Below are 231,851 nucleotides of genomic sequence, written 5' to 3'. Positions count from 1 at the left end.
GCTTATCTCCAAGTCAACTAAGTTTTAAAACTGATAGACCTATTTTTATTTGCTTTTATCAGATTTAACTTGCCTTTACCAACGAGCACTGGCAAACTGTGACTTAGTGCCGTAACTCAAAGAGAGAAAGAATGAACTTGGGCTGGGATAACATTAATGCTGGTTGCAATGCCACATGCAGCCTTTTCTCCAAAACAACTACGCCCCAAGACCCCTCATTTAGGATTTCAGCGGCTAAAGCCAGGAGCTTCCAACTGAGAAAATAAAAATAAAATATTTGTGTTGAAATAATGCGAGCACTGATGCAAGCACAACATATAAATGGTTGGAGCCGGGCCACCCAATAATGAATGTGCATTTTTTGTTTAGGTTGGCAACTTCTTTAGAATGCTAGTTTGCAAAGGATATTTTTGCAGACGAAAGCAGTGAATATTAATAAATACTGTACGACATAATTATTAAAGTCTGCATAATTTTGTTCGTATTTAAAAATTACTGCAATTAAATATGTTTGATTGAGTATAAAGTGGAGAAACTCGTTTATTTTATCAGTGAGTAATATTTTTTTTATTTTCAACGCAAAAAAATAAGCCTTTTCATTTTTCTTCTCCACTCTCTTTAATTCCCAGTTTTTCAGCACACAGAGTCTCATAAAACCACAGTTTCCTTGCGGTTAGTCCAGCTTAGAAGAACATTTATTTCATCATAAATTCTGTCCTTCCCTCTCCCATTTCCACTCTATGTATACACATTTCAAACGAGGAACCTTCCTTTATTGGTGGACAAATTGCCGCTGAGTGCGGCAGGTTCGTTCACTGCCGGGTGGTCGTCTAGATGATGAGGTTACATCATCCTCATCCTTTTTGCCGAGGCCACATCACACACAAGCCACAACCGGCCCTGAGGACATTGGTTCAGCCAGCGGTCTTTGTTGCAGGTGGTGGTGAGACACTGGCCGAGTTGCAGCTCGGAGATGGTTAGGGTGGGAGTGGAGGGGAAAGGCACGGATGTAAGGCTACAAAGCGAGAGGCACCTGCCTAATCTGGCGCAAGGCTTTGAACGAGCAGACTTCAGTCACGATCACCTGGTGTCCTGCAACAAGCCGATCGTTCGCACCCGATACTTCAGCTCGTTTACAGAAGTGGGGTGGGCGGATGCATTGTTCGAGAAACAGAGGCGGAAGAGGCCAGAGTGAGTGTATCCATTCCACCGTTTATTATTGTTCACTATTGGATCGTGCTGCGTCTGTGCCTCTCTAACCGCAGTCCAGGAAACCAGGGGATGTAGATTCAAAACATTGCAAATAGAAAACGCCAATTACATGGGCAACACAGATTCCCATGTATTGCATTTCAGTCAAGTAATTTCGAGTCATTTGTAAAAATCCACGACTGAACAAAGGTCTAGTCATGCCATACATGTTTTGTTGACTATATTTCACCACATTGGTAAGTGCGGGATGATTCAGGACTACCACTGATATTTTCCGTGGCTCGGAATCCAACTCAGATTGGCAGGTTTACAGTGCCACGGCACTTCCATTCCTGGTGACCTCAGTTCAATTGCTCAACAACCCAAAATGTCTACATCAATTAGTATCCTATTTGCACAACCACGAGGTCAACTTGGCCCAAAATGAGTACCTGGTACCGTGCGTGAACATAGGTGCTATGGAAACAAAACCTGGACCCGTGCAGGAATGGTCACGTGCTCTACCCAACCTTCATAGGTGCTGGCGAATGGCACTTGCTTGAAAAGCCTCGAAACTCCGCACGTGGCGGTCTTGCGGTGGTGGCGGTCGGGAGGGGGTGGGGGTCTTTGTGTAATGTCTGCACGTCTGCCTGCATGTGCATCATGACCATGATGTGTGCCTGTGGTCAGGCCACTTCATGGCAGAGTCAAACAACAATTGGGATAGCGACTCAAAATCTCCGTGTGTGTTCTCTCCGCATTCGTTTACAGGAGACGCAAACAGGCTCGCTCCGTTCGCGGCAGACATTTGCTTGTTTCGCGCGCGTGTGCGTCTGTCTGTGTGTGTGTGTTTTTTGTGCCAACAAAGCACGGCGCTGGGGAAACCATATAAGCTCCCGTAGCTCTAACGTGTGCCATTGTTTGTATAAAGCCATTGTGGCATAAACACGCGCGCACCTTTTAGTAAATGCCAGGCGCCGTCACTTAAAATCGTTCGCGACTCGGGAGAGGGGGGGGGGCTATTGTGCCGCGCTGAATTCCGGGGCCCCCTTTGCCAATAAACAGCCCCTTTGACTGCCTCCGTCACCTTATTTAGCAAACCGCTGAAAGGTCGAGGTTGGGGAATGGAGGGGGTTGGTCGGTCGGTGCACCGTGCGGTCAACGTGTCCCCGAGTCAAAATGTGACCCCCCCCATTATCAAAGTGTAAGGGATGTCAGGTGGTAGTAGGTTTTTACCCTTTTAAACTGGTACAAAACTGACACCTTTATTCAAGGCATCATGTTTGCAATAACCACAACACAAGTAGTCAAAAAAGCAAACAAAAAGAAGCAACTCTGATGATGATAATGATATGCACTCTCCTTGAAGTTGATTGGTCCACACCCGAGACGGCTTTCTTTAGAGCCTAGTCCCCATTGGTGTTGGACCAGATGACACCAGAAGGCGTACAACTCAAACACAGTGCAATATCAGAGTATCAGTTTTGTACCAGTTTAAAAGGGTAAAAACCTACTACTATATTTTGCCACTGGTAAAAGAGATCTCATAGTGTAGATGTCAGGTGACTGGGGAAGGTTGGGGACGAGTGTAGACTGGTGGAAAGAAATAAAGGACGAACTCCCCTGCAACCTCGTGTCGGCTCTTTACAAAAGTGTGAAAGAAATAAGAATAGGTTTTTCACTTTATGGCAATAAAAGAAGTGTTCAGATGTTCAAACACCAAATGAAAACCTTTTGCAAGGAATCAAGTTCGCATTACCCACACGTGCTTGTGGTGAACATGCAAACAAGCGTGCTTTGATAATTATAATGAAATATGTGCTTTGTCTTTGAAACTGATTAGCCTACAACAGAGGATAGCAGCCTTCTTGATGGCCTGGTCTCACCGGTGTCAGACCAAAGGCGAACAGTACAAACACAATGCCACTATGTTAGAGCATTTATAGCTTGGGGTGAGCGGCTACAAAGTAGGACCTTTTTTGGCACTATCATGTCCCCGAGTTCTATTCGCGTTCTGACCGTGGCCACCCCAAAAAGCAACAGTGCGCGCTTTCCGACAGAGTGTTTAGCGTAAGCGAGTGCGTGTGTGCAGGGGGAACTTTCGGAGATTAAAGCGTCCGACGGCGGCGGCAGCAGCGGCTGGAGGAGGATGTTCACTCTGCTCCATCGACCGCAGTTTTTCGAGAACAGGTCTGGGAGCTGTGCGGTCAGGAGGACTAAAAAAAAAACAGCAGGGATGGCGTTATCTGGCCTTTGTCATCGCGGCGGAGGATAGGATCTCCAAAGCCAGTTGTGAACAAAGCGACCACATCATCGTAAACATTGTCGAGCCCTCCTCCGCTGGCTCCAAATCCAGTCCCCGATCAGCTTCCAGATGGGACTCACCATCGTCAAGATCCTCCACGGACACACGCTTTTCCTAACACCAGTGTTTCTTCACTAATGTTCAGAAGGGAGGGGGGGGGGCGTTTTCGTCGATAAGACATCATCAGTGTGAGTCACCACACATGTGAAAACATTGGGGTTTGACAGCACGACGACGATGAGGATGATGATGTGGTGGGTGGTGTTGTCATTCTTTGTGTATTGTCGGGGGACGCACATCAGGGCCCGCACTAAACACCACCAAGGTCCCCGGGCCTTGCAATGAAGAGCCACTGCATCGCACGCCAATTCCCTCTTCCCCACTCTCTCCGCTCAAGCAACCATGGCCTTCTTATCAAAGGGTCCAGTCCAAACCTTCGCTTCGTGAGAGGTTGCTCTTTTATCCTCTGCTGACTGCCCCCCATGGGCCAAAACTCATTCACCTCCAGCATTCCGTGGCGTTGGCTCCATGTCCACGTTCAAGTCCAGACTCCTCCATCAATTCACCTCCACAGGAGATGTCCAGCTAGGATTCGTTACATTCCTTGGCCTACACTCCCTCACTGTGCTTGATCGATGGCCATTTCGCCCTTCTCGCTACATGTCCTGCGGAATCCCGTTTACTTTTCGAAACAGTGTTTGAATGACAGTAGTCTTATTCGACTTAATTTTACTCAAATTTAAAAAAATGGTGCCACGAGCTACACAATTAATAAACTATTCCGATATCAGCGGAGGTGTTGAGTGTAATGGGATTAATCCGCACTCGCAGTTAAGCCCATGGCTTTTGTTGTCAAACGCTATTACGTTTTTTTTTAACCGCTGGCATGCATGAGCACTTCATTTGATTGTCTATTTATAGGGCGCAGCTGAATAGGGCACGATGAAGCAATTACCAATGGCAAACCAATTAGGACTCAATCATAGCCAAATTAGGCACCTGCATCAATTAACAGAGCCCGATTACTTAAGCATGGTTGCTGTTAAAGGGAGCAGCACTCCTCACAATAAAAACGCAAAGCTGACCCTTCAACCGGCCAATAAGTATCTCACCGGAAGACGCACGGTTGACAATGACTAGCAAATATGAAACTAGAAGAGAATTTACCCCGCGGAGTATATAATTCTCTGAAGCACAAGCGAAGGAAGCTGCTCCCTATCGTGCACATAAACAGATATGAAGATGACTTGCGTACAAACAAAGACGGCTATGATTTGCATCTAAATAAGACCACGTTTTGAGATATTGTACAAATCAAGGTGCCATGCGATTTAATTTCAAGTCACATACTGTGCAAACATACAGAACATACCTCTGTTCACACATGAACACATACGTAAAAATAGATGCGTATACACGCAAAAACAAATACCTCCCTGCGTAAACCTTTAGGCAATTGTTGTCAGCAAGCAGCTATTTAGGCCAGCACACAACGTATGAGAGGGTTGGTTTGGCAAGTAGCACTCCCAGCCGCCTTTGTCTACCAAGTTCTGGTATTTTTACACACTGCAAAAAGTTTTTATTTATATTTTTTATTTAAGGTTGGAGTAGACCTACGACAAGCCTAGGAGCAGTTCGAAGTATCTCCATTGACCTTAAACCATGGATTGACATCGAACTCAGGTTGCCGGCTTAACGGCACAGCGCTCTAACGCACTGCATGCGACCACTACCACTGCACGTAAACAAACATCCACGTGTAAAACATGGGCCTACGTATACAGTACTCGCACATAGCAGAGTTAATAAAAACAAAGGGGGCGGGGGGGGGGGAGAACACAGTGGGATCATTCTAGAAACTCTAAACAAGGCCACGCCGAGGGTGGGACTTGGTCCAAGGTTGTACCGCATTGCGTGTGTTATTGGAATCCAGCCGGGGAGGTCATCCTAGCGCCAAGTCACTGTCTTCTCCGGACAGCTTGTGCCCCTTGAAACAGGGGGAGGACAAGGAGAGAAGGAAGACAGCCGTGCACACACACGCACGTACACACACACACCTGTTACGATGTCCGACCTGAATTGCAAATACGCACGGCGTGTGATTGATGTACGTGAATGCAAGCCTCTCTCTCGTTTCATTCCGTCTGCGAGGATTTCACATCTTTCGCACACTGACTTTCGTCTGCATTTTCGAAAGAACGGGGGGGGGAAAAAGAGATGTAATGTCAATTTTTCTTGGACACGGCTTCACGCGGCGTGAATGAAGGCAGCAGGGGAAAGTGGCGTCATGGGAAATCGAAAAACTGGACTAACACTGTTTGCAGTGTTGTGCCATACCCGGAGATTTTACAACTGCATTATTAGAGAAGCATTACAGATGGGGTCTAAGTTTCAGTGAGGGAGGGAGGGGGACTGGGGGAGGTGGGCACCGGGGACACAAGGGCACAATACTCCTGTTGCAAATGTATTAGCAGCTGCCGTCCCACCTGACAGAGCTGGAATAGAGGGAAACCGTAGCCCCATATCGGACCCTAAGAACTGAGCCGGATGAAGTTTGATGGCGACCCAGGGCTGTTATTGTTTTGGCGGTCCCTATGTATACATATGCGTTCTTTTCATTCCCTTGACTGTTTTACTACCACTCATACATCGATGCCAAACGCTCCATTGCTATATTGTGTGGATATTTAATTTTTAAGGGGGGTTTTCACGTGATATACGAAACGTAACGTGAATCAAACTTAAAACGAAACATAACTAGTTGAATGTTGGCACGCAACTCGTAGAAATACATCCGGTGGTGCTCTAGCTTTAATTACCGAATCACCTTTCGGATTCATCATGATTGCTACAGTTGTATGCATATCGGCAGCCCTCAAAACTAGAGGCCATGGGCTCAGAGGTCGATTTCGACACTTCCTAAGTGGGTCCGAAATATGAAGATAAAAAATAACATTTACATTTTAAAAGTCAGTAAATGTATTTTCTCTGCGGTAAATATCAATAAAATGTGTAAAACATGTTTTTATTATTTTTTCTCGGTTTGGTATTTTCCGTGTCATTTGTTCCGTCTCGCTTGTTACGTCTCATTCAAATAGAATGTTTGTAACTCGTGTATACAGTAGTTTGCATTAATTACAATGAAATGCGAGCATAATACTTATTTTATTCTACAAATTTCCGTACACCGCACATATGTACAGACTAACATTTAATGAAAAATAGAGTAACACCCAACACCCCCCAACCCACCTCCCCAACCGCCCACACCCCCCATGCTGGATCCGCAACTGGAAATCTGCGAAACTACTGGGACATCTGTGAAAAAAAAGAGCTTTACAGCTCATCGAATTAAAAATTCTCGCTCTGCCACGGGTTGCAAGCCCCCTAAGGCGCCTCCCCCCTCCCCACATCCCCCGCGGTAAATCCAGCAATGCCTAACAGGACAACTGCTGCGCAAATGTCTCATCGGGTCAGTCTGTGCGGCCGCGGCGAGATGTTGAAGTCGTTCTCAGGGCGTTTCTCACGGCGTGATCGTACGTGGGGGGGCACGTGGGAAGGGGGGGGGGCACATGCGAGCTGAGGAGGGGCGTATGGATGAGAACGCGGACACTGAGATCCATGTTTTTTCCAGGATTTTTCTGTAGCGTGTAGTCACTTTAAGATGTTTCTTGTTCATGTTTTTGTTTTGTTGCCGTTGCACCCGAGTCAACAGCTCACGTGATTATACCTAATAAATGAAACTGAAAAACGTAAACTTTCAAGCCCGGAGCCCGTAACGCCAGCCTGCCTGTCTGTAAAACAGCTGAATTTCTCAACGTAAATTATGCAATAAGTAAATTAAAATGCTGACATTTCTTTCCCAGAAGAAGTGCTCTTGATAAAAATTAATCCCCGCAATCTGTCTACACACAGTCTACGTGTGACGTGTTCCTGTATATTTAATTAAATTTAACTACGTGTGTATATATATATACATACAAATAAAGTAAATACAAATTGATCGAATAAAATCGATTTCAGGCTGACACGTCCACGAGTCCATTTCAATGAATGCAAATCGTTTACAAGTGAAGTACCCGTCGAGGACGCTTGACAACGGAGTTGAGGCACACGTATATTTATTTAACAAGTTGCCAGTACAGGACAGCCCTAGAGGGGGTAGCGGCCCCCTCACCCGTATAACTCAGGGAATACCCCTAGCTATCCATAGCCTATCCCCTGAGTCCTCCACTAAGAGCTAGGGGAGGCTGTCTGGCCCGACACTGGTAATCGGGCTCGGTACCCGGAGTCCCAGAGCACTGGCTCTGGTTCACGGGACCACGCCACTGGCTCGAGCCTGATCCCGTGGGGCCCTGATAAGGGCGGCGATCAGGGGGAGTCCAGGGCTCTAGCTACGACGTCTTCCGACTTCTTAGCTTAACTATAACATAACTGACTAAGCCCATATAACGACCCCTTTTTATACCCAACCCTCCTTGAGGGGTGGGGCCCCGGGGGATCGTAACGCCGAACCAGCCCCCCCCCAGGGTGTCTGGCTCGGACGTCGCAGAGGGCATCTCCCTGTGCACACACGTAGCCCCGCCCACTGTGTTTCTTTCCCATAGGCTGCCATGCATAACGGCCCTCTCTCCAACATCCCTACATCACTCCCCCCCGCATAGCTCGCAGCCGTCCCGGCTGCAACAATTTCAACAAATGAATCTTTACCCCTTGACTCCCCCCGTGTGTGCCCCATATTTTCCATTTAACAGAACGAGAATTAACAACAACACTAACAATGCCCCTAAAGGGAGAACAAACCGACGCGCCCCCCCCCCCCGAATAAATACGAAATCCGTAGAGGCAAGATATGTACATTTCCCGGAACCCTCAGCGCACGCACAACACGCACACAAGACGCACACACACACACAGCCATAATACAACAACGCGCCAAGAGCGCCACACGAACGCAGCGTCCAGCAACAATAGCACACGAAAGTGTACCAGAAAACGCAAAAAAAAAATAAAAAAAAAATTTTTTTCTTATTTTCGTTTCGTTTTCACTTCTTGTTCGCGTTTCAGTGTTTTTATAAGAGTCTGCGCATTTTAGCGCGCGTCCTTGCCGCAGGCCCGTCACAAGGGCCAACCTCAGATGGCGGACCATTCGGTGGCCGCTGTCCCATCCGAGGCGAGTCCGCAATTGGAGTGGCGGGACCCTCGGCATCCCCCGTGAGGGATGTGCGCGAGCCCGTCATTCCGGGAGAACCTGGGGGCGGGGCAACCGGCAAGACGTCAGGTGAGATCAACAGAGGCGGACCCTCCGGGTCGGTCGACCCCTCACATGCTTGGCCCTGCGCGTGTGGAGCAGAGTCCCGCACCGCAACGAAGGGTTTTAGTCTAGAGGGGTGAACGAACCACCGGCGCCTCCCCCACTTGATACGAACGCACTGCGGTCGCAAAACCTCGACCACCTCGACGGGGCCCCGCCATGGCCGTACCAGTTTCGAGGAGGTCGCAAGCGGTACCTGGGGACAGTGCAGCCATGCCCTGTCCCCTGGCTTCCACTGCAGCACGTGCGCGCGCGCGAGTCTGAGGCGCTCATTCGCCTTTTGGCGCATGCGGGAATTGAGCATGGCAGCATCCCGCGCCTCAGTTAGCTTTTGAAGGTTAAATTTAACGTGCTCGTCCAATTTAATTTTACCTAGAGGCGCGGGGATCTGCAGCTGTGCCCGAACAGGTGGGTCATGTTCGCGACCATACATGAGAAAGAAGGGTGAAAATCCCGTGGCAGCATGGGGGGCCAATCGATATGCTGCCAGGACCCCTTGAATTTGCAAGTCCCAATTGGTCTGTGACTCCGAAACCAGGTGCGACAACATAGACGTGATGGTACGATGCAGACGCTCGACCATCCCGTCAGTTTGTGGGTGATAGGGAGAGGTACGAATCTTCTTTGTACCTAGGAGATCACAGACTTGTTTGAGGAGGTTCCCGGAAAAATTTTTACCCTGGTCGGTCAGCAGCCGCTCCGGAGCACCTTTGTCCATGACGTAGCCTTGGACAAAGGCGTCCACGATGGCTGCTGCCGACTGATTTGCCAGGGGCCAGGCCATAGGCCAGCGTGTGAAGTATTCGACCCCTGTTAGCAAATATCTATTGCCCCTAGGGGTGGCGGGAAACGGCCCCAGGATATCCAACGCTACGAGTTCGTTCACCCTGGAGACTGTGATGGACTGCAACGGCGGGTTCGACTCCCGAGCTGGTGGTTTGCGTTGCGCACACCGGGGGCATGCTGCCAGGAGATCCGTGACATCCCGTGTCATGCCCGGCCAAAAAAAATCCAGCTGGAGCGAGGCGAGGGTCTTTTGGGTACCCAGGTGGAGGAGGCGCTCATGAGCAGCCCACACCACCTTACCCCGTAACCCCGCAGGAACTACCAGCCGGTGACGGTGGGATTTACCGTCCCAATGCATGAGCAAGCCCGCGTGTATTTCCCAATTGTCGGCATCACCCGTCCCACACCCCCTCTCCCTGGCGCGACGACGCAGCGCGAGGAGGGAGGCGTCCTCCATCTGGAGGCGTCCCCACTCAATCACAGGCAACCCAAGCAGGGAATCCCTTCCCTGTTTCCCGATCTCATCGGGGAGCGATGTGTCAACATCGGCGGCGGCCGCCAGGACTGGAACCGTCATGTCCCCAGCTGGCTTGCAACGCCCCGACCCCAGGAGGCATGCGCATTCGGAGGTGGTTGGCATGCGCGACAGAGCGTCCGCATTTGTGTGGCGAATGCCCTTACGATAGGTGGTGTCAAAATCGAAATCCTGGAGGACCTCCAGCCATCGGGACAATTGTCCCGATGGCTGTTGAACCTTCAGGGCGTACTGCAGTGCCGCATGATCCGTACGGACAGTGAAATGCTGACCGTACAGATATGGGCGGTACTGTTGGATGAAGAAAACAATTGCCAACAGTTCTCTACGGGTGACACAATATTTTTGCTCCGCTGGAGACAACACCCGACTGCCGTACGCAACCACCCGTTCCACGCCATCAACCACCTGGGAAAGCACGCCTCCGATACCTGTGTTGCTCGCGTCGGTGTCGAGCAAAAACGGCCTCGAAAAATCGGGGTAAGTCAAAGGAGGAGCCTTCACCAATGCATCCCGAAGGGAGCAGAAAGCTACTTCCTCATCCCGACCCCAGTGGAACCGAACCCCTTTTGATGTCAAAGCATGTAGGGGTTTGGCAATTGTAGCAAAATTAGCGACGAACCGTCGGTAATATGAAGCGAAGCCAATAAAACTCCTCACCTCCCCCACCGAGGTCGGAATTGGCCAGGAGCTGACACACTGCGTTTTGGCGGGATCGGTAGCAATACCCGAGCGCCCCACGATGTGCCCCAAATAACGCACTGACTCGCGAAACAAATAGCATTTTTGGGGCTTAAATTTCAAATTAGCAGCCCGCATCCTTTGGAAAACCGCCCGCAGCCTCTGGAGATGTTCGTCAAAGGTTCTTCCAAAAACAATTACGTCATCCAAATAAATCAGGCACGATTCCCATTGCAATCCAGCCAAAACCAATTCCATCAACCGCTGGAAGGTTGCCGGCGCTGAGTGTAAGCCCATCGGCAACCGGTTGAATTGGAACAGGCCGTGCGGTGTACGGAAAGCGGTTTTAGGCTTCGAATCATCGTCCAGAGGAAGCTGCCAGAATCCCGAAAGTAAATCTAGTGTGGAGAAGAATCGCGCTCCCGCCAAGGCGTCCAGCGATTCGTCCATCCGTGGGAGCGGGTATGCGTCGGCAACCGAAACCTTATTAAGGCGACGGAAATCTACGCAAAACCGCAACGAGCCATCCTGTTTCTTAACCAGGACAATCGGTGCTCCCCAAGGGCTGGTAGAGGGAGAGATAATGTCGGCGGCTAACATGTCATCGACAGCCGATTTGACATGGTCCTTTTCGGCGGGACTCAACCGAAAAGGATTTTGGCGAATAGGCGCGCTGTCACCCGTGTCAATATGGTGACGCAGCAGGTGAGTACAACCCAAATCGTATTTATTCCGACTGAAAACGTCGGAAAATTCCTTTAGCAGCGATCTAAGCCGTTGGCGCTCTAAATTGGACAGGTTCGTCGATCCCGCACAAAGCGCGTCGAGCCACCCTTCATCGCCGTCCGAATGCGGGTGCGTCCGAGCAGCAGTGTCAATGTGGTTCACGGCAGGTTCCTCGCAGGGCACCGGCGTCGCGTGAGCGAGCACAGTCCCTTGGGGAACCACTACTGTCTGCGACCCGACATTGAGGACCGCGATGAAGGGATCCTCGTCCCCCCTTACGATGGTCTGGGCCGGAATTAAATGAGGCCCATTAACCCCGGCCCTAGACGGCCCCAGCACAACACCCTGATCCCCAACACCCTTAGCGAAGGGCCTACGAAGTTTAAGAGGTACCAGCATTTGTGCCCCCGGCGGCACACGCACTGTTTTTACGACGAACGCCGGTACCGTCGCGAACGCCGTCCGAGTCGCTACAGGGGAAGGCAGGAACGCCATACGTCGCCCCGACGGAAGCTCAATGCATCCTTGGTCGATCAAAATACGAATTGGCATCCTGCCCAAGAAGTCCGTCCCCAGCAGGCACGGAACTGCCAGTGAGGAGGAGACAAAAATCGGCCCCGACAATTTGATGTCCCCGATAGAAATTTGCGCTCGAATCTGTCCCACGATGCCGAGAGAGCCCCCGTTAGCGGCATAGAAAGGGACATTAACCGGTAGCAAAGGACGGCTCTGCACCGGTAGAATATTGTAAATTAGTTCCGAAATAATTGTCGCCGATGCCCCTGTATCGACTATGATGCGTACCTCCACCCCATCAATGTAACCGACCACGGCCGACGATCCCGACGCCGCGGCCACCACGCGATGGGCCAACACGGACCACCGCTCGGGCTCGATTTGAGTCCCCGCAGTGATCCGTGCCGGTCCATCGCAGCGCCCCACCGGCCCCCCGTTCGTTACGGTGCGAGAGTGTGCGACAGGTGGGTGCGTTGGCCAAACATGTGAGGTGCCGCGACTCGCCGGATCATGGTGCTGGAGCTTGGGAGGAGGAAGAGGAGGGCCGGCGTCCTGTCGAGGCGTCGTCCCCCGCTGTCGAGGAGAACGGCACCCCGAGGCGACATGGCCCCGGATGCCGCAGTTGAAGCACCGCGGGAGCGCCGATGGAGACGATGGACGGTCGAAACGCCTCGGCCCGTCCCGACCCGGCCGCGCCCCCGTCGTCTGTTGCCGTCGATGGTCGACGGCATAAAGTTCTTCTGACGGAAGGGTGGCTGCAGCCACCGCACGCCCAGCCGATGCCCTGTTTGCCTTTCGCCGCTGCTGCAGAAGGTTGGCGTGGAGGAGTCGCGCAGCCTGGAGGGAGGTCATTTCTGCATCCCCTTGTGCGATGACGACGATGTCGAGGTCGTCCGCCAAGAGGAGGATCTTCTCCGCGACCATTGCGTCCACGCCGTCGTCGTCCATGCGGGGAAAGGCTGTTTTTGCCAGCGCCAGAAGACTTGTCCGGAAAGCCAGAGGCGACTCTTTTTCACCCCGCCTGCGATCGTAGAACTGCTGACGGCATTCGGCTGAAGGTCCATAGACCCCGGCCAGCAGCTGTAGCGCCATTGGTAATGTAGCCCGCTTCTCTTTTGGCGCCGACGTGAGTGCGGCGAGCGCGTCCCCATCGAGGAGCGCCGGCAGCGCGCAAAGGGCCTCCTCGTCGGACCACCGCGCCATCTCCTGATGGGCGAGGAAGCGTCGCCGGAAGCCGCCCCAGTCACCCTCCGCACCGATGAATTCCTTCAGCGGGGGCAGCCTTTGGTGAAGCGCAGCGGTCGATGTGGACTCCCGCAGGTTGCTTTCACCTCCCTTTGGCGGTGCCTCGGCGCGACTGGCCGATGGCATCGCCTGTCGCGGCAGCGATGACGCATCCTTCGGCTGCGATGACGCTGCAGCCCCGGCGACGGCGATGTCGGAGCCGATGTCTAAGCTGGCCACGCCCCGAACAGCCGCGGCGTCCATGGCGGGAAATTCAAATTGTGAAGTCGCTGAAATGGCGGGAAAGTGCTCCGGCCGCCGGTTCTCCTCGCCCTGCGGTGGACCACCAGCCCCCAACCGCGTAATGCCTTCCAGTGTGGCGGCAGCGGCATAAAGTAGCTCCGCCAGCCGTTCGTGAGCCAGTCGTAGTGCATCTGGCTGCGGCCCCTCTCCATGCTGACGTCCCGGTGAGAAGGCGCCAGGCTCCGGCTGCACCCCATCTTGTTGCTCTGTCTCGGGCTCGGCGATCTCCGCGGCGTCCTCCTCTTGTGGTACCCTGGTCCGAGCTGTATGGCGCGTTTCCATTTTTACCACTTCTGACGCCAGATGAAGTACCCGTCGAGGACGCTTGACAACGGAGTTGAGGCACACGTATATTTATTTAACAAGTTGCCAGTACAGGACAGCCCTAGAGGGGGTAGCGGCCCCCTCACCCGTATAACTCAGGGAATACCCCTAGCTATCCATAGCCTATCCCCTGAGTCCTCCACTAAGAGCTAGGGGAGGCTGTCTGGCCCGACACTGGTAATCGGGCTCGGTACCCGGAGTCCCAGAGCACTGGCTCTGGTTCACGGGACCACGCCACTGGCTCGAGCCTGATCCCGTGGGGCCCTGATAAGGGCGGCGATCAGGGGGAGTCCAGGGCTCTAGCTACGACGTCTTCCGACTTCTTAGCTTAACTATAACATAACTGACTAAGCCCATATAACGACCCCTTTTTATACCCAACCCTCCTTGAGGGGTGGGGCCCCGGGGGATCGTAACGCCGAACCAGCCCCCCCCCAGGGTGTCTGGCTCGGACGTCGCAGAGGGCATCTCCCTGTGCACACACGTAGCCCCGCCCACTGTGTTTCTTTCCCATAGGCTGCCATGCATAACGGCCCTCTCTCCAACATCCCTACACAAGTTACAAAGGTTATATTCGAATGAATAAAACAGAACCGACGAACATACAAGCGAGGAAATATCAACACCGAAAAAAGAGACCCCCCCCCCGCCCCCCCAAAAAAACGGATTCTTGCATCCAGTCGTAATCCCCAGATTGTGACATCGAATTTTGGGGGGCCCGCTATCGGGAAGGGGGCGGTGGAAGATCCAGGAGGGGGGGGGGCAGGACAAATGCCGTGGTAAATTAAGCCAAGTCCGAGTTAGGAAAGAAATTTTCCCCATATCATAATTGTTTTTTTACCCTTCTATCTGGCAACAAAACTGACACCTTTTTTTTACAAGGGGTCATGTTTACATAGACGACAATACCTGCAGCCGTAATGCAAACAAAAAACATAACTCTAATAATGTGCACTGTCCTTGAAGTTCAGACAGCTTTCCTTAGAGCCTAGTCTCACATGGGTTAGGCCAGATGCATTACGACTGCAGGTATTGTGGTCTATGTAAACATGATTCCTTGTAAAAAAAAAGGTATCCGTTTTGTTGCCAGATAGAAGGGTAAAAAAACAATTATCATATTTTTACTGGCAAATGAGGTTCCAATGGTGTCCCCATATCGCCAATTCCTTCCCATATAATAGCGGTGTTCGGGACTAGATCGTGTAAATATATAAATGTGTTGTTAAAACCCACCACCACCCGACACAGCCAACTAGTAAGGGTTGTCACGTAAACAGAACGTGGCCAATTCGTCACTAGTACAGCACTAACCGGTGTGTTGGAGAGCCAAGCCACAACATTTACAATCTGAGTACGACGTTTCGCCACCAGTAATTACAACTAGCTTCATCAGGCGACAGCCAGATTTGTGGAGAAGTCCACCTGTTTCGTTCCTTATACAGAGGCATAGATGCGGTGACTACACTTCTGCGCTCTTACGCAAAGTGGGGGGGGGGGGGGGCGACGAAATTAATATATAATTAACTTGATATAATACTTTTATTATTTATAAAACATATGTAGTTTATAGTTTGGCATTCATCATCAGCTGCTTCGTAGAGGACATGACGTTTTTATGATACAGACTAAACTTGGGGTGAGGAAAGACATTGCAGCATTACCCAAGCGTGGTAATAAACGATGTGAATACTGCTTCAGCAATGTTTACGAACATCCCCCATGCGTCTCCAAAGTGTGGGTGACCTGAATGATGATGGGAATGGTGGTGACCTGAATGATGATGGGAATAGTAGTGGACACTCGCGGAGCGGGCCAAAGCACCGCAATTTACAGCCGCTACTCCCTCGGGAGGGGGCAAGTTCCATAAATTACGGAGAGTTTGCAAGGGGTTTGTCGTACGTATGTATATTGAACTTATTTCGCAACGTACATAGCCAACTATGCTAATCGGAGGTGCGGTGGGGAGAACAACAAACTAAACACAAAAAGCTGTTCTAAAGAAATTAGTGTGTCAATCGAGATGATTTAAAAGTGCATAGCTCCATTGGCTTCCTAACATCGGAAGGAAGAGAGTTCCAAATGGCTGCAGAAGCGCATCTGAAAGCGCACGATGCGGTGATCGTATTTTGTTTGATGGCTAGCCAAAAGCCGCTGCGGGGATGACCGGAGTTTGCGAGATGATTTATGCTTCTTTACGAGATCAGCAAGGGATCGTTGTTCATTTGTGGCAAGCACTTTGTGTGTGATGAGTGCGCCAGACGCTGAATGCCACCCTGACCGTTCACCGAAGCTCCGCAAAGATCTTCTTGGTTCTTTCGGTCTGTCTCCTCGACAGACCTGTTCTCCACATGAGGACGGCTGCTTGTGTTGTGGCCGAAACGTCGTGAGAATTATTTTATTATGTTTTATTTTTATTATTTTATTATTTCCCTTATACGTGACTTTACCGAAAGAACCAAGAAGATGAATCCCTGCAGTCACGAAAGCTTTAAATCGAAATTTGTTCCGCAAAGATTTTCTATTTCGCATCAACGGAGGCTGAGAGCGGCAGACGGAACGTCCCAGTTAAACTTTTCTTTGTCCATCCATCAGTTGATTGTTATTATAAGACATCGATAAAACCCAACAACATGGATTTTCCTATCGTACGTGCCCTACAGGAATCATTAACATGGCCAATAGAGATTTACGGAAGCATGGATGGCACTTATCGTTTTCAGTGGAGCAGAAGTCTCTTATTACAACTGGTTTATCTTCTTGGTTCTTTCGGTAAAGTCACGTAGAAGGGAAATAATAAAATAATAAAAATAATACATTCTAAAAAAAGACGCTGTCTTTCCGACAGACCTGTTCTTGACCTGAGGACGGCTGCTTGTGTTGTGGCCGAAACGTCGTGAGAATTATTTTATTATGTTAATAAAATAATAAAAATAATAACAAATAAAACATAATTGTGTTATTATGTATTTTCTTTTTTTATTTCCCTTCTACGTGACTTTACGGAAAGAACCAAAAATATGAATCTCTTCAGTCACGAAAGCTTTAAATCGAAATTGTACAACTGGTTTATTATCCCTTCCCCCTCCACGAGCTGGTGTGTCAAAAGGAAATGTGATATTGAGGCACGAAAACCATGTTGGCTTAACTCATTTGAACGTCACCTTCACTAAGTGCCAGCCAACTTTCATGCCCCTAAAATTGGATACAAGCAGTTGAGATATCTGTGTAATTGCAGATAAGAACGTCGGATGTGCACAGAAATATGCAGAACAACACGAAGACTCCACCAGAATGAACACGTTTGAAACTTTTAAAGAAAATAATAATGTATAAACAATGTATCGCTCCTATATGGAGATGTTTTGATAAATGCATGGACATCACAATGAAGGAGATAATTACGCGGTGATTTCCAGGACAAGCTTGGACCCGCAACTCTGAAATTGATTGACTAATCGCCATAGATCCGGTGCCCTAACCGTGGTGGTTAAACCCAGACAGGTCCCTTACATGGGTGGCTGGTAGGCAGGGGATAATGAGACTCGGACAATTACTGACATTCTGATGCCCTATTCATCACACAGCTGAGTAGGAGTCATTTTGCCGTCACTCAATTTTCGTCCAATTTCAAGGCATTTGCCTCTTTTCACTTGTTTTAGGGTGGCATGGGCCATCAGGGTCTCTGGAGGGCAGTGGAGGGAAGGGAGGAGAAGTTGGAGTCAAAGGTCACTGCCCTGTCTCAGCCACTGCAACTCAATTAGTTTCAGATGTGGCCGCTTAAGAGATGCTTTCATATGGTGCCATGGACACATTGGATGGTGTATATGTGTATGTAATCTGGTTTGACTTCATTTTCTCACGATTTGTTGGACTTCCATGACATATAGCCTCTTGTCAAGCCGCTGTCAGATGAAGGCCTCCCCACACTGAATGGGTCACGAGAGATGATTGGCGTATGTTGTTACTTTATTTGGACTTCGTTTCGATGGTTCAAAACATTGTGAAAGCAATGGTGTCAACGATATACCAGGGGTGTTTTACACATCGACGGATCTTTTAGGTCACGGTGTATGAAATTAACTGCATGTGTAAGAATTCTCGTTCGTTTATTCGCATAGAGTACTGTATGTTGTAGGTTGTGACATGTAGAGAATGTCACGTGTCGTGACATAGCCCAGCGGTCACACGGGCTGGGAGTAGCGTGTTCACCACTCGTTGCAGAGGTTCACGGTTCGAATCGAGCAACCGCCCTGAAGAACCCTTTCACCTTTCCAAGACGTCTGCAAGTTGGAGTGGGTGTACAGTGTCCCGTTGACTTCTGAATCTCGGAACGCACACGCGGCTCAGCATTAATGTTAATTAGAAAGGCACAGTAGCGCCCCGTTGTTATAACGACATTGCATTCACCGCAGAGAACCGTAGCAACACGACCGCACTCGATGATGGCTGGCGCCAAACTGTGCCAGACGGCCTCACGCACGGACTTATGGGAGCCGCGGTACCGATACAATTATTTTATTTCAGTTTTCCTTCCGGTTTCGTTCTGATGATGTACACGCACGTCATCGGAATGGATTCGGAAGAAAAGCTGATGACGTTCTGATGTCTTACGTGATTGTAACGGGAAATGATTAATACTTGATTAGAAGCTTACATGACTGCAGGAATTACTCTTTGGTTCTTTCGGTAAAGTCACGTAGAAAGAAAATACATTAAATAATAGAATACAGACACACAGACAGACACACAAGCAGAGAGAGAGAGACAACACAGAGACACAGAAGTTAGTACTGCCAGTCTAATAACCGTGAAATGCGCGCGGTCTGATTCACATTCTGTGAAGTCATTTGCAAGAGTAGGCCATTGTGAGCCGCCACCATGCTCCATGTTTGAAAACTTACCCTCAAATGACTCATTGGGAATATACGCAGTCAATAATCTCCCCCGACTGCAAAACAACTTGATAGGATTCTCCTCAAAAAGGGTCATGAGGCTCAGTGAGGTTTTCCTAGGTAAAAGAAGCACAATAAATAATAAATAAATATCGGCTTCACGACAACCCTACAGCCACAAGAGGCTCTAACTATTTAGTGTGATTCTGAATGTAAATTTCTAGAATATCCGGAGGACAGGGTGAATTATGCCACCCCTACTGCTACGTGTATACATATTTTTCAAGCAATGCTTGTTGAGAAACCGCTGCTCTGCAATGGAAATCAAAAGACAGCTGCAATGTTCATGTTCCTCTCACAATCCTCCTGTACTTGGAGACACTAAACAATTTCAGTTTTTAATTCATTAACATACCACTATAATACGTATTTTGTGAGGTATTATTTTTTATATTCCCTAGAATGTAAATAATATGTTGGCGAAAGAATGACATACATAGGGGCACACATTTAAAGGTTAGAGCATTTTAAAATGAACCGCGTCAATCTTCTGCATTCGTTACTCCGAACCCTTCGGTGTCGCTGTCGATTATTAAATGTCTCCTGAACTTCTTCTGCCGTTTAAATGCGATGTTTATTTTGCGACAGCCCGCAGCAGCAACTAACGGCAGGTTCACTGTTGGGGTGAAGAGGAGCCCAGTCAGTAGCCAGCCAGAAAACTCGAGGCATAGATTATTTTAATAGTATCACCATAATTCATTTCATATACAAACAACATTTCGTTGTTATAAAAGTTGCAAATGTCTTGAATTCTTGTAAAAATGGAATGTAGGGTCAACGCTGGTCCAACGTTTCCAACGACATGCCAACGTTGACTCAACGTTGCCCCAGCCAGCCTACTTAGCCACTGCCTCTAAGACCCTCTCTTCAATTGTCTGTATCACTCACGGTCAAAGGGTTCTCAAGTACGATACGTTTGATGGTCTCAGACCAGTCACTGATGATTGCACAAACTATAATTACGAGTCACTTGGACAGCTTTGTGGCATCTGGTGCCTAAAACCTCTTTGTTGGTGTTGCCCATCGCAGAGGGTCAACTGAACCATCCCGGTCACTTAAACACAGATAGTTAATGAACTACTTTATGTAACATTCTATTCACTTTCTGTCCATGGGAAAACGCTTCTTTAATTAGGCACGGACAAGACACCAACAGCGGAGCCCCACTCGCTCCATCACTGCGCACGGAATTCCTCCCAAAGCTTCCCACAACCAGCAGCCACAGAAAGAAGGCTTCAGAGAAGGCTTACCCAGTAAACGTGCGAACGTTGGACAAATGTTCCACATTTACTGGGTTGACTGCTGCGAAAACCTCGTGGTTCCATCCCATCGACTCCGTTTTCCATTATTTTTTTACTTTTCAAGACTAAAAGGACCTTCAGGGCTTTTTGTTTTTAAACCTGCAATTACCAGCGCAGCTGTAGGTCAACTGAGGTGCATGCGGTGCGATACGTATAAATATATATGGAACATTAACTGTCACATGCAGCTAACGTAATTATCGTTGCTCTATTACTCTGGCAATTGCACTCAATTTAAACTCACCTTTTTTTCTATGATAAATTACCGCAAGTTGAAAGTAATTGCATTTTATATTTATTTATTTTCTTAACTCGCCGTATTTATTTTTTTCACACGTACCCACGTACACGCGCGCTCACTTATACACACACACGCGCGCACACACACACGCAGGAGACAAATTACTCAAAATCGCCTAAACACACACACACGCAAGACAAATTACTCAAAATCGCCAAACTAACACACAGAATCTCTCAAGCGCACAGACACACACACACGTAACTACATACACACCAACCCTCTGACTTTGCTGAGAACAAAGACAAAGTCCTCCCCACCCCCGTATAAACCTACACAGACTGCGGGGGCAAGTGCTGTTAGTAAGCACCTATGAAAGGCCGTCACAGCAAGGAGTATAATATAGTCAACGCCTCGCCTGTCCGTCGTTTTTTTTTTACACAGCACTGATATTCGCACAAGTAACATAATCTAAGGCCGAGTTGACCTAATGGAGGCCCATTCAGGACCGGGTCAGATATTCGCCAATGGTGTTGACCGTGAGTGGGAATCGAACTGCGGTGGTCTGGGTCACGGTGCTGTCTGCTGACCAACTACAGTCCCACTCCCCACAATGACTCTTGCTCAGAGACTAAAGAGAAAGTTGCCCCGTATAGCCTTAACAGCCCGTTGGGGCAAGTGCTGTTAGCGAGCACCTATTAAGACCGGCACGGCACACGAGGGGGTGGGTGGCCAACAACCGCGCGCTGGCCGCCTTTGTCTCCCTCGTGGCGATGTTTACACATCGCACCAGGTCCTCATTTCAGGCCTAGGCGAGGCTCAGGAACAGCTCGCCGGCCGCAACACCGCCAGCACGTGCCCACGTTTGCCCCGAGTCAGTTCGTGCGTGACTTTCTCACTGCTGTGATTCCATTCCCACGGGTTTCCCCCAAGAGCAGTAGAGGGCATTTGTTTCCCCCCCATCTCGAGCCCGGTGGGTGTACAGGGGACGAGACGGGGCCGTGGAGGGTTGCGCGTTGGCGTGCCGGGGTGGGGTGTATGATGTGGGGGGGGGGGGGGGGGGTCACGGTGAGAAGTTGAGAGAGCTTGCAGTGGTGGTCGGGGAGTTGGGTGCAGGGGGACCCAGCCATGACCACCGTGAAGATGGAGCAAGGGGGCTGCGCTTTCATGGGTCACGTCACCCTCTTGCCTGCGGCGCGCCGCGCCTAACAAAACGACAGAGTGCATGGGGGGACAGCTGCCAGGCTGGCTTTGCTGGGCAACGAAGACACAGGGTGAACTACACGCGGCATTCATGGCTACCTTTAACACACTCCTTTGTTGTTGTTGTTTAATAAGTTGCTTTGGTTAACGGATTTTTTTCATCAATTGGCTTCAGGTGGCATAAAATAGCATCCGTGTTATCTCACAGGTAGAGGACGCAGAACTGCAATGTCTGGCTCATGCCCCTGCTCGTGGAAGGTTACCCCACTAGAGGGAGTTCTATAGAGTCCCTCTCGAGGGCATGTGGGCGACACAGAGCTCAAGTGTCTGAAGTCAATGTGTGTGCTTTTCCTACGCTATCGTGCAGGGTGCTCCGGATGTCTTGTGACCTCCCTTGATTCTCTAAAGGTAGTTTTTTAAAGTAATGTTGGTTTAAAACAGAAACAACAAAACAATATTAGGGGTCAATTAATTGGGGATCACAACACATTTGGATCCAGCTGCAGAATGTAGGTGAAGGTGCAGCCCTGCAATTGCTTGCTCACGCCACTGCTGGCAGAAGGGCCTCCTCTAGGGGGAGCTCTAGAGAGCCTTTCTCGAGAAGGAAATTTGACCTACTCTGTCACGCTGGCCAGACGTCTTGGAAGAGATGGGAGCACCCACATTTTACCCCACCACACGCAGCCTGCCGAACGACTTTACTGTGAAATTTCGATTTAAAGCTTTCGTGACTGCAGGGATTCATCTTCTTGGTTCTTTCGGTAAAGTCACGTAGAATGGAAATAAAAAAAAAGTGTCGGGGAGACAGCATCCATTCAGACGCTGTCTCCCCGACAGACCTGGTCTTCACCTGAGGACGGCTGCTTACGTTGTGGCCGAAACGTCGTGAGAATTATTAATAATTTTTTATTGTATTATTTTATTATTTCCCTTCTATGTGACTTTACCGAAAGATCCAAGAAGACTTTACTGTGCTGCGCCCATTCGCAATGCTTGGTGGACGGAGGCGCGGGAGTTTAAAGGAGCGTTCGTCATCGTTTGAACTGCCGCGCTGTGAGATCGAACCGGCGACCTCTGGATTGCAAGTCCAGCTTGCCCACAAACATAATCACTCATACAGTAGTATGTGTGATCCATTTCAAGTTAATTTAAGTCCACGTTTGTTGAAGTGACTGTAGATACGCACACACATTGACATACACGCATTCATATATATACACACACACATAGTCTTCAACAAAGGACAATAACAACCCACACAATAATGAATCATATCACGTGAATATAATTTAAATGTATGCTTAGCGGTCTGGGCTCTTTAAGTGAATAGAGATACTTTTTTAAATAAAAATAAAATTGTTGTGATTAAACATCATGTCTAATTTTATGCACGTTTAATAAAGGCATAAACGGAAAAAATCGCAATATGTTATCAAGTTGCTGCTGCAGAACGTAGAAGCAAAATAATCATATATTATACTGTCACAGTGGAATAAAAGCTTTCGTCAATGTACGGTGTGTTATTATTCATTGCTCATATTATTTTAAAGTCTAATTACTTACCAAGCGATTACAGCGAATTAGAACTGGAGAAGAAAGCTGAGAAAAAGATCTAACCTGTTCACCATTATTTTGTACTTTCATCCCAATAATTCATCTTGAATTCCAACTTCTAAGACTTTGACATCATCTTCTTCATCATCACCTGCCATTCTACGTATCGCCCCGCAACAGTTGTGCATTGAATAATTCCACGTGGTTAAATCGCACGGGCATTATGCTCCGGCAAGCATTCAGGAAATGACATTTTAGTAATTTGAACTCGTAATTGCTGTCGATTCTAAAAATTGACCAAGACAGCACCAGCACATTGTGGTTTTACCCTTTCTCAACAAAAGAACAAAAAAATCTACATTCACAGAAATTACCAAACGGTTCACTTATTCGAAAACATCTCTGCCACAAAATACTCGCTACTACGAGAGACCCAGCATGACATTTGCTTGTCGCCTTAAGGACAATTTCCAGCAAAATTCAATTTGCCTCGCAGCACCCAGAGAGCTCTCCCCCCCACCTCGCCGACCCCCCCCCCCACCTCCCGTGGTGTCGGCTGAATCTGAAATTAATTCGCGCCTGCAAAGGTTGCACGGCTTAGGGGTGGGTGGGTGGGGGGGAGAGAAAGGCAAAGAGCCTCTCAAGCGTGGTTCCGCTTTCTCGCTCTCCGCAACCGCAGCCGTGAAGAAAAGCCTCTTGAAAAGCACCTGCCACCCCGCTCATAGACTCCTTGAATGTGGGGGGCCTTTATCTGTAATCCCCAACGGAAGGTGAGGGGGATGGGGGGGGGTCCCGCTGAGACTCAATATTTTGGAACCGCTGCGCTAAGCCCTGTTTTGGTGCTAAACATGCAGTTACGGCAGCAAGGTATACTACCCTCTGCCTGACCTAAGGACTCCCACTCTCAATCGCGGAAAGCATAACTGGTTCAGAATGGATTACGCTCGCTGTGTTGGCTCCGTGTAATAAAGCCCCGTTGAATGTCGGCACCTCCATCACTGGGGGTATAAGTCCGGCCAGCGACAGACCGCTTACGCACATTCCTCCCCCACGGGCTGCTGACAGATTTCACTGCAAGCACGCTTTGTTTGCCATAAGAGGTTGGATTTTTTAATTGTGTCGTTAAACCCGCCACCACCCGACACAGCAAATTAGTAAGGTTCGTCACGTAAACAGAACGTGCCAATTCGTTACGAGTACAGCACACCGGTGTGTTGGAGAGCAAATCCACAACATTTACAATCTGAGTACTAATTGGCTTACTAATTGGCTGTGTCTGGTGGTGGCGGGTTTAACGACACATTTATATTTACGCGATATAACCACAAAAAAACCTGTATTACGGATTATATTGGTCACGAAAGCCAACGTGGATTTGTGAGCTTCTTTTTTTACCTGGAAGTATTTTTTTTTACCTAATGTATTCTTGTTGTCAAATGATCGGTGCATTTATGTATTTATTTGCCTTCGAGACGAACAGGGTGGTGGCGTTGAACAGCTTAGATTAATTACATTTGGATCTAAACAACGTTTTCATCCGCCACATTTTCGCTTGGACTTTAGACACTCAAAGTAGCCACTTACCATAATTACAATGCACTCAACCTTTCTCAGCGTTAGAAAATAGGGGCTGCTTGATACATAAGCTTTAATGGTGGTCTTGGGGTAAATTAAGTTACATATGCTTGGCATTTAGGGCCATTGGACCACAACAAACCTAAGTCAATTGCATGATTCTATTATTCCTTTTTGTTATATTTGTAACATTACGCACAATCGCCTGTAACTGGTGAACATTATAAAGAGTTGACTTAATGACCACTTTTAAATGTGCACGTGTGCACACGTGCAGCCGTTTGTCAAGCCACTCACTGCTGGATGCATACTCTTTGTTTTTTTTGGTAAAGTCACGTAGGTAAAACATTAAAATAAATTAAATCACGACGTTTCGGGCGCAACACAAGCGTCCTTCTTCAGGTGGGGACAACTTAGCGAAAGCACACAAAGCTTAAGTGTGTCGAAATCTAGAACCACTGCTGGATGGTTGAAGGCCTCCCTCTAAGCCGTACAGGCAACGTGGAATCGGGAGCATAGAAACTTAGTACAACAATTGATTTTGCTACATATCCGTTGGTGTCCATCACGTTAGCCTCACGTCTCTACCCAAATGTCATTTCAACGTTAAAACATGCTTTGAGAAATGTCTATTTAAACTTTAATTTACGTTGTGTTCATGCTTGCAGTAGCCTCCTATCCACAAAACACGTACTGTATTGACAGAAGATAACACTAATGTTGTGAATACGATTATTACGGTGACACCACCTTAATAGCTTGTCAAATAATGTTTACTGCCTGAGCTTTGCATAGGAAGCGTGTATGTTGAACTTAGTTCGCACCGTACGTAGCCAATCGTGTTGATCGGAGTTGCTGGTGAAGGTTAACAAACTAAACACAAAAAGCAGTTCTAAAGAAATTAGTGCTCAATTTAGATTTAAAAGTGCACAGTTCCAGTAGCTTGACATTCGCACAGACATACAAATGTCTAAAATATGTATCATGCTCCGTAGGTTCAGCCCTGCAATTACTTGTTCACAATCACTGCTGGCAGATCTGCCTCCACCTGCAGGAAGCTCTAGGGAGCGTCTCCATAAAATTATTTGCATTCTTCTTAAACCGAGGCCAGACATCGTGTATGAGATGGGAATATCCACAATTTACCCCATCACAAGCGACCTGATTAAGATGGTTGGAATCTAGATTTGAAGCTTACGTGACTGCAAGGATTCATATTTTTTTTTATTTTTTTCGGTAAAGTCACGTAGGTAAATAAATAAATGAAAACAAATTAGATCACGACGTTTCGAACCCAACAAAATATCGCCAGCGAAACGTCGTGCTCAAATTGAAAATTGTTACGGGTTATATTCTTGGTTCTTTCGGTAAAGTCACGTAGAAGGGAAATAATAAAATAATAAAAATACAATTATTTTCCTTCTACGTGACTTTACCGAAAGAACCAAGAAAATGAATCACTGCAGTCACGAAAGCTTTAAATCAAAATGTTACGGGTTACTCTCCAGCACGCTGGTGTGTGTTGTAAGTGGTAAGTCATTGCTATGTTTTGTTCACGTGACAACCCTTACTAATTGTCTGCGCCGGGTGGCGGCGGGTTTAAGGACACATTTAAAGCTACTCGATCTAACCCAACAAAACATCCTTTATTACGGTGAGACAATTAATGCTGCTGGGTGGACAAAGGCGGCATGGGGATGAGGATTGTTTGAACTGCCACGGCGGAGGAGATCGAACTGGCCGTGTCGAGATCGCAAGTTCAGTTTGATGACCATTACACCCAAACAAAGCAGCATCCGCGAAAATACCAAAGCCAAAGCAAACGTGTAATAGTATAAGCACCATATGTAATCCGCGGTGATTGCTCGACAGTGTGTACTGGCACATTATTGTACAGAAATGTGTAATTAATTGTCGAAATCACAAAAAATAAACAAACTATAAAACACTCGGTGGATAACGCAAACACAGGCTCGAGCTGAAGCGCATTGCCAAGGCAGATTATATAAAACCGGTTCCAGACACCGACCGGTGGAAGGAAATTTCTAATAATAAGTGTTGGCAGCCAAACACGCGTTTACTTTTTCTACAAACAATGGAACAATAACACAGAGCAAACGTTCCTTGCAACTGCATATCCCATGCATGCACACACACACACTTGTTTGAGCATCGGGAAGTTGAATTGTTTCCAATCTACCTGTTGGCACAGTCCTTCTCTCAAGAAATGGTCTCTTTGTGACCGTTGCCAAACATCACACACTTTTTTTTCTCTCCGCCTGATGAAGACCGCTTGTGTTGTGATCGAAACGTCGTGGGTTTTTTGTTTTTATTATTTTTTCTTTATTTTTTATTTCATTTGACTATTTAAAAAAAATATTTTTATTGTGGGTTTTTTCGCTTTCATAATTTTCAGTGTTGTATTTTATTTTTCTTATTAACATATTTTTTTTATTGCATTTTTTACGTGACTTTACCGAAAAAAACAAGAATATCACACACACCACCAAATTAAAGTTGTATAAACACACTCCTGAAATAGAGCATAAGCACATTGTCTTCTAACGCCACGCTATTTTAAATGCATTAATCGCATTACAGTATTTTACACGCATTTACCACATTGATCTGCCGTGCTTTACGAAAGAGCAGCTATAGCATTTTAATGACAAGGATGCTTTTACTGCTGCACTTCCCAACACAAGAGCCTCCTGGGATTTCATTTCATGCTGTTCTTCCAAATGCTTTAGATCCTTGAATTCACGGTTATGGTCACGGTGAGTGCCTTGCATGTGTTCAGCGCGGCAGTTGAAAAAATAGCGCAAGTTTATTAAATCCCTCCACCTCTGTCAAATCTGCAGTATAAATGTTTATGGTGGGGTAAAGTGTGGGCACTCCAACCTCTTCCACAACGTCTGGCCAGTGTGAAAGAGTAGGCCAAAACACCCTCTAGAAGAGCTCTCCAGTGAAGACTTTTCTGCCAGCAGTGAATTATAAGGCTGTACCTTCAGCTACATTTTCTTGGTTCTTTCGGTAAAGTCACGTAGAATGGAAATAATAAAATAAAACATAATAAAATAATTCTCACGACGTTTCGGCCACACCTGAGGACGGCTGCTTGCGTTGTGGCCGAAACGTCGTGAGAATAATTTTATTATGTTTTATTTTATTATTTTATTATTTCCATTCTACGTGACTTTACCGAAAGAACCAAGAAGATGAATCCCTGCAGTCACGAAAGCTTTAAATCGAAATTCAGCTACATTGTTCAACAGCACAGCAAACACACACACATACATGTAGCCTGCAAGCACAAATTCAATGTCAATGTGAAACAACCTATTGTGAGATTTACGTTGGCAAAAGAACAAGTAGAATAAGCTGGGCAGGCCGGCCACACCGGCACTGGCAGGCAGGCTTGCACCCCCGTCTCAGTCGAACACATTTCCTTTCTGTGTTCTGTTTGATCATTCAAGCAGCACCGACTCCAGGGACACGGCTTTGTGTTACCAAAAAAACACACACACGCCACATACATCCCATTCTCGCCAGCCCACCTTTTTTCTCTCGCTCGCTCTCTCTCTCTCTTTCTCTTCAAGAAATAAAACTCAAGAAAGAGGCTGCTCTATAGTTTCACAGGAATATGAAGCACACGAAGTGCCACGTGGTGAAAGATAAACGGGCAGATTTTTGTTTGTGTTAAAAAAGCTCCTTGAACGTGAATGTTGTTGGTTGTCTTGGCTATAACATGCTAAACAAAAGTCCGGTATTTTGTGTACTTAGTTTTTTTTGGTAAAAAAAAACAGAGAAGTGTGGCTTAATTTTTACAAGGTTTTTTATCTGTGACATTGCGATCAAACGTCACCAAACTTTTTTCTAGTGTACAGCTCCTCTTTTTTAACACCTCGTAAAACGCATCGGCAAGTCTCTTTCTCATGTTACGATGCTCACCGGGTGATCGCAATAACGTTACAACACCATCGTGTGCCTATGTGAAGGCCCACTTCTCACCACCGCAGCCAAGCCAAGTGAGGTGGAGTACAGCAATAGCTGCACGTGGACAGGTCGCACCTTAAGTGGGGAGGACAGTCACAAATACCAGCTCGCTGCTTCAACATGAAAGGAATTCTATATTTACAATTCGCACTGCCCTGTAACACAATTTGTCTGGTCTGGCAGGTGCCATTAACTTCCCATCCCTTCCGCCCACCACCTATGATCTGGGCTAATGCACCGCCGCAAACCAAAACACATTCACAGTTGATGACGATACCAGCAATTGCGTTTTAAGAGATGTAAAATTAACTCATTTCTCACAAAAAGCGGTGATGTGGTCAGCAGCGATGTTTACACACTCCACCGGATACTCATTTAAGGTCGAGTTGAACTAAAGGATGCGTTGGACCACCTTAGATGTTCGTCACCGATGTGGCTATTAGCAGGAATCAAAACTTAGGTCACCAGGTTCATAGCGCAGTGCATCAACTACGACACCACGACTCCCTCGCACTCAATGCTCAACACACACATGAACACACACGCACATACGAGCAATGAATGCACTGTAGCAGATAAGGGTAAGTAAATTTCGATTTAAAGCTTTCGTGACTGCAGGGATTCATCTTCTTGGTTCTTTCGGTAAAGTCACGTAGAAGGAAAATAATAAAATAATAAAAATTTACGTCGTGAAAATTATTTTATTATGTTTTATTTTTATTATTTTATTATTTTCCTTCTACGTGACTTTACCGAAAAAACCAAGAAGAAGGGTAAGTAAGTGCTGTAATAATAAATAATCACGTAAAATGCTAAATACAAAAAATAATCACTACACATGTAAAGTGACGTCCTGTATGAGTTTTTTTTTGCCAAATGACAAACTATTTAATCTCGGCACATGGGAACTCCACATCAGCAAGAAGTCATAACGACAATACGGCAAACGGATTAAATACCGAGTCAAACAGCGACGTCGGACGTCGATGGCATTGATGGGCGGTCGGAAGAAAGGTCTGGGAAAGAGAATCTTGGAAAGGCTGCCACGCAAATTATTTTGGGCTTACTGTGAAGACCCATTCTTCTGCACGTATACGCCATAACAATACGCTCTTTTGGTTAGCTCAGCATAAAACCCACATTTTAATGGACCTCCATTGTGCATTGCACTGAGGAAATACATTGGTTAGACAGCTTACCCACAGGCATAGCGTAATACACTTAGCAAGCCTTGGCTGGATTGTCTCACAGGGACAAATGCATATTCTCCACCTAGGAATAGTGTATGTGACATGACTCCCATCAAACGTTAACATCAACATCGACCGTGACCTATCCGCTGCTGGATAAAGCCACCCAACGCAACATTTCAGGTAGCTTCTGCGCGAGAGCCGGTCTCATTGCTCCATCCTTACGGCGATCGCTTTCCCAGATCAACACGATCCATCGTAATTGATATGACGACATTAATCCCGCTTTGGTCTTCGCACCTGATAGGCTCACAGTGATGACATCACCTTTACTCCCTCTATTTAAGACCTAAAGACAAGGGCTTCTTCACAATTATGGCTCACCGCCTGATGAAGCTGCAATCACCAGCGAAACGTCGCAATATACGAATCGTAAATGTTGTGGGGTTACTCTCCAACACAGCGGTGTGCTGAAGTAGTAACCAATTAGCACGTTTGGTTTTCGTGACAAACCTTACTAATTGGCGTGTCGGGTGGTGGTGGGTTTAACGACACATTTATATTTACGCCATCTAAACCCCCCAAAAGAATCTTTATTATGGATAATATTGGTCGTGAAAGCATGTTCAGCTGCGTTTTCCTCCTTTGGCTGCCACTTGTCTTTAGTCTCGACCATTGGCGATCATCCCCCCCAGCAATGCTTCCTATTCAAGCCCTGTTACTTGACTTAACAGTCAATTAGATGCCTCGATTGTGCGTTTCTTCTCCGGTGTGTGTGTGTGTTCGTCGTTCAGTCGAATTTCACGCTGAATTAGACTGTTCCAGCCACATGCCACCGTTGCATGTTTACTGGGGTCACAGGTCATTTCAGCAGGACGCCACTTTACTTTCACAGTCGATGAGGAAATAGAATGCGACTGGTACAGTTATGAATTCATAGATCCGGGTGGGATGAATTTTCCATGCTCGCAGCCAGAGGCCAAAAAAATCAACCAGTGGGGAGCAAAGTTGCTGATTATAGAATCTCGTTAAAGTGACATTTCAGGCGTTCAACTGGTTCTGATGACGACTCTTCAAATGTGGTCATATGACGACAGCTGCGTTGAATTAGCCGTCATTTTAATAAATAAACAAGCAACAACATTTATAAATAAATAAGCAATCGCTCTTGACGGTCCGCTTGGGAAATGCTGAACGACACTTGGAAGTGGAACCACACCACTTCCTGGAAGAGTGCCATGGCTCCTATTGATTTGTATTATCATCTTCTTCTTCTTACTGAGAACGGCTACTGGCTTGCCTCTGGAGCATGCTCTAAATATATGTTCCTTTAATAATAGTGCGGGGCCAAGGTAAACAGGTACTCGAGAGGATTGGTGAGCACATAAACACAATCCACTGGATTCCCCCAGTGTGATTGATCTAGGAGAGTGGGGGGTAGAGCGAACAAGGAAAGAAGACAATGTAAACACCCGTTAATTAGCTGATAACACTAAAACTTAACTAAACTGTTTTATTTTACCAGGCAAGGCCCACTGAGCTATATAGCTCTTTTTTCAGAAGCGAATTGGCCACACATACTAGCTCAACGAAGTGGCTTATCGTGTGTAAATTTATAGCAGCCAAATCCTCTAAACGCGTGCTTAGAGACGTGAAGAGAAAACCGGAGGACCCGGAGAAAAATCCACCCGACCACGTGGAGAGACAGAACACGTAAACTCCACATATACAGCAGGCGTCAAGGTCGGGATATAATCCTGTATACCGGGCGAGGTAGTTAACATCACTGCAGAGTCTTCTTGGTTCTTTCGGTAAAGTCACGTAGAAGGGAAATAATAAAATAATAAAAATAAAACATAATTGTGTTATTATGTTTAATTTTTATTATTTTAAAACATAATTGTATTATTATGTTTAATTTTTATTATTTTATTATTTTCCTTCTACGTGACTTTACCGAAAGAACCAAGAAGATGAATCTCTGCAGTCACGAAAGCTTTAAATCGAAATCATTGCAGAGCTTCGGTAAGAATTTGGCGCCGGCTCACGGCTCGGCTGCCTCTCCCACTTTGCTGCGGTTGTTCGAAGATCCGAGTTGCTCTATCTGTCTATCTCTTCGCGAGCGTGCGGATGTTGTGCAGCACGTTTCGATTTTAAATTGTGATAATCGAGAGAGAGAGAGGTAGAGAGGGGAGGAAGATGGGTTCCGGAGCAGCGGTCGAACGAGGGGCTCGCAATTCGAAAGTTTGCGAGCTCAGATTCTGCTTGGACATCTGTGAAAACGAACTTTGTGGCTCATAGTATTCCTCCAATATAAATACAGATTATGATTCTGACTTCGAATAAGGTACTACTTTGCGGGGAAATCTACATTCATTTTCATACGGAGAAACTCACCCCCCCCCCCCCCCCACCATAGGAACATGGAATTTCCACCACTCGTTCTGGGCTGCAAACAGTAAATGAGCACCACCTTCAATGCTCATCTGAGCAAGACATCCTTGGATCAGACTGAGAGCATCTCAGCAAGGGGAGACCGCACCTTTGCGTACCGCCGCAGTGAGCCCTGTAACAGAGCCATCAGGGGTTGCAGAGTCGATGTTTCTCACGTGGGGTTTACCCAGCGGTCAGATCTGTGGAGTTCACGTGGCTTCCATTGCCCCCGCTTGAGCAGTCCGAGGGCACTGTAGGAATTGGACAGCTCAGACTAATAGAGAAGATGTTAATTACCTTGCCTGGTATACAGGCGGTCGTGGGTTCGATCCCAACACTCACGCCTGTATATTTCAAGTTTGTATGTCCTCCCCGTAGTTGCGTGGATTCTTCCGGTTTTCCCCTCCACGTTTAGCAACATGGGTTTAGAGTATTTGGCTGCGATACATTTGCACATGATAAGCCAATTCGTTGGGATATCATTTGTGGCCAGGACGCTTCTGAAAAAGAGCTATATCGCTCAGTGGGCCTTACTTGGTAAATCAAAGATAACATGATAATTGTTTTTTTACCCTTCTATCTGGCAACAAAACTGACACCTTTTAACAAGGAGTCATGTTTGCATAGACCGCAATACCTGCAGTCGTGATGCAAACAAAAGAACATAACTCTGATAATGAGCATTGTCCTTGAAGTTGATTGGTCCACACCCGAGACAGCTTTCCTTAGAGCCTAGTCTCACATGGGTTGGACCAGATGACGCCAAAAGATGCACAACTCAATGACAATGCCCCATCAGAGTATGAGAGCTCGGGGAAAGCATCTACACTATGGGAACCTCATTTGCCAGTAAAAATATGATAATTGGTTTTTTACCCTTCTATCTGGCAACAAAACTGACACCTTTTTACAAGGAGTCATGTTTGCATAGACCGCAATACCTGCAGTCATAATACAAACAAAAGAACATAACTCTGATAATGTGCATTGTTCTTGAAGTTGATTGGTCCACACCCGAGACAGCTGTCTTCAAGGACAATGCACATTATCAGAGTTATGTTCTTTTGTTTGTATTATGACTGCAGGTATTGCGGTCTATGCAAACATGACTCCTTGTAAAAAGGTGTCAGTTTTGTTGCCAGATAGAAGGGTAAAAAAACAATTATCATATTTTTACTGGCAAATGAGGTTCCCATAGCAAAGATAACATGTTCGGCTAAATATGATGTACAATATCACGTATTCCCTTCAGTGGAATACAAGCAACATGTTTTCTTCTAGAATAATTTTTGTTATAGAAAATACGTTCTTATTATTATGTTTGTTCGTTTAACAAAAACAAAATATAGTCAACACATACTCATCACGGCAAAGTGTTGGGCGAAAATTCAACATTGCTATGACACGGTCCCGATCTCTCCCAAAGGGTCACTCCTGTTGACCTCTCACAAAGTGGTACTCCTCGTACCCCAGAGAGGACGAGTACGGCCAAGCGCAGACCACACCGATCTAAACGTACGGCTGCATTCGTTGTAAGTGTCGAGCTGGTCACGTGACACTTGCGGGAATCTCGTGGCGATTCAACGCGAATAGAATGCGTCCACTGAGTTTTCCACAAAATAAATTTGTGTAACTTCATGCAAGCTCAGTTCTCACCCACGTTCAAGTCAACTTTATCTGTCACCAACAGCAACAATTCATATTTAGGAATGCGTCACGCTTAGGAGTATCTCATCACCTTATGCCTCCCCAATTCTGCGAGTGCTCCCCATCTCGGCCACTGCTTCTAGTCCCACGCAAGGGAAATAGTTTGTGACCACATATACAGGAGAGGATATTATTTTGAATGCTCCATGGCCACTTTGCTCATCCACTTAAGCACAACTCAAAGGGTCCCTCACCTCCAACCCCCACATTTGTCACTCTACAAACGAGTAGTTTGACCAATCAGTTGTCACCCCTTCCACGGCGGCCTAGTCACGCGTCAGTCCGCCCGCGTTATCCCACCGGGTACCAAGGGGGACATCACTTCCACGCCGCTTTTGTGCGACCCTTCAGCCTTTGTTCCGTTTTCTTTGCCAAGGGGGACCATTCTCCGGAGGCAGTCGTCATAGCTGGCAGCCTGCCCTGGCTGCGGGCCTCACTCTTGAGGAAACATTGGCACTTTGTTCGTCTTGACAGGGATCGGGGTCGAGAGAGGCACTCCAAACACGGCTGTCGTCCTTCCCTTCACGGCGTGCGCCGGCGGTCTTTATCCGTCTCGAGGGGCTGTCCAAGAGAAGCGCGCGTGGTGTATTAAGAAGGAGTACAATTTAATGTACTTCAGTGGTCGCACAAGTCCCGACAGGGTTGCCGGGCGGCACTCATTTAGACGAACTGACCGCAACGGAATCGCGACGCGGCTTTGCTGCCTGTGGCCACCACGCGCCGACCGTGCGACGCGACAGTGGCCGCAGATGAAGGTAAAACAACAGTCCAGAGTTCGCGTGCTCTAATGATCTCGAACCAAATTACTCGAACAAGGATCAGAGATCGTCGCCAATACGATGGAGACACTCCTAAACGCGCCTTTGCCTTAATCTGCCTCACCTCCCCCCCCCCCCCTCCCATGTTTATTGTTCCACGGGTCATATTTTGTTTGTACATGTTAAAATAAATACATTCCAGCACTTGCTAAGCTGCATTAACCAATAATTAGTGTCTCTGTTGTGATTTTCACTTGAATGCACGCACACTTTTGGGACTGCTCCCCAGTGGACTTGAGCAAACGGGATATGACATCTGTGGGCAAGATATTTTTTTTGTTTTCTTCTTGAAATATAGCATCTGAGATGCTGCTATTTAACGGTAGGCACACTCGATTTGCAATCTAGAAGTTGGCGGTTCGATCTCCCGGTTCGGCAGTTCGAACAACGGCCCAAGTTCCTTGAATCCACAACGGCCCTCTTCCTAACCAGCAGCGTAGACTCGTTCAGCGCAGTTATTCGATCGGCAGGTTTTGTTTGGCGAGACATCTCTTCCGAGATGTAATAGAGATACAAAGTATCCTCTAGAGCAGTGGTTCTTCACCAGGGGGTGCGTGCACCCCCTGGTGAAGAACCACAGCTCTAGAGGGGCAGTCCAGGGCTTCGCTTTAGTGGAGGCCCTTTAATCAACAGTGACCATAGCAATACTATAAACGAAACTGAAAATTTTACAGGAAAGGCCCGCTCAGCTAAATAGCTCTTTTTCAGAAGCGACCTGCCCAACAAATGATAGCCCAATGGAGTGGCTTATAATGTGGACATTTATAGCAGCCAAATAGTCTAAACGCGTGTTTCTAAATGTGGAAGAAAAAATCGGAGGACCCGGAAAAAAATCCATACGACCACCTCGGGAAGAACACGCAAACTCCAAATATACAGGTGTTGAGGTCGGGATCCATGACCTCCTGTACACCTGGCGAAGTAGTTAACATCTCGCCACCGTGACGACACCCTTGGTCCTGATAGGCAGGTCCTGTTTGGCGGCGGTGAATTCCCACCTCTTCCAAGATGTCTGGTAAGGGTGGAATAGTCATCCAAAATATCCCCATGGAAGGTCAGTCCAGAGCTTCCCTTGAGTGGAGGCCCTTCCGTTAATGGTGGCAAGCGCAATACATCGGAGGGCTTAACTTTACCAATCATCGCATCTGCAGAATTGTTTCATGCAGAACCTACTCAACGAAAACCACAAAAAAATTTCGTGCACATATTTGGACAGGGAATAATAAATATTAGCAGACGATGCTATAATTATTTAGTTTACTATGTGAAATGGGATATGTGTGTGAGGCTTGTGTTTAGTTAGCCAATAAGACTTTTCTTTAGGGCTCAGGAATTTCTATAGCTCATTAAATCCACGGGTTTTTCTGTTCGCTGCCACTTTTGAAAACAAACGTTCTGAACATAAATACGATTTTAGCATAAACAAACACTTTACCACCATCAAAGATTGAACATTTACATTTTAATAACTTGCATACTTGGTTACATAAACTCTGCCAATGCAACGAAAGTTCATGAATTGTATTCTCTTTACAAAAAAAATACATTTATACTTTTAATATTCTTTGCTTTGACCTTGCATCTTCGTCCAAGTTTTGCAGTCTGCAAAATCACGACGCTCCAATTTCAGTGTACATTGTACACAAAGACAAAGATCTCCTGTATAGCTTGAACAGACCGTTGGGGAAAGTGCTGTTAGCGAGCACCTATGAAAGCCAGCACGACGCCCGACCGCCTTTGTCTCTCCAGGAGCAATGTTTACACAACGCACCATGTACCAATTTGAGGCTGAGTCGACCTCTGGGAGGCCCAGGACTGATTCAGATAATCGTCACTGATGTTGGTCATAAGCGGGAATCGAACTCGGGTCGCCGGGGTGGTAGCACAGTGCGCGACCCGCTACACTACCGCTCCCCAGTGGAAACACACAATACCCACAGACACACACCGTCACACACACGCGTGTGTGATGGAGTCCTGCAGGAACACTCTCAAACACGAGCACTGCTCTCCAGAGGACACAGCCCATCTGCTACAGCGTGAACATCACGGCATCCCATGACGCCGTTCGCCACAAATGTGCCTCTTGCACCAGCAAACCAGCTTAGGAAATGATCAGCGACTGCAACAAGTGCACAGCACGGGGCATAAGAACGTCAGAACGCAAGACAGTTTTAGAAACGAGAGGATGGCGAGAAAGTACATTCGGTGGTCTACGCAGCTCGTTTGGTTGTTCGTAGCAGATCGGGTCTCGAATCACATCAAGGCGCTTCTTGAAGGGTCCCGGTGGATCAGCTTCCATGGCGTGTTGCGTGGGCAGTCGGTTCCACACTCCCACCAGAGGCTCTCTGCGTGCTGAACACATCCTGAACACATTCTTCGTCTGGCCTCGGTCCTGAACCCTCCCACACGCAGCTTCTTCCGCTGCAGCCTCTGGTTCTCTCCTCCACTGTGCCGAGCTTGATGTGGGAGTCCGGATCGATATCAGCGACCTGAGTATTAAAGAGATTCGGAATGTTGAGCCTATCTGCGTGTGATTGTCTTTTAGTCATTTGACTTTTTCTTTTTGGGCTCAACAGTGGCGAGACGTTAATTACCTCGCCTGGTATTCAGGAGGTCGTGGGCTCGATCCGGACCCTTGATGCCTGCATATTTGGCGTTTGCATGTCTCTCTCTCTCCCCGTGGTAGCGTGGATTTTTCTCAGGGTCCTTCCATTCTTTCCTTTCACATTTAGAAACACGCGTTTAGAGCATTTGGCTGCAATTCATTTCCACATGATAAGCCACTTCGTTTCGCTATCATTTGTGGCCAGGTCGCTTCTGAAAAGAGCTACATAGTTCAGTGGGCTTTACCTGGTAAAATAAAGGTTTAGTTTCGTTGTTTTAGTCCAGGAATCGCTGTGGTTTTCTCTGCGATGGGACGTCCTCCCCGGGCAGCAATGCCCTCTTTGTACCGCGTTGACCAAAAACTGACCACGAAGCTCCATTGGACATCCCTCCCTCCTGGCACACGTGCTGCATGCAGCCCAACTGTGCTAACCTTGCATCAAAAGAGAGAGACTCTGGGTCTACAATGCCTGCGATGGGTGAGACAGGAATAACCAGAACTCTCACGGCCTTACATATCCTCCTGTTGCCTTTCGAAAAAAAAAAAACACGGCGCTATTTAAGCTCCACATGTCAGAGAAACCCTTGGTTTGTGTGTTTTTTTTGTACGCGTTGCATAAAGGCAGCGCGCAGCTTGCCCTGCTCCCAACAATCAGGACACTGAACCGGGCATTTGAAGGCAGCCCTGGTTATTTATTTATATTGACTTCATTTCAATCGGCTGAGCTGCACACGCCCGTCAATGGAAATCATCCGCAGGGGGTCTGGTGAGCATTAAGCGAGTGGAACGCAGAAATGTCGAGCACCAGAGCCCACCCTCAGTGCTATCAGAACTGCTTTGTCTTTCGTTTTCTGTCCCCCCCACCCACACCGCACCTCCGATTAGCACGGTTGGCTACGTACGGTGCGAACGAAATTGAACATACATGCAGAATGTGGGAATGTGGGCGAGTGAGCCTCCCTCTTGTCAAATTCAAGTCCAAGAACGGCTGGGCTGCCAGTGGTTGTGTTACCTTTGGTGGTGGTTGTGGTGGTTGGGACTTATTATTGCCAGCGCAGTTGGCGAATGGTAAAAGCGAGTAAGCGCCAATTAATTAAAGCCGAGAACACACTCTACACTGCTCGCACACTTTTATCCGGGATATATGGATACGATCAATTTACTGCTCTGTGTAGTCAGCAACTTAAATTGTTCTTCTTCATATCAATCCCATTTTCCCTCAACTGTTAAACAACCATTCACGTACTGCCATTTGAAAATAAAAGTCTTCTAATGCTTTTCGACTTGTGAAGCATGGCATGTCTGAACTGTTCTCAGTACAGCAAGACGAACACGTGTTTTAAATGCTAATATGCAGTTTAAATATTTAATGAGAGCTGATTAGTGCTCATATATCCACATATGCACAGTTGATGAATGTACTCACACACTGACCGTGAGGATCATATCAGCTGTTTCATGTAGATGCAGGAGCACAAATTATGTTTATTATATGATCTTAAGTTAAATAACTTTAGCGTTTTCCAAAACGGAATTTGCTTCTCTTTAACAGCCACCGCTGACATCGCGTGCTCTGATTTATGCATTCGTTTTACAGTAGTGACCTAATTAGAGCAGTCCGTGATTGGTTTAGAATCTGTCACATGTAGCTTATGTCCACTTAAAACCGATGCACCGACTTGTGAATGCATTTGTTGGACAAACTACATTTTCATTTTGCTCACGAGTAGTGTAAGTTTATTATTATCAAGGATGTGTACATTGTTATTTTCGACGTATTTTTTTGATTTGTTTATTGAATAAAAACGTGAATTGGAAGCCGGCAAAACGCAATGAATGAAGATTGCCCGAATGCAGCCGGCATTTGTGTTCGCACGTTTGTGTTGCAGGCGAAGGGTTTGGACGTGAGCGCATTCCGCGACACGCGAGACCCAAGCCTGAGCCAAATGAAATGCCTCCTCGTCGTGATTCTGCTGAGGGTTCAGCGGAGGTCAACTTACAACGGCATGTCTCTCTTGGCGGTAATCTAATAACCTCCCGAGTCAGGTCTGGGTAGTTGCGTTCAGGTGAGAACGAAGCCAACCGCTGACCATGTTCTAAGCTCATATCTGAAATTGAGGGCCTGCGTTTGTGGCTGGGCTGAACGATGCACAATGTAAAAACTTAACTATGTTTATTTTATCAGGCGAGGCCCACTGAGCTCTACAAATTATATATCAACTTAGTGGCTTATCATGTGGAAATGCATTGCAGCCAAATCCTCTAAACGCATGTTGGTTCTAAATGTGGAGGGAAAAAGCCGGAGGACCCAGAGAAACATCCACGCGACCACGTCCCCATGCAAACTCCAAATGTACAGCAGGCGTCATGGTCGGGATTGAACCCACGACCTCCTGCAAACCAGGCGAGGTAGTTAACATCTCGCCACAATGGTACCCGGTGTACTGCATCACTCTGCCAAATAATTCCATATGCCTGTACAATGTCCTTCGATGCACCAGGCCGGCTAAAAGTATATGTGGTGTAGGTGTGAGCATTTTTAATTTGCAAGCGTGGGATGGGAATGACTAAATGAAGATCAACAACGTTTCACCTTCCAAGCGGTGTGAATTTAGTCGGCAGGTTATTCTCTTGAGTCCTCGTCGAGTCACCAAGAGCCAGTGGAAGTTCAGTCAAGTTTAAGTCTGTGGATTTAGTCTCCACTCTTTCACATGTCTGTATTAGCCGTATTGTTACCTGCATATAACGAAATACAGCGAAGAAGCATACAATAAGGCCTCATCTCACAGATCCGCCCCTCCACACCAAAAATAATAAAAGTGATTTTCACAGCTCCCGCAGCATCCGGGAGACGATCTTGCCTTGCAAAACAAAACAACAACAACCCCCCCCCCCCCAGCCAAACTTAAATCTTCTGGAAAGAGCCAAAGAGTAAAAAATAAAAAAAAAACTTCCCCTTTCAGAATTCACGGAGGAGCCCCCCGCAAAAACGTTTCACAGGATCCACAATGGCATTAAAATGTGCCTCGAGATAACTTAGCAAAGGGACACACACACAAGCGTTGCGATGGGCTGCAACAACACGAGAGCGAGTGGCCTGTAGTCCAGGCCATTGCCGTTAATATCATGGCAGTGAAGGCTGATGACAGCTGGACAATTAGTCCAGCAACAACGTCGCTGAGGTGTAGAGTGAGGCCGATCGTCACGACCGAGGTTATCATCTGCCAGTATGATCAACAGCTCCGTCGCGAATAATCAGCAATAGACTGACGATTTAATCCACTGTGGTAATCCCGGTCATTGTGTGGAAACAGACATCCCACTCGTAAACAAAATAATTAAATTGTACTGGAAACAATAAACTAAACCAACCTTCATTTTTCCTGCACGTAAACATGTGTAGTCGATGTATCTTTATATGTTGGCCTTCTAAACACTCTATACTTATGTTAAACAGGAGCATGTATTTAAGCTTCAAAACATGGATGGGCTTTAGACATTCGGTTCTCAACAGCAGCCACGCTTATTGGCCTGAGTATCATTTATTAGCCTGACCTCTTCACTGCTGATGAGACCCAAAAGGCTGAAACTGGTCCAAAGTTTTTCTCACTAATGTAGCTTTAAATGCATGCGTTACAGTCCATTGTGTTGTATATTCATTTAACGTTAGGCGGCTGCCTGGATTTTAACCGATGTAACCAGTGCACCCAAACCATTTATTACCACAAAAAAGAATACACCATTGAACTCCCAATGCACCTCTTTTTATACATTCTTAGAATGTAACCGAAACTTAAAAATCAGCGGTAATATTAAGCGGGCATTTTTCTGAGTTTATTTTCCCGACCTCTACAGAAGCCACACACATAAAGCGGGCTTTATTCATACACTCTTATTCCAGATTTAAAGAAAAAACCCAGCTGTGCCCAGTTTCACACTGCAAGTGGAAGCACTGGTGACTGCCAACCGTTACCATTAACACGAGAACGAACAGAAGGACATTGTGGAGCCTGTATGCCAGCGTTTATTACGCGCACCCCATTACGGGCATGTGACACCATAAAATACAGTACATTAAGTTTCATTCTTTCTCGTGACCTTCCAAGTACACCCAGCCCAGTGAGCTGAACCACATGAGGTGTGCCATTATAAAAACACAAACACACACACACACCTACGACTCTCGTACCTGATGACTGAACACAACGCGGGCTTTTAGCTACAACTCCATAATACGACCCGGTTTTCTTTCATGGTGTAAAGGAGTGCAAAGAACGTGATTGTCAGGAACTTTCAGGAGGGTTGCCCTTCAGCGGTGCCATCTCTCTCTGGAGGAGGTCGCATAACAGAGGGCTCGTAGCGCTTTGCTTTAGCTGCGACGAGCAGCGTTCAAATTGTCGGTCAATCGATCGATCGTTTCTTTATTTCTTTACGTGCCAAATCTCGACCACGATAAAGGAGGCATCGGTGCACGTTGCGACGCGTTGAGTGCATCGGGTGGGGAAATTGGATTTGTCATCCGTTTTCAATTCGTTTGTTTTTGTTTCCGGCACGGCAGTTGAAACGTTCTCGAATCGATCTTGATTTGATGCTTTCGTGACTGCAGGAATCCATACTCTTTGGTTCTATCGGTAAAGTGACGCAGGTATAAAATAAAATAAATCACGACGTTTTCGGGCGCAACACAAGCGTCCATTATCAGGTGGGAAAGCATTGATCTGCTGCTGAGGCAGACTGTTGTTTTGACTGCACCTGCGATGCGTCCTGTTCCGATGTTGCCCATTCCTACGCACGATCCACTTTGACGTTGTCGTTGTTGTTGTCGTTGTTGTTGTCGTTGTTGTCGTTGTTGTCGTTGTTGTCGTTGTTGTTGTTGTTGTTGTCGTTGGCCTGTGCCGAGGCAGCACCGATCTCCCTTGCAAAACGAACCGGGTACCTGGCCAAACGGAACTTTCAATGTAACAATTACATTTGATTGATTTATTGATTGGACACGTTCATTCTAAAATTGTTTTCACCTCTTAAAATTGCCCCCCGCCCCCTCCCACACACATCGGTCCATGAATGTATAAACAGATTCGTCAATCGGTGGGGTGGCGTGTGGTGGGGATAGGGCAAACCCCGACGATTCACTTAAACAGACAACACACAATCTCATTCGTTATTGCGTGGCTTGTTATTGAAGGCCCTTGTGGAAGAACGTGCGCGTACATATGCAAAGTCAATTTCAAACAGTGCCGTGGTGTAATCGTTTATGATGCTAGATGTTTCAGCTGTTTAAATGTTTACTGAATTACTTTCTGGACCAGGCTTTCCTTGCAAATGAGACTTCTGGATGGAATAAATTGTGTACCGATGTGCCTACATAACGTTTTCTTTTTTAAGCTACATTAGCAAATTACAGTTCAGCAGAAACAGTTGTTGCAATTAAAAAAATAATCAGGAAACAACTAAATATATCCTTGCCAAATTCGAGAGGAGCGTGTAATGCAGGGCTGTGTTGTATTTGTGAGAAAAAGTCAGCCAACTTCCTTTCGCCTTTTTGGTGTTACAGTTGAACGAGCCCGATGGACATGCAAATGAAATAAATGTTTGCGTACAGAATTCCGTTGTGTTTTGGAGCAAAGAACCACACACTGTCAGGCACAATTTCGATCCAGTATTCTAAAGCCTCCACGGGCAGATATGGGTTTCGCTGTTATGAAAGAAAAAAAACGAAACCTGAACATCTGGGGTTATTTTTTGCAGATGGACAGCGAAGAAGGGGTGGCCTCGTTACAACTAACTTCGTACTTGTGCAAAAGTGAATTTGGTGCGTTAGCAAGTTACATCTTGATCCTTTCAACATTGTTGCACTACAGAAGCTGTAAATCATTGTTACACTACAGCAACTGTAGATTGCGAGTTTATTTTTTGAGGGGAATATCCAAACAACATCAACAACAAAACACTCGGGTGCTTATATTTACCATTCTGCCGGTCATTGAAAGCATACCTGCCGTGTTCCCCATCTCGGAATTCAGCCGCCTAGTGCATGTCTTCTTCGAACGCCGGGGAGCCGGAAAAGCCCTCTGTAGCAGCGTGGACGGCACCCTCGTGTTCACCTTCTGAAGCGCTCGCTCGTCACCGTGGCGTGCGCGATGAACACCACCACCACCACGTGACTTTTTTTCGTGTTGTGCGCGGTGCATTTAGCGCCACAGCGCGTGGATTTATAGCGTTTACTTGTTTGCTGGTGACTGTGTATTTCATATCGGAATCGCCTCCAGTGCTGTTGCTGCTGTCGGCAATAAAAGTTGTTTAAGTCAAAAGCCTATAAAAAGCTGGGCACCGTAGGCAAAGGCCATTGAAAGCATCAGCCCCTGGCAGCACGGCAACGGGATAATCAAACATCTTCTCTTTCCCAACTCTCAGACGACCACGCAAGTGCGCGCACGGCAAGGGTTTGGCAATGCGCGCTGCCGCCGTGGGTTCTACGCTGAAGAACACCCCCCGATTGTCACGGTCGGCTAGGCACGGTGCGAAAGAAGTTCAACGGACGTGCGTACACACCGACGAAGAACATTCGCAGCGAAAGAATGGCCTGTAAATGAATGCTTCTTGGATTGCACCTTGCCCAGCCTTGTGCGTCGGGATTCAGAATGCGTCTCGTTCAGAATGTTTCACTTGTTTTTGTATCGTCCTCCACTGCATCATCGTCGTTGTCGTCACTGCAATTTGCATTGCACGTTTCGTCGTTTCTTTCAGTCACAATAGAGCAGTGGTTCGTAACCTGAAGATGCCCTTTCTGTGCGAGACAGGGACAGCTTTTATTAGAAGGTAAATAATCGAAAAACAAATTAAGCACAGGCATGTAAGTACAACTACGTTGCTTCATCACACCTATGCATTTATTAGCGTTCTACTTTTTTTACGATTGAAAACCAAAGAGATGCAAGGCTGCAGTAAAGGCCAAGAACCACTGCAATCGAGATTGAAGTTCTTAAACCGCTCACACGTGTGCACCTTGGGAACGCAGCATCCATGCAGGGGGCAATGGAAGCGCGCGGTATTTAATTGTGGTGCAGGGTCCTAGCTCTCCGAGCTTGCGTTTCAGAAAATATCGCCCCAACTCTCCCTACCAACCTCAAACGTCACGCCACCACGGTCAGAGAGGGGAGAGGCCAGGGGTTGTGGTGCCACGGAAAATATTCCACGGGAGACGGAAGCCCGCGCGTGTGGGTTGTGTTTGTGTTGTTTGTGTTGTGTGTGTGTGTGTGTTGTGTGTGTGTTGTGTGTGTGTGCTGTGTTTGTTGTGTGTGGGTTGTGTTTGTGTTGTGTGTGTGTTGTGTGTGTTGTGTGTGTGTTGTGTGTGTGTTGTGTTTGTGTTGTGTGTGTGTTGTGTGTGTGTTGTGTGTGTGTGTGTTGTGTGTGTATTGTGTGTGTGTTGTGTGTGTGTTATTTGTTTACACGCGCGCGGTGTGTTATGTCCATAGCCTACAACACGAATGTCACGTGGACATCATCACCGTGCAGCGTCGTCGTAGATTGAAAACTAATTTCTGTAGAACTGTATTCTTGGTTATTTCGGTGAAGCCACGTAGATAGAAAACAAAAATGAAATTTAAAAGCAAAAAAACCCACGACGTTTCGATCGCAATGCAAGCGATCTTCTTCAGGCGGAGAGAAAAGAGGGGGGGAGCTTCCAAATGCAGCTGCTTGTAGAACTGCTTGCTGCCGCTGTTGTTGTTGTTGCAGCTTCATGCTGTTGTTGTAGCTTGATGCTGTTGTTGTGTTTCGTTTGTTCAACGCACATAGGTGCATTCGTGTCTCCGCGACCTTCTTCCAAATGTGGCGTTCGTCTCAATACAATCCCATTTGGTTCATGTGCATTTAACATTATCGCAAGACACGCACTTTAGTCCATGAGCCGAGACCAGATGTCTTACACGTCGTTACCACTTAAGGTGGCAGATCTTTCGTGGTTCCAATTTCTCACGTGGCCAAAAACAGTGAATTATGCGATACGCACTTGAATCGAGTGGGTAATCAAATAAATCGCCCTTATAAGCCATGCAAATAAATGGGTACGCCTATGGTTTTGCTAACTTAGTTGGAAACCGTTTCTGCCCTGGCCAATGGACTAATATAGAGTACAGCCATACAGACTGTTAGCACAAATGCTGTTCGCATCGATTAAGGCTGGGGTGATGCACAAGGGGGTGGTGGCGGCCAACACCACGCACGGCCGCCTTTGTCTACCCAGGGCTGATGTTTACATATCGCACCAGGCACTCGCTTAAGGCCACCGTATGAACCCGCTCTCAACACGCGTACGTGTGCTGCTTTAAGTAGCGTGAGCATTTTCGCACAGCAATGGCTTGGCCTCCTCAGGTAACACGGGGCGGTTAAAGTCCCTGGCTCACATTGGCAGTTGTCAACAGCTATTTAGAGGCGCTCCCAATGTCCCACCCATTAACACCCCGCCAATCCCCACGTCGCCTCTTTCCCAACAACCGCCCACGCCCCACAAACTCCTCAACGCCACCAGCCCGGCGTTTCCCCCTTTAGCAACTCCACATTCTTTCTTACGTCCGTCATCGAGCTGGTAATTGCCAAGCGGAATGCTCTGCCGCCGTTCCAATTTTTATTAATCCGCACAAGAATGTAAGACTCGCACGGACGCACGGCGATTGCGCCCTAGCTGTCCACGCTCAGTGTCCAGGACATCGGTAGACACAACAAAAGCGCGGCGTAGCAGGAGAGAGAATACGGCGTGACCACGTGGCCCTCTCTCTCTCACTGCTGAACCACCGGTCACGGACACAGTGCACAGGCCCTGTGCGGAAATCCAATCCAGACGCTGAGCTGCGGCAAGGGGAAGACACGATTTAAATGCGAGCACCGTCAAGGACAATGTTATCATCTCTCCATTGGGAACATCCGATATTGACAATATCCATTTTATTTGTACAACCATATGGGGAGTAGTGTAATTCTGAGCCGGTGACCCGAGTTGAACTCCTAACCGCGGCGAGCATCAGTGGCGAGTGATGTCGGAATCGGTCCTGGGACTCTCCTTAAACCAACTGACCAGTGTGGTGAAGTATGGTCAAACTCCAATGGCCGACAGTTTGGGGAGGCATTTGGCCAGTAGTGGACTGACTGCGAACTCATGTATAATTATTGCAGCAAATAACTGCGTTTTACAACACAAATGAGAATAACTGGCAGCTGCAAGATTTAAAGTTGACTCCATTCAAATCGATTGGCTCAGTGGCAAGTCTACTGAGCAATGAGCTTCCAAATTGCCCAATAAACACAACATAAACCACAGATCAATACATAGCTGAATGAAGCAAAAGGTTTTACTTGGGAGAGAGTGGGGGCATCCTCGATACAGATTTAATAGACGTATTTTTAAGGTCTGCGTGTGAACCTGATTACACCATGGATGCTGACGGATGACATTTGTAACATGCCAACATTACACCACATTGCACCGAATGTAAAAGTCAAAATGTGAAACTGCGGTCGACTAATGAAGAGAGGAGCGCGAATTCAACTGCCGCGTTGCTTTCCATCGATTTTTTTTGTTAAACCGTCACGAGCTATATAAAGTTCCTGGCACTCAAGAGAACCAAAACATCTGCTACTTTTTTTGTAACTCTCAGATGCCCTCTTGTGTGTTGATTGGCGACAGCAGCTCTAATCTGACTGTCAGCATCGTGGCACAAAACAGCCACCTGCCACAGACCGATGCCATGGCACTGTCTACCACAAAAGGCGTGGACGGCTACGTACACTTTCCCAGCCACCCCACGGTTCGCCCTAGCCTAGCCTGACACTCTTGTCACGTCGACGTTCTACTTCAAGTTTCACACATTGATACGCCACGGTTACTAAGCGTTTTGAGGACATCATTCTAATAATGCGATATTAACTCTCTGTGTGAAGATTTCGTGAACGAGTTCAACGAGTTTTGATCCCGACGTTTGTACTACTTCTTTGACGATGTCGACAGTTGTGCCACTTAATCCGAGGGCTTTGCCCCGTTTCACACTGCGAAGGGCCGAGTTGACTTAGTCGCTCGTGACATCCGGCACTGTCACCTCTACGCCTTCGAGTTGGTCTGATTCCTGGGATGTACGCTGTTAAAAACCAATGCACAGTCACGTCAAAAAGAATCACTAAGTTTGGCACGTCAATCTACCGCGTGACCACCTCTCATATTCGACAGACAAGTATTTTGGATATATTATTGGCAATGCGGTTGACATATAGCAAAATGAAGGTTAGCTCAAATGTCAAACAGAGCCAATCATATTTTAGTTGTATATGTGCTTCAATTCTAAAGCAGCAAGGTTTAACTTCTTACGACGGTATAAGGTTTGTGTAAAAACTTGGATAAAGGACAAAAAATGTACACCGCTCAATATTTTACTTAATGCGCCTTCTTATGACTGCATAATATGACATCGTGGACTAAATCAGCCCTGTACATTTACATTATATACAGCAATTCGAAGTGTTGCTGCGTACGAAACGTATCAAGCTTGACAGACGCGTTCAAGCATGGCGTTTATAATGGTTTCGCGAATGGATATTCACCGTGATTTGCAGTTAAACTTCCTCGTGCTAATATGTCAACCGCATTTGCAAATTATATTCAACGTATCAATTGCAAATGAAAAACGTTGAATAGCAAATGAAAACGGTGGGGGTGAACAAAAGAAGCTCTTTGACACAAAGCGATGTTTGTGCTTCATTGGAAGACCGATGGGGCAACGCCTTGGCTATTGAGTTACCCCCCCTCCCCCATCCACAACTGTACTTTCCGCTCAATTTTATTTTCGAGAAAGGCCGTTCATTATTTGCTCGCACATGATTTCGTTGCACGGAGGCGAGAGAGACGGGAAGAGTACAATTTATGGGGCCCCTCCAACGAGAGGAAGAAAAAAAAATGTTTGGCCCAAGGCACCTCCTGCCCCTGCCGTTCCAGCGACGAGTGCACGGAGAACGAACAGCAGCGCCTCCCCCATCTACTGTCGCTGCCTGGGCGGTTTGCAGGGGAGTGGGTGGTGGGACACATGGAAGGAGCAAGCAGGTGTCCCGGTTTCGTTTACGTAACACTTGGATGAACCCACGTGGGGTGTGCATCGCCTGTGCACGGACTATCCTTCAAATTCTGTAAATTGCAATCTGATCCAGCGGCAGATGGATTCAAGCGGGGTGGGGGGGGGGCACGGTGGGGATGATCGCTCCCACCCCTCGCTCCCCATCCGTTTAGATGATTTGGTTGCCGCTATAAATTTCCACTATGATATAAGCCACTTCGCTGAGCTATCATTTTGTGGCCAGGTCGCTTCTGAAAAATAGCTACACAGCTCTGTGGGCCCGACCTGGATAAAAAAAAATACAGTTTAAATATTTTAGTTCATCCCATCATCCCTTAACATCCTGATAATTGGTATTTTATTGATATTTACCAAGGATAATACGTTAACTTGTCTTTCTTACGTAGAGGAGTATTTCTAACGCTTGACATTTCGGGACAATCCCACTCCATTTGGTAACATTCTCGATCCACCGATTAACAGATCTGAAATGTGCATCCCGTTTTAATCGTTAGTGGCGCTGTTATTCGGGGTTGATGAAAACGAATATGACCTCGGAGCAGCGACCTTGTTGCGAAAGAGCGCCCGTGTAAGGAAGCTTCATTTTATTGCAATACTTATTGTGATGAAAATGTGGAATTTCCACCACTGGGCTCTGGGCCGATAACCGAGATGGTGGTAATCCTTTCCGCGCGCAGGGACACTCTGAGCGGCCGTCTGCTCGAAGCCTTTTGCATTCCCGTCGTAAATATAGCGTGACGCATGGACGCAGAGGCTGACTCCTTCCTGTTTAAAAGACCTGGGCTCAATTCCAGTCTCTAAGGGCCCAACGCCCAATTCTTAGAGTTGTACATTTTCTCGGCAAAATGGCAATAGCAAGTCTAATTACTCTTAAAGGTGGCGATATGGCAGTACAGCAAGTAGATGGCTGAACTGACTGTACAGGTGGATTATCATCCTCTTGGGCTTTATAGCCACTCGGGGTATATCTCACATGCAAAAAAGAGTTATTGTGAAATTTTCCAAACTTTCCAATGCAGTAATCCTCCTTAACATACAAAAAAAACTTTTAAACGCAGCGAAACTTCCACAGACAAAGAGCTGTTATTAATATTTATTGCCACCTTACGTACTGTGTGACCTTACTATAAATCAAATGCTTGCTATTGGCATTCACCATCCCATAAGGATAACGTGTAGGGAAGTCCCGAAAGATAAGTGTGTAAGGCACGCAGACCCTCCATCAATTGCGTGACGACTTGCAGATGAATTTCGATTTAAAGCTTTCGTGACTGCAGGGATTCATCTTCTTGGTTCTTTCGGTAAAGTCACGTAGAAGGGAAATAATACAATAATAATAAAACATAATAAAATAGTATAATATAATAATATATTATGTTATTATGTTTAATTTTTATTATTTTATTATTTCCCTTCTACGTGACTTTACCGAAAGAACCAAGAAGACTTGATGGTGCTGTAAATTCGTCACGTGTTTTGCTGCTCAGATAATAGCAAGAGTTCAACAATTTTCTCCTTACGATACGCCCCTCTTACATTTGTTCACATCGCTTTTATTGTCACAGCATGTTCAGGGTCTCCACACCAATGGAAGACCGCAGCGAATTCTGCGAAATACAGAGTTTTCATTTCTTGTTTTAACCGAAAGGTTCTTTGAAATCTTTCAACTTTTAAACAGCTTTGAGCCACATGTTGCATTTGAATATCCTGTCTGGTGCTGTCTAGTCATGTCGAGTCAATGCAATTTAAAATCACACTTTCTACACGTATGCTTTTAAAAAATATATATATAAATAATGACACCACCCACTACCATCGCGAGCGTCTGGTGGAATACAGCATTCCCATTTTAACATTTTTAGCATGTGACAACCCCATACGCAGAAGTCAAAAGTTAATTTAATTCAAGGGCTTTTATAACGCCTTACGTCAGTGACAGCTGTAGCACCAGCGCATGTTAATGTGGAGTGCCACGACCATGCCATCGCTAGCAGAGGTCAACAATGCCTCCCCCCACACTCACTCGCACGCGCCTCTGCCGCTTGGCACTGGCCGAAAGTATATTGAGCTGAGAACAACATTTACGTTAAATTCAGATCGCCACGATCACTTATTTCAACATCCGCATTTAGTAAGGCCCTTGCGAAAGCAAACGGGCCTGTTGCGGTTCCTATTGTTTTCTTGTTGTTGTTGTTGTTGACAAACGCATCCCAGATGACTACGAACCGCGTCACTGTCCGTCTTGAGGTTTCCACGTGCTCGGCCAATGTGTGAACCCACTGTTGCCAACACCTGCTTGCAACGTGCAAAGAGACACATATCCAATGACCTTTTAGGGAACCTTGTCCGAGCTTAAACGAGACTAGTCTTTTTTTGAGCTTGTAAGTGGAATTTGAGGTCGGAAACGTGGAATCAAACTTTATCAGGCTCCGCTTACAACCATCCACAACACCATTCTTTCTTTATTTCTTCCACTGCCAATCTTCAACGTCTCATCGGCGACAGGATAGCACCGAGTTTGTCCGGCAAGGGGGGTATTTAGGACGACCAAAACGTTTCGCGAAATAATTCCACTGCCGCTTAAATTGTTACTTGCGATTCCCTTACACTGGGGTGGAGTGCGGCGGTGTGGTGCAGTGGGTTGTACACACTGTGCCATGAACGCGGCAAACCGAATTGGATTCCCAGCCGCGGCTAAAGTCGGCGACGGGTGAGATCGAAATTTGGTCGAGGTACGTCACCACCTCCCAGCCGTCAACAACTAGTTTGAAGTATGGTCACGCATCCTACGTGGCGAACTTGGCGGGGGGGCATTTCACTACGGATGAATTGGGTTGTGCAACTCCCCCGTTGCTGGTGTTAGGACCACCGCAGTAAAATATTGCAAGTAGCTTTTTTCTCTCTCGCGTAAAATTGTTGTATTGTTCATCCACCCCTTTATGTATGTAAAAAAAAACATTGTATTCCTGAGTATGCCCATGTAACATTAAGTTACATTATTCCACCAGTATGTTCAAAACGTTAATATTCGTAAAAATATATATTTAAAATATATAAAACTTATACCTGAAAGCGAGAGCATATTTAGACGCGTTTCTTAGAACCGGCTATAAGTTACTTCTTAAAATACAAAATGACGCTCGTACCATCTAAAGCACGCTGCTTTCGAACAATTCCTTGACTTCTAAGAATTGACAGCAACTGCATCATCGCCATGATGGGAAGCAAGCAGTACCTACTGTTATTGCGAACAGATCCACATGTCTGGGATATATAAAGCAAGCCCTCTTACGTCCGACAGTCAAGAGAGACATTTTACAGAGCCAGACACAGCTTTCTATAATTTCCTGGCACGGTAACTCATCCAATGCCATTCATCAGCGACGAGTGGATAACCCTACCTCGGGCCTATTTACGTGTTAAGTTCTGCCTTGCTAGATCAGCACGTGCGTTCATATAATACCAAGAAAATAATTAGAAACTTATATTACACGGAAGCAAAAGTAAACAATAAAAGGGAGTCATTGTTTTACCAAATTGAAATCCATATTTATTTCCACTTTGGTTAGCGATATATTTCAATAAAAAATAATTGCTACATTAGCTACAGAATGGGCTAAAAAGAAAAACAGGCAATTCATCAAAGCTTTTCAGGAAAAGGTCGACATAAATAAACCCAGGTGCACATAGCAAGATTCCGTGAGAAATTAACTTCATATATTGCTTTACAGTCCTTTTTAACTGAGGCTATGTACGTATAAATGCGATGTGTAAACTCAAATCCTACATTAAAATTTCAAATGTCTGCATTAATGTCGCTCTTTAAATAACATTCACCTTATAACTTTACATGTACAAGTGATGACATTTTTAACGATTTTTTTTGGAGGCTTTTGGCGTCATCTGGTCCAACCCATGTGAGACTAGGCTCTAAGGAAAGCTGTCTCGGGTGTGGACCAATCAATTTCAAGGACAGTGCATACATTTTCAGAGTTGTGTTTTTGTTTGCATTATGGTTGCAGGTATTGTGGTCTATGCAAACATGACTCCTTGTAAAAAAAGGTGTCAGTTTTTTTTTGCCAGATAGAAGGGTAAAAAAACAATTATCATATTTTTTACTGGCAAATGAGGTTCCAATGGTGTAAAAGCATTCTTAGTTTAATAGTTCATCAAACCAACCGTGCCGAGCCACCATTCCTGGAGAAAGCCAATTAAAGAAAAAAACCATCAGCCGTCACTAAATTATGAAATCGCGTGGTGGCTCTGGTGTCAGGATTTGGCAGTGCCAAATCCTCTGTTCAGTTCTGGTAACCAAACCGCGATAAAAATGTGTTCACGACTTATAGCGAGCTGATGTTTTGACGGCTATACAAAATGTCCAGGTCATATGTTACATTCGTTTTTGTTTATCCATCACTTCAATTGGCGCGTTCCAAGTTTGATAGTTAAAATGCAAATCATTATTCAACCAAGCCGCGGCCTTCAAATAAAAAAATATATATATTGGTGACGTTTCAGGCAATGGCCGTTCTCCACAGCACATAAAAGGAGATGCTCAAGAGATAGAGTGGATACATTAAGGTTTGAGACTGCACTTTACACCATCGGGTGATAACTAAAAGTAGGGTGTCGGGTATCAAAAAGTATTAATGAACACATTTCTATTACAAGTAACATACTTGTGCCACACAGACAATTAACAGAAATACATAAATTGTATTGATGTGGAGAACTCATTGAAGGGTGTGCACCTGCGTGGAAAAAAGTCTCTTGAAGCGACTTCAAAAGTAGTTGTGTGACATCGTCTTCCAAGGCCTTTCTCTCCGCCACAGAGCGAAAGCTCTGAGCAGGAACATCTTCATCTCACGACATCACGCAAGAGACATCACAATTGCAAGACCGTACCAAAGGAAGAAAACAATCTAAACATTTCTGAACAGCCGAAGCAGATGTCCATCGGGCCAGGTGACCGCCTCACCACAACCACAAATATTATGGCTCTGGCAAACCTTGCCAGCCCGACTCCTGCGCGACTATTGTGTCTGCTCCATCCGGCCCCCATTCCTGAACTAATCCTGGAGGGAGCAGTCCCCCCCCCCCCCCCAGCCGAACAATCTCGCAGATTTGGTCCGACACCTGCAAACTCGTTTTGAATCACGCCCCAATCGCGTAACGGTTTCGAGAGCGGGACTGGAGGTGCTCAACACGCGCGAAGGGATTGACGTCAAATGCCTTTGACGGCGCGTGAATGTTGCGCGAAGACCGCGTGCCTCTGACGATCCGTGGGCCCTGCCTGTGCGCCGCTAATCGCCGACGCGCGGTACTCGTGAACTACGGTCTGTCGCGCGCGAGTCGCGTGGGAGTGTAAGCGGTGCCGAGCTTTGCGTTAGTGTCATTTGCGTGCCTCTCGTCGACTGAGGAAGTAAAATGATGGGAAATGTTTCAGATAACGAGTAAAAATAACCAATAAACACAAAGGAACAATTATATTTAAGATCAAAGGCCTTAGTTAAATCTTTGTACCCAAAGTGTTTCTTTATTTTAACGTTGTGTATGTTTTCATTTTACAGAATCCCCGCTGAGACAAAATGAAATTCCAATGTTAGCACTCTTTTAATGCTACCAATACTCACAAGGTCACTTACTCTAACACTTGAGCTTTTAATCTTTCTATCGCTTACACCAATGGCTTTCAAAACAACATTGCACCCTTTCATCATGAGATGAACCTCATTATAAACCACAAACCACGTCAATATTCAGACAATGTCAACAACACAAGTTGTCACACACAACACGCACACACAACAATGATTTCTTGAACCGATGTGTTTTTATCAGGTAGCATATTCAAATATCACGCGGATGAACATATTGTGCGTTTAATGACAAAACAATTAAGGATAATCTCACGAGGAAGCATTTTGAAGCATTCACATCATTTGACTTGTCCGATCGTCCGGCACAGCTGCCTCTGGTCACTGATGAGAGAATTTGCTCACCGGACTTCTACGGGAGACAGTGACATGGTCGAAAAGTAGCTCGTGGTTCGAGCCCATGGCAGCCCCGGTAAATACGAACCGTAAATACTGCTGCGCTGTCCGCCTTCGCAGTGGACGTTAAAGACCCCACGATGTTATTCAGGAAAGAGGAGGCCATGTGTTTCAGCGCCACGTTGTAATTTGGGATTAATTTACAGAAATTTGGTAAATTGCCCCACAAGTTACTTAATTGGGAAAAGCCGCAGAGCAACCAACTACTGGCAGAGTAACGGGGGGCGGATTTCAGGGAGGTGCTGCATTGATCTTGTGCCGCACAGGGACAGCTGCCACTTGGGGTGCCCCCTTAATAGGCAGCACGGCACCTTAAGACGTATTGCAATAAGCGATGACGGCGATGACGGCGATGACAGTTATTTCGTATAAAGAGGCTCTCAAATCGACCCCTGCAAGCCTTGCGCATCTCACACAATCTGGGCGAAGTCCAATCCGGCTCAGTCAACACACCTCACGCTTCATCATCTCCCCGAGGCACACGGTGGCATAGCACGACGAGGGCAGATCAAGGGTGATGACCAGGGAGGAAGAGGAGCCAACAGCAAAAGCCTCCTCTGAGCCCAAAGTCTCAGGGATGCCACTGCCATTGCCCGCGGACGCCTCCTCCGCGTCAAATTTAGCGTCGGCGCCTCCTCCAGGAGCCGGCGAACAGCTTCGCGACGCCCGACTCCCCGATTTGCGGTCGCCTGCGGCACCGTCGCCAGATGCCGGGCGAGCAGATTCCGTGGCCTCGAGGCCGAGGCCGTGGGCCGCTCTCGACGAAGAGAGGCAACTCGCGCGACCGGCGGTACCCGGGAGACTCCCACCCTCCGTGTTCTCCGCCGGGTCGGCGGCACCGGCTCGGCCGGCGGTCTCGGCGCGGCCGATGCGGAGGGTGGCGCCGGGCAGGCCCTGCCCCGTCCAGGCGAGAGAGACGTTGGAGGGGCGAGCCAGGAGCCGGCGGTAGGCGCCGGGGAGGCTGACGCGCAGCTCGGCGACGCGGAAGGCGGAGTCCGCCAGGCCGTCCCGTCGCAGCGTGGCCCGGTAGGCCTCGCCCGCCTCGTTGTCCGGGTACCGCACACTGCTGCCCGGCATGGGCAGCACCACCTGGTGGGTTGGCAGCGCCACGGATTTGTTCGCGAGGCGGATTGGAGACGTGCACATCCGCGCGACGCGCGGCGATTACCGCCGCCTTTTAAAATGTGATTACCGCAAGGCAATGGCGTGGGTTAGCGTGGCGATTGCACGCGGTGCAACCTGCCAATTGTTGTGCTGCATATGATTTCAAGTGACATTTAAGGGCTTCAACTATATTTGAGAATCCCTCTCGTGGACAATGTTTAAAAAGATTGGTAATCTAATGCCAGAGCCAGTGTTCAATTATTCAGGGTAACTGGGGAAGAGTGGTTAGTGTCTCAGATAAAACAAAAACACAGATACAACAAAACACAGCTCAAAGAGACGATATGTTTACCCAAGCAGAATGGGGATGAATAAGTAGAATGTGTTTTCTGTGTTTATTGTTTATCTGACTAATATGTAAGTGAGTCACGAGCTCGGCATAGCTAATTACAGAAGCAGTACACGTAATAGGCACTCATTAGCGTGGAATATCGCATCTTCATTACTTATTTCACAAGCACGGTTCATCCACCACTGGATATAATTCACCCATAGATAACGTTTATTGTACATTGAAACCGATAAACGTACCCCCCCCCCCAAAAAAAAAATCTGCAATTGAATGTCAAGACATCTGCTTCCAATGTTTGGTCAATTCCTTTATTCTGCCAGACAATTTTAAGCATGCAAACAAGAAACATCTGCATGGCTAGGTCAAACGCCTACTTTCTGTGCTGTCTTAAGAAGGCAGCACATCCTAAACCACAAAGTGCGTGTGTGCATTGCCGGACGCGAGCTGTGCAGCACTACACCTGGCAGTGATACGCTCGAATGCACGTCCATGCAATGTTTGCATCGAAATATAAAAATGTCTACAAGCTGAACTCGTGTCTCCACGTAGAAATAAAGTGTGCGTTTCATTCATCTGCCTATTGGCTTCCAAGACAAATGTTCATCAAACATACATTCATTAAGCAGGCAAAGTGTTCCCCGGTTTCGACTTTCTGAGTCTCATCAGCCAGAGTCAGGCATATTAAACAAATGTTTCTAGATTACCAGATGCTGTTGGGACAAGCACTCCTCTAAATGACTGCTCATGACATCCCGGAATATTAAACCTGTCCAGAGATTGTTCACGTAAACAATTGCCGTTGTACAATATTGGTTTGGGAAACCAATAGGCTGATGAGACTAAAACGTATTTTTATTTGTATCTTTTTAGATGGGTTGACTATAACACGTTAAAATATAACTCTCGATTCACCAATTACCATATATACTTACCTACATGGTGCACAAGTCGAATTATGCATGTGAGGCTCAGTCGTTTACAAGTTATGCAAACGAACTGCCAATGTTAAATTTAGGCTAATTGCCTGAGCATCGTAAAATTAACGGAAGTTCCATGACAAAATAAATGCATTAACTGCTCCATAAGCAGTGAGTCTGCGCAATGGACAATGCATACCTGGTCTATTGTGTAAACCTCATTAGCTTCCTCTTCCTCAGTCACAACATGCACCTGTGAAACACAACACGGTTTACAAAAAAGTTATTACACACACACACCTACAGTACCCACAAATGGTAACAAAAAAATACAATTCAAATGTTTCTGCTTTATGCAAAGGATTTGCAGATGTTTTTTGCATCGATTCGTAAAATCCACAAATCATACCTCGAGATTAAAGTTCTCATCAGAATAATTTGTTTTTTTCATTTGTCCAGAAGTAACGTCACTGACACGTCATCATCACTTTCGCCATTTTTGTGTGCCAATAGTGATGTCACTATGTTCAACGTGGACATTTTGCACTTAAAAGAATAAAAGAAAAATCCAAAATTGTCCATACAAATCTAAAATTCAGATGTTTTAACATTCAACACTCATTCCTATACGATACCCGTTACAAATTGATATAAAAAATATCCCTTTAAGGTGTGAATACACACTTTAATACTAATACAACATCTGCAGTGTAAACTTGGCTGCTGTGATGTGAGCCATTTCATTGCCACACCACTGCCTTCATTAACCACTACCCAAGCAGAGATGGGGGCCGGTTTATTATTTTACTCCGACTACACGAAACACACAAAGTCACTCGAAAAATTCGTTCCTGCGCTTCCAAAGGGTTATGTTACATCAGTTTGGCCCCGCTAAGTTCTGTTGGATTAATACGTCCTTTTTCACAACTTCAACAGCACAACCAAGGCATTTGCGGCAAACCATATGGCTCTTGTGGAAATAAAGATTCCCATGCATGGGTGGTTTTACAAGTAAATATGTGATTGCTCCGTTTGTTTACAGTGCCACACCACGTGTGCACGCTCTGGCAGGATGGCATGGGGCATAAACATCCTCATGTGTGTGCGCCTTCCTTCCGTCGACACACCACGCCAGTCTTGGCACTACAACTAATTGTCTACCCCGGGTTTCCTATCGGCATATCTCATCTCTTATTCTCTCCCCCTACTCTCAGTCACAGCTCTTTTATTTCCCAGCCTGCGCGTCATTCTCGTAAACAATTGAGGATTTCGCTGCGTGCGTTTTATTGCCGCTCCTTGCCAGGCTGGAATATCTCCCCTCTTGCTGACATGGCACAACACCGCATTTCATCTTACTGAAGCGAAGCCCTCATTTGACAAGTTGTTTTTGCATTGGATGGACATGCGCCTCGAGACTGAATCGGTGCGAGAGGCGAATTATTATAATCGCATCTTGTTACAGCAGTTACAAGTTGACGACGGAGACAATGCAGGAGTGGAAAATGGCATGATCGGGTTTTGTTCTCCATGTTGTGGGTTTGTACCACACAATCATTATGATGCACGGTGTTCTTAGAGCCAGCGCTGTAATATCTCCTGCAGTGGGATGTTCTTAAACGCAATCGGTTCGCGTCGCCCTGTGCGAGATCCGAGTGGATTTATTTTATCTAATGACATGATGCGGACAGCGCGATTGGGATAAAATTGTGAAAAAACGACAAAAATAAATCCATGAATAAAGAGGAAAAGAGATATGTTTTGTGTGTTCCCCCGATCAGAAGTGCACAATCAGTGGGAACGTGCAGGCGTTTAAAAGCTAAGGTTATGTATTTAACAGGAGAGCTGGAGATATAGGAGAGTCGAATTGGAGAGGATGCGCCGTTTTGCTGGCATGGGACGCGGAGTGCTGTGAAGCAGCACGGAAGACGGCGACGAGGATGACTTCCACGGAGGTCTCTAACCTCCAATACGAAACAGTTGGTGAGGGCAACTCAAAGATTAAACCTACACTACGGCTCCAACTTGACCGTGAGGTTTTTGTAGCATGACCGGGCCAATTAAAATAAATTCCATAATGAGGGCATGGCTTTCTCATTATTGTTAAATGTCACTTTCACTTTACTGCTCAGACAAACTGTAAAGGGGCGGGGGCAGGATACGGACTAGCAATAGCGGGCAACACTGGCGCAGGTCAGAGGGGAAGGGCAGGAAGGCGCGCCGTTGGTATGCTCTGCCAAGGCTCTGGACAACTCTACCAGACAACTCTCTCGGACGATTCCACTGGACGATGCTACTGGACTAATCTACCACATGATGACTAAAACACTCTACCAGACGCCTCTATTGGATGCCTCCAACAGACGACTCCAACGGACGATTCTTCCGGCACGACTCTAATGGACTCTACCAGACGATCTCCACCGGACGACTCTACCAGATGACTCTACCAGATGACTCTACCAGATGACTCTACCAGATGACTCTACCAGATGACTCTACCAGATGATCTCCACCAGATGACTCTACCGGACTCTACCAGATGACTCTACCAGATGACTCTACCAGATGACTCTACCAGACGACTCTACCAGATGACTCTACCAGATGATCTCCACCAGATGACTCTACCGGACTCTACCAGACGACTCTACCAGATGACTCTACCAGATGACTCTACCAGATGACTCTACCAGATGACTCTACCAGACGACTCTACCAGATGACTCTACCAGATGATCTCCACCAGATGACTCTACCGGACTCTACCAGATGACTCTACCAGATGACTCTACCAGATGACTCTACAAGACGATCTCCACCGGACGACTCTACCGGACGACTCTACCAAATGACTCTACCAGATGACTCTACCAGATGACTCTACCAGATGACTCTACCAGATGACTCTACCGGACGACTCTACTGGGCGACTGCAAGGCCTTACCTGCAAATTACTCAAGATGGGATCACACGCGGCAGGGGCATCGCCTTGTGCTGTGAAAACCTGCCAGGGGCCTCCTGAAAAGGAGTTGTGAGTCTTAAGCGAGGAAATCCCTGGGTAAATAATATTTATGGTGACGATGACGCACAAAAGGCACGATTCACTATTAAGAAAACTGTTCATGCAGGCATTGTTAAGGGGTCGTGTTACACACAAAAGCGCCATTCATCTTGCCGACGACAGCGCGGTTTGGCGTATTTTAACGGCACGGCAAAAAACGGGAGCGCCACCGTGAGCAGCTGGACACCAACACCAGCTCCCGCCGCACGCAGCCGCAGGAAACACACATCGCGTGTCACGAACAGAATGTTATGAAAACGCTCGTATACGGTACGTCGAAAGAATAAAAAGTACGTTTCGCAGGCATCTGTGCCAATACAACTATCGTAACGCAAACAGATGAAAGCTCACGGCGGTTACTTCTTCGCACGCCTCAATCTTCTCTTTGTTAGAAGGAAAACGCTGTTAAGTGAATTTGCACTTCATTTCCGTCCCACCAATTCGACTGGCGACCACCACCAGTGCAGCAACTTGTTTCCTCTCGGGATTTGGTTTCTGTCTGTTTGTCTTGTCTCTTCTTTTTCCTCTCTCTCTCACTCACTCACTCACTCTTTTCAGAGAGGTTATGGGATTTAGTAGGTGGCAGGGTTGCAGGGGTTAAGGGGTGACGTGGAGTTGGGGATTGACTGTGGGGGGGAAGCGATAGCATGGGGGGTGTGCAAGTGCCGACTAACTGGTTAGGCCCAGGGCCCCAATTCCCAGCTGACGTAACGCGGGCACGCCACCGACCGTGGTAATTGTTGGAAGCGATCGGGGGGCCCCGGCAATTTTTTTTTCCGGATAAGTGCAGGAAATGCGCGGGAGGAACAAAAAAAAAATTTCTACCGTAGCCGCGTGCGCCCCGCGACAAAAAGGCATCTGGCTCTCGCTCTCCCAACGCGAAGCGTGGCGACTCGCCGCGCACGCACACGCTGCCCCCACCCCCCACCCCCCCTCCGTCGCGTAGCCTTCCATCAGCAGGAAGGCAAAAAAGCCCACGGCTCTCGCGGACACAATGAGAGAAAAGCAGCAGCCGAGAGAAGCAGAAGTAAAAAAAAATTAGAGTCCGCGTGTGTCTCCTAAATTTACCCTCTCGGTGCCCTTAACTTAATTCCTCCCCCCCTGTAAGTGGATAGGACCTCATTCAGGCGGGTTCACAGCTGTTATTAAGCAGTTACAAAGTCTCCACTTTCACAGCCCCCTTCCCACGGGTTGTGCTTTCCGCGCGCGTGGCCTCGGACCGGACTCCCCCTCGCCCCTGCGGGGGCCCTCGCACCTCGTGGCTGCGAGGGCCAAGGCTGCCCAGGTATAGCGAGCGAGCGAATGGGCGAGCGCTAATGCCTTATACGCGCGCGGCCATGCATCTGCGACCTTCCTCCACCGGGGGCTCGCCCCGTCGGTCCGTCCGACCGATCGTCCGTCCGTCCGACCGATCGTCCGTCCGTCCGCCCCACCGGTTTTTGCCCGGCCACTTGAAAGACGACCAACGGGCACCCAGAGGTCGGGGAAAAACATTTCCTCTTACGGGTGCCTCCCCAGGGCTCGTCGTGCATGCACGGCGAGCGACTGAATCGAGCGCTCCGAGAGCCTGTAAGCAAGCGTAGCGAAGGCCGCGCAGTGGATCGAATGTCCCGTAAAAATGTAAACATTTACCCCGGCGAAATAATCAATGGGCAAAGTGGAAAGGAATTCTCTTCTTTGCAATGTGTGAAATGGCCATTGGCGTCGGCTGGCAAATTATTTCCTACACACAGCGATGTTCTGTCGTGTTCCTCTTCCACTACGCGCACTTAAATGTACGGCACGTGATTTTTTAAAAATGTCACTTTACAAAAAAAATTGTGAGGTACAGTACGCTCACTTTGGGGCCCATTTATTTGGGCTCCCTAAATCCGGGCAAAATCAGAAGACAACGCATCTCAACGATTTCTCATGGATTAAAAACACAATCTGATTTAATGTATTTAAGATGCCAAATTCAGATCCAACATTAAACACGGCTGGAAACGTAACTTTTCCTCGAAGTGATAGATCTTCATTCGAGGGAATGACACGAAGAAGAGTGTCTGTTTACCAATGGCCACTCCTCGTGCGCTAGTGCTGACGTTACACGAAGGGCTGGCTTTCATTACAGAAAGGTATTCATCAGCGTCACGTGACCGCTCACAAACGGCATCCTGTACAGAGCGGTGTAATTTTTTTAAAATGTTGCCCACGTAGAACATCCTTCAAAGGGACGAATGGATGTAAATATGATTTGGGCTGAAGGGTAGACCTATGCTGTGTGGTGGACTGGGCAGCACAACCCACTGAAAACTGTGCAACGGCCTCTGGATGTTCTCGGGCTCGTGTGCGTTCTGGAATTGTTGAGTTGGCAGAGGCTTTTTCTGCCACTTGTCAAATATTCATGACTTTCACAACATTCCTGTAGATATCGTGCCCGCAGTGCTCACGCCACCACTGGCGGAAGAGCCTCCACGAGAGGGAGGCTTAGAGAGCTCCTCCAAGAGGTTATTTGGCCTACTCTTCCATGCTGGCTAGATGTCTAGGCAGAGGACGGAGTAACCACATTTTACGTAATCGCACTGTGGGTGTGCCGATTTATACTGCTGGGTGAACAGAAGGTGGGGGGTGGTGTAGAGGGCTGAGTTAATTAAACTTGCACCGCTGTCTTAACTGCCGCGCCGGGAGATCGAAACTGGCGACCTCTGGGTCGCACGTCCAGTATGATAACCAATACAACACCGCAACACTCCCTCGATATCAACCTATAGTAAAAAGTGATCGAGGATATGCCCAAGAGGCACTGCATTTTCCGGACATCCCGAAGTAGACAAACTAGACTGAAACTATTTTTATTTGACCAGATAAGGCCCACCGAGCCATATAGCTCTTTTTCAGAAGCGACCTGGCCACAATTACTCTAAAAGCATCTTCATTATAAATGACCTGGGGAAAAATCTACGCGACCACAGGGAGAGAGACACGCAAACTCCAAATATACAGCGGCTGGCGTCAGGGTCGGGATCGAACCCACGACCTCCTGCGCACCAGGCGAGGTAGTCAACATCTGCGAGACACCGTGTCGCCCAAACTCTCATCAGGCAGCGGGCGAGGCTCGCTCACGGGCGCGCTGCCGTCGCTCACCGCGTCCCCTCGGCGGCCGGTGCCCTCCGGCAGCACGAGATCCCCGCGGGCCGCGCGCCGGACTCCGAGGAGCCGCGCGCGCACCGTGGCGGCGCGATTCCACAGCGCGCTGCAGTACGCGTGCGGGTAGAGGAGGCGTGCCGTGCGCGGCAGGGCCATCCAGGCGCGGGCGGCTCGCCCGCCGGCGCCGGCGCCGCTCCCTCCGACGTCGTCGCCGCAGGGAGGGCCGCAGCGATGCAGCGCGCGCAGCATCAGCCGCTCGCGCGTCTTGTGCGCCGGCATCAGGGACAGGGCCAGCTTGGCGTCGCCTGTGTGGGGGGGGGGGGGGGGGGGTTCGCAGGGGGAGGGTGGGGGGCGGTGTGGACTGATCTCTGATCTAGGGGGGGCACCACGGTGGCTAGGAGATGTTAACTACCTCGCCTGGTACACAGGAGGTCGTGAGTTCGATCCCGACCTCGGCGCCTGCTGTTGTATATTTGGAGTTTGCGTGTCTCTCTCCTCGTGGTCGTGTGGATTTTTCCCCGAGTCCTCAGGTTTTCCCTCCACATTTATAAACATGTGTTTAAGAGTATTTGGCAGCTATAAATTTCCACATGGTGAGCCAGTCCATTGAGCTTTCATTTGTGGCCAGCTCACTTCTGAAAAAGGGTTATATATAGCTCAGTGGGCCTTACCTGGTTAAAAAAAAATAGTTCACTTTTAGTTTATCTTGTCGGTCTGCGGTATGTTTATACTCCACACAGGCGAGTTGTCTTCTCATGCTACGTGCGCTGTTGTGATACGTCTGTTGACCGTCTCCCTGCCCTTACATCCCGTCTGGCTCACAGGTGCAATGCAAACATCCGTTTCCACGTACAAGAGACACGCACGCGGACGCCTCGTGTAGCTGTCGAGCGCAGCGGTTAAGGCGCTGCACCAGGTTCCGCGTGCTGAGTTTGATTCCTTGCCACGGCTAACACCGGCGGCAAGCTGTAAAATTATAATGATTGTTTTTAAGAATTTAGAATATTTATTAATCCTGGAGGAATCCGATGAGCCATGAAGCTCTCTTTAGCAGATCTCCAATCGGGGCGGAAAAGAACGTTACAACAACAATACAAAAATACGATCGGAGTGCAAAGTATGATGAAAGTAAACAGGCTACCCAAACACGAATAAAACTAAACCATCCACATCCTACCAGGCAAAGCACACTGAGGTATTGACTTATTTTTCAAAAGCAACCTGGCCACGAATGATAGCTCCACAAAGTGCCTTATCTTTTGGACATTTATAGCGGCAAAAATAATCGAATTGGTCTAACTAAACGCACGTTTCTAAATGTGGAGGGAATCCACGCGACAACGGTGAGAGAGACACGCAAACTCCAAATATACAGCAGGCTTCGGGGTCAAGATTGGGCACAAGGTACATTGATGAGTTGGATTGGCCCGAGGTGGATCACAACTGTACGACCACGACTCCACGTGCACCGGACACAATAAAAAAAATATGACGAAAAAAAGCGGACAATGTGTCTGCTTTAGACGTCCATCTCCACTTAAAAACAAAGACGAAACATTTATTACACTACCCATCAGCCGCACAACAGCCTTCTGAAAGTGCATAATTTCAATGGAATTGTTCAAGACGAGTAACCACAGCTTCGGTTTTGACATCAAGAGTGTCCCATCAGCAGAGCCAGGCTTGCATGGCCAAATGTTGTGAGCAAATCACAGTGACGACAATGGACAAATGACGTCAGGGAACGAGTAAAAAAGAATAATTACGTTAATTAAGATGATTTTTAAGAGACATGATTTTGGTGGGGTACCTATAAGTGGACCCCCGTGCGTAATTAATTGAGCACGTGATTCAAAGGGAACGGTCAGAGAGAAAAGAAAGGATGTCGCTTAGGGTGACGAGATCTGAAGTTTAGAAATCGTCGGTGTAGCGTGGCCAGGATACAGCTCATTTAGTAGAGCAGCAGGGCTCCCAAGTGTGAGTCACGAGTTCAAATCCTGTCCAGGGTCAACCAAATCCATCATCCCTCCGGGATCAGCGAAATGAGCACCACCTGGTGAGACTGCACCACCGGCTTCACGGGGCGAGGAACAACCACGGATGTCCAAAGGGCACGTACCAATCCCTGCCACGGGAATGTGGAATTTACCTCGACGTGCTGAGGACCACCCGGGCAGATGAGCACCGCCCGATGGTCATTAAGAGCATCGGGAAGATGTTATCGTTGTGTTGTTGTTGTTGTGTAATATGAGCACGTTCGCGGCACGCTCCGTTAAGAGCACAGCGGAACGCCGTGTGGCTGTCTCAGATAACACAGCGTGCCGGCATTTGCACACCTTCAAATTTTTTTTTTGACAAATGCCAAATTTGTTGAAAAACGACTCCGTGGAGTTCTGCGAGGGTGCCCCATGCATCACACAAACACGGGGGCGGGATGATGTCTTACATGCGCTTTGTGTTAAACGCGTTGGCTGCTTTTGATGTGCACTTAAGGATATGGAGGGTATACATTCAAACTGCAGGCGTTAAAAGAGTGTACATCCAGACACACACGCATGCAAGCAAAGCACATACCTAGTAGCTATACAAAGATTACCCACCGAGCCGACATAGACTGTTGGGGAAAGTGCTGTTAGCAAACGGGGTAGCCAGCACCATGCCTGGCCATCCATTGGTTTCCGAATGGCTATGCTCACACCACAGCAGGTACTCATTAAAGGCTAAGTCGACTCAGGGAACACTCAGGACTGGCTCTGATATCACTTGCCTCTGATGTTAGCCATGCACTGGGGATCGAACTCAACTTGCCGGATCCAGAGCACAGCGTGATAGACAATCCGCCATTGCTTCCCACATACCTATACATGCACCCATATATTTACACATGTTGACAAAAATACAGGTCTGCGAGACTCACTTTTTGATGCTAAGAGCCCAAAGACAACGATCCCGCGTATAGCCTTAACAGACTGTCTCCCCAATGGCGATGTTCCTGCATCACATCAGTCAACCTTGGGGAGGCCCAGGACCGGTTCAGGTAATGGTCACTGGTGTTGGCCGTGAGCAGGAATCGAACTCGGGTCACACAGGCTTCGTAGCGCAGCGCGCTAACTGCTCACACACACACATACGGTTGCAATGCAGCGAGTCGCACTGTCATCAAGGGAACTCAGTTCATGGACTGCAGTGAACACAGAGCCAGGGGTCGGCTCTCTGTGAAGGACTGCTGCTTCGTGAAGTTTATTTATTAAGGACCACCGTCTCGTATTCACCACACAGTGCATTGTGGCTCTTGTCAGATGTGTTTTTTTTTATGAAATCAAAAAAATGTCCCCTCTTGTTATTTTGGTTGCCAGCTCTTAGCTCTGTACAATAGGAGTGGCACCAACCAAAGAAAGCAAAGCCAAACAAAGAGTATCCAACACAATCGTAATCACAGACAGGCACCTACCGGTCTCCAGGAAGAGCCTTTTGGCCTGGTTGACAGCATCATCTCCTGCCTCCGGAGTGAAAAAGAGCTTGAGAGCTTTGTCCTGCAGCGGCAACATTCGCGATGAGATAAGAAAGCGACGCACGGAAAACTCAGCTGGTCATCATCTCACGCGCGTGCTGGCAGAGCAGGCGAAAGTGCTCCTGGGATTCACTTTTGCAGACAGCTTGGAGCGGTGGCATAAAACAATCATTGTCATTATCATCATCATCATGTAAAACCTGTAATGATCGATCCACTGCTGGATGAATACCTCCACACATCATTGCTGTCTGGTCTGTCGTGGTCACGTGATGGACGGTGACATGTTGCACCTCCGATTAGAGCGGTTGGCGACGTACGGTGCGGAAAAAGTTCAACGTACATAAATACATACGTACGTGCGATGCTAAAATCTGTGTCGCTCCTGCGCATGGGCTAATCTCACCGCTCCATCTCCATGCAACTTGCTGACCCGCCCCTACTCGACGTCTGTGAAACAAAAAGAGCTTCATAGCTCCTCGGATTCCTCCTGCAGTCTAAATCAAGAATTTGATGTCTTCTTGGGCCTGCCGTCCCCTTGCTTAGCGGCAATTCTGTCACCGCTTTTGTCCACGCGCTATTCTACGCTATTCTACGCTAGTCTACGCTATTCTACGCTAGTCTACGCTATTCTACGCTAGTCTACGCTATTCTACGCTAGTCTACGCTAGTCTACGCTAGTCTACGCTATTCTACGCTATTCTACGCTATTCTACGCTAGTCTACGCTATTCTACGCTATTCTACGCTATTCTACGCTATTCTACGCTATTCTACGCTATTCTACGCTATTCTACGCTAGTCTACGCTATTCTACGCTATTCTACGCTATTCTACGCTATTCTACGCTAGTCTACGCTATTCTACGCTATTCTACGCTATTCTACGCTATTCTACGCTATTCTACGCTATTCTACGCTATTCTACGCTATTCTACGCTATTCTACGCTATTCTACGCTATTCTACGCTATTCTACGCTAGTCTACGCTATTCTACGCTATTCTACGCTATTCTACGCTAGTCTACGCTATTCTACGCTATTCTACGCTATTCTACGCTATTCTACGCTAGTCTACGCTATTCTACGCTATTCTACGCTAGTCTACGCTATTCTACGCTAGTCTACGCTATTCTACGCTATTCTACGCTATTCTACGCTAGTCTACGCTATTCTACGCTATTCTACGCTATTCTACGCTATTCTACGCTATTCTACGCTATTCTACGCTATTCTACGCTATTCTACGCTATTCTACGCTATTCTACGCTAGTCTACGCTATTCTACGCTATTCTACGCTATTCTACGCTATTCTACGCTATTCTACGCTAGTCTACGCTATTCTACGCTAGTCTACGCTATTCTACGCTATTCTACGCTAGTCTACGCTATTCTACGCTATTCTACGCTATTCTACGCTAGTCTACGCTATTCTACGCTATTCTACGCTATTCTACGCTAGTCTACGCTAGTCTACGCTATTCTACGCTAGTCTACGCTATTCTACGCTATTCTACGCTATTCTACGCTATTCTACGCTATTCTACGCTATTCTACGCTAGTCTACGCTATTCTACGCTATTCTACGCTATTCTACGCTATTCTACGCTATTCTACGCTATTCTACGCTATTCTACGCTATTCTACGCTAGTCTACGCTATTCTACGCTAGTCTACGCTATTCTACGCTACTAGTCTACGCTATTCTACGCTATTCTACGCTATTCTACGCTATTCTACGCTAGTCTACGCTATTCTACGCTATTCTACGCTAGTCTACGCTATTCTACGCTATTCTACGCTATTCTACGCTATTCTACGCTATTCTACGCTATTCTACGCTAGTCTACGCTATTCTACGCTATTCTACGCTATTCTACGCTATTCTACGCTAGTCTACGCTATTCTACGCTATTCTACGCTATTCTACGCTATTCTACGCTATTCTACGCTAGTCTACGCTATTCTACGCTATTCTACGCTAGTCTACGCTATTCTACGCTATTCTACGCTATTCTACGCTAGTCTACGCTATTCTACGCTATTCTACGCTATTCTACGCTAGTCTACGCTATTCTACGCTATTCTACGCTAGTCTACGCTATTCTACGCTAGTCTACGCTATTCTACGCTAGTCTACGCTATTCTACGCTATTCTACGCTAGTCTACGCTATTCTACGCTAGTCTACGCTAGTCTACGCTATTCTACGCTATTCTACGCTATTCTACGCTATTCTACGCTATTCTACGCTATTCTACGCTATTCTACGCTATTCTACGCTAGTCTACGCTATTCTACGCTAGTCTACGCTATTCTACGCTAGTCTACGCTATTCTACGCTAGTCTACGCAAGTAGCCCACTTACTCTTTGTAACAGTCAAAACGTGACGTCTCTAAACTAAAGTTCTGTCTCCGATCCACGTTTCTCTTTCTGGCTCACAATTTAATTCCGAATGCTTTTGTATGTGCGTCTATTGCAATTTTTGTCCAATTTTCTTTTTCCAGTGTCCACGTGTTCAACCGCTGAGCTGTACTGATTAAATGTCACAGAATTCAGTGTGCACTGATTAAAAAGATGTCCTCTTTAGGCACTGTGCTTTCATTCTTTTTCATAATCAAATTCATGGAACTGAAAACATGAAATTGTATCAAGGCATGGGAACATTAAGTTTAATTTAGTGTGTAAATGGGTATCATGTCACAAGTTAACGGTTGGAAAAATCTGAAACAAAAACTTTTAAATCAAGGGCTTGGAGACTTCACAGGGAATTATTTGCACAATTTGTGGCTTCATTAACTTCCTCAAATTGTTCACAAAGACTCATTATCGCAGGCGGCAGCTGTGGGAGAAAAAAAAAACCCATCGATGCCACGGTTAAGGGCTCAAAGGGCTGAACTTGGCACTGCACCACAGTGGAAAAAAAAGCCACAACACCATCATGGCAAAGATTAGGAAGTAAAACTTCCATACAAATATAACTTTATAATGGGAGATGATTCCGTGGTAAAATGGCAACCATAGTGGACTTGCATTCCGGAGGTCCCCGGTTTGATCTGCTGGCAATCCTTACATCACCGCCACCAGTGGAGCCAACAATATCAATGGGTAACATCAGCAAGCTGCTTGGCAGGTCGAGTGCAGTGGGGTAAAGTGTGGGCACTCCCATCTCTTCCGAGACATGTGGCCAGCGCAGAATAGGAATCCAAAACAATACTCTTAGGTTTTTTCGGTAAAGTCACGTAGGTAAAAAAGAAAATTAAAATTTATAAAAGTAAAATAAAAAATCACGTATCGGAGGCAACACAAGCTTCCGTCTTCAGGTGGAACCGTCACAGCACGCTTGCTGTATCAAGTAAAGAGCTTTACTTGATACAGCAGTGATTTTTTATTTTACTTTTATTAATTTTTATTTTATTTTTTACCTACGTGACTTTACCGAAAAAACCTAAGAGTACGAATCCTTGCAGTCACGAAAGCTTCAAATCTAGAATCCAAAAAATGTGGCACAGTGTGTTTTTTCACGATTCTTAAAATCCATGTCATCGCTTCATAAATGGACAAATCAAACACTTTCCGTGGGTACTCCGCACTTCTTCTGAGACACCTTAACAGCGTGGAAGAGTAGGCAAAATACCCTCCGGAGACGGCTCCCTAGAGCTCCGTCGAGTGGACGTGCTTCTGCCAGCGGGCGTTTTGAGCAAGATTTCGCAGGCACGGCTGAACCTTTACCTTTCACGCGACACCGACGTTAGTCCGTTCAACGTGAATAAAAGCCGCGTTCCAGTTGAGCGCACGTTCGTTGAAAACGCGTTTAAAAATCACTTGCGTCGGTGGGAGCCCACTAAACGAAACAGATGTTTATTGGCGACGGATACACTTAAGATTGATGTTGGCCTCACAGTCAAACAACAAGGCACAGCCAGAGCAGGACGGAGTGCTTTTGGAAAGCCGATCCGAAGCTTCGAGAGGCTGAATTCGGATGCCGTTGCCAGCCAAAGGCGTACGGATCGAGGGGGAGTATGGAAAAGAACACGGGCGCAAACAACGACGGCGGAAAGATGACGGCTGGGGAGTTTATTCGATGACATAATGCGTTGGAATATTCATAATGTTACATTACTGCCAAGGCAGCTCACCGTGGCCGGAGACAAACCAATGGATGTTAGTAGTTAACGCACATTGGTGGGTGGTCGTTACGTTACACGTGCGTAAGACTTTCGTTTAACTGTAATAGGTGAACATTTGCAACTTTACTACTGCAGCGGATAATAAAAAAATATAAGTAAAAAAATCATAGACATGGCTATATATTTATGTTAATATACACAAGAAATGCTTGTATAACGTATAACATAATACATGCTTAATATTGACTTGAATCGCAACACAAGCAATCGTCATCAGGTGACACAAACACAGCAGGATAACTGCTGTCTCACCTGATGATGATCGCTTGTGTTGCGATCGAAACGTCGTGATCTATACATTTTCTATCTACGTGACTTTACCGAAAGAACCAAAGAATATGTTTAATCAGAATTAGAAAGGGTTGTATTCGCCATGAAAGTTCGCACAGACAAGGAATTTACTTTTTTTTATATATTATGCTATGCCCAAGCAGAACGTGTGAATAAACATGTACAATATTATAAACGCTGTGCACAAATAACACGTTGATTAACAACTGATGTGAACCTAGTTGAGTAAAAACTAAAAAAAACTGCCACTGGGTTACAAGGTGCTACTTAAGAATTGGCTGTCAGTCTGTGATGGAGGGACAGGGTTGAGAAGGTGGTGGTACGGGGCGATGGGGCAAAAGACAGATTGATGGCTCTTTCATTCCACAAAGGTGACTGCAACGAAATCGTCTGAGGGCTTACATCCCTGAAGGCCAAGCCAGGCCATCTCCAAACCCAAAACACATTAAACCCACTGACAGATGAGGCCAGCTCCCATTGAGTCGGCATGGCTCTCATCTCTCAACAAACGGTGGAGAAGGGGGCGATGCAGAAATTACGGAGATGCTGGTCGCGAAATAAATAAATATCGGCACACACCTGATGCACGTGCGCGCACACCGACGCGCTGGAACGGGGAACGCAAAACCGCCGCGCGGCGTGATTCTCTCCCGAACGGGTTAACAGCTCCCGCCGTGACGGTGCCGGCCAGACCGCGCGGGCGCCTAGCGCCGTGCCAACAGGGCCGTCAGTCGACAACGAGCTTAATCTCCCGGCGAATTAAGCAGGGCGATAAGCGGCCCAGTGAAATTAAAGTGTGCGTCAGCAGCAGAGTGTTCACAAGGGCGATTGGGTGTCGTGGAAAATGTAATGTTATTAAACCGCTTGTGTTTTCTTGTAGAAGTAGTAGTTCGGTTCGGTTATCGCTCTTGGAGTTATTAAAGTACGCGCAGGAACACGATGAGATATGCGGTTTGTTTCTTTTTCAAATACCACAGCGAAGAATATTTTACATTGATCACGTTGTTGGGTTTTTTGTGCAATGTGGGTAATTTTTTATGATTTTGGCAACGGCAGCAGTGCACAATGTACTACACTCTTGGGGAGACTGTTACAGAGTTTTTTTAATGGCCATTTCACAGATGATTACATGATTAGGCAATGCTCTGCATGAATATATCGCGAGTCAAATCAGCCCTGTCGTTTGTGGATGGACGATCAAGTGAGTGAAACAAACCAAATATTATAACCCAATCAGACACAGGTTTATTTATACCACAACATGCACACATCTCATTTTGTTAAAGAGCCATAAACCAGTCATGGAAATTCGGACAAATATGCCCATACGACTACCACTGCTGACATCTCCTCAAAGTAGTATCCATTTTACTGGCCTGTGTCAACACACACGGGGGTTTTCTCCAGGTGCTCCAGTTTCCTCAAACACGTAAACACTCGTTAATTGGCCGATAACACCTTGATATATAAAGGACTGCAGATCTTGGGTGGGAATTTGGCTCACCGCCCGGTCGCTTTCCACACTTGCGTGTCGTTCCCCATGCCTCTGAGTCGTTCTCGCTCTTCGAGCGACTGAATATTATCCTCGTTACAAGTTTAAAGTACCGTTTCTTTTTTTATTAAACCCCAACCAGGATCACAACCCACAACACCGCTTACTCCGACGCTTGAGAAGAACTGAACTCCAAAAGATGAAAATATCAAAGAAGGCTGTGTTTAAATAATTCACCTGAAACGAGGAGCCACATTCTGAAAAGAATAATAACAAGCCGTCCAAATTTGTCTTCTTGGTTCTTTTGGTAAAGTCACGTAGAAGGGAAATAATAAAATAATAAAAATAAAGCAATAAAATAATTCTCACGACGTTTCGGCCACAAACGCAAGCAGCCGTCCTTCTTCACCTGAGGACGGCTGCTTGCGTTGTGGCCGAAACGTCGTGAGAATTGTATTTTATTATGTTTTATTTTTTATTCTACGTGACTTTACCGAAAGAACCAAGAAGATGAATCCCTGCAGTCACGAAAGCTTTAAATCGTCCGAATTTGATTCGTGAACGAGCGAGCGACAAGAGCACGCAGAGCAGATCGCGGAGCGGATAATGCGAACGAATCCCGTGCACCACTGCTGCCCTTCAGCTGCGTCGCTGCTCCGAGCCAACAGAGGGGCTTCGCGTGAGCCCTGAGCAGCTCAAGTCTGCTGAGGCGTGAAGCCAAAATGTTAATCAAACGTCCGGGCCTGTACAGCTCAGTGGGAAACTCTTTGTTGACACTTGCCTCCCTCCCCCCCCAGCCACTGGAACAAAAGAAAAATTAGCTGCAGCACGGCCGCTAATTAAAGAAAAAAAGTATTTTGCTTTCCGCGGGAGCCTTGTTTTTTTTAACAACGCAGCTCCCCTTTTTACCGACAGGGTTAGAGAACTGGTTCAAAGGTCAATAGCACGTTAATATGGCTGGCCCGTTGAGATTATCATCAGCCGCCTCTTGAACTCCGGCTGAAATGGCCGGCATGTCGGTAACCAATTCCTTCGCTGTGGCAACAAATAATTCTTGGAATGCAAAGAAAATGGACCTGCGGTAAAAAAGGGAGACACGAGACAACCGACATATTTGGCAAAAATAAATAAAGAGGATAATTTTACCACAGTGAAATGCTACAGAAACTATTTGGCTTCTCTTTTTATATTTACCCAACTTTAAATTCTTGTTAAAGTGCCGATTAAAGGGCTAAAAATAAGATAATGGATTCTCGGGAGCGTGTTACTGGTGAAATATTGGCGACAGGCCCGTGGAATATTTCATTATTTCGTCTCTAAATGGATACATGAAACGGTGCTTGCTATGAGTTCCGCTTATCGCTGCAGGGAGAAAGTCATGATGTCTCGACAGCCAATCATCTTTAAAAACATTTTTTAAAATCTAACGACAGACCAAAATCACGTGACAACAACACTCGTATCTGCCAGCTCTACTTCATAAATACGACTATGCTTTACCATGAAGCAGGAAAAAATAGAATGTTTGCCTTTTATATATTAATTTACCAGCCCTCTGTCAACTACTGATGTATGTACGTTGAACTTCTTTCGTACCGTGCATAGCCAACCGCACTAATCGGAGGTGATGGGCTACGGTCTCCCCGCATCATATCGGTCAGAGGGATTGTTTAATCATACTTCACCGTGCTGGTCAGTGCAGATTGGGGAAGGGCCAAACCAACGCCACCACCCAGAACAGTTCAGATATCACTCACCAAACTATCATTGTATTACAAATGTATAGTCACAAGTAGACATGTAATGATGCATTTATTCACAGTTATCTGTTCTTAGGCTTAACGATGCATTAATAATAATGATGCAATTTGTAACACGGGCAGTATTTCAAAGAGATAAATGACCGTGACTGAGGCGTGGAGCCAAGATCAGTGTCGCTTGAGAGCCGGGGCGAAACAGGTCGGGGCTGTAGGGGGGGGGGGGGGCCCTTTTTCGTCTCTCTCAAAAGTCGGCGTAGATTGACCGCCGTGAACGTGCAGCGGCGGGCACGCGGGGCAGCGTTCCAGACGGAGAAACTTCAAATCAGAGCGAGCCGGTAGCTTTACCGCCGTTTATTTTCGCCATTTAAATAACGGGCGGCGTCCGCGAACCGGCAGGAATTTAACCCGCACGCACGTGCCGGTGGGGTTCCGGCAAATTCTCAACGCTCGTGGCACGGCCGCTGCCTTGACTCGACATGGCTCACCAAGAAGCCGCGGCGCACACCCGGCGACCCTGGACGCGCTCGGGACAATCGAGGACGTTCCCGTGGCAGGGGGGAGCTGGTGCGAGGAGGTTGTGTCGAGTGCCCGGGGTGTGTGTGCGTGCTTTGCCTCGTAGAATTGTGCCAAGCGAGGGTAAAATGCACGGGGCGCTTATACGGAGGTGGTGGTGGCGGGGGTTCGTTTTGCCATCCCAGGAGATCGCCGCGAAGGTTTCGCCGAACCAAAATGCCAACGCGCAGTTCGCGAACGAGCGCGCTGCCAAATACCGAGAAGACAATGCGGCGCAAAATAAACACGAGTGGAAAATTATAGCGGTTATTAGGCGGAGCGCACGTAAGTGCCGTATTTGTGTTTAGTCTGGCCGGTGTGTCGCATTAAACAAAAATACGAACACCTGCTCTCCCCTGCTCCCTTGCTAGCTCATCAAGCACTGAAATTTGCCTCACCAACTGCCCAATTTTGGCCTCGAGTACTTTGTATCTAAACGTATTAAAAGTACAAAATGCCTGCTCGTTTATTTTTGCGAAGCCTCGTTCTTTTGGGAAATATTTACAGAAACAAACACCGCGGTTCCTAAACCCAAAGCCATCCACGCAACTGCAATCGTACACATTAAAAAAAAAAACGCGTGACTTTTCCCTGCGCACTGCTGCGTAAAAGGACTTTAAACATCCACTGCTCAGTAACATGATGTGAAAAAGCACGCAGATTCAAGATATGCGAAGCGCTAAACGATTTCATCCCGCATATAGCACACGGAAAATACTTCTGCGTGATTACGACACGCATAACACGCACAGCTATTCCCAGAACATTGTTTAATTTTAATTTGATGGCAGGCATAGTTTTGTTCACTTGCATATCCAAGCCAGACAGACTACCTACAGCTAATATACAGTTGGCAGCAATAAAAGTCTTTGTCAAACAGGGCCTGTGATGAATTAAGTCAGGCTTACCACATTATGCCTTTCACGAACTGCCAGTTTAACTTTGCGACCCATACCATGTGACCACAGGCGGCTTGAGCGAGGTGCCACAAAGCAAACAAAAAATGGTTCACTCTTTGAGTGCGCTAAATCTATAAACAAAACAACCCAACATGCTGCATTTGGCCTTTCCAACTCAAGAGTATATAACAACAACGCATGACCAACTGCTGATGTTATTCAGAATTGGCAAGATGTATTAGGGATGCAAACACGTGCAAAATGTTTTTTTTGTGGGTAATGTGTAGGGCTCTATACAATGGGAGATAATAATAAAAACTTAACGGAGGCAATAGTCGGTTGAGAAACTTGAAGTTATATCAAAGCAACTACAGGACCAGTGTGCAATCTATTACTGGCTGTCTGTAGCTAGAAATACATTTCCCGTGTGTGACAACCATCGTTGCGCCGCTCTATGTCCAGCACTGCTATAAAAGACGAATTTCAGTGGGGCGTTTGCACATGAGACGAATTCATATTTACTCCGATGAGGGCAAGCAATCAAGGTGAATTCAAGACACTGAATTAACCTTCGACGCAGACACGTTAAAATGCGGATTTACGGCAGGAGCGAATGCAAAAAATACGAGCAATTACGTTCATTTACCAGATGTAACGCAACGGGCATGTTGCCTATAAAAAGAGAGTGAATTGAATTAACAAGACAAAAAGGGGCGAAAACAAAATCTCGGATATATTCAATAAGCACATTAATAAAAAATAATGGCAGGCACACTTAAAAAAAACACATTACAATTTCATGTCGGACTCGCTGGGGACTGAGGCACGGGCGGATGTGTGAAAAGATCAGATATGGTGTAGAACGTCCATAGAAAACGATATTTACACAGTGCACACACACACACACACTGCACCGGGTGTGGGTGGTTAATTGGTCACGGTTGATAAGCGACGACGGGTGGATAACGTGACATCGCACTGCACGTATGCGGTGTCATCCGCGTGCAGACATGTAACGGTATCTCTAGGGCAAGTCTCATCCGGAAAGTCTCTCCGCATGAGATCGTGAGGAGGCTTGGGACCAAATGACATCTACTTTGGAACCAAGTAGTCCTACAGATGCTCACGCTCGGTTCATCAAACAAATGAACACCCTGATAATTGTTTTTTTACCCTTCTATCTGGCAACAAAACTGACACCTTTTTACAAGGAGTCATGTTTGCATAGACCGCAAAAGGCGCCAAAAGGCGCCTTTGGCGTCATCTGGTCCAACCCATGTGAGACTAGGCTCTAAGAAAAGCTGTCTCGGGTGTGGACCAATCAATTTCAACGACAGTGCACATTGTCAGAGTTATGTCTTTTGTTTGTATTATGACTGCAGGTATTGTGGTCTATGCAAACATGACTCCTTGTAAAAAGGTGTCAGTTTTGTTGCCAGATAGAAGGGTAAGAAAACAATTATCATATTTTTACTGGCAAATGAGGTTCCCATAATATGAACACCCTTTTTGGCCGTGCAGAGATGTTCAATATATTTAGCCGTGTCGGACTTGATCTGATCCGTCGAAGCCCTCCCCACTTCAGAACTAAACACAATCGATATTGTTGCTATATAAGACAATTGTGTTGGTGAACGGTAAACGTTGGTTGTGGAAATCAGAATTCATGCTCTAGATGGTTTAAACAGCCATTGGAAACGATTATAGGATTTGTGTTTTGTTCCAAAGTGGGGAGCAGTATCTCCATATCGTTTTTTTTTTATTTGGCCACTGGGCTATTTATTCAATATGAAAACCACGTGGCCAGCAGCGTTTAGTCCGATCTTGTAACTCTGTGTTCTGGGCCTTCCAATGTCAGTACCACTTGTCGATTCTGTACGATAACTTAACGGGCAATTTCATCTGACATGAATCCACGTCTATTTACATACCAGTACAAGCATCACTCAAATACATATTAAGATTTTTTTGTGGAATATAATTTGTCCGAGCCTATTGCCTATACAGGACCTTTATTTGTCATATATTAATCATTTATGTTAATACAGCATTTTAAATTTTATTCTGTGGCGTGTTTATATTTTGCTGTAATTTATATTTGCTATGTTGCTGCTGCTTTTGTCAATCTGGTGGCCCGGGCTCATCTTGCGAATGCAGCTATCTGTTCACTGATTAAACAAAATTAAGTGCGAACCTCAAAACTCTGGTCTCACCACACCATGAGAATCGAAGGAACAAAGTCCACCAGAGTTTAACATTTGGCATGAAAAAATCGTTAAATATATAGAATTATTTAGTGACAGCTCGAGAACATCTGCATGCCTCTATACCAGGGGTGGGGAACGTTCAGACCGCGGGCCTGGAAAAGCAGTTGCGAGTAGCAACATCATCAATACCAGCTAACATCACACGCCTCACCAAAGAGAAGCAGTTCCAGCCCATCACATTAGGGGTGAGTTAATTAAATGTTTGACCAAATATAACAGGCAAATTTTTAAGTTGATAATTTTGTATGGCCCGCGAATGATGTTATAATGATGTTATAAAAAGGTTCCCCACCGCTGCTCTATACGAAGGGAGGTGAGCAACTGCAAATGGTCTCACAAAGCAAATTACTTTCTCCCAGATTAGTAGAATGGAATGTTTCTCTCTATCTCCGGTGTGGGACTGTTCCCTGGACAGGAGTGCCGAGTCCATCCCTGCTTGAACACAAACTGCTAAAGGCAGGACGGCGCAGGTTAATTCACGTGCGTATATGTTTTCCGCGCCTACACGTTTTACACGCCCGTACGTATTTGCTGAATGTTACGTGACTCCATCTCTTTGTGATTCCGTATTGTGATCATTTCCATAAAGTGACGTGACAGTAACCTTTACTATCACTGTATGTCACGTTTGATAAATTTAATTATACATAAAAAAAAGTCGCCAATGTGAAATTGCTGAATAATAAACACTCACCAGCTCGCCTTTAAGCAGATGTTTACCAATCTCATCCGTCTTGACGCTTTGGCTTGCTCCAAATCGTTGGAGCCCATAATAGTTGATAAATCCATGCTCCTAAATGCACAACCGTACGAGTAAAAATATACTTCATTTTCATTCCGTGGTTTTAGATTTATCCGTTTCAATGCATCATCCAACCTCCAGGTAGCTGCCATGTTGAATGCTTAAACATGCATAAAAAGGGCAGTTCAGATAGTCGGTTACTGGATTATTAATTTGATATTTTAGTCTATTCCCCTTGTGCGAGTGGGATTTCTCTGGGCAAACCATTTTGTTCCCACTTCCAAAAATAATTATCAACGATGAGCGTGTTACCATTCAGGCTTTGCGATTCAACTCTACAATAAACAATGGTGCATGTCTAATCTCATGGCTGCATAGCTTTAGAGTTTATGCGAACCAATTAAGCGCAACACATACAAATCAAGAGCAAATTGTACTTATGCCCACAATTTAACACGTGCATCGTAAACTTCGGAAAACATTTTCACCTAATGAACCATTGCACCATTACATATCTACTCAATAAAAACAAATTATCCATGTGAAAATCTTGAGACTCAGCAAGGCTTCCATAACATTTTCTTGTTGCAAAGAATCTCTGTATCAGTAAATAAAAGTCTACGTGTTATATGTTTGCCAATGACCGAATCACCGACTGTACATCTGTGAAAAAGAACTTAATAGCTCAATGGATTCCTCCAGTCTAAATAAACATCATGATTTTGGAAGCTACGCAAGATTTATCGGAATCAAAATATTTATTGATACTGGAAGAATCCGATGAGCTGTAAGGCTATTTTTCACACACGTTACATAGGGACGGGTAAAAACGTTAAAGCCCGGACAGCACCTGTATTGGTGATAACCACGCGCAAAGCACAGCTGCAATAGGCTTTGCGGGAATCGAGGGCCGTGCAGTAATATCTTCTACACTTCTCCCCACCTTCGCCAAATCCGCACGCACCAGCGTGGGTGACATTCGGTCAAATATCCTTCACAGCCCCGCAAGGAGTGACTGGGTGGGCCCTCAACCCGGCAGTGCATTGACAAAACGGGCTGCAGATGCGCGAGCATGATTTTATCAGCGTGTCCGTCCAGTGCTCGGCAAGCTGCATTGGCTTCCGGTTGCTGAACGGATTACATGATAAGGTCGCACTCAGTGCACACACAAAGTGCTTGCCACAAATGAACGACATTACCTTGCTGATCTCATCAAGGAGCATAAACCATCCTCGCAGCGGTTTTTGATTAGCCATCAAACAAAGATGGTCACCGCATCGCACGCTTTCAGATGCAACTTCTGCGGCCGTCTGGAACGCTCAACCTTCTGATTTTAGGAAGCCACTGGAGCTATGCACTTTTAAATCTATATTGAAAACTAATTTCTTTAAAACTGCTTTTTGCGTTTTAGTTTGGTGTCCGTCACCCGCACCTCCGATTTGCACGGTTGGCTACGTACGGTGCGAAAGAAGTTCAACATACATACAGACTTTTATTTCTTCTCATCCCACCTCGTGCAATACGTTTGTGGGCCAGGTCGCTTCTGACGAATACGTTAATATCTCAGTGAGCTTTACCCGGCAAGGTAATTTAAACAAAGTTGTATTTGTATATTTTTAAGTGCTTTATTTACACACGACGTGCGGCAGCGGCGACGTGCCGGACACTCACCGCGACTCCACGCACGCTTCGCTCGACGCAGTCCCGCACGGCAGGCGTCGTCCCGCTGTGGGGTTGCTGTGGGCGCCCCGACGCCTCTGAGCGTCATGCGGAAATGGTTCCCCCACAGCTCGCCGAGTCGCAGCGGGCGGGCTGCTCGCGACGCCGCCGCCACGCGCAGGCCTCTCGCCTCCAGCCTCGCGGACGCCTCCTGCAACCTGCCGAGGAAAGGGGTCAACTTGCCATCGGCACAGCCGTTACTCTCGACGAGACGTTAAATCTTCTTGGTTCTTTCGGTAAAGTCACGTAGAAGGGAAAAAATAAAATAATAATAATAAAACATAATAAAATAATTCTCACGACGTTTCGGCCACAACGCAAGCAGCCGTCCGAAACGTCGTGAGAATTATTTTATTATGTTTTATTTTTATTATTTTATTATTTCCCTTCTACGTGACTTTACCGACAGAACCAAGAAGATGAATCCCTGCAGTCACGAAAGCTTTAAATCGAGACGTTAAATGTCTCGCCCGGTACGCAGGAGGTCGCGGGTTCGACCCTGACGCCTGTGTGTTTGGAGTTTGCGCGTTCGCCTCGTGGTGGTCGCGTGGATTATTCTCCGGGTCCTCCGGTTTTTCCCTCCACATTGAGAATCAACGTGCGTTCAGAGTATTTGGCTGCGATACATTTCCGCGTGATCAGCCACTTCTTTGAGCAACCATTTGTGGCCAGGTCACCTCTGAAAAAGAGCCATATTGCTCAGTGGGCCTTACCTGGTAAAATTAAAATAGTTTAGTATTTACGTGACAAACCTCATTAATTGGCTGTATCGGGTGGTGGCGGGTTTAACGACACATTTATATTTACGCGATCTAACCCAAAAAAAACTAAATTATGATAAAAATAGGTTAGTATTTAAGTGACAAACCTCATTAATTGGCTTTGTCAGGTGGTGGCAGGTTAAACGACACATTTATATTCACGCGATCTAACCCAAAAAAAACCTATATTATGAGTTTAGTATATAGTTTTAGTTTCGACTTAGTAGCTAAAGGTGCAACCCTGCAAGCAGTTGCCCGTGCCACGAGAGGGAGCCTTAGAGAGCCCCTGCAGATGGTATTTGCCCTCCTCTTCTCGTACCCACACTTTAGCCCACCGCGCGAGACCCACTGAACACACTGGGTGTGGGCGTAACCCATCGATTCCGCTGGCTTTAACGGAGATGGGCAGGCAGGGGTGATTTTTACAAACGTGCACCGTCGTTTTAAAACTGCCGCGCCGGCGCATGGAGTGGAATGGGCGACCTCTGGGGTGTGAGTCCAGGAGCGCTGCGGGAGGTCGCGTTGCCAGCGTGAGTAAAACCGAAACCACATTTGACAAGTGGCAAAAAATAACCAGGCCTGCGATCGTATAGCAATGTCTATTTTTTTTATGGAATCTGAAAAAAAAAATGGTGAAATCAGATGTTCTTTCCACGGTAGCATATATGACACGCGCATGTATGTTGGACTTCTTTCACACCGTACATGCCAACCATGTTCATTGGAGGTGCGGGGGAAAAGAAAACACACTGAACACAAAAAAGCAGTTCTAAAGAAATTTGTTTTCAACGTCATACAATTTGAAACGTGTAACGCGGCAGTAACATTTGCCATCAAGAAGTATCCGGTTCCATGTCCAGTGACTGACGCTGAAACGCTGAGCTAATCCCACGTGACCCAAGAGATTATCGTTCGTGAACAATAAAAACTGAAACATCATATTGTACAGCCTTTTGTCTGAAGGCCTCCCCCATGCCGTGCCGTTCACGCGGGCTGTTTGACCATACTTCGCCGTGCAGGTGAGCGCAGGTTGGCGCATCCGTGGACACTCCGGGTACTCGGTTCACTGCACAGCGTACAAACCATTACACCCAGGGCTCTATCCCCCTTCTGAATACTATAATCGAAATGCAGGAGCCATGTATAGGAAAAAGCTGAACAAGTAATCAATGATTACTGTAAATTCATTGCACAATCACAATCTAAATATATTCAACTTCAGGTACGATATGCAAAATATGATCAATTACATGACCGCGTGTTTGCATTAACCACACGTGCTTGTGGTAAATCATGCAAATAAACATGATTTGGTAATCATGTTTGTATGCATTGTCTTTAAAACTGATTGGCCTACACCAGAGAGAGCAGCCTTCATGGCCTTGTGTCACCACAAAGAACTGCTTCACCCGAGCTATCAATACTTTGATATTTGCATTGTATTTGTGCTGATCGCCGTTTGGTATTCTCTGGTCATCATATTGATACCGAAATAAAGGTCCCCATAGATATAAGTGGTTATTGTGTGTACTTATTGGAGGCTGTGCTTCATTCACGAATTTGGATTCTATCTATATCGAATGTACTCTAGGTATGAAACAGTAGAGTATTTACTCACCGTTAAACACCTAACTCTGTATGGGTTAATGCGCATCAAGTAAAATGCTGTCGTATTGCTCCATCTAGTGTCGACTGCCGTACACAATTTCTGAGCTGGTGCGTGAAACGATCACCTGGGATTTGTTGCACGTTTTATTTCGGGCATCAAACGATTTTGCCCCCAGACCATGAACGGATGGTCGCACAGAAATGAAACTTGTCACGTGTGTGGCGGAGGTTTTGTGAAACATTTGCATAGAACTTAAAGTACGGTGTCGAGATGTTAACTACCTCGCCTGGTAGACAGGGGGTCGTGGGTTCAATCCTGACCCTGATGCCCATGGTCGAGTGGATTATTTTCCAGGCCCTACGGTTTTTCCCTCCGCATTTATAAACATGCACTCAGAGTACTTGGCTGCTATAAATGTCCACGTGATAAGCCACTTCGTTGTGGCCAGGCTGCTTCTGAAAAAGAGCTGTATATCTCAGTGGGCCTTACCAGGTTAAATACATATATTTTAATTTTATAGTTTTTTTTAAGTATGTCTCTCTGTCCCTTGGACTGGTGGGTACATTGATGATTCACCCACACAACACTCTGAACCCACCGCACCCGAGTTTGTCATCTGACAAAGGCTGACATCCGTGACAAGCGACATCTGAGCCGGTCCCGAGTCCCCATGGTTCACCAACTAGCAATGACCAGCGTGGTGAAGTATGGTTGTACACCACTCACCAAGATGGCAGGCAAGGCCATCGTTCAGCAATGGATCGCCATTTGATACAACACTGAAATCCCGAGGCCAAATGAGATCAGGAATTAACGAAGAGGCTATTAACCTATTCCTATTCCGATGATGTACGCGTACAAAGAAAAAAGAAAATAACTTTATCGGTACAACTTTAGGTCGGACCACGTACCGAGGCTCCCACAAGGCCATGCGGGAGGGCGTGGCACAGTATTTGCCGCCAGCTGTCGTAGAGTGCGGTCGTGCCGCTACGGTTCTCTAACGGCGCTAGGCCTCTCTAAATTAAATTAGCGCTAACCGCTTGCGCATTCCGAGATTCAGCGGTGAATGAAAGCCACCCACCAACTTGCAGATGTCTCAGAAGAAGAAAGGGTTAACATGGTAAAACCATGTTTCAGAGACAAAATCCCACAACTTGTACACCCATGCCATGAGGAGGAAACTCACCCAACTTACCCGGGACACGACGTGCGACACTGGCAGGCAAACTACGTTACGAACGGGCTTCACCCTTCGCTGGGTTTCTCCGACGAGGGACCAAATCCTTCAAGGTCAGGGGGGGCAATGTTTTTGCCTCCCCCTGGAATGAACAGCCCACGTAACGATTCACCCCACAGCGATTCAATGTCACGATCCTGGTTCATGACTGAATTTAAAAGAAATAAATTTTCGTCTCGTTTATGTTTGTTTGTTTCGTGTTTGTTCCGTTCCGTCTTGACTGCTGTATTTGCTCCGTCGGCATCGAGGGCTGCACTAATTGGGTACTAGAGGGGTTAATTTTCGACCGAGCAAAACCGTTTATACGTTCTCACGCTCAGCCAACTTTTGTCTTTCAAACAGTGCCATGCACACTGTCAACCTACAGAGTCCTTGCATGAGCCAAGCTTTCGTGTCAGTTGCTGTGCTGCCCGCCAAAAGAACCTGAAAGCACAATCGGTAAGAACAAAGTTCCTCACCCCAGGCCTATAACTCACATCGGCGTACCTGCTGGGGGTCACTTTTTGAACCACCATCCTCTGGAAGGTGACGGCCTTCTTGTCTTTGGTGCCAGCGTAACTGAAGTCACTCGGGAGGACTCCCAGCTCTGAAGCCAGCATGCTGATCACTCCCAGTGTCTCCATGTTGGTCTTTTGCAAAGTGAACACTGCAGGGCACATTAACAGTCACAACAGCCCTGTATGTACAAGTATTACAGGACAGACAGACAGGCATGCCGCTAGCTATGCTAACCAACCCGCACTCACCATTATATGACCAAATAACCCTCACGATGAAAAGACTTTCAGTCTTAAATGACTCATTACCTGGTTGATATAGGACTCGATTGACTAAAGGGGAATAACTTGGTGAACAACATATCTCCGACATACAACAACGAAAATTACCGTTGACTTTCAAACAGACAAAAAGTTTACCGGTGTAGACGTCGCCGTCAATCAAATCCAAGTCCTCGCTCCCCGAGGCCCCGACATCTGCGCCCCTGCGTTTCTTGCTCGGCGCCCTCCCCCCTTTGAACCGAGCCACGATCCTGGTGCAATGCCCTCCACCGCAGCCGCCGCGAGCCTCGGAGAAGCTCTTGGTCTCCAGGACCTTGCCGAAGTGGCGCGTCACGGCGTGGTGCACAGCCGCCCTGCGTGCCCGCTGCGAGTCGGCGAGGAACGTGAACGTGGCGTCCCTTCGCTTGGCGTCGACGAAACGGAAGAACCCATCGGCCTCCTCCTCCGAAACGAGACCCCGGAATTCCGCGTACACGGGGTCAGCCGTCACCTGCGGCCGAAAAGTGTCTGCTGTCAGTGGTAGCGACAGAGGGCTCGGTGAACGTGCTACGAATTCATGCAGTCGTTGATTCAGACCACGGGCATTATAAATAACAAATATTTCGATTTAAAGCTTTCGTGACTGCAGGGATTCATCTTCTTGGTTCTTTCCGTAAAGTCACGTAGAATTAAAATAATAAAATATTTGTTTTTATTATTTTATTATTTCAATTATACGTGACTTTACCGAAAGAACCAAGAAGAATAACAAATATCATCCTTAATCGAATCTTGCACATGTTCACTACTGCCATATGTAGAACATTTTTAAAAATGCCAGCCATTTTCAAGGCATCAATGTGATGAAGGCATCCACATGCCGGTGTCAGTCAAGGGAGATTTCTGACCATACTTCACCATGCTGGTCAGTGTGGGTTGGATGGGGAGAGGACAGGACCGGTTCTGATATCACTTGTCACCGATGTTCGCTGAAGACGGGAACTGAGCTCAGGCCACTGGGCTCATAGCATAGCACGCTCACGACTGGAGCACACTGGTTCACCCTGCATGGTGTGAGGAACGTCCATACCCCAGGTTCACAATTGTGACAGCCAGGCAGAGAAAGTACTCTGGGAGCTAAAAGTACATTACTTTAAGTAATGTTAATTATCAGGATGTCACAGAGCTTGCACTATTATTTCAAATATAGCAGCACTGTTATGCACTGTGACCCATTTAAGTCAACGCACATCATAAAACAAATGATTTTTTTACTGCACGACATTAGCTTGCTGTGAGACGAGTCTTAGATTTGAACCAGTGAACTTTCACATGACTCAAGCACACTGAATAACCAATTTAAATATGCAGAAACGTACAAAAATACAGAAATATCTGACGTCAGCTAAAATACCGAGCACCAATTTACTAGGCCGATGGACCTGCGCTCCGTGTGCGCTCACCTTAATTTCAGTGCCACTGGTGATCGTCTTGAGGAAGGGAAACCTCTGACGGACCGTGCGATGGACCTCGGCTCTCGTCTCTTTGTCCGGGAAGAGTCCAAGGGAGAGGCAGCCGGCGTCGCTCCTTTCACGCGCGGGCAAGAGCATCGCCGCCGCCTCGCGCTCCGCCGCTGCGAAATCTCCCAGCGCCTCGGCCACGTCTTCCGCGAGCACGGGGTTTCGGACGCCCGTCACCTCGCAAGTGGCTTCAAGAGCCGCGTCCGCGTCGGCGTCGTCAAATATCGCGTCCGGGAGGAGCTGCTCGACCTCCTCCTCCTCCGCAACGCCTTCACCCAGGGGACGCTCCCCAGAAGCCGGGCCCACCACGGCAGGAAAGTCGCACCGCGGGACAATTTCCACGGGCACGTTAACGCACCGCTCAGGGTCAAGCTTTGGCCGTTTGGCTTCGACTGGTGCACAGGGGTAGGGAGCGTGACGTGCAAGTCGGCTTGAAGGACCATCGCCCGGTACCAAATGGTCGGCGTCCGCTCTGTTGCTGTGCTCATCGATCTCTACGACAATGAAGTCCTCTGGAGACTGCTTGATGGCCCCGCAGAATCCGGGGTGTGTGCCGATGTAATAGTGTCGATGTGCATCGTTCCACACCGTCCTCTTGGTCTTCCTCCATGGCGCCTGCAACCGCCGTGCGCTTCCCACCAGAAACAATGAGCACATTAAGGGATGCGTCAACAACCTTTAGTAATAACCACAGGAGAAGAAACATACAGCTCACACACACACACAGGTATTCAGGATACGTTTTAATGCGGAAACAAAGTATGCCAATACATTCGTCTGGTCACTTATGCAGAAGTGATAATTGTTTTTTTACCCTTTTATTTGGCAACAAAACTGACACCCTTTTTTACGAGGAGTCATGTTTGCATAGACCACAATACCTGCAGTCATAATGCAAACAAAAAACATAACTCTGATAATGTATGCACTGCACTTGAAGTAGATTGGTCCAATCAACTTCAATCAACTTCAAGTTTTGTTGCCAGATAAAAGGGTAAAAACCCAATTATCATATTTTTTACTGGTAAATGAGGTACCAATGGTGTTATGCAGAAGTGTTTAGGCTAAAATATATTAAAGTTTTCAGCCCATTACGGTCGCCTATTACACATTTCTCCTTTCAACGCCAGTGCTACTGACGAACATGTTTGGAGTGTTTTTTCAAAGTTGTGACGTTTAAAAAACTCCACGAGTATTAGTCCAACCAAGTGTTAACTACTTAATTCAACACTGCCATTCAAATCCGTCAGTTCATTTCTCATTGAACCTCTCATTAATTTTACTCATACATTTAACTGGAACCCAAAGTCCGAACTTGCACACCAGATACACATTTAACTTCAGCACAGTCCCAACTTAAAGGGCCGTCCATAAATGACGTCACGCGATTTTGGACGATGTTTTACCCCCCTCCCCCGTCACACGGCGTCACAAAAAGTCAGACCCCCCTCAAATATGAAAACAAAAAAAACATGCTTCAAATAGCTTTAAACTATTGTCATTGTAGTGCGTATTTAATGTGGCGCTGCACTGATGTAGAATAAAACATTTATTAAAAAGGCTATTTAATTAAGTAGAACGTGTTGTCTGTATGTATTTAAAGTTGCGCATTTTGATGTGACGTCACATTTCTCACCCCCCCCCCCTCGTCAGAAATACCTGACCCCCCTCCCCCCAGGTGCGTGACGTCATTTATGGACGGTCCCTTAAGCCAGCCATCCTAAATGGGAGTCCATTCATTGAAACCTAAGAATTAGGAAATACCACGTGTTGAAACTCAAGAATCTGAAAGCGCATACGTTACGTGTCTTCGCAACTTATTTAAGATCGACTTAGTTTCACCACTAAACGGGCAACTTATGTCACGGTCGATCCCACTCTATATAGGGTACAATACAATGTAGGTGATTACGCTGACAGCGACGCAGAGCCATGGAGTATGAATACCGTACGATGCATAGTTTCAAGATACACTTTGCACTATTCTGCGCCGGTAATGACACGGCCAAGTCTGCTTGGAGGTGGAAAAAAAACAACAACACAACAACAATAACATTGAGAACGTCTTACGTTGTAAATAAGTTTAAAATATCGACAGACTTTTCACGCGGGCGGACAGCACAAACACACAGAGAGCGGAGTCCGCGTGCCTCGTGAACCCGGATCAGAATTAAGAAAAACATGTAACGGCCGATCCGATTGGTCCCGCGGAAACAAGTGGGACGTTCGTCTCGGCCAATCACAAGAGCGGTGACATCGCCGCTTCTCACGCGAGAGGGCGCTGTTCATTCAGCACCCACACCCACCACCCGATTGTATGAGGCCAAATGATTGAGTTTCAATGTATACTAATAGGGGTTTTCCCCTTTTTTCTGGCAACAAAACTGACACCTTTTGCAAGGAATCATGCTTACATTAACCACAATACTTGCAGTCAAATGCAAACAAAAAACAATACTCTAATAATGTATGCATTGTCTTTGAAACTGATTGGTCCACACCAGTGACAGCTTTCTTTGGAGCCTGTAAGCATGATTCCTTGCAAAAGGTGTCAGTTTTGTTGCCAGAAAAAAGGGGAAAACCCCTATTAGTATATTTTTGTACTGGCAAACGAGTTCCCATGATGAGTTTCAATGGTTTTGATACTCATTAATATATGGACTTCTTTAACAAACAAAAACTATTTTGTTTTATTTTAGAAGGTAAGGCCCACTTGAGTTATGTAGCTGGGTTTTTTTTCAAAAGTGACCTGGCCACAAATTATAGTCTAATGAAGTGGAAATTTAAAGCAGCTAAATACTCTAAGGGGCCGTCCATAAATGACGTCACGCACCTAGGGGGGGTGGGGTCAGACATTTGTGACGATGCGTGACGAGGGGGTGATGGGTTTGAGAAATGTGACGTCACGTAAAAATGCGCAACTTTAAATAAAAATAGACAACATGTTCTACTTAATTAAATAGAATTTTTAATACATGTTTTCTCCTACAACATCAGAGTGCAGCGGCACATTAAATACGCACTACAATGACAATAGTTTAAAGCGATTTGAAGCATGTTTTATTTTTTGGGGGGGGTAGAGCTTTGTGACGTCATATTTGAGGGAGGGGGAACTAATACGGATTATTTGAATCATTTATTATTCATTCAAAACAGTTGGGAAACATCGTCTTCCAAAACGCAATTGTTTCTCTTCAATATATTATACTACTGCAATTGTATACTGTGATTCACGTGGTTTGCACAGTATGTTCTTGATGATAACTGTAATTGAAAGAATGTCTTATTTCTAAGTTAAAATTATTCACCACATCATAAATATATGTATTCCACAAAACGTTAAGTTCTTATATAATTATCCTATCCTCAAGTAACATATTTCTTTTGGAAGAAAATGCATTTACATTTTAATTCATAATATCAACATTGCTTACATTTTTTTATCAAATATGGTAAATTGCACTTATCCAAACAAAAGGTGAATTGGAAACCTAGCATATGATGGATACAAATCATAAATCCTTTAAAAACATATCCCACCGAACACCCTTGCATTTTTTCGAATAAATATATAATAGAGGAAATTAGATTATTTCTATTCATATAATCTGAGTAATAGAAGGGGGGATGTGTGCAGAATTGAAGAAGAAAACCAAAGGATGGGGCTGGATAAGGCAAATGTGAGTCCAGAACCTGCCCTTGGGCAATTTCCCATACTTAATATTGGGAACGCAATTAATTTGAGTGTGAAGGAAATCACGTTAGACTTTTAAAATTCTTGCATCTAAAGAGTTGTGTAATCTACGTGGATTTTTCGACCTAGAATCTTGCAAAAGATACATTTTCTCAATGGGCTGTCACCTGGTTTAGAGATCAGCGTTTGTCAATTGTATTAAAGACAATTTGTTATGGTTGGGTTATTAACATTGTGCATTTTGTTATTTTATTGGGCATGACAGTCATAAAAGAAAGTGCATAGCATATCACCAACCTTGAATGTATTGCCAGATGTTGGAAAATTACTTCATTTAACAAATGCACTATACTCTACTTATTTTACATCGGGAAATGGGTGTTCCTTTAAACAGAAATATTTTCCGAGATGTTTTACACGTCATTGACCAAACGTTTATTTTTAGGAAAGCACACGTCCAACTAGTTCCCTTTTCTCTGATACTGGACTTTTATAACAAGTCCTTTCACACTGCTGTGTCAGCACTTAATTTAAACCTTTTTTGTACAACTCAACTCTACTAATTGGTTGGTTAAACAAATGTCTTGGTGGACAGCTAAACCTTGCAGTCAGGTATGTATATTGGGTCTAAATCACATGAGCTACATGTTTCTCATTATCCTTTCATCATACACTCGTATGATTTGGTTTAATTGTGTTAAACATGATGCAGCACAGCAGAGCTGTCCAAAACGAGTCGCATAGGACTGGAATTCGGGGTTTCCAGTTCTCCTTCGTCCACGGGGTATCACGATTACCTCTGAGTCACATGCCCACTGACGCACGGAACAGCCTATGCAAATAATTAAAAGATCCTTACCAATTTTAAACGTTGCTTGACTTTCCAGAGCCTTGAACAGCGCCATAGTTTAAGTGTTAAACAGAATTGAGGGTTTTACCAGAAGTTCCTTTACCAACAATAAATCTAGATGTATTGACTTGATTCTAAAACAGCATTCTGCATCAAACTCAAACTGTGCTGTGTATTCGCATCTCTTGTGACGTTGTGTATATGTTACTCTCTTCCATCCTAGCTGGTAAACTTGGGTATCAGGATTACTGGGACGTAAAACTGTTACATATGTGGGAAATCAATCAGCTGTAATAAAATATACGTGTTTGCCTTGAGTATTTCCTCTGAGTTTAATATCAATTGACGACTAATATCTAATGATTCTCTACTTATCTGTTGTATGTCTATTTAACTTTTTTTCAAACCGTAAGTAACCAACAGTGCTAAGCGGAGATACAGGGGAGCAACATGTTGTGATCAATGTGTGTGAACGAGCGTTGCTTGTGTTTATTTGCCTCGACCATTGCCCCCAGAACTGTGTTATTTTTGACAGGATTACAAACACAGAGACAATTTCAACCGAGAAGATGGATTCTGGCTTAGCAATCATTGGAAGGACGTAATAAACCATTTCGGATCTTAACTGATTGTGTTCACGTTTACGGTGACTTTCAGACCGCGTTCCACTCACTGGCATGGTGCAGTGTGCAGAGTAATGTATGGTGTCGTAATTGTATAGTAAATATATAGCAGTGTGATACACATTAGGGTGGGTAGAATAATACATAGTGTTATATTAAAATGGATAAGGCAGCAACTGCAACAGCAGCAACTGCAGCAGCAGCAGAAACTGCAGCAGCAGCAGAAACTGCAGCAGCAACTGCAGTAGCAGCAGCAACTGCAGCAGCAGCAACTGCAGCAGCAGCAACTGCAGCAGCAGCAGCAGCAACTGCAGCAGCATCAGCAACTGCAGCAGCAGCAGCAACTGCAGCAGCAGCAGCAACTGCAGCAGCAGCAGCAGCAACTGCAGCTCCCTTTGATGCTGTTAATCCTGCATAATGCACATGCATATGTAGTACTAATCACATTCCTGCATTTCCCATAAATATGCTAAATTCCTCTTGATATGCAAATTCTTTTGTCAAGGCGCCCAGCTTATATATATGCTCCAAGCTCGTGTGCTGTTTCATTCAGACTCTGTCGCCTCGACGGACCTGGTTTTCACCTGAGAACGGCTGCTTGCGTTGTGGCCGAAACGTCGTGAGAATAATTTTATTATGTTTTATTTTTATTATTTTATTACTTCCCTTCTACGTGACTTTACCGAAAGAACCAAGAAGAGGATTACTGTGAGTTAAATATTCAGACTCGTTGTACAGCACATGTATGTATGCATGTTGAACTTCTTTCGCACCGTATGTAGCGAACCATACTAGCTGAGGGAGTGCTGAGTGCGAGTACACTTTCTAGAAAGACAAAGTGGTTGGGTGATCGTGAATGGCTATGCTCTCAACACTCCATACTCTTTGGTTTTTTCGATACAGTAATTTTGCTGTGACGGGTCCACCTGAAGACGGAAGCTTGTGTTGCCTCCGAAACGTCGTGATTTAATTTATTTGTTTTCTTTTAACCTACGTGACTTTTACCGAAAAAACCAAAGAGTATGGATCCTTGCAGTCACGAAAACTTCAAATCTAGAACTCTTGGGTCCCTTTGGAGATAAATAGTCCATGAGCCAGGATCTGAAATTGCACCTGTCGGTAGATTCCCATCTGAGGTGGCTGGCATAACTTGAGCAGTTCAATTCATAGTCAATTATGTGAGCACCATTTGAAATGAGAGGGTTATCAAGCAATTCATTCTCATTAGCCATATAAATAAATCAGTTCGACTAAATATTTACAGTACTCGCCCATAAATTATTTCGGTCTAGGCACTGGGGGTGGTTCTTCTCTGAGTATCACCGATTTGAGACGATAGCCGACACTAACCCTCACGTGCAGATATATTATAATCCATTGTTGTTTTCTTTACGTTACCAAAGTTTGAGGGATTACAAATTCGACTTTATAATGCGCAGACGAGAATGCCGATGAACGCAGACACTTCCAGCAATTGAGTGTAAGCAAGGAGGAAGGTGCCATTGTTACGTGTGTCATTGTAATACATTCTTTAAAACAATAGTGTGCAGCAGTGAGGGGCAACATTAGCCAGACCAATGTTTGAAATTCCAAACGTTTTATTTCTGAACTAAAATAGTGACGTCAACACAGGTACCGTTCAATTTCCTGAATCATTATAACATTAAGAATTAGAAAAACTCGAGGGTTGGAGTCAGTGGGAACTAAATATATGGTTGTTAATAATTTAGTGAATGCGATCTCATAACAATGGTATATAACCTACGGATACAGGCTTAAAATATACCGTTTATCGACTGTTTTCCAAACCGCATCTAAGTAATTTATGTTCATATTCAGGTACTGTATTTAGAATACATGACAATGCCACTACAGTACATATTAACACACATTTTTTTATAATCACAAAAAATAAGAAATGCATTTAAAAAAATCTGCATTAACTGAAGTATCTACAAATGACCCATTGGTGGCCGAGAAAAACACAGATTGTTTGTACCATTGCATCTCCAGGTATACAGCAAACAAAAACACAGTTTTAGTTGGAGGTGACCACTTGGAGCAGGAAACACACAACAGCGAAATATCATCAGCCATCCGACTCACTGTGCACTTAGACATATGCGGATATGTGAAATGGATAGATATGCGACCATCTACATTAAAATGCCCGCCACACCTTGACCACCTGATGGTAAAGCGCAAACTGTGTTTAACATGGGCAAACGTGCTGGGCGTGTGAGATTGAGAACACGTTACCGTGTTGGCAAAAGGTCGGATTTGCGAACGTCTATAGAGGACCAGAGTTCCATCACTGCGCACAAACACTGCACTGGGTATGGACGGCTAATTGGTCAGAGTGCACATTGATGGTCAGATGTGCGACGCATTTGATGCCCCTTAATTCCCCCCTGGTCATCAATTGGCGTTGCCCTTTCCACTGAACACTAACAATAGATTGTATTTTGTATCACTTACAGATGAAAGCAACATGAATTCATTGATACCAAAAAAGAAGAATCACATTTTGTACATATTTAACATGAGTAAAAATACTGTAATGTTGGAAAATAAACGAAACATTTTGCATATTTAAATGAAATACTCGCAACAGTGAGTGTCATGTCTCCACTTAAACACGTAGATTTATATTGATATTACAAGTCAGCCAGCTCATTGCTGTTTTGAATAGAGTGGGTCAGTCGACATTACAAATACATCAGAAAAAGAACCAGGAAAAAAAGTCAAAGCATCGTTCCTACATGTTATGATTGTCACAGGCATAGCTGTTATATATACGAGTGGGGGAAGACACTTTAAAAACACGTGAAAATGTCGCATATTTGTTAGGTCTTAAGACACAGTTGGTCAAAGAGTTGTTTTACCATGTAATTGCTACGGGCACTCACAACATAATTTCACGCGAACGCTACACGTGTGTAAATTCAACACGTTGCCGTTCGCGACCAATATTATTGACGGTGACGTTTTTGGGGGGGTTATATCACGTGACTTAAAATATGGCATAGATCCCACCTCCACCCGAAGGTTTGTCACGTGAACGATACGTGCCAATTTGTTACTAATTTAGCACAACGGATATGTGGAGTAACAAATTGGCGCGTTTTGTTTACGTGACAAACCTTATTCACAGGCCGTGTCGGGTGGAGGTGGGCAAACGACACATTTACATTTACGCGATCTGATCCAAAAAAAACGTTATCACGAACTCTACGTTTTATTCTTTGGTTCTTTCGGTTAAGTCACGTCTAAAGATAAAATAATAAATTAAAATATTATTTTATATTATATTATTTTATCTTTAGACGTGAATAATTCCTGCAGTCACGAAAGCTCCATAATTAAGAACGAACTCTACGTTTGTGCGGTGCCTCAGTTGGTGCGTGTGTGCATCGGTGCACGTGCTGTTTGTTCTACATTACAAAATCCCGTCTTCGATTGCTCGACTTTAATCTTCCCATTCATCGTCATCCTCTTCTGGTTCTTCGTCATCGTCCTCATCTGTGGTAACAAAGTTACATTTAAAAGGATGTCACCAATAAAACAAGATGACGAAAAATACGTCCGAAAAACAACCGCTTCGTGACCTTTTTCACATTGCATTGCGGCTCTTGAAATATTGAGCTGTTATTTTTGTTTTACCGAATTAGAAAAAAATGTCCCTTCTTGTTGTTGTGGTTGCCGACTCCTGGCCGACAGTGTTGATAACAGTTATGTTGACAGGTTCAAAGGGTTCATTTGAAATGTAATATCACCCCCACTAACGGGGGAATCTAAACACTGAACGAACACATTCAAAGATGTGATGCATGAAGGACTTCAAGTGTGTAACTGGGCCACACTTTGTAACGCGGTCCTGCATGGTTACAACCATGGGCTTGTTATTTAGTCTGGGATATATAAACCGAGCATACTTATTTATTTAAGTATATATTTTCTCCGTGATTTTTTTTCTTGTTATGTGTATTTTTCTCTCTCGTTATTTATGTATATTTTTATTTCTATTTGCTAAGTAGTGGGGTTTTGTTTTTGTATCATCTGTGTAAGGGACTGGCGAATTCATGTACAGAGTTGTTGGATGAAATTGTATGGATGACGCTCTATAAAATGACGTTGTTATTATTATTATTAAAAGCACGTGTCAGTGCCATCAAACGTTTTGGTGTGCAGACGAGCACTTGAAGAACCAGAGATTCTGTAAAGACAAGACGGCCCTCACTGAGATACAATACAGCTCTCTCTCTATGTGCCCCTGGTCTGCAGTCGCCTCGCGTCAATGGGAATCTAAATAATTGACACAATGCTCCTCCACGACGCATGGTGAGTTTAGAATATACAGTATTGCTATTTTGGTGAACCCGTAGATTCGATTATGCGTTCTTCCCAATAACGCCCAGTAACCCAGCTGCATTTGTTTAACAAGCCTGACTTCTGATGAGACATATTCTTAGTTTTTTTCGGTAAAGTCACGTAGGTAAAAAAATTTAAATTAAAATTAATAAAAGTTAAATACTTTGATTAATTGTTCTACTTAAAATTTAAATTAATAAAAGTAAAATACTTTTATGAATTTTAATTTTTTACCTACGTGACTTTACCGAAAAAACCTAAGAATATGAATCATTGCAGTCACGAATGCTTCAAATCTAGAATTCTGATGAGACCCAATCGGCCAAAAATAATCCAGTGGTTGCTCACCTAAACACACGCAGCTGAATAATATTTTTGTACAGAAGCTAAAACTTTTCGTTTGAATATAAATGTAACCAATTTCATCAGATATTGGAAGCATAGCTGGATTTTGGGCCTGGTTAGTACTGAGGTGGGACACTGTCTGGAGATGACGAGATAGTTTAGGCTCAGACTGGCAAAGTGTGGCAGCCAGGGAGTTGAATGCGCATGGCAGAATGTCGACTACGAGAGATGGAGCGATGAAATCACTTCTTGTAAAGGAGCAAGGTGGATTGTTGGATCGTGGGATCAAGAGTGGTGGCTGCTGGCTTGAGGGAAGCCTTAAATCCAGCAGTGGACTGGACCATGGCTGATGATGAACATCTACAGTGGCCCCATTTGAGAGCGATATTTAAAAAGGATCATAATCAGCCGAATTAAATGCTCCTGATGATGGTGGTGGAAAGCGGTGCGTGAAAGCGTTGTGTTCTCACCGGAGGAATGGATGACTTTGTTTCTCATCTCCAGTGCTTTCATGAGCGCACCCGCAATACCGGGAACATCCTCCGTGCAAGAGGGTGAGGCAGGGCTCGTGAGCTCAGCCTGCGATCAAGGGGAACATGACACGCGTGTTTACGCACGGTGGATGTCGGAAGAGGTGAATGGTTCGCCAGGCACACGGTCTTCTTCTTTGTACGGCTGATGTAGATGCAGGGCAAGAATCCAGTTCATCAGCCGCTGCACAATGCAGATTGCTACCACGAACGCAATTTTGTGACAGTGGCCATGAATCTAAATGTGTGCAAATTCAAGTGAACACAATTATAGATCAACCTCGATGGGGCTCATGTGCAGCTCGTGAATCGGAGAAACATAAAAACACGTCCCTTCATTTAATTCAGACACTTCCGTCTCGTGGCGTGAAGTCGATGGCACAATTTGAATAACATTGCGGGGTGATAAATCATTAAAAAAACATTTGAAAGAAGACGCACGACGAAGTCGAATCTCAAGACCGATTGCGTCAACTCACAGCCTTGAGTGAGATACCCTGGCGGATCTGGTCCAGCAGTGCCCCGCGTCTCCCTCCTCCTCCTCCTCCATCTCCTCCACCTCCTCCCTGGGCAAGTGGCTCAGTTTGCATGGGTGGCGGGGGTACCCCAGGTGGAGGGGGTACCCCGGGTGGAGGGGGTTTATTCGCCGGCGGGGGCGGCGGCGGCGGTGGCGGCGGCGCCGACATTGCCGGGGGGCCCGGGGCCGGCCCGCACGGCGGTGCCCTCGGACCCTGCAGAGGTGGCGGCGGTGGCGGCGCTTGGGAGGAGGCAACACCGCGCTGGGTGGGCGGTGGGGGCGGTGGAGGCACGGCTCTGCTGTTGAAGGGGGGCTGATGCGTCGGCTGCGGCGACGGCGGCAGGCTCGGGGGCAGAGTAGGGCACGGCCGGGAGGGCAGCGGGCGGGAGTTGTGGCTGCGACCTTTGGAGGGCTGCGGCGGGGCTTCTATCTGGGGGGGTGTTGGTGGCAGCGGGCCGGCCCTGGGTGCTGGCGGAGGCAGTCGCGTTGGTGGATGATCGATCAGTAAGGGAGACAAAATGCACGTTGTGGTTCAACATAATAACACTCGCACGGCATGTCGAATACACACAGACGCACATTTGCACGTGGCTCAGTCATAATAAAAGCATCTGCTCGTGCGTGGGTGCTCGGCAGGCGAGAGCTACGTCTGTGGCTATTGCCGGGCAGTGGTGGTGCCCGCCTGGAATCCAGCACTGTGGAGGTGAGTGTTGGTGGATCACACAAACACTGTGAAACTCCCTTCCCGTGGTCATCGAGACGGCATGCCTTGTCTCTCCAGAAGAAGGCAGGACAGCAAGGTGTGGGCTCAATCTGTTCCATCTGTATGTGGGCTCAATCTGTTCCATCTGTATGGGATAGTGATTCCCCTTGTGTGCGTGGATTTTCTCCGTGTGCTCCGGTTTCCTCATGTAAGTACTCATTGGCCGATAACACCTTAATATATAGAGGATCACAGAGCTTGGGAAATTGCTGGTGCCGGCTCACTGCCTGGCTGCCTTTCCGCTCGCCTCTGGTTCTTTGCGCCTCTGAGCCATTCTCTCTCTACTAGGCCTCGGCAAGGGAAGGTAAAAGGTAAAAACAACGAGCCCACCTTTACCCTACCTTTTACCTTACCACAATACAATCACTCTACCCTTACATTTTACCCTTTAGCAAGGTAAGGTAAAGGTCAAAAGCAACAAGCCTACCTTTACCCTACCTTTTACCCTTACCTCATACAAATTACCCGATTACAGGGTAATTACTGGGGTACTACACGTGAAAAAGGTTTATAACAGGTAAATGCTAGGTAGAGAGCTTTATTCATCTATATATAAGGGAAATTTGTGAATATGTGTGTCTGTTCGAAATGTTTAGAGCATACTTCCCAACATGAAACAAACTTGAAATTTGGCATGTGAGCAGCTTCCAGACTGTACACAATGCAAAAAGTATAAAAATAGACTTTTGTATTTTTTTTGGGGGGGGGGGGGGCGCAATAATGGATATATTTCGCACGGCAAGTGAGCGGTGACGTCACATCTGTGATGTCACCCGCATGCGGCAGCGTCACGCAGTGTGCCTACTGACGTCACGCATCCCCCCCACCCTCCACGTAGCCCGTGTATTAATCCAAGACAAGAATCCAAATCTTGGGCGAAGCCGGGTAGTAAAGCTAGTATAGAATACTCTCGATGATTCCAATTTTAAATGGAAGCCACGGACTGCGCCACAGAGCTTTTAGCGAGCGGTAAACAAGGTATTTACCGGGTAATATTTCGCGCTACCTTTACCCTACCCTTTACCTTACCCCTTGGCATGTCGACACCTTTACACTTTACCTTTACCATTTTACCCGGTAAAAATGGTAAATTTCCTTACCTTGCCGAGGCCTACTCTCTACGAGAGTGAGTAAATGCTACAAGTTGAAATTATTATTAGTATTACATGGCAGGATGGTGATAGATGGCGATGCCTTTGGAAGGTCTTCATCCAGCAGTAGATTGACCATGGCTGATGGTGGCAACGGAAGTAAGTCACTGATGTAAATTAGAATTTTTATCGTTCAGGGGCTAGGGAGTTAAAACTTGCCGCAAATATAGTTGAGTAGCTGACTTTCTAACTCGCGACATTTGAAAAGCAACGTTTATAAAATGTGCCCCCCCCCCCCAAACATTACGGTTACTTTGATTTGCTTGTAAGGCACAGCCATCCTAAAGTTCTAAATTGCTTAACGTCTCCTGCTAAGCACAAACATACGATCAGCAGGACCGGCGAGTCAAGAAATACACTCAACTCCTGTGGAGAGTGACGCTAAACCCGATATGAATCAGGTAAAGCCTGCTGCTGGTCACCGGAGAAGCATGAAGCACAGTGTATGCAATCGACACAAAACTGGTTACGATTTGAGAATCGTAAGTCAAAGTGTTTTCATGCCCAGGAAAGGAGTGGGTGATGACCTATCTACAGAGGCGCACCTGGGCCTGAGGTGGAAATTCCACACTCCAATAACAAAATGTAGTACAATTTCCGCGGGTATATAACATATTAAGTCAAGATTACATTAGTATGTTGCTGTGAGATCTCAACTGGTTAGAAAATTACTCGCAAGGCTGCGGAAATATTTGAAAAGGTAGAGAAAAGAGGAAAGGAGTTAAAAAAAGCATTGTTTCGTCAATTAATATCAAATTCTTGTGCTCGCAAAACATTGATAGAATCGTGAGTGTAAAAGTACATTCATATGTAAGTTGGATGTACATTTCAATAATGGCTTCATGTTACTACTGCAGTCACCAAAGGTCCTACCAATCGCTGCAATATTAAATGGTTGTCGAAGTATCGCACCCCGATTTCATTTGTCCTTAGCTTAGCGCCTCACTCATTCTACTATCGAGACGCAACACCAAAGGACCAGCAATCTCAGTGGCCACATCTTTAGCAATTTTTTTTGCAGTATAAAAATAGTTTAAAAAAATCCAACTTCACATGGGACACCATCAGCTGTGCCGATGTTCCTCAACGGCTCGCGTAGCTCGTACTGGACGTCACGAGCGGCCATCGTGGTGTTGCACGCGACGAGCGAGTGGCGCGGGATCTCAGCGTCGACTTACGCTGCTGTGACATCTCGGTCTTTACCCCCTCCAGGCCGCCGTGGCTCTCGATGAAGTCGAAGATGATCTTTGACGTCTCCTTGTCCTTGAGCTGCGACTCGGAGATGCCAGCGCTGTCGAAGAGCTTCTTCAGCTGCGGGTCCATGACGTTGGTCTGCAGCGGGGGGGTGGAGGGGGGGGTTGAATAAGGGTGGCGTGTTGTCGTCAAAGTGATGTCCTCAAATCGGGCATTGCAACTAACTATGACTAACTATTAACTTTTCATTATTTTTATTTTACCACGCAAGGCCCCACTGAGCTACATAGCTCTTTTTCAGAAGTGACCTGGTCACAAATGATATCTCAACGAAGTGGCTTATCACGTGAAAATGTATAGTAGCTAAAATACTCTAAACGCGTGTTTGTAAATGTGGAGGGAAAAACCGGAGGACCCAGAGAAATATCCACGTGACCACGGGGAGGACATGCAAACTCCAAATATACAGGTCGTCAGGGTTCCTGATCAAACCCACGACCTTCTGTATACAGGTAGTTAACATCTCACCACCGTTTTCAGCCCTTTGACAACGAATGGAAATTCCTCATTCCTATGGCAAGGTCGAGTCTCTCCATAAAAAGGAGGGATTTTTTAGAAAGGGATATGATAATTATGCCATCTTGATATAAGTATTTACTCACATCAAAGCCAGCATTGGGGTCCCATCCAACGTGTCCAACGTGTCTGAAATACACAACGAACCGTTGAAACAAAACGGAAGCAATTTCAAGGTCCCTGCCATATAATTCTCTCATTATTTTTGTTCTGCGTTTAGAAAGTGGCCCATTACAGACGAGTGGCCTCTCGCAGTCAGGATCACGGCCGCATATGTACGTGCCGGCAGAGTAACCCCATCCCGGGCAACATGCCACGATGGCATGTGGTTGGAACCGTTGAGTCAACGTTGAATGTTGGGTGCTACGTCTGTTGCAATGTGTATATATGTAAGTACGTTGAACTTATTTTTGCACCGTACGTAGCCGACCGTACTAATCGGAGGTGTGTTTCAGCAATTTCCTCTTCGATGTGGAGCTGCAGTTGTAGCGGTTAGCGCTACGCTGCGCTACGAACCCGGCGACCCGAGTTTGAATCCCACTCACGGCCAACACCAGTGACGATTCACTCAGTCACATATTCACTTTAAGATGTTTTGTTCTTGTTTTTTGTTTGCTGCGGTTGCACCCGATTCAAGAGCCGAATGGCTCACAGGGCTATACCTAATAAATGAACTTGAACTTGATTATCTGAACCGGTCATGGGCCTTCTCAGGGTCGACTCACCCGGTGCGGTGTGTAAAGTTACCACTGAGGAGACAAAGGCGGCCGGGCGTGGCGTTGGCCACCCAGCTCGTCCAGTGCCGTGCGCGCTAACAGCATTTTCCACAACAGTCTGTTCAGGCTCCATGGGGGCTATTTGTCCGTGTCTTTGTTTCAGCAAGATAACTCTGCGTGTGCGAGGATTCTGACATTGCCGCCTCACTGGAAGTTGCTGGGCATCCCAATGTCAGCCTTGCAGAACTTTTTCTTCTTCTTGCTGCTGCTGCTGCTGCTGTTGTTGGACTTGCCACTCGGTATCGGTGCCGTCGGTGTGTTGGGGATCACGGGCAGGGGCCGTGCCTGCTGCATGGGGAGTGTGTTTGACGATATTGCTGCAGAGAGAGAGAGAGAGCACGAAGCATGCAGTTGTATATATGGTGTGAACTTATTTCGCACCATACTTAGCCAACCCCACTAATCGGACGTGCAGGGGAAGGACAACAAACTTAACGCTGTCTCCCCGACAGACCTGGTTTTCACCTGAGGACGGCTGCTTGCGTTGTGGCCGAAACGTCGTGAGAATATTTTATTATGTTTATTTTTATTATTTTATTACTTCCCTTCTACGTGACTTTACCGAAAGAACCAAGAAGATGAAGGCGAATAAGGCAGTTTTAAAGAAATTAGTTTTCAGTTGACGATAACCAATATGATTTTGCGATAGCACTCATAATCCATTCACCCAATTACGGTGCCTAGACGTTACTGTAACGATGATACTTTTAATCATAGGAATAGCTCCAACAGTCTTGTGATCTTTCCGAACGGTTCTACTTGGGTATCTGGGTTAATGCTTAAGAAAATGTGCCTTATTCCCTATGATCTCACTCACTCAATTCCCTCATTCATCATCCGTAGAATTACCAACGCACAGATGGCTCCAAGACTCCCATCCTAATACGCTCCAATTAATATTGATCACTCATTCGCGCAAGCACTAATCTGTCATGCACATCATCAGCATCATTCTTGATTTCACTAATTTTCTCTCCGTCTTCAACGCTCAATCGCATATTTGTTACTTGTAATATTACTAAATCATTGCATATCTCATATTGGTGTAAGATGGCTTGTATGATGGTAGTCTGAAATTAAATTAGCGACTCAACATATTTCAGAAAACAGGGTTGGTCAGCAAGGACACGTGACAAATACATTTTCCGTATCGTCCTTCCACAAGGAAGTCCACGCCTCCATTGCCTATTCTGAGAGCAAGTGCATTAACTTCGCAAAATACTCATCAGACCAATTCACAAACAACACTCATTCTACCAACGGATACCTCGTACACACCACTCATACACAACATTAAAACACAATAACCATACACGTGACTTACCATAATTAAGACCACATATGCACACACCAGTTACAGACACCAAGTCATAAACAAGACTCCTACACACTGCACACCCCTGATACATACCACATATAACCCTGCTCACACACGCATAATATATATACAACGATGAAGACAAGAACAATGAATACAAATCTGGTGATTAAAATAAACAGTGTATTTAAGAGATGGCTTTGTGGTTTAGATGTCACAGCAATGTGTTGGTACTATGAAGATCCTGGGTTAATATCTTGGCAGCCATCCTGTGGTTAGGCAGAATTTCAAGTAGGGTAAGTTAATCCTCCCAGCCAGGGCAGCACATTTGTACACATAAAACAATCATGTTTCAATTAGATGTTTTGTTTACATTTTGGTTTGACTGCCACGTGACAAACGTTTCTATCGTGGGGCGAGTGCGAGAGTTCAGCACCTCTCCTGTGGACAAGGGATTATCTGGAGGCATCTCAAAAGTAGTTCTCAGATAGCAGCTTCCACGGGAAATTCTTTACCATTGGGAGATGCAGTTTTGTACTTGAGGTATACATGGATGTGTTGCCCGATGAAATTTCACAGATAGCATTGGGCTATAATTTAAAACATTTTAAATGAAAAATTGCTGCAAATTCGATTTTTGGGAGTCAGTTTTGCGTCATTTAAAAATGCAGTTTTCTACCAGAGATGCACTGGTGGGAAAAGCAACGATACATGGACATGTAAGGAGGTGCAAGTGAACAATTATAGATTTATCTCCAGACATCTATAGCTCACGAACTGAGGAGCATTACCACTCACACACCTTTATTTATTTCATTCAAAACTGTGTTGTTTTAATGCTAACTCACTGGATTATAAATTAACAAAAAAACGAAACAATCAACGTCAGCTGACGCCACAATTATACTCTTTAAGTGGCGAGGATGTTTAGTTTACATATTAGATGCTTTAATGACTGATAATAGAGCACTTCCAAATGCTGACATTTTATGTGTCATGATTGGGAACTCTAACAGAATAAATAAAAAATAGTTTATCAACGCACCAGAAAAAAACCACACCACTTAGCGATAATTTTAATTTAAACAATTAGGGTGGAGCATTGGCCGCCGTGATAGTCGCTAAGTGGTGTGATATCTAAACTGATCCACCCCCATCAAAGCACTGGGCCATTAACTCTAACCCCCCCTCCCCCCCGCTATAATTAACTGGTCAGTGCAGTGGAGTACGGTCAAACAACCCTCGTGACCGATATGCCATCAGGAGACCTTTATCCGGCAGTGAATTGACAACAGGGCCCTATGGTGAAGCGTAATTATATATTTTAAACAATAGCCAAACGCAGCAATGAGTGTGACATTCCGCTTCTGTGTAGTTGATCTGTGGCCGGACTAGCGGATCCAGCTGGACAAACGGAAGTACGAGGCAAGATAGCGGACGTGCCGCTGTGCTGGTGGCTTCCTCCAATAGCAGCTGCAATAGAGGCACCAAAAAAACGAAAAAATTCCCCCAAAAAGGGATGGAGTTTAAGACGACGGCCGATGTCGGCTTCGCAAAGAGACAAACGCTCTCTTCTGTGCCGCCCTCGCAATTGTGACGTCTCAGCGGCGTCAGATCAGATCACGGGCAACTCGCTGAAATTACGAAACTCGCCGCGCGGATTATGTTGAGACATTGGGTAATTGACGCAGTTTTTGTTCAAGACATCTCGATCTATGGATTTTTTGGGACACATTGCAGCTATGTTGTTAATAGAAGCACATTTGCCGTGAAATCACCGCGCCACCGGCAAAGGGGCGGTGGTGCAGTAGTCAGTGCGATGCGCTATACATTGGACAAGTGAAGTTTGATTCTTAGACACAGCTAGCATCAGTGGAGTGATATCTAAACAAGTACTGCTCCCCCACCACCACCACCACCCCCTTCACCAACTCACACCATCGAGCATGGTGAAGTCTGGTCAAATAAGCCACACGACCATTCACGGCATACTGAAGCTTTCATCCGGGAGTGGATTAACCAAGGACTGCGAATTGTTATTCTTGTTAAAGAGCAGTATCGTATTACTTGGGATTACTTAATCTTTCAGCAAATTAATTATGGTGTTATGTAAGATAAGGAACAGCTTGCATGTGTGCAGTGATACATGTGCGTGTGTGTGTGCATGCGGGCGTGGTGCTGGCCACCCACCCCTCGTGTGCCATGCTGGCCTTCATTGGTGCTCGCGAACAGGACTTGCCCCAAAGTCTATAAGGGGGATTTTTGTCCTTTGTTTCCGTGAGAAACTCTGGTACAAATGCTTGTACACTGGTGCTGTCCCTGCCTGCAGTCTATAAGGCGAAGCGTGGGGTGTGTGCCAATGAAAATTAATTTTGGTTGAAGTAGGTGTTGAAAAGGTGTCCATGCATTCGTGTAAACGTGTTCATGGATACTGCTGGATACGAACGTATGAGTCCGTATGGTACAATAAAGTTGGTAGTGGTGCAGCTCTGTTCCCCGCACCTTTATGATTCGAAAGTTTGGCTACGTACGGTGCAAAAGAAGTTCAACATACATATATGACTAGCTCACGCCTGTGCTGGAGGATGGGCCACCACGAGAGCTCTAGAGTGTCCCAATAGAGAGCATTTGGTTTACTCTTCCACACTGGCTTATGTCTTGTGGCATGATATCCAGGGTTAATTTTAGCCAGGTCTGTCCAGGCCCAGGACACGCTGCTGGCGGGACGATGTCACTCAGCCGGCCTGGGAACGTCTGTGAATTCCCCAGGAAGAGCTAGAATCTGTTTAAAGTAGTGGAGTATATAGTGTTAGTAGTGTGCAGTAGTGTATAGTGTAGCTGTGTGTAGTAGTGTATAGTGTAGTGTATAGTGTAGTGTAGTAGTGTATAGTGTAGTAGTGTATAGTGTAGTAGTGTATAGTAGTGTATAGTAGTGTATATTGTAGTGTATAGTGTAGTGTATAGTGTAGTAGTGCTGGAGTGTGGCCAGGGAGAGGGAGGTGTGGACCGCCACTACTCAACACGCTGCCGCCACGACCCTCACCAGGACAAGCGGATTGAGAAACGAACGAACACCTGCACACCACATCCAGTATACCTATTTTTAATTTTATTGCCGTGGCTACTAGTCACGTGCCCAATCCTGTCTAGGAACGAGCCAGAAAATGTCCAGTGAGAAGTTAAGCCCTAACTGCATAAATGGATGGACAGAAGGGGGTGTGGATGTTGTGACGGGATTACAGATGCTGAAATTGAATGCGAAATTGGTAAAAAAAAAATAGAAAACACTAACACGATTGGTATTTGCCCCTACCTCTGAAAGCATCAACAGTCGGATTTCCTTTTTTTCCATTAGTGCACCAGTTAATTTATAAACATTAAAAATGTAATTAATTGCTTTCCTTAATGCACATTTCTGCAATTAGTATATTTAATATGCCACATCCATTTGAATTATTAATAACATTCACTCATTTGCTCTATATATTTTTTCTAATTATTACATTATATCAAAACTTAACTTGTGAGGAATATGACGTGTGTATGCGTACAGGTAATAGTAACACGACAGCAACCCAACGTCACTGAAACTGACCTATAGCACTGAGAAACCACTTCTAAACACCTTTACTCGTTTCAAGGTCAAAAGGTCATCATGATCTCTGCCGCTGAAACCACACCTCGCCATCCCTTCTGCTAGATGCCCTCTTTCAGTAACCTGCCCTCTTAACTACTGGACATCTTTGAAAAAGAGCTTTATAGATCATCGGATTCCTCCAGTATACATATTCTGATTTAGTTTTAGTTTTTCTTGCACACTCATCCTGACCATCACAACCACCTCTTCCTTATTACACCTACAACATTGCAAGTTGCTTACCTTATCATGCCATAGTATTCCTAACATCATCTAGTCACTTGTGTTACCTAAAGAATAAGAGCTGCGATGTTTAATGTCTCTTCATTAGCCCATTATCTGCAGTTTTGCTTTGCCATGAATGAAAGTTGTTAACATCAGAAACGATTACCAATGTCTGACATTCGGAACCGTAAATTATTTGAAAATTGTTATCGTTTAACAACCCTAATGGAATATAATAGACACAGTAACGGCAAATAATTTAACGGTCATAAAAAACGGATTTCGAATGCAAAGTTGTAAATGCCATTTTAACGTATTGTTGGCACCACAGTAAACATGGAATGTTGGGCTAACGGTTCCAACCACGTGGCAATGTTGGGCCAAAACACTGCATGTTTACATTCCTGCATCCATCTTCACATGGAATTCGTTTTTTTTTTACCAGCTATTTGCATTATCAGAAATGGGGATGAGGTACAGACAAAGCAGCCAAAGACGGGATACCTCTTTTATTGAGTTTCCTCCAGCGGAATTGAGGCAGGCAAGTGGTAGTAATTCGATCAACGTCTTCATCCTCAGGACGGCTACACCTAACCTCCCATAGCACTTTCTCCAGCATCATCCACAACGCTTCCCTTTCATTGTTCGCTGAGCCTACGTCTGGACAGGACCTTGAGAAGGGCAGGCAAAATGCAGGCCCCCCATTTTTCTCCAAGCATGACCCCCCCGCCGTCTCGTCCAAAGGTCCACTCTTTAGTAGGGCGCATCGTAAGGGCACGCACTCCACGGGAATCTGCTCGGCATGCCCAATGTGCAGCAGGTGACTGACGGGTCCACCGTTGTCCACTCGCGCCTCCGCAGTGCCCTCTTCAATGGAACACTGTTTGCCGAGGCACGCGAGTACGCTGCGCTTGTCTCCCAGACAGCTGCTGCTGCTGATGCTGCTGCTGCTGCTACTTGACTTTCGTGCCAAACTCCTAGCTATGCAAGGCTCCTGGTCTTCAGGCTGCTGCAGTGCTAGCGCCGTACAAAACATCCCGCCGTCCTCACACCTGTCCGTCGGGTAATCCCACAACTTGCAATGCCCTCTTGTTTGGATACCAGTCCTAGGGCTTGATAGTTACTTGTTATGTGTATGCCTAGACTGTCGTATAATTTTGTTAGTTAGTTGGTTGCTAGCTATGCATAGCGGGGAGCTTTCACTATGAGAGCTGTTAAACAAACAAGCGAATGTGTCTGTGGAGGTAGGGGCTGGTCGAAAGCAAACAAACAAATACATTGGCTGTGTGGGTGAGGAAAAGAAAACACAGCTTGTGTGTGCGTCACACAGCCCGCCATCTGTCACTTCCTTTTTTTCCCGTAAGCCTCTGGAATTTAATCTTGATTTGATGCCAGAGCGTGTTTGTAAAGGTTTAAGGGCCATGGTTAAAAGGGTAAAACCCAGGCTTCAACTGTAAGTCCGCAGATTAGGTACGGAGCGTCGACCGGAATTCGTGCAAATCGCGTCCCTCTGTGGATTCTTGCCCCCTTGCTGTAACTTTTTTTCCCAAGATCAGTTTCAACGATGACAATTTGTGTTACGAGAAATTTAGGAGATCAAAATGAACGCGTAAATATCTGTGCGGGGTATTTCCCCTCCCATGACGTAACATGCCCCCCTACGGTTCTCTTTTAGATTAATCAGAATAGCCACGTCTAATGCGGATGAGCTATATAAAGCTTTGTTTGTGCGTATGTGAATTTTTTTTTAATCCTTTATATTAAGTTCGCTTGCTTGCTTGCGTGCTTGCGTGCTTGCTTGCTTGCTTACGACCCTGCAAATCTTTCGGTCGTTTTTTAACCCACTCCCCGTGATCCAATCGAGCTGACATTTTGCACACAGACTCGTTGTGCGAGACATTTAATGTTCGTGATATTTTTTTTTCCCAAAATTTTACATTGTTTAGGGAAAACAAATTAAATATTTAATTACCAATTGCTTAATGGTGGCAGACAATCATCTGACCCATAGGTGGCAGCCATCTCAAGCCAGAGGACGAGAGGACTCTCGCCACCACGCATATAAAGGATTTATAGTGAAAAACTTTGTTTTTACGGGTTATACTTATTACCAGGGCCATTCATGGCAAGTACTGTATGTATATTGTTATAGCTTCGCTCTACTTCCAAAAATACGTTCCTTAATCAATGTAATATTTTTTAAATAAGTGTCCATACGTTTATATAAGAGTCCCTATTCTATTTCGTGTGCATATAAAGTACTGGACAGAGCAAATAAAATACTGAATTTATCCAAGATGAGAGCTGATATTTGGATGGTAATTCAATGATTTTAAAAAAAAGGTTCTGTTTTTTAAAAGGCCACCTGACAAAGCCACCAATTTCCTGCTCTTCGCAGCCTGGCACGGAGGCAATCCGAATCAGACTATTTATTTAACACTGGAGGAATCCGATGAGCTATGAAGCTCTTTATCACAGATGTCTGTCCAGTAATTCAAAGATGTCCCAATCCAGCCCCGTGGGGCCCAGTCCCGGTGCACAGCCTGCTCACGTGATCTCCACGCCACCGCCACCCGATGTAAACTCACTCTGGCGAACGTGTTGTGAATGGTACATTTGATGCAGGATGTTGCTGTAAAGTTTGCCCACTATTGCTATCTGAGTGCAGGACTGGGTCGGGCCAAGTGGAGAGTTAATCCACGTCTAAGTCAAGACAGGCAGCAGAGCACAGACGGATTTGCCTGGATAATGTGAAAATACCAACTGTAAGTCCTTCAGCAATTGTGTCTAGACGACGTATACGCACCATTGTTCCATGTAATAATACATATGTGGCACTGCACACACACTGCATGATTTATGCGTATATAAATGACTACGTAGTAATGACTATGGTATAGGATATAGACTTGTTTGTGTAGTTGTAGATACTGTTAATGAGTTCATGTTTATACTCGGCATTGTGGCCAGATTCTAACGTTGATTCATGCTCCATGTCTCCATTAACAATAAAACGGCAAATTTTCAAGAAATGAATCTAAGTATATATTAATATAACGCATTATATTATCCAGAAATTTCAATATACATTACTGTACCTGTGCATATATTATGAAGTTTATACATGAAACAAAGTGGCTGAGGTGGATTAAAATATAGTGCTGCACATCACAAAATGTGTTTTAAATGTACAAATGTAGACTAAACGTCGCGAAATGTCACAGTAAGTAAACAAACATTGAGGTGCGTTCAGACAACCATAAGCAGATACATTTTAGTTCAACTAAAGTCATGTTTCAATGATCATTTTGTTGGGAATGCCTTCACAATGTTCGGCTAGAGACTGCTGCTGCTTGATGCCTCAATGGTTCCCAAACGAAGGAGAAGAAGAAAACGGGCGAAGTGGAACAAGAAGATTAAAGGTGTTTTTGAGGTGAATTTTAAACAAAAGTGGTCCTGCTTTGAATTAGAAAAGAACACAAAACAACATTTTTTTTGTTTTGTTTACAGAGAACTATTAAAAAATAAAAAATTGGCAAGAGTTGATTGCAACGTTATTTTTTCATCACAGCCTCCAGGGTGCCCTGCCATGTATAAATGATCAGACAAATGCAAAACAGCGCAGAATTTCTTCTGAACAGGAATAGGTTCTGTCGAGCATGCAGGTTTCAGCGCACTACCTCTATCAGTGACAGCCCCACCACACTCTGTACATAAATATATTTAATACTCTTAGGTTTATTCGGTAAAGTCACGTAGGTAAACAAAAATCATAATTAATGAAAATAACTCAATGAAATCGTCGTGATTTAATTGAGTTATTTTAATTTATTTTTATTTTATTATTATTTTTTTTTACCTACGTGACTTTACCGAAAAAACCTAGGAATATGAATCCTTGCAGTCACGAAAGCTTCAAATCTAGATATATTTAATGTTCGCTATAGACTGGTACAACTATAGATTATGTCATACCATTACACGATAATAATACATTCTAAAATAACGTTATGAAATTTCATCAAACATTTCATAATAATAGTTGTTCAATCTTCATTGTTCCAATGAAATAGAATTCATTTTAAATTACTCGATTGTTTGCCATCTTTGAAAGTGTACACCATTGCTTCTTCAGCAAGGTTTGCAAATGAAAATGCATTTTTAAAATTAAAAGTCAATGACAAATACAGCTATTTTTATAAGTTTGTTGGGAAATAATACTTGCTGTAGACCACCAAATGCCTGTTTGGAATGACTTTCAGCAACTACAATGCTCTGCTGAATAAATACATCTAATTTTCGTGGAAGAGTTGACTAATTTCCTCTTTAAATAAGGAGGTCAAGCTAATGGTAGTGAGATCAGTGTGTAGAGCTGATCACTTCCTTCATTGACACCGTGATATTCCCCGAAGTCTGTTGGATGAATATTACCAATGCTGTGAGCAGTGGTGAAGTATATTAGCCCACTGTTGGATAATCAACTTCAAATTATGCTCTCAATAATCAAATTTCAGCCCTCATCGTTGACTCTAATGCAATACCAAAAGCTCAAAACCCGCGTTGACAGTGGTACAGGAAAAAAATGCTGTAAATATTTGAACACGTCACCCTTATTGAGGCGCAGGCTAGGAAAACACATTTTGTGATTATTTTCATGAGGCCATTACATTTGGCACATTGTTAGTACAAGCACTTATGGTGGTGATCTGATACAAGGCCCTTGTCAAATCGCCCAACGTCAGTTGCGGTGGCCATTTTAAAAATGGCTGCCATACAGCAATATTCCACCATCATTGGCATGAATGATCACTTTACTACATTTCATGGTGCTACAAAAAATACTACGAATTGTTATGCTTTTGATGACACTCTGACTGAGTTATTCGCAAAAATGTCCTGCAAATGATAATATAAGCTGGTACAGTGCATATATATGATAACATATTCTGTATAGAGTTTGATTGCTAATTTTGACTGAGGTTATTTATTATCAACAAGTGCAGTCCTGGTCATACAATGTTGGCATAGGAGTGTACAGTACTTGACAATAAATGTGCTTTAGGGTTGTGGACTCACCATTTTGGCCAGGGATAGGAGGCAATTCTATGTTTTTTCTGTCTGATAAAGTGAACAAAACATAGACAATTTCCAGACGTAAATAGCAAATACAAAATATATCGGGTGCAAATAAAAGATTAATATAAATTCTTAAGCTCCACAACACATGCATAGAATCACTTGTGTAATAACGATTTTCGATTCGTTTTTATTGTACGTAATGGGTCCACGTGAGTTCTGCAGCCGCTGGTGGCCGCTACATTCACCAATGTTGATTTTAAAATAATAATTGCGACCCTGTATCGAGAAAATGTAATGAATCACCAGGGGATACGTTGTTACAACTCTCGTATACATTATACACATGGGTATAACGAGTGACTAAATGAAAACAGAGTTTAAAAATGTCACAGACTCTCATTCGTTTAAGCTGCAGCAGCCGTGCCATCGTTATCACTGTCATAATCTTCATCATCATCATCCGCATCATTATTTATCATCGTTCAAAACATTGTCTGTATCATTATTTTCATTATCACCATCCCCATCGACGTGATAATCGCTATCATCCCCATCATAATATTCAACATTGTCTTCACCATCATCATCTCCTTTTAAAATCCTTTATATTAAGTTCACTTGCTTGCGTGCTTGCTTGCTTGCTTACGACCGTGCAAATCTTTCGGTCGTTTTTTTAACTCACTTCCCGTGATCCAATCGAGCTGACATTTTGCACACAGACTCGTTGTGCGAGACAATTAATGTTCGTGAAAAAAAATTCCTAAATTTTACACTGTTTAGGGAAAACAAATTAAATATTTAATTACCAATTGCTTAATGGTGGCAGGCAATCATCTGACCCATAGGTGGCAGCCATCTCAAGCCAGAGGACGAGAGGACTCTAGCCGCCACGCATATGAAGGATTTAGAGTGAAAAACGTTGTTTTTACGGGTTATACTTATTCGTTTCTCAGTCGCACTATATTCTTTCTGAGGTGGCCCACGCCTGTAATCCGGCAGTGTGGAGGCAACAGTTGATGGATAATGTCAAGTGATGAACTCCCGAATCCACTTGGCTACGGGTTGGTCAGGGTGCGGCAGTAAATAAAATGGGTTGCTGACCAATCAGTGCAGACCTATGAGTGTTATCCCTCCATATTGTTTTCAAATATTGATTTTGCACCACGTACAAAACACTAATTAAAATATAACTGACAAAACATCCAGATGTGTGACGCTCCTGATAAGCTGTAATGAGGCTTTTATAAATATACAATTCACCAGGGATCTCTCAGAGACTACCAATGCATTCGAGAATGTGAGAATGCGCACACTTGTGCCACCTGCAATCGGACACAAACTCGTCTCGCATGCGTACAAACGAGTGCAGTACTCAGTGCTTCCATTAAACACTCATTACCTTTCCTTTGATGCCTGCGCTGGAGCTTCTCCGTTATGGCCTCTTGGAACAATCTCGCCTCTTCATCGCTGGCAAAGCTCAGTCCCGCTTGACAATCCTGCGCCACAATGTGCATAGGGCACAGTTATTAGTGTAATAGGGTTTTTCCCCTTTTTTCTGGCAACAAAACTGACACCTTTTGCAAGGAATCATGTTTACATTAACCACAATACTTGCTGTCAAATGCAAACAAAAAACAATACTCTGGTAATGTATGCATTGTCTTTGAAACTGATTGGTCCACACCAGAGACAGCTTTCTTTGGAGCCTCGTCTCATATGGTGTTCGACCAGATGACGCCATTATTATGTTTACTTCCGTTTGTCCAACGAAAGGCCTTACTGGGCCTGAAGACCCCTTTTTTCAGGACGTTCATGCCCCCAGTGTCACTATAGGTTAGTCGGTATAATTATATGTGATCTTAGTTCAGTAATTCGAAGATACTTTTTCAGCTTTGGGATATTTGACCCATTTCAGTTGCATGGTATGTGTTTATTTAGAGTGAAGGGAGGGAATCAGATAACCTGGAGGAAACCGAGCCAGAATAGAGGGATAACATAACAACGCCAATTTAAAGCTTTCGTCACTGCAGGGATTCATATTTTTGGTTCTTTCGGTAAAGTCACGTAGAAGGGAAATAATAAAATAATAAAAATAAAACATAATAAAAATTCTAACGACGTTTCGGCCACAACGCAAGCAGCCATCCTCTGCAGCTCTGTTCTTCGCTTGAGGAAGGCTGCTTGCGCTGTGGGATGACAACATCCCTCCGTTCAAAATCCAGGCTTAAGACTTTCATCCTCTCCTCTGCTTATTACGATCTCTTCTCTGCGAAAGTGTTCCCAATGTAACCTTTATGAGACTGTTGCCCGATTTCCCGTCCTGCCCTGTAGCACTCTATCCCTCGCTCCATCCTGTAAGAAAAATTAAATCCTTCATCTCTCCATGCGCATGCCCCCCTTTATTCTGATACAGTGGCTTGAGATTGAGTGACATTTCGACACTATACATATGCAACATGAATTGCATAATTAGCGTTTTCCACCCATATTATATCCCAGCAGTTCTATTGGCACCTATGAGATCTTCACTCAAAACTGCTTTAGAGGAGTTGTACACCCCTAGCTGCCAGTGCTATTCAGTGACCTAAAATAAAATGTTTCGCTCCGGATGATCGCTACAAAGTATGACCTGTGTTTTGATTTAGTGTGCTGATCTTAAAGGTGCATTGAAAAATTACAATACTCCGATTGATGCTCCTGCTGTTGTGGAGTGACTCATGCAGCCAGCTATGGCTGCAGGGTTTTGGTAGTACATGTTGTTTATGCCATTTATTGTGAAAATTCCGTCAGTTCCTATGATTGCTTTTTCATTGCCTTCATGGCTTTATTTTGGTGATTTCGAAAAGTGTATTGGTTTAGCCATGTTTGTGTTGTTGTAGTACAGAGTTAGACTGATGGCCTTAATCTAAGTTGTCTTGTGGTTGTTGTTGTTGTTTGACTTGCATCCCACTGGGATTTTTGCACACAGCGTTGGTGTACGGTGTTTTTTCTGCAATATTTTTGCTGTCTTTTCTTGGATTTTCTGTTTGCACTTAGTCACATATTCACTTTAAGATGTTTTTTTGTTCATGTTTTTGTTTTTTGTTTGTTGCGGTTGCACCCGATTCAAGAGCTGAATGGCTCACAGGGCTATACCTAATAAATGAACTTGAACTTGATATCGTGAGTCAAACTAAATGCGTTCACAATTCTGCAGCTAGCAGCGCATCGCCGTGCGGCAGAGTATGGCTCTGGAGGATAACGTTGCAGCACTACATCAAATCACGCGATCTCTTTATTTACACTTGGGGCACACATTTTATATGCCCTGAAAAAAAATATTCATCACAAAATCTAACTTAATAGTAACAGTTTCATTTTATGTAGCGTCATTCATGCAATTGCATCCCACAATGCCGCACGACAATTATCCAGTTGTGTACACAGATAATACAAAAACAAAACCCCACGACTTAGCAAAGGAAGATAAATAAATAACGATAAATATATGCACAGAACAAAAAAATCATCGCAGATAAAATACTTTCAATTAATAAATCATTTAAGTCTCCATACCCCCAGACCACAATAACAATATTTCGCCGGATTTTTGGAGAACCTTCGTAGGAGGGGTGATGAAGTGGCCAAAAAGTTTCAAGCCAGTTGGACAATAATTTATAAATGCCTATTTCTCAGCGTATGACAGAACAAATAAATATGCATTTAATGTGAAATTCTTACAGCTGCAACAAACCCAATTAAGTAGAACATGTTTTTTTTTATATATAATGGTTTTGTTGTGAAGTTGTTGGTGGCTTGATTGCAACAAATATCTAATTAAGGACCTGATTTAATCTTAAAATGCCGAAATGTGAACTGAAACCCAGAATCTTAGCAGTGCCAATCCCTGGGTGCTATGACTCCTGAGCCATTCAGCCACCTTGCATTGCAGCAATGTAGTTTCATAAACCCCTTCACTTGGCATACTTCATAACTGCAATACTTTCTCCAAAAGAAATGTGACCACACTATTGCAAAGACATAACCTTTTTTTAAAAACTCCCCAGAGTTAGTTAAATAATAACTATACATATTTTACGTTATATTAATTTATTCACTGCTTCTCTCACGCCATGCTGGTTGCCGGAGTTCTTCTACCATACTTCTCCAAAATAGCACCGGTTCAGAAATCACTCGCTATAAATACTACAAATAACTGTGGCTGGAAGTCAAACTCAGGACGTCACGTTTGGAGCAGCACTGCATCGGCGCCCCATCTCCCCTCGCCAACGAGACGCGCATCAATGTGTGCACACAACAAATGGTTGTTTAATATTCGTATGCAAATTATCGATCCACAGGATGTATTGTAATGTTTGCATTTAGGGATCTGGTGCAAACTAAACTGTACAAGTAAGACAATAAAAGAGGAAACAATACAAACGAGAGTAAAGATACAAACGAGGGTAAAAATTTGACAAAAAGCACATTCTAGAATCAAATCGCAAACTCAAAGCACGGCAATGCGAACGAGGCGGTTGGCGGAAGTGAGAGTGTGCCGCCGTGCCCGGTGATTAGTCCCTCTGGAAGAGTCAACGCGTGTTAGTCGTTCTCCATCACTCAAGTAGCACAATCCACACTTGCCCTTCTCCTTGCACCTCCGTTGAGCGTGGTTGGCTCCGTGCGGTACGAATTAAGTTCAACATGTGTACTACATACGAACACATCTTACCAGATGTCTGACCAGGGTGGAAGAGAAGGCGAAGACAGCCTTGAGGGAGGTTCTCTGGTCGTGCATCTAGCAGAGGATCTTGAGCAAGCAATTGCAAGACTGTGACAATTGTTTTTTTTTACCATTTGATTCTGGCAACAAAACTGACACCTTTTTTACAAGGAGTCATGTTTGCATAGACCACAATACCTGCAGTCGTAATGCAAACAAAAACTATAACTCTGATAATGTATGCACTGTCCTTGAAGTTGATTGGTCCACACCCGAGACGTATTTTTCTACTGGCAAATGATGTACCAATGGTGTAATTGCAAGGCTGTACCATTGCCTTGCACCCGAGGTGTGTAGCTGCATTATGATAGCTCTTTGATCTATTTACCGCATCTTTCTTTAAAAAGCAGGTAGCATACATGGGAGTCACATTGAAGCTGCGCTTCGGACTTACATCTGCCTCGAAGGTGTGGAAATGCGTTCTCTGCACGTTGTACTTGAATTGGCTGTACAACTCTTGCTCCCAAACCAGCTTGCCTTCCTGTGGAAAATAAATACATTTAGAGGCGCATTATATCATCGCAGGGCCTCCGGGGGGGGGGGGGGGGGGTGTTATTATTGCCGCGACTGATATGCATTCATCGGTGTTGTGCGTTTCTGAGATGCACTCCCTCTTGAAGAGAGAGAACCACTCAAGAGGTGTGAGGATCACGGAGACGAGCGGGCGGAAAAAACACAGCCACACGGTGAGCGAGTGCCCCCCCCCAATCCCCCATCCCCCCAAAGCTCTGTTACTCTCGACATATCGAGGTGTTATCAGCCGATTAACGAGCGAATACCCGTGAGAGATAACCAGAGCACCCGGAGAAAACACACGCGCGCGAGGGGGCAACACTCTATTCCCGGGTCGATGGAGCAAGTACATAAAAAAAAAATTCGATTTAAAGCTTTCGTGACTGCAGGGATTCATCTTCTTGGTTCTTTCGGTAAAGTCACGTAGAGGGGAAATAATAAAATAATGAAAATAAAACATAATAAAATACAATTCTCATGACGTTTCGGCCACAACGCAAGCAGCCGTCCTCAGGTGAAGAACAGGTCTGTCGGAAAGACAGCGTCTGAATGAGAGGACGGCTGCTTGCGTTGTGGCCGAAACGTCATGAGAATTGTATTTTATTATGTTTTATTTTCATTATTTTATTATTTCCCTTCTACGTGACTTTACCGAAAGAACCAAGAAGAAGTACATTCATATTCGTTGTCCTTCCCCCGCACCTCCTACGAGCACGGTCGGCCACGTACGATGCAAGAAGGAGTTCAACGTGCGGACATGCAAGTGGGGAGTCACGTGGGCTGACGCAACAGGAGTCGGGCACTGCACCTTGAGGTTGTAGACGCGGATGAAGTAGGAGCGCTGGGGATTGTCTTTGACCAGGCAGGCCACCCCCACGCAGCGCTTGGTCCACCACCGCCCATCTCCCGATGCCACGTGCACCTGCACCACGGCTGATGCCAGAGTCTGGCTCAGGCACACACACACACAAGTACACACACGTAAGTACACACACACACAAGTACACACACACAAGTACACACACACAAGTACATACACACAAGTACATACACAAGTACACATACACAAGTACACACACGTAAGTACACACACACACACACGTAGACATAAAGCAAAATAATGTGCAGACGCACACACACACAAACACACAATAGGCACTAAAGACAAAGACGGTCACCGCATCCCGTTAACTTTTAGATGCGCTTCTGCGGCCGTCTGGAATGCTCTTCCTTCCGATATTAGGAAGCAACTGGAGATATGTGCTTTTAAATAATATAGTTTGAAAAATCAATTATCTAAAACTGCTTTTTAGTATTATTGGTTCTTTCGGTAAAGTCACGTCGAAGGGAAAAAATAAAAATTGTGTTTTGGTATGTTGTCCTTGCCCTGCACCTACATCCAATTAACATGGACGGCTATGTACATGCACATTTGAACTCGCAGAGTTTGGACTTGTACACGACACAATGAGACGCAAGCTTCATGTCGTCCAGTGAATATCTGCGAGACATTTCCGTTCGGCTGATGTTGCCGTATTTCTTCTCTCAGTACATTGTCTTTGTATTCTCTTTAATAAATGTGGAATAGATAAAACAAAAAAACAAAAAAAGTGCTGCATGGTTAAAAATGAGGATAATTATAAAGGCTCAAAATTATTACTTCTATTAACAACACAAAATGTCTCTGTAGAGTCTGATATCTTGGAAATTACAGTGACCTTAAAGTGAACCCTCCCCTGTCAACGAAGGCACTGATAAGGATTTAAACCGCTCGTTGGCGTATTTGCTCCTGTACCTATCGCTGCCACCTTTGTTTTTTTTCCCCATGAACATCGATAGCCAGCCGCAGAAACGTAATCTTGCTTCCCAGTAATTTTATGTGCGTTGTTTGATTCGTCGCGACGACTTTTACAATTAACCTGGGACGTTTTGCTCAAATAGATGCCGATTTTCCTCGCAGTAAAGGTTTAACAGATATGCAAACAAGTGTAACCCCTTGAACAAAAACAACTATTATTCCACAGGACATTTACACCTACATTTTATTTTGTTTAACTACATTCCATTTCGTCTTGATTTGAAGCTTTCGAGACTGCAGAAATCCATACTCTTTGGTTCTTTCGGTAAAGTCACGTAGTTAGAAATAAAATAAAATTGTATTTTATTTAGTTAGAAATAAAATACAATTTTATTTTACTTGACTTTACCGAAAAAAACAAAGAGTATGGATTCCATTTAGTGTAGAGTGAACAACAAAGTAGAGGCTTTATTTATTTACTTGCCCTGTATATATTAAATTCATTGATTTCACCTCTAATTGTATATCTCTTTGCTTGACAAACTATTAAAAAACACATTTTTTCAATCTCATGATGCACGCCCCACATGTTTTGCGCAGCATCTTGAGATACAGCTGCATTTATAAAGCACGTAGATCCACGTCCTATTGTATTGCCTGGTTAAAACAAAACACAAACCCCAATAGGTAAAGCCCTGCAATCGCTTGCGGACGCCACTGGTGGCTGAAGGGTAGGCCTCGGCAAGGTAAGGTAAATTACCTTTGTTACCGGGTAAAAGGGTAAAGGTGAAGGGTAAAGGTTTCGACATGCCAAGGGGTAAGGTAAAGGGTAGGGTAAAGGTAGCTCAGAATAATTACCTGGTAGGGTAAAGGTAGCGCGAATAATTACCCGGTAACTACAATACCTTGTTTACTGCTAAAAGCTCCATGGCGCAGTCCATGGCCTCCATTTTAAATTGCGATAATTAATGTCGGACCAGATGTAGACGGTCCACGTTCTTGAGGTAGAGGTAATAGAGGACGAGGTCGATGATGCCAGCAACTGGCATTTTTGGGGTTGCTGCGAACAGCAATCAAAAGAGGCAGTGGAATTGCGTTCCCGTGGAAGCACACGCACGATTGGATGGAGGGTGATCCCAATGCACAGCAAGGGAAGAGGCAGTGCGCGCACTGCCACAAGTGGTTTTCCACCCAAACGAACGCGTCGGGGTGGAAAGCCCACCTCAAGAAGCACAACGTACTCGCCCCAGGCAGCGAAGTCGGGACGTCGGCGTCGGCGAGCCGCCTAATGCAGCAAAGGCTGAGCCGGCCAGCAATCCCGGATCGCCTCCTGGTAAAGTTTGAGAACGCGGTAGTTGATTTTGTTATCCAAGGTGCGATCTCTTTGCGAGCCGCCGGCAGCGACAAGTTCAAGACCTTGGTCAACACATTGACGCAGGGATACGAGGGCCCATCGACCCGCACCATCATTCGCAGGATTGTCGAGCATCACGCCATCATGCTGCCCATCGTCGGGGTGTTCTTCTCCAACCTGGACGTCGCCATCTCGCTCGCCATCGATGGGTGGTCGAACCGCAACCTGAGAGGATTTTGGATGATCACGGTGCACTGGATCGACACCAAATCTGGTGCGTCAAAATCCATGCTGCGATCCTCGATGTGCAATCCGGAAGGGGTGTCGGCAAGTGCATTGGGGCCGCTCTGTTTGAGCACCTCCAACGCCTCGGGCACAATATCTCGACCAAGCTGCTCGCTGTCACCAGCGACAATGGCTCCGATGCGAACAGTGCTGTCAAGACGTTGTTCGCCCTGGTCAACGTGGACGCCGGATATGAGCAGTTGCGGGCTTGCCACCATATTTGCTGCGTGGATCATTCCGTCCAGATCGGCGTCGTCCAAGTTCTAAAACTAATCATTTCAACAAATGCCGAACTGCGCAAGGTGCTCGTCAATATCAGGTGCAGCAAGGTCGTCCAGGCAGTCGTACCGCCGCGAGGCTGAGATCGCCAAGCTCGCCAGCAAGGAGCCGACGCACCAGGACTCGCCGACCAGGTTGCATTCGATGTTTGACATGGGCGACGACGCCATCAAAAAGCGTGTTCCATTGGACATTATCATGGCGCGCTTCCAGGTAAAGCTCACTGAGATATTAACGTATTCTTCAGAAGCGACCTGGCCCACAAACGTATTGCACGAGGTGGGATGAGAAGAATGAAAAGTCTGTATGTATGTTGAACTTCTTTTGCACCATACGTAGCCAACCGTGTTCATCGGAGGTGCGGGGGAAGGACAACGAGGCACGAAAAGCAGTTCTAAAAAAATTAGTTTTCAATCTACATTTGAAAGTGCATAGCTCCTGTGGCTTCCTAATATCGGAACGGAGAGCGTTCCAGATGGCCGCAGACGTTTATTTCCAAGGTAAATCCCGTTGAGCGAATAAGCTACTTCTCAAGGGAGTACCCGCACTGTACCCTGCCTGTGGTGCACTCATTAATTCTGCTGTGCGGACAGAGGCGGGGAGTACGATGTCAGAAACAGTCATTGGAAAACCCAATGACGTGGGGGGGGGGGGGGTGGAGAAAAAAAACGCATCATTAACTACTTCTTAGTCACGATCTCACGATGGCCATTGATGCCATCGCACCTCGCCAACATTGCATGCCCTTCGCCAGATCTCGCTGCAGCCGCTGCTGCACAGCAGAGACACACAATACCTCTGTCCTTAACAGTCCCATCAGATGATGTCACATCAACACGGTTGTCTACGTACGGTGCGAAAGAAGTTCAGCATACATACATGACCTGAGGCCATTCCCTTGTTCACTGGGCTTGTGGGAACCACTCCAAAGCCTTTATGGGCATTCGGCCCCTGATACACTCACCGTAACAATTGTCTTAGTAAAAAAAGGTAAAAACTGAATTACAACTGGGTTTCAATATTATGCTCCTGAGTTTCACATCCTTAAGACTATTCTGTTAAAATGCGCCAAAGATGAAATGCGTATTCTCTGGGAGTCCCATATCGTATTAGATATTAAAACCTCGTGTGATATCATTAAATAATTGATGTGGCTCCACGATCAAAAACAAATGTAATGCTATGAATACCTGGGTATTTGGCTCATTTTAATTTTGGCACACAGATCGAACATACTAATAAGGAAATCGAAATTAAGTCAGGGTATTTGACAAAAACATGCATTCGTCTTCTAATTAACTTCCTACCAGCTTGTTACTTTCACCTTCTTGGCTCATATTAATTATAGTGGCATGATTGATAAAAAAAAATCAAATTACACCCTTAAATGGCTTTGAGCCAGTTTTGCATTCACCGTTTGCGCTTCACTATAAATGAAAGAGATGCTGCCGCAAGTCCGCCGATCAACAGCTCGCGTGTTGTGGGATAAAATGTGGGTACTCCTGTCTCTCCATACACATCTGTACAGTATGGAGGAGTAGACCAATTACCCTCTAGAGCTCCTTCCAGTGGAGGCCCCTTTTCCAGCGGTGGTTTGAGAAACAGACAGCCACACTTGAGCACCAGGACAAAAACGGGCCTTTCACCCCACGTAGGCCTCTTATGCCACCCTACTATATGTACTCGTGATATATGACATTCTCAGTTAAACACGTAGGCTTTCGCGACCAATATTATCAATAATAAAGGGGTTTTTTTTCGTTTCGATATTTTTTGGGTTGTAATCACCAGCGAAACGTCGGATTCGAATTGTAAATGTTGTGGGTTTACTCTCCAACCCACCGGTGTGCTGAAGTAGTAACTAATTGGAACGCGTCGAGTTTAACGACACAGTCATATTTACAAGATCTAAGCCAAAAAAAACCCTTCATAATGGATATAAAAAGCTGTTAATTCTTTCATTTTTTCATCCACTTATTTCTTGAAAGAGATGTGATTAGTCTCAAAGTCAATTGTTGTACTGTACTTCTACACTCCCGCGTCTATGTTTCTTCTCTTCATCAACCTGCCTTGACCAGCATGGTGAAGTATCCTCAAATAACCGCCAAACTACACAAACATGTACGTTACTCGTACAATATAACGAAAGGTAATTTCACGAAGGTAAAACATACATCTTAAACTCTCGTCTAGTGCTCTGGATAATGACAAGAAAAAGCTTAAAATGTGACGCTAATTAAAGCTGGCATTTTGTCCACGTTGTGAAATTGCCACGGCACCAAACTAACCACTGGACGATTGATTTCAAAATTTGAGGACCTCTCGCAAAGCAAAAAGAAAGCGATGCTGTTTACTTAAAGTCAACCTAATATTACACGACGAAAGGTTGTTTTGTAATACGCAGTTTTTTTTTCTACTTTGTTGAGCTGAAGTTGCACTTTAGCCAGTGCATGCTGTTACACTCGTGATCGGAGGAAGAGATAACGTGAACGCGGAAGTTACTACTCCCCCTTGGCCGTTTCGGTGGCTTTTCTTTATCAAGCGGTGCAGATGGCTGGCCCAGTGAAAAACGTTTGCAAGGATAGAATTGTGGCGTCTCATGGTTACAGTCATTTGCATGGAGTTCTTAGCAGCCACCCCCTTTAAACTGAACTACTGTACAGCTTGGTGGCACTGGCGATCCCGATGCCACGCCATGGATACATTTATTTAAACGTCAATGTGACATCTTCTTGGTTCTTTCGGTAAAGTCACGTAGAAAATAAATCATAAAATAATAAAAATAAAACATAATAAAATACAATTCTCACGACGTTTGGCCACAACGCAAGCAGCCGTCCTCAGGTGAAGAACAGGTCTGTCGGAAAGACAGCGTCTGAAGTGACACTTACCATCCCGGTTAAACTTACGTGCGTACTTTAAACCACGGAAGACGGGTTTTCACCGTTAAGCATGCAGGCGCTACCCCGACTTGCGAACGCCCTTGCTTACGAACAAGGCTTCCATAAGATATTTATGTGTGACCTTTCTTACAAGTATCAAAATATAACAATGGGTTTTACCATTTCTGGCAATAAAACGGGTGTTAAGATGTTAAAGCACCAAACGGAATAATTTTTCAAGGAATCATGTCTGCATTGACCACACGTACTTGTGGTGAACGTGCAAACAACAACAACATGTTCTGATCATTAATATATGCATTGCTTTTTAAACTGGCGTGGACCAATCAGTTTCAAAGACAACGCATCATATCTTATCAGACTATGTCGAGGGCCATTCGTAATTATACTGAGACCTTTCGAACTTTTAATCGTTACAATCTGTCCAGCTGCTTAGGAACACAATGTTATCGTCAGAATCAAGGCGTATCTCTGCTCAAATTAGCACGTATGTCTATTGGCGGTTCAGATTAAGTTGTCCACAGATGACGTTCCACAAAAAGGTACTTGTTATATGTATAATATTCCGACTCATTAGTTAACATTTCTTCTCAATTGTGTCATTCTTATTACAAATTGTCCTGTGGCCATTTCATGTTTGATGCAATGGAACATGCTATTTTGCTATAATTATTTACTCTTAAAATTGGGGCCCTTACCTGGTAATGAGAAAATTGTATCTCGACAGAGAGATTTTTTAAATGTCTTAATCCATCAGCTTTCCAGACTAATATTATCCAGCAGCATGTGGAGAAGCAGGCAAACTCTGGACTGGTTTAGACCTTCTGGGTCTCATCAGCGGAGTTGGGCCTGTTAAACAAATGCCGCTGTATTACCAGATACTATTTGGAAGAGCACTTTGCATACAATATGGGGCCCCCCGTTCAAAGCAAAAGCGAGACCGTACAGTAAATGAAATCTAACCATCCATTGGTATATCTCCAATGAGCATAATGCTGTTAGGGTTAAAAGCACACATCCTATTAATGCAAAGCAACTAATTGCACATTCTTGGTTCTTTCGGTTAAGTCACGTAGAAGGGAAACAATAAAATAATAAAAATATAAAACAATAATATTTATAAAACAATATTTTATTGTTTCCCTTCTACGTGACTTTACCGAAAGAACCAAGAATACGAATCCCTGCAGTCACGAAAGCTTTAAATCAAAATGTAACTAATTACAGTGTAGGAATTTCCACATTTGACTTGTACTCTATGCAGAACAAACGTCATCCACCGAGTTGTCAGCCTCCACTCAACCGCTTTACCCTTCCCCGCCCCTCGGCAGCTCAGTGCTTTCTCTCTACGACGTCAAACGGTGCATCGCCGCAGGTTGCACGCAACATTGATTCCGCGCGCCGTTATCTTCCACAAAGCGACCGGAAGCACCTGCCGACGACGCGCAAGATGCAGAGACCGCAACGCCAACACCGCTCTTTCCTGCCCGAGCGTTGCTGCCTCGTGGGGCAATGCCTCGCACAGCCACGCGTCCCGCGCATACCGCTTGTCATAGAAAAAAAAACAATGACAGCAAACCATTGCTTGTTCGCTCGCTGACAGACTGCAGGTCAGAGTATCATCGGCGTTTCGTTTTGTTCATCGGAGAGCATGCTGAAGGTTGTCCAGCTTCGTTATGACACGGGTTATGTATGAGGTTAAAACAATGGCAAATGTATCCGTCTGAGTAGAAAGCCCCTTTTTGACAGTTTATGATGGCGCAATGATTTTCGTTAGAAACACACCTGCTGTATCAGTATACATTTGTTGTGCTATATATCAGTTATCCTGGGGATAGTCTGGGCTCTGCCATGGTACTGTGGAGTTTACAGCACTGGTCTATGGCGACCGATATACATGAGCGCCGTCCATTTGCTCGTTTAAGTGACATTTTCAAAACAATATATACATTAGTTTAACACATAGGCTTTCGCATCCAATGTTATCCATAATTGAGGTGTTTTTGGGGTTAGCTCGCGTAAATATAAATTCTGGCTGTCGCCCGATGAAGCTGGCTGTAATTACCGGCGAAATATTGTACTCGAATTGTAAATGTTTTGGGTTTACTCCTCAACACACCGGTGTGCTGAAATAGTAACTAATTGTTTACGTGACAAACTGACTAATTGGCTGTATGGGGTGGTGACGGGTGTACCGACACACAAACCTCTATTATGGTTAATACATTAGTTGGTTTAGATATACACTCTAAAGTACATGCTATATCCAACTCTTAGGTGGTTCGGTCTTTGTTGATCTCATCAGCATAGCAAGTGTTGAGCGTGCATAGTGCGCCAGATGGGTTACCAGCATCCATAACAGGTGACATAGGCTCCGGCGCAAGGTGGACGTGCTGCGAAATTCTGATACTGTGCAGCAAAAAAACACTTAGTTGGACTGTGCTTCAATGCTTTCACATCTACGTCCCACGCATCCCACCCCACCTTCACCAATCTGCACTGACCAGCACGGCCTACTGGTCAAATAACCCACCACCCCCCCCCCCCCGTACCAAGCTGGCAAGGCGAGGATGCCCTTCATCCAGCAGTGGATTGGCAAAGGTCCGTACCGTTACACACATCAAGCCCTGGACTCCTGGTTGACATGAAATCGTTACACACGCGCACGGCTGCCCTTGAAGTTCTAACAGTACACGCACTATTTCAAGATATCGCTCATGCTCAGGGAATTATTTTTTTTTCAGCACGTATACACATGTCAAGCCAACTCTGTCACAAGCACGATTTACAAGCACGTGTGTTTACATGTATAGCCGCACGACAAGTTCACCACATTTTCATGCACATACATGTAGTACGCACACAGGAATAACGTATTAAAATGAGATCTTACCAAACATTTTCTTCCCAACAGTGCAAACACAGCTTCGTTTTCTTGCAGCGATAAAAGCGTCGACGAGATATTCTGGTTCATCGTTGTTTTTTGGGTTTGTTTGTCAACCGGATGTCAACGTTTTCATCTAAAAAATAAAAATTGAGCTTTAAGGACTCAAATTGAACACTATGTTTGCTAGAACTCTCAATATTCTGGGCTTCAACGTACGCCTCGGAGCATTCTGAATGGGCAATGAGCAGGTGCAAGTGTCACGCCAACAGCCGCACCCTCGCTCTGCCCGTGGCTTGATCGCTTCACACCCTTTGCTAGAGCCTTCAAGCGGGCACAGCAACCAAAAAAACAGCCCCAAAGCAGCAGCAGCGGCAGCAGCAGCAGCGCGGTTCCGAGGTCCTTCACAAACTTCCTGCTAACCGTCTGAGTCGACTGTTTCCCCTTCCCGGTGTTGAGCAGGGAAAATCGGGGGTAGTGAGAAACACGCGCACTGTATATTTGCGGACACACTAACTCGTGCGCACGCATGAAATGCATGGGGCGTTGATAAAGGTATCGTCCATTTGACACAACAACACCGACGACAACTGAAAGTTATAATAATTTTACAGCCCTTTTTGTCAGTCTCTCTGTTGGAGAAAGCTCCTCCACACACTTTGTCTGGCATGGGGGTTATTCGACCCTAAGCTCCTTCATGCTGGTGGGTGCTGGTTAATGATTCAGATATCATTCGCCACTACAGCGACGTTCGCTATGACTGGGATTCAAACGCAAGTCGTCTTGCCTCATTGTGCAGGGCGCTAACCACTCTGCCACCACTCCACAGGTTAAAAAAGGCTTGCAAAAACAAAAGAGTATAATTTTGGTGGGTTCATAACTGGATATTTTGACTTTCGTGAAGTGAAATGTATTTGAGGTTATGGTTCACGTGGCGTGACTGGTGATTGCTTCATCAGTGTGATGTCTCCTGTGCGCCCACCTTCCGTATTGGCTGCTGTTTCACTTCATGTTTATTTATACTACGTCCTACAATTGGACCTCGTGATGAGAGTGACACGTTACCTTTACAACGCCACGACATTAATCTCAGCGAGGCTTAAGTGGTCATTAGGTTAGGTGGCGTGCGTTAGATCACCCAGTGTTCATTCACCCAAACGCAACAGTTTTGAACTACGTGGTTGAAATGTTGGCCACGTATTGCTTTTATATTTTTGATGTTTTTGAACTAAAGCTAAATCAGAAATTGCCAACCTTGATCATGGAATGATGCCACAAACGTTCTTCTGTTTTAAAACTGATCTGATTTGAAGAATAAAAAAAACACAATCCGCCTTCTCTTAACAGATCAATCAATCAATTATTCACGAGCATCAGAGGGAAATCAATTACGGTTTGGAAATTTTAGAGGTGAACCAAGCACCTGAACAAGCTGGCTATAGGAAAAAAAAAATCCACAATATACCATGGAAATATTCTCAACGAAGGTGCTCAGGTTGATAACATCTGGTTCTAAAATAGTTGACGTATACTGTATGCATTGAGCGAGATCTGTATGTACGTACACACTATATTCACATCCAGATGTCTATTCACAATGGCCATATAATCCAATATGTTATGATAACTTAGGCGATTTGCATTTGTCTCCAGCACATACTTCCACTAATTTGTGAGATACCAATTTGTTATGGTGTAAATGGTCCCATCGACAAATGTACTAATTATTTAACTCATCCGTTTGACTGCAGTTTTGGTAGGTCTAACGTTTACAAAAATATTGACAGTAAGATAATTTGTTTAATGTCTTTACTTATTTCCTTACATATTTCGTCATATTTCGACACCTACAATTTCTCATATAGGCTGAATGATTCCGTAATGTACATATACGAACATGTCTTTTTTTAGAATTGTTAGGGATAAAGTTTAAACTTTCCCCAAACATAGTGTTTGAATTGACATTTGAATCAATTGCCCCGCATTGAAGAGGAAGCTGGGATGCCTCTGTAATGCGGGCGTAAATGGGCGGGGCGGATATGACGATCCGAGAGGGAGGAGTCAGGGTGACGTGGGGGAGAAGTTATAGCGGGGAGACAGGAAGCTATCTGGGTCAGTCGGGGGAGTGAAGGGTGGTGAACACGTTGGGTGGTCGCCGTGCCTCAGCCTGGTGGCTGAGGGGCTCATGACGGCGCCAGCCAGCGGGGTGGAAGAGAGTTGGGGATAGAGCTGAGGTTGGAGATGGCGAGATAGCCACAGAGGCCACGGAGGGCTGAGGTTGGGGAGTGGCGAGATCGCCACACACGGTAAGACTCGGCACCGCCGGCCAGCGGTGACCGAGCACGGAGGAACAGGGAGCAGCGGTGGAGCTGCTGTGAGAGCAGCCAGAGGGCTGCACCAAGAGCCTGCAGCGGAGCTGCAGGAGCGTGGAAGGCTACGGGAGCGAAGGCAGATGTGGGGCTGCCAGGGAGAGAGTCTCAGGAGGAGTGCCGTGTGGGAAGGAGAGCGCGAACCCCAAATAAAGGACACGGAGTCAGCAAGAAGCGTCTGAGTCCTTTTATTACACCTCCACTCATCCCACCAGAATAAATGCAGTCGTCAACTTTACACGGTGTGTCAATTTTTCACTTCAGTATACCGCTACAGTGGAAGAAGGAGAAAGAGGAGAAGACATGTATGCAGCACAAACATGTCATGAACCTTCATACGTGTAACATCAAGGAGAGCAGTGGCACTATGCTGCCATCCAAGTAGCCTGGATTTGATTCCTGGTCATACACACCAAGTGGTGGTGCCCTCACCACCATACCAAGTACTCAACAGCAACTCCTATCCCTAGAGAAGCGGTTCTTAACCTTTGCTGCATACATAGGTTTGATGAGACAAAGTAGTTGCTACTTACGTGCCCGTACTCAATGTGTGTTTCAATAATTTTCCTTCTAAAAAATCTGGCCATGTCTCGCACCCCCAGAAAGGGCATCTCGCACTCCCCCAGGGGTTCGTGCACTCCAGGTTAAGAAGAACCACTGCCCTAGAGTCTACAGGGGATCTGTGTCTTTGTTAAATTGGTTGAGTGCATGCGTGTGTGCATGTGTACGTTTGTTTCATATTCAGCCGTTTTGAGCGGAATTGTACTGTTTAGCGCACTACGCTAAAAACTGCGCTACGAACCCGGCGACCAGAGTTTGTCGATTCCCGCTCGTGGCCAACACCTGTAACAAATACCTGAACCGATCCCGAACCTCCCCTAGGTCGACTCAGCCTCAAATGAGTGCCTGATGAGATGTGCAAACATTACCACTGAACTGGCCCTAATGTGTTGTGTTGGTCTTAATAGGTGCTCGCCAACAGCGCCTAGCCCAAAATTCATGTCATGCCTGCAAGCGAATGTTTGTATTAATCGCTTGCTTCATTGCCTGCGTATCAGATTCGCCACTATCTGCTGCTGATTTTCTATAGGCGAGGGTGACCTTTGCTTGGTGCATTGTTTACCGTCCGATGGGATTGTACAGATTGCCCACGTTGAGAACTCCACAGAGGACTGCGGTTGGGTGAGTCATGGGTCCGATACAAGAGGGGGGGAAGGGCAGACACAGCGAGGGGATGGGAACGTGCCCAGTAACCGAAGTTGTTGGCCTTTGCATGTCTCGGCAACAACATTGGGGCTCACAATCAACAGGTCCCATTAGACAGTGATGTGTGGTGAGGTCAATGGCTGGGAAGGCACTGGCTAGTGTCAGTGCCAGATTCACACAGAGGAGGGCGTGTCCTCACTGAGGGGCGTGTCCTCACTGAGGGGCGTGTCCTCACTGAGGGGGCGTGGCCTCACGGAGGGGGCGTGGCCTCACTTAGGGGGGCGTGTTAGACACGTCCCCCTCAGTGAGGCAGATGTGATAGCTGCCTCCCCTGGTGATTTTTAATTGCAGTTTCATGACGAGACCAGCGAGCCTAAATATATTTATACACATAGTGGAATTAGTTACCTGGAGTATGGAAGGCGAGGACATGAAATGAAGGGGTCTACAAGCATTACATTGGTGACATACTGAGATAGTGACAGGCACGCGCTTATTGCCCGCGCTCCATCCAGTTACTGAGGGGTTGCGCAATCAGAAGGGAGGCTGAGCTCGTCGCTGCCTCACCTCTCGTCTCTTCCTGTATGACATTTATAACGCAGATCAGTGGAGAAATCTTAATATTTTTTTTTTTACTTTTCGTAACAGCTATTTTCATTGGAGTAAGACGGGTGAGGCTCTGCCTCCCCTGCCTCCCCTGACCGCACGTCCCTGCCATTAGAGTTGGTATGAAACTCTTAACAAGTTCCTTGTTCTGTCAATGCCTCTGTGTACAAAACTTTAAAATGGACACACTGTGCTGAGTCTATTACTGGATTTCTTGTGATGTGATGAGTGTAGGCATCCACGCCTCCCATTTATTGTCGACGGGTTAGCTAACTGTCTATTTAAGCACTATGTTTAGAGAGGCTTTACTCTATCCCTGCCCTCTCTAATGGTGGAGAGGAGATGCTAGTACAATTGTGTATAGAACCATTCAGTACATGTGAGGCAAATTCGATGTTGAGATCGGGCTAATTCTGCCATGGTGTAATGGTTAAGAACACTGGACTTGCAATCAGAGGTCACCATTTCAATTTGATCTATGGGTACAGCAGATAAAACGGAGAACACGTTTCTTAAAATCCTCTTCAATATAATTTAAGTCCATCATTCTTTGTGACCCATGCACGGATGTTTAAAAGCAAAAGTTACTGAAGCAGACGAACCCTGGATGAGTTTTGACTTCGTGAGTCTCATCAGCAGTGTGTGGTCTGTTAAACACATGTTGGTGGGTTGCCTGGTGTGGTGCTGGCCACCCACCACCCACTCGTGTGCTGTGCCAACGTTCATAGGTGCTCGCTGACAGCACTCGCACTAACATGCTGTTAAGTATGTACGTACAGTTTAACTTCTTTCGCACCGTACGTCGCCAACCGTGCTAATCGGAGGTGGGTTGTTGTCTTTGTTATCGATGAAAATTCCTCCTTGAACATCGCGGGGCTTGTCCAGCAGCACAGTTGAATCGTAGAAAAGAGAAAAAAATAACTGTTGTTTTAAATTTCGATTTAAAGCTTTCGTGACTGCAGGGATTCAACCAAGAAGAAGAAAACTGTTGTTTTACTCGTAATTCTACAAAAAATATATATATAATATAAGAAACAATGGCCAATCTTGGTTTTAAGTGTCGTTTTAGTGTAATTTTACGGATTTTTTTTACATTATCCTACTAATATTTTTGGAAGTTTACCCTGCAAAGTTTGCATCGAAAACAAACATAATCACAGTGGCATAGGTCATTCTAATAAACTTGTAAAGATCCAGTGTGCTTAGAGATAAACAGAAACTCAGAATGTATCTAAATATACTTTGAGTAATTGTCTCTCACAAAATCAGTGTTTGTACCAACTCACTGATTTCTGTCAATATTAAAATATTAATAACATTAAAGCCTTAGTATCACGAGTTTGTGTTAAAAAAATGTCCAGCACTAGATAATCACGAATAAATAGATTTGTACATTTTGTGTTTGCACCGTTTTTATAGCACAAAGTATATCCTTCAAGAGTGTTACATAATGCTATGCAACGTTCCAGAACATATCTACTGAAACTTGCTAAAAGCATCAGGCAGCTTAAACGAAATCACATTTTAAACTTTTACTTTGTGAATCGACGTTTTAAAGTTGTTTTCTTTAAATGTGTTTACTGGTTGAAGCATTTGCAGATGTGAAAATCGATCTGTAATTTACGTTGCATTAAATGTGTACTCTAAAGGAGTGGGGCACTGTGTGCTTCTTCGAGTTTTGAGGCTGCCAGAAAAACAAATAATAATAACTGAGCATAATTCTAGATTTGAAGCTTTCGTGACTGCAAGGATTCATACTCTTAGTTCTTTCGGTAAAGTCACCATGTAGGTAAAAAATGTAATTAAAATTAATAAAAATTATTTAAATTATTATTTTATTTTTATTAATTTTAATTTCATTTTTTACCTACGTGACTTTACCGAAAGAACTAAGAGTACGAATAACTGAGCATCACACACAACCCGTTGGGCCCCCTGCAGTCGTAGGATAGTAAATGCCCCATGAGGGATTTGAGTCCTGATTATAACTGCCGAGCCTGGGGTAAAGGCGTCTGTGACTAGGACAAGCGATATCCACCCCCCACCCCCCGTACACAAAACGACCCACGGCCAATCAACTTAACAGAGTTAAGCATCCTAGTAATGTGGAACTCGATGCTCCGGTTTAAAAGCACCACGCAAATTTACACGGCCACTCGCACAGCATTTACAAAATAATAATTATTACAATGATTCACGAATGTGTATTTGTGTTCGCTACTGGTGGTGGGGGGGGGGGGATCTGTAGCATGGCTATTATGTGTCATTAAACATTTGCCACGAAGCCTGGCATCCCCCACAGGATGGCGATAAACTCGCATCCCCTGAAAGATGACACTGCTGCTGTGTTTGTGGCGGTCACAGGTAATGACTAGCACGTGCGCGTGTGGGCGCCACCACGGAGACAACGCAGGAAATGAGAGGCCACAGCTCAGCAGCTGAGTTTGATGTTCTCGACGTTAATTTGGGTAATGCCAGTAACATCACAAAGTGCCTTTGTGACTCGAAAATTATATCCCCCATATAGCCTTAACAGACTGTAGGGGCAAGTGCTGTTAGCGAGCAGAACCTATGAAGGCCGGAACGGCACACGAGGGGGTGGGTGGCCAGCACCACGCCCGACCGCCTTTGTCTCCCTAGTGGCAATGTTTACACACCACACCGGGTACTCATTTGAGGCTGAGTCGACCTAGGGGAGGGCCTGGGACTGGTTCAGATAATCGTCACTGGTGTTGGCCGTGAGCGGGAATCCAACCCGTGTCGCCGGGTTCATAGCGCAGCGCAGCGCGCTAACCGCTACACTACCGCTCCCCACCATATATGTGTGCACACACACACACATTCACACATTGTCCGTGCAATGAAGAAGGGTCATTGCTGGTAACTTCCTGGACAGAAGTGAGGCACAATGACACAGGGTACTGGAACAGCAAAATTAAATATGCGTGTTTGGTTTGCACCGTGGCTTGCGGATCATGATGTCCAACGTTTGTCTCCACGTGCAGGGAGCTTGAGCAGGAGTTGGATGCCGCACGTTTACTATGGATGCAGGTCACACTCACTGGACTGGAATGAGCTTCTTCGTGTGGCTGATGTTGATACAAAGAAACAGCCATGAGGTTACATGGGGGGTGGTTGAGCCAGAGGCTTGCATCATGCAGGACAAGCGAGGCCCAATAGACTTAGTTGATATTGGTGTGACGATGCGTAGATCCTTCAGTTCACTGAACATGCGTAACATTGCACACATATGAAAACATTTTTCTTTGTGTTTTACCCATGTGTGTTGTACGCACCGTGGTGGGTGTATGTGATCCCTGCAGCTAGTCGTGGCCGCTACATTTGCACACCGTACGACGTGAAGCAAATATTTGAATCTGAACTCGAATCACCGTTTGCTGAGCACAGAGCCAAAGCAGCCAGCAACAAACAGCACCACCGAATGTGTAATGAGCACTATTAACACAACAACACATGTCACGTGCTACAGGCAAGGCATATTGCCGAAAACGTCACCAATCGGTGATGTTTTTAGATACATTTGTCTTTTACGGCAGTGTTAATAAAGGGCGTGTTGGGTTTTTAATTGTTGTTAATTTTGCTTGTGCACCAATGCCAACCCAGAAGCAGGAGCAGCATTGCCAACTAATTTGTTTAACTTTGAAGACTTCATAGACGAGAGGACAATGCATCGAATTGCCGGGGAGTTGTCGGGCATCTTCGTGTGCATTTGAAAGAAAACAGGTACGCAAGGCACTTTGTAAAAAAAAAATCTGTGAATAAAGGAAGTTCTCTTGCGTCATATGGCATTGCACGGGAGACTTCGTGAGAGGTATTTCATCATCACACACATGTTCCCACCATTAAAGAGAGACCCCCATAAACAAACCCACGATAGTTCAAGTGCCAAACTCGACTCCCATGCTTTTACATTTGTTTTCCATCCTCCCGCCGCCCCTCGACTGAAAAAAGCCAAGAGGTTTCTTTTTTTCAGTTTTTTTTTTAAACATGTGTTTGGTATTTGAGCTGCATGTTTATGAGATGGAACAGTAGTAGCATAGTGGTTCACTCGTTGCATGCTGAACCCGGTGACCCGAGTTTGATTCTCTGCCACGGGTAAAGGATAGAATCAGAGGAAAGTGGTGTCCTGACCTGATCCCAGGCCTACTTTCATCAACCCGTACTGACTAGGGAAAGTAGTTAAACAGCCCCTACCTCCAACACAGTGTTGCTAGGCCTGTGGCCTGCAGATGACTGACACATTGTCGTGAGTAATTATACTTAAACGTCTCATCTCAGCAGACCACGATTATACATGTGCGTTTTAAAAGATGGAATTCAAGTCTAAATGGTCATATTATGAGCCGAATTGTGAAAACGGAAAACGTGCAAACTCAGAGGGTGTTCATTAACGGCATGCATACATCAATACAAATGTACAATTTTATGCGAATGTTTGAAAGGCTTTGTGTTGTACAATATAGGTACGGTATTGAAATAGTAATTGCATTGTTGTTCCAAATGGGTCCACACACTTATAAAGAAACAGCAGGGGGCAGGCGACACCCTATGTAACCCGAGCCTAGCCGCTACATCAAAGGGCTGCCTTATTCTCCATAGGATTAGCGATCGAAAAATGTCATAAAATCAAGTGAAGGGAGATGCGTAGGCGGCTGTGTGAACACGTGTTCGTTGTCTTCCATGGCAATGCGCGATTATTATCTCACCTTCGTTTGGGCAATGTTGACATCAGAAGCCCCCAAAGTGGAATAGTCCAATGCGCGCTCTCTTTCTCTCTTTCTCAGAGTGATATCTGGGTGCACTTTCACATTGCGAAGTCAACGTTTCGACCACTGGTTTTCCAAACCCGTGGTCCGCACGCCACTCGCTGGTGGAGGCTCTGCAAGGCCGTTGGGAAGCGGCCCGAGGAACGGCTTCAAGACACGAGGATTGTTTTGCTTCACAAAACGCCCATGCGTTTTTTTTACTGTTCATTGCACAACTAGCGACATCAGCGACCTCGTGAATGAGTCACGAATAAGCGAGTTCATCATCGTTATACCTTTTAAAATGAACAATACATGGCGCTTTTTAGAGCCGTTTTCATTTGATGTTTTTTTTTTAATTGGTGGTTGTTGTTGGTGTGCCAACATTTGTTGTGGCTTGCCTGTGGCCCTCGTGTTCACAACTGTTGGGGACCACTGGACTGGCGGTCAAGCACAACGCATCCAGGGCCACCCGAAACATTGTTGGAAGCAGACGCATTAGCTACGTTAGTAAATGGAATTCGGCCAATTGTCTCCTTTAAGCAATGTGGATAATGAAGCTGAAGAAGCCTGCAGTGTAGCTACGGTCCGCTGAGCCGTGTAGTGGATTATTGCATGGTGGTGCAATTTGACTGTCTAACTTCAAACGACATCTCCTGATAAATTGGTTGTCTTTGTTAGCCCCTACATCCAAAATAATCATTTCCATGCCTCAACTGTCAATTTCAGTGACAATCCGTTGGAACAATTCCACACAACAATTTAAGAGCCACGCTTTTATATGCCAATTTCCTCCTCGGCGCCTGGACACATGGTGCACGTGCACTTAATGTATATATATTTTTTATTTACTTTCGCGCACGTACATTATGCATTAACTTGAATTTGAAACATATATATCTGTTGGTTCAAACCGACACCGGCTGAGTTCCCGGTTTGGAATGCGAGAAGCCATCCGCGATTAAACCATGGTCTCACCAAGTGTCGTGGAGTGATGGTCTAAGCCCGCTGACCAATGACTGCACGAAAAAAAATCACATTTAATTCGGATTTGCATTTAATGTGTCTATATTCCATCTCTTGATGATTATAAACATGCCGGTTTGGGCTATCGTGTGACGCATGCATCAGGGAGCTTGGGAAAGTGCTGCCCCCTGGTGTAGGATGAAGTCACTCGATGGGATTTCAGAAATTCTGTGATTCTAGATTTGAAGCTTTCGTGACTGCAAAGATTCATACTCTTCGTTTTTTTCGGTAAAGTCACGTAGGTAAAAAAAATAATAGAAATATATTATTATTTTATTTATCTTCTTGGTTCTTTTGGTAAAGTCACGTAGAAGGGAAATAATAAAATAATAAAAATAAAACATAATTAAATAATTCTCACGACGTTTCGGCCACAACGCAAGCAGCCGTCCTCAGGTGAAGAACAGCACTGTCGGAAAGACAGTGTCTGAATGACACTGTCTTTGAACAGGTCTGTCGGAAAGACAGTGTCATTCAGACACTGTCTTTCCGACAGACCTGTTCTTCACCTGAGGACGGCTGCTTGCGTTGTGGCGGAAACGTCGTGAGAATTATTTTATTATGTTTTATTTTTATTATTTTATTCATTCCCTTCTACGTGACTTTACCGAAAAAACCTAAGAGTTCTGTGATACCTGCTGCTGCAGCCTGTTCTCTAACGTGGTTGGGGGGGGGGGGGTCACTGCTCTGCGGTAGTTCCGAACGGACTGTTCATCTCATGACATGACGCCCCCAGCACAATAAAGAAAACACGAGAAAAAAATATAAACGAATCTGCATGCTCCTAACACATCGACTCCGCAGTCTCTAAAACAAGAAAACTGGATTATTTGCACCCCACGTGTTGATGTCATCACATTTATTTGTTTAAAAATGTTCCAAGTGGATGGTTTCAGCAAGCATAACGTGTAACCTCTCTCGTCTCCCCAGTGCTGAAGTTTAAACACCGCACTGATTTGTCTTCAATACAATGTCGATTTTGTATGTATCTTAAATGTATCTTGCACTTATTTCGCCCCATACGTATCCAACCGTGCTCATCAGAGGTGTCGTTGTGACAGCCTTCGCTGTGTGGAACGTAACCGTTTCCCCTCTGCTACCCCCAGTAACCTTGAGTTCCCTCCCACTGGTGATCCGTGCTGACAACTCGTGACCCCTGTTCAAGGCTCATGGTCTTCCCCTTCTTCCTCGGTCTTCGTCGTGGAGGAAGACATTCAAACGCTTCCTTGTATCCCTCGTGACGCGCACGTCCCACTCACGTGTGCAGCATCACGACAAGAGATAGCTTTCGGACAGACGTGTACACATAGACAAAGCTACGACTGTTCTTGCTGTTATTATGCACAGCTGGAGAAACTAAGGGGCCGTCCATAAATGATGTCACTCACCTGGGGGGGGGGGGGGGGTCAGACATTTGTGACGATGTGTGACGACGGGGGGGGGGGTTTGAGAAATATGACGTCACATCAAAATGCTCAACTTTAAATAAATATAAACAACACGTTCTACCTAATTAAATATACTTGTTGAAAAGTGTTTTCTCCTACAACATTAGAGTGCAGCGGCACATTAAATACGCACTGCAATCACAATAGTTTAAAGCGATTTGAAACATGTTTTTGTTTGGGGGGGGGGGGGCAGAGCTTTGTGACGTCATATCTCTGACTTTTTGTGACGCCGTGTGACGGGAGGGGGGGTCAAAAATCGTCCAAAATCGCGTGACGTCATTTATGGACTGCCCCTAACCACATTTCCTGGAAGCACAGTGCAGTGTACTCTGGGAGTGCACACTACTTATTAAGCTAGGTTAGCACACAAGTAGGGTTATCACCTCTGCTGCTTTTGCTAGGACACCCCCTCTGATGCAGCTGTCATTTGAATATCTGTAAGTATTCCCAGGACACATTAAAGGTCAGGTTTTTTTGTCAGTTGCATAATTACACACCAATCAAGACGATGCATTTATAAGCGATTCTCCCCTCCACCACAATTGTGAGATATTATAATTCACATGTCCCAGTTGTTTGTACCTCAGAGGTGACAACCCTATTCGCACTGTGCTATGAATAATCAGGGCTATTTCCTGAAATGTCACCTATTACATGTTTTCCTGAAGGCCACTCAGCGTTATTGATGAATGTGTTTGAGTCTCTACATAGCGTGGGTGGTAAAGCCAGCACCACACCTGGATACAGCTGTCTCCCTCGTGCTGATGTTCACATACCTTGCCAAGTACTCTCTCCCCCTATAGCCTTAACAGACTGTTGGGGCAAGTGCTTTTTTAAGGCTGAGTCCACCGGTTCCAACATTCGCGACTGTTATTGGTCGTGAGCGGGAATCGAACTCTGGTCGGCAGCTTCTAAGCAACGCGCTCACCACTGCGCCACCGCTCCCCAATCTCTCGCTCTAACACACCGTTACTTGTTGATTGGGGACTTCTGAAAGGCTCTTATAATTTCGTTGACAAATGGACAAACGGAACGGAAGTATTTGTGTATGTATGTAATGTTTTTTTTAAGAGAAAACAAGTTTTGAAAAAAAAATTCCCTCCCGGGCAAAAGCCGGAAACTTCCTGCTAGTACTTTATACAAAGATGAGACACACACACACGGACATCTACCCTAGTAATTTATACAAAGACGAGACACACGCACACACGGGCGTCTACCCTAGTACTTTATATAAAGATGAGACACATACACACGGGCGTCTACCCTAGTACTTTATACAAAGACGAGACAGACACACACACGGGCATCTACCCTAGTACTTTATACAAAGACACACACACACACACGGGCGTCTACCCTAGTACTTTACACAAAGACGAGAGACGCACACACGGGCGTCCACGAGATGTTGTGACCACGGCGAGTGAGCGTGCGTGAGTGAAATGAGGAAGTGAATCACCATCATCATTGTCATCATTGCAGTTGTGCCCTGCGCTCTTTAAACTTGCCCGGGCAGTCGTCGCGCGCTCCAATCACCGTTGAGTCGCCGCAGGTTTTACACACGGTGGGTGGAGTGGGTGGTGGTGGTGGTGGTTTTGTGGGTGTGGCGGGTGGTGGTGGTGTGTGTGTGGCGGGTGGTGGTGGTGTGTGTGTGGCGGGTGGTGGTGGTGTGTGTGTGGCGGGTGGTGGTGGTGTGTGTGTGGCGGGTGGTGGTGGTGTGTGTGTGGCGGGTGGTGGTGGTGTGTGTGTGGCGGGTGGTGGTGGTGTGTGTGTGGCGGGTGGTGGTGGTGTGTGTTGGGGGGTGGTGGTGTTTGTGGGGGGTGGTGGTGGTGTGTGTGTGGGGGGTGGTGGTGGTGTGTGTGTGGGGGGTGGTGGTGGTGTGTGTGTGGGGGGTGGTGGTGGTGTGTGTGTGGGGGGTGGTGGTGGTGTGTGTGTGGGGGGTGGTGGTGGTGTGTGTTGGGTGGTGGTGGTGTTTGTGGGGGGTGGTGGTGGTGTGTGTTGGGTGGTGTCGGTGTGTGTGGGGGAGGTGGTGGTGTGTGTGGGGGGGGGGTGGTGGTGGTGTGTGTGTGGGGGGTGGTGGTGGTGTGTGTGTGGGGGGTGGTGGTGGTGTGTGTTGGGTGGTGGTGGTGTTTGTGGGGGGTGGTGGTGGTGTGTGTGGGGGGGTGGTGGTGTGTGTGTGGGGGGGTGGTGGTGGTGTGTGTTGGGTGGTGTCGGTGTGTGTGGGGGAGGTGGTGGTGTGTGTGGGGGGGGGGGTGGTGGTGTGTGTGGGGGGGTGGTGGTGTGTGTGGGGGGGGGGGGTGGTGGTGTGTGTGGGGGGGTGGTGGTGGTGTGTGTTGGGTGGTGTCGGTGTGTGTGGGGGTGGTGTGTGTGGGGGTGGGATGGTGGTGGTGTGTGTGGGGGGTGGTGGTGGTGTGTGTGGGGGGTGACGTTTAAAGTCCCGTGATGCTCGCAGAGACCGCGTCTGGCTGCGCACCATCCAAGCAGGAAGGGAACTCAACTTGCAGCGACCCCCCCCCCCCCCATCATCGGCGAGTTCCCTTCCACGCGAGAGGCAGACAACTTGTTATCACGCCGTGCGGAGAGAAACTCAACAAAAGTTACTTTGACGCCGGTAAGATTCTCTTCAAGCCGAGTTTACTTTCGCACTATCACAACTACAACAAGAACGACGACTAAGTCTTGGATGCCGCGTGAACGCTGATGTTTTGCCACTCCACTTGCGAGTATTTGCGACTGGGTTTTTATTTAATTGTTTTGCTGCGCATTCTTTTCCGGCCTCGCTCGTTTGGAGGAGCCGCCGCGGTTATGGGAGAGGCTACGTTCATTCCTCGTCGATGTGTTCTCAAGCCAACCCCAACATGAACGTGGATGGGGGGGAGGTAGTGAGTCAGTCGCACGCAGTTATTTTCTTACGCTGCGGTGCCACTTTACGCAACGTAAACGTGATCGCACGAACTGTAGAGCTGCAGCAAAACGTCAAGGTCCCATTGCATGGCATGGCAGCAGCGTGTGCCAAACGGGAGGGCCTGTATTCACGATGGTATATACATTCACGATGGTATATACATTCACGATGGTATATACATTCACGATGGTATATACATTCACGATGGTATATACACTCACGATGGTATATACGCTCACGATGGTATGCACAGCGGCACAGACGGGTTCGCGGATTTATCTATACCCCGGCATTGTCTGGGCCAGCCTCGTCAAGTCTCTTGCTCCTTGCCTCTCGTTACACGGCGCTTTCATTAAGCGAGGCTTTGACAAGCCCTAATTGGAGCTCCCCGCTGTTGGGAATGATGTTTGTGGCTCAGTTCTTCACTGTTCCAAATCGAATCTCTGCGCGCGGAGTCTGTACTGAATGTTGAATCGGCCCACGCTGGTTTTAACCCCTTCGCAGTCTGTTGAACGCCGTAAAGCGATAGAATCAGTCCGTGAAATATCGAATAATGAATTATGATAATGACAAGTAGGTGTGTGTCATGCTCAAATAAAGTTACCCTGGGGTGTCACGGTGGCTAGGAGATGCTGAACTCCCTCGCCTGGTATGTAGGAGGTCGTGGGTTCGATCCCGACCCTGACGTCTATATATTTGGAGTTTGCGTGTCTCTCTCCCCGTGGTCGCGTGGATTTTTCTCTGGGTCCTCCGGTTTATCCCTCCAAATTTAGAATCACGCCTTGATATTGTTTGGCTGCTATACATGTCCACGTGATAAGCCACTTCGGTGAGCTAACTATAGAGCTCAGTGGGCATTACGTGGTAATACTCTTTGGTTCTTTCGGTAAAGTCACGTATAAAGAGAAAATAATAAATTAAATACTAGCATACGACGTTTCGATTGCAACACAAGCAATCATCATCAGGTATAAATGAAATAGAAACACAAATCTAGTATACTTAGAAATGTAATGTAATACAACAGAGAGTCGGATAACATAAGTCAACACCCTACCTGGTTGATTACGTTCTTCCTGAGAATGCTTACGTGGTAAACCAAAAAAAGTTGAGTTTTATAGTTTACGGTAAACATTACCGTACAATGAGTTATGGAACAGGGATAGACATTTTAGCGGTTTCGATTCCATGTTCAATCCATACGAATGACCCCATGCTGTAACCAATCCTCGAACACTCCAGTAGGCAAACCAATACAAAGATCCCCCGTGTACCCTCAACAGACTTTTGGGGCAAGTGCTGTTAGCGAGCACCTATGAATGCCAGTTTGTTGCGGTTGCACCCGATTCAAGAGCCGAATGGCTCACAGGGCTATACCTAATAAATGAATTTTGAACTTTTGAACGGCACTCGAGGGGGTGGGTGGCCTGCACCACGCCCGACCGCCTTTGTCTCCAGTGTTGATGTTTACACATCACACCAGGTACTAAGTTGAGGCTGAGTCGACCTCGGGGAGTCCCAGGACCGGTTAATTTATTCGTCACTTGTATTGGTGGCCGTGAGCGGAAATCAAACTCAGGTCGCCGGGTTCGTAGCACAGCGCGCTAACCACTACACCACCGTTCCCCATGCTGTAAACAAATACTCACACACACTGCTTCAGGCTTGGACCACATGCAGCGATTTGGGAATCGACGCTAACCACGTGGCATCGCCTGCCATTGGTTTGCACGAGGATTACGCGTGTACTCTATACTCCCTCCATATTTAACCTCATGGAAAAATAGGGTTGCGTTCTTGGGTTTCGAAATTATCACTCCCTCCCTCGTTGTTGAACTAATTATATAAATCTCTACCCTTGTTATTGTGCTAATGCAGCGGTTCTTAACCTGGGGTGCGAGACGTGCCAGATTTGTTACGGAAGGTACTGTTAATCATCGAAACACAAATTAAGCTTGGGCACGTAAATACAACTACTTTGCTTCATCAAACCCTGTGTATTTGTTAAGATGAAAAAAAATTAACCCGTAAAAACAACGTTTTTCACTATAAATCCTTTATATGCGTGGCATCGGTTTTATTTAATTATTCATTTCTGTTTTTCTTGAGTAATTTTTATCACATTGGTATTGTAAATTAAATATGAAAAAAAATTCCTAAAAAGTGGAAAATTTTGGAGAAAAAAAATTCACAAAAATAATTTGTCACGCACAACGAGTCTGTGTGCAAAATGTCAGCTCGATTGGATCACGAGAAGTGGGTTAAAAAACGACCGAAAGATTTGCACGGTCGTAAGCGCGCATGCAAGCAAGGAAGTGAACTTAATATAAAGGATTTAAAAATACCGATTGAGAGCCGAAGGGGTGCAAGAGTTGCAGTAAACATGAAGCACCACTGTACCACGTGATGCCGAGTCTCTCAATTCCGTGTGTGTGTGGACACTCTTTTTCAATTTCACCGCAACACAAACCACCCCTCCCCTGTCTCCTTTCCTCTTCCCGAGGCCCGAATACTCGAAACCCAAAGCTCGCCCCTATCACCGTCACTTGAACGTCAACGATTCACCATCGAGGATTCAACGAGTGGATGGACAGATGCATGCAACAATGTGTGGACATTTGCGTTGTATGTATGTTGAACTTATTTCGCATCGTACATAGCCAGTCGTGCTAATCGGAGGTGCAGGGGAAGGACAATAAACTAAACACAAAAAACACTTCGAAATAAATTAGTTTTCAGTGCAGTGCGTGTTGAGTGTTACATTACACTGTGTAACAAAGACATGTATTTTTGTTCCTGAGTAGTAAGTGTTATTTCCTAATTTGCATATGCCTCAAAGGTGCAGAAAATGGCTATTATTCCCCACAAACTTTGCTTTTGTGACCAGGACAGTGATATTTATAAATGTACCTATTTTCAATGAGAAAACGGGCGAATTTGTGTCGCTCATTCACATAAAGTCCCGGTCACAAAAGCAAAGTTTGTGGGGAATAATGTCCATTTTCTATATTTTTGAGGCAATTCTATTTGTAGGGGTACAACTGCAAAACACGACTTCATAACTTGGGCAATTATGGAAGGCAAGACAGGGCAGGATCTAAACAATGAAATAAATAGTCGAGCGACAGCAGTTTGGAGTGCTTTTGTGAAAATGTATTATATAACTCGTCGCTTTAATTAAAGGCGCTGAACAGATGTGGCCGATATTACAGCAAGTGCTGACAATCATAATTCAAACGAGAATTATTCATGCATGGCCAGGTGTAACACCTGGATGGTGTGCGCGCTTGTGTGTGCAACAAGCGACATGCAATTACTGCTTAAAATTTACTGATACTCAGAGGCAATACATTGGTTTAATACGTGTCATCTGAAATATGTTCAGTCCACATTCATCTAGATTAACCGGTCTCTAGAGGAATGGTGAACATATATGTATCCTATAACACATTCCTGCGGAGGGAGCTGGTAGGAACGTTGGGTTGCTCGGTCAATGGCCAGGGTCAACGGCGGCGTGGTGTATTCCGCAAATATGCCCGACCTGTGAGGGCGGGCACAAGCCGGCGTGAGTAGGTTAAACGTTGAGTTTTATAAGGGCACCACGGGGTGACCAGCCCCTCCCCACCCAGCCCCTCCCCACCCAGCCCCTACCCACCCTCCCCACCCAGCCCATCCCTGCACGACGGACAGACGGACACAATAATCCCCTGTGGGCTGGTGTAACCAGGAGGTTCCTACCAGTAAGATACATGTATACAGCACATTCGACTGTTGCATATGGGATGCTTATGTTGTGTGTGTTTAATTATGGGGATATGGGAATTATTTTTATTAACGTTGTAATTTCTCACCTTTGGTCACTTGCACTGAAATCTGCGGACGGGGATGTAAAGCGGTGAAACGACGAATGGGGGCGATTGATGCAACCACGCGGCCTCTTCCACTGATTTCTGCAGGTGCCAGATGTAACTGATGAATTTAATCAAGCCGGAATGTTTCCCGGAGTATAAATTGAATTGATTCTATCTCGCAAAAGAATTGTTTGGGGGCCAATGCGTGTGTCCATTGTGGCGCAAATGACATCTGCGAGAAATACTTATCATTCTGCTGTGAACTTAGCAGCCGCAGTTAATCAGGTCACCACCCACCGCGGCCTGAGTGCAGGGGAGGTAATATCGTGAGCCTAAATGGACACTGGAAGAATAGTGAAAGCTTAATTCACAGTACGATGACACCCATTCGAGTGAGCTCAAGGCTATTCGGAATACAATTGTCGGATTATTACGCCGGTATTGAACATGGGATGTGACCTATCATTCCATTACATGGTATGGAACATGTAACAGCGTGCGCACATGTATTTCACGATCTGTTTATAAGTAAAATCGCGTTCTTTTTTACGTTAATATTGGTCGAGCGTGCTGGCATTGTATCTTCCCAAACATTGTCTCGATAGATTGGAAAAACTCAATGTCAACAAAAAAAACCACTGCTGTCGTGCTGCACGAAAAATATATAATTATCTTACAATTGTCAATTACACACACACATTATACCACGTGCTTTCATGTAAAGAATATACAGTGAGCACAGTGGCCTGGTGGTAAGAGCAATGCGCTACGAACCAGAGGTCGCAACTGGGTACCCGATACCCGTACCCTACCCGATACCGAGCTAACCGTACCCGGCTGGATACGGGTACCCAGTTTGCGACACGTGGTGCGGCCGGGTACGGGTAGGCCGTGAGTCACTGGTGAGTCACCGTTTATCACTCATTTCCCAACGTCTTGTCTCTTCTCACAATTAAAGTTCCTAGAATCAACCCACCCGCCCCTGCAACATGGCTTCATCCCAGAGGTCGCAATCGGGTACCCGTACCCTACACGATACCCGTACGGGTAGCCGGGTATCGGGTAGGGTACGGGTACCCGTTTTCGACCCTGGTGCGGCCGGGTACGGGCACGGGTAAGGAATCAAAACCCGTTTGCGACCTCTGCTACGAACCCAATAACCAGTGACCTGAGTTCGATTCCTGGTACCACGGCCGGTGTACAGCAGCAAGTGGTATCTGAACTGGTCATGGCAAGTTGGTGATACTCGTGTGGAGAGGCCTACATCCAGCAAATGTACAAACCTGAGCTTTGCGTTCAATACAAGAACACCGATCTCCCCCTCGGAGCATTTCCAAAGCACATCGACAGATGATGATTTTTTTTTGCCACCTCATTCGAATGTGCTGAACCCAGTAAGCATCACACGGACATCGTCCAATGCGGCGGTGAGCGCACACAGCAACAACGCACACAAGCATGTTCCACGCATCTACTCGCCGCCCCATTACGGACGGTGCTTTTGCATGCTGTTTTTAATTCAAAACGCACAGCAGATACACTCATGCGTCCATTACTTTACCTTGGGGGTATGATGTTGATGAAATATGGGGACACAATGTTACATTTAATGACACTGACACAAGCTCTCTCCCCATTAGCGGTGCACACTGGGGTCTTTGTCCAACAGAGTTTGGCGAACAATGCGTGTGGTTGACCTCTCGCATCTGCAGAATTCTGTTGAATGCATTGCAGTGACGTGGCGCAGCTTCTTCCACTCGGAGAAACGGCACTGCAAGGCATATTTTGTTTGTTTTTGTCCAGGGCTATGGATACATTTACTCAACTAAACCTAATTGGGGCTGTGAGTGTCCTCGGGTCAGCGAATGTGTGTGTTTTCATCAAATCGTATCTGTGAACCCTCCATGTACGTATGAAGTGCCTCTACCTGCAGAGTAATCCATTTATAGATGCACCGTGAAAATAACATGGATATATTTATGGCGGAAACTACATTTGTGTTTCAAAGTCTCAACATGTTTCCCACCATTCTGAACACGTTCACTTTGATGTAACGGCTCTGTAAGATAAAAAGCCAACGCTTGCACTTTCTTCAGTCGCGTGTTCAAAAAATAAAAGGGGGAAGGGGTCACTCAGAAACCACTGGGGCATCTATAAATGGATCAACAAACATATCCAATGCTGGTTTTCAATTCCCAGGCATGCATGTTTGTGGCGAGTGGTATTTGTTCTGGTTTCATCATAATCGGCCGTGATTTTACCTATTGCTGTTCTCTGTTACCTCGAAGTATACTCCACATTAAATGCGTACCTGGTGCATTGTGTTGCTATCAGGACTGGGGTGCGAATGGCAGGCTGGGTATGGTGATGTCCACACCATCGATTTTATACCAGCCATGTCATCATTTACCCATGTCTTGACATTTATTAGGGGTTGGTTATAATGCAAGTTATTCGATCAAATGTTTTGCCATCTCATTTGCATTGTTTTTACTTTGCAATGTATCTCAGTTCATCCTAAGTGTAAGATTGGAAGACAATTTGTGTATAATTTTGCACGTATTGTAAATCATATATTCTAACGTGCACAAATTTACGCGTGTATCAAGAGCATGAACATCGATTTTAATCGATCGATACATCAACGTTTGTACCATGATTATTGTACCATGTTAGATCTTGTAGGGCACTTTTCCATGTACACTAATCTATTGGCCAGGGAGGGGGAGCCGTCTTTATGCACCGGGGTGACAAAGGCACACGAGCTGGGTACTGGCAACACCACCCCTTCGGCTTGCCATGCCGGTCTTCATAGGTGCTCGCTAACTTCACTTGGCTCAGCAGTCCATTCAGGATATACAAGGGATCTTTGTTTGTTTGTTTTATGTTCGAGTGTTTAAGCGCATATTTGCGTGTGTACTTGCGTGCACATGCATACTGCTGGGACTGCCATTATTTGTGAGCCAAGCCAGACAACCATAATCGCTCCCATATGCCGAGCCATGTGCGTTTGAAGTTGGGCTGCATGCGGTGGCATGTCAGATAAGCGGACAGCCAGAAAAGAGGGGTGGGGGCTGGGGTCAGAGTTTGGCTTCATCCCATGCTGAGCATCCTTTAGAGGCATTTAAGAGGTTATGGCCTCCACATCCACTTTGCAAAGGAAATGTAATGCCGGGCGTGTTGCAGTGGCTTGTGTACATAGTGGTTTATCAAGAGCCGATTACGTGAGACACAGGCTGCTCCATTTGGGGGGCAGCAGGGGAACAGCCTGTGTAGTGCGATGTGTTAACACATTGATAAATGTCGTTCATAGGAACAATACAGAAATGGAACTTGCTCAAGTAATTCAACATGCTGTGTTAACCATTACACATTTTCTTTATTCTTTCGGTAAAGTCACGTAGAATGGAAATAATAAAATAATAAAATAAAACATAATAAACTTCTCACGACGTTTCAGCCACAACGCAAGCAGCCGTCCTCAGGTGGAGAACAGGTCTGTCGAGGAGACAGTCTGTTCTCCACCTGAGGACGGCTGCTTGCGTTGTGGCCGAAACGTCGTGAGAATTATTTTATTATGTTTTATTTTTATAATTTTATTATTTCCATTCTACGTGACTTTACCGAAAGAACCAAGAAGATGAATCCCTGCAGTCACGAAAGCTTTAAATCGAAACCATTACAAAGTGTAAATATTCGGTGGAAAATCTTAGGGGTGTCCTGTTCAAATGAGTTAGTGCTGGTAATTCCACATTCCTGTGGTGAGTGGGTCTGAGCCCATAGGAGAACCACCGTTGAGCTCCCTGAATTATTGTATTTATACTCTTTGTTTTTTTCGGTAAAGTCACGTAGGTAAAAAATGTAAATAGATTAAATCACGACGTTTCGGGCGCAACACAAGCGTCCTTCTTCAGGTGGGGACAACTTAGCGAAAGCACAACCGCTTAAGTGTCGAAACGTCGTGATTTAATTAATTAATTTTTTTACCTACGTGACTTTACCGAAAAAAACAGAGTATGAATCCTTGCAGTCACGAAAACTTCAAATCTAAAATTATTGTATTTATCCTGCAGAGATGATCAGCTATATCGACACTCACATTTCTAAATGCGAGGTACGTGTACGAATGTGTCACGTGGCTCAATAAGTGATTCTAATTTAAATGTTTGGATTGTTAAAACAAATCTATTACATTAAACAATATAATTAATCTCTGTGTTTGAGAGCCAATGATATTGTAGATTTAATACAATTTTAATGTGTACTGAATTAAGTGTTACTTTGGAACTGGGCGTGGAAAAAAATGAAGCCGTATAAAGTTTTGAAATAAATGTGCAAGTAACGTTGTTTATAGAAGCACCTGCAGGCATGTTATCAAACTTAGATCGATGACATCCCTGGAAAACATCATCCATCCACGTGGCAATGCTTGAAGCCATGATTAGTTTCAAAAGTCATACATAATTAATGTGCACTTTTATGGAAAATTGATCATTAACTTGTCCGGTTTGAAATGCAGGACGTTTAATTTGTTTGGAGAGCCCATAGAATTACACAGAAAAGTGATTGCCTATTTCCTTAGACATATGGTCCTATCTCAGTTGAACAAAGGCAGGAAAGTACCTCTGGATGCCAGCTGTTTGGGATGCTCCGACAGCAGCAATGAGTTAGATGCTAAAATTGCAAAGGTATGGCCCTGCAATACTCTGCTCAAATCACTACCGGCAGAAGAGCCCCCACTAGAGATAGCTCTAGAGAGCAGCTCTTGGGGGGGTGAGGGGGGGGGGATTTTGGCTTCCTCTGCCACGCTGGAGAGACGTTTTGGAAGAGGTCGGTGCCCAAATTTCATCCCACCACACGCGGCCTGCCGATCGACTCGCTGCGCTGTACCCATTTGTACGACTGGCTAGACAGAGGACAATGAATACATTTGCGGCAATGTTTCAGCTGCCTTGGCAGGATACAAACAAGCGACCTATGCATTCCAAGTACAGCGCGCTAACCACTCTGGCGCAGCAGCATCCACGATGCGCGCCCGCAGACTAAATCAAATGCGAAACAGCCGCCTGGCAATGTGTACCATCGGAGCACCAACATCGGCGCCGAGGAGCAAGTCTGTCAACCGCAGCCGCTGAGCAGGTCTCACTTAGGGCTGCAGCCAGACTCTTTAATTGTATACCCATTAGTGCTTAACAATCCCTTCTGTGCCAGATGCAAGAAATTCAATTAACGCACTGCCAATGTTGCTTTCCCCTTAAATCTGGACAAAGACTCTGAGGTGCTCTGCTCGGCAGGTTCGGTCGCAGTGCTGCTGGCCCCACAGGCAGCCAAGAAAGGGAACGCGCTCTGGGGGACGACTTTACACATGGACACGGTGATGAAATGGTAGCACTGTGGTGTGAAGAGTGATTACAGCTTCACTGGACCAGAGTCGCTGGCATATTGTCACGAGCCATTCAAGCAGCAGTGGAAAGACGACGGCAAACGTGCCTTTATAACCTACTGACGACAGTGGATATAAGCATCTTTTTGGTTCTTTCGGTAAAGTCACGTAGAAGGGAAATCATAAAATAATAAAAATTTAACATAATAAAATACAATTCTCACGACGTTTCGGCCACAACGCAAGCAGCCGTCCTCAGGTGAAGAAGAGGTCTTGCGGAAAGACAGCGTCTTTGTCAAGGCGCTCTTCCTCCTCTAACCCAGCTTAAATATACGCTGCCAAGCTTGGTGGTGTTCATTCAGACGCTGTCTTTCCGACAGACCTGTTCTTCACCTGAGGACGGCTGCTTGTGTTGTGGCCGAAACGTCGTGAGAATTGTATTTTATTACGTTTTATTTTTATTTTATTATTTCCCTTCTACGTGACTTTACCGAAAGAACCAAGAAGATGAATCCCTGCAGTCACGAAAGCTTTAAATCGAAATTTCGATATGAGCACTTTCTGCTCCGCCTCCCCCCGTTCTCTCTCCCCCCTAATTCCGAGGCCTACTATATAACCTCGTGCCACGTCAGATCTCTCGCCTACTAAAGCAGTTTTTTCTTGCTGTGGTTGTCCTACCTGATGACGATTGCTTGTGTTGCGATCGAAACATCGTGAACTATTCTTTTTCTACCTACGTGACTTAACCTGTTGATTTCTGAACAATGCACCTTACTGTATTACACAATACCATACTGTACTGAGTAACATTGCACGTTTATGGTATTCAAATCAAAGTTCATAGAGTGTCCTCGTGCTCCTGCTATTAAGGTTTACTTCTGAGCTCTATAGGGGGCCTTGAGCCAGTCATGGACACTCGACATTTCCATGACGGGCACCAGTCTCCTTCTTGAACACATCTCATTTGGCTTGCACAGTAATTGATATTCTGGGTCAGCGTCCTTCATTGCAAGGCCCCCGCAGGGCCCACTAGCGCGGCCCCTGACGTGCGGCCCCCGACAATACACAACGTGTGAACCCCCCCCCACCCCCCCATCATCGTCGTGCTCTCAAACACCAATGGTTTCAAATGTGTGACGGCCCTTACACTTGCGATGTCTTAACGGCGAAAGTTGCCCTCTCCCCCCCCCCTCTGAAAATGAGTGAAGAAGACCGCTCTAAACGTCGCTGACAAGCGATCTCCAAACCAGGCCCGGGCCTCTACACTTTTCACCAATAGGCACTGACCAGCACGGTGAGGTATGGTCAAGAAACAAACCCATGACTTCTCGATTTGAAGCTTTCGTGACTGCAAGGATTCATATTCTTAGGTTTTTTCGGTAAAGTCATGTAGGTAAAAAATTTAAATTAATAAAAGTAAAATAAAAATAAAATAAAAATCATGTGAGATACAGCTATAGAGCTGTGACGGGTCCTGCTAAAGACGGAAGATTGTGTTGCCTCCGAAACGTCGTGATTTTAATTTTATTTTTATTTTACTTTTATTAATTTAAATGTTTTACCTACGTGGCTTTACCGAAAAAACCTAAGAATATAAACCCATGACTGACATGGAGGCCCATCATCCAGCAGTGGATTGAGAAAAGGGGCCATAAGTTTTTTATTAATATTGATATTAAATGTTTTACGTCTGTGTTTTTGGAGATGCAAGGCAGAGAATCGCAAATCAGTTACTCTTCAGAGTAGGTACTCTTTTTAGCTGCTGTCAAAGGGACCATAAAAGTGACACTGGCTATAAATGACGCACAAATGTAAGGCAAGCTGTGACCACAATGGCTTGCCCGCTTGTACAAGCCACTGGTATACAAATGTCAATGCATTGCACAGCAAAGATGTCAGTAACATCATCAATGTTCAACATACACTCTTGCGCATTGTAGATATCCATATATCAACGTATTTAGTGCTTAATTTGGGCCAGAATGCCCCCATGTTATTTCCCCATATTTTTGTCCTTGTCATACTTTCGTTGTTGTTGTTATTATAGGAATATAGGATGAATACTGGGAACTAATAATGTAGGCTTGTTGTGGATAGGCGTACCGTGTACTCTCGAGGTAGTAGTAGTGCCTTACACCAACAATCCCTACTACAAGCCAGCTTAACAACATTGTGGAAATTATCGGGTTGGAATTGATGCATTGTGGAGTTTAAAAAAAACAATTGTTCTGTATCGAGTAACATGTAAGCATTGGCACACCGAGATTAATTCCTGTTTACATATAGAGAGATTTGTTTCAGTTTTTTTTTAATAATGGAATAACTTTCGATTTAAAGCTTTCGTGACTGCAGGGATTCATCTTCTTGGTTCTTTCGGTAAAGTCACGTAGAATGGAAGCAAAAAAATATATATAATAATTCTCACGATGTTTCGGCCACAACGCAAGCAGCCGTCGTCAGGTGCTCAATGTCGAGATTATTCCTTGCTTTTGGCGAGAGTCAGAGCCGCCTCAACAGCTAGTGGTGTCCTGCGTTGACAGGGAGAAACTGGGCTTTGAAGAGCGATTGAGAAAGACGTGGAAAGGGACACAGACCTCGACAGAAAATTTGCGGTAATAAGTGAGGCTCCTGTAATTGTACATTTAGCACGTGCGTGGAGGAACAACGCTGATCACAATTGCTTTATTCATTTGACTTAAAGCATTTCCAGTGTTTGAAGTGCACGTTTAAATTACTGTACAGCACGCTTGATCACATCTCCTCGTCCCACGAGTTTTGCGTTGAAACACTCGGAGAAAAAAAAAGCCGTTTTGCCACGTAGCAAATATTAAACACATGTCAAGATGGAGTTTTTCACGGCACAGAATGTGCTTTCTTTATTTTTTTTTGTTCTTTTTATATTTCTTGAATATTCTGAGCTGTAACTTGAACAAATTGTTTTCAATCGACCGCTCTCCGGAACAGCGCACTTGACTAGAGTCAAGGTGAATTGATTGGAGATGCAAATCAAATACCAAATGGCACGTAGCCACAGTCAAATAATTTATTTGTCTCGATTATATCTGGATTATTCTTTTTTTCTCCATACACTGACTGTCTTCATATTTTCTGATAAGAAAGCTCAGCTTAATTTTGCAGGTGCTTGCCAAGGGCATGAACCTCATGGTGTGGTTATGCCAAGTTTACAAGATGCTCAAGCCAATAAAGTTGCAATTATGTAGCCACACCTTGCTTGTTTTTCAAATCGTTTGTAAAAGAAAACGAGGCTACAATTGGCGCCCGCATCAATGTCAGTATCATCCTCGGGTTACATTCCCTCGCCTCCCTCCGCTCCCTCCCGCTAGATTCCCATCGCCATCCTGCCTCCACTCTGTGTCGTCCATCGTATCTCTCTGCGCTCCTGTCACCCTTCACTACAGCTCACGGTGAAATTCTACACACAGCAGCGTGACTCACAACCTCCTCCCTATACCAAGGACTGTCACTGCCGGGCGTTATTTCTCTGTGGAAGCCACCGTAACTCTCCCCGCTCCTGTCACCCCCCCCCCCCCGCACTACAGCTCACGTTAGAACTCTCCGCAGCAGCGTAACTCGCAACCTCCCCCTCCTGCTCTCCCCTCCACCAAGTACGAGGAGCTTCACTGCCTGGGCATCGTTTCTCCGTGACAGCTCCCACCGTCTGGAACGCCATCCCGTTTCAGATCCGCAGCAGAATTCAATCTGCCCCGACTTTTAAGAGACGCATAAAGGCCCCACGTCTCTCGCCTTGGCTTTCGAGCGACACTCGGCTGGGCTTCACACCTCCGCAAAAAAAAAAAAAATTGCGTGCGTTATAAATCTCATTATTCTTAAGGGTGAGAAAAACTCAGCTCAGCTATTTTTTTGCATCTGTCCACTGAGCTCGATGTGAATGGTTGTGACATACGTCCTATAAAAATACAATTCTTGGCCATGCCTAAAATCGGTGAAGAGTAAAATCTGAACTGGTCCTGGGCTGGTCCTTCATCAAGCCATGCTGACCAGTGTGGTAAAGTATGGTTATACAAGCCCCGTGATCAACACGGCATGAGGACACCTGATTTCAGATGTAGATTTACAATTATTATTAGTGTATTCTTTTTATTTATAAAATTTCAAGTTGCTGCTTTAGTAAACGCATCAAATAATAGGATAAATGAAAATAGTAAGTATTTGAAACTGCCACTAAGATGAAAGGAAGATCAAAGCATTTCAGTTGACTGGCTTTGACTGGCTTCATGCCAGAATAATCTCCAACAATGTTCTGCAGTGTACAGATTTGTGTTATGTAAAAACATTCTTGATGTTAAAATGGTTTCACCGCAGGTGCGACACCAGAGTGTTCTACAATCTCCTTCAGGTGCGCACTCGGCATACAACCTCGTAGTGGCAAGACATAACGACACATCACACAGATGGCAAAGCGGTTATATTATATATGTATGTAGTTGAGCACATCATTTGTAAACCTCACCGGGTGACACGGTTGTTTCATTGCTCAGAGCGCAGTGGTCAGAGCGCGTGTGATACAAATCGGTGGGTTGCAAGATCAGATCGTGGTCAAAGGGTTGACTCCAGCCTTTCGGTTCTCGACGGTTGATAAAACGAGCACCAGGTCCACTGAGATATTGTGCTTTGATATGATTCGCATCCGCTGTAGGAACGCGGAACTTCCACCATCGGCTCAATGCTATAAACGTTAGATGACTTAATCTCCATGCCCATTTTAGTGGGAAACACATTTGACTTTTTGACATCACAGTATTTGTGTTTCGACCATGCAGACAACCGATTTAAAACCATCGTTTGTTGCAAGCCGCTGACGATCAATGTATTTATCTGCAGGCTTCATCATGAATGCACAACTCCTCTTCCTATTCAAGTCACTCTTCTGGCTGCTCGTGTTCCTGGGGAGACCAACTACACAGCAGCAGCAGCATCACCAGCGGCAGCAGCACGGGGTGAAACTGGGCTCCATCCTTAAAGGCAAGGCTTTCACAACGGTCTGGAACGCCCCCACAGAGTTGTGCAGCAAGCGCTACAACATCAGCCTGGACCTCAACGTCTTCGACATCGTCATCAACCCCAACGAGTGCTTCTGCGGAGACAACATGACCATCTTCTACCACACGCAGCTGGGTTACTACCCATACATCGACGAGCACGGGGCACTGAAAAACGGCGGCGTTCCGCAGAGCGGTGACCTCGCGGGGCACCTGGGCAAAGCACGGGAGGACATCCGCGCGAAAATAAAAGGCAAGGATTTTGAGGGCCTGGCTGTCATCGACTGGGAAGAGTGGAGGCCTCAGTGGAGCAGAAACTGGGGCAAGAAGGACGAGTACAGGAAGGAGTCCAAGACAAAGGTGAAGCACGCTCATCCGAGCTGGCCCGAAGACCTCGTGGCCAAAGAGGCGCAGAAGGAGTTTGATAAGTCCGCGCGAGATTTCATGGAGCAAACGGCGCGGGTGGGGCAGAGCGAAAGGCCGGGCGGTCTCTGGGGCTACTACCTCTTCCCGGACTGCTACAACTACGACTACAACAAGACGGGGCCAGAGTACACGGGCCAGTGTCCAGACGTGGAGCGTGTGCGGAACGACCAGTTGCTCTGGCTTTGGAACAGCAGCACGGCCCTCTACCCGTCCATCTACCTGGAGAGGCCGCTCAAGTCCACGAAGTACGTGCGCAAGTTCGTTCACCACCGCGTGAAGGAGGCCATGCGAGTGGCCAGCATGCCCAAGCCCGGTTCCATCATTCCCGTCCTGGTCTACGCACGGATTGTCTACACCTACACCCTCGACTTCCTCTCGCAGGTGTGTGGGCCGACTCGCCCCTGACGTGCGGCCCCCGACAATACACAAAGAGTGAAAACACCCCGTCATCAGCGTGCCGTCAAACCAGAGGTCGCAAACGGGTTTTGATTCCTTACCCGTACCCGTACCTGGCCGCACCAGGGTCGCAAATGGGTACCCGTACCCGGCCAGGTACGGGTTCTCGTTCCCTACCCGTACCCGAAATGAGTGACAAACGGTTACTCACCAGTGACTCACGGACTACGGACTACCCGTACCCGTATCCGGCCGCACCAGGGTCATAAACGGCTACCCGTACCGGGCCGGGTACGGGTAGCCGGGTATCGGGTAGGGTACGGGTATCGGGTACCCGGTTGCGACCTCTGCGTCAAACCCCAATGGATTTGAATGTGTTGCGGCCCTCGCACTGATGATGTCATATCGGTAAAAGTGCCCCCCCCCCCCCACCCCTCCCTCTGAAAATGAGTGCAGAACACTGAGCTAGACACTCGCGGCCTAGCAGATACTCTGCTAGGGCTGGCATGAGAACGCTGCCGCTGATGTATGCATGTTGAGCTTCTTCTGCACCGTACGTAGCCAACAAACTAAACACAAAAAAGCAGTTCTAAAAAAATGGGCGTGGAGATGAGTTGAGTTTGAAAGTAGGTTTTTGCAGCATGCTGGGCAATGTTCCCCAAGGACACTGTCCTCGTTCTTACCAATATTGACTTTTTTTTGTCTTTTGTTCACGCTGCTGCTGCTGCTTTTGCTGTGCTCACGCACAATGGAATCTCCCGCGTAAATATAGCCGGGGAACTCGCTAAACGGGAGCAATCCATGTAACGGATCAAATTAACCCCACCTCAAAGTAATTCCAAGGTCAAGTTAAAATTGTGCCTCGTATTTAACTTGGCACCGAGCATCACAATGCATGGGTGGGGAGTTTGTAAGTAATTGTCTGTATCTTAATGTAAAACGTTATCCTAAAATACAATGCATAGCAAAGGTTTCACTGCAGGGCTTGGCTGAGTAATTGCATTACTGCCAGTGTTCTATCATTACAGAATACAGAGCGATCTGCACTAGAATTATCTCCATTAAATTATAACCGTGATGAGATTCACCAGGGTGAACAACTGAACGATGCACGCCATTTCCTTCAGTGCGGGGAATACTCTCGCCCGCGGAACAATTTTACGACATCAGCTCGGCCAATTGGCCGCACGGAAAGAAATAAGGAATGAGATTTCCACTTTCGTGGGCTGCTGGAACTGGGCTGTGGAAGCACTACTTCCGCAAATAGTAGCGAGGTAAATGATCATTCACCGGTGCAGCTGAGGGCAGGTTTGCGTCATATGCACTGATAAGCTGAGCAACGTCACGAGGAATCTAGCTGCTCAGCTCTGGGCTCTACCCTCAGAGTCTGCGTCGCTGAAGGTGAAATGTAAACCGCTGTTACGTATTTTGCTCCGCAACTTTTCAGAAATGTGCATGGGAAGTGTAGGAGCGCATGCTGCTTGCAACCTCCTGCACCCACTCAACCTCCTGCACCCACTCAACCTCCTGCACCCACTCAACCTCCTGCACCCACTCAACCTCCTGCACCCACTCATCCTCCTGCACCCACTCAACCTCCTGCACCCACTCAACCTCCTGCACCCACTCAACCCCTTCCACCCACTCAACCTCCTGCACCCACTCAACCTCCTGCACCCACTCAACCTCCTGCACCAACTCAACCTCCTGCACCCACTCAACCTCCTGCACCAACTCAACCTCCTGCACCCACTCAACCTCCTGCACCCACTCAACCCCTTGCACCCACTCAACCTCCTGCACACACTCATCCTCCCGCACCCACTCAACCTCATGCACCCACTCAACCTCATGCACCCACTCATCCTCCTGCACCCACTCAACCTCCTGCACCCACTCAACCTGCTGCACCCACTCAACCCCTTGCACCCACTCATCCTCCTGCATCCACTCAACCTCCTGCACCCACTCAACCTCATGCACCCACTCAACCTCCTGCACAAACTCAACCTCCTGCACCCACTCAACCTCCTGCACAAACTCAACCTGCTGCACCCACTCAACCTCCTGCACCAACTCAACCTCTTGCACCCACTCAACCCCTTGCACCCACTCAACCTCCTGCACCCACTCAACCTCCTGCACCCACTCAACCTCCTGCATCCACTCAACCCCTTGCACCCACTCAACCTCCTGCACCCACTCATCCTCCTGCACCCACTCAACCTCCTGCACCCACTCAACCTCCTGCACCCACTCATCCTCCTGCACCCACTCATCTTCCTGCACCCACTCATCCTCCTGCACCCACTCATCCTCCTGCACCCACTCAACCTCCTGCACCCACTCAACCCCTTGCACCCACTCATCCTCCTGCACCCACTAAACCTCATGCACCCACTCAACCTCATGCACCCACTCAACCTCCTGCACAAACTCAACCTCCTGCACAAACTCAACCTCCTGCACCCACTCAACCTCCTGCACCCACTCATCCTTCCCGCACCATCTCATCATAATGCACCATGCTTGTTCTTCCAGATGTTTGTGCAACTTCCCTAGAGCTTTTACGACAAGCAATGAATGGGTCCTAGGTATGTGTAGAAACCAAAATAAAACGAAATATCATTCTGCTTGGATCGCTGCCACGATGCTGTGTGCCGGATTAGTCCCCACGGTGTCGTTTGAGGGCTGCCCATTGCAAATTCCTCGTGCACAAATGGCAGCAGGAGGTAACGATGGCTCGACTGCCACGATTGGTCCAAACAATGACTCCTTGTTGCGGTGCAGTCCAGCCTTCTGCTGTCGAAATTAAAAACGCCACAGTCTTGGCATCGTTAAGCCCGTCGTCAGTCATCGCGAAGGATGTTCGAGGAATGGGCGCAAGAATTGGGAGTGTCTTTTTGATGTGCCAGAACACGCTTGGCTTCCCGCTACGTATTGTTGCTGTCGCAGGCAGCCCTTTGCGCGTGTGAATGGTGCTAAGGCGCAGCCCTGCAATTGCTTGTCAATAACCACTCCTTGCGGAAGGCCCTTCAACTCTAGAATCACCCCTCTGGAGGGTATTTGGCCTCCTTCAATGCCGCCCAAATGCCTGCGAAGAGGGTGAGATTATCAACGCCTCACCCCAGCGACGAACTTTCCCCCACCCACTGATACTGCTGAGTGGACGGAGGTTGGGGGGGGGGCGTGGATTTGAGCAACGTGCGCCACTGTTACGGCAGCAGCACCAGGAAATCAACCCCGTGCAGCCTCCAGATTACAAGTGCAGCGTGCAAAACCATCACACCATCGCAGCATTAGCATACACGTTGCTTGCACACTGTGCGTTTTGTGTCATCGGTGTTACTCCGCCATGATATTCCCCAGGAGACGTGAATTGCTGCACGGCCCCCCATTTGATTGCGCACGTTAACCCTGCATCATTGTCATTCCGCAGGTGGATTTAATGCATACCGTTGGAGAGACTGTTTCTCAGGGAGCATCTGGGATCATTCTCTGGGGAGACCACCTTTATGCCAAGTCTGCGGTAAGGAAGAGCGACTTCACGTGGCCGTGTGTAATGAGCCATGCAGAGCCCCGGGTGCACATGACTCTCCGAGCATTCAATTAGGAGTTTGGCAACAAATCTGATGGCCTCGCTAACATTTGCTATGGTTTGCAATCCATTTGTCAATTTACATTTTAACCTCTTGACATTATTTCGGGGCACGACAAGTACTCGTTATGCAAGTAAAGTGTGATCGACCTCGGCAACATGTTTCGGTTGACAAGATTTAATTTGTTAGTGCTGGAAGGGGAGTTTTAAAATGCATCTAAAGTTGTGTCCTGTCAATCGATGATAATTTTTTAACGCGCAGGATTTATTTTGTATTTTCCACAACGCAATACCAAGTACCAACAACAGCAACGAACCTATGCGGTCGCTGTTTTATCACTATGCTTGTTTGCTGTGCAAGATAAGAGCAGCCGTGCAAAGGAAGGAGCTAGGAATTCTGGGAAATCGTGTACATTTTTTTTATGTCTCAATTTAGGCTCCTAGATGGCCCTTTTCTAGATTCATTTTTGAAAAATGTGTTAATTATCTACACGTCCCTGCTGGCTGTACTCCAGTAGACGCTTTCTTTTCTTGTTCTTCTCCCGTGCCAAATTGACCAATCATCCTCTTATCGCTGCTCCTCTCAGCTACCTTTACATTGGATTATCCCATTTATTAGCTGTCACGACCGGGCATCTTTAGAGGTCAGAGCACGAAGCTGGCATCACTGATTTCATATCTGGTCACCAATGACTGCGCAAAAAATCCCATCACATTTTATTCTCCACTTAGTTTTGGCTAAATTCCAACTGAGAATTACATTTTGGTTTGACTGTCGTGCGATGAACATTACTCTCATATGCAGAGGGAGCAGACAATCTCTTTGCTCTACTGTGTTGTTCAGAAACCATTTGAAGGAATCTCAGAGATAGATTTGTGATAGCTATTTCCATGGGCCATTTTCTAACAGTATTGGCCAATTTATTTGGTGATACTGCGCAATTGTGCACAAGTGCAAGTAACAAAAACACTTTCGCAAATAGCACTGGCTTATTTGCTGCCTGTCTGGCTGTCTGCGTGGCTGCCTAGCTGCGCTGTCACCGGTAACGGTCCGTGCTCGTCCCAAAGGCACCACAGCAGGTCCAGTGCTGAACCCAGGCATTGCAAGCAGCAGTTACAGGAATATCCTGCCGTCACTTGTCCCGTTATTTTAATTTAACTTGACCTGGCAATGAACGACATGAACCAAGGCGGCACAGGTGCCTCATAGAAAATGAGGGCCTTGGTTCGATTCTCAACCCGGGGTGCCTTTCTCCGTGGAGTTGTTTGTTCCCCCCCCCCCCTTGTTCTGCATTTGGTTTCCTCCAGGCCCTTCAGTTTTCCTCCTGTAGCCAAAAAAAGGTATTCATTATTTTCATTCTTTCGCTAGCTGCGGACTCGAATAGGTGCTCACCTCTCTCATTTCTCGCTCCAGCGCCACGTTTGGCAATCATCCTTTCATCTCAGTATCATTTGCCTAGTCTTGCCTTGAAGCCATCCAGTGCGATGTAATACAGTAGCGTGCTCTCTGAGAGATCCGAATGAACTCTTTGTCTCGTGAAATGACGCCAATAGCACAATTTGGATACAATTGTGGGCGAAGAAAAAGAGAGAGAGAGAAAAAATCACGTGGCTAATTATGGTGAACCCAATTACTGACAATCAAAATTCTGAAAATTGTAAATTGCCTTCCCTCGCATCCAATTTGTGGGAAAATATGCATATATGGTATCCAGTTCTCATCATTATTATCACCTATGACAAGGCTCATATCAAACATCACTTCAGAACCGGCGGCTAAATCATTGCATAGTTCAACCCACAGTATGTTAAGACTATGAATGCATTATTCAGATGAGTACTCGAAGCGGTCAGAGGTTACTGTGAAGAAAATAAACAGCTTGACAGCATTGTATTTGTAGCTTCATGTTGGATACTCTTTATAGAGGTTTTAAAATGACCAAGCAATTCAAGTGTATCAATGTTGGGCAATTAATATGCAGTGTGTGATGCTCTGATAATGAATGGGTTGATGGTTTTCTCTCCAATCCCCACTTACTCTCAGCCTCAAAGGAAAATTCAGCTGCAACAGCCGAATGGTTTCTCTGCATTGTTATACTTTCTAATTAACCAAGAGTAATTATGAAAATCTAATTAGTGTTTGCTAGGTGGGGGTGGAGAAAAATGGCGAAATATGCAGAGGGTTTTTTAAAAAATCTTGATTATTATTTTTCATGAAATTAAACATTGGGCAGTTTTCCGAAAATCTAGATTTTTTCCCCCATGAAATTAAACTTTGGGCAGTTTTCCAAAAATACCTCTTTGAAAAACCTTGGTACTGACCTTGAAACAAAAAAGGAAATACCTTTAAAAAAACTCCCAAGAAAGTGTGCCCTACCATTATGTAATCGCTTCATGCGTAATACTGTACGTATGCAAATGCATGATGGAGTGTAATGTTTCTTGTTCTAAATATTTTACTGCATATATTTCTCACTGTCTCGAATACGCAATAAATGCCACATCAATTGTATTATTTCCCATATTTGAAAACCATTGTTCGAGGGATGAAGTTTGTCACGTTCCTTTTCATCCCAACATAAGAAATATTCCCAGGGACTTGCTCGTGTACTCATTTGCGAACTTAATTCACCACCAGGTACTTGAATGATGAAGGGATATGCATGTGTTGTAATCACCTTCGATGGAAATTGAACCCCAAATTTGTATTACATGATGGCTTATGTAGACGCAGAGCAACAACTATAATTTCACATTGAGGTGGTCAAGCCAGACAACCTGCGTCAGGAGCAGCAGGAGTGTGCCGCTGACATAATGTTACGGGTTTTCATTACATTCGCAAGATGCTCGCATTTCACCCAGGAGAAGTCCCTGAGTGTTCAGTCGGAGCATGCAGGGCCCATCTGTTTGGCCCTGAAGAGGGCCATTGGCGTGGCTTGCGTTGTTGCTCTGGAGACCGGGATATCGATGATGGATGTTCGGTCGCCGCGTTGACGGTATTCGTCGTGATTTCTCACTCAACAGAGCGGGCCGCGTGAAGGCTGCCATCTTCCGCTCCTATAATTTGATGATTCAACAACAAGAGTCCTTTTTCCCGCACCTCCGATTAGCGCAGTTGGCTACGTACGGTGCAAAAGAAGTTGAACATACGTGATACAATATCCAGGGAAGCCTCACTGAGTCTCAAAACTCTTTTTAATGAGGTCCTGAATTATGATCCTTTGATAATTTATTATGGGAAAAAACAAGTAACTGAGCAATGCCCAAAGAGGTTGGCATCCTATTTGATGTACTGTACTTACATATATTAGTCACCTATTATTCGAGCAAACTGGATATTCACGGATAATGTCGATACACTTAAGTCTGTGCTACAGCATGTACATGAGAATGATGACACGGATAACATTGTAAAAGTAACCATGAAGAGGGCGTCTTAACTGTGTTAGATTTTGTCATTTTAGCTTGAGCCTCAATGTTGCTGACGGTATACGAAGTCGATGTCCTCCAGAATGAATATCAATGACAACTAAGCAGAAAAATAAAAAAAACCTGGAATGTTGCCGGCTAAAATTGCTTTATTTGCTGTTATGTAAGCCCTACCCTAATTACCATGATCATTAATACAAAGTTTAATTCTACTTTATTGCTGACATAAGTAGAGGTGGTGTTAAATTGGAGGCTTGAATTTTTTTTTATCAGTGTCCTCAATGAATGTTGGTTAAGTTTTGCAACAAAAAAATACTTTTTTTAATATTTATCTCGGCTTGTAGTTAAATTAACTCATGCATTGATTTCATTAGGTATAGCAAATCACAATCATTCATCAATCACAATTATAATCTTCCCATTATAATCTCATCATATCCTGAGGCCTACAGCTTGAGGCCTATTTAAAATAAACATTGTGCCAAAATGATTCTGGTATAACCTCATTCGATATGAACACATTAATGTGTGCATGTTAGATTTACCAATATCTGGAGCAATTTACCCACATTCTAACAAAGAAAGCCCAACGTTCATAGTGGCTGGGCTTGAGCTCTCCGTCACAAATTGAACAATTCCAGCCCTCAAGTGAGTAGACTCAGCCACTGCGATACAGAACACAAAGGACAATAGCAATTGTAATCAGATCACAACAGGAATTGTTGAAATTGGACCATCCCTAATCCGTGAATATCTGCAGTGGTGAACTAGCAAGTTACGTGTCCTACATAGGCACATGGCCTTGATGTAAGATAACTCTTCTTATCCGTCACCCTATTACCCACAACTCCTATTATCTCCAGGAGCCACTGGGTCCAGAATAACTCCTGTTGTCTGAGGCCATAATTTTCCAATTGTGAGCAACTTTTCCACAGTTCATTGCAGAACAGCTTCCAATAATGGCACATTCTCGTACCGTTAAGATGGGGTTATGAAGCGAGTATTTCCAATTATCCACAGATTAGTTAAATGCAGGTCTTGACCAAGTCCCTCTTTGGTCTGCATGCACATGAACAACAAAAATTCCATAACATAGCTCCAATTGTGCGCAAGTTTGCCACGGATAAAATTGGTTAAGCAGAAAATTCTTCCAAAAAGGATTCGGCGGATCAGTGAGGTGGATTTGTGGATAACCCCTCGGATAATAGGAGGAACAAAATATAGTTCCTGACATTACTGCCAATTCGAGGCATCCTCACGTACACAGGCCTCGGTCTCGGCAGCCATGTCATCTCGGTCCACCCTTGTGGACTCCTCCTGGCGGTAGCGAGCCCGAGTACAGCGCGTGACTTTCAGCACTTTAAGTAGCAGTTGCTTATTAAATTACTCAGCCATTCGAGCAATGCAATCAAATGGAGAATAAATTACAGTGTGCGGTCAACTCAATTACGTTTCCGCACTACTGCAGCATACGGACGGGTGCTCGTAGGTAATTAAGTGTGTAATGTATCACAGGTGTGTAAAAAAGTTCAAGTTCAAGTTCATTCAAGTTCATGTATTAGGTATAGCCCTGTGAGCCATTCAGCTCTTGAATCGGGTGCAACCGCAACAAGCAAAAAACAAAAACATGAACAAAAAGCATCTTAAAGTGAATATGTGACTAAGTGCAAACAGAAAATTCAAGAAAAGACAGCAAAAATATTGCAGAAAAAACACCGTACACCAACGCTGTGTGCAAAAATCTCAGTGAGATGCAAGTCAAACAACAACAACAACCACAAGACAGCTTAGATTAAGGCCATCAGTCTAACTCTGTACTACAACAAACAAACATGGCTAAACCAATACACTTTTCGAAATCACCAAAATAAAGCCATGAAAGCAATGAAAAAGCAATCATAGGAACTGTGACGGAATTTTAACAATAAATGGCATAAACAACATGTACTACCAAAACGCTGCAGCCATAGCTGGCTGCATGAGTCACTCCACAACAGCAGGAGCATCAATCGGAGTATTATAATTTTTCAATGCACCTTTAAGATCAGCACACTAAATCAAAACACAGGTCATACTTTGTAGCGATCATCCGGAGCGAAACATTTTATTTTAGGTCACTGAATAGCACTGGCAGCTTGGGGTGTACAACTCCTCTAGAGCAGTTTTGAGTGAAGATCTCATAGGTAGTGACTCAAGTTTCAATTTATTTGCAACAGCATTGCAGACCCTGGGGGCATCAATAGCAAAGGCCCTTCCTCCAGTATATGTACGGCAATAGGGAATATTAAGCTGGTAAATGAGTGTAGACCTTAGGTCAAATTTGTTCTTTGAAACAGAGACGAGATCCAGCAGGTAAACACAATAAGCCGTGAAAAATGTTCCTTCTTCTAGTTCATACAATGCACAAGGACTCCATTCAGTAAGAAAGGGCTGTTTACATGACTGCGAGTGGTAGAGGTGGGGCCCGGTGCCTCACAAGTCGTCAGAGCACTTGAGCAGCCTTCACAAGAGATCCTGGGTTTGAATCTAGACAGCTGCTTATGATTAATGAGTGTTGCGATTTGACGGTCAGCAATGGCTGTACAAGAAGAAGAATAAAAAAACATTGCATCAAATTTGTTTTTTGTCTTTAAATAGGCTAAGTTCCAGCAATGACGAGCGCAAATGTCGGTGTTGAACGTAAGCCCCCACAGCGGCGTGTAAACGACGGCGAGGACACCGTAAAGGGTTTCTTTGGGGGAGGGATACAAATGAGAGCTCCTGGTTCACAGCCCTGCTCTGACTCAGGGGGTGCAACGTTGCTCCGAGGGGCTTGTCAATGGATTCTTAAACTCGCGACATGACACCTAAAGCAAAGATTTGGACCATGATGTAAAGTTTTTGCTTATTTGAATTACTATGATTTACAAGCACACGAATTCTCTGATTATGTCTAAATTCAGAAGCGGAATATTTATTTATACTGGAGGAATCCGATAAGCTATACAGCTCTTTTTCACACATGTACAGTACGAGTGGTTAAGAACGTGACAACGACAAACAGGACAAAAACACGACAGTCGTGCAAAATACAATAGATGTAAACCCAAACACAAACAAATAAAAATAAACCATCCCCATCCTACCAGGCAAAGCCGACTGAGGTATTGACTTAGTTTTCAGAAGCGACCTCACCACAAATGATAGCTCAACAAAGTGGCCGATCATTTGGGCATTTATAGCGGCGAACCAATCCAAATGATCTCAATGCATGTTTCTAAATTCAGGACATTGTCAACATGAGCATAAATACAGTGCATGCGATTTACAAAAATGTGATCAAACAGGAAACCAATATGAATGTCTGAATTACATGGCTCCATGCTGATCTCAACTGGCAGCTTTATAGGCTTGGGGCATGTGAAACCCGAGCAGCCAACGTTTTACACGCCGTAGCATGCTGTTAAATATCATGCCACCCGCTTATATTTGATGGTGTGCTGTGTCCGTTACATTCTCTCAGGCACCCCGTTCCGATGAGTTTCGATGTCTTTAGCGACGAAGATCTGCCTCGATTAGTCTGAGGCAATCGTAACGTTGTGGAGAATTAAAACGCGACAAAATAAATAAGCAGGACAACGTCTCCCTATTTTTATCACGTGCACTGTTTCCCGCTTTTTTACTTTACGATACAAATTCCGCACAATGATAACTAATATTTAGCGGTTTGTTTTGCGTATTTTCCACCCAATTTGGACCCCATAGCGTGTGATTTCCAGTTCATCAGCATCGATGGCAGCAAGCCTGACTGCTGATGAGACACTGTATGTCAAAACCAATCCAGAGTTTGCTGGTATTTGAGTCAATGCTGCTGAAATAATGCACTCCCAGATGGTTATGCCGTTGCTGGGTTGAGTAAAAATACTTTAGTTTTAACACGTAGTAGGCTTTCGCGACCAATATTATCCATAATAGTGTTTTTTTGTTTTGGGTTAGATCACGTAAATATTAACGTGTCGTTAACTCTCCAACACGACAGTGAACTGCAGTAGTTACTAATTGGCATGTTTTTTTTTCACATGACAAATGTCACTAATTGTCTGTGTCGGGTGGTGGACGGGTTTAACGACACAATTACATTCATGCGATCTAACAAAAATACTTATGAAGAATGCTTGAATTTCAGTTTCATGTTAAGAGACAAACAGGTGAAGGAGATTTCGATTTAAAGCTTTCGTGACTGCAGGGATTCATCTTCTTGGTTCTTTCGGAAAAGTCACGTAGAATGGAAATAATAAAATAATAAAAATAAAACATAATAAAATAATTCTCACGACGTTTCGGCCACAACGCAAGCAGCCTTCCTCAGGTGAAGACCAGGTCTGTCGGGGAGACAGCGTGGTACTGTTTCATTCAGACGCTGTCTCCCCGACAGACCTGGTCTTCACCTGAGGACGGCTGCTTGCATTGTGGCCGAAACGTCGTGAGAATTATCTTGTAATGTTTAATTTTATTATTTTATTATTTCCATTCTACGTAACTTTACCGAAAGAACCAAGAAGGTGAAGGAGACATAACGTCTGCTCATTTAACTAACTTCTGAGCACGAGAATGCCTGCAGAAAAAATGTACATTGACAGTTCGAGTTCTGCACAGATATGTTGTACTTCAAATGAACATTTTCTACAGCCATATTTTGTGCTGTTGTCCCCCCCCCACCGCCCCCGCACATCCGATTCACACGGTTGGCTACATACGGTGCGAAATAAGTTCAACATACGTACATAAACAAACCTAGTTGGTGTTGCTCTGTTCTGTCCTTTCGAGTCACCTTCCTGCCCACCAAGGAGACCTCACACACCAGGGCCCAATCACTTGCACTACACAAATGGACTGATTATAATTGCGATGGAAATGAGGCAAACAACAGGGACCGGCACATTTCTCAAAAGCCAACTAAACACCTGCAGAAAACAAATTGTTCGCATTTGCAACAGAAATAGTTTTCTGCTTCGTGTCAGGTTAACTACATTTTAGGCCAAGGTTATGGATTGCACGCTGTCGTATTTTTCGAGGTTGGTAGCCTCTGGAATACTTGATTATAATGATATGTGAACAGACTTATAATAAAGCAGCAGTATTATATATTTGGGCTGTGCAGTTCTGGGGTCATTTTGGGATCTGCGGAACCTCGTGGGGACAGGTGATATGATCAGGGTGGTCAGTATCACTGGGGTGGGTGCTGTGCTTTGTAATGGTAGTTTTTTGTTTCTTTGAACCTATCTACGTGACTTTACCAAAGGACCCAAATAATATGAATTCCTGCAGTCAGGAGATGCCAGAGAGCTCTTTGCCTCAAATTAACCTCCCGAAATGAGTAATTTACTTAAACCTAATGGAAGGCACCGTTTCTTTGACACATTTCTACGAGACTGAACGGCACTTTAAAGAATGGAGATGTAACTTTTTTTTTAATACCCTGGGAAACTAGTTGAGTGCATTCAAACCGAATTGCTCTTTACAAAGTGTCTCTTAAAACGAAAATGGCTTGATGCAATACAAATGTGCCTTTCCCTGTATCTGGATCAAGGTTATACATTTCTATGGGCTCGACTGGTTACGTTTTAATGTCCACCAATGTTTCCCAAGGCCCTGCACAAATTGGATGAGTGTTACACTTACTTCTTGATGGGGGATGGCAAGGAAAGATGGACCGGCTGTACACGGTGTGCACTTAAAATTGTTCCACTTGTTTTATTTACTCAATAAAACAAAGATGACTCTCTCGTAAAGGTGTCAACTGCAAGCCAGTATGCCGCCCCCGTAAAGATGTTAAATAAAATATTAATGTAGCTCCTGTTAAGCAAACTAAAGTTTTACGACGTTTAACAGGTGCTTTGTATCAAGGATAGAAAAAAAAACGTGATTTGATAACACCGACTTGAGATTGTAACGTGGTATACACAGTTTATATAAAAAACAAATGCATCTAGCTTGCCCGTTTGACCTTATATTAAAACCCTATCATATTGCGAATACTTAATTCGTGTTGAAAAGCCAAGCTTCATAGCCCAGTTTTTATTTAAATGTTATTGACCTTGACCATCATCAAAATTGTCCTTCCGATTCCTTCCCGCGCACCTGCGATCAGCACGATCTGGCGACGAAAAAAGTTCAACGTACATACATATAGAGCGGCAGCTGTGCCCTGCTCGCCATGAAATGAAGTCCTGCCAACAGAGTTGCCACAATTCATGGTCCAGTGCTACAACGATCCATCTCACTCCCGCTCACGAGATAATTTCATCACTCCGTCTCCACAGTGGTTGACCCTCTCGGTTCTCCGATTACTTCGGTGGCGAGATGTCACCTACCTCACCTGGTATGCAGGAGGTCGCGGGTTCGTTCCTGACCCCGACGCCTGCTGTATATTTGGAGTTTGCGTGTCTCTGTCCCTGTGGTTTGTGTGGATTTTTCTCATGGTCCTCCGGTTTTGTTCCCTCCGCATTTATAAACACGCCTTTAGAGCATTTGGCTACAATACATGTCCACGTGATAAGGCACTTTGTTGAGCTATCATTTGTGGCCAGGTCGCTTCTGAAAAAAAGAGCTATATAGCTCAGTGGGCCTTGCCTGGTAAAATAAAAACCAGTTTTTTAGTTTTTACTTCCACTGACTGCAATTCAATCATCATAAGCTGTTTTGTCTTATCAGCTGTCATCCATCGCTAAGAGTGGACATGGCCTGCCCCAAGCCCAAGTACTTTCCTTACGAGTCAATATGATGTCTCCAATTAGCATCCAGTCCATCTCCTCCTCTCTCTGCGTCTCATTCCAATGATGCACCCATTCATGCTTTTTTGCACACTTTTCAGCTCTGCGTTCCAGTTTATTCGACCAGTGTCCATGTTTTCTATCCTTATTTCAGAGCCGGTGATACCCACTGAATTAAACATTCTTCTTCAGTCTCACTGGTTTGTTGATTTATATGATCAAGTTCAGTTTCTCAAAAGCACTCCGGCCTACTCTGTCTTGCATCATCATCTCTCTCGCATATTTTGATCCCAGTCTGCCATCAATAATTGCCCGAGGTGTGCATGTTTTTCAGTCATGGTCCTCCAAAAAAATCAATAGATTTTTTAGCACAATTTTCTTATTCCAATGGCATCATAGTTGCATGTTATACCACACTGTATATATGCAAACACTTACAATTTATAATCCTTCGCATGTCTTCTATAAGTCATCCTTTTTGTGCGTGTCCATTATAAAATATAATTATGATTTTATTTGGCTATTACCCAGTAAAACAGAGGAAAATGGATCGTATAATAAACACCACTCACAATACATACTACATATATACGCACAATTTGCATATATATAATGGATAACAAGGTTGTAACCAAGCGTGGAAATGCATGGCAGAGATGGCTGGGCAACTGTACATGTGTTTCTACCGCTGCGGAATTTTCCGTTGTACAAATTGTGCTGCAATTCAACTTTAAGTGGGGCGTTCGTGCATAAAAGTCGAGTGACGTACGAGCGGATCTCGGCGAGCGGAGTGTCTGCGACCGCGGCGCTCGATACAAAACGCGCTTCACATCCAATTTGCGAATGCGCGTTTCACTGGTGCAATTTTTACCGCCGGCAATCAAGAGATATCTTCAATCTGCGTCGCTTGATCTACGTAGGCATTGCTGAAAAATGAGACACGAGCGCGAGCAAACGAGGTGCCTAGTAGCTGAGCGTGACTTGGTGAATTGAAAGGCTTTTTAGCATTGCTCAAGCTTCCGTAAAGCGATTGTTTTTCGGAGTTACTAGATAATTCGCGAAGCAAAAGTTACGACCGGACACTGCGGTGCGATTAAATGCAGCGCTCTCACTGTGTGTGCGAGCAGACGCAGCTTAAATGCATTGCCTGTACTTTTCTAGACTTCCTTAATCCACAGACAAATGGGCAGGAACCGTTGCATATAATTGGCTTCATTGGAAAGGCAATACACAGTAAATGATCTGAACCAAATACCCATTCACTTTTATTCAAATGGGTTTACACGGAAATATTACTTGTTGTTGAATAAAACATCATCATAGTTATCAATTTCCATCCATTGAGAGGGTTACATAGGTTATTTGCACAAATTCGCATGGACAATATCACTGCCTTGCTCTTATCTAATACAGCAATGGAGGCAAACGGCGTGCAATGGGATTGTATTAAAGGTGGCGCTGCTCATTTCCACATTAGCTAACCACACAATTTAGACAGATGTATGAAGTTACGGTTAAAACTGTTGCACGTTATATAAGTTTCTCGCAATTACCTGGGTGCCATTTAAGATGAAGATAGAATAACCTAGTGGACAAGGTTCTGGGATAATTGCGACTAACTGATTCAGTACATGATACAATTTTTTAAAAATAATTATTCTTACGCGTGCTTGCCCAGGTCAGCCTCACGGAGTCTCAAGACTTTTTTCAGGGGAGTCCGGCCTCAGTAGTCGGGCAACTCGATTGCTACGTGCAATCCCATTTGAGTAGTTTGTGAGTGGCGTTTTAAAATTTGCCAAGTTCAGAGCATGATGCCGGCACACACAGCGGCCAATTCCTTTGCGAATGACATCGGGGCATCTTTATTGTCCACTACGAATTGGACGGCACGCTCACATTCACATGTTTTTTTAAGCGTTTTTATTTGTATGGTTGATCTACCAGCCGTGACCGCCTGATTACCAACATGAACCTCTGCAGCAAACAGCGAAAGTGCAACTGCACGACCATGTCCCCGCCCAAATATAGCAGTCAAACGTGTCACGTTGTATCTTCGAACAATGAAGGCGGCACACCCCACCATTGGTATCTTTGACCTCGAAGCGAATGTCCCACATTCCTACGGCAGGATATAATCTATTTAAAAAGAAAAACAACCTTTGACACCAGATCAATGATGGCTTGAAATTACAATGGAAATGGATTTGAACTTGTGACCTTTTGATCGTGAGTCAATTGTTATCACTCTTGATTTAATTGTTATCACGTTCTGCATTGCTTGAGCTCGGCTCCACGCCTCCAGAAATGCGTCTTATAAATTGCATCATTGTTACGTAAAATGTATCGTGCATCGCATTATTTGTGCCGCAGTTACCTCCTCGTCCATTTGGGCTTCACCAAAGAGACAGTGTAATTTTAACACAGCGGTGAATTGCATTATGCCTCCACATCACCCGCGATCTCGAGATTGCGATGCCAGGAAACATTTTGCTGACTTTGACATTCATCAGCGTGGAGGACGGTCACCAATTTTCGTAGTAAATATGCTTAAAAGTCGACCTTGCTGCTTGTCACATCTTTTGAAGTCTCACTTGGCAGCTTTGGCACCTTGAGTTAGTGCCATGTCAAGCACTGAAGAACATGGGACATGCAGTATATTAGCCAAAAGGAAGTTTGGCTAAAACCATACAATGTTCGTGACTTTACAAACTAAAAATGCCGCCAGTGAAGTGAAACTGCGTAACGGCAGTCTGGTTTTTAACCCCCGGGAATTCTACCCTGATCTGAATGAAGAATTACAGCATTGAATGGATAGCTAAGATATCTGTAGTGTCAAAGTCGGACTGCCGAGTCAGTACCAGAGGGATGGTTGGTTCAAGTCCTGTGTTTCTTTGAAATGAAAAATTACAGCAGTCAATGGACAACTCGAATTGCTGTAGTGTCAAAGTCGGACTGCCGAGTCAGTACCAGAGGGATGGTTGGTTCAAGTCCTGTGTTTCTTTGAAATGAAAAATTACAGCAGTCAATGGACAACTCGAATTGCTGTAGTGTCAAAGTCGGACTGCCGAGTCGGTACCAGAGCGATTGCTGGTTCAGCTCCCGTGTTGCTTTGCTGAGCTACGTCTAAGGAAATCCATGGTCTCAAGCCCTGCATTGCTTCTCGATAAACATCGTCACGTGCAGCCGGTGTGATTAGTTTAAGCGCGGTCACCCTCCTTGGTGGCAAAAATAAAAAAAAATCCATCTCCTCCAATTGATTCTTGCAAATGTACATCCGAGTAAAAACATGAAACGGTACATTTTTACCAAACATCAAAAGGAGCAGCGTCTTCGTCGCGTGTGTATGTGTGTGTGTATGTGTGGGATGTAGGGAGCGGTAGCGCGCTGCGCTATGAACCTGGCATCCTGGGTTCGATTCCAGTGACGATTATCTGAACCGGTCCTGGGCCTCCCCTAGGTCGACTCAGCCTCAAATGAGTACCTGGTGCGGCGTGTAAACATCGCCACTGGGGAGACAAAGGCGGTCGGGCGTGGTGCTGGTCACCCACCCCCTTGTATACCGTTCCGGCCTTCATAGGTGCTCGCCAACAGCACTTGCCTCCACAGTCTGTTAAGGCTATACGGGGGTTCTTATGTGTGTGTGTGTGCGGCAGGTTAAGTAAGACAAGTGGCCTCATCTATTTTTACAGTTTCTGTCAACGGTAAAGTTGAACGTGGCCACGTCGATCGTTGTTTGCGAGGATGGCTTATTCTCTTTCGTTTGTCGTGTTTGCTCTCGAAAGAAAATCAGTAGGAGAGTGCTCTCCTCCAACGCACAAATCCGTCAAAGATCATCAATGAGCAAAGTCCTATCTTGTCAATTTGTTTATGTTCACCCCTTATTCAGTCGGTGTTATGTTGCTGTAACAGATTCGTGCTTGTGTCAGCTGACCAGAGGCGGATTGGGAAACTCCCCGAGGGAGGAGGGGCAGGTCCCAAAACTGCAAACCTTTTAAATAGGGCTCTACGTTCCTACAAAAAATGTCCTTCCCCCGCACCTCGGATTAGCACGGTTGGCTACGTTCGGTACGAAATAATTGCATAGACCAGTAACATAATTGCATAGACCAGTAACATGCAACAAAGGCAAACTTACCAGCGTATCACTGAAATAATGCAGTGTAATTTTCTCAAAGGGCCCACATCACATTTCGTCTTCTTTTAAAGGTCAATATAACATTTTGTGGGGTCTCCAGTGGGGTGTAGGGGGGGTGTCAGGTGTAAAGCCCCCCCACCCACCCCCAACTCTCCCCCCCACCCGCTTTGTATCCAACACTACGGAAAACCACCGTCGCTCACTTTGTAACGCCGTGGCGTGCGTATCCCTCCAGGACAACTGCCGGGCGGTGAAGGCCTACGTGGACGACATCCTTGGGCCGTACCTCATCAACGTGACTGCCGCCGCCAAGCTGTGCAGCGAGGCCCTGTGCGAGGCTCACGGGCGCTGCGTGCGGAAGCACCCGTCCTCCACGGCCCACCTCCACCTGAACCCGGCGAGCTTTCGGATCGCGCCCCCAGAGGCCTCCGCCGACCGCCGCCGCGGGAGATGGCAGGACCGGGTGGTCGGCCGATTGCACCGCAGCGACGTACGTGCCATGAAGGAGGCGTTCCGGTGCCAGTGCTACGCGGGGTGGGAGGGGGCTCGCTGCGAGCTGCCCATGGGTCGAAAGAGAATGAGCGCCTGCCACGTGGCCCTGCACAACTGCTGGGTGGTGGGACTGCTGCTGTTTCTTTTCCTCGCAATGTAGGTCGCTCGCTCGCCCGCCCGCCCGCCCGCCGTGTCGCGATGCACTCAGTTTACACGGGCGTGCCCCGCAACGAGTGCGGGTGTGTGTGAGTCCTCCACACCTATAATACTATAAATACGTAAAGTAAAAGGTACAACGGTGCGGTCTGCAATTGTGTAATCGCGCAACTGCTCGTGGAAGGGTCTCCACCGCAGGGAGCCCTAACGGGTGTTTTGGCCAACTCTTCCACAATGACCGGATGTCTTGGAAGAGGTGGAAGTGCCCACACTTTAGCCTACCACGCTGCTGAATGACCAGTTGTGTCAATCCTCGGCTAAACTGCTGGGTGGGAGATTTCATAAACCTGCTGCGCCGGGAGATCAAACCAGAGACGTCCGGATTGCATGTCCGGTGTGCTAACCGTTACACCACAGCACATCATGCAAGTGAAGTACTTGAATGTGTATTTAACGAAAAAGCAATCTGAAGGGAACGTTTACATCTGCAGTATTTTCACTCGCCACAGCTTTCAACTATCTTGACACAAGAGACAATGTATATTAACAGGCCAATCTGTGACTTGTTGAGGCCAGAGGCACGGTGCATATAATTAAATTCATCTTTATATGTGTTAACAGCTCTCAATATCATGCTATTGGGTACTGATATATAAACATTATGATGCCTGCGTGCAGATGTGTAGCATTTCATATTGAATATAAATGTGTACTAACTTGTATAAATATTACAATTTAGCTGTAAGTGTATAATCATAGACACAAATATTGGTGAAAAGATTGTGGGAATTATTGACACTTTTATAAATGTAGATTGCAATATGTATTATAATCCTAATAGAAATTGCCTGCTTTCAATGATGTGTGAAACATGTTTTTTTTCTAGTTTGCCATTATAAGAATAAAGTTTGTGAACATTTGATGCGGTAAAATATTTTTGGTTTTTTATTGTGTCGAACTTTGGAGGCCAAAGGTCAAAGTTGAGAGGTCAACACAGCCAATGCTTGTTCTATCTGCCAGATCCTAAAGTTATTAATGGATACCAATAATATTTGATAAATAATGCTTGCATTTATATTGCCCCCACAATGCAATACAACATCTCAATTGACGCATTACCTTCAAGAATTGTGGCCAATTGCATTACACACCTGAACATTTTTTTCTCAACTTATACAGCTTTGAATGATGAACTTAAGAAAAATGTACGCTTAAATTGTTTATGCAATCGGCCGCTGCTCATAAAGTATACTTACGTCTAACTTTAGGTCTTGGTTCTAAACATTTTCAGATATTATAACCAAACATAATGGGCCATTATATCAGAGTAATGGTACATTCTCATTACAATGTGGCTATTTAATATGGAGATGTTTACTACATTAGTCATGGTTAATAAATGAGAAGTAGCTATTCCCCTGGGGGAGGAGTGTTGGCATAGTAATTAGTGCACTACATTATGGGACATGGTAATCGAACTTAAATTCCTGGCCATGGCTAACATCAGTGGAGTGTGATATCTGAACCAGTTTGGGCATCCCCAAGGTCAGTTCAGCCTTACATGAGTAACTGGTATGGTGTGCAAACATCAGCAATGGGGAGATAAAGGCACCTACTCCATCCCTTCATCAACCCATACTGTCCAGCATTAGTTATGTATATTTATTTTTTATTTTCACCTACGTGACTTTACCGAAAGAACCAAAGAATATGGATCCTTGCAGTCACGAAAAATTCAAATATAGAATAGTTATATATAGTCAAACATGAATGTATGTTGAACTTCTTTCGCACCATACGTAGCCAACCACGCCAATCGGAGGTGTGGGGAAAGGACAACAACAAAAAACATCCCCAAAGGAATGGGGGAGGGGGGCCTTCACCCACAAGTGTATCTTCAGAAGGAAGTATTAAATTATGACATCGGGGCTTTCTAGAACTCTCTCTAGTGGAGGCCCTTCTGTCAGTAGTGGGGGTGAGCAAGTAATCGCGGGGCTGCGCCGAGACACATTTTTAAATCCTTTATATTAAGTTCGCGTGCTTGCGTGCTTGCTTGCTTAGAACCGTGCAAACCTTTCGGTCGTTTTTTAACCCACTTCCCGTGATCCAATCGAGCTGACATTTTGCACACAGACTCGTTGTGCGTGACAATTAATGTTCGTGAAAAAAATTTCCAAAATTTTACACTGTTTAGGGAAAGCGAATTAAATATTTAATTACCAATTGTTTAATACTGGCAGACAATCATCTGACCCATAGGTGGCAGCCATCTCAAGCCAGAGGACGAGAGGACTCTAGCCGCCACGCATATAAAGGATTTAGAGTGAAAAACTTTGTTTTTACGGGTTATACTTATATTATCCTAGGGCCCAGCCAAGTCATGCTGAGAGCACCCAGATATGGCGAATTTTCTTACGTGAAACAGGCAGTGCTCGATTTACTGGTGCCCTCGGAAATCGGGAGGGTGGTGTGGTTGGTGGTGGGTGGGGGGTGAGTATTTCATCCCTGAAACACATTTTTAGTGTACTTTCTCACACAGTATGTCCTGCCCGAGGCAAGCACCTAGCCCTAATGCCACGACTGACGTAAATCTGTAATGTTAAACAAATTACTTGGCGATGCTGCATTGGCAGTGGAGCACAAACACAATTATAAAAAAATAACCCGACACATTTGTCAATAACGCTCGTGGACTGGAAAAATATATATATAATGGGTGGTGTTTTTGGCCAGTGGTTGTTCTTCATGGCATGTTTTTGCTATTCGTGTGCTGTGAAGAAGGGTCATTGTTGGAAACATCGGCCATCATTGTTTTCTTTGAAGGCCACCGAGTGTTATTGACAAATGTGTCGGGAGTTTTTTTTGTTAAATTTACCATGCGGTCACCTCAGTAAGGTTTCAGAATTAACAAATAACAGCTCTAATAACTAATCTATGGTCAACACTCAGTAATGCAAAAGTTAATTCTAATTAAAATAAAACCGAGCCATGCAATGTGATGATTCGTGCCAAGTGACACACTTTATGGATGTTTTTCATTGCACAAAATGAAAATACTCTCTTCACAGTGATTATCATAGGTCATAGTTCAATAAAGAAAACATCAATATTAACGTAATTTCTTCGTCGCAAATCACGTGCACAAAACAGACGACAATCACTCCGGAGGAAAATGAACAACATTTTCAAGGATGATGATAACATCGTGGAAGTAAGATTGATGACATCTGTAAGGCATTATAGACGATGGCGCCAAGAAAGTGGGCTGCTTTAGTCCACACAATAAATGAAAAACTTGACATTGTTCATTGTGACAATGAATGTGAGGTGACTGGGTTGTCCACAGAGCTAATTGATGTTAGAACACTCAGCTGGCAATGTCTGTACCACGACGATTATATTAAAGGGCTTCTTTTTACTTAACATTTTCGTTTCTAGCTCATGAGGGTGTCCCGTATGTTATTTGTTCAGGCTTCATTCCCCAACACGTTGTGATTTTACACTTTTCACGTTTTAAGCTCCACAAGAACATTTCTCTATTTCATAACATGGTAACGATGATGACATGGCCCCCATCCGACGGCTCAAACAACTGTGAGATATGAGAAGAATATCTTACAATATTAAAACAGGTGAAAACGGAATGTGAATGTATTGGTATCAGGACCGGATTAAGATGGATGGGCCGATGACTTAATAGGAGGGACGGGCCTACATGGATTTCAAAACATTGTCTAGAAGTCATCAAACATTTATTCACCTATGTAAAATTCATAAATGTATTCGAATCAACGTAATTTCTTCAAACATAAATCACTCGCTTCACTCAATTTCTTCAAATGTATTTGTTTCCTTCTAACTTTGGCTGTGAAGCCGTCATGAATGAATGCTGTCATCGTAATTCAAAGACAAAAGACATTCCGATAGCGCTGCTAACGTTGTTCAGCTGTTGCTTCAACATGGATGGAGGGCCTACAAACATATGATGGCCTAAGGCATTATTTGGCTATGGGTTAATCCATAAGAGGTTTTTGGGTTACATCGCGTAAATATAAATTGTATCATGAAACCCGCCACCACCCGATACATCCAATTAGTAAAGTTTGTCACGTAAGCAAAATATGACAATTCGTTACTAGTACAGCAGACCTGTGTGCTGGAGAGTAAACCCACAATATTTACAATTAGAGTCCGACGTTTCGCCAGTAATTACAACTAGCATCATCAGGCTTCAGCCAGAGTTGGTCGCGGAAGCCTGCGTGTTAAACTGGGTTAATCTGGCCGTGACTGTATTGGTGCATTACACATTTGATAAAAGCAAGACTTTTTCCCGGGAAGACTTACTGATTTTCCAGGACAGCTAAACCCAAAAAGAGAACTATCTTGGGAAAAAAATAAAACAGGTGGCAACCCAAGATAAAGATGATAATCATATGACACAAACACAACAACACCACAATTGTAACATAATCACAGATAACAAGATTATGTAAACAACAACAAAAAAAACCAGAACCTAGATAAAAAGATCAAATCTTGGGGATGGGAGTGGCTGCCATGGCGATGCTCTCGAACGCGCACTCGTCGGTGCCACGACGGATCCTGAAATATCCGCCCTCTCCCCAGCCCTCGCCCCAGCTGTTCTTGACGATCCAGAAGGGCTCGCCGGCGTCCGTGCCGTACCCCACCAGCAGCACGGCGTGGTTGGTCTCCTCGAAGGGGTTGAACTGATCGTGCAGGCCCGTGTGGTGGTAAATGCCACCCTGGTAGGCCATGAAGTCGTTGTACACCTGGAAGCCGATGGCCAGGGGCCCGTTCTCCACCAGCTCGAGACGCATGAGCTCCTCGCTGCAGGCGCCGTAGAACCCGCCCACGTAGTGGTAGTGAGCGGTGTAGTAGCGCAGGCAGCTAGGGTCCTTGGGGAGGCACTTGCTGTCCTGGCCGATGTACGGGTAGCAGCTCTCCTCGATGACGCCGAAGTCTTGCGCGAACTTGCCCGCGATCAGGTACGGGAACCCGCCGTCGCAGCCTGGGAGAGCGCGCGCGACATAAGGGTGTCAGCGAATCGTCATAATTATCATGCCATATAACGATATATAACTATAGGTTTTACCCTTCATGGCAATAAAACAGGTGTTAAGATGTTAAAACCACCAATCAGAATCGCTATTCAAGGAATCCCGTCTGCATTCACCACACGTCGTGCTTGTGGTGAACATGCAAACAAAAAACATGCTCTAATAATATATGATGCATTGTCTTTGAAACCGATTGGTCCACACCAGAGACAGCTTTCGTTTGAGCCGAGTCTCAAACAGTGTTAGACCAGAGTACGCCAAAAGGCGAACGGCACAAGGACAATGCCACTATCAAGGCATTTATATTATGCCGTAATGAGAATTGAGAAAAGTCAGCTGTATGTATGTTGAACTTCTTTCGCACCGTACGTAGCCAACCGCGCTCATCGGAGGCTTGTCATGCCAAGGAATAATAGGTGATGATCAAAACCAATCATGGATTGTCAGCCGAGGAATGGAACACGTCAGGGGTCCGTCAACTGTGGAGATGGAGCGAAGTACAGGTGCTAGGTGGATTGTTACATTGCAGGACCGTGAGAGGTGGCAGCAGCTTGGGGAGGCCTTCATCCAGCAGTGGATTGGCCATGGCTTATGATGATGATGAATATTGCATCGAAAGGCTTTCCAAAGATGATGATGACAATGTTGGTGATGATAATTGTACAGGCTTTGATGATGAGAGCGTTATGTTGTTATTGTTGATGGTGGTGATACAGATGACAATGAGGGGGTAGGTGGCCAGCACCACACCCCACCGCATTTGTCTCCCCAGTGGCGATGTTTACACACTGCACCAGGTACTCATTTGAGGCTGACTCGACCGAGAGGAGGCCCAGGACCGGTTCGGATAATCGTCACCAGTGCTAGCCGCCCGGTTCGTAGCGCCGTGCTAAACCACTACACCACCGCTCCCCTGACCCACACACACACACAAATATCCATCCCGTTCACCCATCTTTTTTTTCCCTGCACCTCCGATGATCACGGCTGGTTACGTACGGTGCAAAAAACGTTCAACACACGTACATTCACATGCATCTATCCATATACCCATGCATTCAAACAGACGGGGTTAGCCCCACAGAGAGGACACGTGGGAGACCCTCCACCTTGCGAGTAGGGGCTGCACGAGACGATGTGCTGGGGGCTGAACACGGGCTGCTGCGTGTTGTTGCTGAGGATGCGAACGCGAGCCTCCAGCATGGCCATGGAGGCGAAGGAGTAGCAGCTCCCACAGCCGCCTGTTCGCACGGAGCACAGCGTGCAACACGTTACACATCACAGGTCCGCCGTCATAGCCTTCATCAGACTGCTGGGGCAAGTGCTGTTAGCGAGCACCCGATGAAGGCTGGCACGGCACACGAGGTGGGGTGTGGACAACACCACGCCCGGCTGCCTTTGTCTCCCCGCGTGCTGGTGTTTACACACTATAGCAGGCACTCATTTTAGGCTGAGTCGATCTAGGAGATGCCAACTGTTATCGGTCGTGAGCGGGAATCGAACTCGGGTCTCCGGAATCGGTAGCGAAGGTCGTTAACCATTAAACTAGAACTCCCTGCTCTATATATTCACACATACATACAGATATACATATATATACAAGGCAGGAATGGGTTAACCATGCAACCTTGTGAATACTCTGTGTGAGAGTTACAGATATATGTCAGGTTAAGTTCCCCCCCGTGCTCAAATTAATGTTGTGCAGTGCCCATCCGTGTAGTTTTGAGGACATTCTCATAGAAGGGACAATATTCATTTGATGACCGCTGAAGCCTTCCCACCCAATCGTAGCAGAATTAGCATGTGTACTCTATAGGCATGTATGGATGCATCAATTAAATAGCTGAAATAGATTTCTTAGGCTCACGATGTATGTAGTGCGAGATGCGTGTGAGAATGTTTCATTTTTGATGTATCAAAATAGTATGCTCACGCTACAATTACACCAATGGAGTAAACCACCAATTTGCAAGAGATGTAAAACAACGGGGAACACGAACGAGGCAGTAAAAAATGGAGACGAAAACCCTTGAATCGTTTCAAGATCACGAATCGTGAAAATGTAACTTAATACTGGGCTGGCTGATTTTTTTTTTACTGGCACCAGATGGGCAGCTGAGCTGGCCAGGGCCAGGATTTGAACTTATGCTTCTCTAATTGGGCACCTGTTGGTCTGCCATCTGAGTAACATCCAAAGCTAAAACATACTAGAGCACTTTTCATTCCAAACTTGCTATATTAATGTCCTTGCATTAACATTCATTACTAATTGCTGAATATGCAATGGTTACCAAAAGTAAGAACTTTTTTTTCCAAAAAACACCTCTCCTTTTTAGCCATATAATGAAAACTCCTATATCATAAACACCCTTTAAAGATGCTCGTGTTTTTTTTACGTAGCATAATTTCCCCAATTACGTGTGGTCTCGTGGCTGTTTAAAATATTAACCTCATTTCACACCACGCAAAAAAAAAAATCTGCTTTCATGTCCTATAGTCATGAATTGTACCAGTGGGGAAATAACCTATTTAAAATATCCTTGCCCATCTCTTCATTATACATACTGTACCTATCATTTTAAAGGCCATTACTGTTATTATAAAACCGATATCGACTATACCGTTGTAACAATAAATATAACAATAGCACATAAGCCCTATTCCGCAGGGTCATATCACCGATACATTAACCTATGATTGCTTCAAGGGTTTATGGCGCATTATATTGGCCTCACTGCTGTGATGCTGCATATCATTTGAAAAGCAAAATTCCGGAGGAAAAAAAACATAATCCTGCAATGACAACACAATTACAGGGAAGCTTCACTTTATGCCTCTCCTTTTCTCTCTCTGGCTTAAGGTCGCTGTGCTCCAAGAGCTACGTCAACATTCTTATTTCATTTCTAGCTCGTCCTTATTTTAAAGCCCAGGGGGCGAGATCGTTATTTGTTGGAGCAAGAGCTCAATAAAAAATGCACACGCACGTTTGTGCGGTGCGATGTGCGCGTGGATTGTTGACGCTACGTTTTGTCATCGTAATAATTCAACGTCGCGTCATTCACGCAAATTGCATCTCGAAACGTCGACTTATTGAACCACAGACGAGCGGTGAGACAACCAGAACCGGTGCCAGATTAGCAGGAGGTATTCACGATGGAACCTAATGTCGTCGTATCATTATGGTGCACTTTAACCCACATTGGAACACATTTATCTTTATCGCAGTCATGTGGACCTGGGTTTATGACGAGTTTTCAAACTGTTTAAATTGATGGGTGGTCAGTACAACGACATTTTTAATATGTCCATAAATCAAAAAACGTACCTGTGCCGCTTTTAATATAAGTAGATGAAGCCTAATTTCCATTAATTTTATGATTTACAATGTCCTTCGATGGCTCGAGAGAAATGGGCTGTTTTTGATTATGCCCACCCCCAAAAGAAACATTTGATATAAACAAATGACATTACGACACGTGCTGTTGATGCGGTCATGATCACGTGTAATAAACAAATGTGTTATCAGTATCTATATTCTTTAAAAGATAAAGGTACAGCCCTGCAATGTCTTGTTCATCCCACTGCTCGTGCATGGCCCTCACACTAGCAGGAGACCTCGAACACCTCCCTACGAGTGGTCCGCTATCACATTCTAGCCAGATGTCCCTGCAGACGAGGGAGTACCCACGCTTTACCCCACCACACGCCACCTGCTGATCGACGGACTGTGATGCACCGATTTTTTTTTTTGCTGCTGGGTTGGCAGAGATGGGGGGATTAGGAAACGTGACCCTTTTTTTTTGTTCCAACTGCCTCTGGATTCCACGTGCAGTGCGGTAACCATTATCCACAATACGAACCGACTACCGGCGGCAGCCTAATGAAGCTAGTTGTAATTACTGGCGAAACGTCGTACTCAGATTGTCAATGTTGTGGCTTGGCTCTCCAACACACCGGTGCGCTGTACTAGTGACGAATTGACCACGTTCTGTTTACGTGACAACCCTTACTAGTTGGCTGTGTCGGGTGGTGGCGGGTTTAACGACACGTTTATATATTTACGCGATCTAACCCAAAAAATATATATTATGGATGATATTGGTCGCCAAAGCCTACGTGTTAAACTGGTAACCATTACGCACCGAGACATCATCCCCCGTATATATTATCGGTCTTTTTGAATTATTGCCCGTCTCTTTTCCCAATCGTAGGCCAATTGTGCTATTGGCGTGACGTCTGCAGACGAAATACCCACCGAGATATCTCACAAATCCGCTGCATCACGTTGCTTTGGAGCACCCCCGCCGAAGGAAAATTTCACTGAACTACTTCTTGAGATTCCTCCCGGTGACCTCTTTTCCACGCGAGGGCACCGCAAGCTTTCTCCTCGTGCTCCGCTAAGGGGGCAATGCTCGTTGCGCGACAGTTTCACTGATAAATTTTCACTTAAAAAAAAATATATTTTAGCCATATTCAGCGAGAAAATATCCTTCCTTTGTGCTGTCATTGGCGAGCGAGAAGAGCCTGTCAACTCACTGGGCTTGGGAACCTGTATTATTAGGTTTTTTCGGTAAAGTCACGTAGGTAAAAAATACTTGAAACAGCAATCGTGCTGTGACGGTTCCACCTGAAGATGGAAGCTTGTGTTGCCTCCGAAACGTCGTGATTTTTATTTTTATTTTTACTTTTATTAATTTTAATTTTTTACCTACGTGACTTTACCGAAAAAACCTAAGAATATGAATCCTTGCAGTCACGAAAGCTTCAAATCTTGGGAACCTGGTTTAATTATGGTTGGTGACCTGGATTTAAACGCAGAATCACGGGGGTCCCAGTTCAATGCTTTAACCTCTGAGCCACGTGACCACTTCAAGTATTCCATCTTTAGCTACCTTCAATTGAGTGCAACGAATATATAACCCAGACAACATTCCCTCCCTAAACTGCATGTTGTCAGATTCTAATGTTACAAGCACTTTAAAGGTGCCGTTTCAGAAGTATAATTGTAGTTTCAGACGTATAATTCCGTACTCGGTTCGTAACGGACCTTCTATTACTCGTGAGCACTGTGAAAAGATACTTTTCATATTTGATGCCTAGGTAAGAGTTTAACCTCAGCATTAATATTCATCAGCCTTAAATTACGAATGAAAACAATAATGGCCAACTTCATAGTATCCCGGTGATACCGGGATAACACGGTTGTTAAACAGTTAATAGGCAGGTAAAATAATTATTATTCACGTGAACATGTGAGGAGTATAGTTGCGATATGGATAATGCCGACGAAATTGCTTCATGTTGTAGATTACATAGCCCGTCTAGTGGTGTTGACCTTAGCCTAGGGACCATGATTTGACAGGTCACTCCCATATGTCAGACCCTTAATAATGCATTGCTTCTCAGGTGCACAATAAATGCACCGTTGTCACAATGGAATTTAACCCCTGCTGCCCATTCCGAAAACACAATGTTTATCTACGTAAATATGAGTGACACATCCTGGAATAAAAAAAAAAAAACAATTGTGCTTCTATATTGTTTCCCTCTCTCTCAAAAATGTGGCCATTTACACCCACGCGTCTGTGGGTGTGATTTGCTCATACAATCCGCCAGAGGGTGGATCAGGCATTGCTGTTCCATAGCATGCATTGCTGTTCTATATTAGCTGAAAGGTGAAGGCGCATTTATCTGCAATTGCATGCCCAAGCCACTTGTAGTGGAAAGACCTAGGGGGTATCTGCCCAGACATCTTGGAAGACGTGGGAGTGACCACCTTTGACCCCATCGACCGAGACCTGTCAATCGACTGCAGTGTTATCCATCTCTGTGGCTGGATGGACCAATGGACTAGAGGAGGAGGTCGTGGAACGGAGAGGCATGAGGGTGGATCGTCAGAAACGGGCGATCCGTGAATGCGAAATGTTGGAGGACTCTTGCCATAAGTCCACGGGCCCAGCAAGTTGTTCACCTCCACCGATCTGCCCCAAACGGCCTCCTAGCGAAGCCGGTCGTTCTTTCTCCGCGGCCTTTCCCGATCGTTCGGAACTCACTCAACTCCACCCCTCGCACCGTACCGCGCCACGTGTCGCCGTCGACCTTTCTATCGATAATCTATTCTGCCACGCCCGTGCGTGTCCGTTTGAAGACTCACGTGTGGGAATCCGCGCTCCCGCGGTCCTCACAGCCGGGTGGTGCAATCAGCACGATTCCCCCCCCGCCCCCCTAAATACAGCAACACGAGGCTCTAGGACGTAGTCCGTGCAGTATATACGCCCACCTGTACCTCCCCGCAACCCCCCTTTTTATTTCCCTACGATTTGTACTCTGTACCGAGCTGGTGTTGAGCTGTACTACAAAAAAATAAGTTCAATACGTGGGCGTTACGTGCGTATGTATGTACGCCGAACTTCTTTCGCACCGCACGTAGCCAAGCGTGCTAATTGGAGGCGCGGGGGTAAGGACGAGAAATTCAACACGAAAAGCAGTTCTAACGGAAATGAGTTTGAGGAACGACGGGTTGCGTCGTTCGGGGGGCACCTTGGTCGCGCACTGGCGAGACGTAGTTGACTCCACGCACGTCCCTCCAGTCCCACGCCGCGGGCAGCGCGGCCGCTCGCCTCCTCGTCTCGTCGCTCGCAGCAGCTGCCCGGGGCCGGCTGGGGATCGGAAAGGGGGGCGGATGGGGGGTGGGGGGGAGATGTGGGGATGGGAAGTCACACAATGCGCACGTCATTCCGTACGCATTCGCTGTCACCGCTGCTACCTGTCCAGTATCGCCCTCTTTGATTCCGTTGTTGATTTGGAAATTACATAAATAAACGTATCGACAAATATCCATGCTTGCACGCGCAATCGGGCAGTGCCAATTTCTGCTGGCAGCTCAAAAAAATTGCGGTGGAAATTCCACATTCCCATGGTGCTGACCAATATCTCCATGTGATGCCCACAGTTGAATTCCCCCGAATGTTATGACGATAATGCAGTGAGCTGATCCCCAAATGGGCATTTGAACTTGAAACCTTCTTGATCTTCAGTTGAATGTGCTGACCATAGTAAGATGGATTTAAAGCCAATCCACATCTGGACGAAGACATCCCAAAGCTGCGTCAGGGGCATTGTTTGACCACACTTCACAACGATGGCAAGTACAAGGGTAATGAATGTCGGCAGGAATTGAGCCCAGATCACCAGGTTCATTGCACAGTGCACTCACCACGGTGCCAGCATTCCATCTGTATGTGTAACGATGTACACGTATAGATAACTTGCACAACCCTCACTAACCCGTGTGGTGAAGTATGGTTAAACAACGACCATGACTGACACAGCAGGGAGATTCCTTCACGCAGAGGTCGACTGATAGAGGACTGTATAATACATCAATTGTCATATTATGTACAGTTGGAAAAAATATTGACACAATGTATACATGAAGGTGGGATTATTGCTACAAGCTATATATATAAAACACACACACATGCCAATTTAACCATGGCATGTTGTGGAACTATTTGGCTCAGCGTAAAAACTCGGAGCTGAAACGCCGGTGATGCCAACGACGTGAGCATAAACCCCCTCTGTGCCATCCCTTACCTTGCAATCCCCCCTCCCACCGCCACCCATCACAATAACAACCAACAACAACATAACCTCGACTTCAATTATAAGGGGACTGCCCCTGCCACGTTAAACTCACACCGTCTACTGGGAGTCTCCCAAGCCGGAGTTAACACCACAGACCTGTCCTGGGCCACAGCACTCAATGCAATGCACCTACGCTGTTGTGGGAAGCGGGCTCTGTGTACATTCACTGCAGGGAAATCCGAAGGGAATTAACCCTATGGCTGGCAATTTATGGCAACATCTTAACGATGCCCAAATGGGTGCCAGGCATTGCAGCTTTTAGATTCCCCACACCTTCGGTTATTGTCATCAACTACAATTAAGCCATCCCATTATTACCTGCTTCAGTGGCTTCATTCATATTTAACCGCTTGTGTTCTTATGATTGTTGTTGTCAGACTGTAAAATCTCCCTGCTAGGCAAAACGCCATTCATTCCTTTCCTTATTTATTCCTGTCCGGTAGTGACCTCTGAACTCTGACTCTGGCTTTGTCTTGTCATTTCTTCCGCTGTATCCATCTTCGTTTTTTGTCCTCTGCTTGCTGTCTACTCCATAGTTAATTTATCCCATCTCTCACCGGTTGTTCTCATGACGTGACCTGCCCATTATTTGCATCTCATTCTTAGCCATGTCCATTCGTTCTCATTCCTTGCACTTTGGTATCTTTCACCATAATTGCGAATTAATGGTCTGGACGGCGATGCAACATAAATTACTATAACTTTATTCATATATGAGTTCATGTTATTTCTATATACGTTTACAAATAGCTACATTTTAATCTGCTATCTATTAAATATATTGATGAAATCAGCTCATTTCCAGATGCTGCATGGATTATTGCATCGCGACATTGTGAGGGATGGTGATGCCTTGTGGAGGTCTTCATCCAGCGGTGCATTAATCATTCCTGATGGTGATGGCTGTTTAAGAGTCAGGCCTATTCTTTTTTAAACGTTTCATTTTTTATTTTACTAGATATATCCCACATAGCTATTTTCAGAAGCCACCTGGCCACAAATAATAGCTCAACGAAGTGGCTTATCGAGTGGAAATCTATATCAGCCAACTACTCTAAACGCGTGTTTCTAAATGTGGAGGGAAAAACCGGATGACGTGGGGAAAAATCCACGCGACCACAGGGAGACAGAACATGCAAACTCTAAAAATACAGGCATCAGGGTCGGGAATAGAGATCGAACCCATGACCTCCTGTACACCAGGTGAGGCAGTCAACATCTCCCACCGTGGCGCCCCAAACAAAATACCGCCGCGTGTAAACACGCCACTTGTGAGTTGACCATGAGTCGATCGTCCGAGGCACCGCACCACAGGGCCGCGCGAGACTGCGGAGAGTGAGAATATATCCAGGCCATTGTGCGGGCGCTCACTTAGGAATGATCGAGCCAATTCCACCCGAGCGCCGCACGATCTCTTCCATGGGTCGCCTCTCCATGTCCAGGTAGCGCCCCGCCCTCCACGAAGACTGCGCCGAGTTGATGGCATGGATGAACGCGGGGTTGTACTCGTACAGCTTCTGTGGCTCGCTGCGGGCAAACAGAGGTGCGAGAGGTGATGGGTTATGGGGCATCGTAGCCCGCCGGTCCTGTCACTGGGTTCCCATTAAGAAGCAGGGGTAATAGCCCAGCGTTTATTATGGGGCATTGTAGCCCGCCTGTCTGCTACCGGGTTTCCACAGAGAAGAAGAGTGAACACCCACAGCTTATTCAAATCGTGATGTATTTGTCTACGATGACGGCGTCGTGTGCTGGGATCTATAAGGTTATTTTGCAGAAATGTCCTCCTAACCGAGGCTTAAATTCAGCCGGGTCTGTAATGGTCAGTGACGTGGCAAATACTGAGGCACCCAGCACGTCTCTCGCCGTGGCTGTTAGTCACGTGCCACCTACTCCAGGCTACCAGCGACCCGGGAAATATTCAGTGAAAATTTCAGCCCGGATTATCACTGTCTGTCGATTAATTCCGTTAAGTGCATTTTACATCATTTGAAACGATTTACTTAATCCTAAACCCACTTATTCCACAACACATTTGAAGGCCGCTTCACGTGTGGGATACATTATCGGTAGCATTTTCAAAAAAACACACTTCAATTGATTTCCAAACAATGTTTAAGTAAACATACGACACTGATTCTAACCGCAGCAACAACAACAACAAAAAACCCCTGCAAACCCATGACCTCATCATCACTACGTTGCCTCTTTGCCTGGCTGACCTCTTCTGAAGCTTCCCACATTATTGCTCCCTTCCTCTGCCCTGGCCGTGCTACTCGTCTCTCCTCATCTCGCCCTGCAAATTGTGTTTCCTTTGCCGGCCTCACACACACACACACAGACACGCGGCGTTGCTTTGACCTCCTTCTTCACAGCCTGCACTGGTAAACTCATTACACACCTCTGCCGTCCCACCTGATTACATGTTTTGCAGTCTTGCAGGTCAATTTCTTACCACTCTCGGATTTGCATTGCTAATAATGATTGGGTTCAAAATGTGTTTTTTTTACGTTATTGTTTCCCATGTCAGTGTTAGGACCCATTGTAGCTTTTCCATATTAACTATAGACGGCAATTTTCTCCGGGTGCACCTTTCCCAGGTGCAGAAAATTGAGAGAAATGCAATCAAGGCCCTCTGATCCATTGTCAGGACCGAGACCCTCTTGGCTGGACTACGGGACCCCATGGCTCAACTGTCACCCTCTGTCTCTCCGTTGCTGATCTGCAATCATCATTTCTTGTACACGTTTTGTGAGCAACTTCAAACGCGATAAACAAAATATATGTATAGAGTTGGGAAAATTAATCCTGGGTATGCAAACTGGGTTACCTTGTTTTACGTCATGAGAATGAACTAGATGGACAATGGGAAGCTTAGTGTCCTCATCATTATCATCATTGTCATCATTTAAAATGGGAAGCTTATTATCCTCGTGATCATTGTCATCATTATCATCATCATTTACAAGGAAAAGAGGAAAAATGCAATCCTAAATGTGCGTATCTATACACATGCCTGACTTCAATTCCAACCCATGGCTAACATCAGTGATGAGTTTCATCTGAAACATTTCTGAAACATCGCCCCTGGCCCCGTGGTGAAGTATAGTTAAAATAACCCCCAGAGTCTCCAGAGAGACCTTCATCCATCAGAGGACTGACAAAGCGATGCACAGGATTATTTGTGTTTGTAGACAACCCGTGGCAACAGAAAATAAGAGACAGCTCATCCGCTCCTCACAATCTCACTGTACTCGGAGCAATAAAATGTATCTTCCGTTTGCATCATAAAATACCAACATAATATGCATTGTGGGGGTTTTGTTTCAAGTTTCAAGTTTCATTTATTAGGTATAGCCCTGTGAGCCATTCGGCTCTTGAATCGGGTGCAACCGCAACAAACAAAAAAACAAAAACATGAACAAGAAAACATCTTAAAGTGACTATGTGCAAACAGAAAATCCAAGTAAAGACAGCAAAATATTGCAGAAAAAGCACCGTACACCAACACAGACATTCTCTAGCATTGAAATCGCTATTCTGGAGAAATAATTACGTAAATAGGAGCACGAGTGGAAAAATGAAAGCAATTTTGAATGGACCGTGTCAGGCCCGTCACTTTCACTCTTCGGCATTTCTGTCTGTTAAGTCTTCCGAACTTTTTCTGCCATTTACTCTCCAAAAGTGTATTTCTCGCGTGGGAAATCCAGGGGCAGTCAGTAACCCAGCTCGTCTTGGTGGCAGTGGCCATGAACAACAGAGTTACCAGCCAGGAAACCCGAGTGATAGATTGTGTTTAATAGTAGAGTGTTTATTCTATAACTGTGCACAGGAATAGGATGCTTCTATTACGTGCAATTGTATATATACAGGATACGTGAAAATACTACACGCTTATACAAATACATAGCTACGTATATGTTGGTGGTTAAGTACAAAACATAAAATTACAGAAGTCAGCACAGTTTGTCGTGCAACAATGCATGGGCAATTAAATTTGTGCTGCATTATTGAATTAAATTGAATGAACCATGTGTAATGCACGAATTTGTAACAGCCTTTTATACTTTCAAATCAAATAAAATCACTCTGGCCAATCAGTGGAAGCAGACGGTACATGAAAAAACATTACCCTATGCGTATTGATATTAATTCCATTAAAGTGGCTCTTTGGAAGTCAATACAAGGTTATGTGTTCCACATTTCCCATGGTATCACATATATGGATCCCTCAGCACGTTTAGGTTAAAACTTCGTGTCAGGTGGTGATTTTGATCGAAGTTTGCCCACCAAAAGCCACGAGTAACGCAAAAAATCTAACTTTGGCAGCTCATTAACCACGATAACGAAGTGTACTTTGTGGATAAGAAAAAAAAACCTGCTGTTTTTTACAGCTGTTTCTCCAAGGACATATTTCAAGTGTAAAGTACACTTAAATCCAGCATTGTCCTGTCGCTTATGGCGTAAAGTACACTTAAATTCAGCATTGTCCTGTCGCTTATGGCACTTTGCATCAGAGACGTTCGATACACCAACAGTGGTCTTCGCTTTGTGGCTCCCACTCCCTCTCTCTCTCTCTTCACGCCTGACAATTTTAAATGCTTAATGCGTGTGATGGCGGCTATCTAAACGGTCATCGTAAGTGAAAAGCAATTCAACAAAACACGGGGTAATACGATTACGTTAAATTGCAAGTGACTCGTGTGGAAGCTATCGATATGCATAAAAGCAAAACAATCAAAACCCATCACGACATTTCTCCGAAGCGACGATGGCCTGCGGCATGGCTTTCTGGGACAAAACAGAGGATGCACATTAAACTACTTGTGCCAAGGCTCGCCGAACCAAGATGGAAACATATATGTTTACAGTTAAATGATCAAGTGGATTTATTTAGGAGCACGTGTGAGCCAGAGTGTGAGCAGGAAGAACTGCGCCCCAAATACCGGGCTCATATCTCGGCAATGAAATCACATGTACGAGCTATATCTCACTTTGACCTTGTGATGAATCACTCAAAATGTGCCCAATGAAGTAACTATTATATTTATTTATTTTTTCATATTTTACAGGTCTTTGTCAATCCACTGCTGGATCAAGGTCTTCCCATGTGTCTGTCGGCCATGCCCATAATTCACTGAACTGGTCAGTGCCCACTGGTGAAATGGGGACCCGAGACCGTTCATATATCACTCGCTACCTATGCTAGCCATAGCCAGAAGTCAAACCCAGGTCGCAGGATTCACAGCACCATGCACCAACAACTGTGGTGGAACCGGCTCCCCTCGGTCCCCGTCACACTTTATAACAATAATGCAAAAAATTGAAACGAAATGCGCCTTTCTTACCTTTGCGATGTCCCCGACTCCTCGCTTTGTAATGGGGGCCTACGACCCACAAATCACCCTGAAAGCATCAGATCCCGTCGGATCTCAGAAGCCAAGCAGGTCTTTAGCCTGGTCAGTATGCGGACGGCGGACTGCCCGGGAATACCGGGTGTTCGTGCGGTGCGTGAAGGTACACACACCTTTTGTAGGTGGCGGCGTCCAGCGGCGTCGACCTGGGGACACTGGGCCCAGAAGAAACGCGCTTGCCCTGGAAGCAAGCCCAGTTGTGGCCCAGGCTGTCGTGCACCCAGCCCGGGAACGTCTGGTCGCAGTAACTGATCACCTTACCCCCGGCCTGCTCATACTGCAAATGCACAAAGACACCCCCGTGGAGCATTAACAGACTGTTGGGGCCAGGGCCGTTTGCGAGTAGGCCCCGCATGGCGCACAAGGGAGTGGGTGGCCAGAAACCACGCCCGACCGCCTTTGTCTCTTCGGTGCTGATATTCACACAACACTTGGTAACGCATTGAAGGCTGAGTCGACCTAGACAAGGGGCTTGGGACCGGTTCAGATATTTGTCAATCATGTTGGCCGTGAGTGGGACTCAAACTTGGGTGGCCGGGTTTGCAGCGCATTGCGCTAACCACTGCGCCACTCGCTCGCACTGCACAACAAAGATAAAGATCCCCCGTATAGCCTTCACAGACTGTAGGGGCAAGTGCTGTTAGCGAGCACCTCGCACTGCACGCGCACACACACGCACGTAGACGTTCGCACATGCCGGGATTCACATACGCGCATGTCAACGAGCGAGCGCGCCACCACAAACACGAGCAGACGTTGTCAGTTGCGCACGCGGGTTTGTACTCCGTGTTGTTTGGCAGCATGTCTGGTGTTTCGCTCCATGTGCTGGGGAATGGTGACAATATGTTAACTGCCTCGCTTGGTATACAGGTAAGTCGTGAGTTCGATCCCGATCCTATAGTTGGAGTTTGCGCGTTCTCCCCGTGATCGCGTGAATTTTTCTCCGGGTCCTCAGGTTTTTCCCTCCACATTTAGAATCAACGTGCTTTTAGTGTATTTGGCTGCTATAAATGTTGCACATGATGACGAGCCACTTCGACTGGGCTATCATTTGTGTTAGCCAAGTCGCTTCTGAAAAAAAGAGCTAATAGCTCATTGGGCCTTTCTTACCTGGTAAAAACTACAAAATATAGTTTGGTCTTTTTTAAGGCCTGTGGGTCCCGTCACAGTTGAGAAGAAACTTAACTCGTCGGGGGTGAACTGTGGAATGAGTCGCAGCGTTTAAAGCAGCGCACTGCCGACCGCTTCTCCACATCACACCAAACTTCCAAGACCGATTTCAGTTTCTCTCATATGCTGTGTATGTCAAAATTAGTGGATAAAAAAAAATGTTAATACGTAAATAATGAAATTCCCTCGTCATGAGCCATTTCGTTGAGCTATGATTTGTGGCCAGATCACTTCTGAGACAGGGCTGTGTAGCTCAGCTGGCCTTACACATGGTAAAATAAAATATAGTTCAAGTTCTTGCTTCTTCAAAGAAGCTACCAGCACGAGGAGAGGAACGTCGGACATTACGACTAACATCACACGCGGCGTTCTCCATACTTCCATTTTGCCATTGCCCTGGATCCATTGAAATTGTTAAAATTATTTAATAATGCAAAGATAGCTTGTGCTAGTTTTTTTTGTATTGTTCCCAACAAACGCTCCATGTAACCCGCAGCTAAGAATACGAGCTGTAGAGCCTGAATAATGGGGGGCCATATATTAGAGGAAATCTGGCTGTTGACCTGAAATCCCATGCCCTCCAGAATAAGTGCACCCCCGCATGTATTTGTTATTTACGATGTTAGGTGCATGACTTACGTTATTTTCGAGTAATGCATCTTGAATATAGACTGTCTATTCAATCAGCAATGGTCTGCCAGCAAATCCACACTGACAAATGAGATATTGTACCTGGGCCATACATCACAGTAAAATACTGGAAGTAAATAAGCAAGGGAATAAACGCACGGGCAAACAAATGAATAAATCGCTCATTTCCAGCGGCAGCGTGCCTCTGAAACAAAGATGAGGGCAGTTTGGTTCACAAGTCAAATGTACCAACTCTATCGGGCAACCTCCTATTCCGACAAACATTCACATTCTAATTTACAGTGCAGTATTGCATCACTTTCTACCAGCCTCGTAAATTGCCACGTGTACATGTAAATAACTCGGACGCATTGGCTGTGTAGCACACACAGACTCTGAATATCACAGCTGTCTTACTTGATGCTGCCGTATAGCAGATGCATATGCAGTGGCAGATTCATTTAAATTTAACGGGTGGAGCGGTGGCAATGTTCAGTGCGCTGCACTACAAACCCTGCGACATGAGTTGGATTCCTGGCCATGGTCAGCGTCAGTGAACCAGTCCCGGGCCCCGTCCTGTCCGCTGACCCCCACTGAGAAGCAAGGTAAAGTATGGCCAAAGGAAACCACGTGACCAACGTTATATTATTGGCAGCCCTTTAATCTATACCAGTGGTTCTTAACCCGGGGTGCACGCACCCCTGGGGGTGAGAGACATGGCCAGATTTCTTTGGAAGCTAAATCATCGAAACACAAAGTAAGCACGGACACGTAAGTACGACTACTTTGTTTCATTTCGATTTAAAGCTTTTGTGACTGCAGGGATTCACCTTCTTCTTGGTTCTTTCGGTAAAGTGACGTAGAAGGCAAATAATAAAATAAAACATAATAAAATAATTCTCACGACGTTTCGGCCACAACGCAAGCAGCCGTCCTCAGGTAAAGAACAGGTCTGTCGGAAAGACAGCGTCTGAATGAACACCACCAGGCTTGGCAGCGTATATTTAAGCTGGGTTGTTTCATCAAACCTATGTATTTGTTAATATAAATAAAATAACGATTGAGAACCAAAAGGGTGCAAGGCTGCAGTCAAGGTTATTAACCACTGATCTATAGCATTGAATTGACAAAGGGCTGCACATTTTTGTTTATTTCTATTCGTATATATTATTCCAGGTTGTGGCGATTCGTTTTTTGATTGCATCAGCTGTCTGTTTACATGAGGCGGCAAGACAACGTCACGCAGTACGCTCTTCATTCACGTCTGCAAGGCAGTGCACCGTCTGCGCACGATTCAATCTGTGCCTTGAAAGCCAGTGGGGGGAATGACGCGAGGCAGCTCTCGGCCCTACCAAGTGTCAGAACAATCGTGGCAACATGAGCACAGCAGAATAAAGCTTCCCCAAAAGCCACGGCACGTCCATGCGCCACGCGTAGACCTGCCGAAGGGCACTTTCGGTGCGGTGAAATGCAGGCAGCAGATGCTCTTTAAAAAATCCTCCCTGACAATTCTGGGTTGTAGCACTGTTGGGAATGGTGCAATGTAAAAAAAAAACTGCTGCACAGCTGCAGAATGTATTGAAAAATGACGGATACCAACCCCCTCTGCATGCCCTGGGAATATCGGCTTAGAAAATAACCATTTGATTCATTATTTGCAGAAGGCACGTACGACGCTTAATGCAGCTCAGCCCAGCTTTCGGAGACGTCTTGTTCTGACAGAGAGGGCTCTTCTTTTGATTGCTCAGTCATTGTCATGCATTGTCATTGATGGGTGTGTGCTCCACTAGCACATGCATAGACAAGCCAGCATCAGCCCATACTACAGATCGGGTCATGGTTTTGTTTACCTATACCAAAGGTCATATGCAGTTGGCAGCACATCATCAATACCGCAAGTCCCGGGTTCCTTTGAGTTGAAACAGATTCTCTCTACAAATAACTGTACTCAAGCAAGTGGTCTGCCTGCCAATACTGCCTCACACAAAGACGACAATCAAGTATGTTTGTATAAGGTGTATAAACAATGAAATAGTTGCTTGATAATTTCATTCAAAATACATATATTGCAGGAGTTTGGCAATAATTGTTTACAAACCTTTACGAACCCTCCCACTCTCATAGTTCACGGCTGACCACAATGTGTGTGACATCCATTTGAATAAAGCTGCCCATTTCAATGCAGATCCAGAGAGTCAGTCAGATTACGTCCGACAAGGCCCAATCAGCTAAGAAGATGTCTTTAAATGGCCGACCGCTCTTTGTTGGGTCCGGAGGTGGTGCAGGCATTGGTGAGGCTCCTTCACCACCTCCAGACCCGCAGCCTCCTCCTCCTACACAGCCACCTCCTCCTACACAGCCACCTCCTCCTCCTACACAGCCACCTCCACCTACACAGCCACCTCCTCCTCCTACACAGCCACCTCCTCCTACACAGCCACCTCCTCCTCCTACACAGCCACCTCCTCCTACACAGCCACCTCCTCCTCCTACACAGCCACCTCCACCTCCTATCAAATCCTGGAGCGTCTCCAAGGCTGACCTTAATATTACAAACAATAGGTTTGAGCTGTCCGACCATCTGTTGCTGGATGAAGGTCGCCAGGTGCCATATCGGTCATAGGCATTGTTTAATCATTCTTCACCACGCAGGTTGGGTGAAGTGGGGTGCCAGGACCAGTTCAGATATTGCTTATCAATGATGATAGCAATGGCCTGAAATCAAACTCAGGCGACACTGGGTTGACCGCACAACGTTCTAACCACCGTGCCACCGCTCTCCCAGCATTGCAATACGAGCAAATAAATGAACGAATGAGAATACCGCAACAAGGCTTTAAAAAAAAAAGAAGCTACATCAACGTGCCGCTGACAAAGAATAATTTGCCAATTTTGTTTTGTATCCGTCAGCACCTTCCTGCTCAACTGAAAGTCTAACGACACTGCGGGGACAACGCTCCTTTCAGCTGACAGCACGAATGAGCACAGAGCGACAGAGCAGCACTGTGAAGCCTGACTTTGGTTAAGTTGGCACCCAAAAAAATCAGGCATATGACACCTCAAGTTACAACAGGGTCTCATGACAACTTGCCACGCCACCAGCACATGCCCAGTCAGCGTCACGTGAACTTGAAGCCCTAATGCTTGCCCTTGTCCCAAGTCATGTGACAGGAATCACGCGTGTGTGTATATCAGGATGACAGGTAAATAAATACCTCAAAGTGCCTTGCGGTGTTGTGACTGATTGATTTGCAGTGCAAGCCTGGCTGCCCTAGACCCGTGGCGTCAAAGGCACACACCGTGCAGCGTAGTATTTCTGTTTTTCTTTTATCAATTTGTTAATGATCACATCCAGTACGAAGGTACACTTAAACAGATATTGCCATTTTCTATGAACTGCTTTTATTTTGTCACATTATCAGGCAAGCGGGTATAATCGAAGTACTAAATAGAGCGGAGCACAATTGCCTAGACCTTAATGTGAAAATTTGGCTGCAATTTGATTTAACGCCTTCGTCTGCTATTGAGTGTACTCGTGGAAACTTTTGGGACACGGAGGGTTTGTCAACTATAGATCCACTTACGTAAGCAGCATTTGGGGAATTGTCGTAGTCTATCCAATGATGGTTAGTGTTGTTTTCATTTACACAGCAAAGGCACTGCTAAAGTAACATCAAGACTCGAGTCGTCATGAGGACTAAACATCTGCAGATCATCAACGAGGTCATCGTTGATATTGCCAATGCGCCATTTAAGCATTCAACAAATCCAGAGGCACTGACGTTTATTTTCTTTCAACCTGACCAGTGTCACTCCTTGGTGCCAATTTGTGTTTAAATAGTATCTAAACACAACGACATTCCGAACACAGTGTAGAAAAATAAGTCTAGTTTATATTACGCTGATGGGACAGCTAGGCAGTGCTAAGTACCGGTTTCTTCATCGTCATACATTTACCCTGACAACAGATGTTATCCCCTCACACAGGAGGTTGTGGGTTTAATGCCGGACCCTGTCGATGCCTGTCGTTGTATATTTGGAGCCTGCGTGTTCTCTCTCTCCCCGTGGTGGCAGCGTGGATTTTTCTCCGGCTTCCTCCGGTTTAGCCTCCTCCTCCACATCGAGAAACAACACGCGTTTAGATTATTTGGCTGCTGTTATGAATTCCCAAGTGTGATGAAGATATAAGCCACTTCGACAAGCTATCGTGCGTGGGCAGGTCACCGCTGGAAGAAAAAAAAAACTAATACCTTAGTAGGCTTAACCTGGTAAAATAAAATAGCTTAGTTTGTTTCAGAAATATTAGTTGTTGTTGTTGTATTTGGCTAATTGACAGCAGCAACGGCGTATGGTAGAGATATCTGGGAGAGATGGTTGATGTATTAACATAAATATTTAACGAAAATATGTGCATAAGTATACAATGACCAACTTGGGGATGCAGACAAATAGCTGGACACAGGGTGCAGAGGCTTTCATCCAGCAGTAGACTTCCGCAGGGATATAAATTATTTATTATTCATGATTTAATTATAATTAAAATACGGTTATACTCAAATGTTTGAACACATTTTAAACTGCATAACACTCCGAATCTATACAACTTGCATGAATATTAATGTATTCTAAATCGAATAAAGAAGCGTTTTAGTCGATGCATTAAATATATATCTCTGGAATAGATCCAATAACTTGCAATACAGGTTTACCACTGATTTGCACAAAAAACAGCTCACCATTAGGAAAACTGAGCAAGGACTATATACACAGCAGGCTAATGTTTTTTTTAAATAGACATTTTTTTACAGAGCAGACAAAGGGCAGCAAATGCGAATGAATTATGGTTGGAGAGTGCACCTTACATGCTGGGTAACTTTAAATACTTTCAAGGAATGTTGACACGTGGGCAATTTTGAATGCACAAATGTGCTATTTTTAAACAAGTACATAATGAGCGTTACATTATTCAACAGGAAAATATAGAAGCGTTAACTTATTTAACTTCATAAATAATACAAATTCTTATGATTGTTATTTAAGGCCCTATGTCAATCCACCGCTGCGTAATTGCCTCTCCACACCATGTTGGTCAAGACAGTTATTTGAGCATAACTTTACCATGCTGGTTTGGTGCAGCACCAGTTCAGACATCACCTGGTGACTAATGTTAGCCATGGCTGGAAATCAAACTTAGGTCTCGTAAACCACTGCCCCCTGCTCCACCACACAATGCATACTATGTTTCTCATTGTAAATATATAGATTCATAAAAAATAAATTTACTAACTGCAATCAACTAACAGACAAAAGATCTGCTTAACCTCGCTAAAACTAAATAACGTATAATCCCATCCACCTACGAGACCTCTGCGCCAATGCTTTCCAGCAGCACGTGTTTAAACGGGCAGATTCTGTTGAAGGGCATTTGAACGCCCACTGCTACACCACCGACAAAAGTGCTTCTCAGCCGCTACGAAAAGACAGCCAAGTGGAGATTTGGGTACTTTCAGCCTTCATAATTAATTACTCTATTGTTAAACGCCCAGTGTACTCACTACACATCTCTCTTTACATCTACCGGCAGTTGCATGTGCACGTGAACTGTGTGCGGTTCGTACGGAGCGTAAAATTGCTCACTAACTGGGGCCACAAGCGCGAACACACGGGGCGACAATAACTGCCGTTCACACAACATTGAGCTTTGCCATTCTGTGAGGGCCCATCGGTATGATCGCGCGTCCGTCCACAATGGTTTTTATCAATTAAGCCCCGATGGTCGATGTGCACCCACGAGACTTCCCCAGCAGCAAGACGTTTTTTGTTGGCCGCACGTGACAACGCGCAGATGGCCACTGTCATAACCAATGCCGTGGAGGGGGGGGGGGGAGCAATTTTAGTAAAACAATGAGGACAGGCTCGCGGAAGGATGAATTGCATAAAAAAAATTGCCTTTTAAAAGGAGAGAGCTGGAATAGGCGGTGGGTAGAGGAAGGGGGAGTTTAATTAAATTATTGTGCCCACCTCAGCATGAAATTGAAAACGGTGGGGTAACAAAAAAATATATCTCACACCTGAACTGGGACAGAACACCGGCCTGCAATCGGCCAACAATATGTTGAAAAGTTTTGGGAACGGAAACCATCGCTGGAGCAATTAAAACCATTTTCTTTAAGTCAATTCTAGATTTGAAGCTTTCGTGACTGCAAGGATTCATACTCTCAGTTCTTTCGGTAAAGTCACGTAGGTGGCAACACAAGTCTCCGTCATCTGTGATGACGGAGACTTGTGTTGCCTCCGAAACGTCGTGATTTTATTATTTTATTTTTTATTAATTTTTATTTCATTTTCTTTAAGTCACTCATATAGTCAGACGTCGCCCTCATCACCCAGTTAAACTGGATTGCAATTTATAATGTTATTTAACTTTGTACAGATTATTTTTTTTTGTTTTGCATACCGAGCACAGATATTTCCTTCCTGTACAAAGCTCGTGCGGAGGTGCTGGATGGATTGTTGCATCGTAAGACCATGAGGGTTTGGGGGAGGCTTCGATCCAGCAGTGGATTAAACATGGCTAATTATTAGGATCGTGTTGATGATTATATCGCTGCTTACACACATTTGCGAACAACACTAAATTCAGAGAGAGTATCCGATTGGGCTTATAGCGTCCGTTTGCCCAGGCCGGGATGCTCAGGTTTAATCGCAATTATCATCAACTTTGATTTCCTCCAATAACAACGTTTTTTTCTCTCATGAACTATACAACAATAATGCATTAGGGATGTTCTTAACCAACTCAGTCAGGACCTCTCGTACAATGAACACATTTCCTAATAAAATACGTAGACTATGTTTTCAAATTCACACGTAATCACGTTTCCTTGTTATATTTTGTAAAAGTTATTCATGGGCAGGAGAAAACAAACGAGATGATTTATCATCATCCTCAGCCATTGTCAATCCACTGTTGCATGATGGCTTCCGCATGCCACCACCACCACCTCCTCTCATGATCTGCGATAACATGATACACCTACCACCTGCACATCAACCAATTACAAGACTGTGATACCAAAAGCATCACAATACGCTGTACCGGGTGCTCATCGAGCAGTAGTTCGAGGCAGACTGGCAATGATGATGATGATGATTATTGCTAAATTGGGATATGAGAATTATTCTTCAATTCACCTGGTGAGCAGTTGCAACAATAACCGGTGGGTTAAAACGCACGGATGTGTGACCAGTGTTGGAGGGTTCACAATGACAACAACAACATTTTACCAGACCATTTCGTGTCCTCACCCAAACATCTAATCTAATCTCAAAAATGTTTAGAGTGCCTTTACTCAAGGTGCTTGAAATTAGAATAAATAATAGGTTTCAGCTTTTCTCAATCTTCTGGCTGATGAAGGCCTCCTTAGGCCCTATCCGTCACAGGCATCGACTGGGTGGTGATGATGACGACGACGACGTCGATTACTTCACTGGGAAATGTATTTTTTTCATTGAGCAATTGAATGGAATTTATTACCGATTCGTTTCTCAGCCCACGTCTCTTAGGGGCTCCCGTTCGGCGGCGCGACTCACCTTGAAGAACGCGAACCACTTGTAGTTGTTGAGCTCGATCTCGAAGCCCTGGTTGTAGACGATGGTGAAGAAGCCAGGGCGTCCAAGCTCGTCCGAGGCGAGGTCGAACTTCTGCAGGTGCACCGTCACAGACTGCACCGGGGGGCCTACAGCAGCGTGGCACGGCAGCGTGGCACAGCGCACGGGGTCAGAGGTGGCACGTGCAAAAGAGAAATCGCCGTTGTGGTGTGAGCTCGTTTCAAGAGGAGGGGCGCATTCAAAAGGTCAATATGACACGACAACGTGGCAACGTTAAACAAGCGTTATACAAATATTAAACGTGGTATGATTCCCTCTTGTCCATCCCGTGTTCTGCTCGAGCTCTCATTACCCAGTAAACATGCAACGTCGGGCCAACGTTGGAATGTGTTTGAACCGTTTGCCCAACGTTCCAATTATACCGTGTACAGCAAGTATGTTTGCGAGCTCATATGTGTGTACATTTGAATGTTATCCACCCCAAATGCCTGGTGGCTCCTTCAGGAACCCTGCTTTCCTTCCACGAGCAAAACACTCTTGACAAAATGGAATTGGCCAAAAGTCCCAATATAGGAGCGCCCACTTGATAATGTCTTGAGACTCATTGAGACATTGTTTTGTAAAGATGCATTACATTGTGCTTACTGTGGCATTCAGTTATTCTAGTCCTCGGGAGACAGCAATACTCCTTAATATTGCTTCACAGATCCACTTATCCTTTTACAGGTTACTTAATCTGTACAGATCCGTGAGCTTTCATACCCTCCACACATATCTGGGGACTTATACTTCAGATCATGGCACTTTAATCGTCAGGAAGGGCTGCCGGAAAGCAGGAGGCGAGTGGGTGGCTGGGCAAATTACCCTTTGAAGCACACAAAATAGGGCCCCAAAATTGGCTTTTTTTATTATCGCTCATGAATAAAGCTGGCCACAACACGTGGCATGCTGCCTGGGCCTCCGACCTCTGGGTGGTCCTGTCTGCAGTTCGCATGACCCACATTCGGGGGTCCAAGTGTTTGTGCATACCAATAATACATGATTTGTGCAGCGTGTACAACCCCAATTTTTGCGTGTAAATTTAGACGATTGGTGAACGTGAAATGTTGACCTGGAGTGAGATATAAGAATAATATTTGTAAAAAATCCTGTCCAAGACCCTATCGGCAGTGTGAATTATTGCCGCAGTTTAATTAGGTTCCTTACACATGCAGATGAAGACGTGAGCACGATTTGTCGAGACACTGCTAACTAGCTTGTCTTTTTTAATTATCCCTTGTGCAAGGTGTAGATGAGTGTGCACATTATGACTAAATGTGAAAGTGATGTTTGGACTCATGGTTCGTTTTAACGTGGACTCAAACCTCACTGTTACATCATTCAAAGAGAGATGTAACTTGAAGTCGCTTAATTTCTCCAAGGACTACTCCAAATAATTAATTTGATACGTGATCAATTAGGAAATAAATGCAGCGTGTTTATTAGGCGCCGCGGTGGCGAGATGTTAACTACCTCGCCTGGTATACAGAAGGTGGTGGGTTCGATCCCGCTCTGACGCCTGTAAATTGGGAGTTAGTATGTTCTCCCCGTGGTCGTGTGTATTTCTCTACAGGTCCTCCGATTTTCCACTCCACATTTAGAAACATGCATTCAGAGTATGTGGCTGTTTTAAATATCTACACGATAAGCCACTTCGTTGAGCTATCATTTGTGGCCAGGTCACTTCTGAAAAATAGCGTCATAGCTCAGTGGACCTTAGCTGGTAAAAATAGTTTAAAAAAAATAACGAAATATCTAAACGTTTATTAAATGCTCCTAGCAACGCTGGTGAAACGGCCTTCCACAAGACGGAACTCTGGAGAGCCACGCCTCTAATTGTTTTTTTGGCCTACTCCTCCACACTGGCCAGCCGTTTTTAGACAGGTGGATGGACCGATGCTGCCGTGACTTGTAGTGATCCCATTTATACCCCTGGGTGGATCGAACGGGAGGAGGGAGGGGGGGGATTGTGAAACTTGCCCCATTGTTTCAACTGCTGTGCTCACCATCACACCCCGGTCAACGTCCCTATTAATTTAATACGAAGCAGAAGGGGAAAAAAGATAACTCGTGATTCCGAAATCAAAACCGCTTCCGCAATTCAGGATTAGTTTTAAATAATAGCGATGCATTTTCTTTAACAGTGTGTGCACTCAATGGACTAATGCTTGTATCAGAGCGGCTATCTAGCACCGCTGAAATAGTGGAGCGCATTGTTTACAATCTGCACTTTCATATACCTCTTTCAAGAAAGGAATAATTGATATATTTCAGTCTCTCACCTAGCCCCAGAAAAAAAAATTTGTTTGATGAATGGCAGCGGCAGCTTACACGGGTCTGATAACGACTATTGTCCTTGTATCCTTAACATGGCAAATTGATCCCTTGTGTGATATCTCTCTATAACACACCTGTTATATTCTTCCCAACCCTAGTATTATAATTTGTTTGGCATAGGATGGAAATTTAAATAGAACGAACCACATTGTTTTTGTCATTGTGAAACGTTTGCTAAAAATCAATCAAATCTCGTCCACTCGCACATATCAACTAATAAGCAAATGCTTTTTTAAATAAAAAAATGATTGGGTTAATTCCTAGCTAAATTATTTCTGAAAATATTAAACTAACTGTGTTTTAATTGCATAAGCAATATGCCACTATTGCATTACATTTTTTTAAAGGATAGTTCCAAGATTTAAACACGTACAATTTGAATATTTACAAAGAGTGAACGATTACGTTCGCTTCTTAAATTTTTCGGCGCGTGATCTTTCCGTTCAAATTTGCGTATTTCTGCAGATATGAGGCTTGCATGGGCGTTGTCAGATTTGTCTTCGGAGCAGCACAAAAGGGAGGATTTGTTTTCAAGCATGATTCACCACCTGTGACAACGGAGCGTAGCTTAGTTTAATGGGCTCATTAGACAAGAGAGACCGCGGCTAGTTGGTCACTGTTGGATAGTTTACAAGATTTCCTGCAGACACATTAGCATATATAGCCTCGTGCTGCACCGCAATACGTGTTTGATGTTTGCATGAAAAAGCCTCACTATGATTTTCCATATTGTTGTATAAATGATATACGGTGTTCATTATTCTCATTTAACGTTGTACATTCTGTTTAAAGGTTTTGCTATGACAGTGCATGCAGTTTCCGTATTTTCAAACATGTTCGAATAATCTTCTTGGTTCTTTCGGTAAAGTCACGTAGAAGGGAAATAATAAAATAATAAAAATAAAACATAATAAAATAAAAATAGAATAATTTTTTTTACTTTTAATTTGTATTCTTTTATTATTTCCCTTCTAAGTGACTTTACCGAAAGAACCAAGAACATGAATCCCTGCAGTCACGAAAGCTTTAAATCGAAAATGTTCGAATAAATGTATACAAGTGTGTTGAACTTCTTTCGTACGAAGCCGACCGCGCTTATCGGAGGTGCGGGAGGGTGAAGGACAAGAAACTAAACACATAGAGCAAAAATTATTTGTGCTAAATAATATCATAATTTTCAAATACACCACCGTGAAACGAAATGTACATTGGTATGATTGAAAATAACAATGCACAACTTTCTGGATATGCTTAAATATGCATTTGGTTTATACGCTTTGTATAATTGTGAACGCACATAAGGCACACAGCATAAATATCCTCCTGCTTGGCCTTATAAGCTACGAATGCAAGTTATGTTCGTGAGCGCCTATTAAGGTCACCATAAGCACACGGGAAGGTAATGCAGCCAGAATTATGACCGACCACCTTTGTTTCCCAAGTGCTGATGTTCCAATTACTCATGGAATGCTGAGTATCCCGCGAGGCCAATTTCCAGTGACCACGTGCCATTGTTGCTGTACATCATAACTAGGATTAAATCTGGGTCAGTGGGCGCTTGTTACACAGTGGATAAGCCACGAAATTACTGCACCCCGCACTAAACACATGTAACGCGAACACGCATCCGCACCGAACAATAATAACGCGCCGCACTTAAGGATGCAAAACATACGATGTATCCAACTAGCAATGCCCTCCTTCAGCTGTCAGGAAGCACTTGTGGTCGCATTAATTGTAGCGTGAGGTCACCGAGGTCACCCGAGTCGCACGCATCAAGGTGCATAAGCACTCGTGGCTAATGCAAATCGTGCGTTAGTTCTGCGGGCGAAACGTCACGCGCGTTGCCTGCTCTCACCGTATTAATTTCACTGGGCGTTTGTAATCAACGTCTGCGGCATCTTTCTTTTCCATTCTTCTGTTTTTGTGAGCTATATCCCAGAAGGGATATTGCGCAGGGACATGTGTATATATGTACACTGATGTATGCACACATATAAAACAAAATCAAGGTGACACGTTGATAAGTGCGACAACAAAAACAACCACGACAGAAACATACTCTGTAGCCGACAACATTTTGGCCAATTGTAGACACGTCAGAGTACATGTCAATTCCTCTATTTCTGCTCCCTGCAACAACAACAACAAACTAGAGCAAGCCATTTGATGGTTTCTGGATAAGCCACCGCGGCGTGTAGTTTGTGAGCCAATAAGCGCCTTTTGTCAGTGATGTCTCACCCATGCTGGAGCAGTCGATACTGCTGTTTTGTCCTCCCTTCCCCACCTGGAGAACCCAGGTTCCCAGGAGGTCTCCGTACGAACAATTGGCCGGGGTGTCAGCCCAGCTCCCTCCAAGTGCACCCAAAAGCACCAGCACCACCACCACCACTGCCGAGGCTAGAGGCCTGCCCTTGCGGTGACCCATCGCGAGAATACGTATCGCTTGGCAACCCACGATCAGTGGGACTTGGGACGACTGAGCGGAGAACGCAGAGTTTAAATAGCCCCCCCCAGCACTCCCCCGCCCCTCCGCCGCCGATCTCCGTTGTCCTTAGCCGGCACTTTTCGTGAGGTTCCGGCCGCTGCTCGGGTTGGCGGGGATCGCAAATCGCTCCGCTTTAATTGACTGCGTGCGCGAGATGCCCTCGGTTTAGTGCCGGTTCAAAGGCCTTTTGGCACTGTGGATTGCAGGCACATGTTGAATGCGTCATCGGTTTTTTTTTCTCCCTTTTTTCCCCCTTTTTCTTTTACGAGTAACGCATTAACTACGAGAGGCTCACGAGTTTCGGTCGTAAATTGTACGCGGAGGCAACGCTTGCCATTAACGGCACACGTGAAATCTATAGATGCCGCATTCTTGTCGATCCACTGCTGGATGAGGGCCTCCCCACGCTGCACAGGGGGGCTATTTGACCATACTTCACCACGCTAGTTCGTGTGTGTTGGTGAAGGTGAGAAACGGACATAGTGAAGCGTAGCTTGGCACGACAATGGATGTTGCTTCACTGTCCTCGGCCATACGGTATCCCACAACGCCCGTGTTTATGTTACCAGGCTCAACGAGCTGTTTAGCTTCTACAGCTTTGTGATGACACCTGCGCATATTCCAGGCGATGTGGTTTTGCGTGGGACCCTGCTTACCCAAAAAGCATCTCCACCAGATGGAGTGATGTCACGTTACCCAGCAAACAAGGAACGCTGTGCCAACGTTCGCCCAACGTTGCTCCCACGTTGCATATTTGCTGGTTACTTCAAGTTCAAGTTCATTTATTAGGTATAGCCCTGTGGGCCATTAGGCTCTGGAATTGGGTGCAACCGCAACAAACAAAAAAACATGAACAAAAAAAACATCTTAAAGTGAATATGTGACTGAGTGCAAACAAATAATTCCAAGAAAAGACAGCAAATTATTGCAGAAAAAACACCGTACACCAACGCTGTGTGCAAACATCCCAGTGGGATGCAAGTCAAACAACCAACAACAACAACCACAAGACAACTTAGATTAAGGCCATCAGTCTAACTCTGTACTACAACAAACAAACATGGCTACTTAGCACACTTTGCTCTGAATTGTGTGATCTAGGCTTCATTCCCGGCCATGGCTAATGTTGTATCAGCGGCGAGTGCTATCTGAACGGATTCGAGGTGGACATTCACCACCTCGTATTGAAAGCGTGGAATGAAAGTGTGGTCAAGCATGTTGCATGATTGACAGCATGGGGAAGCCTTCATCCAGCAGTGGATTGACACTAGGGTCTAGGTTATAATTATAAATACCAAACTCTAGACTTATAGACATCATTTTGCGTAGTAGGCGTAAGTCATGCATTTTAACTTTGTTTTTATGAAAGCCAAATTACAACATAACGATCTGTGTAGCTTTTCATTGCCAATGTAACATTTTACCTTTTATTCAATAACTATATAACATCCGTTATGATTTATTGAATAACATCCGTTATAATGATTACTTCTACCATGAGAATAGGTTTTCCCCTTTTTTCTGGCAACAAAACAGGTGTTAAGATGTTGAAACACCAAACTGAAACCTTTTACAAGGAATCATGTCTGCATTAACCACAATACGTGTGGTCAAAATGCAAACAAAAAACATACTCTGATAATATTTGCATTGTCGTTGAAACTGATAGGTCCACACCAGAGACATCTTTTGTTTGAGCCGAGTCTCAAAACGGTGTTAGACCAGAGGACGCCAAAAGGCTTCTACCATATTAAGTATTATCACTGCTACTCCTTATATACTGCCGGTGTACTCATACAATATCAGGCATTTATGTGCATATGCCAAATCAGAATCATAGAATAATGTCCAAGTTTAATATGAGAATAATATACCAGTGTAAAATATTACAAAATAAATTTTCCTTCTCATGATTTTCATAGCACTCCAACCAGAACCCTTTGCAGTTTTTGAACCAATGAAGTGCAGGCAATCTCTCACCACTGGTCGTGTCACACTGTCAACGTCTTTATCATTGTCTCAGTTCTAAACAAATACATGGCAGTGTGTGCTGTCGGCAACGATAACGAGGATTCAGAAAAGCAAGTCAGATGCATACCTCTCTCTAGAAGTCTGCATGGCATGCATGCAGTGCAGACTGCACTCACTGAACCGCACTGCATGTCCACCCTCGCTTTAGTAAACACACGGGACCTGTGCCTGTGTGTGCGCGGAACCTCTTTTCACACCGCACGTAGCCGCTCGTGCTCATCGGATGTGCGGGGGACGGACAGCGAGGCAAAGTGCGTGCCACCAACGTTCGCGCTTCCATTATGAAGTTACAATCTGTCACTTCCTCTGACCTCCTGCTACAATCAGGAGCATTCACGGTCTCGTGCCTTCCATCCCCAAACTCAATTACCCCGCATGTCCCCACAATGCAGCCCGATACGTCTTGCAGGTACGCACGCGTGCTCACGCTCGGTTGATGATGTTGGTGGCTTAACCCTCTCTCTGCCTCCTGGCCACGCGGTGACTTTGCCTCGAGCCGTCCGGGGTAGTGCCAAGAGGAGTGTCCCATTGATTTGCTTGCTGTGCTATTAGGAAAGAGATGTCGATGATGGGAAACAATCAAACGTATCTGTTGTTGTACTTTATACAATTACATGGATGCTGCTGCAGTTGTAATGGTTAACACACTTATCTTGCAATCCAGAGGTCTCCGGTTCAATTCAATCTCCCCCTGCACGAGAGTTGAAACTATTAAATCCCCCCCCCCCCCCCCCTTAGCTTCTGTCCACCCAGCAGTATAATTGGGAGCGCCGCAAGTCGTCGTCGAGCGGCAGGTCGAGTGCGCGCGGCAGGGTAAGGTGTGGGCACTCCCACACTCGCAGCTCCACGTGGGAGCGTCGACCAGACGCTCGTGATGGGAGAGCCCTCCAGAGCTACCTCGGTATCGCTTTAGGTGCCGGAGTGGGGAATCCTTCCTCAAGCATTAAGCCAATGAGTTGGCGACGCTGCATCGGCAGCGGTGGCACGGGCACAAAATGAAAAACGTTCAACTCAAAACCTTGGTCAGTAACGCTGCCCTAGAGGGAAAGGCGAGATAATGGGTGGCATTTGAGAAAACGACCCTTCTTCATAGCAGATAAATTGTCAGGCCTACACTAAGGGGCCTGGTGAGAATTAAAAACATGTGTCCCGATGAACAAATTAACCTTATGGCAGGACCCCGGGGTCCCATAAGCCCCCGGGGTCCCATAAGCCCCCGGGGTCCCATAAGCCCCCGGGGTCCCATAAGCCCCCGGGGTCCCATAAGCCCCCGGGGTTCCATAAGCCCCCGGGGTCCCATAAGCCCCCGGGGTCCCATAAGCCCCCGGGGTCCCATAAGCCCCCGGGGTCCCATAAGCCCCCGGGGTTCCATAAGCCCCCGGGGTCCCATAAGCCCCCGGGGTCCCATAAGCCCCCGGCTCTCGCATCAACTGCGTTGCGACGTCATTTTATTGTCTGTTGAAGGCGAACGATACGGCGATCTATACCAATCAACGAGCTCTACACAATGCGATAATGAAAGTTTTGTTTAGGACTACGGCAATTTTGGCAACGATGGGTGCTGGGTGAAGAACGAGAGGATTGATTTCTGGTGGGTCGCGGCGTTTATGTGCGCGGTGGGATGGAGCCGCCAAAAATAAATTAACTAATTACGATTTTGAATTCCGTTTATTCGGGACCCCGGGGTCTCGCCACAAGGTTCAATTTCTAAATTGGCACGTGAATAGTTACCTATTGCACGTGTGCGTGTATGCATTCCACCACGCGCATATGCAGAGGGTAACATTCACAAACCCCAAGTACGTTTGTGATCTATTAAGAGATTGGGCCCATTATGTGTGTGATTGGGTCACAGTTGATGTGCGTGGATATGACACCAAAGCAACGCAAGTGCGCGCATTGGAGAAGCCACTCCGTAGGCTTCTCCAATGCACGAAAACATCCCTCGACTCCGTTGTGTTGGCTTCAGGATACAGATTAGATCTGAAGGGAATACAAGAGCCACACTGCCGTGTCGTAATTAAATTCTGCCCAACCATTCTAGCGAAGTGCGGGGCGAGGAAGCCAAGCATGAGGCACGGGTGGGGGGGGCCGAGATACCTGATGCTGTATTCACATTAACATTTTAATCCCAGGGCAACTCCGGCACCCGAAGCGATACCGCAAGCATTGCAGACGATGCTTTACCGGTTGCTCGTTCAGCTGAACGCGCGCGCATGATTTATTACGGCTCTTTTAGGATGTATTAATTCTAGATTTGAATCTTTCGTGACTGCAAGGATTCATACTTTTAGTTTTTTCGGTAAAGTCACGTAGGTAAAAAATAAAATTAATAAAAAATAAAATAATAAAAATCACGACGTTTCAGAGGCAACACAAGTCTCCGTCATCAGGTGGGACCGTCACAGCCAGATTTGCTGTATCAAGTGGATGTCTCAAAATAAGGGGGGGGGCAAGAGCCAGCCAAGGGGGGACGACTGATTTATTATGAAGTCAAGAGCACAGATACATTGCAGTGCAAGGCTCTCTTTTTTATGCAAGTAGAGAAACGCAGTCTATAACAACTCTGGCACCACCCCCCTCTCAGCGAGTCTACATAACAAAGGCTCAGTCCTTTGTTATGTAGACTAGCCGTAGCTTCAGCCGCACCAACCTTACCATAATAATAATAAAAACTCCTATCCAGGGGCTTGCCCTGGCTCCTCCTCCCTCAACCAGTATATATACGGGGTCGGATTTCTTGGAATTTCTAATTTACTTGATACAGCGAGCGTGCTGTGACAGTTCCACCTGAAGACGGAAGCTTGTGTTGCCTCCGAAACGTCGTGATTTTTATTTTATTTTTTATTTTACTTTTATTAATTTTAATTTTTTACCCATGTGACTTTACCGAAAAAACCCAAGAATACATTCGATGATTATGGTGCAACATGCATGCTTACAGGTGCAGCAGCCCCTTTGTCAGCTCACTGTTGGATGAAGTCCTCCCTTGCGCCTTTCCTCGTTTTTGAGATTGTTCAACCACACTCCACCACGCTAGTCAACGCAGGTTGGTGAACGGGGTGCCCAGGACTCTGACAAATCGCTCGCTCGGTGTTAGTTATAGCTGGCAATCAAACTCAGGTTTCAGAGTTCACAGCGTACTGCGTCAACCAACGCGCCAAGACTGCTCCGTCCCTCTTGCAACACGCATGTTGTTTATTTATCACCAGCGTAGAGCCCACTGCAACGGGACACCTGGGATTAAACAAGTAGAATGCACGAAGCGTTAAATTGCATAGGTTATAATCACCCCCTCCCATATCGATGATTTCATCCCCTCAGCTCAACTCCTGGCCATTTAGCACGCTAGCTCTTTGGTTTAGTGACATAATACGAACTATAATAATACTAACAATATTTATTTAACCCGGATAAACCCTTCAGATTCAACTCTCCTTCCCAAGGGAGTTGTGGCATGGTCGTAGCAATACATTTTACAAAATCATCAAATATGACAAGTGAATATTAAACACCACAATGATAAATGCTATTTAAAAGTTAACGGTGCAGACCTGCAATTGCTAACTCACGTGCCGGTAGAGCTTAAGACAACATTTTAAATGCAATCCAGAAATATTTTCATACACACTGCAATGATGTTCTCTAAACGAACAATGACATGTCAACACGGTTCACTATAATAGGTTGTATCTGGCAGGTAAGTACATTGGAAGAGATGGTATATGCAGCAATAACTGCAGATAACAGTTAAACTGCTAAAGTTTGGCAAATCACTTAGGATTTCTCTTACACCCTCTGTTCACTTGTTTGTGTTTAGAATTTTAGATTAGGTTGAAATTGATTGCAATGTAAACAACTTTGCAAAGTAATTATCTCCATGAATAATAAACGATGGCGATAATGACAAAACAAATGATGAGAAATACGCTGCAGAGGGAAATACCCTTTACAAAGTTATCGACTCTTGTTTAGAACCGTGACATAAATTAACAGAAACTCAACATTTGTGCATTGAAAATACAATAGTCTTAGAAAACAGTTGCAGTCAAGTTGTCCGATTGACGGATCCAAAAGCTGACCACCGTGTCTGTATTTATATAATAACTACAAATCGCTAAAATTGAAAAGTGACACGTCCATTCACCCATGAAAGCTTGGCTACCTTGTGGACTAATTCCGACCGGTGCAATTATCCTTCACATCACACGAGGAGGAATCTAGTTATTACTATGTATATTATTTAAACTGTATTTTTGTATATAGTTTAAAATCAGCCTCAGCAGTTCTCCTGCTGTATTTGTCTCACCTGATGACGATTGCTTGTGTTGCAATCGAAACGTCGATTTCTATTATTTATTTTCTTTTCTTTCTACGTGACTTTACCGAAAGAACCAAAGAGTGTTGCACAGTAAGTGCAGCACTAGCATCGTGAACGTGCGTTATTACCTCTGACTAGATCTGCATTTTAATGGATTTTCATTTCACCTGTTGGGATGCAAATTCTGCTTGAAAGTGTGAGGCTGATGAATGAAAATGGGCAAATAAACGGTTATTTAACTCGCCGAGCTCAATATTGTCGAAATTTCACACCTCGGTATGCCACAACAATTCATATCTTCTGATCAACAAATACACTGGACGATCCATGTGTATACCCCAGTAATCAAAGGCCGTGTGTACGTGACAAAAACCGTGACATACCGGTGGCCTCGGGTTTACCCATCATTGAATTTTGCAAGCAAATCAGACAGGACATGTTGGACGAAGTGTAGTAGGAGAGTGTTACGGGATTTAATAAGCGTACTAATATTGGTGGGAGACATGCAGAGGCTTTGAATTAATGTCTTGTTTTCTTTATAATGTTACCATTATGTCTGTACCTGTTAATGGATTGCCATGTATAAGCAATGTGTAATGTTAACGCGCCGGCATATTTTATATTTTTAATTACAATTGTTTCCCCAAGAAATCCACATTGAGTCTGAATAACAAGGCCCCACATTGCAATATTTGGCAAATTCTTCAATGAGGGTTAGGCATACGGGAAAATAAACGAAAAATAAAATGTTTTATTTTACCAGGTAAGCCTCACTGAGCTATATAGCTCTTTTTCAGCAGGGACTTGGTCACAAATGATATCTCAACGAAGTAGCTTATCACGTGGAAATTTGTAGCAGCTAAATACTCTCAGCGCACGTTGATTCTAAATGTGGAGTGGAAAAACCGGAGGACCCGGAGAAAAATCTACACGACCATGGCGAGAACATGCAAACTCCAAATATACAACAGGCATCATGGTCGGGATCGAACCCATGACGACCTCCTGCATACCTGGCGAGGTAGTTAACATCTCCCCACCGTGGTGAGAACCTAGAGTAAACGCACGCACACAATGGGGTGACACTCAGCACTTCCATTTCCAGGTCATTTTGCAGTCCCACACCTACAACACGTGACAAGCCACGGCAGTCGCCCCTTTAAGTACTAACCAGGCTCAAACCTGCTTAGCTTCCAATATCAGATGAGATTGGGGAACTTTAAAGCGAGTTGGTTGTAGAAAAGTGAAAAGTAATAGGATGTGCGAAAAGGCGTGTAACTATATAAAGCGTCGAAGCTTCATCTCTGAAACGTATGAATTGAAAACATATTATTACTGTTACAATACTGTATATTGTAACGTAATAATATCATTGCAAAAATAGTAGAATTAGCTGCCGGTGGAGTGGGGCAGCGATTACGAACCTGGCGGTATCAATTTTATTCCCGGCCAGGGCATACATCAATGGCACCCCTCCCCCCTTCACCAACCTGAAATGATCAACTTGGTAAAGTGATAGTAAAACAACCTCCGTGACTCACATAGCATGGCTGGGCCTTTATCCAGCAATGCATGTACAAGGTTCTGTAAATATGTATTATTCCTAACTACTGTATTGGCATTTTATACAAAAGAAATTAATCAAGGAAAGCTCTGAAGGATTTCCATAATCCATTTTTGAGACTCTACAGGGCTTCATTGGGTTTACCCCAAATACTATAATTGCGCTATATTCCGTGTGAGATGCATTAATTGTTTTTTTGTAACTAGAATGCCATCAGGGACTGCTACATTCCCCGGAATAACACAAAGGCAGGTCCCAGTGTTCAACTGGGACCAGTATCAGCATGACAACTTTTGAACAGGGAGAGAAAGAGACAGAGAGATAGATACAAACTTAATTCAAGGTTAAAACAGGTTTCTGCACAATGACAGGGCATGGGTAAGGAATGGAGTTAGAATGAAACTAAAATTACTTGGTTGAAGTGTTAATTGACCGTATAGAGGCACGGTTCCTTTTGGCAGAGAGGAAGAGAAATATAACGCTTTCACATAAGTATTCTGTAAATGGTGAACACAAGATCAGCTTTGTGTCAATTGCCGATGAAATATTTTGCTGTATTTTCTTGGATTTTCTGTTTGCACTTAGTCACATATTCACTTTAAGATGTTTTTTTGTTCATGTTTTAGTTTTTTGTTTGTTGCGGTTGCACCCGATTCAAGAGCCGAATGGCTCATAGGGCTATACCTAATAACTGAACTTGAACTTGAGAGACGCGAGTGGATTCGTTGTGGCGAGAGCTCGCAGTGTCCCCACATTTCCTGTTGGGGGCACACTCCGTTCTGCGATTGTCGCAGGACTCTGTTCGTATTCCCAGCGCAGCGCCGGTGGTGACGGAACCTCACGAGACGTGACGCAAACGATGATTTATGGCTCTCTCCTCTCTCAAATTAAAGCTCCCAGATTTCCAGCGATGGTATAAATCGGTGCTCGTTATTTGTGACCGCAGACAGAACTCGGTACCGCTGGGGTGTGGCAAATATTTAGCGATACCAGATTCTGAAAATACAGATGGTAAAATTGGCTTACGCGATAGATAGAACTAAAACTAATGAATTATTTGGTGAGGCTGCGTTGGTCGCGGTGCACTAGCACTATTAACATATGTTTCATAGAGACGTGAAAAACATTCCTGCGGAGGGAGCTGGTAGGAACGTTGGGTTGCTCGGTCAATGGCCAGGGTCAACGGCGGCGTGGTGTATTCCGCAAATATGCCCGACTGTGAGGGCGGGCACAAGCCGGCCTGAGTAGGTTAAACGTTGAGTTTTATAAGGGCACCACGGGGTGACCAGCCCCTCCCCACCCAGCCCCACCCCTCCCACCCCCCACGCAGCCCCTCCCCACCCTCCCCACCCAGCCCCTCCCTCCACACCCAGCCCCTCCCTGCACGACGGACACAATAATCCCCTGTGGCCTGGTGTAACCAGGAGGTTCCTACCAGTCAAACATCTCCTCAGGCCCCATCCTTGAAAGTGCAATCTCCAAATATTATTGTCCCCTCTCTCTGGCTTCTCTATTATTTGCTATAAAGAAAGGCCATTACCAAATACGCCACCTATTTAAAAAAATAACATCTTTTGAAGGCAGTGTTATTTTCGTATATATTGATTGTTGTAATATACGTAATCAATTAGCTCCTTGGAGAATTAACTTGAATATCGAATTAAATATGTTGTTACAACTCCATTTTTGCCATCTCAGGTGGCACCAATAAGTTAAATATTTGGTATGGGCCCATGGACTATGCATTTGTGTCTTAAGATGCACAGACAAAACAAATACAAGGAAATACGTTTACAAGAACATTGGTTTTCACGGTCGTTCTGCATTATTCTGTCATATACTGCGGGGTTGCAACCACAATTTTTGTTCGGCGTGATGTCTGACTTCTTGCTCCGTGTGCTTGGAGCTTCTTCCACATCAGCTGGTGTACATCGTTCGCCATATATAATCAACGGTGACATTTGTAGCCTCTCAATTATGTTGTTGAAGAAGCTCAAAGTAAACCTGCAAATGTCAGGCCAACGTTTTGCACGTTTCCTGGTCTCCTGTCACGTGAGATTAAATGTCGAGCATTTTACTCAACGTAGGAACCAATGGGCAAAAAAAGTTTGCACGGTCGATATACCGTGTGTAGGTTTCAGGTCGAAGGTTGCACAAACGGTCGTGTTTCAGTGGCACAGACGTTCTATCCACAAGTTATCTCCACAGAAGTTCTCTCCACAGAAGTTCTCTCCACAGAAGCTCAGAATAGCCAGTAGGCTGCTCCAGGCATAACACATCTGCATTTTTGTTTACTCTGTATACATTTAAATTAGCACTGCATACTATTTAACAGATATTGCTACAAGCATCCAGTCCATGGGATACTTTTATTTTTGCCAAGCAGCATAACTTTAGGTAATTCTTCACTCCGCTTTCTGCATTCACAATGTCTAAATGTACGCGACTTTTTCGGTGTTTTTAATATTACTTGTCAGTTAAGGAATGTTTTCTCTCCAGGAGTTCATCACATGTCAATTGTTTTAAATTGCTTCTGAAAGAAATTCCGACAGATGGCAAAACAGGAATTAAATCTAATTGAGTGATTGGCATTCATTTCTGCCTCTGTCCATCAGTTTTGAATGTGCCGTACAATGGATCACTTTTAATCAAGCGAACGGAAAAGGAGGCCAGACTCCCGATTGCCCTTCATTACCATGAAGCCATAGTCGGCTAAGAACAATGCCAGCTATATCTTTCATTTGTAATTCGGGTCTAACAACTGCCGCAAAGAAGGCATTGGCAAAGCTATTCTTTCATCAGAGGAAGCCTTATTGAAATGAACAAAACAAGAGTATTCTTAAATATATAAGCTTGGTGGTGTTTCATTCAGACGCTGTCTTCCCGACAGACCTGTTCTTCACCTGAGGACGGCTGCTTGCGTTGTGGCCGAAACGTCGTGAGAATTATGTTATTATGTTTTATTTTTATTATTTTATTATTTCCCTTCTACGTGACTTTACCGAAAGAACCAAGAAGAAGAAGAGTATTCTCATTAGTTTTATTTATTATTATTTAGGAAATTAAACGCCAGGAAAGTTGACTTGCATGTTCAGCCAATGCAGGTTTGAGTGGTCTAAACTTTGTGGCAAGCAGTGGGATGATGGCGCCTCATATCCACGTGGACAGGATGACAGTGATTATGAAGATGAATGAAATGAAGACAAAGATGATGTTGATGATGTTTATGTTCATGATGCTAATAATGTTGTTGCTGCTGCTGCTGTTGTTGCTTATTGATATTTCTTCTGCCGCTGATGACAATGGCAACGAAAACGATTCTGATGCAGGAGAGGGTTTTTTTTCTTCTGGGAAAGTCTCACTTCAACGATAGTGTTTTGGCGTGTGGGAGAAACTAACAATGCCCAGGGGAAACACATCCTTGAAAGGCTCCAAAGTACGCACGCAAGCTCTGCAACTATAATTTGGCTGCACGTAAGAATGCAATGAAACTCCGCGGAACATTGTCGTTTTAACTTCAAGTCTTGAAGTAAAATGTATATCCAAATGCATGTATCCTGCACTTCTTTCGCACCGTACGTATCCAACCATACTAATCGGAGGTACGGAGGAAAGAAAACAAACTAAAACGAAAATGAATGGTTCCAAATAAATAACGACCACGTGTCTAAGCGTACATAGAGATCTTACAAGTAGACTTACTCGAAGTATCTCGTGCATGACAAAAATAAACAGATGTGTTTTATTTCCGCATGCATCACCCACACGCCAGTAACCGTTCCCTGGCAGATTGCCTAAAAAGTAACGTTTCTATCATGGCATGAAGCCGACCTTACTATGGCAAGCATCCAGGTGAAGATTACTTTGAAATCACGTTTTTGTTTTCAGCAGTTAAAATTGTATGTATTTGAGTTGCACAACGCTAGTATTATGTTCTAACCCCATCCGTGTGGAGTTTCAATTGTTCTCTCACGTACAGGGATTCGCTTTAAGGTATGCCGTTATTCCTGTGCACACAGAATACAATCCTACTTTTTTGAAAACAGTCTTGTAGCAACACTCCCTGTCGTCTGCCCACATGTACGAAACTGTGTCGATTGAAACAATGTGGCATACTTCATAGTGAGAGAATTGAAGGTAACAGTGTAGCCCTGGCACTTACTGACTCTCACCACTGCTGGTGAAAGCAATTACACTGGTGGACGGACTTCCACTGGCAGAGGGACTTCCACCGCTGGAAGCTCTAGAGCAGTGGTTCTTCACTTGGGGTGCACGCTTCACCACCTGGGGGTACGAGAATGCCCCATTCTGGGAGTGCGAGACATGGCCAGATTTTTTTTTAAGGTAAATCATCGAAACACAAAATCAACACGGGCACGTAAGTAACAGCTTACTTTGTTTCATCAAACTTTTTGTCTGTATTCACATTATGCATTTGTTTTACAATTGAGAAGGCTGCAGTAAAGGTATAGAACCACTGCTCTAGAGGTCCATTAGAAGGTGTTTGGCCTACACTTTAATAACTCTGGCCAGATGCCAACTATGAATGTAATAATAAAATATATAGCAAAATCCTAATATTTCTAATGTGGATGTGTTTTTTTCCATCTTGGCCTATGTGAGAAGTGAAAGTATGTACATTTAAACTAGTATAGACATCTCACAGTCTATGATATGGCTATACTTCCAGCGGCTCTTGACATTAAACCAAATTCAAACATGCGGAAGTATTTTTAATCACAGCAACATTGTCTGCAGCTGTCTAAAGGCATACATTTGCATGAACTTATTAACATTGGACTGCATATCGTGCCACACGGCATGGAATTAAAACATTCTAATCTGGAATTACAATGAACGGAGACATTTGTGTGCCAGACTATAATAATTGCAGATGCAATACCAGAACAATTGTGAAATTGAATTCTAATGTGAGCCATCTGCAAACGTTCCAAAGCACATGTCTGTCAGTTCATTGGCACATTTCCAGAAAACAAGTAGTTTTGTAGCAGATGCATGAAAACAATCGAAAACTTAATCATCTATTTCATCGTCCTTCAGTCACGTATCCCATTTCCATTTTTTTTGTAACAAAAAATAAAAAATATATTCTTACAAACAAAAAATAGCATAGCACTGACTGCGTGCATCATAGAGTTGTTCCCTAAGGTGTAGTTTATTTTAACTGCGCGTTTTTAATGTGGCCATCACATTGTTCTCCTCTATCAGAGAGGGCCTTGCAATTGTTAATAGTTGTGAGCCAGCGGAGGGGTGCTCGTCCAATTTGGAAGGCATTAAGCCTCCAACAATTTATCACAGGCGCCGAGAGTCATTAGTTCCGTGTAAAAAAAGAGAAATGACATTCTACCACGAGGCTTGTAAATTAGCCACGATGGACGTGGATAATGAACCGTTGTATGGACAGCGAACAAACAGGACTGACGCCCTAATACCTAATAATAGTTAGTAAATGAGAGATTGCAGGAGCTACCTTACTTGATACAGCTGTCGTGGCTGTGACGGTACCACCTGAAGACGGAAGCTTGTGTTGCCTCCGAAACGTCGTGATTTTTATTTTATTTTACTTTTTAATGTTTTTACCTACGTGACTTTACCGAAAAAACCCAAGAATATGAATCCTTGCAGTCACGAAAGCTTCAAATCTAGAACTAATAATAGTTACTTGCAAACAGCACTTGACCCAATAGTCTCTGTGGTGATGAGGAGGATCATTATTGTTTCCCGAGTATGGACAAACATATGAATATTACACTCCAATGTTGCTGCTTCTGATTTTACATCTGACTGTGCATATCACTCCCAATAGTATACGACCTTAGCCCGGGCCTCCCCGAAGTTGACTCGGCATAAAATAGTCACTGTGTGCATTATATTTGTCAACCCGGTGGAGAAGAAGGTGGCACTTGCTAAAACACCCCTTCTTCGTGTGCCATGTCCACCTTGCTTTGCACCCTCGCCCAGACATCGGGCGCAATCCAAATAGGAAACCACTGCCATTGCCTGTGAACATGTGCAACTGCCGTTACGCAAAGCTGTGTAAAGTCACCTACGTGACTTGACCGAAAGAACCACAGAGTATGGATCCCTGCAGTCACGAAAACTTCAAATCTAGATTGTGCCACGAGCTTTGAGGATCCAAGTTTGAATCCCAGCCAGGAGTAATATCAGTGGCGTACACCTCCCCAAGGTCAAATCAACCTTACATGAGGTTCTTTGCATGCTACGCGGGGGATCTTGGTTCTTTGTACGTGTGAGTGTGCGGCATCTGAAGCAAACCCCGTGTGACTGGTGGCACACTCCGACTGTCGGGTTTGTGAAATCGGCCCACCACGCAACACCCGCCCGGGACTCCTCTGCCCAGAGGTGCCATCGTACGTGCGGTCTCTCTCCTCCACAGCGACTAGACGACACTTGCCGCGGCCCCAGGGTAAAAACTAAAATAAGCCACGCTCCTTGAATTGCACCGCTGTGCACCGAGCTAGAAGTAATGCGTGGCACAAGCTCGCAGGCATCCGGGAGGATCTGCGATGCAAGCATGAGCACAATGCTGGTCTAGGAACAAACTATACGTTTGATATGGTATCTCGTTAATTGTTGTTTTCACCTCTTCCCCATTATTAAAACAAATGTGCTATCGATGCCACCACCACAATCATCATCATCCTGACCATGTGACGAAGACGTGCAAATGTGGACCTCTTGAAAATGAACTGCGAGTACTTCGAGTTAAAGTTACACTTTTGTAAAGATCGCTGCTCGTTCGCTGGAAGTAAATAAGCCGGTGTTACAACCTTCTGGTAAACATCATTATGGGACCAACACATGCCACATGCTGCGACGCAGATAGGATCGCTCACGCCTTCGCTCTACGCGTTTCTTTGTCGGGGCAATGAAGGGCAACAAGAACGCCATCCCCCTTGCCTGCTGTGCCATGCTCTGCTGGATACGTGTGCTAGTCAGCTACTCTACTTATATATTTAAGTTTCTGATTCTCGTATTAATATATACACATACACATACATTTGCGAGGGAGTGAGTGAACGAGCATCCAATCATTTGGTAGTCCCGTTCATCTGAGTTGATAGCCTTTGTTGTCCCAAGGATAAGCCCTGGTGGCTCCAGTGGTTTGAGTTTCCCAAACTCGTGGTCCTAAGGGGATACTGCTGTTCGTGGGAGCCCCTGCTGGGGCTAAGTAGGAGGCCGAATTTCATGGAGGTGGCCCATTTATATGCTCGGCTTATACACATACTGGATAACCTGGGTATACACATAGTGGATAACCTGGGTATACACGAGGCCATCCAAGCCAAACGAGAAATCCCATCTTGCCTGAAATCCACCCTAGAATCGGATTGGATATCGGGCCAGTCCCACTCACTAAGAAATCAGTCATACGTTTCAATGGCTATCATGGTGATTTCTGTCTCCTCTCTCCCGTGCCCCCCTCACCCCGGTCCTCCCCTCCCACCGTTCCCACTCCCCCCCTCTGCCCCTCCCTCGCCCCTAACTTCCCTCCGTGCCCCCCCCCCATCGCCCCCCCCCCATCCCACTACACATCCAAATTTTCATCAAGTTAGGAATCTTGTTCCATTCTAAGAATGGAATTTGCTAGGTATCATGATAATCTGCCGACTAATATATTCTATTTCGTTTCGTATATGATACATTTTAAAACAAAGATATTTCGCAATTTGCTTGAAATTAATATTTAACCGTTGATAAATATGGGTGCATGTTTACATCATTATACTAAAACAATCTGCACACCTTCGAAAGGATAAAATAGTGGAACTTATATTATATCATTCATGTATTATTCTCTATAACATAGATATATACTTGTAAAAGCCTACAGAATACAGAGCACTCATTCAACATTTATCGTGAATGCGAGACACACATTTGTTGTTGTATGGTAATGTATAATTAAGAGGAAAAAATCGAAAACACATTTGAGGACAATTTGCAATTACAAATTTAAAATGGGACAATTCATAGTGGGCAATTGATTGCACAATGAAAAAAACCAGCTGGTTTGTTCGCTGGAATTAATGGTAATAATAAAAAATAGTCTCTTTGTCGTGAAAAAAATATATATATTTCTACCGTTCAACATTAATATTGCTACACCCACAGGCAAAAAGATCTGCTATGAGCTGAATCCACAAATAATCCAATTCTACAATAGTAATGTTCTCAAAGTTTCGACCCAACCATACCAATATTGTACTTCAGTAAATAACAATCCTCTTAAAAATCACCGAAAAAATAAAACTTTTAAAACTGCTGCACTTGTGAAAGTTATTTATTTTGAAATGCAATCGCTGTCAGCGACACACGATTAGAAATTGCAAGTTCCATTTCCAGTCAGGGTTCGACTCAGCCCCTGAAGCCCTCTGGGGTGAATGCCACAATACGCATTTGGTGGGGAGGTCATCAATGATTATCCCATGGAAATACTCATTCCCACCATACGAATGTGGAATATCCACCATTGGCTCAGAGATGTAAACAGGAGATGAACACCACATTATGCTAAGCCGAGCAGGAAACCACTGACATATTTGTTAAATGTTGTTTCGGCCGAATAAGATGCAGTTGAGGAGAATTGTTTCTGGTGCAGCACCTGGGGGTGAAGCACGATCGAATCTGTAATGAATGCCGGGTCCTTTATTTTTCCACGAGTGGCAGAAGGCCCTCTATGAGCGTCAGACAAGATGGCCGCGTGTGTGCACGTGGCCTTATTGCGCCGCTGTTTAAGAGAGACAACGCTGGTGAGAGTGTCAAAGTGAGGAATGGTGCTCACGTGCCAGAAACCGTGTGTTCTGATTTCCCTTAAAAAGAGGGGTCATGTAAATACACAGCACCATAGTTTTACCGTATTCTTCTTCATTATTATTATTCTTACAAATGTGGGGGAGACAAGTCGTCTTTTCGCGGCCCACTTGTCACGGATTTCCGTGTTACCTTAAACACAACTCTGATGGTCGCCGAGGTGAAATAGATGCCGTTAATACGAATCCAATATGATCATCGGTAGAGAAAAAATAAATCCTTGTTAAAGGCCAGAAACAAATCGTTGAAGAACTCTCAAGACCTCAATGTGACTCCTTTTCTACAAAATTCAGGGTAAAAAGCATTTCCGCGCGTCGTATTACAGGAGGCGCACGCAGAGGATGGCACGCAGATGGCAAGCTACAGAATAAGTGGTTTACAATCTTTGTGCTGTGTCATCTACCACCCTAAGCGTGACCTCACCACCTTCATCAGGCAAGGCCCAAAGGACTGTGCTCTCAAGTCCACCACCATAAGCGGGATGGAACATCGACAATGGTTGGTCACGTGACGGTCATCAATGTGTGTACAAGCCCCCGCAAGAGGAATGGCCACCGGTCATCTTTGCCAGCAGCCACTCAGCCGGCGATAGACACGAGGGCCCTTCAGCAGCCACCACGCAGAGAAGGGCGACTCGGAAAATGATCAAGCTGGAGAGAAACCCAAGGAGTGTTCGTCGGCAGAAGACTAAGTTCCTTACGTGCGACCCGCAAAACAGCCGCGCACAATTCACTCAGCCCGACTGGGGGAAGAAAAACACAAAAAGACTGTAACTCAGCCACTAATTGCTTCACGAACAACGACGGGGCAATTTTGCAAAAAGAGGCATCACAGACCTGCAGTGACACACACATAAAGTCGATTACTGATACCGGTCATGACCTCAAAACCACGGCCGTGTTGGAAATTTCGGAAGAACAACCAACCAGCCGGTCTATTCAAAATAAACCGAAGCCCAATTGAAGAACCTGGGATCCAAAGCCTGGAAACCGCGATAAATGCATTCATAGTTTGACATCTACACACCATGATGGCAACCAGAAAGAGCAACAACACTTGAAAGAATGCTCATTAGTCTTTGGTTCTTTCGGTAAAGTCACGTATAAGGATCAAATAATAAATTAAATATTATAATAAATTAAATACATGTATTATTATTTTACCTTATACGTGACTTTACCGAAAGAACCAAAGAGTAATTCCTGCAGTCACGAAAGCTCCAAATTTAATGTTCATTAGAACTGAACTTTTCACAATAAAATGTTGGAAAGACGTCACTGCAGTGCTTCATTATCAACACAGCATGGCGAATCCTCCATTCAACAGTAGAATGACCCAGAGTGTAAATTACTGTTCTTATTATTGTTGTTATGATTAAGCCATACACATTCATTTGCGTGTGTCTGTCACATGCGTGTCTTGTCTGCATATGTTTTTGTTTGTTAATTATGTTAGATAATCACAGCATCGTTCCGTTACAAAAAATGTTGTTGATGATGCATTCCTGCCATTCAGTCTAAAATGTTTTCAATGTTTTGACTCATGAAAGGATGTTGTTTTAATTGCTTGCGCTGCGTGGGTGTGACTTCGAAACCAAGTCAAAGCAAGAAACAAATAGCAAATAAAAACCTTTAAAGAACGCCAGGCTTCCGTTTTAGTACAAAATACAAAGCTCCATTTCACATCCAGCACTTTTACATAGAGATCCATATTCCTTTGTACACACCGGACCATTTATTACCGTTTGAAAAAAATAATACAATTAGCCTTGCACACAGTGATCAACTAAAATTTTTAACGGTAACTTTTTTTCAAAACTAACCCGTAGGACTGTTCACGTAGAGTCCCCACCCACCTCAAAGTTGCACATCACGCAAGGACGGCGGCCCTGATCGTCAATATGCTTTGACGACTGACTCCACGTTCACACCTCCAACAATCTCGTCTCAGACATCAGGCAGGAATCATTGTGACCAATTGCATAATTACCGTACGTGTAAATCATGGCACGTGTACATTACTATACTGCATATGGGGTTCGTTGGAGATGGTGGAGGCTTGGGGAGGCAATTCATCCAGCAATGGGTGAGTGGTAGTGAATGATATGCATGTAAAATAAAATATCCAATGTGTTGATGATTCAGTCGATGAGCCGCAGCAGCAGTTGAAGTAATATTTAATATATGTTTTAGAAATAAAACTAATTATGGGGTGATGCTGTGTTGGCAGTTGTGCACAAGCACAAATCATCAAACAATTATACACATGCATGAATAACACTCCTTAAACGGAAAAAATATGTTATAGCACTGGTCTACTATGTTTTAGATGTCGTCTGCTTCAGAGATGAAATGTGCTGTTTATTATGGCTTTGATGTGCTGAATTCAAATATGGCAATTAAAACAACTGATTGGCTACTGTTCCCAAACTATTTAAGTTTTTTTACATTTTACGTCTATGCATATTGTGTAGATAGTAGAGTTTTACTCAAACATTGTAAACCTAGGTCCTTTCATGTGTTCATGGTTGCTTTATATGATAACATGTCACCTGTCCTGTTCATGTAACACTTTACAATCAGCAAAAGGGTATATAAATAAAATGTATATGAAACAAAAGACTACTATGTATATAAAAGTAAATAGTTTAGTCCTTATTCAGTGTCTACTCGGCGCTGCTTGGCTTGTCTCTTGTATTCATTAAATGGAGCATCTCTTGTCACTGTCCAGCAATAGTCTGCAAACATTGATTAACCACACTTGTACACCAGTCACATGGTTAATGGCGACTCGGTAGAGAATTGCTGTGTGTGACACACGTGCTGTTGCATTTTACAGATTAACCACAATTAATGTTGATTTGAAGCTATCGTGACTGCAGGAATCCATTTTCTTTGGTTCTTTCGGTAAAGTCACGTAGGTAGAAAAGTAATATATCGAAAGAACCAAAGAGCACAATAAATGTGTTTGCCCTCGATTTGGAGCACCTGCCCACGTCCTTCATTTCCAGTGTGCAAATATGGCAATTTGTTCAGCAGTGGGATGTAAGCCTAGTTATGATTGCATCATCCGTGACTACTAGGAATAACATGATGCACTTCATATAGTGTATGATGCAATACCAGGTTCAGATTGCATCATTCATTGTTTTGCTCAAAAATCAAGTACTGTCTCAACCGAGTCATAGATTTATTCATAAATCCAGTCAATTTTTTTTTACTCATTTATAATTTAAATTGAGATCCCATCCCTTTGTAATAACAGCCATAGAGGGTTCACGTGGGGATTGGCTTGCCGGTCCTGCTTTGTAGCCAATAAGGGTTGAGACAGGGAGCATGGCCCCGGCGTGATCACGGCATGTCATCAGGAGTGATTGGCCTCGCCATTCGGGGCCCCAGCTAATGGGGAGCCGGATGAGGGGCGTGGTCCCGGGATTGACAGGGAACCATCGAGAATGGTCAAGGCTGTCCATGGAGGATTGGCTGGGGGGACCACGTGACGAAGGGATTAAGAGAGAGTGAGAGAGAACGATCGGGAGCAGACTGGGGAACGAACAGAGCGAGAGCCACGCGCGTACGGGGGCTCTGGGTGGCACGTGCGCGGTGGGGACTTGGTGTGAAGTCTGCCCGCTCTCTGTTGTCTGCCAGCAACGGAGAGTGTGTGAGTAAAGTGTATTGTGGAAGTGAAAATAAAGAGGACCGATTCCGAAGGCGTCTCAGAAGGATTATTACACCTTCATAACTCACTTATCCTCCGCCATTCTCAAGTCAAGTGTTGTGTGTACTGACCCAGTAACATTTATTGAAAACTACAGCCAATCAATCATAATTTTCATTCTCAGTAACCCAGAAATAGTAAAGTTGGACTACAGTTATTTCGGAAGCATTTTGGCTGTAGACCAGTGTAATGGACGTTTCGGGAAATGACCCTTCTTCATAATAAATCTTGTGCACCACTGTAAAAGCAGCATCACGTAATTATTTGTATTATTTTAAAAAGACAATTGCATTGTTGTGCTGCTTACCAACAACATGGATGCATTATTAAGGAGTGGTGAATTTTATTCGGCTGGGACAGTCCAGAATGCAATTCGGTGGAGTTATGTTGGCACTCCACATCAATCTTGCCGTATTTTATCCTCACAGCATTACATCAATGTAGGGTAAAATAATATAGTATGAACGGATAGCCATACCTTGTACTCCAGTGGTAGTGTATTACGCCGATAATGCCTCTTCCCATATCAACCTCGAAGCGTCCTGGAATTTCCCTCATGAAAAGTGTACCCCTGGTATTAACAAAAATACACACAGACACATAGGTTCTGGATGGACTCACAACAACAACAAGAAGCATTACTGTGCATTAAGGATGTGAACACAGCATTCGGCTGCAATAAGGATGAGGTGGGATGTGGGTTCGGAGTGAGGGTGGGTACAGATGACTGTCCATTTGGGTTTGTCCACCATGTGTGCTGTGGTGGTGGTGGTGTCGCCACTGTTAATTTTAAATGCTGGATGCATTTCATACATTTCATTGTTACATACGCGATCACTCAACAGGTGTTCATCGCTGCACTTTAAAGCCAAATGAATGTGACGTCGAAAGGATGAAATCAGGTCGAGCCCTGGCATTAAGTGGATTATAATATCTGAGGATAAATAATGGCGGTGGCAGATTGCAATGGCATTCATCCAGAAGTGGATTGAACCATGGCTGATAACCATAATGATGACTAATGCAATGTAAGGATAGATTATTTGCAATATTTGTGTACAGCCCAATGGATAAACTGCCTCCTGCCATATAAATATGTATTTTTTACTGCTGGCACAGGGTTACTAATGGCAATTAACCTTTGAGCATGGAGAGCCTTTGACTTTGATCTGTACTGATCATGTGATAACATAGGTCCATTCATTATATAACATTATTAGTCACCATAGTGGAGGATTGCTTCTGTCTATTTATTTTTGGATAATGTTATATTTATGTCTGCATGTTGAACTTCTTTCACACCATACATAGCCAACCGCACTAAATGGAGGTGCGATACTGTTCGCTTAGTTAAATACAATGTTTTTTTAATTATAAGTTGTGGCTGCATTACGACTAAAATCGATAAACCTCCATGCTTGTTCAATTCATACACGTTGGCTCAAGTAAAATTGTACCAAATTTAATCTCTAGCCCTTTTAGAACACCATTATAATTTACACAAGTTACACACTCGCTCAGCAATGATAGCCTATATGTAAGAGTAGAAGAAAAGTAATGACTGCAGGTTATTCTACCAGTAGAACTCTCACGAAACTTTTATTTTACTTTCCCTTGTACATCGTACATTAAATCACACACCAGTCCTACACACCGTTATACCACTATACTGTACACATATATCATTGTAAAATGTATATACATTTGGACCTTATGGCGGTACCCTGTGGTACCAAAAAATACAAAATGGCCGAGGCAATTAAAGATGTTATTTCTCGGACACTATTTTTTCAAGGGGTGTACTTAACTCCGCGACTGGGGTACCAATCAATCCGAAATCAGTGCTACTCCGCGATGTCGAAACGCCAAACATTAGCATACAAAAATCCGTTATCGAAAAATTCAACTTCAACTTGGAATAGTGCATCGTGTACAGCTCGTCGAGACGACGAGTCGATTGCCGCATCGCCGACCATCAACAGACTAATCACGGGAATTATGCGAGAGCCGGGCTACTGTGTGAGGACACACAGTTCGGACTGCGAACCACTATATGCAGCAGTTCTAATCCATTCCCGAGGGTGCTTCAAGAGGGTGATGAATGATAATTTCCTCCACCACAGAGCCTGGCCAGCCACAGCCCTGGGCAAGAGGCAAAGTTTTCCGCTTCTGTTTCACTTAAAACTAATTTATAAATTCGAGCACGGCAGTGCACCTTCCACTTGGCGTGCCCTGGGAGACTGCTGCCCACGCCATGGCATTACAGTCACTGACTCCCTTCGTGCCTGTGCAATGGCAGCTGTGACTTAGAGTGAGAGATGAAGCATAAGCTAAGGATAATGTTCTCGTCGTTTAATATTTATAGAGCGCCTTAGCTCAATTTAGAGTTTAAAAGCGGTAACAACAACAGAGTGAGTTAGATGGCAAGGGCAGTGCAAGGAGCGAGGAATGAGTTGCCATCAAAGAGGCCACGTGGGAGTCACGAAAAGGCCACAGGGGAGGGACGGGATGGAGTGGAGGGCGTGGAGAGGAAAGAGGAAGGGAATGGGCGATGGAGAAGAGGTGAGACTTTGAGAGAGGAAGGAGGTTAAGGAGGGGAATTGCTTAATGTACAGGGGCTAATGTTGAGTCTATGGGCAGTGTTGAGTCTATGGGCAGTGTTGAGTCTATGGGTAGTGTTGAGTCTATGGGTAGTGTTGAGTCTATGGGTAGTGTTGAGTCTATGGGCTGTGATGAGTCTATGGGTAGTGTTGAGTCTATGGGTAGTATTGAGTCTATGGGCAGTGTTGAGTCTATGGGTAGTGTTGAGTCTATGGGCAGTGTTAAGTCTATGGGCAGTGTTGAGTCTATGGGCAGTGTTGAGTCTATGGGCCGTGATGAGTCTATGGGCAGTGTTGAGTCTATGAGCAGTGTTGAGTCTGTGGGCAGTGTTGAGTCTATGAGCAGTGTTGAGTCTGTGGGCTGTGATGAGTCTATGGGCAGTGTTGAGTCTATGATCAGTGTTGAGTCTGTGGGCCGTGATGAGTCTATGATCAGTGTTGAGTCTATGGGCAGTGATGAGTCTATGAGCAGTGTTGAGTCTGTGGGCTGTGATGAGTCTATGGGCAGTGTTGAGTCTATGAGCAGTGTTGAGTCTGTGGGCCGTGATGAGTCTATGATCAGTGTTGAGTCTATGGGCAGTGATGAGTCTATGAGCAGTGTTGAGTCTGTGGGCTGTGATGAGTCTGTGGGCCGTGATGAGTCTATGAGCAGTGTTGAGTCTGTGGGCCGTGATGAGTCTATGAGCAGTGTTGAGTCTGTGGGCTGTGATGAGTCTATGGGCAGTGTTGAGTCTATGATCAGTGTTGAGTCTATGGGCAGTGATGAGTCTATGAGCAGTGTTGAGTCTGTGGGCTGTGATGAGTCTGTGGGCCGTGATGAGTCTATGAGCAGTGTTGAGTCTGTGGGCCGTGATGAGTCTATGAGCAGTGTTGAGTCTGTGGGCTGTGATGAGTCAATGGGCAGTGTTGAGTCTATGAGCAGTGTTGAGTCTATGGGCCGTGATGAGTCTATGATCAGTGTTGAGTCTATGAGCAGTGTTGAGTCTGTGAGCAGTGTTGAGTCTGTGGGCAGTGCTGCTTCGTGTACAGCGGAAGTTGATTCCAGTGGTAGGGTGCAAGGAGGCTGAACGACTGAAGATGGCATAGGGCACAGGGAGGAGGAGAGACAGAAAGAGAGACGGGTGATTGAGAATGAAGGACACGAGGGTGGGGGGGCTGTTATTATACACGCGTATCTTTGTTTTATTGCTACTTACACCTTTTTGTGATACTGCATTGGAATTAGTGTGCAAGCACAAGCAAGAACATACGACATTCATCATTAACACTCCGATTTGCATGGTTGGCTAGGTACGGTGCGAAAGAAGGTCAACATACAACACAGCCTGGAAATGTTTTCATCATATCTATAATTGGAAATGCTTCTGGAAATGCCCCTTGTTCATTTCATCTCTGTTATTAATAAAGGCCATTATCAGAAACTTCGTGAATTA

General features: G+C 45.3%; 5 protein-coding genes and 1 long non-coding RNA gene across 14 annotated transcripts; 2 read left to right on the top strand and 4 right to left on the bottom strand.

The window, feature by feature from the left end:
* Positions 1-4,940: 4,940 nt before the first annotated feature.
* On the bottom strand, positions 4,941-43,616 carry LOC133342589 (salivary glue protein Sgs-3-like). Of its 5 annotated transcripts, none has more exons than XR_009755171.1 (4): positions 43,479-43,616; positions 42,236-42,419; positions 40,077-40,219; positions 36,385-37,367 (listed from the first exon to the last, which is right to left on the bottom strand). XR_009755171.1 is itself a non-coding variant. In XM_061551811.1 (4 exons), exons 1-4 carry the CDS (start codon positions 43,492-43,494, stop codon positions 37,360-37,362), a joined length of 333 nt encoding a protein of 110 aa, XP_061407795.1. In that variant the 5' UTR covers positions 43,495-43,616; the 3' UTR covers positions 36,385-37,359. The 5 variants fall into 5 exon arrangements, 3 of the variants coding, with proteins under 3 accessions (XP_061407794.1, XP_061407795.1, XP_061407793.1); XM_061551811.1 differs by lacking the exon at positions 40,077-40,219 and adding an exon at positions 37,473-37,597; XR_009755170.1 differs by lacking the exons at positions 36,385-37,367; positions 40,077-40,219 and adding an exon at positions 4,941-5,483.
* Positions 40,389-44,252, top strand: LOC133342592 (uncharacterized). The gene is made up of 3 exons (XR_009755172.1): positions 40,389-42,185; positions 43,898-44,023; positions 44,231-44,252. It is a non-coding gene; the product is annotated as an uncharacterized LOC133342592 (long non-coding RNA).
* A 7,692-nt stretch (positions 44,253-51,944) lies between these two features.
* Positions 51,945-88,677, bottom strand: LOC133342591 (pseudouridylate synthase PUS7L-like). The gene is given in 11 exon segments (XM_061551814.1): positions 51,945-55,742; positions 57,226-57,279; positions 63,214-63,521; positions 66,668-66,749; positions 78,872-78,970; positions 80,591-80,658; positions 80,660-80,796; positions 84,732-84,891; positions 85,163-85,514; positions 86,467-87,154; positions 88,594-88,677. Coding segments are annotated over 10 exon segments (2,052 nt in total). The 5' UTR covers positions 86,614-87,154; positions 88,594-88,677; the 3' UTR covers positions 51,945-55,097.
* Positions 88,678-94,689: 6,012 nt separating this feature from the next.
* LOC133342586 (actin nucleation-promoting factor WASL-like) lies at positions 94,690-127,343 on the bottom strand. 2 transcript variants are annotated; one of them, XM_061551804.1, is made up of 11 exons: positions 126,960-127,343; positions 118,256-118,393; positions 117,329-117,415; positions 113,572-113,668; positions 112,170-112,211; positions 102,062-102,230; positions 101,224-101,266; positions 100,546-100,699; positions 97,416-97,921; positions 96,877-96,985; positions 94,690-95,212 (listed from the first exon to the last, which is right to left on the bottom strand). In XM_061551804.1, exons 1-11 carry the CDS (start codon positions 127,038-127,040, stop codon positions 95,160-95,162), a joined length of 1,479 nt encoding a protein of 492 aa, XP_061407788.1. In that variant the 5' UTR covers positions 127,041-127,343; the 3' UTR covers positions 94,690-95,159. The 2 variants fall into 2 exon arrangements, with proteins under 2 accessions (XP_061407788.1, XP_061407787.1); XM_061551803.1 differs by lacking the exons at positions 112,170-112,211; positions 113,572-113,668; positions 117,329-117,415; positions 118,256-118,393; positions 126,960-127,343 and adding an exon at positions 107,598-108,347.
* A 12,456-nt stretch (positions 127,344-139,799) lies between these two features.
* On the top strand, positions 139,800-175,838 carry LOC133342587 (hyaluronidase-1-like). 4 transcript variants are annotated; one of them, XM_061551807.1, is made up of 6 exons: positions 139,800-139,938; positions 140,827-140,985; positions 151,722-151,807; positions 155,377-156,341; positions 159,796-159,885; positions 174,506-175,838. In XM_061551807.1, the coding sequence occupies exons 4-6, from the start codon at positions 155,385-155,387 to the stop codon at positions 174,920-174,922; spliced, it is 1,464 nt and encodes a 487-aa protein (XP_061407791.1). In that variant the 5' UTR covers positions 139,800-139,938; positions 140,827-140,985; positions 151,722-151,807; positions 155,377-155,384; the 3' UTR covers positions 174,923-175,838. The 4 variants fall into 4 exon arrangements, with proteins under 4 accessions (XP_061407791.1, XP_061407789.1, XP_061407790.1 ...); XM_061551805.1 differs by lacking the exon at positions 151,722-151,807; XM_061551806.1 differs by lacking the exons at positions 139,800-139,938; positions 140,827-140,985; positions 151,722-151,807 and adding an exon at positions 153,054-153,125.
* Positions 175,839-177,912: 2,074 nt separating this feature from the next.
* Positions 177,913-207,340, bottom strand: LOC133342585 (dipeptidyl peptidase 1-like). The gene is made up of 7 exons (XM_061551802.1): positions 207,083-207,340; positions 202,448-202,593; positions 193,168-193,331; positions 189,015-189,170; positions 186,537-186,655; positions 181,106-181,237; positions 177,913-179,947 (listed from the first exon to the last, which is right to left on the bottom strand). Exons 1-7 carry the CDS (start codon positions 207,267-207,269, stop codon positions 179,448-179,450), a joined length of 1,404 nt encoding a protein of 467 aa, XP_061407786.1. The 5' UTR covers positions 207,270-207,340; the 3' UTR covers positions 177,913-179,447.
* Positions 207,341-231,851: the final 24,511 nt, after the last annotated feature.

The sequence above is a fragment of the Lethenteron reissneri genome, chromosome 15 (assembly GCF_015708825.2).
Source record: "Lethenteron reissneri isolate LAM-NWPU_2019-01 chromosome 15, ASM1570882v1, whole genome shotgun sequence".
NCBI lineage: Eukaryota > Metazoa > Chordata > Hyperoartia > Petromyzontiformes > Petromyzontidae > Lethenteron > Lethenteron reissneri.
The sequence above is the reverse complement of the archived record's forward strand: the minus strand, read 5'-3'. Positions and strand labels throughout refer to the sequence as shown.

What these genes read in the sequence shown, in the direction of transcription:
- LOC133342587 (XM_061551805.1), top strand. Translation starts at nt 155,385, where the DNA reads ATGAATGCACAACTCCTCTTCCTATTCAAGTCACTCTTCTGGCTGCTC. An exon ending in CCCTCGACTTCCTCTCGCAG is followed by an intron (nt 156,342 to 159,795) that starts GTGTGTGGGCCG and finishes GTCATTCCGCAG; the next exon opens with GTGGATTTAATGCATACCGT. An exon ending in ACCTTTATGCCAAGTCTGCG is followed by an intron (nt 159,886 to 174,505) that starts GTAAGGAAGAGC and finishes GTATCCCTCCAG; the next exon opens with GACAACTGCCGGGCGGTGAA.
- LOC133342585 (XM_061551802.1), bottom strand. Translation starts at nt 207,269, where the DNA reads ATGGGTCACCGCAAGGGCAGGCCTCTAGCCTCGGCAGTGGTGGTGGTG. An exon ending in TATCGACTGCTCCAGCATGG is followed by an intron (nt 202,594 to 207,082) that starts GTGAGACATCAC and finishes ACGCTGCTGTAG; the next exon opens with GCCCCCCGGTGCAGTCTGTG. An exon ending in GTGCAGCCCCTACTCGCAAG is followed by an intron (nt 179,948 to 181,105) that starts GTGGAGGGTCTC and finishes GCGCTCTCCCAG; the next exon opens with GCTGCGACGGCGGGTTCCCG.
- LOC133342586 (XM_061551803.1), bottom strand. Translation starts at nt 108,129, where the DNA reads ATGTTTTGTACGGCGCTAGCACTGCAGCAGCCTGAAGACCAGGAGCCT. An exon ending in GGGATGCCCAGCAACTTCCA is followed by an intron (nt 101,267 to 102,061) that starts GTGAGGCGGCAA and finishes TGTGTATTTCAG; the next exon opens with ACACGTTGGACACGTTGGAT. An exon ending in CAAAGTCATCCATTCCTCCG is followed by an intron (nt 95,213 to 96,876) that starts GTGAGAACACAA and finishes TTGTTACCACAG; the next exon opens with ATGAGGACGATGACGAAGAA.
- LOC133342589 (XM_061551809.1), bottom strand. An exon ending in CGGAACAGGACGCATCGCAG is followed by an intron (nt 37,368 to 42,235) that starts GTGCAGTCAAAA and finishes TTTAATACTCAG; the next exon opens with GTCGCTGATATCGATCCGGA.